The sequence below is a fragment of the Caloenas nicobarica genome, chromosome 1 (assembly GCF_036013445.1).
Source record: "Caloenas nicobarica isolate bCalNic1 chromosome 1, bCalNic1.hap1, whole genome shotgun sequence".
Lineage (NCBI taxonomy): Eukaryota > Metazoa > Chordata > Aves > Columbiformes > Columbidae > Caloenas > Caloenas nicobarica.
In genome coordinates, this window is record NC_088245.1 from 72,180,959 (window position 1) to 72,396,350 (window position 215,392).

General features: G+C 37.8%; 1 protein-coding gene across 1 annotated transcript; it reads right to left on the reverse strand.

Annotated features, from left to right (window-relative positions):
• Positions 1-51,331: 51,331 nt before the first annotated feature.
• On the reverse strand, positions 51,332-189,847 carry CCDC91 (coiled-coil domain containing 91). The gene is made up of 13 exons (XM_065647939.1): positions 189,694-189,847; positions 160,762-160,822; positions 160,582-160,660; positions 156,341-156,498; positions 152,883-153,071; positions 150,877-150,981; positions 128,177-128,254; positions 113,905-114,012; positions 99,045-99,137; positions 98,796-98,864; positions 94,898-95,074; positions 80,619-80,732; positions 51,332-52,461 (listed from the first exon to the last, which is right to left on the reverse strand). The coding sequence occupies exons 2-13, from the start codon at positions 160,792-160,794 to the stop codon at positions 52,339-52,341; spliced, it is 1,326 nt and encodes a 441-aa protein (XP_065504011.1). The 5' UTR covers positions 160,795-160,822; positions 189,694-189,847; the 3' UTR covers positions 51,332-52,338.
• Positions 189,848-215,392: the final 25,545 nt, after the last annotated feature.

Here is a 215,392-nt window from a genome sequence, read left to right on the forward strand (position 1 = left end):
TGAGGGGCCCGGAACTGGATACAATATTCCAGATGTGGTCTCACCAGGGTAGAGTAGAAGGGGAGGAGAACCTCTCTCGACCTACTAACCTTCCCCCTTCTAATACACCCCAGGATGCCATTGGCCTTCTTGGCCACAAAGGCACAGTGCTGGCTCATGATCATCCTGCTGTCCAACAGGGCTCCCAGGTCCCTTTCCCCTACACTGCTCTCCAACTGGTCATTCCCCAACTTATACTGGAACCTGGGGCTGTTCCTGCCCAGATGTAAGACTCTACACTTGCCGTTGTTATATTTCATTAATTTTTTCTCTGCACAACCCTCCAGCCTGTCTAGGTCTCGCTGGATGGCAGCACAGCCATCTGTCATCTCAGCCACTCCTCCCAGTTTTGTGCCATCAGCAAACTTGCTGACAGTGCACTCTAGTCCCTCATCCAAGTCATTGATGAATATATTGAATAGTATTGGTCCCAGTACCGACCCTTGAGGGACTCCACCAGATACAGGCCTCCAACTAGACTCTGCCCCATTGACCACGACTCTCTGGCTTCTTTCTTTCAGCCAGTTCCCAGTCCACCTCACTACCCGATCATCCAGACCACACTTCCTCAGTTTAGCAGCGAGGATGCTGTGGGAGATGGTGTCAAATGCTTTACTGAAATCAAGACAGACCACATCCACTGCTTTGCCATCATCTAGGTATCTGGTCATGCCCTCATAGAAGTCTATGAGGTTGGTCAAGCATGACTTCCTCTTGGTGAAGCCATGTTGACTGCCCCTAATGACCCTCTTATCCTTGATATGCCTTGAGATGGCACGAAGGATCAGTTGTTCCATCACCTTCCCAGGGATGGAGGTGAGGCTGACTGGTCTATAGTTACCCGGGTCCTCCTTCTTGCCCTTTTTGAAGACCGGAGTGACATTCGTTTTCCTCCAGTCCTCAGGCACCTCTCCTGTTTCCCAAGACTTAGCAAAGATGATGGAGAGTGGCCTAGCAATGACCTCCGTCAGCTCTCTCAGCACCTGTGGGTGCATCCCATCTGGACCCATGGATTTATGGATGTCCAGATTGCTTAACTGGTCCCCAACCCAGTCCTCATCAACTAAGGCAAACTCCTCCATTGTCCTGCCCTCCTCTGGGGCCTCAGGCGTACGGGGCTCCACAGGACAGCCTCCAGCAGTGTGGACAGAAACAAAGAAGGCATTCAACAACCCTGCCTTCTCTGTATCTTCTGTCACCAGGGCACCTACCCCATTCATCAGTTGGCCTACATTGCCTCTAGTGTTAGTTTTACCTGCCATGTATTTGAAGAAACTCTTTCTGTTGTCCTTGACCCATCTTGCAAGGTTTGATTCTAAGGAGGCCTTAGCTTTCCTAGTTGCTTCCCTACATCCTCTGACAAGAGCCTTATATTCTTCCCAAGTGGCCAGCCCCTCCTTCCATGATCTGTAAACTCTCCTCTTCCACTTGAGTTTGCCCAGCAGTTCCCTGTTTAACCATGCAGGTCTCCTGGCTCCCCTCCTTGACTTCCTGCGTGTCGGGATGTTCTGATCTTGAGCTTGGAAGAAGCAGTCTCTGAATGCCAACCAACTATCTTGGGCCCCTTTACCTTCGAGCACCCTTGCCCACAGGATTTCCCCTAGCAGTTGCTTGAAAAGGGCAAAGTTGGCCCTATTGAAGTCCAAGGTTGTGCTCCTGCTTCGTATTCTGTTCCTGCCACATGAGATCCTGAACTCCACCATCTCGTGGTCACTGCAGCCAAGGCAGCTTCAACCACGCATGGGAGGAACCTCCTAGACTGAGGCTGGCTGGCTGAGTAGTACTTCCAGCAAACATCAGGGGAGTTAAAATCGCCCATGACAACCAGGGCCTGTAATTGTGAGGCTGCTCTCAGCTGCCTGTAAAAGAGAGAAAGAGAGAAAGAGAGAAAGAAAGAGAGAAAGAAAGAGAGAAAGAAAGAGAGAAAGACAGAAAGAGAGAGAGAAAGAGAGAAAGAGAGAAAGAGAGAGAGAAAGAAAGAAAGAAAGAAAGAAAGAAAGAGAAAGAAAGAAAGAAAGAGAGAAAGAAAGAAAGAAAGAGAAAGAAAGAAAGAAAAGAAAGAGAAAGAGAAAGAGAAAGAGAAAGAAAGAGAAAGAAAGAGAAAGAAAGAAAGATGCATGTGTGTGGAATTATAACAGTGCAGGCTGAAGCAGGCAGGTTCATAGAGTCTGAAAGGGAAATCCATTGGGTTCCTAATTTATCTTCAAATTGTACCTGGAGGAACAGTAGAGTTCTGCTTCTTCCAATTATGAAGGATTTTTTGGTGGGAGCTGTACTGCCAGGAGACTGAGGGCCAGGTGGCTGGGCTTCTAAGAACTAGGTCTGTGTTTCAGTCTGGGCATCTGATATGAGCTATGGATTCTCCTGGTCAGTCTGGTAGTCTGGCAAGTCATGGTTACAGAAGAAGTTTTTTTCCAAAGAAGGCAGTTCATCCTGTGTGTGTTTCTGGTACTGCTCGATGCATTGCTAAGAATGTGTGGCCCAAAACACTCTCAAAGCCTTTTTAGGGGAAGAAGAGTGATAACACATCGAGGACTATCAATCCAGCTATTAAATAAATGATCAGTTTTGTTTGAACCAATTCAATGTTCTTTCACTCAGGTTTCACTGTGGACTGACAATTGACTGCACAGTGACCAGCTGGAACAACTGGAAGATGTTGGCCTCAAAACACGACCAAAAACACAGAGCTTTTAAAACATTTTTTTTTTTTCTATAAGGCTAATGGAGTATTTTAATGATTTTGGTTTTGCTCCAATAGTTGTTAGAAAAAAAAAATTACTTCCCAATATCTGAAATGCAGACCTGGTAGTATCAAGAAATCAAAGTGAAGTGGCCTCAAGGGACTATAAAAATAATTGGGTTGATTTTTTTTTCCACTCAAATCAATGCAGGCACAAAAAAAAGAAAAAGAGAGAGAGAAGAAAATTCTCAGTTAAAAAAAATTAGTAAGCAACCTTTAAATGGTCATGTTGGCTAATTTAAGTAGTTATTGTGATAAATGCAGATGCCTTTTTGTTGTTTTCCTGTATGGCTTTGAACATGTAAGAAGGTATGGGTAGAGTCACCGCAACACATTGACCTGGCTCCATCCATTTTCTTTTCAATGTAAGATCAGTGCCTCTGGCTTTGGTAACAAAAAATGAAATTAACTCTGAGCATTTGTATACATTTTGTGTTAAAAGTATTATTTTTCTATTTAGCCCGACACCAGACGAAATGTTACATGAAGATGTCTGTTTTGTTCTCCTAAGCAGGGATGGGCTAGCTTGGATCAAGGATATTCACATTTCACATCCCTGAGAAGAAAATAGTTGTTTAATGAAAATTAGAGATATTTGTAATTCAGAAGAACTAGCGTTCATTTGTCCAATAGTTTAGAGTCAGGGAAGCAATACTGCACCTCATCAAATGGACCATAATATGAGCAGCAGTTCAAGCACACTTTTCTAGCATTTTCTGGTAAGCATAGGTTATTAGGTGTAATAATGAAACAATCAACAAGGAATAGTACATTAACAAAATAAGCCTCCATATTTCTCTGCTAATAGCCCCCTGCCTATGCCTGTTTATGCAAAATAACATTGTCTCCAGCCCAAGAGTGCGACAGCACACTTGTCCTCTGAAGCCCATCTGTGCCACATCTTGAGTAGTTCTGTATGCAGAGTTTGCAGGGCCATGGAACAATACAGAGCGTTCTGCCTCACTCCCAGCAGGCACTAAGTACTGTGTAACACAAGTCATATTTGCATGATGTTCCTTGGGTATAGGAATGACAACCTTGTTACAGGGGCTATAAAGTTCCCAGACAAAAATTTCCTTATTCCAACAAGCAACTACAAAACTTTCATCTATTGAAACAAAACAGATTCTGAGGTGGGAGGGTAGCAAAGAAGCAAAGAGATGACAGACTATCTGTATTAGCTGGTAAGATTTTTGAGACAGACACTGTGGCAAAATTGTTGGTGTACCAAGATTTTTAATCCTTGTATATATTACTATTGGATATTTGGTCTCTCTACTTCAGCTTAAAAAAAATATTTAGACTATGTGGCCAACTGAATGGATTATGTCCTTTCTCTCACTTTCTCACTCTTTAAAAGATGAAAATTTGAGACAATCCTGGTGGGACTGGCACCTATTTCTTCCAAGCAACCCTTTGTTTTGAAGTGGATGCTTAGAGAACTGAAGTCAACCCTTTAAATGTGCAGTTTGGGATCTCTTCCATGATCTCCCAGGAAACTGACTCTCATTCTACAACCATCAGCATGCAGCCTCAAAATTTTACTTATACACTTGGAAACATGTGGATTATGCCTGGAACCATCCTTCTCAACTTTGTCTGCTCCCACTTTCTGTATCATTGCTCCTGAGAAATAAAATAAATTTTAAAATGACCCAATCCTTTGCTCAACTACTAGCCAATTCAGTCTGGCAGCAAGATGCATACTTCAAGTCAGAATTGTCTGAATGTGAATAATGAATTCAGAAGCATTTTGTTTCAGAGATGATTTTTCAGTTGTGTATTTTTTTAAAAAATCTTGGCTGTGAATCCAATGAGTAATTTCTTTAGAGTTTTTCTAAACTAATCTTATTTTTATAGACAAAAGAGTCAGCTCTGCAGACATTCAGGGCTGTATAGCTAGATGTTCATACTCGTAGAACACACTATAATGGGTGTCCTTCCTTGGCCACATAGCCATGGCATGACACAAAGCAGACCTTCTTTTTGCAACATAGAGGAACACATAATTATTTATATCTTTCCTTAATGGACCACCACCATGGTCAAGCTAGGTACCAGGCTGTGAAAACACCCTTGACTCATATTAAACACATGTTTAGACAGTGGAAGATGTAATTTTTAATAAGTCTTACCATGTCCATGTGTTTTATTTATTAATGTCACTTTAGTAACCATGAGTCTATCACTTGGAGCTGTAGAAGCTGTGCTCTGTGTAACTTCAAGTGAAACACTGCCTCGACTATCTGCATTTCTTAAACTCAATTTTTTTAAATAATAAAGTATTTTCAAGAAAATACAAAACATAGTTGATTATAATCTAAAAAAGACTTCCCCTCTGGATTTATGGCTTATTCTGAGCATGAAATGGTGCTGGCACAGGCAGCCTGTAAGAGAAGGGCAGGATGTGAAAAGTTTCCCCTTCATTACAAATGGACTTGTCTGTCTTCTAGCTGCGGAATGCCAATGATGAGAACAATTGGTGTCCCTCTGGCCCGTTTTCAGACAGGGACAGATGAATGGAAGCAGCCAAGAAATTCCTGAGTGAGGAGGAAGGAATTCATAGCTGTTAGAAACAGGGAGCCTGAATTTAGAAGTTGCAAGTATGACCAAAACACCTGTTTTCAAGCTGAAATCTTATTAAGAATGGAAGCTGAGGGGAAGAGATGCAATAAATGGCGAGAAATTCCTATTCACTGCAACACTTTCAAAGACAAGTCTAGGATGGCAAAACTCTCTACATAAAACTTTGGCTCAGATGAGGTCAAACAGTAAAAATCCCCTTACCTTCATCCCTGGATTATTGCCCCTCTTGGACAATTCTAAGATTTTAAGAGCTGGAACAGGGCATGCTGAATAAAACTTAGGCAAAAGCCTTAAATATTTCACTATAATAAAATTATATTAGCTTCATGACTCTAGCAGACTTACCTCAAAGGGATTTTAAATTAATTTGCTTTCCCTACAGTAAAAGCAATGCATTGCAGTGAATTCCTTGTCCTTCCTGCAGCTGGCGTGACAAAGCTACTTTGTAAACGGGGTATGTGCCATAAAGGCCTGGATGGCAAAGGTCACAGAGAGAGACTGCTGCCTACTGGCCCTTGGATTTGGTTAAAAGAAAAACATCTTGTTTTCTTCAGTGTAGCTGGGGATGAGTGCATCAATTTGGTTAATGAAAGTATAGGTCTGAACAACAACGTAAAATTCAGACTCCATATCACTGTCATATCTCTGAATTTCCATGTTCAAGTTCCTTACCTCATGGCCAGTCTCATGAGTTGTGTGACCCTGTTCAGTTTTCACCCCTTTGATATTAGCAACATCAACAACAAACTCCCCTCTTTAAATCTTTTTTTTTTTTTTTTAATTTTAAGAACAACAAAGAACACGTGTCAGCAGTGGATAAGACACGAGCCAAAGTCTACAGGCTTCTGGCACTGTGGCTCGGTTTCTTCCAGCTGAGAAGTAATAATTTGACACCTCTGAAGCAGCAGGACCTCATACCCTGACAACTGCAGCCTTGTTCTACAGCCCTAAGCCATTCAAACACATGACAAAAATCACAGTCAGCAACATCCATAGTAGATTTTTTTCCCACCTTAGCAGTTCTTTCTTTCCTCTGATGTGGGCTTGGAGATATACTCTGCGGTATCACTGTTAAGCTTTTCATTTATTTTTCCATGCTTACCCACACAGAAGGAAACACTCCCTTTTAGATGCCTGTCCAAATTATTCAAGAATACTTTTGAGAGCTGCCAAGTAATTTAGAATGGTACCTTCTTAACACCTTCTCAAAACAGACCTGACAACCCAGAAGAGTAGAGCTTACCCCCACTTTTAACCATTCTGTGCATGCTGAATTTACCAAAGCTATTAATTTCACTGAAGCACAGTTTTTTTCTTCTTAGTTGGCTGAAGGGCCTTCATGTTACTCTCAGCTAGAATGAACATTGCCATTTACAAATTACTATTGTTTTCCTCCACTTGGCACCACAAAAAATTGTACTGTGGCTGATAAGACCTTTAAAGAATGTGGACTGTTTTAAAGGATACAATTACTTTCGGAGGATGACCCATTAAAATACTCCATGGGTTTTGCAAGAAACATACAAGCTACTGAACTTGTCAAACCAAAGTCTTGCTTTCAAGGGCTTGATCGTACCACTTTTAAATTTACAGTGCAGGAAGTATGAAATTACCTGATTGGTTTAATTCACCTGCCTATCTCGGTTACCCCTCATTTTAGGAAACATTTTTTCTTGCTTCGATACAGAATAATCTACCAGAAAATAAGGTGTGAGGCTAGCTGACTTCTTTTGCAATGCTAAGAAGTGGTCCATGGGCAGAGCAGGAAAAACCGGGCATATATTCAGAATCAGGGCTGTCGAAGAAGTTGGCTCACTGCCATTAAACATTGATAAAACACGTAACTTCAAAGGAAGCTCTCACAATGATCCAGTTAGAGAGCATATATCCAAGAATGCTTCTAGATATGCAGCCTTCTTTTAGTGTATGTGGCCATGCACAGAAATCCTGGGGACATGAGTATTTGATTCAGAAAACTCCCTCAAAGGGAAAAGAAAGGAAAAGAAAGGAAAAGAAAAGAAGAGAAGAGAAGAGAAGAGAAGAGAAGAGAAGAGAAGAGGAAAGAAAAGAAAAGAAAAGAAAAGAAAAGAAAAGAAAAGAAAAGAAAAGAAAAGAAAAGAAAAGAAAAGAAAAGAAAAGAAAAGAAAAGAAAGGAAAAGAAAAGAAAAGAAAAGAAAGGAAAGGAAAAGAAAAGAAAAGTAAGCCCCCTCACTTACCTAAAATGATATGGCCCTGTGAAATACCTGGATATATATTACCTAGGCAGCATAAACCATGTGTTCATCATCATGGATAAATACATCTCTCAGCACTAGACATTTTAGAAAGTAGATTAAAAAAGAAAGCCCAGAGCACTGTTAAAACAAAACAAAACAAAAACAAACAAACAACAAAACCCCAAACAAACAAACAAACAAAAACCAACCAACCAACTAACTAAAAAAACCTCAAAACAAAACAAAAAGCAGGAAGGACCTGTCATTGCTGCAGCAATTAACTAACCTTTCTTCCTTATCTCTCACTCCTAAGCCTCTGTTAACTATGTGTCCAAGAAGTGGGGAAAAAAAAATATATATATATAATAGTAAGGAGTGGGCTCAGGCAGGCTTATATTTAGTTTGTGGCATAGTCATTTTTATTGAGCAGGCCTCTTTCTCTGAAGGAAACTGGCAGTTGACATAGAGGTTGGAAGAGTGGGGCAGTAGTTTACACTTCAGGCCAAGTCTCAAGAGCCTCAGAACCCAGTCTCAAATAGGAACACAAGTCTTAATTGTTGCAAAGGGTGTTGCAAATCAGAAATGTACTTCAAATTGACCAGTACTCCCACACTACTAGTAATGACAGCTACAGAAAGACCAGAGACAGATATGAAACTTCAACTGTTCCATTTGAAGAGATGTGACAGTTCTCCAGGATTGGCTGATGATCTGTCTCCCTTCCCTGTTCTGTATGGAGTGTAGCTTTTAGAAATTATGGGTTTTCTTCTGTTTCAAGCATTCAGTGTGGCACAGGGATCTTTTTAAGAGCTCTGCAACATGGTTGGACTAGGCTAGTACTTGACCTTCATGAAACAGATGAGTCAAGAGAAGTCAAGGAGTAGGGTTAGCCATTCAGCAGGTGGCAACCTTCCCTTCCTTATTCACTCCTCACTCAGTGTTTCAGCATGGCATTTGTAGGTATGATGTTGTCAACCTACAAGTTATGGTCTAGTCAGATGTTTTAAAGGCACAAAGAGATCATGAACATTAGCAAGTTGAGATTTGCCTCCCTTTCTAATCTCACTTACAGATACAGTCGTAATACGTCATTAGATTGCCTCTCTCATTCAAGAACCCAGAGAACCTGACTGAAGAGGATCTTCACTGTCACAGTCTCCAAGGAACATTGCCTGTGTTTCTAGTAACTACTATTAGTGACAAAAAACAATTGAGGCCTCTTATTCTTTCATTATGTCAACTATTTTGTGTTTCTTTCATTTTCAAACTGCCAATACAAACCAGCAATGTTTCATTGTTGTTGCCTTTGGGCAATGGTCACTCACTCTTCCTACCTACAAACACATGTCCTACTCTATGACTACAAGCCTTTAGAGGTTGCAGTTAGGCGTACTTACTCTGACATCTTGGCTGCATCACAGCTTGCCTTTAACCAGATAAGATGTTCTTTGCTATATGCTTCAAGATGTTGCATTCCCATTGACTGCAATTGGGTAGACTCTTCATGAAAACCCACTGATTTCAGTATAATGGATCAATTTTTTTATTGATACATGCATTCTTATTCTTCCTATAGCAGGGATCCGTCACTACTGCCATACATGCACACCAAAATCTGACACAAGGTGGTAGTGAAGAGAAGGGAAAGAGGAGGGCGAAAGTATTTACAAGTATTGTAGATATCAAATATGTCATATGTTTTATCTGTGGAAGGCTCACAGCAGACTGGAAATTAAGAGTACGGCAATATGAATAAAGAAAGTGATATATGAATTTTAAATTGTGGTCAAAATGTTGAAAAGTTTGAACCAGAAAAAATGCATTGATTAAGGAATAGAGTGGGAGTCAATGTTCTAGACATTCCCAAGAAGTGAGTTAGGTTTAGGATGAGAAGCATGATCACAAGAACTACAAAATGAAAACTAAATCCTTACAGCCACATTTGGAATAAGAACTCCATGATCTTAAAGCTGCAATCTCTTTCATAAAAGATCATGAAGGGGAAAAGGAGGGAGAGGAAAGAAAGAATATGCCATCACCAGCAGAAGAAGGGCAGTGTCTCAGCAATGCTCTCAGCAGCTTTCCCAAACTAGTCAGTGACTCGGAACAGCTACATGCTGCCTAAAACTGGGAACCAGTGCAAATGTGACAAGACAAAGCACACAATCTCCACAGAAATCCAGGTAAATCTGCATGAAAGAGAAGCATTTGTATTTATGCAACCAAATAATGAGTTAGGCAATAGAGATACCTGAGGTTGGGGGTACATTTCCTAGGCTTCTAAAAACAAATCTGATAGATCTGATAGAGGCTGATATCCTGTGCAAGGTAACGGGGAAGAAATCCTCCCAAAGACAATTACCCAGTGCTCCTCCAGCAAGGAACAAAGCTGAAATAACTTATGGACTTTCCTTTTGTTTTCAATACATACATGCTGGAGAATAAAGTTGAAAGCAGGGGACTTTGCTGTAACTATTTCACTTGAAAACAGCTTGTCCTGGCATGCCAGAATGCCTGATGAGCTGTAAGCAGATTATATAAACAAAGTTTGGTTTGTTTGTTTTTTAACTTTTCCCAGCCTCTGTTACAATCCTTGCCATTGCAGATTCCCTGGTAGCAACTTGCTATCAGGATGGACCACTGAGTGGATAAGGAATTAGGCAGATAGTCACACTCAAAGATTTGTGGTCAACAGCTTTATGCCCAGGTGAAGACCAGTGATGACTGGGGTTCCTCAGGAGTCTGTATTGGAACCAGTGTTGTTTAACATCTTTGTCAACAACATGGACAGTAAGATTGAGTGCGCCCTCAGCAAGGCTGCCAATGACATCAAGCTGTGTGGTATGGTCAACGAGCCGGAGGGAAGGGATGGCATCCAGAAGGACCTTGACAGGCTTTAGAGGTGGGCCTGTGTGAACCTCATGAAGTACAACAAGGCCAAGTGCAAGGTCCTATATCTGAGTTGGAGCAATCCCAAGCACAAATACAGGCTGGAAGGAGAATGGATTTGGTGTAGCCCTGAGGAGAAGGACTTGGAGGTGTTGGTTGATGAGAAGCTACACATAGCCCAGTAATGTGTTCTCACAGCCCAGAAAACCAGTCATATTCTGGACTGCATTGAAAGATGCATGATCAGGAGGCCGAGGACAGTGATTCTCCCACTCTACTCCACTCTTGTGAGACCGCACCTGAAATACTGTGTCCAGGTCTGGAACCCCCAATATAAGAAGGGCATGGACTTGTTGGAGTGAGTCCAAAGGAAGGCCTTGGAGCACCTCTCCTATAAAGAAAAGCTGAGAGAGTTGGCGTTGTTCAGCCCGGAGAAGAGAAGGCTGAGGGGAAACCTTATAGCGGCCTTCTAGTACCTAGGGAGGATCTACAGGAAAGCTGGAGAAGGACTTTTTACAAGGACATGCAGTGAAAGGATAAGGGGTAATGGCTTTAAACTGAAAGAGGGTAGATTTACACAAGATATGAGGAAGAAAGGGTGGTGAGGCACTGAAACACGTTGCCCAGAGAAGTTGTGGATGCCCCATCTCTGGCAGTGTTCAAGGTCAGGCTGGATGGGGCTTTGAGGAACCTGGTCTAGTGGAAGGTGTCCCTGCCCCGGACAGGAGGCTTGGAACTAGATGATCTTTAAGGTCTCTCCAATCCAAACCAGTCTATGATGCAATTCTATGATATCATTCTATGATATGCATACTGACTACTTAAAGGTAATTAAAATGCATCTACAATGAGTACATTCTTTGAAGTGAATATCATTTAGCTGGTCCCTTAGATACTCACATCAGTCAGTACTGCTTTATGTGTTAGTCCTCATTCCAGGAGTGATAGACATGTGGAAGTCCTTGCCAAAGAGGGTCATTGAAACAAAAAGTTCAAATGAACTTGAAGTTCATTCATTCAGAAGAAGACTGGACAAGCATACAGAGGAGAGCTCTGTTACTAACTGGACAAAGTGCATCAGACTCAGGAGCTATCTTAAATTGGAAACAGTCAGAGACTGGGAGAGCATTTGGTGAAAGTATGGTACAACTTGAACCTGGCTTGGCTGCAGTTTGACATCTATTTATAGCTGCTGTTGAAGACTGGGACCCTGCTAGACTGTCTCAGATGACTTTTAGTACAGTCATTCTTAAGTGGTCAGACAAACTTGAAAAGCAAGTTGGATTGTCTGGAAAGGAAGATATGGCATTACTGTATAGACAACACTCAGGGATATATGATTTAACTTAAGACTGAATGGAGTTCATGCAAGAACAATCCTCAGACTGTGTAAATCTGCAGGATCTTACTGGCATCAAGGATCTTCACTAGTTTACCACAGCCCCATGCAAAATAATGTGCTGCTTAAAACACTTAATGTTCTGTACTGAACGAAGAAGATGAATACATTAATAAATTATTTTATTAATGTCTTGTGCATCCCCAATAAACATTTAAAATGGTTAATGGAAGTGATTTTACTTCTGGATTAAAAGTACTAAAAGAGCTGACTCTGAAATATTTGAGAAGTTTGGTTTGTATTAATGTTTAAAGGTTGGATTCTTATCCGAAACTTTTTGGATATTTTTGGGCAGTTAATTGTATGTGAACAAGTTTTCCTGTGTGGTTTGTAGGCCTTATGCTTGGCAGTGTTAAAATTACCACAGGAAGAACTTTTTCTCATGGCATTTTGGCTTCCGGTCACAAGCATAGCCTGGAAGTCAAAAGGCGTGGGAAATTGAATTCAGAGGGGAAACAGTTAACCAGAATTCTGTGAAAAGGCTTTTGACTCACCGGAAATTATGGGAAGGTCAATCCTTATTGTATCCAGATCCATTCTCCCATGTCTAATAAATTACAGGACTAGGTCAACAAAGTTACACATATAAAGAGACACTAAAATGTCTCAGGTCTTTCTGTTTGCTATCTGAGGATTTTTCTCCCACTCTGTAGCCTCTAAACTAGGTAAGACAGACTGTTAATTCCCTGGGTAACAGAATCCTGATTGCTTCTCTTGAGAAACGATGTTATCATTAATTGTGGCATAGCACATAGTGCCTTGACGTTGTTGGGTTTTTTCCCTGCTATTTAGCAATACTAGTTAATTTCATTACTGTTCAATCTAGTTACTCCTCTGAACTCTTGATTTCATGGATTTACAAAATGGCATAAAATGAATATATGACATGCCATAGATTATACACTGAATCTGAGCTAAATCAGGCAACAGAACCCGGTTTCCTAGTTTTTGGACAAGTGTTTTAATTTCAAGTTTACCCACATTCTGTTGGGAGTGAAGTGGTCCAGATTGGTCCAAACTATTGTTCAAAACCACATCTGATTTGGAAATCAGAGGTTTGGAAATGAGGTGAATTGCTGCATCCCCAATGTATCTTCAGAGCAGCAGCAGTTCTTCCCAGTGTATTGTCCCTTCAGGCTCTGACCCCTCTGCATGGAGATACACAGACCCTGGTGCTCCATCAATCTTGTCCCATTCCAGCCATCCTCTAACCAATTATAGTCCCCTTCAATTCTACATATTTTCCTGAGAGAAGATTCACTTTATCCTTTGTGCTGAGTCTCTTGGTATATTCAAAGGTTGCCACAGAGTAGCTTCTATATCAGGGCTCAGATCATTCTGGGCCTTCCCTTTATGATCCCCCACTTCTGTCTTTTATTGAGAAGGAAAACAATGTCATGCTAGAAAGAGAGACAAAGAGGAAACTAAACCTTCAAGTTGAAGTTTAATTGACACTTGAAATAAAAAGTGTGAACTCTTCAGTCACATAATCCAGGTCACTTGGCAAGTTTGAGTTTTCAATCTGTATTGTGTGCAGTTCTGGGTGCCGCAGTATGAAAAGGATATAAAGCTACTGAAGAGTGTCCAGAAGAGGGTCACAAAGTTGGTGAAGGGTTTAGAGGGGAAGCCATATGAGGAGCAGCTAAAGTCACTGGGTTTGTTCAGCCTGGATAAGAGGAGACTGAGGAGAGACCTCAGTGCGGTCTACAGCTTCCTCACAAGGGGAGGAGGAGGGTCAGATGCTGATCTCTTCTCTCTGGCAACCAATGATAGAACCCAACAGAATGTCAGGAAGATGTGCCAGGGGAGGTTTAGGTTGGACATTAGGAAAAGATTCTTCACTCAGAGGCTAGTGGAGCACTGGAACAGGGTCCCCAGGGAGGCAGTCATGGCTCCAGAAGCAATTGGACAAAGCCTTCAGACACATGGTGTGAATTGTGGGGTTGTCATATGCAGGGACAAGAGTTGGACTTGATGATCCTTGTGGGTCCCTTCCAACTCAGGACATTCTATGTTTCTATGATCTGAGGTACTGTATCAGAAGGGATTTGCATGTTTGGTTGTCTGTTGCTCAGCACCCCTGGCCCCCATGGCATGCACCTACTTGTTTCAATAAAATGAATCACTTGAAGGGGTGAGAGATCTCTTTCAATTTTTGAGAAGTGGACTTTAGGTTTGGAAAAGCATACGTTGATTTAGATTCACATTTACTGCTACAAGTATGTAATCTGAAAACCCAGGAAAGAACAGTTGATTTAACCTTCAAACATTGTAGTCACTTTTGTTCTGTAAAAAGTAATGCTTTATTGCTATTTGGAAAAGGAAAAAGACAGCTGAGTAAATAACAGAGTCAGTCTTTGTCTCTTCTGAAAAACAAACAAACAAAAAGCTGCATACTGTGTTAGGGAGAGCTAACTGACATGAAATATTCAAAAGCCATAAAAATGGTTCAAGTATAGTGATTCTACCTCATATATGAATTGAAAGAGATTGAAAACTGAAGGAGCATTTCAGCAAAGCTGACCAGAATTTGCACTATATCCAAGGGCTACTCTTCAGCATGACCTAATCAGATCCTATTCAGCCCTGTACTTCCCCATGTGAGAGCATCTTTCTGTTACATCCTCAAGCTGTTGGAATCAGTGTAAATCCCTGACTGCAAGCTTCATTGACCCAGAATAAAGGAAAGCATTGGCGCAATATTATGCAATGATTATTTTGGTCAGGAAGTCTTTACTCCTTTTGATTCAAGCTAGTTAGTATTTGTCTGTCTACTGGATTTATTGCAACAGCCATCCTTTAAGAAGGATTTTCAGGGTGATGGGATATTGCTCACTAGATGCAGGTGAGATAAGTGCGTCTTCTCTGTCGGGCAGAAGGTGGGGAGAGGGAGGGTTTGCTGTATGGCTCGTTTCATTCTAGTGACCTATGGCAGCTGGAAATATTGGTGTGTGGGAAGCATCGTTTAAGTGAGATTTTAATCTTTACCATTGCATTGACAATTTGGGAGAGGCATCCTTTTAAATTGACTTGTTATAAATCAACTACCTATATACGAAAATAGTATTTGATTAGAAATTGTCTATTTTCTTCAGTAGACATATTAGGTCTGGTTTCAGAACATCTGTCTTGATCTGTTTATCTTCACAGATATCCAGAAAGTTTTACCACAGGAAACAGATAGACAGAGATTAAATACCTTTCCCAAACTCATATAGGAAGTCTGTGGCAGAGCAAGGAAATTAATCCACATCTCCTGAATCCTAGACTACTATCTTAGCAACGTTTTTTTCTCCTGCAAAGCAAATCTTATGTTTGAATTTAAATTTCCGGGTGAATTTCAAGTCTCACTAGGAGTCCAGCTTCATACATTGAGTAGGGCCACTGTAAATTTTCTCCAAAGCTCTTCTGACTCAGAAAGTGGAAAAATAAAGTAGGTCTTTTATGTAACTGTATCAAGGGGCAACTTAGCAGCCAAGCCTTTCAAGGAAAGTGGATTTCCCTTGTGTGTTCTGGCTTATAAATCCTGCCTTTTTTATTTTAGGAGTATAATTGCTGCACCTTCCAAAACACCACACAAGAAGCCAACTGCAACAGTGTCTTGTGTGCCTGTGAATGACTTTGGCCAATGCAATGAAAGAGGAGTTGGTATCAAATTAATGGAAAGAAATGAAAGAAAAAAACAAAACAAATGGGTTTAATCACTACAAATAACTCACTTTTGGCAAGAAATCATCTGTTGGGTATACATAAATGAGTCATTTTGTTTCTATGATCTCTAATCAAAAGGGAGAATTGGACCCTTCCAGATGCTGATTCAGTCCTCCTGAGATAGGTTTCTAAAATAAGTGTGATGAATCATTTTCTAGCAGCTTTTGTCTCCCTTCACTGAATGTTGAGGAGCTTAGAGTAGATACATGACTTTGACATGAGACAAAACCCAAACATTATTTGTCTTGTGTATGTGCCAGTTCTAAAGCTTTTCCTAAGACTTAGGTAAAGCAGTTAAAGCATCTTCCTGTTTCTTTACTCTGATTTGCTCCAGTCACATGTCTATCTGTAGATTGCCTAAGATTTAAAAAAAAAAAAAAATCATGAAGGGACTTCCAAAAACTTTAAAGTATGCAGAAGACTTTACATAAATATCACTTCTTGGATATACGTAGGATTAAATTCCTCATAAAATCTGTCAAATCAGTTATATTTCTTCTTCGTCAGCTAATGAAGGGAAGTGATAAACATGAAGTAAAATCAGAATCTTCCTTGAAAAGACACTGTGTTGTAGAATCTTTTCCTTCTCCAGAAATTACTGTTTGTCACTTGTCAATATAGCGAAAGAACAACAAAACTTGTAAATAGATGAGGTGTTACATCCTTTTACCAGGTCATCAGTATCCAACTGCTTCTGCCGCCTAACGTAAGAGTTCTTAAACCACATGATGCAAATGAAAGGAAGCAGTTGCCTCTAATTTCTTTCCACTTTCCAATAATTTCTTTTATCTTCAGGTTTCTTTCCACCCAACATCATCTTTTCTAAGATACCTCTTTAGGACATTATGCATTTCGAAATCTTTTTTCAGTTGCATGTTTGGAGAAAGAATATTTTACTATTATAATTTCCGATGTCTATCACAACAGCACCTGGATATTTCAGTGTTACCTTTACATATTTGTTAAAATAAAACAAGGAAACTAAAAGAACTACTTCTTTGAGTCAGAGTTCCTCCCTAATTTAGAAAACCTTCCAAACAAATGATCAGCAATACATTGGTACGCATATGATGCAGGAGAACTAGGCTATGAATGTGAGTATATAAGGTTCATGCACCAACATTCACGTGCACAAGCAGTTAAAGAATAAGCATTGTCTGCAAGCATAAAGTAAATGAAAAACCTAACTGATAACAGTACCTGCAATAGAAAAGTTCAACTGCTGCAACATTGAAATACAATTCTATCCTGTGACACTAGGAATCTCATTCCTGCTTTGAAAGTCTGCATGTTTTTATAGACATCTAATATTAAATGAATCTTTGAGGAAATTTCTGCAGGAAGGCACTGAGGAAGAATGTGATTCTTCTGGTTTAAAGTCTAGAGACAACTGAAAAAAAATCATACTTTTTCTACAAGTGTGTAACTATAGAACATTGTGCTTTGCTACTAGCTGCTTATTTTGCAATAACCCTATTCTCCTACAGACCTCTTTCAGCTTATTTTCTTACATTGCTTACATTTTTTAACTTCCTTTCTTAACTGCTTTACTGGGCTGGTGCAGGTTCTTGTACACGAGCAGCACTGGGAGCCATTGGGCTACCTACACTCCCTCCGATGAACTCAGCAGTCAAGCTATTGACCCCCAAACATTCTCCAGCCTCAGGGCTCCCTTCTGTCAGTGCGAGAGCTGAGCTCACATCATTGGGCAAAGACAAAACAGGAACCTTGCTTAAAATACTAGGTGATGGCATATTGTCTGTAATTCTGTTCTTAACTATCTCAACCTTATGCCAGTGAAAGCGATGGCCAAGATGTCCAATTAAAGTCATAATGTGATTTGGGCTTGCTGATAAGGACCATCTTTCTCCAGGCTGTTGCGAGAGTAACCCAGCCCAGAGCTACTTCAGACTCTGACCTTCCATCCATTCTCTAATACCTCCCCACAGGTTGCTTTGACCATGTCCACCATTGCCTTTGCAGCATGCCTCAGTCCCAGCACATGTCTTCTGCCTGTTGTTCCTGTTCCGGCTGTCTCCCAAATTCCATCTATCTCCTGCTAATTCAACATAGTAATCTCGTATAACTACATGAAGGCACTTCCTACTCCATTACAGGGTCATTTGGAGTAAATAGCACCCAGTTATTTGGTCTGCAGCACTGTGGATCACTCAAAGATGAAAGTGAAACATTGTAAAGCTGAATGGGGCTGGTAAATTATCACGCCTGGTGAAGAAAAAACAGACGTATACAATACATACAACACACTTGATTTTTCTTCATTAGGAAAGGAACAGTCTCATGTAGTTCTCTTTTTCAACAAAAATATAGCATGTGCCACAGACATTAAGCTGTGGTGATTAAAGCAAACCATATATTTTACTTGGAGGAAAATATAATTTGCATCTAAGAATAGTAAAACGATTGTCCAAGGAGATCTCAGAAGCAATAATAATGTTGATTTTTAAGAAAGACTAGAACATCAAAAAATTATAGCAGCGATTGACTAGAAACAACTACTGGGGAAATCAGGGCAAGTACACAATAAACCTGACACTGATATTCGTCAAAATCACAGAGAGGCTGCTATGCAACACTCTCCAAAAGGAAGGAAGAAATTGTAGCATCAAGATGAAAGATACGCTGTCATAAAAGGCTTGGGTTTGTTTTCTGATTATTTAAGTTCTTTTCAAGACTATAGGGTTGATGGCTAGAGATACTTGTGTAGATATAGTGTCTTTAGCACTCTATAAAGCATTTGATGCAGACCTATGTGACTTATTTTTTCATCTGAAGACTAATAAGTAATGCTAGAAAAAGTGAACATCAGTGTAGCTCATGTTAGATATTTCAAAGGTTAATGGATTACAGCAGTTTGGGAGTTTTTTGAGTGTGTGGGGGATTTTTTTGTTTGTTTGGGTTCGTCTTTGTTTTTTTGTTTTTTGGTTGGTTGGTCGTTTGGTTTGGGGTTTTTTTTTGGTTTTGTTTTGTTGTTGTTGTTGTTGTTGTTTGGTGTGGGGTTTTTTGTGTTTTTTTTTTTTTTTTTTAAGAGCATCACCACACAGTACTGTTTCTCTTTGTAACCCATAAGGATCCTTTTCCTGGCTGAATGTTACTTGATGTCTGCATCAGAGATCTCAAATATCGGCAGCAAAATTTAAAAATAGGTACATTAAGAGCTATTGGAACTGCAAGTGATATCAGAGACCTTATTAACCTGGTTACAAATTAACAAAGGCTGTATGGTAAAGTGGACTTAAGACATGTGCATTTTAAAAACCGTGAACGAAGAATGGATATCATGCCTTTAAAACAGGCAAGCAAGTACTACAAATTAGCAACTCTAAAAAACATAAGGATTCTAGCAAATGATCATTTGTGAGTTCTGATGAGATGTTGAAACAGTTTTTGTACACATAATTTTGGTTACAAAAGAAGGAGACTACTGAGTAGAAAAAGAAAAGGAATATTCCCCCTCTATCTGGTACTAGGGAGAGTTTTTTGGGAGTCATCTATCCAGTTTGATGTTTAACCTTGCCAAAGAATGTAGAAAAACTGGAATGTTTCCAGAAAGAGCTATGAGAATTACCCATGATCACAAACACTTGTCTCACAGTGTGAAACTGGTTTGGAAATATCACAGTTAGAAAGTAATTTCAGATAATAGATACCTTTCTTATCTAGCAGAAGAAGACGCAAATAAGATTCAGTGACTAGAAGTAACAGGGCGACAAATCAGCCATTAGGATTATGGTGCTTTCTCTCTCTGACAAGAACTTGAAATCCAACCCAGACCTGGACACATGGGCCCAGTCAGTCAGAGCTCTGGGCTTGATGTAGAAATTTCTGGGTGAGATGCTATAGCCTTCACCATGTAAGAGTCAGAGCAGTTTATAATTTTCCCATCCTCTGCATTTTTTGAAATCTCTGAAAAACTTGGTTTACTTGTTGTGGAAAAAGGACTGGAGTTCTTGTGTCTCCAGAAGAGACGTGGCCATCCACTGAAGTGCAGTCGGCAGACTACGGTATGTGGAAGAGTTAGATGAGGAAGGTGCCCCACTGGATTGTTTACACTCGCCATATCTGTGGCAGACCTGAATGAGGTTTTAATGTACATTAAAATTATTCCGTAGGCAGTTATATACTGTTAAGCCAAAACATTTCCTTTCCTCCACCTCCCCTCTCCTGAGCCCTAAGGCTTTCATTTACAGTAGAAAAATGGAGCCAGTAAATCTATACTGTTCTATAAACAGGGCAGCACAATGTTAAAATTCTGGTCAATTTCTTGTAATCATATATACTTCAGTAAAACTTACATGATCATTACGAGCTGCTCTTGGGCAATGGCTCTTTGTCAGTCTATAGTGATTAGCACATCAGTGCTGCCAGGACAGATTCTGTCAGCACCACAAGAAGCAATTTCATCAGATTTCTTTTTACACAGACTTTCAGCTCACACTGCCCCTGCTGCCTAGTAGACTTTTTTTTTTTTTTCCCTCTAGCCATGCAGTCTGACTCTTCAGATGGAAATTAAAACAATTTCAAGAATGAAGAGTTCTAGTCTGCTTCTAAAAATAGCCCTGATCTTCACCAGGGGATGTGATTCCGTAGCCATGTGCAACAAAGGTGACCTCTTTGTCAGGTCTTGCCTGCAGCAGGAGGTGTCTGCTCCTGGTCTACTTTTACATTGGTTCAAAAATAAACAGTAAGTTCCTCTGGCTGGTCTCCCTTGCCAAAGGCAGGCAAGGAACATTCTGTACAAGGAAGCACTCACAATCATTTGAGGGGCCAACTCTAATGGAGTTAATTGACACATCAACAACGTGTGTTAAGCATTAATGCTTTGTTAATATGTTCACGGATTGCACAGCTACACATTATATTAGTGCACAGTAAACACAGTACCGTACATTTGGGATATGCTATGGACGTGAGTTGAAAGAGAATGCATTTACTTTTGCAAAATGGAGTCTTTGTGCTCGGATCTGAAACTTATGTAGCATGCCAGGGACACCAGAATATATCACCTACTTTTCTAAAAACAGTTGAATAAACCAGAAATGTGTGTGACATTTTACAGAAAAAAAAAAATCCTAATAAACAAAAGGTCATTTGAGTCCTATAGGAATTACATCTTTTAGAAAAACAAAACAGGGAAGGGAAAAATTTAAAGTTAAAGCAACATGAATGTCACTGCAATGTGAACATAATTGAAAGTTAAACCCTGTTTTAGTGATCTTTAGTATTCATGAATTAGAAAACTACAGTACAGTGCAGGCACGTTGGGAGAGTGAAATATTAAGTAAAGAACAGGGTGCCCTGTTCCAGCAATGCAAAAGATTTAGGTGGGATAAAACAAAAATGTATGCCAAAATATGTTTTTGTTGTGAGAGAGATGCTTAGTGTTGTTAGGACAAGAACCTGGACCTGTATCTTTCACCTTGAAGCAGCACATACACCAGGGAAATGAGTGAAGTGTGAACACTGTTCATACTTCGTCCTGTCCCAGCTGTATCACCATGTTGTGATTAACAAACTCAGAGACATGGAATCACACTGCTGATAATGTCTGGGCTGAGGAGCCATCATTTGGTTTTATGAGAGAAACATCAGACAAGAGACAGTGCTGTGTCTCTCTGTTGTGGCTTTCCCCTGGCACAAGTTATCAGCGGTTTAGCTATGTATTATACAATATGATGGTGGCCTCCATAACACTGGCAAAGAGGCAAAGTTGCATGAGAGACAGAGCAGGATCTAAGGTCGGGGAATTATTTCACACAGTAGAGTAGTTAGCTGCTTTCAAATGAGTGGTAAGACTATAAGTGTTTTATTCCTGTTGTTGGCTAATGTGATAAAAGCTCATCACCACACACGAAGGTGCACAGAAAAAACGGTAGGTAGGGGAACCCAACTAATACCCTGATGTGGCAACTAGCTCAGGAGTCATCAGCCCATCAGTGGCTCATCTCCACATACATGAAGGAGCAGAGAGACACAACAGTGGGGGGGGGCACCCCAAAAACCTAGTCAGAGAAATGAACCTCCACCCTGGCCCATTCCAGGTTTACCACAGGGGAGCATCAGCCACGTGGTCCACCAGTGACACCCATTAAGTTGAATCACCCTGAACATCTCTCCAGGTCACCTTGCAGACTGGGGCGGGGCACTGCCTGGGGCTAGGGGACACTTTACAGGATGCAGGGGAAGAGCATCTTGGGATTGTAGAAAATTTGCTGTGGGATGTTAAGCGCAGGAAATGAAAGCCAGGAAAGGGAGAGATCAAGGTGGCTTGGGAAGGAGGAAGTGTGGAAAATAGGGAGAAAAGGGGACAAAAGGGGCTGGTCATGTGTAAAGAGTTGCTTGTCAGTACACTTGTCTGGTCATGCCCTCTGCCTGATATGTACAATCTGTCCTGTCCTCTTAATAAACTCCACTTCTGGGTGACAGGCTATTCTGCGTGGATATGTACGTATGGAGGTCCAAGTGCTAGCTACTGGAGAGAAGACCATGGATCAGAGGACCTGTGTATCCATGGTGCTGGCAGGTGCAGCACCTGAGGGTGTGCATGTCAGTGTGTGATCACTAGGGAGTATCACAAGCTAGATTAGGCATCGAGTGGGTGAAGTGACCTGGGAGCCAGGCGTGTGTGTGTGTGTGTGTGAGTGGAGGAGGAGGTACCTGAAGGACCTTGCTATCAGAGCATCGTGTTTGTGTGTGTGCCTGTCTCTGAGCAGAAGGCTACAGGGGAGACAAAGGATCCAGGACCAGCTGCTGGGTGAACTGTGAGAGAGGCTGGTCTAGTGAGAAGATCTGTAAAGATATGGTAGACACACAGGTACATGGTTAAAAACTGAATGGGCAAGAATAACGTTGATGTATTCTCAGAATACAGGGACAAGAAGACACCCATTGAATATGACATGAAACCTTTTGCTTTTAAATACAACACACTTCCTTGGGGAGCTCAGAGTCACAGTGTATTATTTGGGATAAGCAGTTACCAAAGAGCCAAAAATAAAAAGAACAAGGTATTAAGACTACAGAGTTTCAGTCTTCAAGGTGAAAAGCCAACCTTTAACTACCTAAAGTCAGAAAAAATACTTTCTCCCTCAGCGTGGTACATTACAATTCTCCATTACGGACTTGACTAGCTCTCAGGACAGCTTGGTACTTCTTGTGGTGAGAACTAAGGTCTACTGTCCCTGTGAGTAGAAAGGTATTTCTCAGGTGCTACTAAAGGTTGGTGTCATCATTCAGACATTTGTATAGAGAGACTGGGCTAGTGAGTCTCTCCTCTGCCACAGTCTTCTAGTGTGATCTTAGGTCTGTTTTTTAATTTCTTCATACTGTGGTTTATCCATTTGTAAAGGGGAGATGTTGCAGCCCATCCTTAACTCATGTATTTTTTGAGTCTGAAAAATGGCATGGTGAAGTGTTAAAAGCTATGCTACTAGGAATGACTCAAGTGGTAGGTAAAATGACCATCTACATAGAAAGCAAATTCTTTACCAGTGAACTTTGCAGAAGAAGGTGCTTGGACAGATTGAACACATAGAAAACTAGCTCCTCCATTGTTGATTGTTATTTCATGGATTTTCTTACCACTTTTTTCCATTTAGGGTTTCTGTTTATCTCCATGTGTCCTGTCCTGCCTTCTCCTTCCCATTTGTTCTGGCATTGAAGCCACCATTAGACAGGCATTGGAGCCAGAGAATCCCAGATCTAAACTTCTTCAAAGACTGGAGGATGAAGGATGAAAACAGACTTTTGGCTCCCAAAATATAAGTTCAGCTGGGGATTCAAATTCCATGTAGTTTGGGGTTGTGTGATTGTGAGATTCCAGTTCAAGTCCATCTCTCCAGTCATAAGGTGGAATTCATGACATTAAAATTCTTTCCACAGCACGAAAGGGATGTCATCATAAACACTGCATTATGACTTCCCTACAGGTTGGTACAGAAGAAGAAACTAACCCAGGAACAGCAAAGACCTTTAAAAAACATAGTCAGTAACAGAAAACATGGGAAAAACTCCAAAACACCTGCAGAAGAAGAAACTAACCCAGGAGTGGCAGAGACCTTTAAAAAACATTTTAGTAACAGAAAACAAGGGAAAATCTAAGTCTTAAAGAAACTCATTTGATTCTGGCTTGGCACTCTGTGCAAATCCCTGCATAAAGAGACGTTTAGGGCAGGGATTTCTATGCTGCCTCCTTAATTGCAGGCACAGTTTTGCACATAAACATTCTAAGCATGAGATCTTGATGCATCCTAAACCAGGCACTGATGCTTCCAAAGTATAGAGATTAATTATGAGAGTGTCATTGTGAGAAAGGCAACCACAGTAACATACATCTAAGCTCTGAATCTGAACATGGAAAAAATAACAAGGTAGAAACAAAAACAATGAAAAGAAACAGAGCCTGTTTTGGAGTCTTTCTAAAAATCATATGCAAGAATCCAGATGGAGAGAGTTCTGGATGCTGTTCATGCCTAACATGATCAGCAGATAGATGAGTGGCTTGGAGACATGAGAAGTGAGCTAGAGAAAGTGCCAGACTGCTAGTTGGGATTTCAAGGAGTGTTTGTGGTAAGCCACACTTCAGATCTTTTTTTTTTTTTTTGCTGTGGCCTGAGTGCTGTTCTAGAGACCATGAATGGAAAGTTAAGAACCAAATATTTTGGGGCTGATCATGATTTCATGATAGTGATCCCATTTTCCAATCTGTAAGCTGTTTCCCTCTTAAGACTTGTGAGCACCATTGGATCAAAGAACCAAGCCAGTCTCATTTCAAAAGGATCATAGCATGGATACCACAGTATTAAGAAAGAAAAGGGCTATACAGGCATTCTCTTCTCCCCAAGATTTAAACTTGCCTTGCAATTATCTTCCAATTTTCCTCAGCCTTGACCACTACAGTTTTGGGGCTGGGGAAACTCTCTCTCTTTGCATCTCCCTCCCTTTCCCTCCTCCCTGCTGCTACTGACAACCCTCAGTCTCCCATCTTCTTCTCCAAGTGGACATTTTATGTTTCAGTGGTAACTTTCAGTCTGTGAGATTCAACCCAGGCTTGTCCAAGTGGTTTAGACTCCTTCCTCTTCCCTTTTGCCGCTGCTGTTATGTAAGGAGGCAGCATTTGCCACTTCACTGAAAGACAAACCCTGTAAAATTCCTGCTGTGAGTATGTGTGGTCAGGCTTTTGTCGACAAAAGTGGTGGTTTCCTATCCTCAGCGTTGTTGGAGTGCAGAGTAAAAAGGACGAAAGCCCAAAATGACATGCAGTGTTTATGCTAGGCAAACCCTCTCAACTCTTCTGTTGGTGTCAGGTGCGTTGACTCAGCAACAGATATTTTTTTTCTTATTTGCTCAAAGAAATAAGCTGCAATTACCCTTTGAAAGATGATATCTCTCTTTCTGTTCTCTGGAACAGTATGTCTCCCTTCAACCATAAAAGACCTAACTTGTCCATCCCTTGCTACACAGTCCGTCCCAGCTTCTCACCATGAGAGTAAGGTCTAGAGAGAATTATTTGGCATTCTGATTTGCAGCAGAACCTGAACTAACCCAGCAAGTGAGGATCCAATTGGTCTGCAGCTTATGCTTTTTAATCTGTTAAAAATATATATATATCAAACGGGAAACACCAGGAAAAGGAAGGCTCACAGATGTTGGAACGGTGTTCCAGAGCCCTAGGGAAAAAGGTTCATTAAGGCTTGAGTATGTACTGCAGATGTCAGGTTGTTTTATAGGCTTGATTGAAAGCCCATTAAAGTCAAAGAGAATCCTTACATTATCTTTGATGCATTTTGGATGAGGCCGATGGACATGGAAAGGTCTAAAGTGACAGCTTGAGCAGGACTGATAGAAAGTCATTATAAAGCGACTACCATGTAAAGGGATTTTCAAGCAGAATATCCACGGAGTATTTCTATCTCTATACTCACACTGCAGGTCGATATGTAAGCTACTCCAGAAGAGTGCCCGGCACCCTGTACCTTTTACTGCTCCAGCACAAGCTACAAGCTGGATAAGGAGAAAAGCCCTTTTCCGGTTGGATTTCCCCTTTAGCACAGCTTTATGTGCTTGTATAATGTGAAACAGCCTTTTCTATTTCTGTTCAAGCTCTGGAGGCTTGGATTTCTCCAAGAATTTTTGATTAACAGCTGAGCCTAAATCAGAACTGCCTGGGGTCTCCTTTGTCTTACTGACACATCATAATATCCTTTCATTTGTTGTTCCAAGGCAGTTCCTTGTTCTGTCAAGCTGCTCACCCCCTCCAAGAGAGAGCATGTCAATCCCTCTCCCTTTCTAAGACCTTACTAAGCTGTTTCAAAGCAGGACGTCCACCACAGCACAGAAAATCTTTTTATTTGACTGACTCAGAACCAGACTGCAAAAGGCACTGGATTATGGGCTGCAGGCCAGAAGATGGATTTTGTTAAATGTGGTCATATTCTGTACACTCAGGCCCACTTCAGGCTTTACCCGGGTGGTTCAGGGGCCAAATCAGTAAAGCCACACTTTTCACAGCATCTCATGTAAAATAAAGCACTCTGACAGCATTAATTAGGATCTGCATGTTACTCCTTTCCATCAGTCATACAGAGAAAAGCCCTGACTGGTGAATAGGTTCAATTCCTGGTGTTGGAGGAGATGAGACCAAACCCAATAAAGCTAATTTACAGTTTTAAATGGGCTGCCATTTAGCCCTCCGTAAATTAGCTGAATCACAACAGGCTTTTTTCTTCTTTTTCTGGAGACTCAGTGTGGCTTGATAGCACTGGTAATGTAAACAGCAAAAACTGTAAATGGTAAATGGCCAAATGGTAAGATTACACATGCCACATCTGCATGACCTGCACGAGTAAGAATGCAGGCAGGCCAAAGGCAAAGCTCAGTTGGAGTTGAAACCAGCAAGGAAAGTAAAAATCAGCAGTTTCTATAGGTACCTTGGTGGAAGAAAGGCCAAAGGCCATGTGGATCCTTTGCTCAGTGGGTTAAGTGACCCAGTGACAAACTACAGAGAAAAAGATGTGGTTTGTAGCACATATTTCATATGTAAGGCTTGTCCGTAGGCCTCTCAAGTTTCTGAGCCTCCTAATACAGTCTGTGGATATTAAGCAATACCCACAGGAAAAAGAGTTGGGAATCACTTCACCCAACTGGATGTGCACAAGTCCATCAGACCAGATAGGGGGAATCTGAGGGTGCTAAAGAAGCTGGTTGAAGTTATTGGTGGGCTAATTTCTATCATGTTTGAAAGGTTATGGCAACTGGGGTAAGAAAGATCCAGGGAACTTGTAGCTGGCCATCTTAACCTCAGACCTTGGGAAGGTTATGGAGCAAATGCTCCTAGAAGCCACTTTCAAACACATGAAGGATGAGAAGGTGACTAGAGGGAAGCAGCATGGATTTACCAAGGAAAGATCATGCCTACCCAACTTCATTGCTTTCTGCGATGGAGTGCCTGACATTGAGGACAAAGGGAAGGAGAGGGATATTGAATACCTTAATTTTTGTAAGGCCTTTGACACAATCTCCTATAGTCTCTTGATCATCACATTGGTGAGATATGGGCTGGATCAGTGGGGTGAAAAATTGGCTGGATTGTCAGGCTCAAAGAGTTGTCATCAGTGATGCAAACTGGTGCCTGACTGTTGTGAAACAGCTCTGCAGAAAAGCGTCTGGGGGTCATAGCAGATACCAGGTTCAACATGAAGGATCACTGTGCCCTTGAGGCAAACAAACTCAGAAGTGTCCTGGGCTTTATTAGAAGGAATGTAGCCAGTAGGTCCAGCGAGATTCTTTCCCTCCCATATACGGACTACCTTGTCCAGTTTTGGGATCCCCAGTACAAGAAGGATACTGACATATGAGTTCAATTTCAGTGGAGAATCACAAAACTGGCAACAGCGCTGAAGTATGTGGCATACAAGGAGAAGCTGAGAGAGCTGGGTCTGTCCAGCCTGGAGAAGAAAAAGTGAAGGAGAGGCCTTACTTCTGCCTGTAACTATCTGATCACAGGGTTTAGCGAAGACGGAGACACTTTTCTTGGAGGTGCACGATGATAAGACAAGAGCAATGGGCACAAGTTGGAATGTGGGAAATTTCAAATAGAAAATAATATTTATACTGTAAGGCTGGTCAAATAGTGGCATGAAATTTTCTAGTTTCTTTCAGGCAAAATGGAAAGAAGGCTTTGAAATCTGACTGCCAGGGTTTACCCCACATCCATTTTTCAATAAGTGTGTGCAATGCTCTAACTGGATGTTTACACACTGCTGACGTTTTTAGGAGATTCTCAGTCCTTTCAGTAATAGCACTGAGCAAAGACTTGAGTCTTCTGTAAAAAGAGAGAAAAAAAATGCAAGCTTCTTACTCTCTTCACTATTGTTATGGGTAAATTTATTATTCTTCCTCAACACCCACACCCTCTTTCAAAAAAACGCACCAGAATACATCTCCACAGCAATTGCTGAAAAATACCTACTGGACTTTAGAAGTTCTACTCTCAGACAGCCTCCAAGAATGCAAATTTTTCAAACAAAACCTAGGAACAGAGACGCCATGAAGCAGTCTTTAAAAACTGTTTCATAACCTTACAATTGTGTTCACCACTGAAAACTTCAGCTGAAATTTGAAGCTGACAACACTTTTATACAAAGCATGCAGATGTTTTGGTAAGCAGTTTTTGGGCTCCTTTCCATAACATAATCCATAGCCTGTCAAATTTGGGCTTTCTGTCTTTGGTTGATTGTATTCATTTTTAACCCGGGTAAAAATTTGTGCACTGCAGCAAAGGTCCTTAGAATCAAACCTGTTAAATTGCTCCCCATAAGTGGGAGCATATTTTGTCTAATTCCGAATTCTCCTAATTTCTTCTAATGTTGAGAAGAAAAGAGGTTCAGGTGTGTTCCCTAGAAGTGAATGGGAGTTCCACCATTGCCTTCAGTTTTTTTCTACCTCGCTATCTTGCATGCTAAGTATTTTCTTCCTGCTTCCAGTGGTGGTTTTCTCCCTTGCCCATGAAACTCCCTCAGCTATTTTATCTCTTGCTGAGGTTTTTGGACAACTGTCAGCCTTTCAGTTGCTTCCCTGTTTTCTACAGCTCAAGGGCAAGGTAGTTTCATGCACTTCTATTATATGAGCCTTTGAACCAACACTTGCCCACAGTTTGGGAACCATTAGACAGAGATCTGAATTCTTCTCTGGACATGAGATGGGTCTTTAGATTCCCACCTTAAAATCCAGTGATAACAATAAAAATATCATAAATGAGTTATGGAGATATTTGTGAGACATAATTGAATAAGAAAATTAAGTAAGATTTACTATTGCTTGTTACCCTTGCTGAATTCAAACTCAGCATATCAGTTACTCTAAGGAAAGCTAAGACCTTCTCAAATACAAAGCCATTAATAGAGCATGTATTGAACCTGCCACCTAGGTGGAGTCATGTGGAGACAGCAGTGGATGTGACTACAAACAGAAGATCATTAGCATGCTTTGCCCTCTGATTATCCTCAGCAAATAAACCTGCTCGAAAGAGCAATTGGCCCAGAATAATCACAGAATCACAGAATCACAGAATCACAGAATGTTAGGGATTGGAAGGGACCTCGAAAGATCATCTAGTCCAATCCCCCTGCCAGAGCAGGAACACCTAGGTGAGGTTACACAGGAAGGCGTCCAGGCGGGTTTTGAATGTCTCCAGAGAAGGAGAATCCACAACCTCCCTGGGCAGCCTGTTCCAGTGTTCCGTCACCCTCACTGAGAAGAAGTTTCTTCTCAAATTTAAGTGGAACCTCTTGTGTTCCAGCTTGAACCCATTACCCCTTGTCTTACTGTTGGTTGTCACCGAGAAGAGCCTGGCTCCATCCTCGTGACACCCACTCTTTATATATTTATAAACATTGATGAGGTCACCCCTCAGTCTCCTCTTCTCCAAGCTAAAGAGACCCAGCTCCCTCAGCCTTTCCTCATAAGGGAGATGCTCCACTCCCTTCATCATCTTTGTGGCCCTGCGCTGGACTCTCTCCAGCAGTTCCCTGTCCTTCTTGAACTGAGGGGCCCAGAACTGGACACAATATTCCAGATGAGGTCTCACCAGGGTAGAGTAGAGGGGAAGGAGAACCTCTCTCGACCTACTAACCACCCCCCTTCTTATACACCCCAGGATGCCATTGGCCTTCTTGGCCACAAGGGTACAGTGCTGGCTCATGGTCATCCTGCTGTCCACCAGGACCCCCAGGTCCCTTTCCCTACACTGCTCTCTAATAGGTCATTTCCCAACCTGTACTGGAACCTGGGGTTGTTCCTGCCCAGATGCAAGACTCTACATTTTCCCTTGTTATATTTCATTAAATTTTTCCCCGCCCAACTCTCTAGCCTGTCCAGATCTCGCTGGATGGCAGCACAGCCCTCTGGCGTGTCAGCCACTCCTCCCAGCTTGGTGTCATCAGCAAACTTGCTGATAGTACACTCTATTCCCTCATCCAAGTCATTGATGAATATATTGAACAGTATTGGTCCCAGAACTGACCCTTGAGGCACTCCACTAGAAACAGGCCTCCAACCAGACTCTGCCCCATTGACCACGACTCTCTGGCTTCTCTCCTTCAGCCAGTTTGCAGTCCACCTCACTACCCGATCATCCAGACCACACTTCCTCAGTTTTGCCGTGAGGATGCTGTGGGAGACGGTGTCAAATGCTTTGCTGAAGTCAAGGTAGACCACATCCACTGCTCTGCCATCGTCAATCCACCTTGTTACGTCTTCATAAAAGGCTATGAGGTTGGTCAAACACGACTTCCCTTTAGCAAAGTATTTATTTAAGCTGCTGTAAATGTCACCCAAACTCATTCCTACCTCCAAGTAAGCACCAGTTAAAGCTTGGGGGACATAGGGATGAAGGAGAGCCACCTTTCCACTCTAAAAGCCCAAGCTCATCCTTGAGTATAGCTCAGCCAACCCTCAAGCTGTTATCTCCATTGCATATGCTTCCATAATGTCAGATTTATGCTTTAAATGATGCTGCCCACATATTCTGACATTTTTTCTTAAGTACACACAAGATGGTAAGTAATCCTGAAGCATGAATAGGATACATCTTTCCATCCTGCCTGCTAATGACTCTTGTAATCTTCAGATGTTTCATTAATAAATTTGTAATTTACAATTACACTGCTGCTTTATACAAAAAAGGACAATGAGGTAATTGACTTCAACCATCGGCCAGCTCAGATTAACTGGAATGTAAACAACAGAGACGTGGGATGAAACTATGGAAAGGGAAAGAGGAGTAGGAAATTACTGTAGTGTTAAATTTTGTCTGAGTATGTAAACATAAATAGGGTTTTTTAAGAAAAAATTTGACTTCTCACTTCCTTTCTAACACTTCCATTACATAATGTAAATATGTCAAAACATCTCCAGATTCCTTCATGCTGAAAATCAGGTTATACTTAAACAAAGTTTGTGTGTGTCCTTCTCTGGCAGCTACTAATTAAATGTCACTGTTTTAAGCACCATATTTAGAACCGGCTTTTATACATTGCCAGATGAGGTCACAACTGCTTCCTGTTAATTGCTAGATGTTTTACTAAAACGCGGAATTGACAGCACACATGCTTTCTGTTGTTTGCTTGACTGTTTGATTTTTAAAAAAGGCAAGTGTGTGGGGGAAAGGGGGAACCAGAGGGACATTGATCAAGAGATTGGGAAATGTTCATCCTCTAAGCAGTCCCTCCAGCACGAGACAATTTCAGCCACTCCATCCTGCCAGGCAGACCACTGTTTCACTTTAGGTGTGGATTTTTCAGGGCGTCAGGGTGCTTTATCACCAACGACAGCCCTTGCCACAGTGCAGGCTTCACACAAATTATTTTCCCGGTATCAGACTCCTCTATAATTCCTAACTTCATGCCTAGAGGCAAAGTACAAGAGAAAGGTTGTAGTTCTGTGCTACAAGTATGGTCTCACGGTGTGATCTGGGGATTCTGCCAGGGGACTTATATCTCCCTTTCCCGGCAAGGCTGCATCACCCCATCACTCTCAGAGCAGACAGGAGGAGAGATCCCAGCATTTTCCCACTGATACTTTCTGGGATCTTTTCACTGTTTAATCTTCAGAGCCCCTGTGTAAATCAACACTAATTCATGATCTCCTGTAAGAGAGGCAGCTCATAACTCTAACAGGCCTGGGAGTGAACAGGATGAGAGCATTTGCCAGCTGAACCAGCTGATACTCCTGTCAAGCCCACGCTGTCACTCTGACAGACTAGGTTAAGTGTGATACTGGCATCCGCTACATCTGCAAAGGTTGACACAGTGCTTTAAATTATCTGAGCCATCACGATGAGATCCTAGTCAGCAGCATAAGAAAGCAGCATTTTTAAAAGACACAAGAAAAATGAATCCCTTAGAGCAATTTATATCATTTTCACTGGGAAAGGGACTATTTATTTCCCCAATACTTTGCTGTCTGAAAAGGACAGTTAATGAAACACATCTCCTGGTATAAAGCAAAAATCAAAGCTTCTTCAAAAGCAACAACTATCAGGTAGCTACCATACACAAAACCAAAAAAACCCAATCAAACAAACAAACCAACAAACAAACAAACAACCAAAACAAGCCAAAACAAAAACAAACCAAAACAGAACCAAAACAAACACTCTGAAATAACCTCTCAGTGAGAACTGCTTAAGCCAGCAAGTGAATGGAAGTAGCACAAAATAATTTGGTGACCAGCTGGTCCAAATCAATCCAACCAGATGAGCTTTTGTGGGATGCTGTTGTGGAGACAGAGGACTTTCTATCTGGTCTCTTTGCAGGTATAGCATTTAACCCTGAAAAATACTTTTCAGTATCATTGCTCAGCATCAGCCTTTGGGTAGTAAAGCTTAGATCACATTCTCCTTCGTTCCCTCTGTACTGGTGGTCTCTGCAAGGATGAAGCTGAAGAGCTTTCTGAGAAATCAGAAGAATCAAGTGCTATTTATGCCATGAGAGACAGCAATGCAACATGTTCCCTCAGAGTCCCCTGCACACCTTTGCAGGCAATTAATCCTGTTCCCAAAACACCTACCAGACCCAAGTCCATAGGTTGTAGAGTAGATAATTAATCTAGCCTCACTCTGAAGGCAGAAATAACAGAGGCCTGGTAGGACTGCAAGATCCAGCTCTTCTGTCCTAAACCCTGTCCAGCAGATAGTGAGGTGTGTGTATTATTCTTCACAGGTGGAGCCTGAGTCTCAGAAGCTGCCAGCTAACTCAAGATGATACCTACCTCTGTGTATGTCAGAAAAAAATCCCAGGTCTCAATGCTGGAGCTCTTTTCTTCTTCGGTTCAAACAGACACCATGCACCAGCACGAGCCCTCGCTCACTGTCATTTACCAAAAGGATTCATCAGCACAAGTCCTCTGAAGTTTTAGGTGAAACACACCAGCCCCATGTTCCTCCCATCTCCACTTCAGCTTCAGACTCCATGGAGTTTGTGGTAGGGGTACATAGGCTGTTTAAGGACCACAGTGGATGGCTGTGTAAAGATCTAGCAAGTGATAAATCACATACAGTCTCCTTTGCCTCAGAGACATACCAGGCTTTTCCAAAACTACACTGAAACGTGTTTGCACCTTGTGAATCTGGGATTTTGGGAAATCAAAGATTGTTATGTCAAGGCTCTTCATTCACTGATTTCCATGAGAACATCTCCTACAATAGATCTGGACCACTCGGTAACCCCTTCCTGTGAGCAGTCAGGAGAAACATTGATCCTTTCACTTTGTCACAGGCCTTTTGATTCTACTGGAGATACTTTTTTTTATTCTGGATATACTTGACTCTGTCATTCTGTTCACTCTGGTCACTTTTAAATCTGGCCCTGAATTCACCTTGGAAGCATAGGCAGTGATGGGGTGACTGAAGGAAACACTCCGGCTTGTCTGAACATCTGTGAGATGTGAGAAAAAAAAACAGAGCAAGTTCAAATTACTCCTCCTAAAAAAAGTGACAGATATGAGTAAGAGGTACCGCTCATGAGACACCTCTGTGGAGTAAACATTTTGGAATAATATTCCAGGCAGCAACTACAGAGGCTCTGACAACAGATTGACCAGCCATCTATTACATTTCAAACAAAGTGACTCAAAGGAAAATGTTCCAAACAGGCACTGCTGGGCATTTGACTCAGCCCAAGCAATGGTTTAACTATTGCTCTGCCACAAAGCATACACACGACTTCTGTAAACTGTTCCTTGGTAGCCACTTTTGTATAAATGCATATGACATCTGACTGTTTTTTCCACCAACTTTCTAAAGCAAGTAGCTATCACAGGGTGCTGTTGTTTCCTCTCAGTGTATGGTGCCATGTTCAAATTTGTTATGTAGCTATTTAAAATCTACTTAAAACACTTTTTTTTTTTTCTCCTTAAATAACATTAGAGTTCTGGGTTAGCTGAAGGCCTAAAAGCTGTTTTTAATTTAAATATAAATAATACTTGGAGTGACTGTGTGATTGTACTAAAAATAGATTGTTTTCTCTTCTAAATGTTTCAGTGATCTTAAAATTGGAGGAGGAGAGAAACGGGAGACGATGTCCAGGACTTTTTTAGTCTGAGGGTGCCTCAAATCTGTGGCATTCTGTCTCTAGCGAAGTGGGTAATTTCTGAGATACCATTAATTTATCTGGAAATTTATTTACCACATTTTACCAGCATATCTATTCAGTATGTGGTTCAGAAATCACGCAGGGAAATTACACACTGCTAAGACTAAACATTCTTAAGCGAGCCTCAGTTATGGCAAGTTCAGTGGCAGAAAAAGAAGCTGTGGTGAGTGCAGTTACTGAAATTTTCCAAATAAATAAAGCAAACAAGTTGCTCCAGGAAGAAACACATACCTATATGATTTATAACAGTGGGAGTTAGTCCATGAAGGCAAGATGAACCCAGTGAACCAGCAGTCACAGGCCACCCGTGGGCTGCAGCGTTGCCTGGAGTGCCTTTGCTCCTTGTAACCAGTCCATGACAACTGGTACGGACCTCATCTGTTCTGAGGTGTGTGTGTGGCTTCCAGCAATGCTCCGCAACTTCTATGGGCTTAAAGGTTGCTGATGAGCTTTAATGTAGGTTAGTATCAACATAGAAAAATATAGGGATCCTATTTACAGCCTGCTGGCAGCAGACAGGTAAAAAAAAAAAAATGCTTCTCCAAAATCAATGTTTGCTTAACTGAGGGCCTCCTTAGGTGTACATTGGAAACAATTCTGTCTGTCTTCTACCACAGTTAAGTCACCCTAGAGTTTGGTGTGCCAGCCAGTAGTAGTTCGCAGTCCAGAATCAACAGATTTCTGCTGTTGAGCAGTACCAGACCATACCGGCCAAAAACACATGGAAAATATTAAATGTGACATGGCACCAGAAGAATGGTGAGAAAGAACAAAAAGTAAAGTGGGGACTGGTGGGCATCTTGGCTCCTTCTCATCCTAATTGTGACATGACTAATGGCCAGCAACACCAATGTAAGGAGAGTTTTTAGCAGCAGGACGCCTCTCGTCCAGCATGAGCCAGCCCCTCCTCTCGCTCCTGCTCTCTGCCCAGTCTCAGCTCAAAGTAGGTCCTAGGCCTGATTTTCTAGTCTAGTCACCAGCGCTCTGTGCAATCTTTTCATCCTGGGCAAAGCCACTATAAAATGAGAACTCTCAATGCATCTCTTTTGATAAAAGGAACTTCCTCCCTGCTGTTGAAACCATGACTGATTGTCCAATACACAGAGCAATGAGGAAGAATTGCAACCTCTGAAGGCAGGCTGAAAGCAGGATCCATCTACTTTGATGGCTTCCTCGTTATCTTGTGTACACATTGTTCTCTATGCCTTCATCTTTGCATGTGAATTTTTCACTATGAGGGGCTCCCTGATGAAGAGACTGGGTGTAGCTAACTCTTGGTGTTCTGATTTAAGACTAAAATAATTCATTTTCTCTTCACCACCTTATGTCAAGTGATAGAATTCAAGTCTTTTATATTCCATGTGCCTTCTGACCTCATTCTTATGGATTCTAGGTGCTAATAGAAAGGTATTATTTAAGCCCTTGCTATGGGGTATCTGTTTTTTTCTCATCAAGTCAGCGGAGTGACACTTTCAGAATCATGAACTCTGTTGTGTCAGATCTGCTGTCTGGGTTTCCAAGTGGCAGATAGATAATGCTCCTCAGACATCGCATTCTGCAAAAAAGCCTTTCAGGTAGGCACAGCAATCTCAGTGGCTAGAACAACACAAAACCAGGAAAACACTTGAGAAACAAACAGCCCTGACACTGCTGGAGCTGCTGTGTTCTCCCTTCTGCTGCACAGTTTGGTGAGGCTACCTGTTATTACTAGCTAGATGTACACACAGGACAAAACAGATGATGGATTTCTGTAGCAGATCATGAAGACAAGCAGTGAAAGCAAGTATGCATTTTGATTCGCCTGATTTATTTAAAAACAGAAGCAAAACATTCACTTACTACCTAACAACTATTTGTCAGCTCTGGCATCTCAGTCCTATTGCCTCCTCTGAGGTTGGTGGACATAACATGCCATCTCAGAGACTTAGTGAGGTCAACAGGACTCTGCTTCAGCACAAATCTGCCCTCAGTACAGCCAGTTGCAAGATCAGGCCAAAAGCGTGGTAGGGTGTTTATGTCAGTGAATTTTCAGTGCAGGAGGTTGGTCCGTCAAGCAAGGAAAAACCCAACCAATGCAAGATGTCTATTAGGAGCAGATTCCTCCTCTGTACTGTGAAAAACTCTTCCCTTACAATGTACTACCGAAGAAGCAAAAATGCATTCCTATGGACAGAGATGCAGTATTGCTTAAATAGTAATTTCATCTTCACTAACTGGTTGCACTGCACCCACTATTCCCTTGGTGTTCTGCTTGGGATTCTGCTAACAAACAACATGCACATCAGGGTTTGACCTTCTGCAGGCTTGCCAGTTCTGCCAGGGTTTTGTTTACACACTTGGCATATACTTCAATGAGCCATACCAGAGCAGGCAGCTAAAGCAGGCTTTTTTGCTCCTCAAAAAAAGAAGTAAGGGTTTGTTGCACATCATTTCAATGCTGTCAGAACCCCTTCTCCCACTCACCCCCAAATCTTATTAAAAAGAATGTGCACAGTTATTACGGTGATACCATGTTGTCATACTTTTATCTTGAAAACAGTGTGAAACGTACTTTTTTACTGTTTTCCTATGACTCATGAAACCTCTTTTCACATGAATAATTGGTCACTTCTTGTTTATGTATGACCATGGTACATAGATCCTAGCAGGCAAAAAAAAAAGACACAAATCTAACATTTAACCATCATATTCACATACAACCCACGCCCCTCACCCCCTCTCCCCAAACGTCCTTGCTTTTCACCTTTCCCCCATAAAAAGAAGATGAAGGAAATATTTCCTAGAAAAGGTCCTGACAGTTTCACCTTTCCTAGCACTCATTAGCAAATTTTTTTGCTTCGTGCTTGTTTTGTGCTTCACATTTTCCAGTATAAAGAAAACAACCAAAAAGTTCCTTACAAACAGACTGAGACGATGGAGAAGGAGGAATGGTCTCAGTATACAGCTGCTGGGAATGGCAGCTTTCCAAATACCAATTTGTTTATTTCTCAGGGGATAGACAGTCAAAATAATGCTTTTCAACAGTCACCTGAATTAGAAAGCACCTCAGTATGTACTCAAAATAGCGTTTCAACTCCTAAATCCTTTAGTAACAATTCATTTTTACAGTGCAGTAAACTGAGGCACAAATTAATTTGTTTACAATGGCTACTCAGTGAGTCACCGCTCAAGTGACTCTGCAGCCAAGCTTTGATTTGCAAAACTCCTCCTCTGCCTTCAATTACAGCTTCCTAAATGGGCGGCATGATTAACTCAACGCAACAACATCTGTAACAGATGAATGTGTATTTCTGCATGTGTGTATTTGTGCTTCCTGCCGTTAAAGCCGAGGGCCACCTTGTGAAGTATTTTGACAGTAGAAAAAAAATCAAACAATTATATTTCTGCTTGACAGCATTGTATCATGGCAATCCAAAAACACATTAGAAAACAGAAGTCAGCAGGAACATTAAAGAACATAGGAAAAAACATGTTGGCTTAAGACCAGGTGTCAATCTAGCCCAGTAGGTAGCGTGCTTCTGAAAAATCAATGCAAAAACTGAATGCAAAAGAAAAAGAAAATTTTTGTTAATGTGAATCCATGAGAACATTAATCTCCTTTTTACCACAAACCCAAAGCGACAGCAGGTTTTAAGACAGGGTAAAAAAAAAAAAAAAAAAAAAAAAATGCTGGGTGTTTTTTGCCTCATATAGACATGAGTCAAACCCAAACCCTCAAGATCTGAACTTATTAAAAAAAGGAGAATGAGCTGTGAGGTTTTGTTTTCCTTTTTTTTGGCAATAAGGTAGAGAGAGGAGAGAGTGAAACTTCAGTGAGTGGTGGGGGTTAGGACATGGGAGGAGAGAAGAGGACAAAAGAGAGAGACAAACAACCACTTGGAGTCTAAGCTTCTGATTCAAATACACCTTAGCAGCACTGGTTGGAAAGCAGACTCAGAAGTGGAAAGAATTTCTGGATCCAGATCAAGACAGCAGAAATATCTTAATCTTTGCTGGGCCACAATCTTCTGAGAAGGCTTGTGAGAATTTGATCCTGTCATTCCCAAAGTAGAATCTTAAAATCGATTTGTACCAGAACTACAGTTGGTTTGAAAATGTTATTACTTCTTCCTGTGGAAAAAGAAAAATAAAAAAACACAAAACAAAACAAAAAATGGAAAAAAAAGTCAGCCAAACCCAAATTGCATGGACTCATTACAAGCTCAGGAAATCAACTCTATTTAAATCTCTTTCAGCACCACTCTCCAACTTTAACAGTGCCTGTGTGGAAACAAATATTACACAGAAGTTCATCCTCTCCTCCTGGTTCCCCGCTTCTCTCCCCTCAACCCTAGCTCTGCATCTGAATGGTCACTATTTGTCTTTTCTTTCTAATTAGTCTTGTCACAACTTTCTGTCACTAACCACCTTTTCCGTTCTTTTCAGCATTGCTCACTCAGATATCTCTGTTTGTGATCTTCATTATCGCACCCTTGCACTCTTGTGCTTAGTTTAGCCCCTGCTTTGCTGACTTCTCTGGTGCCAGCTTCCAACACTACTCATTCCTCTCTTATCAGCTGTTTCGCTATTCCCTTATTTTATCTTCTCTCATCCAGTATTCTAACCTTCAGGACAGAGTACTTGAGTGCTAGCTGAGATCACTCAGCTTTCTGCCATTTTGCCATTCTCACGTGCTGCTGGGATTCTCGTAGGCAAGTCCACGCTCAGGAAGGAAGGACTCTGTCCTGAGAGCTCTCTCCTTGCCACTGGTGCTGCATACCAACCTTTTCCTCTACACTACGCTCTTTTTCCCTCTTCCCCCTGTTCTTATGCTTCCAGCTCTTGCTGACAATATAATAATGTTGCGAGATAAGTAAAGACTTATGGGAGACTTGCATCAGTTTTCTGGCCCCATTGACATGGCTGGAGTGGGTATTCACTTCAACAAGTTGTCACTGAGGCTCCAATGTCCACGCACGGCTGGTGGGTTGAACTTCGCTGGTTCCCAGACACCCACTCAGCCACTTGCTCATTATCCTTCTTCAACAGGACAAGGGAAGAAAAATAAGATGAAAAAGCTTGTGGCTCAAGGTAAATACAGGGTGATCAATTTACGGTCAACAGGCAAAACAGATTCGACTTGGGGAAAATAAATGCAATTTGTTGCCAATTAAAATCAAGTTGGGTGGTGAGAAACAAAGGCACCTTCTTCCCCTCCAAGCCTTCACTTTTTTTCCTGAGGCTCAACTTCACTCTTTCACTCCCAACTCCTCTACTCCTTTCCTACCAAACAGTGCAGGAGGATAGGGAATGGCAGGTTACGAGGTCAGTCCATAACAGCTCCTATCTGCCACCGCTTCTCCCTCACACTGTCCCCCTGCTCCAGTGTGGGTCCTTCTGTGGGCTGCAGTCCTTCAGGAAAAATCTTCTCTAGTGTAGGCTCTCCACAGGCATCAGTTCCTTCAGGAAATATCCATCTGCTCCAGCACGAGGTCCTCCAGGGGCTGCAGGCTGGGTATCTGCTTCTGTGTGGGCCTCTCCCTGGGCTGCAGGGGAATCTGCTCCAGTGTCTGAAGCTCCTGCTTCACTTTCTTCTGACCTTGATGATCACAGGGCTATTTCTCCCACTTCCTTGCTCCTCATTTCCTGTGCAGCATTATATTCTTTCTTAAATATATTTTCCCCGACGTGCCACTGTCTTGGCTTTGGGGCTCAGCTGTGCCCTGCAGTGGGTCCACTGGAACTAGCTGGGGCTGGCCGTGTCTGTCATGGGGCACCCTTGTCACAGAGACCACCCCTGCAGCCTCCCTTCACCAAAACTTCGTCACCAACACTCAATACCAGTATGCATTTGCTATTGTTTTATGATTACAAAACCCTAACATCCAGGATCTGGAAGTTCACCTTTTTTCTGAATCACCAGCTATATCTTCTGCAGGTGGATTTGTTGATCAATTTCTCTGCATGTTGCCAAAATAACTGAGGAGAATTTGCAGAACTGCGAAATACTGAGGGCTTTTTTTTTTTTTTTAAGCCTGGGAGCTGATCTTGGCTACAATTGTCCAGTATTGTTATTTTTATTTGACATTTGTTGCAGTTTTGGCCTGTGCCATTTTTTTGGTCTTGGATTGTCTTGATCTTTAGGCAGATTTTTTCTAGGATGGCCTTCATTTCTCTTTACTGCTTGATATTACCTCCTTGTTGAAAATACAGTTTTCACTAGCCCTGAAAGTGCAGCCTGTATGTTGATAACTCAAGACCACTCTTTGCAATCACCGTTTTTTGCCTTGCATAACAGCTAACCCTCAGGTACTGCGTTAGTTTTGAAATGAGTGCAAAATTCACATGGCTCAGAATTATCCATGGTTCAGTCTAGAAGTGGTGAACAGGCCTTTCCCATGCGACACTGAAACCTGATTGCTCTGAGCAAGTTTATCTATATTTTTTTAATGTCTCTGTAAGATTGCTAAAGATTATGGACCATTTGTTCCACTTTCTTTCTGCTCTCTGCAATGTTGCTTCCCTTAGGAAATACATAGCAGAAGAGGTTTTTGACATGACAATAAAAATGACTCTCCAGCACGGACATTTATTCATTTGCAATGCTTACACGTCCAACACCATAGGGGAGGAAAAAAGAGTCTTCATACTTGATATTATTAACTCAGTCTCATTCCAGAATTAAATTATTTATTTACAGTACTCAAGGGGAACTTCTTACAATGCTGATGGATCACCATTCTTCCACAGATTTTCTGCTTTTTCCATTCACAGACACAAGCTGCCTTTTGGTCTTGATTTGCACAATGAGAATCAGTCATTTTCAACTAGTTTTCCAGTCAGTTGAGTGAAAGACACTGTATTAAGCATGCTCTGATGAGTCCAAGTCCATTTCATTGTCTCTGCTTTAATGAACTTCTATGAGGACCCAATATGCTTTACAAATTTCTGTCTCAGCTAAGAACCTGTGATTAGCCACTTTTATTCACGTTCTCTATTTTTAACCTTACTTTAGACATATCCACAGGGTAATCAATACAGAAAAGAATTACTGTCTTTCCTCGGCAGTACCAAGCTCTCCACTACCTGTTGGCAATTATATTTAAAATACAATTGCCAAGATTTAAGTCACAGGTGCTGCAAATATAAGTTTTGACCATATCAGCTCTACATTTTATCATGTTTTATTGTGTGTCAGATAGAGGTAAGACTAGGACTTTCTAATATGAAGAAATTTTCCTGTAAACAGGATCATCGACAGAAATTTGACACATGAAACTGTTGTCGGTTTCCACATTTTTGCCTTATCTGTATCCAAGTTGCCTAGCAGCCTGTCAGTTTGGTATGTAATAAGCCAAATAATGTGGGAATGATTAATTCAGAGTCTGCATGGTTTTATTCACATTTACGGCAGACTGTCAACATGAACTAGTGAGGACTCCATACTCTCTCTAAACACAGAAGCTACGGCTTCCATAAAAGCATCAGAAGCAGCCTACCAACTCAGGTTGCATTGGGATTTACATTTTTTTACACAAAGTTGTATCCCTCTTGTTTTCTAGAGTATCCCACAGTGGTGACATTTGTTCAATGAAGGACAGGAATCCCTTTTCTCCTGAATAAATAAAAAATGTTTGTCAAGACCTTGGAGATTATATAATGTAGGACAACCCAACAGAATGGCACAATGCCTATATTTTCTCATTAGTAACAGAAGACTGTAAGATCATAAATGAAGACAGCATTAGTGTAAAGCCAACCTGAGAACTAACCCCAAACCGTCACCCTGAGGGGCAAGAGAAGTTATGACCATGTAACTAAGGTTAACAGCAGAGTGGGAGAAGCAGGACAAAAGTGTGACACCCTCCCTCAAGTGAACCATTGACCCATCCCAGCCATGGCTGCTCCCCTGGTGCTTTTATCATAGAATTTATAATAATTGATGCTTTCCTTAACACCTTACCTCCTGGGATCCTTGTAAATCTTAGATTTCATAAAGGGGAAAAAAAAGCTTTCTAGCATTTCCATTTCCAGAGGAAAGCTTGAATGTTAAGGAGTTAAAAACTGTAAGGCACACTAAAAAAAGTTTATTATTGGAATGACTAAAAAACACCCTATGACTTTCAGAAATATCTGAAGATCTTGCAATATTTGATGATAATATTTGACTATTTAGGATTTTGTAGCATTGTCAAGCATGTACATATTGGGGCACTACTTTACTGGCTGTTTCATGAGGGGCAAACACAAGGGTCAATTCCTCAAACATGTCAAAAGAACTACATTCAACACCTCTCTACCAAAGATGAACCTAAAGCTGAATGATACATGATGCCATTTCTGCAAGTTGTGCTGACACATGCTGGAAGAAAGTGACCAAAGCTTGGCAATGATGTCAACAACTAATATTTAGCTCATTTGTCGGTACACGCAAGTACCTCGTTAGCATCCTGCTCCCTGTTTGTAGGAGTCTGGGGCAATATGGCATGGGAAAGCATGAAGGGAGGAGAACTGGGTTATATGGGGGTTGCATTAAATCTGCCTATGCAAAGGTGATCAAAGGCCCTTGTTTTACTTACTCTCATGGGTCAGGCTAAAACTGATCCTCAGGACTTCCACAAGGAAAGGAATGAGACTGTTTCACCATCTCCTCTATGTGAACCTTGATGTGGTTGTGTCACTTGCTCTTTTTAACAGGTACCTGTTTCACATGCTTTAGAGGTAACAAAACTTGCCTTTGAAGTGAAACAAAACCCTAAATTGAAGAAGATGAAAAACAGTCTTCTGAGTAATTCTGTGTCATCAGCCAATTTTAAGTGCTAAGGGCACTGGACTCTTGAAGGCACACATACCATACCTTTCATTAAAAGAATGCTGATAGCCTTCCTGTACTAGCAATCTCCTCCTCTGTACGAAGACATAAGCAGTTTTCACTAATGGTATGGAAAATAAAATTAAAGATCTTTTCATACAGTCAGTTTCCTTTCAGTAGACTATCTGAAGTACCTTTAATACAATGCACAACAGGCAGCTATGAAAAATTCAACATGGCACAGCATGCCATGGACCGCTGCTGAGTACAAGATGTATTGTCACTGTACAAGTGTGATAAAACGTTTCCCTCCAAGACTCAAAACACTTTATAAACCACATTAAGTTTGGGAGTTCTCCCTGCAAATTTTGAGTACGCTCATAGATTTGGTGAGAGAAATTAACAGGATGAAGTACTTGGAGATGGAAGCACCATATTCCCAGCTGGACTCCAGGATGGAATGCTTTTCAGTGTTTCTCTCTTTCCTTGTCAGAGAGTCCTTTTTGAGGGTGGTGTAGCTGATTTTCCCTCAAAGCTCCCTTGTCAAGAAGGCAAGGCATCACCTAGAAACAATTAGCAAAATCCCGGCCACGTTGATTAACAGCAGGAGTAAAATCCACTAACAACTTTGATTTTCCAGTCAACAAAGAATAAATCTGTTCTGGCTGATTTCTGGACTCCTTCAGAAGAACAGATATTTTTCAGAGCACTATAAAAAACATTACTGACCAACAGGCTTTCTTAATAAAATCAAGCAAATTTGGCACCCCAGTTTTGTCTTCTTTAAAGGTAAACAGTACCCGTTTCACCGAGCTCGAAAAACAGAAAGTCTAGAAAGCGTGAATCATCTCTCACTATAATGTAGAAAAACTTTTTAAAAGTTGTTAATTGACAGTTCCAAGCTTTGTCCTGGTGGCAGCCATAATTAAATTATTCATGAAACCGACTGTAAACAAGGCGCATTTAGTTCACTTACCAGCTTGATTTATTGAAGCTTAACCAACATTAAAAAATATGATTAAAACATCTAATTGCAACCGACAATGATTGCTCTGTGAAAACCAGCATGCATTTCTGGATGCTTATGCATCGAACAGGTATTAGCATTTGCCCCCAACATACAATAAAGCAATCAACCATCCATTTGGATCCTTCTTAAAAATAGTGCAGAATGACCTCATAATCTCCTCCTTCAACTTATTTATTCTTTGAAAAATTTGTTAAAGAAAAATTGTCTTGAAAACTGTGCATACACATTATGACTGTGATGCTTATAATACATATTGACATAATCAAATTGAGTGCAATTTGATGCTGAACCTGCTTGTAGATATTTGTATTCTTCTGAGTAGTCTTTTGTAGACCTTCTCCACTGCTGTCTTGATCTTACAGGAATTTTTATTCTAATCTCTGCAAATGAAAAATTATTTTGTCCGAGACCTAAACACATTTCTTATTCCCAAGAAGATGAATAGATGATATATTATCTTTGAACACAACATCTGGATCCCTTTCAATTTTATTTGGCAGACATTTAAAGACTTCTCCATTGTGTATATAACTTTGTTTTTAATAGCAGTGTAACAATCAAGCAAGAATATGTTCATTATACTGATACAGTAGTACCCTCAGTGAGCACCATTCCTCCAGAGAAGTTCTCAAAACATTCTGCCCAGGATGCCCAGTAATTTCTATTGAGATTTGTCGGACTAATGTATTTGAGTCTCAACATGTCAGCCTTGAAATGCTTTTAAGCTTTCCAGAGCATAAACTTCTGTTTTACTTTATTTTGAGGTTTTGGATGTTGTTTTGAAGTACAGATTATCATGTAGCCCTATTTTCTGAGACATGATACCTTCTGGTTAAATTGTCTAGGTCTTGACAGAAACCACTGTTAAGCTTGAGAAGTTCTGAGTCCTGAAACTAAATGCTCTTTAAACTGCAGAGGAAGTAAGTGAATTTTCACCTTTCATATTTCTGACTCAGTTTGCTGTTTACATTTGAAAAGTTTGTAGGTTCAGGTAAGTACCTTCTAAAGGATTCAGAATCTCCTGTCTGCATTTCTCATTTGAACATGTCATCCCTCTCTATTCTGTGAAATCACATATTTTTTTTTCTCTTAATATACCACAAAGTTCACATTATAAAAGAATACCACTGTCTCTTCTTTCTCACCAAATCCCTTTCAATTCATAAACCACATCACTATTATTTTGTTTTTTCTGGATCTAGAGAACTTGTGTTCTTTCAAATATCCTTGCACTCACTACCAAAAGTGTATGGAGAAAATAAATTCCACCTAGCTTACAACTCCTCCTTTTGTTTCACCATCATGCTAATAAACAGTTTTGAAAACACTGTTGCTTTTGCACTAGGGCAAGGAATACATGAAAAACATACAAAAAACCCCTGAAAGACACAAGAACTGGAAAACTGCATATGGACAGCTTTCTGAAATAATCACGATTTCCAATGTCAGTATTATTGTTTCAAACAGACCAAATGAAGTTCTGTTGTATTCAGGCAACTGCTGAAATCCTTCACCACTGACACTCCAGGGCAGATTTTGACTCATTCCAACAATAATCTATACAAAAAGCAAGATGCTCTCATTTGTACAAATCTTTAACCCTGACAAATTTATTAAGATTAATCCAGTATCAAACTATCATCCAGCTGTACACTTCATCAGTCAGTTGAATTTGCAGGACATAGAGCATTTCATAATGACCTCATTTTCTTTGTCAAATAAAACTAGTAGTTAAAGGGATACATGAAAAAATAGTAGCACCTTACATTTACCTTCATGTTTTCACTACTGTCAAGCTTGTTACTAAAGTGGACTGATTTATGTCTTTGTGATAGTGATTTTGTTGATATAACCTAATGTGTTTTTTCTAGGCATTTCAGTAGGGAATATCACAAAGTCACTATTAGTTCTGATGTACCAAGGGAGAAGTAACTTATTTCAACTAGAATATGAAAATACATTCTTCTTAGCAGTAGTATAGTAATAATGAGACACACGTATACCCTCACCAACGTCTCAGCCAACAGCTTATCCCCCTTCACTATACCACAAACAGAACAAATGCTGATGTTTTCTTCAAATAACTGATCACGAAATCTGCTCTTGAAATAACTTTTCAGTACATTTCCAGAACCATAAAAAACAAAGCTGTGTGCATTATATTCATTGTAGTCACAATTGCAAAAAATGTGAGGAAGGATGAAATTTTGAGCTGGACATAAACAACAGCAGAATTCCTGCTGACTTCCTGGGAGCCAGAGCTTCACCATCACTCTCTAAATATGTAATCTATGCTCACAATAAAAGAGCGGGATGTTTAAGTAATGGAATTTTTAAAATTATTACCACAAAAATAGAGACTGGCCATTTATCATCATGACCAGCTATCTTTCAGAACATTTATGTAGCAAGATCAATGTGAAGACTTAACTGATGCCCTATTTTGGTAGCAGTACAAGAACTGAAACATCCTTCAAAGTTCACTCAGCAAAAACAATTCTGTTTCTCCCTTGGCTAAAGGGCCTTCTACCAATATACTGCAGAGGGGATCAGTTAAGACAAGCACCTTTTCAAACTCAGAGAGTTGCAAATCCCATTGGCTTTTGTGAGAAGACAAAATATTTTAACTTGAAGAAACAGAATGAATGTCAATAACTTGCCATCTGATGGTGATCTATATCTATTGATACAGATTTATTACCAAATCTGAAAAATAAAAACATATCTATCTATCTATATATATATGAGTGCACCTTCAGTAAGTTTGCAGATGACACCAAGTTGGGTGGGTGTGTTGATCTGCTGGAGGGTAGGAAGGCTCTACAGAGGCGTCTATACCAGCTGGAGCAATGGACTGAGGCCGATTGTATGAGGTTCAACAAGGTCAAGTGCCAGGTCCTGAACTTGGGTTGCAACAACCCCAGGCAACACTACAGGCTCGGGGAAGAGTGGCTGGAAACCTGCCTGGCAGAAAAGGATCTGGGGGTGTTGGTCAGCGGCTGGCTGAACATGAGCCAGCAGTGTGCCCATGTGGCCAAAAAGGCCAACAGCATCCTGGCTTGTATCAGGAATAGTGTGGCCAGCAGGACTAGAGAAGTGATTGTACCCCTGTACTTGGTGCTGGTGAGGTCCCACCTTGAATACTGTGTTCAGTTTTGGGCCTCTCACTACAAGAAAGACATTGAGGTGCTGGAGAGAGTTCAGAGAAGGGCAACTAAGCTGGTGAGAGGCCTGGAGCACAAGTCTGATGAGGAGCAGCTGAGGGAACTGGGGCTGTTTATCCTTGAGAAAAGGAGGCTGAGAGGAGACCTTATCGCTGTCTACAACTACCTGAAAGGACTAGAGAGGGTGTTGGTCTCTTCTCCCAAGTAACAAGTTATAGGACAAAAGGAAACAGTGTCAAGTTGCGCCAGAGGAGGTTTAGATTTGGTATTAGGAAAAATTTCTTCATGGAAAGGGTTGTTAGGCATTGGAACAGGCTACCCAGGAAAGTGGTTGTGTCACCATCCCTGGAGGTGTTTAAAAGACATGTAGATGAGGTTCTTAGGGACATGGTTTAGTGCTAGTGTTAGGTTAATGGTTGGACTTCACGATCTTGAGGGTCTCTTCCAACCAAAATTATTCTGTGATTCTATAAATTTTGTAGCATTTTGTTTATAACTGTATTTTTAGGATCTATGTATTAATAAACATCTCATTTTTTCACTAGTGTTTGCTGTCAAACTCTTTACAAATGCTACCCGAAAAAAGTAGAATAGTCTGAGTGTTTATTCAATACTTTCTTTGTGTATCATATTATCCGTGCGGGACAATGGAAAGCATCTGAAAAATGCCGGTTTTGTAAGTCTGAAATGTGAAGAATTACAGGCAGTAGAAACAAACGTGAATCTCTGACGCATATTAAAAATGTTATAATTAAACAGCATGTAAGTTGCAGATAAAATACTGATACCACAACTATCACAGAAAATTGTTATTATTATGAGATAACAATAACAATTATTATTATCACAAGAATGTTGTATTTCTGAATGGTGATACAACAAGTTTAAAATACACACTATACAATAAACAACATCAATTAAAAAAATTAATCACCTTTATTTTGTGTTGCTAAATGCTGTGTTGTTACCAGCACCTATGGCTGACTCTCACCACTTTCAGGACATTACTATAGGTCTTAGTAATGTAATGCTGGCAACACTTCCCAAAGAAATGTAAACACCATAACACATCATGTGGCATGTGGCAAATGTGCATCTGCATAAATGGCATAAAGCAAGGCTGACCTTTTGCTCCACATATGAGGGAGGCTGATGAGGGCATTTTTAGCTACTACATCACCATGGCAAGTGAACTGCTTAGGTAATGTCTACAATAAGAAGTCTACACACCTCAGTGCTTTCCTTTAGCTAACGAAGCATATGCTTCCAAAGGCAAATACAAAACTTATGCCAAAGAAAGTGCAACTCAGATGGTTTCCCCATCACGTTTAACTGTTCAAACGTGACCCTAATTGAGCAGCAGTATTATTAGTTTTATTTGGACTTGGAAACTAAGAAAACTGTGCTTAAGCTATACTAGTGGATAAGCCATTGATTCTTGAAGCCTTAGGAGAACACTATTCTTGGAGAGAACACAGAAAACATTTGTTTCGTTGGTTCCTGCAAGCGCATTGAATTGAAGGCCCAAATTATACCCATTTAAGAAGTGTTTTCCAGACCAGTGTTTCTCTGGCACATTTATAATCCATTGATGAAAAAGGAAAGCCACAGATGCTCTAAAATATTTCTATATGGTATCCAGAATGGCCAGGTAAAAATTTTTAAGACAATCTCATCCACAAGTTAGTCACTCCTGTACTGAGTTTACAGTACCTAAACTAGTTTAAGGAAACTATTTCAGGTAGCTAAGTGTAGCCTGCAATGCAGCTGGGTTGGCAGGAAGATGTAAATGGCTCATCAGACCCTGCTGTGCTCTATGCTTTACCACCTACCCACCTGGCCTTCAAGAAAGCCAACTAGCTGGAAGTTAGATTGGGTGTGCCCCAGTCCAGCTCATTTTACATTTGCATTAAGTCCATTTGATGACTGCACTCACACTGTACATGAGCATAAATTATACCTGTCCCCTTGATAAATGATTTTTATCGGTGCCTATTTCCTGCTAGGAAACTGGATGAAATCTTATCACATATTCCCTTTACCCATGCAGCAGGGAAAAATCTGTAAGCTCAAATATGTGGACGTAGAAAATACACAGTGGAACAGGAGGGTCTGGAACGCTTTAGGGAAGTTTCAGTGTGAACAGGAATTAGGCTCTTTAAGGTCATGTCTGCACGGATAATTTCAGACAGTCAGGAATTAACATTGCCGTTTACTGAGCTGGCAGGACATGAGGCAGCTCTTGATTAGATGCCAATGTAAAGATGTACAAAAATCTCAAAACACTAATGTGATCTCAGCCTCTGGAATGACTACTGCTTTTACTTTGTTCTGCCTTCTTGTGATGGAGTGAAGGAATTCAATGCTTCAAGGAATTCAAGTGTCATTTGTCAATGAGATTCTTAGAGTAAGACAAAAATTCAAATATTCTTGTACCTTAACCACAGTGTACAAAAAGTGTGTGGCAAATGATTTCTTCTTTGTTAATGACTTGTACAAACATAGTCTCAGAGCTGATCTAGAACTCTGTAATGGAAGCTGATAGGGAGCCAGCAGAAACATATAGAAATATAACATAAATACAGTAGGACTGTATGATATCACAATATCCAGTATTAACTTAGTAAACTATTAGATACAAACACCACTGTTCTGATCATCTTCTTTGTTCTAGATCATCAAGTAGAAGTGTTAAAATAGAATGGGCCTGACTGACATCAGTGAAATACACCATGATATACACTGGATCTACTGTTACCCTGTGGTTTAGGTAACTTTTAATACAAACAACTGACTGCTTAAAACACATCTTTACATTAAAGGATTTATGGTTTATTTCTAATATAAAGTATATAATCATATATGTATATAACATTTCCACAAACTGTATTCTCCTGTGGTTACACAGAAATAACGAATAATAAAACTAAGCTTGAAAGCTTTGGATGCGATGTGGAGAAGATGGAGGTTATTGGACACTCCAAAGCTTGCATAATGGATAGGTTTCTTTCTGCTGGATAACTAAATTTTTCCTCTGAGACTTGGAGTTTTGAATGTCATCCAAGCTCCCAATCGGATCTCACATGTCTGTGGTCTAATTCTGCAGTTCGGCTTGCAGGGTAGAGAGAAAGACTAAAGGACTAAAATTGTCAAAGGTAAGAAAAAATACCTACAGTTTTCTGTGACAATCACAATATTAAAGAGCTGAGATTAAACAACACATGATGTTCTAATGGGAAAGATACACCACAGTTGCCAGTGAAATCTTACTGACTCCAATCATAAGCTTCTCCAACAAGTGCTTTTACATATTGCTGCAAGTCAGAATGCAAAACTCTTTAGTAGGAGAATGCTGACATACCACCAAGGCTCTGGCTTTGATGAGGAATGCTTTGAGGTCTTCAGTAAAAAGGAATACTATTCCATCTACAGGCCTAGAAGTAAAAATGAGAATACTGAAGTTCATCTTGGAATCTGCTCATACTATTTCCACAATTAAACGTAGATTGTGAGACAGCACTAGACAATCAATTTCATTTTATGCTACCTCTGCTTTCCAAAAAAACACACGTGAACATCTGTATCATCTTTAGTGCAGCTGACAAAGACAAGAATTTCACGGTCTTAAGAATGATAAATAAGTAGATGACTCGTTAAGACTAAAATATTTTTTGTCTGCCAGAAGAAATGGAAACTGATCAGTCAATCGAGAAATATGAAAAAGATTTTCATCCATTTGTAGGGTGAGGTCATCACCTAGTAAAACCAGCATTATTTACTTCTTCAGTGAACCTCTGCACACAGAATACAAAACTTTTGGTTTTGATTATAAAACTGAAGCACAGAAAAAGATTTAAATAAAAACTTTAACTCTCTGCAATACATATTTCATACTGCCAAATACATATTCAACCATTTGGTGTTTCCTTATTTCTATAAAAAAGTCACTTATGAAAAGTGACTGCTGATGCAAAAAAACCCCCAGCTAAACAAAAAAAGCAAAACACCACTGAATAACAAGAACCACACTAAAATATGCCCATAAATCCCTCATTGAATCACAAGCTCACCATAAGAGATATAATTGTCAGTTTATTTACATTCCTAGGCATGAACATTTATTTTCTCTTATTTCATTCAGAACTCTTTTATAACTAAGGTCTGAAATCTACAATCAATAGAGTGTAGGCACAGAAATCCCCCTCCACGCTGCCACCAGCAAGACTAGAAAGACCTAAGACTTGATTCAAAGTCCAATAATGTCAGTGAGGAGTTTTTCTACTTCCTTCAACGTGTTTAGAAAGGGCATCTGAGGTCAGCAAGCTGCACTCCTTATTCTGTCAGAAATTCCACTGAGGCACTGCAGTATCAGCCTCCACATAATTACATACATCTTCTTCCTGAAACTGAGGTCAGTCACATTAATCGTACTTTCATGAGAAAAGGACTTTTGGAATCAAACTTGCGTTGTAAAACAGAAATAAAATACATACCATACATCAGCTATGGCAATGCTTTGTACTACTCTAACAAGATGCACTGTTTAGTTTTTAAATTTTTATATTAAAAGAGCTGCAGTTGTTTATAAATGACTAAAGAATGACACTTTATGTTTTAGTACTGATTCTTCTGCCATAGATCAAAGTAAAAAGAAATAATATGCTCCTCAGGCTCACTGGAGGCAATGCACTTGGGCACATACTTTGAAACCAGAGATACATTTGTATCTATATTCAATTAAATGTTTTTCTTGATGTTTTAAAATACCAAAAATACTGATAAATTACATTAACACATGATGACAAATTTAAAACAGACATAACAGGGAAATGTTTTCATCATTGCTGCAGCTATCTAGAACTTCAATCATGGGCTACTAGAAAATATAATGGAAGAAAAATCATAAATACAAACAATTTTTCCAAGGATTTCCCTCCCCCCCATATTTGCAATCTGATAATAGTAGGAAAATAAATAAACAAATAAAAGATCAATCTTGAATCAATGATACAATCCCAAAAGATTAGAATATATCCATCATTTGCTGGATTGAGGTTTGCAGCTTCACAAATCACACAGTATCAGCAGTACTGAGAACGTCAGTCTCTGTTTTCCTCCGTAGTGGCTGGCTCTTCCTTTAATAAAATGCTTAACTGCTTCTGTGCACATGAGAGGAAAAGTTCCAAACTATGCAGGTTTCTCTGACGGACAACTAGATCAAGCTGTTGAAACAAAAAACCAAAACAAAACAAAGACAGATCAACTTTAAGAAAACCTGGAAATAAGCGCCAGGGTTTGGCGGCAAAAATTCAACCATATTCAACAACAAAAATTCAACAACCAAATGCAACAACAACAAAAGAACCTAAGTAACTTCTGTGTGTGCAATTTAGTGACAACTTTTTAATGAAGTATTTGAGTTTCTTTGAAGTAAAATATATATAAGGCTATAAGTAACATTCCAACAGCTGTCAAATTCTACACAAGTAATTTGAAAAAGCTAAACAGCCTACCTGTCACACTAGATAGATCCTCACCACATCTTTTAAAATAGCAGCTGTTACTTTTATGAAAGATACTGCTTCTGCTTTAAAGCAAACACTACATACAACTGCATATTCAAAATTTCAAGGTCTACAGTTAATTTAAATGGCAGCATGTTTAAACAGTTCCCAGAGGAAAAGTGGTAATATTTTCTGCCTACTTTGTTTATTCCAATATTTCTTTGGAATCCCCTATTGTCAAACAATGTGAACTATATATTTAGTTACAGTAAAGACAATGGCCCTTTCTTCCCCACCAAAAAGATAAGACCACAATAACAAGACTTGGTAGGTTATGTCATATAAATGGCATACGAACGTGGTTTACCAAAAAGTATTTGAATTTTCTTAACATTATAATGTTAATAAATAAAATGCACTGCAGAATTCCTTTCATTTGAATTCTAAAATTCAAATGTCAAACAAATAATATTGCAATTCAGGAATGTTTTTCAACTTAACTATCCTTCAATCAGCCACAAATTTAACAAAATACATATATAACAATGACACAGAGTAAGACTGAAAGGTAGTGGTACAAGGCTAATAGGACATAAAAGTTCTGGCACCTGACAGAAAGGAAGCAACGGAATTTGTAAGAAGTCCAGGTCTGCACTTCTGTCAAACTGCTGTGCATAAGACCACAAGCAATGTCTCCAACTCTGTAACACTGGCAAAATGCTACTGTGAGGCCACATGGCCCTGGCAGACTAGAGGAACTAGTGGAGCAGACTGGTGGCAATCATCTGCAAATGGCCACATTTCTTCAAAAAATATATCATGCCTCATGTGTCTAGCACTCACAGCTTTAATTATAGCTTTCAATAAAAACTCTGATCCTATGGTATCTCTCTGCACATATATGCTCCTCATTCAGCACTTCAGTTAGTTGCTCTAACAATCACAGAATCACAGAATCACAGAATGTTAGGGATTGGAAGGGACCTCGAAAGATCATCTAGTCCAATCCCCCTGCCAGAGCAGGAACACCTAGGTGAGGTTACACAGGAAGGCGTCCAGGCGGGTTTTGAATGCCTCCAGAGAAGGAGAATCCACAACCTCCCTGGGCAGCCTGTTCCAGTGTTCTGTCACCCTCACTGAGAAGAAGTTTCTTCTCAAATTTAAGTGGAACCTCTTGTGTTCCAGCTTGAACCCATTACCCCTTGTCTTATTGTTGGTTGTCACCGAGAAGAGCCTGGCTCCATCCTCGCGACACCCACCCTTTATATATTTATAAACATTGATGAGGTCACCCCTCAGTCTCCTCTTCTCCAAGCTAAAGAGACCCAGCTCCCTCAGCCTTTCCTCATAAGGGAGATTCTCCACTCCCTTAATCATCTTTGTGGCCCTGCGCTGGACTCTCTCCAGCAGTTCCCTGTCCTTCTTGAACTGAGGGGCCCAGAACTGGACACAATATTCCAGATGAGGTCTCACCAGGGCAGAGTAGAGGGGAAGGAGAACCTCTCTCGACCTACTAACCACCCCCCTTCTTATACACCCCAGGATGCCATTGGCCTTCTTGGCCACAAGGGCACAGTGCTGGCTCATGGTCATCCTGCTGTCCACCAGGACCCCCAGGTCCCTTTCCCCTACACTGCTCTCTAATAGGTCATTCCCCAACCTGTACTGGAACCTGGGGTTGTTCCTGCCCAGATGCAAGACTCTACATTTTCCCTTGTTATATTTCATTAAATTTTTCCCCGCCCAACTCTCCAGCCTGTCCAGATCTCGCTGGATGGCAGCACAGCCCTCTGGCGTGTCAGCCACTCCTCCCAGCTTGGTGTCATCAGCAAACTTGCTGATAGTACACTCAGTTCCCTCATCCAAGTCATTGATGAATATATTGAACAGTATTGGTCCCAGAACTGACCCTTGAGGCACTCCACTAGATACAGGCCTCCAACCAGACTCTGCCCCATTGATCACGACTCTCTGGCTTCTTTTCTTCAGCCAGTTTGCAGTCCACCTCACTACCCGATCATCCAGTCCACACTTCCTCAGTTTTGCCGTGAGGATGCTGTGGGAGACGGTGTCAAATGCTTTGCTGAAGTCAAGGTAGACCACATCCACTGCTCTGCCATCGTCAATCCACCTTGTTACGTCTTCATAAAAGGCTATGAGGTTGGTCAAACATGACTTCCACTTGGTGAAGCCATGTTGACTGTCCCTGATGACCCTCTTATCCTTGATATGTCTTAAGATGGCACCAAGGATAAGGTGTTCCATCACTTTCCCAGGGATGGAGGTGAGGCTGACCGGTCTATAGTTGTATCACTTAATCACTTATATATATACACTTATATATACACACTTATATATATACACTTATATATACACTTATATCACTTAATAATCACTTGAATGGACATTTTGTTTTATAACAGATACAATCTTTTTAAAAAAATATTAATAGAGAATGCAAGGCAAAGTTAATGACACCTTCTCATTTCACTCTGAAAATGTGCTCAAGGTATAGCTGCACTGCTGTGACTACATACACAAAGCGAAACATTTTTATGACTCTGTGCTTTGCTGCTCTTTAAGCCCCTCTAACAAACAAAACCAGGTACTGGTAGTTGGAATACTTTGACATTTTTTTTCAACAGAAATGAATGTGTCAAATCTAGTCACAAACAGAAAATACACATATTTTCTAGAAGCCACAGAATCATAAAACTCTCCTTCAGTAATATGTCTGCTTGTACTTCTACTTCTCCCATAAATTTCCAGCTGTTGCGTAAACTTTTGTATGTCTTAGGAAAAGCAGACAGTAGTGCTCCATGAATAGCCTGATGTGAACCCAGTTCACTGATTTACAACAGATTTTAAAGCAGATCTAGTTCAAATAAATTTCAGAAAAGTCTGCTCTTAATATATTTAAGTAACAGCTGCTCCTGACAAGAAAATGAAAGATTTAGAAACAGCAAATTAAGAACTGAAGAAGTTGTATCTAGAAAAGACAGTCTGGAACAAATGAACAATGTAAACACAATGTTGTGACAGTGTATTTCTTCTGATTCGAAAGGTATTTTCCCTCCTTCCTCTTCTCTGGTCTCAAATATAAAGAACATTTTTCATGGGAAAGCTTGCAGATGTTTTTGTACTTACGACCCATATTTGTCTGAGGAATGGGCAGATATAGTGCAATTCATAAAAAATATCTGTTACATCTTAAGAAAGAACACGAGAAACCTCTTTCTCTAAACATATTGCCATCAAATTCTGTTGCTTCTGGTAGATATATCATTTGGAGGAGCTTAGCATGAAACTGATTCTCACTGTTTTCTTTTTTTGCATATTATATCAACTATACTCCCAGATAGTTCTTTATCGAGCTTTGGTTAAACTCTCAATTTTCTTTTCTTGTAGACTTTCCTTGCAGATTCTGCTTTAAAGAGATCGAAGCAGCTCACCGGGTGTGTGTTCTGATACACTGCTGTGAACTTTCTTTACTAAGGCAGTAATCTCAAATTGTATACAGTTCAATTTATTTCACCAAGTACCAATGTAAACATTTAATGTGTCCAGTGATTGGCTGCAATACGAACAAAACAGAATTTTTTCAAGAGAAAGATTTTAAAAGTCTCAAATGACTTACGTACACATTAGAGGAGTCTTTGTTGAACTCAAGTGACTAGTTGGTAGTCTCCCTTTGTGCATACGAAAAGTTTATTGCTTGTCAAAACTTTATGTAAATTATAAAAATTCAGAATTCAGTTGCCCATTGTCTGCTCAGTGTATGTATAAGCTTTGCCTTGAGCAGCACATTTTAAAGTTCTTCCATGCTACAGTAAATGATAAAGCACTCTGAAAAGACTTGGGATCTTCACATAACACAAAAACAAGAAGCAGCAAAATTATGCTGGCTTTGAAAATGATACATCTGAATGTATTCAGAAGAGGAACATTCCCATTAATAGAGAAATTGACTGGGAAACAGAAACAAATCCAATGAAGTCTTGTCATATAATATACTGTTTAAGGAAGTGTTAGCAATGGACACATTTTTCTGAACAGCGTCTCAACATTGCTGTGCTTCTGCTTGCATAATATACCATAAGATGTGAAAATATGTAAGTAAAGCATTTTAAATCTTGTTTTTCTAAACAGTCTTTCCTCTATATTTTTAGGTGCTGTTCACTTCATGGAATGATCTCATACATCTGGCAAATTCAAACTAAATGTGACTCATATGCAAATGTAATCTGTATGAATAACGTATTAGGGATTGAGCATTTGCATAACCAAACCAACCCAACTGTTCTAATTCTATAGATACTTAAAAATGCACTGTGTTGGTCCAGATCTACCACGTGAGAAGGCAATTTTCTACGTTGTACCATCACTGTTGCTACTACTAATCAATGATTCTCTTCTGCCATGTGAAAGCTATCCAGTTCAAAGTTCCCTATTCTGTACATTGTGTCCTATTAGCGCAGGTTTAATTAGCTCAAAGTTTTAATGTTTCTGAACTTCATTATTTTAAGTTACTCAACAGTATCTTCTTAACTGTACAGATTTTTTTTTTTTTAAGAATCAGAGGTTGCTTTGCTATGTACTTGCATGGAACCTCCTGAGGAACTGGCTATGTAAGATTTGGAAAAATAGTTCCCGAGCTCTCCAGGGTCTATACCACTCCTGAAACTCCTACAGTCATTGAGAGACATTAATTTTCAAAAAATGAGCTGATTCTTGCAGGACATTCTAACGCATTAACTGCTGGTTTTTTTCCCTTCTGTTTAAACCTTCAGTCCACTTTTAAGGCCTAAGAGTGATTCCACCATCCTTCTGGCCAAAGACAACTGGATGAGACTCCCTGTGGGTTCCTACCTCAGTCATATTATCCCTAGACCATTCAGAATGACATGCCTGTGAGCCACGCAAGGCAGGCCCTGAAGTGAGGCATAGGCCTGAGCACAACTCCTATCACTGGATGCAAGAATTTGACTTGGGAAATAAAAAGAAAGGCTCACACATAACTGTGCAGAATGCTGCCACCAGGTGACTGCTTTCATCCCAGGCTGCTCTATTTTACTTCAAGTGAATCCATCTTGCCCTGCATCACTTCATAAACCCACAGCTCAAACCAAAGTTAACAATTATTCTTAGCTCTACGTTTTCTTAGCTTTTATCGCATGCAGCTCAAATTTTCTGTAAAATGGAATGGAAGTGCAAAATAATTTGCCACATAAATAACAGAGCATGCACATCCTTCATATTTTCCCCTTGTAACATCTACCTGCAAATAGCTATATTTTCATGGCATATGCACTTGGCTTCCTCTATTAAATATTCTCCAACCTGTTCAACATTTCAAATTGCTAGAAGAGAAACCCAGTCAGAACTCTATAAATACCTACTACCTGTCAGAATTATATTATCCATGACTAGTAACTAATAAAATATCTTATGGAAAATATAGTTTTAGGTTTAGTACTGAAGATGAAATTCTGATCTCACCATAGTAAAGACATGTTTCCCTATTAGTCTCACTGTGGTCTGAAGATCACCCAGAAAAGTGAAATATGCAAAATTAATGTTACATATGGCACTTGAATTGTTCATTTTGTATGAACAATAAGATGTTTAAAGTGTATTTTTCCAAACCGTTCCTCAGACAATAAAATTGTCAAAATCAAATATATTGGTAGCTCTAGAAAAATTATAAAAACTTGTACTGAACAATTTGCCTGTACTTCTAAGGATAATCTGATGAGTAATGTATTCAAATACAGTTCAGCTCACTATTCTGCCTCTGTAATACTAAAGAGTAAAAGTTGCAATCTTCTTTTTATAATGAGATTCAACAAATACAGTGACGAGAGATTAAAAAAGAGCAAAGCTGTTGAGCAAGAAGTTTTTAATTTTACATTTATTACCGGTATTTTCCATAGTTGATCACACATATGTACACTGTAAAATAAATAAAAAAATAATCATGCCAATATAATTTAATGAAGCACAGCACTTTCCTTAGAGATCAGAAAATCAGAAATCAGCTTTTGAGTCTTGCCAATTTCTCATGAAACTCATGCAAAGTTGTACATCAAAAAAACATTCAAATGCAGAACGAATGTTTAAGGGAACTGAAAACACAAGAGATTGATGTGTAAGAGAATGTGTTCTGAAGATGGCATTTGGTTGGCCTAGAAGAGTGAGGCTGATATAGACGCTTTCCATTTATTTAGTGTTTACAAGCAGCTATTTGTTAGCTGTTGAATAGGATTCATTACCAAGGTAATTCTTTGAAGTTGAATATTGATTAGCCATAAGTATTTATAGACATCATCATAGCATCATCACATTTTCTTTCAAAGGACTAGTAGTACGACCCACCCTATATACTTCCTGTCCCTTTTCTAAGTAATGTTCAGTAGGCAAGGGGACATTTTAACATTGTAGGTAAAAGCAATTGAGATTTCTTTGGCAATATTCGTCAAGTTTTATCTTCTTTTATTTCTCTATGTTTTTTCATTATTGATAAATATACAAAAGCTTTGTCGATTTGCTGTTTGCAAACTAACTATAACTCCTACTTCTTATTTTCTATATGGGTTTCTATTTTATGAATTTACTAACTAAAGAACTTTTTTTTTTAAAAAAAACCACAGTAAATATAAATTAACAAATGATTAAAAACATACTTCAGATTATGATTTTTTTGATAATTTCATTCTACATAGCAAATATGATGTTAAAAATATACTGGGTTGCTCATTGAGCAGTTAATCCAGATGTAATGCAACTGCTTGCTTAGAGTCAACCATTGATGTCACAATTGAATTCACATTTAGGTATTTCTGTTTGTCCTAATTATATGTACATCTGTACTAATACATAATATTTTCTTTAAATCATTTTAGCATCAGTCCAGTCTGCATTACAAAATACAGTTCTGGCCTTTCTGAATAATGGCCTGAACTTCAGTGCTAAGTGGATAAATGACTGCATTTTAAAGCTGTAGGCACTTTCTAAACACTTCTAGAGAAAAATTATTTCTGAAAAATTATAGGTTTTCTTTTATGATTAAAACCTTGGCTTTTGTAGACTCCTCCTGCTCCCATTCATGGTGTGCAATAATCCATTGAAATGGACTATTGCAACTTAGTATTCTTCACATATACTGTACTAACACACTAAGAAACTAACTGGCTAGCAAACCTATTGTTCAGCAGAACATTACAGTGTAACTAGAGACTCACAAATATCTTCTCATATTTTGATTGGTAGATGTCCCTCTTCGAGGAAAAATCAAAGATGAGGGGTTTGTTTGGTACAATTTTTACACTATGTAGGTTTTGTTGGCTTTTTGTCTTCATGCAACTAACCCACACTAGTGAATGAGCCCAATAGGATTCTGAAAAAAAAAGTAGTTGCAGAAGTTCAGCTATGTGATTATATTTTCTAGTAAAACTATAGGCTCAGAAAGGTACCCCAGTGCACTAACATGAACTCCCCACAGATTCAACAGAAGGCTTTAAAAAATTCCCTAGCACATTAAATAGGCCATATAAAAAAATTATTACCTTGAGGAACCTGCAAATCTGCAAGTTGGATGAGAAAACAATTAACTACTTCCTCTCATTTCTATAATGGATGGGAAGGAAAACAGATCCATATGGTACATATGTGTAGCAGAGCTTATTTTAGAGTTAATCCCAGAACAGGACATTTTTGTCTGTCCACCTGTGTATTTCTACTATTGATAACACTTAGTATATAAAACCAAGATTCTTCATGGCTGTAATTTATACAGTATCTGCTACACATTAGAAAGACATCAGTGTTCAAGTCTGAACCTCTAAGAAAGAGTGATGTTTAATAAATTACATTGCCATGTGAAAATGCTTCTTTCTCCTTAAATAAATAATGCTGCAGCTTCTAAACCTTTAGGATTATATGCTCTGAACTTGATCAGTGAAACCATTAAAATAATACCATATGTTGGACACATCTTTAAAACAGATTTGCCTAGTCTGCCAAAGGTGGTGGGAAAACACCCTGTCAACCCTCTCAGAATCTCCACTGTCTCCCAGCTGGACACAGGAATGTAAGAAAATACTAACTTTCTCTCATATAAATAAGAGAAGGAAATTTTCTTTCAATCAAGGAAACTATATAGAGTGCACAAAGGAACTAAAAATGGCTGTAGTACCTCCTCAGACTACTGCAGAAGGTGAAAAATCGGCATTATCTAAATGTACAAAACCAATAATGGAAATATTTATGTGTAGAAACACGTGAGCAGTGTCTGGGGTGACCTACCTACTTAACAGGTTAGGAACATAGGATTCCTCGACCAAGTTATTTATAGACTATTGTCATATATTAAATGCATTGAGTTACCATAATTGCTACTACAATGGCTGATTGGTCTAGCAATCAGATTTAACATACTTATGACAAACATATAGACACATATGCAAACAGTACTTAAGCATTGCCTTACACAATGAAATGCCCTTGTGTAATCTTACAAACTGAGGACATGAAGCTGCAAACATTCGGATGCACAGGGGCAAAACTCTGACCACAGTAGGGCCTCTCCCACTATTAAAGTCACCCATGTATATTATGTGGACAGAAATCTCATTGATTTTTAAAGGTTCCCCAAACAAAAGCTTTTGTAAAAACTTGCTGAACATGTAGAAAAAAGTGTCTTCATCATGGCTTAATATCAGACGCAAGGAAAATGCTGATTAAATATAAGAAGGAATTCAGATTGTTTTGTTTTGGTTTTTTATACTGATCTTTCCCTTCTCACTGTTGAGGAACGACATTCCACTGTGCATCTATCCATATACACAGCCTTTAATCGTTCTTTCCAAGATCATACGATTTTATAATGCTGACAATGAAAGCTACAGGGAATTGTGAAGTTGTTAAAATTCACTTCTACTTACAGGTATTGAAACAAAGTGCACTCTGCCATTTCTGGTTCCCTCTTATGAGGAAGCCTCTACTAAAACATGCACTATCTTCAGTGTCAATACACCCTGCTTCTCTTTATAAATTTAAAAAAAATACCTATAACACCATCTTGCGCACTTCTCTTGTTTAATGATTGAAGAGTATTAAACAGACAACTACAAATTAGGAAAGCAAAGATCAGTTCCACTACTAAAATAAATAAGAAAACAACTAAATTTGGTACCTGTACATTAAATGAAAAATGCTTATATTTGAATTAATAAAAGAGAAGGACAGGGAATTATTTTGCAGGCTGCTTCTAATGTTTTATAGACTACCGGCTGAGTAACACTGGCTTAGACCAGTCCGGTTTCAAATAAAACCAACTTCCCACATGTTATGCCACACAGAACCAATTCATATTTTCCTCTGGGCATAATATTTTCTACCAGTTGTGAGAATGAAAAAAAAAACACAGGCATGAATTTGAGATGGACACAAATCACAAATATTCTGGTCCTCTATTTATTCAAAACGTTTCTGTTATCCCTGTTCATACTCAGCATCTCAACTCTGGAAAGTGTTTGTACAGCTTCTGATATCCACTAGATAACAGTCCCCACAAGGTAGGCACAAAGCAGAAGACTAGTTACAATGTAACTAAGGGCTAAATTCATCAGATCACTTCCTCTGATACAGAAGAAGGAACTAGGGCTACACAGGGTGTTTCAAAAAGATGGAACCAATTTCAAAGCAGTATAATACCAAATTTGGTCCATCTTTTTGAAACACCCTGTGTAACAGCACCTAAATAAACTATTTGTAAGTGACTCAGACTGCTTTCTATCTGGGCTTGTCAGATCTTGAGTCCTCATAGAGGGTAGAAGCCCTTAATAGTGTGTGTGGGGTCATTTGTTTGTGTTTTGTGGCGCCTTTTTTTTTTTTTTAAATCTTGAACCGTTTTAAGTACGGAAGTCAGTCTTAGGCACAATCACATGCTGCTTTTGTATGGCTACAAATGACTTGGCAGAGCTTACACAGGGCTTCTGCGGAGCTTCATAACCACAAATTACCATCTCTACAGGAAAGTGCCTAAAGACTATCAGACTTTGCTTTCTGAAAAGCCCTGGGTGCAGGGTTGGGTGTCAAGTCTCGTACCAAAGATCTGTTTCACTTGTCAGGATGCACACACGTTCCAAATTAATCCAGGGTAAGCATGTTTGGTTAAAAGCAACAAATATTTTCCTACATATATAAATTGCTACTATTATCAAACCAATTAAAAATTGTTATCTGATGGGCTCAAGGTGAGTCATGCTCACAGAATTGCCTTACGGTATTGAGATGGTATCTACAGAACTAGATTAATTAAGCCTAACTGAAAAGCAAACCACAAATAAAGGCATTAATAAGAACAATATCTTTTATTACTGTGGGACTGTATCTAACAGCATCAGAGAATAAGTACGTAAAATAGAAATAATCCTTGCATCATAAGTGTTTGCAGCGGATACAAACTAAAAAAAAACAACTACCCTAATAATGTGCATGACTGGGCAACTATAGAGTAAATCTTTCCGCAGTTGTATAACTGATATTTTGCTACCATGAGTGTGTTCTAAATAACTATAATATGATTCTTCATTAATAGGGGAGTCACCAGAAGCACCATCTCCTTGCCTCTAAGGATAAATATAACAAGTGGTTAATAATAGACATCACAGTGAATCACTGTTTTAAACTGGGAGGTGAAAAACAATGTTATACACAAAGCTGAAACTACAGACAACATAAGGAGTTAAGACTAGTTATTCTACTTAGATATCAAGGACACTGGAGATACACCATGATTACCTGAAGGCTCCTATGAAAATGTGATACTATATGCCATTACTTATCTCTAAAGCAACATGTCCTCTAACAACACACTGGAGTTTGGTACATACTGAAGCAGCATGGGAAAAATCCTACCTCTTCGTTTTGAGGAACACTTGATTTAACAGTCAGGTTTTCAGTTTTTATTTTAATGAAGCTTCAACTATAAGTTGTGACGGGATGAAACAGTACATACTTGATGACATAGGCAGAGATTATATCACATGAAATACAGGTATCTTTCTAAAATTATCATTATAGATTAAAGTCGATGGATCCACATGAAGAAATTCAACAAGTAAAATCAGCCTGCAGTGAAGCTGTGATCAATTTAGCATTAGGTCAGGGGTAAGCACATATATGCATTAAAATAAGTAATTTAGCATTGAGGTTCAGGGAACAGAAAATTAATTTTCTGCTATTCGGATAGGCATTTTTGAGACTGCACTTACTACTGGACTTCTTCAGTATTGAGAGGATTGCAGCTTTTGCTAATGCTTTTTACTGACAGACACATTTTACTGGAAACCCCTGTTTGGAATTTGAAGCCAAATTACTGCAGCAAAATTGAGGACAGCTGCTGGAGAATCGTTTCCTAAAGCTGCAGCTGCAACAATGTCTTCAAAGATAAGACCTCCTTATTTTAAAACATACACAGGTTGAGAACCCATGGCTCTCAGCAGGTCACAACACCACAAGTAGAAGATTCTAAAGGAGGAGGAAAAACATCACCAGCAAAACATAACCATCTGCAGGCTTTCTGCTCTGCACAACTCCAAATTACTTCTGCAACTGCCAGCCAGCAGAGACTTCTCAACAGCATGAGTATAGTACATTTGCCAAAGCAGCTTCCTTTGGTTACTAGGCCAGCTATTCTGCTTCTTTTCCAGATGCAGATTTGTATTAAGGCTTTGGAGTGAAAGAACAACATCAAGGATGTACAACTGCAGACAGAATGGTAGCTTTTAACCTTGAGAATACCTTATTTTACATTATTAAAACAAAAACAAACAAGAAACCACTGCTAAGCAGGGCACGGAGGGGGAGGGAAAGAGAGAGAAAAATATCCTTGAGCAAACAATATGAGTCAGTAGTCTGCAGCCAAAGCAGAAAAACAACTTATATACCTATTAACTGTATATATATATTTAAGTCACTGAAGCATCTTGCTGAATTTCTAACCCATGGGTAAAGACTGCTTAGTCTTTTTATTATTCACACTGACTTGAATACAAATAAGTAAACAGGAAACTACATCATGTTGCTTCATCTGTCTAATCTTACTATTGCTGTAGGTAAGAAAATTTACTTTTTTACATGTTTCTTTAGCTTCACAGACAACTTGATTGAGTCTCAAATTTTGATCCCACTTGCTTTGCTGCAGGAATCCAATTACAGGAAAAATCAAAGGAAAGATTCATCAAAACACATACAGTAAGGACAGCCTTCCCATTTATTTTTTAAATCAAAGTTCAGCAGAAGGGTAAAAACAGTAAAAGACATTCCTGAAAAACAGAGCAAAGAAGCTGCAAGATTTGAGACAAAAATGGCTTGAAAATTTCTGCATATAACCAGTTCTGAAATGTTTCCAATAATTCCCCAGCCAAAAACCCAACAAAAAAAGCAAGCAGATAAAACTACAGAGGTTAAAGTACCTCCACATAAAAAGACTTGGGTGTAAAAGAGACGCAGTACAAAAAAACTCAAACAAACACTGAACTCTGAATAATCCTCAACTGTAGCAAAACACATTTAGGAACAGAACAAACCATCCTTACGCACAAAGCTATCCTCATTTTATCTGTGCATTGAACTGAAGAAAAAATTAATTCCCTCTCAAAACCGTAGAGACAAGAGGATCTGTTAAGTAATGGGACTTTGTGGTGGCCCTGCAATTACTCTGGGCGTGTTCCTGGCTCATCCTGTTCTGGTGTATGGACAGAAAATTAATACAGATCACAACTGTTGTGGGGGTTTTTGTGTGTGTGTATGTGGATTTTTTGTTTGTTTTTATTTTATTGTATTTATTCAAATGCCAGTGAGTTCTGGATCTTTGCAAACACAAAGCTGCAGACCACAACAGTATCCTTGCATGTCACGGAAACACAATGGAAAAAAGCTCCTACTGTATTCTGTCCTTGTCCCTTTGGAACTCATTTCTAATGTAATTGAAATGGTATCACAGAAATCTACAGAAGAAAGAGACCTTGGCCCAACTTCTGATCTTTGCACTAAGAACTCACAATAATGTTAGAGTGGATGTTAGACTCTTCTCTCTTGCAATGTGACAGCCTTGCAGCTGCATGCCAAAATGTCTTTATTGAGCACATCCATGATTAAATTACTAAGACTTTATAGGATCCCCTCAGTGCCACAAGAATGGTACAACAGGGACTGTTGTTGGCCTGTGACTAAGAAAATAAAATTGCAGATGATTTGCTTAGCTTTAGTTAATCCAAATTGATCGTATTGAACTGATTAAACCTTGCATTTAGTACAAAATAACATGGATTAATTTAAAAAAGGAAAATTTATAACTGCTGCCGTGTTAACAAAATATCTGCTTATATATACTCAAAAATTCTGAATTAAGAAATGTCAGTGAAATACAAACCATTGGAATACAAATCTAGTTACAAGCATATAGACGAATTTGAAAGAAAAAAGACAGCATATGAATGAAAATTTTATTTTAATAGGAATGACAAAATCATCACCAAGTCCTCCTCCTCAAAGTATTAACTTATTCAGTCTAATATAATATGTCTAACCTCCAAAATTCAGCTGACCTGTCTAACTTTCTCACTAGGATAGTAAAATAAGGGTATTCATGTTCATTCACATACAAGGATCCACAGTTTGTTTCTGTTCTTTTAATTAGCTTCTCTTAGTCAATCTAAAGCTCTCATGAAAATGCCTATGGACAAGTCACAAGTTGCATTAAAAATTAGTAATCCTGTACAACTAATTAAGAACTTTGAATTTTTTCTCTACTTAATCTCAAAACAGATTTTGAGAAAGTTGTACAGAATGCAAAATAACCAAATTCAAAACAAATGATCTGGTTATAAATCTCAGATTTCCAAAAGTACAGTACAAAATACTGTTCAGTTACAACACTGAAGGGTGAATCAGGCGTAATACAGGAGACCCTCAATTAGGGAGGACAGGAGGTGTGTCAGGGTGCATCAGTTCCTCCTGTCACACACGGCCCGTGAATGGACAGCAGAAAGAAACATGGAAGGCTCTTCTGCTTCCTCATCAAATACTTGCAGAACGGAGGGACCCTGGAAGACAGATGTTGCATTTCTCCGGACCTCAAGTGTTGCTTAATTACCTAATGATGTGAAAAACACCACCACGATCTGCTGATGGATACATCTGGGTGACATTAGTACAGTGTACAGTGCAAATCTTTATTAATGTGAACAGTCTATAGACACAGAGCAAGTTGAATGATTATGTGATTTGCAGATCCAATCTGAAGTTGATATACCTCTTACAGTAATTATAATGATGCACATTGGATTAAAAACATAATGCATCTAACTTACAAGAGTAGTTTTGAAATAGCGTAGTAATCAGTCATCTCACCGTTGAACATTATAATTCATCCTGTTATTTTTTCCCCTTTTGGCTTTGATAGCACAATATTTTCTCAGCAATAACACCACTTGATTTCAGTTTCTACTGGAATCTTGCCTGACTAAAGAGTGCAGACATAATCTTGGTCTTTGTAGACTTATACAGTGAGGCACAAAAGGATATATGAAACGGTTTTAACCTAAGTAACGAGTTTCAAGCTCTGGCATTTTATTCTAAAGGAATTGCAAAAAACATACAACAGGTTATGTATGAAGTTTCAACTAAATTGCTTTCATCAGTAGAAATGATTACTCAAGGAGTCTGAAAATTCTAATTTGGGTTATTTAATAATTTCCTTTGGATTTTAATGAATCTAAGTAAGTGGTAGAGAATTGTATGTTTTCCCTTTTCCATTTTTAAAGACAGAATACTATAATTCCCAGGAAATTAAAAATTCTCTTAAATGCACGATGCTTCAGTATTGGAAAGTGGCACAAAAATGCCATAAGACCCTCTGAAGAAAAATGCCTAATAGGATCTACAGATTGAAATACTATATTCCTTCATCAGAAACTACCATTTCATTTTAATATTTAGAAGCAACAATCTCAAAGCTTATAGGGATTTAAAAGTTCAGGAAGAAATGCCAAGCTCTCTTGTGTATGACATGCAGTGCACTGCTTCAGTATGCCTTATTCACAGAGGAGAAAATGGAGAGCCAGGTGCACCAACTCATCTTACACTACAACTTCACATAAATCCCTTATTTAATCCTTTGGATTTATGCTGCTCTTTGAGTTGGGTAAAGGAGCAGTGTGAAAATGCTCCTAGAGCCTCAATGTAAATGTTTCTTTAATCCTATTAAAGCCACAAAACAGGCCCAGCTGAAGGAGCAGGAAACTGAGCTGAGGAACTCTCAGTGACCCCATCACTACTGTCTCTCTTGGCACTGACCTGTTGGTCACAAGTTCATCCTCGTCATGGTGCAGATGTTCTGACATCAGGCTGATTCAGGACATCAATATGTGTACCCCTACAACACATATGTACATACCAGATGCTGGTGTGCTTTGTAGTAACATGAAGTTTTGCATTGGTAACTTCAAGCTGAATTATTAAAATAGCGGATACAGAAATAGAAAGATAGGATTAAATGCTCTTAAATGCGACTTTGTTGCATTACACAGAACTTTGTGTTCCCCAAATATGACATTAAATTCAGCCAAAAATGATACAGCTTTATTGCTTTTCTTTTAAAGTCAGAAGAAGGGGAAAAAGTTAAAAGAAAAATACTCCAGGTGACACTACGCTTTAAAAACTGGGAAACTGGTCTGTTAAAATGTGTTGGTGGTAACATTTCGGGTTTGGACTCTCATTAATGTGGCCCCAGGGAAAATATAAACACTCTTTCTGAAATTAAATCTTGAGTTTGCCCACCGCAGCCTTGTTTTCAGCTTTGGCTGCTGGCACTTCAGCCTGCAATTGAGGCCTTGCATCAAATGCCAAGCCAAACATTCAGGAACAAGAATGGTAATGACACCCTATTTTGTTCTAAGTCATATTAAAATATAACAAGTATTAAAAAAATCACTCATTTGAGATTAATAACTTAAAAGAAACTGATTTTCATAACCTCTCCCACTTGCACTTGCCTTCAAATAATAAACCTTGAAAAGAAAGCCGTGTTTGATGCTTGAAATCAAGTACACTTGCAAAACAACAACACATATCAAAATTCTGATAATAACTGGATAACACTGAAGGGAACAAGTTTTACCTACAGGAGTTCAAAAATAAATTCTCTGCTTTTGATGCGGGACTTTGCAAGTGACTTAACACAAATGGATCAATAAATGAAAGTCACCAATCCGTAACACAAGATTTTTAAGAAGGGTCCTGTATAAGATGAACATATACTGATGTCATAACTCTGTTACTGAAACATTTCACACCAGCATCTGTTTAAATTCTCTCTCTTATTGTCACCTTCTTTCCCTAAACATTCAAGGTGAAAATGTGCTTCTCCAGCTATTAGTTTTTTTCCTCTCTCTCTTCTGAGACTCTAGCAGTATCCTCCTCTAATCTCACAATGTAGACAGATTGAGAGCACTAGATAAAATGTATGATATATCTTCTGTCCCGGGTAAGGAACAGGGATCTCTTGCCCAAGAAGACAATGGTCAGCCCTGCCTATCCTACCCTCAGCTTCTGTAATGCCACAGGGTGTATAGATACCATCCTGTATACGGGAAAAATTGCAGTTTGGTTCTATGTGGGATGTATGGAGCATCTTATCTAATCACTGCTCTAATACATTTCTCCTAGATAGGAATCCGAGTTGCAAATTAATCTAACTCAAAGAGTAGACTGTAAACGTGACTCAAAGCAGTGACTAAAGACAGTTTACCTGCTACTGAAGAAATGGAAATTTTGAAGATTCTGATTCTGATTCTGAAGATTACTGATTCACCAAAGAGACAGAGGAAAGGCAGTGCCAGATCTTCTACCATGACACATTAGGAAATGTTCCACTGAGAATACACAGCAGTCACTTGAAGAATATGAGATTACAATATACTCTAGACTTCTACCCAACATACTGAGTTAATTCTAAGCTTTCTTTTGTCTTTGTTTTGAAAAATAATCATTAAAAATTGCTGAGCAGCAACATGAATGACAAAGTGTGACCAAGTAGGTGCCAGTTCACGACCTAGCCTACATCCCTGTGTGAAGCTCTCCACTTTTGTTTGCACACTTCCTGGATTTCAGTCTGAAAGCATTGGACAAGCAGGTGCTGTGTGCTCATCTTGCCTTTCCTGAAGTCAGTAATTGGAAAGAACGCAGGCTGCTGAATCCTTAATACTGTTCTAAGCTATAGCTGAAAAGGGCTGGCAGCAAACACTTTTTAACCATGCAAGCACATCAGCACTCAACATGAAACACATCAGCACTCTTCTCGGAACCGTAAAGTCAACTATATGTTTTAAAAGCCTGCAGATTATAAGTGTACAGTCTAGTTACTGAAGTAGTTTACGGTAACAGTTATTTTCGGTTCAATCCAAGACATTAGTAGGCACTTTAGAAGCCTTTCGAAGCACACCATTTCACATGCACCTATAGTACATTTCTGAAAGGCAAGTAAAGGTTTTTTTTCTTTTACTTCCACTCATCATCAAGCCAGTCAGTTGTATAAATACATACTTTATTAGAAATAGTGAATAATTTTGCAAGTTTACTTAAGAGTGAAAAAAACCAAGACTGGATGAGCACAGTTGAGAATTTTAGGCAACATAAAGAAAGTAAAAGAATTAATTTATAATCTAATGTTCAGCTTTCATAGTGTAATTATCATGGATTTAAAGTTACATTAGGATTCAAAGTCAAAGAGATTTTGCTGAGTTGCAATGGTTACTGCCAACAGATGTATCACAAAAGTGACGCATGTATAGAAGGACAGAGAGGAAAGCAAAGGTGCAGTCAATGAGAAAAGGTCAAGGAATTCTCAGCTAAATAAAGCTGAGAGATGTTACCTATCAATAAATGTCTAGAAGGCAACCAATTTCATAATTTCAAGAAAGACAAAATAAACATAAGCAATAGCTGAACTCTGCATCAACTTCTAGTTGGATAGAAAGTAGAATGCTATAAAAATTGCTTTAATTGCAATGCACCACAATTTTGATAATAAGCTTGAAGACTGATGTATGGGTAAGATGAAAATGGTTCCAGCCTTGTGACATTTCCTCAGTGGCAGAAACACCAATTACATATATAGATTTTTCTACAGAGATAACGTCACCTCTGAAAGGAGAAAATTAAAAATCATTGACAGAAATAGTGGTTAAAAACACATACATTTATCTTTTTTATAACAGGGGGAAATAAGCCATTGTTATTTTCCATTAAAGCAATGTTTGGAGGTGTTTCCTGGTAATAATATTGTTTTCAAATAACATTTTACAATTACAGCCAGTTTTAGCTACCAGACAGACATCTTATTTCTGTTTTACTGTGCTGATTTTCCCCATTAATTTGATCTAATTCTTAATATTAGAAGGGTTATAAACTACAAGGTCCTTATGAAGATTATATGACCTGTATGCTAACTAAGGCATTTTTGCCAATATTGTAAAATACTAAAATACTATTTCAACTACAGCACTAAAATATGCAAAGGGAGAACTTTTAGTCTGAATGAAAAACTTCATCGATCATTTTGTGTGATAATTTTGATGGATAAATAAAACAGCAACTATGTAGAGGAACAAGTATCTTCTCATATAGCCAGCCCTTAGGAGTGAATTACAGGCAGTTCCTCAGACAATGCAAACAAGCCGAAGGAATTTGCTGCCTCTCCTCAATAGGGTGGATAATTTAATTAACATGAATGCTTACCCTGATCTTCAAGCATTCTTTACCTTGAATAATAGAATGCAAGATATTAGTTTTCATCACAAAATCTTCTCTTAAAATATTAAAGAATTATGAACCTCATATACAGAAGCATCTTCCAAAACTATCTCTGAAAATGTTTTATATGTTTTGTCAAAAACATGTTGCTATCATCATCTCAATTTTTTTTTTTAACAGATGAATGTTATTTCAAAAAAAGAGCTTAGCCCTTGGAAGATCTCCTAACAAACTCTGGCTTGCACCAGTATTAGTGAAATGTGCTGATAAGGAAGACCCACTTTTTCCCAGGGAGTATGAACTGAGATAGGAGGTAAGCAAATCTGAAAATCTAATTTACAAACGAAGGATGAGTGGGCATTTATACTTAATGCCTCTAAAGATTAATTTGAGAGTATTTTTTATGTGAGGTATCATATCAGCACTTTTTTTCAGCTTTAAGTCCTTTCATTACATTTTTCCATTTCTATTATTTTACTTTACTAACAAAAGTGAATTAACACTGGTTAATTCTTTGGTCTTGAATTTAAAAAAAGCTAAAAATGAATCAAAAATACTTGTAATAACTTGTTTCATAGTAAAAAGGAACCCCAAATATATGCAAATTTTACATAATGAAGGCATGAAAATATTTACTGCCCTACTTTGTTCGACAAGTTCACAATTGTTACTTAAAAGCCACATACAGTAACCCTAACCCACAGAGAAAGTTACTTATGCAACATAAGTCAAAGGCATAAACCTAAAATAAGTTTATATTTGACATAACCATGACAATATCTGGCCAACCGTATCTGACTTTAAAGATGTTGTATGTATTTTAGCACACCACTGCTCTTAATAGACCACGCTTTTCTGAACTGATTGATGATTCACTACACCAACCAACACCACCTTTAAAAAAAGGTCTGATTTTTTGTTAACTGAACATTTAACAAAGTTAAATGTTTCAGTTTCTGAAGTCAGAAACAAACCTCAACTTTAAATCTTAGTCTGAACACTAAATACATGGTAACTTCACTGCATGGAATGTTTGTCCTTGTCATTTTTTGTTTGGTTGGTTGGTTTGGATTGGTTTGGTTTTTAGAATACTTTGGGTTTGTTTTGAAATATTAGATACTTCTCAATACTAGACTACTCTAGCACTTCAGGTCTTCTAAATTTTCTCTCATTTACAAGCAATAAAAACTATTATCTGTGGTGTTAGGAAATGACAAATTTTGAACATAAATGACTTTTACACTCTCTTTTATAAGCATATGACTTGAATAATAGCCAGATGATGGGAGTTGAGAAGACAGCTTTGCAGAATATCCAGCTACCCATGTATTTATGATTTGAAAGAATACAATAAAGATATACTATGAACACAGCAAAGAAAATAATTAACACATTAGGAAAAAAAAAATCTACACAGTTAACAGGGTTTATAGCAATTGTAACATAGATAATCTGCCACCGTCTATACTGGCAGAGGTGCTTTCAAGATAGACTTTATAGGCTTTATAGCTGATCTACAAAATCAAGTTAAAAAAAACCCCAACAAATCAAAACAACAAAAAATGGCAACAAAAAACCCCAACCAAACAACAACAAAACCCCAAACCAATCCACCAGACAAAAAACCCAACCCAAATCAGTTCTAGAAGAAGATAGATCAAATCTGTATAATATATGTAATTATGAAATGTAACACACAGAACTTCAAAAAAACTGAAACATGATTTTGTCCCATAACCAAACTCCAAAACAGGGTACAAGACTTCTCAAAAGACCAAAACAAAGGCCTACTTGTTTTCTTCAGACAAATTAAACATACAAAGTACACTCCACAAATGTAATACATTATCAAAAATGAACCTGATGCACAAGAATGGCCATGGAGGAAATTAGGCATATTAATCTGACTTACTAAGAGATATTTCCTGCTGTCTTGGGTATAACTTCATCAGTATTCTTCTTCCCTTAAAAAGCATTATGACTATAATTCAACTGTGCACAGAATGAAATGCACGACTCCCTCCCTCTCCAAACATTAAATACTTGTTTCTTTCCAGAATAATCCCACTGAAACTGGGCAAAAGTATGACTTGCACTTTAAGGTATGGCCCAAGATGAGCTGACCCTCTATAAATGCATGTTATTAGGGTAAACTTGAGGATTTTCCAAATATTCCAAGTCTTTTTCAGAAAAGAGCAAAAATATTTCCAGTTCTTTTAGTTACACGGTAAATAGCTAAGCTGACTGTCTTAGCTCATACCAAGCCCCCACAGAGGTAACGTCCCACGCATCCCACTGGCTGGACAAATTCACACAGAAAGCACCTGGTCAGGGAAGCAGGAAATAGGCCTGGAATTCTACTTTCCAAAAGCAATCGTATTATTACGAAACTAAAGGAATAATTTCTCTGTACAAAGCCAGAAGAGAAACTTGCCAGATTTTTCTGCACTTTACAGTAAGACAGACAGGGCTTATACCAGCTTGCCAGTGATTCTTAAGTATAAACAAAATATTGTTGTTGTAATAGGCCCTTAGTTTCCATAGTATTGGAAAAAATTATCTATGAAATACTAAACCCAAAAAATAATCTCATTTGGATATTCCCAATTCTGAAGTGTGCACTTATATTTTGGTAAATATTAGTCAGAGAAGCGCAATGTTTAGTTACACTTTCTTCTAAAGGTTATGAGGCACAGCTGCACAAGTCATATGGCAACACACAGTAGTACAGTGCATTTCATTACAATGGTTAGATCTTTGCTCCCAGCTTTTGTCCCTTAAATCAGGATGGGAGTGCATTTGTGACAAGTATCTGTATCTTTCAGGGAAATATGGGCTGCATAAAAACAAGTCTGTCATTCAAATGATTACTTAAGTCCTAACAAGTACGCTTTCCCCTGTAGGCCAAAATATGCCCTTTAAAGTCAATGACAGCTGTGCACAATGTACCAGACAAAACGTGACTGCTTAATAGAATTATAGGTTCATTGTCAGAAAACAAGCAGTAAAACTTCCTAAGGAAGATGAATGTCAATGTAAATAGCAAAAATTAAAATTTGCTTGCTGGCTGCTATGATGTGCTGAAGGCATGCATACCACAAGTAGTTTTTACTTATAAGTACCAGGTTTTAATCTAATAATTTCCTTTTTTAAAAGTCTTAAAGAAGTCCATGTATGTATTACTCCACGTCGTAAAAGCATAACGGATTTGGTAAGAGCTTGGTTCTCCAAGCTTCCTGAGACAATTAAAAGCAGAAACATTTGGAATTAGACCTCGAGCCATCATTTTATTTTTAGTATCCTACCACTTTCCACAAATCCTTCTTTCTTTTCTGGTAGACTTGATTGCACACATGCCAAAATAAGAACTCAGATCAGAAATGTCCATGTTTAGGACTGAGGCAACAAATGGTACATGAGTCATAGGTAGGTCCTACAAATATGGAAGCTGCGGCTGCTGCTGCTACATTGGTCCCCTTGAGGAAATGGAAAACAACCAAGTGCCTCCTTTTGTATTTCCCCATGATGTAGCGCATGGCCAATGGATTTGGCACTTCTTACAGACATTACCTTTTTTTTTTTTGAGATACACCTAGTATTTCCATACTTTAAGAATCAGAAATGGTAGCAATTAATTTTCTAACCTGTCTTAGTAAAAAAGATAATAGTATTCTAATTTGAGTGATTTATTTTTTTTGTACTGAACCCTTCATGTTTGTGTTTATTCTTCTCTGCTGTAGCTGTGTTGATTCAAATGATCCAACATGTACCAAAATAAAGTGAATGAGAATTTGAACATACTGAATATTAAATACAACTAAATCAAGTTCATCTTGTGACCTAGAAATAGAGGAAATAGACCAAAATATCCAAAACAAAGATATGTTGCAAATTTGTAAATCACACTAAGTTCCTTAATATATGGTTGGTATGCTGAAGGCAAGGGAAAGATTAAAAGTCATTCACAGTTAACTTAATGCTGAAATGTATAATAATTTAATGAATCTTCTACTGGAACAGTCTCTGAAAAGCAGCTTTATCCATTGAGTTGGAGACTAAAATCATTGAGACAGCTAAGATGGGGACTAAACAATTGTTGGGGACTAAAATGCATTGAAGAACAGGATCTGTTATTATTTTTGAGATTGGCTTCAGTTACATTAAATATTTAACGTTGTTGCCCTAGTGCATGGTTCAGCATTTATAAAACTAGCTCTATATAGTTCTGGCAAAACATTGGTATTTAAAAGGCTAATCATTTGCATTTTAAATCTTAAACATAAACAACTAAATACCAAGGGTTAAGAAACATAGTTGTAAAAAGAAAAAAAGGTGCGAATCAATGTGACCTACAGAGATGACTACCGGGCTCCTAGTATAAGATCCTTCTTTAAACATAAAACAATTAAAACAGAATATTGATGTACAAATAGAAATACAAAAATAGAAGGGCATTTCAGATGACACATCGAGAATAAATTTTAATTTACATTCAATATAAAAAGGACCAAAAAAACCCCAAGCAAGATTGGTTCTCACCTCAACTGAACCGAGGTGAAACTAAGCATGTGATTGACAGATACTCAATGACACATATCTTCACGCTCTGACTTCTTCTTTGCCAAGGGAGATGATTGTCCCGCTCTGCTCTGCACTGGGGCGGCCTCACCTGGAGCACTGTATGCAGTTCTGGGCACCACAGGATAAAAAGGATATAAAGCTACTGGAGAGTGTCCAGAGGAGGCCACGAAGTTGGTGAAGGGTTTAGAGGGGAAGCCATATGAGGAGCGGCTAAAGTCACTTTTGTTCAGCCTGGAGAAGAGAAGACTGAGGGGAGACCTCATGGGGCTACAGCTTCCTCACAAGGGGAGGAGGAGAGGCAGGTGCTGATCTCTTCTCTTTGGTGACCAGTGACAGAACCTGAGGGAATGGCAGGATGATGTGCCAGGGGAGGTTTAGGTTGGACATTAGGAGAAGGTTCTTCACCCAGAGGGTGGTGGAGCCCTGGAACAGGGTCCCCAGGGAGGTGTCACGGCTCCAACTCTGACAGTGTTCAAGCAGAGACTGGACAATGCCCTCAGACACATGGTGAGAACTGTGGGGTTGTCCTGTGCAGGGACAGGAGTTGGACTCACTGATCCTGTGAATCCCTTCCAACTCAGGACATTCTATGATTCTGTGACTCTACTTCTTTCAACGTTTAGTCTCTAAGACTGCAAATCTAGTAGATCTATATACCCATTCTAATTAGTCAAATTTCTCTTAAGCAGATTTTCCTACAAAATTTAGATATTGGAACAGAAAACTCTATGGTAAATATAGGTTTTTCAATAGTTTTCCAGTGGTTTTGAGTTCGGAAAAATATAAGTTAGAATCTCATCCTACTCTTGGCTTAATTAAAAAAAAAGTTTTAGACTCATTATATGAGAAAAATTGGTAGAAAAGGAAAACTACAGGAAATAAAAATTTCTGCACTGAGATATTATTCAATATCACACTGGATCTAATCTATTCCAAATTAATGTGAAGTCACCCTGTCAGAATCCATTTCGATTATTTATTTGGCACTACTGGAAACAGTTGTTTTAAAACACTATCCACAGCACTGTAGACATTATAAAGTCAACCACAGGCATCGAAAAAAATTAAGAGAAAATAGCGCACAAATGTCTTGCACAAAATTTAGTACGAATAAGTAATCATAAAGAGAAAAAAATAAAAGTAATTAAATTTTTTAAAATGTCAAGTGACATTTTAAATAAAAAACCCAATATGGGGTTATAAGAATAAGAATTCCTATAAAATAACTAGACAAATTCAATTAGAGTTCTATGCTCCAGGATAAAGTTGACATTTTTGAGGCACTTTATTCATACTAAAATCAAATCTGACACTCACTGTTTATTTAAAGGGGGTAGTGGATAAAGCTCCTTACAGAAAAAGGTTATAAAACTCTTCATTAACGATTACAGAAAGAATTTCGAACCAATTCCATATGCAAAAATTATGAACAATTACACTGACACATTACAGAATAGAAAAAAACTTAAAAGGGCAAAACCCTAGTTGCTCTGTATGGATGCAGAACAAGATAATATTTCTACAGATACATACAATGGATAGAAATACCAACTATTGGAAGAGTAACTTAACTGCATTGCTAGGATGCAATGACCTTCTACTGAAGAAAGCAGTAAAGCAGCAAAGTGAGAAGTGGTTGACCTTGTGACCAGAGGACTAGGCAAGAAAACAAGTTAGGCAAAAAAAAGTCCATGCTGCCAAGGATCATCCTGGCCCCTACAGTATCTCCATCAGAATGGCAAATTTATGGAGACTAATTCCTAATACAGCTCATGCCATAAACAGGAAAAGGATTACTCCCCGTGCTTCAAAATGACACTTTTATGATCACTTGGTAAAGGAATTGTATGTAACGGCAAAGGATTGGTTTGATAACCCAAAAAGTCCATCCCAGTCTCATAACCTTCCTATTCTAGAAAATCTAGTTATAAATAAAAGTGTTTTCAGAAGGCAATGTGCAAAATAAGAGAATCTGATACATAATGAACAAAACCTCCACTACCGTCACTGCATGTTTTTTTAAACAAACACTGGACTTCTGAAATATCATATTTTAGTCAAAAATTACTAAATTGCTGGGGCAATTTCTGTGATGTATGGCTACATTATGCATTTTTGCTTCAGTTCTCACTCATGAAAGACTAATGAGAGACTGTGATAGAAACTTTAAGTTCTCTTTTGCATCCCAGGATGCGGTAGGTTAGACTGTTTCAGAACATGTACTTTATACCTGCCAGAATAAATATGATTTAAATTTGACCTTAAAAATAAAGCTTCCTATTTCCAACTGTTCTTTTTCTCCCCTACAAGATTTTAATTTTACTAATCTTAATCAGGAATGTGTAGTAAAATAATAATTTAAAAAATTAGTAGACTTATATTGGCAGTAGTTTTACTACAGATTTTTTTTTACTGGACTTATTTGGTACTTTCTGATTTTGAGAAACAACTGAATTGGTCTTATTTGTTTGCTTTTTAGATGCACAATACTGCCAGGAAAATGAAGCCCGCTTACATTTCAGTTGTCAATCTTAAAATGTGAATTAGAATTAGAATTAATAAATTTAACAATAATAGTAACTTCTATACAAAACCATAACTGGTCTTTTCCTGGAACTCACCAGCTTACATTCATAGTTTGAGACTTCAACTGAAAGCATAAATTTAAACATCAAATATACAGCAGTGAATTGAGTGTGAGACCACCTCTAGATTTTATTGTCTGATAATAAAATAATTTTTATGCCAAAATTTTACAGCTCATGTCATCTGAAGTAAACAGGATCAAATTACAGTGCATAAAATAAACTAAGTGAACAAATTTTTGCAGGATCAGGTCTACAAGGATATTTTGCACTGGATAGTTCATTCAGAAAACTAGACCAACAGATAACTGGCAATTATGCCAAATGATTTGGAGTTAAAAACATCTTCCACTTTCAACTTAAATATAGGTAGACTTTATAAATCTTATGCCAGAAAAAGCTAGCTGTCCTTACATTTCATTTTTTTTTTTTAATGAATGGAAACATGTCACTTGATCTATAAGGGGAAAGGTTGACTGAAATACTTTGACATTCAAGAACTGTGCGGAATGAACGGAAATTATGCTCCTTCTAGATAAACCAAAGAGGAACTTCACATGTTTAAGACAGACTAACAGTAGTCAGACAATGCAATAACGGCAATGTGCTCCAACTATGTGTAGGTAGAAAGAAGTGGAAGAAAGTCTCCATTCCTGATGCAAATGGAAATACAAGAGATTAAGGACTAATGAGTTGCTACTGAAGAGCCTGCAGGAAATTACTGTCAATTCAAAATGGTGCGATCTAGCTGCCAACAGTGAGGAGTCTGCATAGAGGGACTAGACGATCTGCACTAGTGGTCCTATTGACCAATTTATTTATGATTCAAGCTATTTTAATAGTAGACCTATTTTCACTTTCCTCACAGTTTATCCTTTGTAAATGACCAACTTCAGATATAAACAAGCTCAAACATCCTTATGGATGCTAAATGTAAACTTCTCCACACACAGCATAATAGAAGAGTACTCATTCAATACTAATCTTAACTAGTAGCAGAGTGAAACTTCTGAAGTTAAATCCTGTTTCCTATAATACTACTCAGTTCATAAAAGCAGGGAATAGAAGAGGCCAAACACATGATTTCTACTTCCTTTTCAGGACATTACCAATTAGATTCAAGGTTAGCGATTTTGTTTATTGAGAATACTGAAATAACTGAATTTGATCTTGGGCTGCTACCACCATATGAAAGAAAGAGGTTTTATACATTATTTTTTTATTTTTATAAAGAGCCTCAGAGGGGAGAAGTGTGTTAACTTTTTCTCCTCCTACTGGAAGCAAATCAAACTGTATTTTGAATTACATTTTACTGTTTATACACAAGCATTAAACCACAAGTATACAGCATTAACAAAATACTTGAAACCAAGTTTCAGAACATTACAACATTTCATAACAAGGCCAGTGCACCGGCTATAAATCATGCTCAATAGAATACCAATAAATTTGCAGGCTATCATATAAGTGGGTTGAGAGGAAAAGTTAATGACATTCAGGTGTATGCAAACTGCATGATGAAGTTCATTTGTGAATATAAAATAGCATCTGTTGTTAATACCAAAATGCTTTCAATGAGCTGAACTCGGATTACAGTTTAAATTTGACAGACTGCATTTATGCCGCATCTTTAAGCTACTGTAATAAGAAATGCTGTAAATTTCAACCAATGCATTAATTTCTGCTTTTCATCTTGTGAAGAGCTTAAAATTCTAGAAATATACATGAAGAAATATATCATAGAAACAAACTGTTTGAAAAAAGGAATGACAAATCTGAAGACATAGCTCCTGATTCTGTTTTCTTGTGCATTTTAAGACATGTTTCAGGATGGAACTTCACCAATTTCCCACTGCATGAAATGACACCCATTAGCCACTGGTAACTCACCCTTTTCTGCTCTTTAATATATTCCATCAGTTCCTCTCTTGTCCTTTTCACTGCTTCTTCAATTGCCTTTTCACTTCGTTTTTGCTCCTCCATTAATGCTTCTTTAACAATTTCCTTTTTAAAAGGAAACATGTAAGTGTTAATATTTAAAGTATTTCACAAATGTAATACAGGTCATCCCTTTCCTTCCTACTAAAATTTTATCATGACCACACTACATTCTCAATGATAGTTATCAGAAATATGTGCAATATCTTCACAAAAATTTATGAATTCTGTACTTCAATCACTAAAGGGCCTAAAGAAGAGTGAAGTAAACACTTTAAATCTGTCTTAATAGATATATAATGATCCCTGAGAGCAGAAGGAAAGGAAGCAATACAGGTATTATACTGCAACAGAAGCAGGGATGTACTAGTTGCTATGAATAGAGTAGAATAGAGCAGCATAGCATAGCATAGTTTAGCATAGCTTAGCATAGCATAGAAGAATAGAATAGAATAGAATAGAATAGCATAGCATAGAATAGCATAGCATAGCATAGCATAGCATAGCATAGCACAGCATAGCACAGCATAGCATAGAATAGCTCCAGTTGGAAGAGACCTACGACAATCACCAAGTCCAACTGACTGACCACTTCAAGGCTGACCAAAGTTAAAGCAAATTATTAAGGGCATTGTTCAAATGCCTCTTAAACACTGACAGGCTTGGGGCATCACCCACCTCTCTAGGAAGCCTGTTCCAGTGTTGGGTCACCCTCTCAGTAAAGAAACGTTTCCTAATGTCTGGTCTAAACCTCCCCTGATGCAGCTTTGAACCATTCCCATGCATCCTGGAACTGGATACCAGGAAGAAGAGCTCAGCACCTCCCTCTCCAAGTCCCATCCTCAGGAAGCCACAGAGAGCCACAAGGTCACCCCTGAATCTCCTTTTCTTCATATTGCATGGCTGTTCAGAACTTACATAGGGGCTGTTCTAGCATCACAATAACTAGGGTCCTAATGTCAATAAATTTGTTTCCAAACCTTGGGAAATTCCAGGTTCATTCTGTCCACAGCAGTAAAAAGCAACAACGGAATCCCACCCAGCCTCCAAATTAGCATTGCCCCACATCAAACCTGATTCAATACGACAAATGGATCACAGCAGAGAAAGCCAGGAACCACTTCTTGAAACACCTCTATCACCTCCCATACAACTTATCTGTCTAAGTTATCAGCTCAGGAAACAACTTCCTGGACCAAAGTCACTATCCTAAATCTTAAGTCCCAGCATCCCAAAGCCAATCATGGAACAGTAACATTATTTTGATTCCAAAATGCAGTAAAATTAAGTGACAAGCATAAGACTCCTGAAAACAAACCATATAAAAATGTAACATTATGTTTACCATATGCTATTAGTGTACAAAATCAAGAATACCAGCACTGGACTAAAGCCCATTGTTTTTAAAATCCTTCCAGTGGAAGCATTTCAACTGAAAAAGGAAGTGTTATTTCTTACCTTTAGCTATTTGTCTGTTTTCAGCCAGAACTGAATAGTTTCTGCAAAACTATACTTTTGCTATCTGTGTAACAGAAAAAGTCTAAAATCCCAATGTTGAAACGTGCAACTATGTAGTCCCTACTGTTCTGGGATATAGCAAATACAGAAATCATAGTTGTGAAAAATTATTGTATTTTTTTTGTATTTTAATTACGTTTACCACAGAAAAATCCTGAGACAAAGGTGTCTTTCACTACAGAATTCAGGCAAGTCTAACCAAAAAAGTAGCAGAAATGTACACATTCTAGAAATACGCTGTTCTCGTAATTATATTCTCATGTCAGCTTAATTTGTCAAAAGGTCCCAAAATAGTCTTGTATTAGAATAAAAAAAAAATCCCATCATTTACCCCCTTAAACTCTTAAAAGGAAATTACAGAACTGATAAGGTGCTATCTCTTAATACGTAGAAAATTTTACATCAATAAAATACAACCAACTAAAGCATGTTAAATTTTCTTGATATCATGCTACTTGAAAAATTACATGAATAAAGGTCCAAATACAAATAAAATTAATTTCTACAAGTCAATTAAAAACAAAACAAAACACAAGAAAACAGAAACCACTAGCAATACCTTTATGGAAGACTACTTTATTACAAGAAGATTAAAACAGAAAAAATAAAACTGAAAATAATTACTTTGCATTTAACATGGCAAGTTCCCAAAATTAAGACTAGTATTAATTCTCTGAAGAACATACAGTTACAGATAACCATGAAGGCAAAGTTGTATAACATCTTGTTGAGGCAGTAAGCAAAGCGTACCATAACTATGCTAGTTTTTACTCTGTTATCAATAGTTATTTCAAGACCAACGAGTTGATAAAAAAATGTTATTTTCTAACATCGTATATCCACCTTTCTTTTACCACAAGGAACAAATGTTACCGATTCCTTCATTACTATTAAATAAAGAAGTTGCCTTAACTTTTTACTTTTTTTTTCCTTTGTCAAATTCATAATACTTATAAAGTAAGAGTTTTATAATAAGGAGATCCAAGGGTACTCTTAGATTCCACAAAAATTCTGAAAAATGGAAGATTTAAGAATTCAGCCAAGTTCCTAATTGTTTCTCAATGACTCACTCTACAGCATAAATATTAGTTTTTCTATATATTCCTAGCATCCAGCAGTTCAGAAGAAAAATGTAACAATTCTGAACCAGTGGATATTCAAAAATCTCAAAATTTTGACAAGCAAATACCTATTTCAAAAGGTACTGAGAATAGCTAGTATGACGAACAGCTATTCCTAGTTCTCTGATTCCTGTGCTTTCTTTAGTTTTGTAAAGATTTTTCTAATTACACAGGGAATGACTCAAAATTTGAGTGAGAACATCTGCCATAGCACATACTAAGTTAAATTTTAGAGAACGTAGTAAACATAGCTTTACTGCAGTAGAGCCTTTGACACTCTTTCCCACAGCATTCTCCTGAAGCAACTGGCTGCTCATGGCTTGGATGGGTGTACTCTTTGCTGGGTAAAATACTGGCCGGATGGCCAGGCCCAAAGAGTTGTGGTGAGTGGAGCCAAATCCAGTTGGCGGTGGGTCATGAGTGGTGTTCCCCAGGGCTCAGTATTGGGGCCAGTTCTGTTTAATCTCTTTATGAATCATCTGGATGAGGGGATTGATTGCACCCTCAGTAAGTTTGCAGATGACATCAACTTGGGTGGGAGTGTTGACCTAGTGGAGGGTAGGAAGGCTGCACAGAAGGATCTGGATTGGCTGGATCGATGGACTGAGGCCAGTTGTATGAGGTACAACAAGGTCGAATGTCGGGTCCTGGACTTGGGTCACAACAGCTCCATGCAACACTACAGGCTCGGGGAAGAGTGGCTGGAAACTTGCCTGGCAGAAAGGGACCCGGGGGTGTTGGTTGACAGGTGGCTGAATATGAACCAGCAGCGTGCCCAGGTGGCCGAGAAGGCCAACAGCATCCTGGTGTGTATCAGGAATAGTGTGGCCAGCAGGACTAGGGAAGTGATTGTACCCCTGGTACTCACTGGTGAGGCCACACCTTGAATCTTGTGTCCAGTTTTGGGCCTCTCACTACAAGAGGTGCTGGAGCGTGTTTAAAGAAGGGCAACAAAGCTGGTGAAGGGTCTGGAGCACAAGTCTGATGAGAAGTGGCTGAGGGAACTGGGGCTGTTTAGCCTGGAGGAAAGGAGGCTGAGGGGAGACCTTATCGCTGGCTACAACTCCCTGAAAGGAGGTTGTAGCATGGAGGGTGTTGGTCTCTTCTCCCAAGCAACAAGCAATAGGACAAGAAGAAATGGCTCAAGTTGCACCAGGGGAGGTTTAGATTGGATATTAGGAAATAATCATTTACTGAAACCATTAATAAGCACGGGAACAGGCTGCCCAGGTAAGTGGTTGCGTCACCATGCCTGGAGGTGTTTAAAAGACATGTAGACATGGAGCTTAGGGCATGGTTTAGAAGTGGACTTGGTAGCGTTAGGTTAATGGCTGGAATTGATGATCTTAAGGGTCTTTTTCAACAAAATGATTCTATGAGTCATCTACCATATTCTAGTTAACCAAAGTACTGATGTATCTTCTAAACATATAAACATTTATTACTTGGTAATACAAAATTAATATAAGGAAAGTAGAACTGAAATTCACTATTTCAGATGCATATTAACTATATGTATCATCTGAAAATTACCTCAACAGTCACAGTCTGCCATGACAGTGGTAATTCTACAGACAGTTCATGTACTCATCAGACAGTCTCATACGATTTTATACAAAGACTTGTACTTCAGTGGGGCTTCAGCCTAACATTTGTATTTACCAGACTCCTGCTAATACTCTAGAAAAGTTATTTTTGGCAATTAAACTTGACCAACCATATGCGAGGATGAATCATATGGTTCTATTTCTCTGTGATTTGAATGTCTGTTTCTCAACTGAGTTTAAATGTTGCCCTGCTTGCTAAATTCAAGAGAAACGAAACAGTACAAGAAAACACACAGCTTTCTTCCCAGGCTTATGTCTTAACAAATAGACATTACAACGACTAACAACACTACTCAATTGGCTGATTTCATGTGCACTGTCCCTTACTCACAGCTCATAATGAGGAAACATAGACCATTGTAATAACAATGACAGAATATTGAAGACTATCAAAAGACAGCTTTGCTGTGGTACCAATAGACTGGGAAGAAAACTCTTTTATCCTTCCCAGTTTTCAGAGGGCTTCTTCAAAGAGCAAACATCATACAACACCCAGTCCCCTAGCCAACTCAGTCACAGATTTTTGCTCTGTCCTTCAAATTAATCAGTGACACTGGCTTTTCCTTCTGTGAAGAGAATCTTCACGCCTTCTTCTGTATGGCCTTTCACAAAGTGTTCTCCTCTATGTTCTCAAAGTCACCATCTGTCTTCGCTCTATTTCTCTCAGTCATTACAGTGAATTATCAACTGATATGAAGATTATTGACATTCTGACACTACCCATTACTAGTGTTTAACAAAGTGTTAGCATATGTGCTTCCTTTTCCTTCATCTCTTTCATTGCTCTTTCCTGTTATGCTATAACTACCTTTAGATTTTATCCTAATTTAGATTTCGGTTGCGAAGGTAAAAATTGTCCCTTATTTCATCTTTAGCTAAAAAGGGTACAGAATTCTTTGAGGCTCTTAGTGTTATTTTAATAAATGCAAGAAAATGGGGAAGCTCAGTTTCACATAAGAATTTGAGGAAGAGCACTCCACAAATTGCACTTGAGGTGCAGCTCTTGGTGTTTCTGGTTTTTTCATTTGTTTGCTAGAATACCTAATAAAAAGTAAAATAAAGGTATTCAAGTACTCAACTGACAAATCATATTCAACCATATAACCACAGTCACATATTCGCTATATATATATATATCTGCAGGAAGACAGAAAAAAAACACTGTACTGTGTATACCAGAGAACTCCAGTCAGTTGTGTGGTGGGTTTTGTTTGTTTGTTTGTTTTCAGAGCCATATAATTGTTTTCAATTTTATAGGAAAATTCTTCTGTTTCCACACAAGTATCAGGTGGCCGTACTAAATTTTATCTAGGAAATGCAACCACAGACAGCAATATTAGTGTTTTTTCAGAAAATAGTAACCCTCAAATTATCATGTCTGTGGTTATAAACTACTTCTGAAGTCAGACATGGTTAAAGTATGCATGCAGCAGCCTACTCCTCTTCCAGACTTTGCAACCGTATTAAAAATAAACCTATCTAATGGCAGGGATCTCTTTCCACTCAGTGCTATTAAGTTCTGTGCTTCCTCACAGGCTCAAGATTATGCAACATTTTTCTAAATGAAAAATGCTTTTCTGTGTCCTTATCGACTCAACACGGTCTCCATAAACACTGGACAGACTGATGTTTCTGCAAGAAGATGGAAAAACAAGAAGAAAGTGAAACTGAAAATATTGGTTAGAGACACTCTTGAGAGAAATGTAAGCACACTCTCCCACTGAAAGTTGAAGAATATAGTAAAGGCAACAGAAATTGGAGATGTCCTCTGAAGGGCAAGTTTTCCTCCAACACATTACAAGATACTATGTTATCAATAGCCTAATTGAGTAAGAATCATGATGTTGAGAAAAGACCCTAACAACTTCTTATATGAATCCACAAGATTTTGAACACGAATAGCTATGTTATGATAGTCCAAGTCTGCTGCTGAAAAAATACCTTTTTTTTCTTCCAAGGATTAACACTTCCCTACCGAATCAAAATCCTACGAAGTCTAACAAAGTTATTCCTGGAATTCCAATACCAAATATGCCATTTTGCTGAGTACTTCAGAAACACAGAATAAGTGGAGTATTTCAAACTCTGCCTCTCCCATAGGATTCTGTAGCCTATGTATAAGATGAAACAACAAATGGATGAAGAAAGGCTGATAAACCAATACTATGTTGTATTCCCTTAACTGGCAATGCGCTCAGTGCTTTGTATATCAAAGACGAGAACAGTTTTGAGGATGTATTTAGGAAAGGGCCATTCTACAGGTAATAAACCTGACTGAAAGCTAGAGTGGGAAATAACATTTTAGACAAAGTTTTTTATTTATTAGTTCTTCCAACCTTCTCAAATACAGGAAAAATATCTAGAAAAATAACAATTTTCAACTAAAATTTGACAGTTAAGCAATGGTAGAACAGAAACAAAAGCCAGTTCTTTAAGTATACAGACAATGTCTTCATGTTTCACTGACATATTTTTTGTTCACTAATATATGACTGGGTGTGGAATTCCTTAAGATATTCAATACAAAATTGATTCAGGCTTTCCAAAACTATCAACGGAAGCACTCCCTCAAATATGAATGAGCGTGAACATTAAAAAAGTTTTAATAATGTAATAGCTAAGTAGCCATTCAGCTTTTGCAGTTAAGCACCATATGTTCTAGACATTTTGCTTTTACCTTCCAAGCAATGTCATATACTGCTATTTGTAAAAAAACATTTAATGTACGTTAAAGCCCATACAGTACAGAAAAATAAATTTTTTCAACTATTTAGATGTTTGCCAGTAAAACTATATTAATACATTCCAAGATAATAAATTACAAATTTATTGTCCTACAAAGAACATGACCACATGAACCCTCAGGAGTGTGAACATATCCAGTTGTCTTGAATGCTTAGAGGTTAATCCAGCAGACTATTGGGAAGTTCACCTTTTTTTTTTCCATAAGCCTTTTAGTCAACTTTTCTTGCAAAAATATTTGTTCTTTCTATATCTCAGTATATCTCGGTTGTGGCTTGGCTGAGTGAAACACTGCAGCCTCAGTTTTCCTGAAATACTTTCCCATTGGTAAGATCATTTTGCCTTAGTGCTTTTGCTCATGTCCAAGAGGAGGCAGAGTTTATCTTAGTTCTTTTAATAAATTAAGGGCTTTTTTTTTTCCTAATTCTTTGCAGCCTTCAGAACACGTGAGCCCCTAATGTATCTGCTGTGTGGATTATGGCAATGATTAACTTGGTCATTTTCCCTTGAGAATTAGCGTAAACTGCAGTAGATTATACACAGTATTTTAAATTTAAGACTTCAGGAAATGACAAGGGTGATTCTTTGCTTTGAGTGCTTTAGGACAGTTATTCATTTCAAATATGACACGGACCTAAATTTCCAGGGCTCACCCTGCAGCTGTCTGCTTTCTAGTTCAGTTTAATGAAGTTTCTTTAAAACAAAAATTGTGGCATATAAACTCTCTTTATCTTCTTTTGCTACTCTGTCTCCCCTCTATTTCACCTCATTTATGTAATTGAGTAACTTTGAAAAATGATAACAACTACCGAGCAGAGAGCTTCGTGCATATCATTACAGTTATGGTAGCTACTGCTACAGCTAGTCTGCATTGCTCACCAAATACAATGTATTATCCTTCTATTTTATAAAAAATTGTATGGATCTCATAATCCTATATTCCCGAAGAATTTTTAGATTTCAGTTTTTTCAAAGAGTAAAACTAAGCAGAAAGAAGATGACAACGGAGAGCACTGTCCATTGTTTTTTCACTGAAGCTTATAAGTTGTATTTCAGGAGCTTTACTGCAGTTTTGAATTCTAGGGAAAAATCTGTTTCAGTCAAAATACCTGATATATATTCTCCTTATCTAGAGGGCAACCACTTCTTTATTCAAATAAGTGCTCTAGAAAAAATATTCTAGTGGAAGACTTTCACCAAGCATTCCTCTCAACACTGACAACTACCAGACATATTAAAGTCTCCTTGCAGGGAAGTTGCCACTGTGAAAAATGCCAAACAATGTCTCAAAAATAGAGGAAAAAAATACTGGAGACATGCCAGGCTACAAATAGCCTGCTGAATATATGAGTTCCTCATCTATAATGACTTTTCAATGTGCTGTAAAAGGATCATGAGGTTACTGCACAAATGAATTTTATCTTTAATCAAAAGACTGTGCACATCTTTCAAGAAGAAGAACTTATTCTCTCTGATTTAAAATGCAAGCCAACCCTCCTAAAAACTAAGAATCCTCTTCTGAATAAAAAAAAAAAAAAATCTCTTTTATAAAAGCACTAACTACCTGGATAACATGCATAAAACCTGAAGATGCTGCCAGTCTCAACCAACAGGAAAGTCTTTTGAACTTCTAATACCTTATGGCCTCTGGAGACAGTGTTCTAGAAAAATTTCTGCCATTTCCTGGTGATGTAATACATCTCATCTATCCCTTCAGAGTTACAAGGCTTCGAAAAATAATATCTTCAATTTAATCAAAATCCCATGTCTGTAAGTAAAGACCCCAAGTCACTGGAACAGTCAAAGCTTTATTGAAAACGCATTTGACATTCATGTTACTTTAATAATTTAATTTCTTAAAAAAAGAAGGAGGTATGTCAAGGTTGCTCCATCAAGCCAACACATTAACTCAGTATGCCTTAGTTCCTACTTTCGCTGTAAGTTGATCTCTATTCTGCTCTTTCATATTTGGTAACAAAATATTTGATATTAATCATGAGTTATTTACCAAACAGTCCCCAAGCCCCCAGATTTTTCTCTGGCAATTAATAAAATCTTATATGGATGTAGCATCTTCTTATCTGAAAACTCGACATCTACCTGACTGAGGGCATACAATTTTTTAGGACAAAGTTTTGTCAAGCATGAATATCTAAGAAGTAGAAGAAATCATAAAATCATAGAATAGTTTGGGTTGGAAGGGACCTTCAAAGGTCATCTAGTCCAACTCCCCTGCCATGAGCAGGGACATCTTCAACTAGATCAGGTTGCTCATAGCCCTGTCCAGCCTGGCTTTAAATGTCTCCAGGGATGGGGCATCTACCACCTCTCTGGGGAACCTGTTCTGCATAAAGCTTCCAGATTTGCATCCCCTATGGCTCTCCTTCCCAGCCACTCCACAATGACAACAAAAGTCTACAAAAATAGCTGTATACTTTGCACAGTAAACATTAATCTTTTCTTCTTTCAAACAAATTACTTAGAAGATGAAGGGAAATCTCACCACAGGATTCAGCAGAACTGTGATCTTCAAAGCTTTATTGTTCTTATGCTAAAGTTTCCTGACTGGAGAAATGTTAACTAGCATACTTTAAAGTTTTTTTTTTTTTTTCCAATTGCTACCAGGTTCTTCTAATGACTGCATTTAAAACTGGTGAAAAAAAATAATCCTTTATTTTTATAAATATAAATTATTGAATAGTAAATTCTTCCTTTAAAACAAAGAATCAAAACTCCTAAACTTACTTTCTGGTCTAGAAGGCAAAGCAGAAGCCAACAAATTCAAACAATTACAACACAGAAATTTATTTTCCCTCATTTTTGTAATTTAAATGTTTTACAGGTACACAACGGTGCTGTAGATTTTGAAATACATCTTTCCCATCTAGTTTATCAACTCTTGCGCCATGCATATGACAATGTCTTTTTCCCTAATGGTTCATATAGTTTTACTTTTCAGTGGTTTACATTGATGTGCATCTTCTCTGTTCTTAATTTACATCCATTTGGCAGAATTTTTTTTTTTCTTAAGGCCAGGGTTGTAGGTTCTTGGTTATGATTCTCAGTGTTTACTGACACTGTACCCCAATTTCTACTACCGCAATTATCTTGAGGTCCTGTTTGGCTGTCAAATTTGGGGTCTCAGTTTCTGGTTTGCTACTATTCAATTATGACATAAACCAAAATATATTTAAACCACATAGATTATAAAGTGGGTTTGTATGTCAAAGAATATTACAAAATTTTGAATGTCTTCAAACTTTTCCATTAATTATTCCTAGAGTTACTTACAGATGCCATGACCAGAAGCCATTCTGCCTCACGTATTTGCAGAAGACTACACTGACCCTTTCTGATCTTTCGTTTTGCAGACTTGCAGTATTGGTGAAGGAAAATTCCTTCTCATTAACACTATGCTTAATTTCTTTGTTTTAGTTCAAATCAGCAAAGCAAATTTCTTCAAATTAATTTAAACAGAATAACACTGAACTTTAATCTAGGTTTCTATAACAATTACTAGTGTGATACAAAACTAAAAAAGACAGAGAAGTAAATATAAAACTATATTTTCTTTCTCACACATGGATTATTTTCTCTGGTGAGAAATTGAAGAAGATAAAGTAAGAGAAGATATATTTTGTCAAAAACAAGTCATACTTATCTTTCCTAGTATTATGTTCCAAAATCATGCATTAGTCTGAAAGCAAGCTCTCTCTCTTGAAACAATAGTACTGCTCTTTTTATATGTCAGATACCAAAAGATTATTTTGCATGTTCACTTGCATTCAGCTACACTCAGTTGTTTCATTACTTAAACATAATAATAGTATCAGGTGACAATTTTGAAGCAGGAAGCATAAAGAATTACACAGCACAGAATAAAGAATTAAATGAGGCAAGTGTTATACAGCCACAATTTTAGACAATTTCATTGTCTAAAATGTTAGACTCTATGTTTTACTTTTGGCCTTTACAGAGCTGACTTGACAGATTATGTTGTCTAAATAATAACTGCAAGAAAGTCAACAGTGCAGTTATAGCTCTTCAAAGAGAAATCTTACAGTAAAATAACATAAATAAGAAACACATCTGAGTGGAAAGCTCTATGCAGAAAAAATCATGTCTACACACAAACCGTCTGTAATCCTGTGCCGGTTTGACTGAAAATGGGTTAATCTTCTTCATGCAGTCAGAAACCTTTCTTTTTCATAGCTAGCACTCTCATTATTTGGACTTAGTTTGAGAACAAGCAGATAACACCCCAGCACAGAGCTAATGTTTTCAATTGCTCTGGTCTGAGAGCCAAGGACATTCTGAGCACGCTGCCCACAGGTGTGAGGCATCGAGGAAGGGGGGCATGGGTGGGGCAGAGCTTGACTGACACCCAGACTGATCAATAAGAGTATTCCATCCCATTAGCATCATGCTAATTATTTAAGGAGAGCTGGGACCTTCTGGTTGGCTCTTCTGACCTCTCTGGACCTCTCTCTTCTCTTCCCTCTTTTTTGTTGGAGCTAGGAGAGTTTCAGTTGGGACATTTAGTCCAGCCTTTTGCCATTTTGCAGAGGTCTCTGGGATTTTCTGCCTTTTTTCCCTCTCTGGGATCAGCTGCTGGGACCAGGTGCCATTTTCCTGGAACTGGCTTCTCAGCGTGTTCATGAGGAATTGCCTTGAGTATCTTTTATTTCTATTTTATATATATATTTACTAGTAGTGTATTAGCATTTCGTTATTTCATTAAACTGTGTTTATCTCAATCCAAGTTTCTCCCTTCCCTTTTGATTCCCTCCCCTGTTTTGAGGGGTGGAGGAGGGGGTGAGTGAGCAGCTATCGTGGTTGTATTACTAGCTCAAGTTAAACCACAACAATTCCCAAGTGTTTTTCATTGCTAAACCAAAGTCACATCTGACACCATATATAGGCATTATCAGTTGGCAAATTAGCTCTGCAGGACTTTTGTTGTCAGAGAATTTTAGTAGTTGTCGTATGTTTATAATTGTAATGGCCTAAAGGAGGCAGGCAAGTTCTTGGCAGAGATAACAAGTGAAAGTTTCTGCAAGAAACAAATTTCTACACGTAAGTCCATCTTCCCCAAAGAATTGTACTCATCAATGAGAGAATAAAGAGTGTAACTTCAAATATGCTATACATTTATGTGAGCTCATTCCGGGAATCTCAAGAAAAATCTGCATTTTCCTCAACTGAAAATAGATTATGTATTTGAAAAATAAACCTAACTCAAATGAGAAATCATAGTATATTAAAACTGAATAAGATAAATTATTCCTGTTACTATCAAAGATGTCAGAACTATTTGGTATTTAAAAAGATGGAATTAACTAACACTACGTAAAGACTTGAAGAGCAAGATATTTGCAGGAGAATTAATCACAACACCCTCCAATACCTCAGTGCTACTCACCATCGCAGCAAGTACACCACTAGATACTCAAATACTATGAACTACTTGATCAACTAGCAGGTTAAGCTGAAAAACCTGTCCCTTTGAAAGGCCTGAATTTCCTTCTCAGAAAAGCACTAACATCTCAGTATATTTAAGACTTTGTCTGAAAGAATACATCCATCAATATTAAACTACTTCCAATATCATCCTGTCCTGTGACAACTTCAAAGGCAGTATCAACAACAAGAAAAAACTCTGGCAGAACACTTCACAGGGAAGGTAAACCTACCCTGACTCACTACATCATCTCAATCCATCCCTCACCCACCTCTGGGACATTTTACATGGTCCTCAAATCCATAAATATAGAACCCTGGCCAACCTCATACATCCAGCTATGGGACTCCTTCACCAAAAATCTTCAGGATTCATCAGAACTCAAACTTCATTAACGTGATCATCTTCCTATTAGTATCTCCATGTTCCACAGGTTATAAAATTATCTCTTTTTCTTTGCTGTAGTAAAGAACTACTTCATTGTTCTCTATTAACAGATCCTTTACACCACTGGTACCAATTCTCATTCTGTATACTCTAAGTTATTTGTATCTAATTAAATACTGAGCAATTTTTCTCAGCTTGAATTCAGCATCGAAGTGAGCTGTTTATTTTTTTGTTGTAGAGTTTGAGTGCCTGAAGGGGTACCGGTATAGTAAAATTACAGCCTTCATAGCTGACATTTTACCACTTGATACCTTTACATTCAAAAGCAGTAAAAAAGCTATATACAAAGTAAAATCATCCTATTTGCACTAGACATGTAAGCCACATAGAGTATAATAATGGCTTTGCATCAAATCCCAACTTTTTGTGTAGAAGATTAGGTATGAGGTTAGTAATTCTGTTTAACACTGGAAAGCGAAGTGGGGTCTGTTTCCAATTACTTGATTTTTAAACTTCTGTGATATGCTATTTTATTTCTATTTTACTTAAAATTCTAAAGATCTTTTTTATTTGTTGTTATTCAGGACATAGAAAAATATAGCAATGTTAAATTCCGAAACCAAAATGAAACATATCTTGTTTAAAATTCTTTCAACTATAACATTCCAGTATGCCACCAAGAAATGAGTGAATTTTCAGGCTGTTCCTCCAGATATTTTCAGCATCAGTGACTACAAAATCCAACTTTTGGAAGAGTAATTTAACTGCTATTATAACATATTTAATTTGTGATTACCACAATTGTTAAAAGCAATGTTGGGAATGTCCCTCTCAGATTATGTTAAGTAACGTACAATTATCCTTATAGAAGCACTTCTCTAAAAAGTAACTCTAGAAACATTTCTGGTTCATTAGTGGTTTAGGTTTCCAGTTTTTATGAACCCCTCGTTATTTTGTACCTATTCTGGTTTTTTTTACTTCAAAAACTTTTTACTAAGAGGTATAACGGAATTCCAGCAGAATAAGGAACAAATGTAACATCCTTTCCATAAGTATAAAAAAGAAAAAGTCACTAAAACTGTCTACAACATAAATGCCAGTATCTGAGCTAGTCCTCTTGAGCTCCTTTTGAAGTCAGTGGACAAAAACGGGCAGTTACAAGACATGAGTCATCTCAATATACGTATCTGTAAAGGTCGCAGAAATTTTGTTCTGAATGTGACAACTTCCCTCCATACATATAGTCTAGATGAAGATAAACTAATAAGATTGCTGTGCATTGCAAATATCAACTAGGTGCAGTGATGAATGATAGACGTCACAAGAAAATCTACGACAACATTAGGAAAAAAAAAATACACAAAACAGGTCCATGAAAGGGTAAAATATACTGACTTGATTAAGCTTTCTTTGCTCTTGCATGGCTTCCCAAACAGCCTGGGCAATCTTCTCTTTCTGTCTGTCACGTTCTGCTTCCCACATTTTTCTTTCTTCTGCATGAATCTTCTCCATATTTCTCCTCTCCTCCTCTACTGCTTTCAGAACAGCCTCTTGCACTACTTCTTTTTCAGCCTTTGAAACAAATCAAGCACAAATAAATTACCAAAATGTCCAACATGGGTGCCTAACTCATATATATTACTACTTCTAATGAGATCTATGAGTGTACTGGGTCTGTGTGGTAAAGTTTTGGTAGTGGGGGTGGCTTCTGTGAGAAGCTGATAGAAGCTTGCCCCATTTCTGACAGAGCCAATGCCAGCCAACTCCAAGACAGACCTGCTGGTGGCCAAGGCCAAGCCCATCAATGATGGTGGTAGCACCTCTGGGAAAATATAGTTAAGAAGGGGGAAAAAAACCTGCACAACAGCAGCTGGGAGAGAGGAGTGAGAATATGTGAGAGAGACAACTCTGCAGTACCAAGGTCAATGAAGAAGGAGGGGCAGGAGCTGCTCCAGGCCCAGAGCGGAGATTCCCCTGCAGCCTGTGGTGCAGCCCATGGTGAGGCTCGCTGTCCTCTGCAGCCCACGGAGATCCACGCTGGAGCAGATCTCCACCTGCAGGCCATGGAGGATAGCATGCCAGAGCAGGTGGATGCCCAAAGGAGGCTGTGACCCCATGGGAAGCCTGCACTGGAGCAGGCTCCTGGCAGGACCTGTGGCCCCATGGAGAGAGAAGCCCAGGCTACAGCAGGTTTGCTGGCAGGACTTGTGACCCTGTGGATTACTGCAGGACTGCACCCTGTGGAAGGGACACACACTGGAGGAGTTCCTGAAGAACTGCAGCCCATGGGAAGGATCCATGTTGGATGAGTTCATGGAGAACTGTCTCGCGTAGGAGGGACACCACACTGGAGCAGAGGAAGAATGTGATGAGTCCTCCACCTGAGGAGGAAGGAGCAGCAGAGACGTGTGATGAACTGACCGCAATCCCCATTCCCCATCCACCTGAGCTGCTCAGGGGGAGGAAGTAGAGAAATTGTGAGTAAAGTTAAGCCCAGGAAGAAGTGAGAGTGGAGGGAAGGTATTTTACGATTTATTTATTTTCTCATTATCCTACTGTGATTTGATTGGTAATAAAATTAAATTAATTTTCCTGAAGTCAAGTCTGCTTTGCCCATGACTGTAATTGGTGAGTGATCTCTGCCTGTCCTTATCTCGACCTATGAGCTTTTTTGTTACATTTTCTCTCCCTTGTCCAGCTGAGGAGAGAAAGAGTGACTTTGGTGGACACCTGGCTTCCAGCTACGGTCAACTCACCACACTGAACTGGCAAGATATGGGATGTGAATATTTTACTTCTGAGTTTACTATGAGCTTAAATTTATCTTAAGGTGCTACCAAGCAGGTAGTACCACTGAACAACAACTTTGTAGTTACAGAAAGAAATAAAAAGTTACAAGCAAGGATCTTAAATACCCACCACCTACTGAAAACACAATATATTATAAATAGTTTGCTTAATGCCAACAGATAAAACATGCAGCAGAAACCATGTAAAGAGTAGGTACACCATAGATCTCTCTACACTGCTTGATATTCCCATGTACAAGACATTCCTGTTCTTACCTAGGAGTATCTAAAGTCCAAAAACAGTTTGAGCACTTTCTGTGGCAAAGTAGCCAATACATACTTAAAACAAATGCACCTTCCCTCCCAAAGATCCTTAGCTATGCATTGTATAAAGATGTACTGTTTCATCAGGATTTTTCCCAATATTTACAGTCTTGTTCAACCTGTTCATCAATGACCTGGATGCCGATGACACAAAACTGGGAGGAAGGGTTGATACACCAGAAGGCTATGCTGCCATTCAGAGTGATCTGGACAGGCTGGAGGACTGGACAGAGAAGAACCTGATGAAATTCAACAAGGGCAAGTGTAGAGTCCTGTACCTGGGGAGGAATAACCCCAGGCACCAGGACAGGTTGGGGGCTGACCTGCTGGAAAGCAGTACTGCAGAGAAGGACCTGGGAGTCCTGGTGGACAACAGGTTGACCATGAGTCAGCAATGTGCCCTTGTGGCCAAGAAGGCCAATAGTATCCTGGGGTTCATTAGGAAAAGTGTGACCAGCAGGTCGAAGGAGCTTATCCTCCCATTCTATTCTGCCCTGGTGAGGCCACATCTGGAGTACTGTGTCCAGTTCTGGGCTCCCCGGTTTAAGATGGACAAGGAGTTACTGGACAGAGTCCAGCAGAGGACTACAAAGACAGTCAGGGGTCTGGAGCACCATTTTATGAGGAAAGACCGAGAGAGATGCATCTGTTCAGCCTGAAGAAGACCAAGAGTAGATCTTATAAATGCTTATAAATATCTCCAGAGTGGGTGTCAAGAGGATGGGACCAGACTCTTTCAGTGGTATCCAATGATTGGATGAGGGGCAATGGTCACAGACTGAAACACAGGAGGTTCCATCTGAATATGAGGAGAAACTTCTTTACTTTGAGGGTGCCAGAGCACTGGAACAGGCTGCCCAGAGAGGTCATGGAGTCTTCTTCTCTGGAGACATTCAAAACCTTCCTGGACAAATTCCTGTGAGATTTGCTCTGGGTAAACCTGCTTTAGCAGGTGGGTTGGACAGATGATCTCCAGAGGTCCCTTCCAACCCCAACCATTCTGTGTTTATATTCAACCATTACATGAAATTGTCAGAAGACACGTACTGAATTTGAAGTAACAAGGACAGCTCTATATGTGCTAAGCCACACAAATATATTTACCAGCAAGACAACAATTGTGTAATAACTACGGACGAATAATGGCAAGCTGAAGTTCAAAATAAACAAACATGGACTGACAAATCACACTCACACACCCATCAGTTTTAATAAGCTTGCAGGTCATTCCAATGCCCTTTGGTGGTGATTATGGAACTGATCAAGTGAAGTTATAATTGGCAAAAAATACTAGGTTCCTCAAAGACCTACACTTATAAATACAGTTGTTTCTTGTAATTAATTGAGACTTAGTTTTTTTATTTATACATTAAATTATTTTATCATACACACGTTTTCCCTTGGATATCAACCATGTAACAGATGTTTCTTGTGTTACTGAATGTTACTCAGAGAAGTGCTCAGCTTGTGTTCACATACTACATAGGAAGATATACAGGAAATTAAAATATAGCCTAACCAATTGTGCAAGGTCGCATCCATCACTAGTTTTCCCAGATCATTACATGCAACTGAAATTTTGTACTGGATTCTACATCAGGATTAGAAATGAGTAATAGCTTAACATTTACAAAATTATTGTCCTCACTCCAATGCACTTAATAATCAAGTAGGCTGAAGAAATCGTATTTTTAAAAGTGTATACTCACTTTTAGTCAAACATTGACTTTCATAAGTGAAAACCTGTTAAAATGTACAATTTTTAATACGATTTATAAAATAGTTCTCTCCTCACTGAAAATGACCATATTTAACAAAAGTTAAATAAGACACAATGCTAATTGTCTCATTAAGATCATCCATCGACCCTGCTACCTAGCTCTTCAAATCAAGATGTATTGATATGGTTCAGCGAACAACCACAAAACCAGATATTTAGGTAACACCAACAACCGAAGTGCTATATTGCAACTTAGAAGCAAGTTATATAAACTGTCTGTATTAAGGCATAGCATATAGCAGATATGTACAGGATGTATAGAAATAGCTTCCTTTAACCACAGATGAGAACATAGAGTTTGACAAATTTAGTTATGAAATAAGAATGAGTTGCTGGACTTGGCATTTGTAATGACACACATGGAATCTACATTGCATGTCTACTACTTAACAAGTGATACCTTTGCAGCAGCTGCCACAGCCTCCTTACTTCTTTGTCTTTCTTCATCCAAACATTTGTCAAGCACTTCCTGTAAATGTTATGAAAAATTAAGCTGCAATACACAATAGAGGAGTAGCTAAAAATCATTTCAAACAGTCAGAGTGCTTGAGAAAGCTTCCTCTTCCCGTCAATGATTGCAATGGAATCATTCCCACTGTACTCCAAGGTACAGATCAGGCCTCTTTTTTCTGGTAAATAACAGCCATACCTTGTGTTTTTGTGACTGCTGCATCAAAGCTTCTTCGATCTTTTCTGATAACACCTCCTTCTCTGCTTCCAAAATGTCAAAAAGTCGCTGATGCTATTGGGAGAAAACATCCATATTATTGTAACCACAATCTGCTAGTAGAAGAACTCATCCAAGACACTTCGGTTTGTCAGTTCCTTACAAAATGACTTAAAACGTAGATTCAGTTAAATGACATACACAGCACTCCTTTAACTGATTTCATGCCATGGAAAAAAAATTACAATAAAAGAAATGTTTAGCCTCCTGATTATCTAATTTTTCCTCTGAGTCTGAAGAGTATTAGGAAAGCAGCTGACAAAAAAATCACTATATAAAAGCAACACTTATAAAATTTATAAGGATGGTCTAAGCAACATCACACTTTAAACATTGCATTTAAACAGCTGCAGAACTTAAACTATGCTTGTACTACCTTTCAGTTATACATATAGAGTACAGAAGGGAAATGTATTTTTTCAACCATTTGTGATACCATGAGCTTTGAAAGCCAGGAAATGAGAGCAAAAGAGAATGCTAGTGTCTTCTAATTGTTGTCTAATCTGAAACATTTTCCAGGGAGAAAATGAACACAAAGTGACCAAGTAGTCTACATGTAGACTTATATTCTGTTACTGTTCTTAATCACAACCCATTTATCTATTTTTCATTAAACCAATTAAAACATTTGAAAGATGTGCTGTTTGCCCGTAAGAGCTAAGCTGTTTTCCAAAACCAGAAAATATTACTGGAAATTATTAATGTTGGGTATTTGTCATGAGATAACTGCTAGCAAATTGGTACACTTTTTTCATGTTATTTAAGAGATGATACATTATAACCTTATAGTATCGATACATAATAATACTTTACAAGATCATCCAAGGGAAAGTGTAACCGTAGAGTTTTATGTTAATAAAAGCATATATAACGAACATAAAATCTTTACACGAACACTTATGCAAGCAAATACCCCTTTCACCAGCACTTCTAAGAAACAGTCATTTCTGTTTCATGAATTTTATTATGTTTTAATTGTAAGTGTCTCTAATGGCAGCTAGAAATACATTACCAAACTGCAATACTATGTTCTGAAAAATATTTTTTCACTGAAGAATAGAATAGAATAGAAAGCTTCTATACTGCTTTATAAAATAAAACACCTATCTGCCCTTCCAGGATAAACATGTAAAGAGACATTTCCTTATGAATTTACTTAAAATAGGTCTGAATGGAGCAGACATATTCTAATGGAAAACACCTGTGGAAGGAGAGGTGAAACTCACATCATGGTTATACTTAATGATGTGTAACTAACTTTTCTTGTGGACTCTGTATTTTCAGACATCAGCGTTAACTATCGGGGCACTTACAGATTTTTTTTTTTTCCCCAGTAACTCGAAGGTGAAACAATAAATGGATTTTATTAGTTAAATGATCTCCATGACTCTTCACTTGACTGACTGCAGAGACTACAAACCTTCACTTTCATTTGGAAGAATGACTCAATAGAAGACAAATATTTTATCAGGCATATGCCACAAGCCAAAGTTTACTAATGTTAATTAAAAGACTGAAACTTTATTTGCTCCAGTGAAGAATCAGTGAGAGACTTTCTAAGGAGAGCTCATTAAAGAAAATCACCTGTGTCTTTAAAACATCCACAATGGAATAGCAGTCAACTTGTTCAGTGAGATTAGAATTTCTAGTGTAAGACTTGTAGGCATTTAATTCCAGTTTGACCATCAGATTTCTAGGTTAGATATGAAGACTGTGTATGGATATTTAAAGTTGCCATAATGGGCCAGCTACCAGATATATTTTACAACAGTCTCCGTGGGACTACAATTTTCAGCCTTTAAACTTCAGAGCAGGTTTAGAAATTTTATTTTACATATCTGTATAAGAAAACATTCAAGCCCATCCTGGAAGTCCTGAAATAATGCAGACATTTGCATTAATACAATGTAGAACATGGCCAATGGAGACAAATAACTTCTGTTCTCCCTGCAGATAAAATACGTTCATGACTGCAGCCTCCCACATGACCCTAACATCACTACACAGCAGTTTACTTTTCATAAAGCTGTAGTAGACCTACGACCCTGAAAAACATGGATATCAGCACCAAAACATTTTTATCATAATGAAACCTGAAAAGTTCTGATCTCTAATACAGCTCTGAACTGAAAAGGTATCTCCTTGACTGCAAAGAAGAGTTCACAACTAAATCCAGAGATCAGCTCTTTGTACAAAACAAGAAAATATTACTCCAGCTGGTTGTTACAGCAATGAGGAGTTTAACACCACCTGCACGTATCTGTCAAATTCAATCAGTTCCATGGAGATACAGCATAGAAAACAAATGGAAATATAGATAGCAGCATAAAACTCAGTAAAGGGAAATCTTTAAAATACAATATACTGCTTTTGCTTGCCACTTTAACTACAAAAAAGGTCACCTAATGAGTGAACAATTACCATAAAAATGAAGACTTCTGTGACTGCCATTTGCATTATGATTACTTTAATTGAGCTAAGGGTCTCCTACTTCCTTGGTAGATTAGAATATCTAGATGGTATTACATTTTAAGTTATATGGTATTCACAGAAATTCAGTAAGAACTGTATTAAGAATAGTACCTGTGTATAAAAACACACCAGTTCCTATTTTTCAAGCTACTAAAGGTAACTATTTGTGAGGATATTTAGAATGCTTTCAAAATAAAAGCTAATGACTTCTGGCATATTTCAATGCAACTTCTTTTACATTACACAGCATCCCTATTTCTCATCAAAATGTAAAATTTATAATTTCAAGATCATAAGGCTCTGGTGAAGAGTTTGGCATGTCTCCTCCTATTGTAATGTAAATGTTTATTCATGTGGAATAATCCTTCCATAAATGGTTACTTTCATATCTGAACTTTTGAAAGTTCATAAACCATCACAAATGTTGCAACAGCTGTCCATACAACGCAGTAAAGCAAATTCTCTTGTACTAGTTCTAGAGAAATACCATGAAGAACTGTTTATTTGGCTTCAGAATTTCTATTTGGCCAAATAGTTTTCTTTTTCCGAGAGAAATGTACCTTCAGTTATTAAATTACATAAATTATATAAAAAGAAATAACTAACTGGAAATAGACAAAGCAGAATAAAATAACATGAACTGTTTCTCGCTGAAACAGGTCTTGAGTCTAGAAAGCCCATATTGCATAGTTAGCATAGATACATCAAAAAGCACGAAAGCTTCCATTCTGTATGTAATTAATAAACAATGTAATTACTTATCAAGTACTTTTTTTTTTTTTCACAGTACTGTGCCCCACAGAAGTATTAGCCCTCACAGGGAGACATGGAATTTCCTTCGAAGCTGTGCTTATTAAAATGAAGTAAAGCAAGCTCAGTGGTACTATTAATCCATTTCATAGAAAAGAATGCACCACCTTGTCACCTGAATTCCTTTTTACAGAAGCACAGATCTTTCAAAGGCATACTCAGGTTTCCAGGTTATGCATAACACTTGGGCAGAAAATGTGGCAAGTTATGGACAGTAAAGCTTTCTGTGCATGCTCTCTTCTGTCAGCGATCAAGAAAATTTTAGCTATTTCTGTATAAAGACAGCATTCTGCCAGACTCTGAAAAAAGCAGTAATGCAAAGGAATTGATTAGCGAATGTATGAATAGAAATCCAAGCTCTTAGTTTAAACGTCTCTACACAGCTATCTATTGTAATCCCACTGGAACTAGTCTTTAAATTAGGGCAACTAGCATGGTACTTCAGATTTAAAAATAATCCACATGCCTTCTATGTAGAAGTTTATTTTCTAGACATATGCAGAATCACTTAGGATTCTGGTACTGAATGGCCATGATAAACTTCATACACATTCACTTCTTCATCAGTTGGTCTTTCAGATGAATTTATTAAGGGGAATTGAAGGTTAAAAACAAATAAAAGGTGACAGTTTCACTTCAACACTTACTCATTTGAGAGCTTTCAAGTGCTTTTGTATTTTTAGCTAACAGGAAATAACAGTATGTTTTAGGCTCATTTACTTGCCTTGTAGATTTTTGTTAAACTTAAGTAATGGTCTCTTAACAATACAGACTATTGCCGAATTAAAGATTATATATGCTGAGATAAATGCCTACCCCCTCTCCTTCTCAACAGAAATAAAACTTATAGAAAGGCCGTGAGTTGAATGAATCTCTTTCAGCCTTTCCAGTTTCCATAGGTAAGAATTATGAACATGTTCCTCTCTCTGTTAGACAGTATTAAAGGGATAAAGGAAAAGTGTTGAGACTTAGGGCACCACTCTGAGATATCTATATAGTGAATTTTGATTCCCAAGCACCGTAGAGGCCACTTTCTTCAAGGCTTAACTGGATGTCAAAGTTGGAGGTCTCCTGGTAATTGTAGCTGTCAAGAGGATATTGCCCATGCTTCAACAAGTAAGCCTAATAAAAGCCTTAGACAAAGAGTGATCAGCCTCCTGTAAGTAGGCTAATGAGTTTATCAGACCCAACAGTCCTATGAAAAATAATCTATTCCAGTTTCTTCACTTCCTGTGAAAATTATGATGGAGACCTATTTATGGAGCCTATGTTTAGAAAAAAAGCACCTGATCTGTGTAGACTATAAGACAGTGTCCATTAAGTTTCTAAACATAAGTTGAAGTGAGGATTTCCTTTATTAATCAATAATCCAAGAATGAAAAAGCAGGTAAGAAAATTCTAAATATGCTGGGACTTTGAATGCAACTATCCAGCTGTTATTAAACAAATATACATTACTGACTCTCTGGACTAAAGTGGAAAAGTGAAAATTGATGAAAAGTCATGGCTACAGATAATCTTAAAATAAGAACAGTAATAACAAAAAATGTCCCGAACTGGAAACAGAGTGGATGAACCACTGTGAGGCCAAAATAAATCTCAGTGAAAACTCCACTTCAGTGCAACAAGAAAGTTTTCAGCCAGTATGAGTTTGCTAGGCTGCACATTCATGTTGTACATGTTATCTATAAGGCACAGTACAACACTACGCAGAGATACTTGGCCAGATCTAAAAACCTTTAGCTTCGTTACAACAAATCTCTTCGTTACAACAGATCTCTTCAATGTATTACTCTATCTGAACTGATTTCTATACTCCAGCACCCTTACCTAGCCCTCTTTCTGACAAAGTTATAATTTGCTTCCTTTTACTCCTTAGATAGGGAGTATAGGGTTAAGAGTGCAAAATTCTGATGTGTAAAAATTCTGAAGAGCAAATAGTAGTGGGACATGACCGCTCAACGAGACACAAGAAAGTGTTTTCCAATAAAAGAAAAAAATCAAACTTTTTAGAAAGTGGTATTCCAAAGTGGAGAGAAATACTAGTATTTCTACCCTGCTCTCTGGAAAGCAGCATGAGAGGGTCAAGAAGAGTCTTCTGAAAATCAATTTAAAACAAAAGGCATTCAAAAATAGGTTATAATGTTTTTCTCCCTGCAAGAAGTTCTCTAGGCAATGGTTCCAAATGAAAACCGTTTGATGTAGATTCAAACATAAATACAGAGGCCCTGTGGTTTTTCTTGATTCCTGTAAAAAAGGAATCCAAAAAATCTTTCTTTTTTTTCCTGGAATGTGAGTCACAGAAGACATTGTAAACAGATTTAATCACAATAGCAACTAGTCAGTATTTTTTGTTCTTTTTACATATTAAATTAATTTCTAAGGAATCGTGACATTTTTCTTTCATGTAAGCATCTTTTGAAGGATTACATAGTATATATTACAACAATTTATGGAGTGAATGAATGCAGGATATGAGCTATTTCACAGCTAAAATGCTGTATAAAAGCTATTAATAACTAATTCTAACTTAGTACAGTTATATTTCCTTGCATGTTCCTACTAATCCTAAGCTGCAAGTTTATAGACAAAAAGAAAATAGGGTATCTTGCATGAAGGGAAATGCTTTTAAAAAATATTTATATAGTTTCTCCTGGGCCCTGTACTGTTTCACTGAAAAGGAAACGAGTACCAGATTTCATCGACAAACGAAGATGCAATTCTTTGGCTATAACTAATAGGCATCTAATTTATGTTTCTGCAGATGGGTTCCTTCACAATATTGAGTAAATCATCCTGTACAGATCACCAAACTCAGTATGGATAAATTCATTTTGTCAGCTGCTATTCATAGCTTATGTAAAAGTAGTCAGTTAGATAATCATTCAAAACCAAAACTGCATACAACATCACAGACCAAAGTTATTATGAATATCCCAACACTAAACAGAAAAAAAAAAAAAAGCTTGCGTTATTTGTAGTGTCACTGTAGGAAAATAATGATATTTCACACTTTCACAGATCTTTCATCATATGAAACAATTTTCACACAGTAATGAAACGACACTTGGAGCCTTGTTTTAATGGCGTAATTCTGAAAAACAGTATATTAAGTCATAAATATGTCTAATTCACCCTCAGTGAATGACCATTTTTTCTTGTAATAAAAATCTACTGAATTGTTTAGTCTAATGAAACTGCACTGTAGTTAGTAGTTTAACAGAAAAAACACAGGCATAGTAAGACTTTACCTCTCATCTCCAATATAATTATATTTTTGTCTACCTTCATTACATATGGACTTAGAACAACCCCTGTCCCTCAAGATCTGGGAAAAATTGTTTTCAGAAACATTTAATAAATGTTCCAGTATTTCATCAGCAGGAATAATAAACCACTGGATTAGACTTTTTAAGAATTCACCAATTCAAGTTTGTTCACCTATTTGAACAAGAAACCTTCTTAACTCATGAAGTTCTACTTTTATTTCTGTCTCTGATGAACGAATCTAACAGTAGGAAGAAATACCACAGGTCATGAGAAACATCTCTATGTGAAAGGAAGATGACATAACAAAAATACACAGTTATAGCATCATGATTTGGTAATGTTATCAAAATACGTCCATTCCTACATCCTATTCAAAATATTATCCTGAGGAAAACAGCAAATTATGGAAATTAAACCACTAGCGATAGTCTCCTGCCTCTGTAGAAAGGCTAGCTATATTTAACAGCATATTCTTTTACACTGCACCTTTTCTTCACCACTGCTAAGCTATGCCCATGTCAAATGATGAGCTCTACTAATCAGGACTGGTTTCCTACGTTGTCCTCAATATCTGTGGCATCTGAGTGTTTGGCAGCACAAGGTGGAAAATCTGTCAGAAGAATTCCAACATCTGTTACATGTTTCCACTTCCTCAAATTATAACTTATTACTGCATGGTTGAACTGTATCTTTTTGCCAGTTCGAGGTCCAAGTGGCAACAAAGCAGCAAAACTTTTGTAAGAGAAAGCTCAGGAATCAGCAAAACATTATTGAACCAGAAAAGTCAAAATAATGAAAATATAAAGAAAAATTATAATAGTGGTAATAAAATAACTCGGCCTATACTCGTACTCACGGTTCCACTCAGCATTATACAGGCAGCATGTAAACTGTATAATTTCAGGCACATCAGAGACTGAAACTAAGCTTAAAAACACTTTGTTGCATATGTGCTTTATTGGTTTTATCAATAAAGAAGCTATACAAACTCATCTAATAATGCAAATGCTTTTCTCAGAAAGCATACATAGTAATAGAGACTATTCAAAAACCCACAGGTTTTGAGGTCCTAAGGATACAGAGACAAGGAACTTCAGTAAAAATATGAAGGAAAAAAAAGTATTAATTAGCCCTTCTGTTTTTGTGATCTGATTCATTCCACAGCCTGTAATAGTTTCCACAGAATTGCTCCATCTATCAGAAAAAATAAAAGGAAATGAGCTCCTAAAATACGAGCAATATAAACAGCAAAAGGTTCAGTAACAGAAGATAGCAAAAGGGAGTAAAAAAAATTTTTCAACAATAGCTGACAGAAAAATAATTGAGAAAACTCATACTATATAATTTAGTTGTTTAATATTGAATTGATATAAATTAATAACAAGTATTGAAGATTTTAAGGATACTTGAAACATAAGCAAAAATCACACTAAAGAGCTACTTTCAAGTGGAACTTGACAAATCAAAGGAAACAAATACAATTTCAAAATAAGATTTTTGGTCGAGATGCTGAAAGTATGCTGGCTGAATTAACAGTGCAAAGGGACTGCAAAGTCATCCTTTAACTAGCTTGTGATAGTGGATAGATTCTAATGAAGTTAGAAGACTCTGTTTTTTCCAAAAATTAGATATGCCTTTGAATCTTAACAACGTAACTTTTACTTTGGGAGGTAAATACTAAGCAATACTGGATACAAAGTCAACACATACAAAACAAAAAGAGCAAGGATAAATCAAACTATTTCAGGATTTAAGGGGAAAAAAACCTCCAACCATCCAAAAAAGAAAAAAAGCCTTCCCAGAACAGGAATAGCCGATTCTTGATCTTTTCACTCTAATCCTCTTTATATACACAGAAAACATAGATTATGAATTTAGGACTAAATGACTCAAATTGACAAAAGCATTCTAATAGATACTTTCCCCCCTCTCCTCTCCCCCTTTACATAATCAGGAACTACCAGAGAATAAAGAAGTTCTGAGACCGCCTAACTTTGCTTTTGGCAGAAGAGCAGCTGACCTGAAAAGACACATCTAGATGAACTATGTTTAAGGATGAAAAGTTAGGTGCAAAGTGAATTAAATGAAAATGTAACAGGAATGACTGATAGAAAGTGCTTTGTTTTGGAGCAAATGAATAAACAGTTACTCCCATAGCAGCAAAGTGAAAGATTTCTGAGAACTGAGAGGAAATGCCCAAGGAAGAGGACACGATAAACGCTCTCAAGAATTTCCAAACCTATCATAGTTGGACATAATGAACAAGAAAAGCTATGTCCACTGCTTTCTTCATTTTTTCCAGTCTGCAAGTCTTCAGGACTGTTCAACTACCTATACTCTCACTGCAAAAATCGGCTAATGTCTCCTAAAAATGCAAATATTATATAACAATCTAGTTTGCTCCCTTCAAGATCAGGCATTAAATAGATTTCAGAATTACTAACATTAGATGGGAAAAACACAGAACCTCTTTTATCTACAAAAATAAATAATCAAAGTTCATAAAATAAGCATTATTATATAAACATGCTGCACATTATGAGTAGATGTAAGAACAAGATTAGAAATAATAGAAAATTATAATTCCTGACTGAGGAACTAATGCTGAATGAAATAAACATTTTCTCTGGCAAACAAACAATCATTGGCTATACAAGACAAGTATTTTTTACATTTGACATTTTAGGAATTGTTGGACTTACTGGTACTGCTACTTACTAGTACTCTTCACAGAAGGCTATGCAAAACACATCAAAATGCATCATCCAAATACTGAAGAAGGCACCTGTCACATTCCAGCAGCTCGTTACTATTGTCACACGAGTCCTTCTTGGAAGCATTATACACTTCAAAAAACTGAGTTCTAGCAAACTGAACTTGTATTCTTACTGACCTTTCAGCAAATTGTTCTTAAATTGAAGCTAAACCAATACTTTTCTGAGCATGCCTTAAAAAAAGGGCACAAGTTTTCATGCCACCAAACAGATTTTGAACTACTATTTATGATACAAATGACAGTCAAAATCATGATAAAGCAAAGAGGAAAAAGAGTAAAGGACATGGGGTTAACTCTACTATCTTAAACATTGTTGCATCTACAAAGGCCAGATTTGTTTCATAGCTTCACATAAAATCATCCTGAAAAACATCAATTTTCAAAAGTGCAGAGGAAGCATTTAACTGAGTTCTTTCCTTTTTATGTGACACTTCCAGTATTGTTCTGTCTCAGCAAGTAGACTAGCAGCTCCTTTGGCTTCTTAAATTACGGAGAAAAAAATCAGCATAATATACTCTATACAAAGGAAAACTGTAGGCCACACATTCTTAAGGGTTTACTAAGTTGAAGAAGTTCAGCCCAGGAAAGGAATATGCATGTAACTGAACTACAGAATTAAAGATTTCTATTGCTTGTCTTTCTTTATTCTTCTTTTACATGAATCAAAATGGAAAAGATGCTGACTAACAAAATTAAGTACCACAGTAAAATATATCCCCTTTAACTACATCCAAGCATGAAAACACTACACAGCATGTCCAGTTGCTTCTCTTTGATTGATACTGCTTCCACAGGAAAATACAGAGAAAAAGAGGAATATGTGTGATCTGAGCCTCATTTGACATGTACTTTAGTCCCTTCCTATCCAAGAATGCTTGTTGCACACTGTTTAGAAGACAATAAGGAAGGAGACCGTCAAGGTAAGGAATGAAAAGTGCAAGATAAATAAAGAGAGGGAAAATGATTTCTCATCAATGAGCAGTGATTTGCTACAGGTATTTAAGATTTTATTTTACCTAAATACATATATCATTAACTGTTTTAAAAACAATATAAAAATCATCCTCAATGTAGTCTACTTTTTTAACACCATCTACTTTAAATAGTGAGATAAATTTCTAACACATTATCATTTCTAGGACTTCCAGTGAAAACAGGTCATTCCTTTTACATTATCATGCTCATCATCTAGCAAACTTAATGAGAAAATTTCTAAGAACATCCTAGCTACATAGTAAATACTTTTAAATAATAGATTCTTCATAGCCCATCTCTTTATGGTGCCTTTTGTGCTCCATGTTTTTCAAGTTACTCAGTCTCTATGTCTTCTCTATGTTCAGAAGGAAAACTTACTTTGATGTTTGAACAGACTACTTCTAATCAAACACTGGAAAATAGGGAAGGCTGAAAGACACTCTATTCCACCTATTGAAGTATGGAACAGCAGAATATGGTCAGCGACACCTGCCCCTGCTGGCTGCACCCAGAATCCAACCCAGGTAATTGGTTTGTTACAAAGTCCCAGTGATGAAATCACATTTCTCCATAAGTATGAGATATATTTAATGAAATTAATTTTTTTATATATATATATATATATATGTATATTTTTAAAATATCTGCTTTTTCCCTGCTAAAAATTAAAGTATGCCCAGCCTGTAAACCTTTTCCATGTCTCATTTGTCATAAAAAATTACTAACACTTACTAAAGAAGGTAGAACTATGATCTAAATTTGTCAGTAATCTCTCAGAGAGAGAAATTTTACTGTCAGATGCCTGGTTTGGTTTTAGATTTTGTTTGAGGTTTTGGTTTTGGTTTTAATATTCATACTTTAAAAGATAGATATTGTTATACCCCATGTAGCATCTCACTTGTAGTACTGACCAACATCTGACTATACTGAGGCACTTTTATTAACTTGCACTAATACATGCCTTCATTTTCTGAGTATTAAAAAATTATATTCAAAGTTTTTTGATCATGTTTTTCAGTATGTATTTTCTTACAGCATGAGTTAAATCACAAGATCAAAGTTCGCGTTCATTTTCAGGAGGCAACATCAAATATGTTTGTTTCTCAAAATAGATAAGGATGAAATTTGTGATTTTCCAACTTGTAATAAACTGACGTGTTTTCCAATGACATTTTCTCTGATATCCTCAAATACTAGAAATGTACAACTGACATGCGTTGCTTTCCCAAATATTCACTTTATGATGTGCCTGATTCCTGGCATAGAGCAGAAGAGTTCTCATGGTCTTGTTCATTGATGAAAGATACCATGACCCTGGTGCCCCTGAATGTGCCACAAGAACGCCTGTTTGCTTTTTGAAATGTTGATATGAGAGTAAATTTCCTTGAAAAAAACAGCAGCCCTAGAGATTGTTCCTCAGGAAGCATCCATTACACTGATCATCAATTTCTTGGAAGAAGCTGGTCCTTTCAAAACATTCCAGGAAATGGGGAAGGAGACCCATAAACTTCAGACCCAGGGGACATTTGAGATTGCATATACAAGACAAGTGACATGAAAGGTCTAAGAAAAGAGTAGATGTAGAAATACTGGGCATCTGTGGGCAGTAACTGAACAGTAACTGATACCACCAGCTCATCTCTCAAGTGTTTGTTTCAAAAGCAATGGACAGTGGAAATGATTACTACAGAGGGACACTTCACTGAGAGGCAGTTCAGTATAGTATGTCAAAGAGTATATTGAACTTCAAGCAAATGAAACTCGACTAGAAAATAGACTGGAACTTTCTTACTTTAGGATCAGTGGGGAAGGCATCTGTCAGAAGGGCCAGAATAGAAAATGGTTCAGAATTTTACTTTGGAGAAGTTTCTGCAGTTTTAGCAATGTTCTAAACTGCAGGCCTACGGAGTTAGAACTAGAAGAAGAGTGCGGTAAACAGAGAGTCTGAAACAAGGTATAGAACTGAACATAATTTGTGTTGATGGGCTGATGGTTCCCTCTTGTACATGATGATGATACTACCTATAGCTAGCCGATATGCTGCAAAACCTCACATGGAATGATCAAAGATGTATTGCACAAATTTGTCCAGCAGAGAAGAACTGAGATAGAACCATAGAACTAGGCCTCTAACATCTTGCCCTACTCCTGGAAGATACAGCCTTGTACACTGACCTTATCACCAGTGTGCTACCTCTCTAAACAGACTTTTAACATGTATCTCCATTATAGGCACAACAACCTGATAAAATACAGCTTCAAAAGCAGAAACTTAAATAAACTCTAATGACAGGCTACAGACAAGCAGAGAAAAACAGCCTTTTCTCCTTCTCAAAGAGATACTTTTGGGAGGGAGGGGTATGGGAATTTAGGGGGAAAATGGGATTCAGAGAAAGCATGAGGAAGGAGTCATGAGATAATCTTGATTTGAGGGACTGGAAAGAAAAGAGTAGAAAATTTAGAAGGAATGGAAAATGAGGACAAAAAATTATGTGGGTTGATAAAGTTTTATGTGGGCTTCAAAGTTTGAAGGCAAAATACTGCTTGTAAGGCAAGAATATTAGAATAGAAAAAAAAAAGATATGTTTGTGTACAGAACACACTTGCACTGTGTGATTACTGCTGTGCCAAAAACCAAATCCTAAACCAAAACACCGAAGCATACATTTAAGAATAGATTCATTCAAAAAGAATAAAAACATACTACACATTTTTCAGATCTCTTCCAACAAAGATTTAGGAGCGAACAAAATTTGCCAGTATAAACCGTATTTTATTAAACCTGGTAGTTCTACTATTAATTTAAGGATTCACACTTGTCTACTTGATTAGGCTTCAAAATCCCAGTTTTATATTACAATTAAAGGTGGTAAACTTTATTGAGTTGAATAAGAAATGACTTGGAAGTTTATGAAAAAATGTAAACCTTTTCTGAGATCCAAAGAGGGTGTTAAATTGCATTAAATGTACACATGATATGAACTGGGCACTGTGTCATGTCACATGTACTCTCCTGTTCTACGACCAAGAACAGGTCCCTTTTGTTGTTAGGTTCTCCCAGGTAAATCTGAACCTCTTGAACACGTTTTCACATTCCTGTCCCAACCTTTTGGTTTGCAATGCAAATGTAAGAGATCATGGGAGCAATGTTTTTGCTCAACATATAAGTACACCTTCAAAAAGTACTCCTATAATTCTTCCAGGTTTCATGGTATTGACTCCTTTTTAACATTCAGAAAATGATATCAAGTCAGTAAACAATACGTTCATTTCAGAAACAGAAAACATTTTCTTAAAATTTGTTTTTACTTGCTTGTTAGGCAGAGCTTCATGGTAAGCATTAAATAACTGTAGTTCTGTGCAATAAACTCATTCATGATGGAATCGATTCTCCAAACTATTACATCTTTCCTTCATACTGTTTATACAGACTTTTATATATTTAATACATGTTTGCACTAAGTGTTAATTGATATGGTCAGAACAGTCAAACGGTCATAAAACACTCTTGGAAATGGTGGAATATTTCAAGGAGACTTTTGATGTATTTAGGTCTAATATAGCCAAGAAAATAAATGGACAATTATCCTTCGTATCTTTAGTAAAATAGTTGCTAACAGCACTTAAAAAGTTACTGTTAATACTGCTAAATCCAATGTAAACAACTTCAGCATGCTATTAGCAAATTAGCTTTAAAAAAACCCACAAAAACAGAACAAATCCAAAACCAACCAACCAAACAACAAACCAAACAAAAAAACCCACAATAAACACCAACCAAAACAAAAAAACCCCACCTATATATTAATGTTAATTATTATTTTGATTCAGGAGCTATACTTAAGTCAAATCAAGATATTTTCAATAAAAAAAAAAGGTTTACACTGTTCAGATACTTCCAGTAATTGATGTGATTCCAATACTTGCTATGCAGTGTGCTTCTACTCGTCACATTAAATGAGCCAATATAGGCCTATTTGTGTATATATATATATTTGTGAACATTATGTAATTACTCATAGCTAGTTTTTTTATTTTTTATGTAAGATTTTGATGAAATAAAAATAGGTTTGGACAACATATGTTTTGGACCAAATATTTGTACAAATCCTAAACAATCAAATCCTTCATTTAACTGCATAATTTAAAAATAATGGCGTGTTTTCTCCAAGAGTACAGAAAATGGTGTCCGTTAAAGAGGTAAGTATCAAGTTGCTCGCAGACTTTTTGTCAATGCTACACACTTCTTGAATCTGTTCTAAGCAGGTTTAAACGCTATAAAACACCTTTGATCCCAACAGATGAAGAATCATTATTTACTTTGCATTTTTAAATACTTGCATTTATTGTTATGCTGAGGACATAACGTGAAAGATTTATTACTTTCTTTGGTGATCATATATGTTAATATTTTTTCAAACAGAAAAGAGTTTAAGCTAAAAGAAAACCACAAAAATTTTTGTATGTGTACATCCATACCTGGGCATTAAGAAGTTCTTCACATTTTTGAGAATGTTTTTCAATTGCTAGTATATACTGTTTTTCAATAGCTGCTTCTTGCTGTTGAACTGTAGATTGTAGCAGTGCCTGCAAAAAGAAAGCATAGAATGTTCAACAAAGATATAACTGGGATGTTTATTGGTAACTGCAGATCTACTAATACTTGTGTATAACCAGAATGCGGAATGGTGTTATAAATCTGGTATGTCGGACTATTAAAGTCCCTTTCTATGTAGCGCTACCTTGTTTTTAGTCAGGACTAAAATTTTTTGGACCTCAGATTTCTAATACACAGTCTGCTTAAAAGAGAGCAGCACACAGAAGATACAGAGGGAGAGTATTTCTGTTAAATATACTCAGTTTAGTGGGACCACACAAGAAGAGGAGCATATGAAAGCTGCTGAAGAAAAAAAAAAAAAGCCAGACATATTTCCCTGGCTGACAAAACTCCACATCCTCTCGGCACAGTGTAAGATACCATGGGCCAAGCATGATCTTCACAACCACAAGTCAAGTAAAAGCAGATGGAAATTCTGAGTAATTTAGAACATAAAAGAATGCCCCCCCAGGAAGTTCATACTCAAATGTGAAGCAGTGGAAGTCAAAGTGCGGAAAGTCAAAGTACTGAAACAGTAACAAAAAGATTATAAAATTAGGAACTAATTTGTGTGTGAGCACGTGTGCATGCACATGTGTGTGTTCACATGCACTCAACAGAACTCTGCAGAATTCCCAGCATCTGATTGCAAAAAGAGAAATAAAAAAAATTAAGATATGTGAAAAAACAGATTACCATTTGAGGAAGCGCACTCAGGCTTCTTTAAACAATGATGGTATTTTAACATAGGATTTACTCAAATCATGCTATGCAAGTCTTTTTCCCTAATATTATAAAATATTTATGTCACTTCGCAAATATTCATCGGGCTATTTATACACATTGTAGCAAACTATATTTAACTTGTAATCAATATAGTGAAGTATTCGAAATTACTGTGTAAGTTAAAACAGAAATAAGTTTTATAGAAAACAGACCTTTGGCCCCAATGCAGACAAAGAAAAAAAAATCCCATCTTTCATGCAAACTTTAGAGATCTATTTGCTTTGTGGAACATAACACGCATATCAAATATGACTTTGAATACTTAAAAAAGAAAAAGTATACAAAAAAAACCTTTCGACAATTTTTGAACTACCTTTCCACATTTTCCACTAATTAGACTCTTATGCCAAAATCAGTGTTCTCCAGTAGTGTTACAATATAGTATGGTAGTAGTTTTCAGCACAGTTTCAGAAAGACTTAAAAGGTAAAAAATGGTACTTAACATTTATTTTAATCAAAGTTTAAGAATAAGTTGAATGGTGTTTGCAGGGCATTTAGCTAGCCATAAGTTTACTTTCATAAAAGCCAATTTCTTTCCAACTAAATTTAGTGCTTTTATTGATATAAATTCAGGGAATCTTAACACTCAAAGAAGTACAACTTCTGTATGTGAAACTTTATCTGCTAAATCCTAGTGTCTATCAACTAGAATTGTCACATACCACTGGCAAAAATTAAGTGTGTATTTCAGGGTACGGGGTTTTTTTGCCTAAACTATTGTGATGAGAATTGTTTCATATAACTGGCACAAAAGGAAAAAAAAATCAAATTCTGATTTTAGGGAAAACAGTAACAGAATGGTCATTAAGTTGCAATACCCTTTCTCATATAGCTTCTTGCTCACGCCAAGAGTTGAGTCACTTTATGCGACTTACTATGAAAACTTAACTGCTGACTGTTAAACTCCCATGAAATGGTGTAAAGAACTTTCGGTTTTCAAGGAAATAATTATTATTCATTGGATGGCATGTAGAGGTTGTTACATTTTAATAATTATTTTATTATTGTTATTTTCTTTAGAAAATACATTAAATTCCACATTCAGAAACAAAAGCCTTGCTTTTCTATCATATATACTACTAGTATGGTTTAAATAGTACCACAGAATTGATCCTATATTTGACTATTCTACTAGTTGGTGGACTAAGGAGATAGAAAAATCCCCCTGTGGGGCACAGTAGTTCAGAGACAGCGTCTATGTTGTGTCTCCAGACAAAAATCTTTATTTTCTATGGAGAGATGCAGCGGAGCAGCCAGTCAAACAGGACTTTAAAATAGAGAATGAATTATTTATGCCAGGGCCCAAATCTTTTCAATCTTTTAAAAAGAGGATGAAGTGTGTCACATAATACACCAAAATAACAATAGCTCTTTAGTACAAAAATAAGATTTTCCCTTTCAAGAGGAATCTGGGAATTCTCAGAACCTTATGGTTTTAAGATATGCTTAAAATCAAAACAGAATGCTGAGCTCTGATTTATTTTGAAGTGTAGAGTGTTTTGTTTGTTTGTGTTTGGGGGTTTTTTTTAATCATGGGAAAATGTTTATGTTCAGGACTGACCACAATTGTCAGTACTGTCAGATAAGGCACTTTTATAAAATGAAAAGTCTACTCTTCTGAAGTATGAATAGAAAAGTGTCATACAGAATGGGCATGACCAGACAAACATAAATTCCTCTTTAAATTAAGACTTCTATTGTTCTTCATATATAATTGAAACCATGTCCTGTAACAAATTATCACAAATAACACAATTTTTAAAATAAAATAAAAGCCAAACTTGACAATTTCCTGTAATTCTAATTGAACATGCAGTTGTTGCCTACAACACTAGTATGCTCATTGCACACATCTTACATCTGCCTGGCTCCTGTTGACTGTAAAAGTATATATGAACATAAAAGTGTCATGAGATAACGTCTTTCCAAGATTGGGAAAAAGAAAAAAAGAGACCAAAAAAAGAGAAAAGAACACATGATATCCACCCAAAGTTTTTGCAAATGTCAAGATAATCAACTAGTTTAATTATGAATTTAAAAAACTAATTTACTAATTAACTAATTTGCTAAACTAAAACACACATACGGCTATTTGCTAATAGGCATCTCTCACTCTCATAGTTACATACTTCCTTCAGTACAATGAAACTAAAACTCTTTTGACTAATTACTATTCTGGGCAACAACTTATCACTGCTGAAATACCACTTTCTTGCTTAATTAATTATACAATTATCCTGGTGGGCTGATGTTCCACAAATCTGTGGCCATTGACCTAATATCAAGCTGGCATTCTTGGAGCAGTGTCCTTTTAACAGCTCATTGAATCATTTCAAGTAAGGTTACAGCAGAATGTAGCCCACGGCATCTGTTACATGAAGTCAAAGGGTAGGATGTCAATATGGGCGCTCTTGCTAATTCATTTCTCCTTCTACATATTGTGCAATGAACTTTCTTGACACAGGGTGGCAAGGGTCCCCCTGTACCAACAGCCAGGTTCAGGACTGTGGTGGCAAGAGGCGTCGGTTTTGATATGGATCTGTTTCTACACTATCACATATACACTATAACACATTACACACTATTACATTTGTTGCCTCAGCCTACACTTGTTAGAGAGGAAGTGGTGGCTTCAGGTTTCCAGGATTTTTTGACATTTATGAATTAGTCCTTATGCTTCATGGCTTTTTTTTTTCCTCCCTCAGCACAACACACTTTACAAGCCCTAACTACATCTGCATTTAACCAAAAGTAAGGTCATCTTTTAGGTCTTTGTTAGAGCCAGATAGGAGATACTAGATCTTCTTTTTCCATCTGCAGTTTCTACGGCTTTCAAAAATCTTCTGCCTCCCAACCCCTTAGGTAAGTCATTGTATCAGGGAAAAGTTTAAAGGACTGTGGTGCCTTAGATAAACAATTAAAGTGGTTTGCTTAGGATTCAAATACAAAGCCTTGCATGAATGTAAGATCCAACTGCAGCATAACCATAGTTATGATTGTAAGGACATGATTATTTGAACCGATGCCTTTCCACTAATCAAAGACAGAATTTACAAAGCTTATGTACTCAATAATCATAATATCTTTAGGTATAATAAAGTAAGAATAGTATTAATAACATCTTTCCTCTGACTCCTGAAAAGAAAATGAAAAAATATCACCACAGCTCCAAGTAGTCAGATAAACATACATACATTGCCTTTTAACATTTTCTTCTTCCCCATATCTCATATTACAGTTTTGCCACTACTAAACTGGATAAAAAAAATTACCTGAGAAGACCAAGGATTAATTTCTACAATGACATTGTTTTACTAGATTTGGTTCAGTTATAATTCATTTCCAACTTGGCATAATCTTTTTAGTTAAACAAAGCCAAAATCTGGTCAAGTTTTAAGCCTCAGACTTTAATCTATAGCTGTTTTGGCTTGTAGATCAGACAAAGAAAATGACAGTAAAAAGTAGCACTGAGAAAGTTATTTGAGGAAGAAAAGGGTGCCAAATTAACACATCTATATTTAATTCCTCTAAAACCAGAATTACTTCTGAAAATTACACTGACTTAAGGTATCCAGTGAGTTTTATTTGGTAAAAAAAAAGTGTGCCTAGAATAAAATACTTTACATTTTAACAATTTATCTATTTCAGTATCCTCAGTTTCAGTACAGGAACTTAAGATGACTCAAAGAATTGACAAGACATCAGAGTCAGATACAGAATAGCAAAACTTCAGGTCCTTTTCCAAAATCTATCATGTATCAGATGGATTGCAGTCTGATGTACAGTTGTATTTTCTTCCTTTCAAAAACAAATGAAAGAAATTATTATATGCTCCTCTCATCTTACCAGGACTAAAACCAGTGGAATTTAACCAAATAGGAAAATTAGGAGTCTGCACTCTGCCTCTGTCTTGATTTTCCTTTGCAAGAGAGTAGGAACGTGTGTCTTGAACCATTTCAGATGAAGCCAAATTTTCTAAGTTTTAAAATTTCAAAGATTCATTGATTATAGTTATTTTAATATCTGCTCCTCTGGATTCTTGTTAGTAAAGCAGCCTTAACAAAATAATAGCAGAATTGTAGAATGTGCTAGAACCTTGTAGATCCTTGAGAGGGAGGGGCAGTGGAACATCATCTGGTGTCTGTAAATTATATGGTTTAGTTGTATGATAAGGTAGTTTAAATGCTAGAATTCATCTGGGAGTTCTACCTTCTACTTGCTATTTTGCCACTTGGAAATAATTCATATTCCCAATGCACATTATACTCCATTACCAAACTGTCTTATGTTTTCTGTTCATTGTTTCTGGACATATGCACATGAACAATTTCGGGGAAGTTTTAAAAGAACAAATTCACATTGTTAGCAGGAAAGCTAAGGAGTAACGTGCATGCTCATATTTAACAGTAACTATACACAGTGTGGGTGCTTCAAATGAACACTCTAAACAACAGGACTTGTAGGATGACAATGACAGCAAAGCAAATCTTCTTCTGAAACGAACTATCAGAAACATTCAAAACCATTCAGGAAATTCTGCTGCTTCCCTCCTTTCTCATCACTCTCCTAACACAGAAAATCTATCAGAGAATTGATCCCGCTTTTCCTTCACTAACCAAAAATGCCTGGTGGCTTCTAACAGAACAAAGAGAATGAAACTCCTTAAGAACAAATTCTCTTTAGAGTCTTCATATCCATTTTAGTTTTATATATGATATGTTATAAAAAGCACAGAAACCATTATTTCTTCAAATCGTTATCAAAACCTTTACACATTTAAATGACAGTAGAAAACATTTAAAAATCAGTTTGCAGAAAGATTAAAAGTGAATTAATCTTAATTTTATAAACAGGAATTTTACCAAAACAAAACAGAACTTTACAAAGTAAATTAGTCCAAATTCCGGTATGAAATCAGATACAGAGCTAACATTAGCTTTAAGTTTCATACGTTTGAAAAATTTTGGAAGACACCAAGTTGAAACTAGATCCAAACATCATAATAAGAACTTCATCCTTAATCACCCTGGGGTGTCCTTAAAGGAATACACATCTTAATTACTCTATTATACGCTTTTGCAATGGTCAGAGAATTAAGTAGTCCTGGAATGTAATTGACAGCATACTACATGTACTGTGGGAAAACTAGAGAACTGCATCACAGCATCCACACCAGAGACTGAAAAAACTCTACTATACCTAATCTGAGAAGTTTAAAGATCAGAAAATACAAACGATCACAAAATTTCATCCTGTATTTCCACAAGTTGTATATGTGTAGAATATTAGACGCTTTCTAAAATTTGTCCTCATCCTTGGAAAGGTAAAGGTGCAATTATTAAGATTTTGCAAAAACCATAGCACAGATACTCCAGCCCATTTTTAATACAAACCTATTTGACCAACCCTCGTGCAGACAGTCTTAATTCTATTGGCAATAGAAGCTACAGCTGCTTGCCCAGAACAGGATTTATAGTATGGCTAAAAGCTCGAATTTATGAGAATCTTTTTTGAATTATATAGCAAAAATATAGACTGTCATCCCCAAATTAATCCCGAATTCCACAACAGTAATAAACCGTCAAATCTCTCTCTCTCAACTCCCACTTTTTATAGGAGGAAAAAAACAGCCAGAAAAAAAAAAGCAAGAGGAAAAACAGAGCAGAGTTTATTACCCCGCACATCTCTTCAGAAAAACAGTGTAAAAGCAATTCCAGCCCATGAAAAAAACAGACTTCTCAGGTGTGTAGCATTGTTTGAAAATGTTAAACCAACTCACATGAAACATCAATATGAAACATGCATCACGATGTGTAGGCTGCTGCATTATGTTCTATAGCGCTACTCAAAAGGACAGTATCAAAACCCTTAGTCAATCCAAAATAAGATCATCCCTGCTTGCCTTCTCCTGCTTAACTATTAACTTGCTCAGGTAACTAAATATAAGCCAGTAAAATAAACTCCTTCTTTAATTCAAAATTGCTGAATCAGGATGGCCCAAACCAGTCATCTTTAAAAATAATGTCACCTAGTGAAAAGTAAAGTTACCATCCTACTTCAAACTTATGAATTATATTAAATAGCAGTATTAATTTCAGCAATAGCACCTAAGAATTTCTATGCTTCATAGCATTAGACAGTGATTCATCTAATTCAGCATTTCTACTACTTAAAGGCAAAATATAATTAATCGATTGTTGAATGATTAAACAGAGCAAAGGACATGATCAAAACTCTTTCCTGACCCTTAGAGAAGTTATATGAAGTCAATAAAATATACTATTTGACTGGTCATGTTGTAACTCAGTTATTAGCTAGTACATATACAATATAAAGAAAACTATTTAAAAGATTTCCACAGATGTCTTTTTCAACAGAATCCAACTTAACCACTTCAGCCCAAGATACTGTACATTTTCACAATCAGGCTATTTTCAGGTGAGCCTCCATTTAAGTGAAAATGAAACATACACATTTAGGTGCTATGGAAGAAAGATTTTTTTTTTTTGTATATTGTGAATATTAACAAAGTGAATATTAGCAAATAAGTGAATATTAACAAAAATGAAAGCAAATAAACTCCTGCTTAAGTCAGAGTCAACTTGCAATTTACATTGCAGTAGGTTCTAAATGAAATAAAACAAAATGTTTAGTTGAATTTCCTGAATTGTTTCCACTCATAGTCATAGTGTGCTAGCAAAGCTTTAAACAGAGCTTGTGCTGTGAAATTTTACATATCAAGTCAAAAAGTATTTCCTGTGGAAAATTCTTCTCACAAGTTACTCTTTACAAAAGGTCAACACATTTTGATGTGCATCAGAGTACAAAGAATGTTCATGATTTCACTAAGCACCCTCCTGTTTCCAGTGTGAACTGAATTCTAGTCACGTGTTTCAAAGACTTAATGTAAAAGACACTTAAAATACAAGAATAGGGCAATGTGTGTTTTGTAAAGTGGTATAACGACTTCAGTTTCATTTGCAACTGCTTTTGGTATACCAGTAATGATCAACTACTTACAGTTTGAATACTGTGCTCAGTTTACCTATATATCAGTTTTACTGGCACATGAGTTTAAATTACTAATTTTCTACAAAACACTGTTCTGCCAGACTCCTGCCAGAGATAAACTGCAAACTCACTCTTAAGCAAATCTCTCAATTATTATAATACTTAACACTGTATTTATTGTTCTATAGTCAGAACCACATATAAAGTCATCCTTACTAAAAAGAGAGGGAGGGATATCTTGTAATTTTTACAATTAGTGTTACAATACCAAGATGCTTTAATCAATAAGAAAATATTTTTGATAGATAGATCTTCAGAAGATTGAAACTTGATTATACCTTTCTTCTACCAGAATTATGTAGAAGGATTTTTGTAGTAGCATCACCATTGTACATGAGTACTCCAATACTAAAAAAATAACAAGGAATCTCAACTTTTATAACCATCAGCTTTTCATGACAAAAAACAATAGTGTATTATATTCAAGGCCCACTTGAATTCTAGTGCAACTATACAAGTGTAGTACTTGGAAGTGAAATACAAGCCCTTGCAACAACTTTTGAATTTATCATTTTATTCATATGTCAGCCTTTCTGAGTCAGTATGTCATCTAGGAAACTTAATAAGCTAAGGTGGTGTTTTAAAGAGCTGAGAACTGGCCACATTTCAAGAGTTTTGCCTCCTCACTAGGGATAAACTATGTCTAAAAAAAGATCTGCTGACTCTAGATTAACTTCTTTTGAAATTAGATCTTTTAAATTTTCATTTGTCTATTAGAGGGTAACCTTTCAGTTCAGAGGACTACTATTGGCACAAATATTTTTGAAAGACAATCTGATGGCCTCAACATATCCCGTACTTTGCAAATCTGTCTGTTCTTATATTCTGGAAAGCTGAAATAACCCAACCATCTAACACTGAAAACTGATACACAAAATTGTCACTGTAGGAAGGGCTGGGGAAATTAATTTCCATAAAAAGAAACACATATCTGATTCATGAAAGCTGTCTTTTAGAAGACTAATAATTGCATAAAATAATCTAAGTAAATAAATGCCATCAAATAAATACACCTGCCCGTAACCTCATATTGTTTAAAGCTTACATTACTGGATATTTTATATGGTGAGAAGTATAAACAAAACAGATTAAAAATCTTAACTGGTCTATTTACAGAACTATGACAATTTCAGAACAAAAGCTTGATTAAACAAGCAGAGGAAAAATCCTTATGTTGTTTGTAGTACATATCTTAAAATGTGACACGACCCCACAAGCATCACTTCCAAGATCTACATTTACTTTTATTTACCGTAGTTAATTACCAGGGATAAAAGTTTAAAAAAATAATGACATGAAAGGCAGAAATCCAACAAAATTAGGTAAACACAAGATGGGGAAACTTGGCCTACACAGAACACTAAGTTCATTCTTAATTTGTTTTCCCATGTTTTTTAACACAAATTTCATTACTATGTTGTGATTTATTTATTGAACAGAAGATAAGAATGTGAGATGCTCAACAATGGCCAAGGTTTTTGAGGGTTTGTGCTACCAAGTGTCTAATGGTCCTTGTTGATGGCTTTCCCAGCACATTTGGCAAGCTCATATTCCAAAGACAACTGCAATAACTCCAAGTGCTTTGGTGTACAGAGGTCCTTGAAATGAGATCATTCAGTATTTGACTTCTTGCATAGGCTCCATTTTTGACACGGTTGCCTTAATAAAAGGACCAGTCACAACACAGGTGGGAACTGAGAGGGTTTGGTTTTAAACTTGAGTGCCTGGTCTGCCTAGGGATAACATACTAATGAAAGATCAATGTAAAGAATTATTGTCCCTTTTACAACAAATAATTCTCCAAGTACAGAGGAGTGGTTATCAGAAAGTGTAACCCATTTTCAAGCATAGAAAGATACACCAACAAAAAAGTCTGCTGCAGTAAGTCTGCAAGGAGTAATAATTCAATCTAAATGTAAGAAAAATGTGAACATTTGGTTACTAACTTGGCAACCTTGTAGATAGAAGTGAAAAAATGGCAACTCTCGTTTCTTTTGTACACCACAGGAAAGGCACTTTCACAAATCAATCAGTAGGAAGACTTATCTATGTCAGAAAAACAGAAAAGGCAATAGTCAACTCTTTTCCATTGTTGTTGAACCCAGAGGTCCAATACCTTATTTAAAGGATTTGGGGCTTGATGGATTCTAGAGGTTATTTTCTGGGACTAATGATGGTTGATATATAGAATCATAGAATCATTTCCATTGGAAGAGACCCTCAGGATGATCAAGTCCAACCATGACCTAACTCTAGCACTAAACCATGTCCCTAAGAACCTCATCTAAACACCCTTTAAACACCTCCAGGGATGGTGACTCCACCACCTCCCTGGGCAGCCTGTTCCAATGCCCGACAACGCTTTCCACGAAGATTTTTTTCCTAATATCCAATCTAAACCTCTCCTGGTGCAACCTGAGGCCATTTCCTCTTGTCCTGTCACTTGCTACCTGGGAGACGAGACCAACACCCTCCGTGCTACAACGTCCTTTCAGGGAGTTGTAGACAGCGATAAGGTCTCCCCTCAGCCTCCTTTTCTCCAGGCTGAACAGCCCCAGCTCCCTCAACTGCTTCTCATCAGACTTGTGCTCTAGACCCCTCACTAGCTTCATCGCCCTCATCTAAGCTCTGTACATAGCATATCTGTACATAGCCATACTTAACCAATGTTGGGCATTATATTCACTCATGATACCACTCTGCTTAGCGTGACATTACAAAATTATAACTGGCTGGTATCAGAGAGGATTAGTTATAATTACAGCAGTCATGACTGCAACAGAACCTAATTTCAGCCATGGACAAACACTTGATTGGAATAACCTGCATCAGTTCATTTTATCAAAACCCAAGGAATACATAACAGGAGTGTATTCATCATTAGATTTTCCTTCATATGTATGCCTTTTAAACAATTCAGTAGACTTGCTTAGGTGAATTTCCACTGTCCAGGTAATCTGGGGATTAATTACATAGTACTTACAAAATCTACTGAAAATGGAAATAAATTATATGTATTAATGTAACACAGTCTTAAATACTAAAGAAGACATATTTTAGCATAAAATTAATCATAGCTTATCATGAGTGAATTAAGAGAGTCAGTGAATTCCACAATTCTGTATTTCACTCAAAAGACTAATCAGATTTACTTTACATTTGTAAACAAATGCTATTAATATATGTAGGACTCCTTATTTTGTTATCCGACTACTAATTGCCAACATGTCTGATAAACATAACAAATTCCTAAAGATATGAGTAGTCCCCAAAATGTAAAATATTACTTTATACCTACAAAAACATATTTGACTCATTTACCTAAGAAAAAAATAACCCTGATCCATGTTAAAATATTAACCATGAATTAATATATAAAAAAATCCATGAGATTATCTTCTCAAACAAAACTACAGAACAGTTTTTGCTTTCACTGAATTATCTGATGATTCACTGGTATTCATTTTTCTTATACATGGTAAATGGTTACTAAAAAGTTATTTAAGCTATAAACAACCAACCAAAAAAAGCTTGATTTTTTTTTAACCTAACAAACTTTATTTTTCCTGCTACCCTGAAGAATAATTCGCTGCATGCTTGTAGACAAGGTTGGTTGTAGTATTTTACTCAGAGGCTGGCATATCTGATGTTATTTCTCCTCAGATTACTGTGATCTCATTGACCAAAATATGGCAATTAACCACATGAGGGAACAGAAAGACTTGTATGAAGTATATTCATGCCATAGTTCCATGGTATTAAAGAATGTCTTACATAACTTGAATATAAACAGTTTAAGAGAAATGATATGCTAAATATTAATATTGCTTAGAATCAGAGTATTCAATTAAATCCCTAATATCTTGTGTCAAATCATAGAAACTGATAAACATAAATCTTTTTTTGCCAGATGGCATTATCAGATCTTCCCATCTCCTGTTGACTGGTGAAATAGTTTTCAAAAATCAATATGGTACATGAGTATATTCCTTCCTCCAACTACACATGAAGAAATTATTCCTTGAAAGGGACAAATCATTCATGCAAAACTCTTCTTTAGCTCACACAAAGGCATTAAAATGTTGAAAAATTATATCTAGAAAAGATACAGAACTTACATTCAACACTACAAAATTGTTGCATTTCACAATTTGTTTATATTTTCTGAAATAAGAAGGAGGAAACGTAAATACAGCAATTACAATAGCTCACTGGATTTTACAAAATATAAGTTCACACAGAAGAAGACAGATATAATATGCACATCTAGCACAGACCAGAAATGAAAAATGTTGTTATGCAACATGTTCAGTGGCCCATCCAAAGCGGGACAGTTCAAAGAAAACTCCCATGTGAGAACTTCTCCTGCAAAGTGGGTTCCAAAGAAGTAAGAAAAAGAAAGACAAAAATTCTCCAGAAGTGAAATGAGGGAGGTATGGAGTAATCGGATATCACCAGCAGCCATGCTTATCTTTTCTCAGGAATGGAAACTTCTGAACCTGTTTTCTGGATAGGTTCCCTTTAGATGAAATTAGTATAAGTTGTATTGATGGAAACAGATATATTTCTACAGATAGCCCAATTTCAATATTAGCTAGAGCATTACTAACAGTTATTAGCAAAATTATTAATAGACGTTCTTATCATGAGTTGTTGCAAACATATGATGACTAGAATTACTGTATACTTTTCTGCAGTCTACAACATGGGCTGCCTTCAAGCAGAGGGTCCTAAAGGCATCGTCATAGAATCAGAGAATAGTTTGGGTTGGAAGGGACCACCTCCCTGCAATGTGCAGGGACATCTTCAATTACATGAGGTTGCTCAGAGCCCCGTCCAGCCTGGCCTTGAATGTCTCCAGGAACAGGTCATCTGACACCTCTCTGGGCAACCTGTGCCAGTGTCTCACCACCCTCATTGTGAAAAATTTCTTCCTCCTGTCTAGCCTGAATCTTCTTCCTTTAGTTTAAAACCATTACCCCTCCTTTAGTTTAAAATCATTACCACTTGTCCTATGGCAACAGGCTCTGCTAAAAAGTCTGTCCCCATCTTTCTTATAGGCCCCTTTCAAGTACTGAAAGGCTGCAATAAGGTCTCCCCAGAGCATTCTCCTGGCTGTCCCCTACAGAGTGATGCTCTCTCAGACTTGAAACTTTGCAGGCCTACCTTACACGTGAGGAACACGCCCCATAGAACCTAATTACAAAAAAAAAAAAAAAAAAAGCCAAATCTTTGCGTAACATTAAGATCCCAAATTTTGCAGCAGACTTGGAATCTGAACAGATAGCTCTCCTGGAGCTGCAGATCCTGACATCACCAGAAAGAAATATACATTGTGAGTAAGTTTTGGGTATTTGCTGAAAACAAACAAACCTGCCTATCCTCTCTAACAAAGGCCTCTTGACCAGCAGATCCTAGTCTCAAACTTCCAGCTTATTATTCAAATCAGAAGACCCAACCTCAGTCCTGCCACTTTTACCTTGACAGCTCCATTCCAACCCCAACTAATGCTGAGGAATTTTTATCACACCCCTTGAGGTAAATTAAACATATTTGTGCTTAAACCTAAACAGATTTAATGAACAATGGACTGGACAGTCCTACCTCCATAAGCAGCCCTACAAGGAGTCTGCAAAGATGCAACATGAGACAATTCCTTATATATACTCACACCAGCACTGATCATACGAGCACTGGCATGGGGCACCTTAGCCCAATGTTCAGTTCATCCCCCAGCCTCAGCTCTGTTTACCAGAAGTGGCCCCTGAGCACTCACATTCCAGAATGGATTGCTACAAGACAAAGCTGCAACATTTCTTTATCTAATCACCAAGGGAAACCTCACTCCCTTACATGAAGTCCTTTTGTCTTCGGCATTCCTGCTTCCCACAAATTTAAACCATTCTGAAGTTGGACTTCCTTGCCCTGTCCCAGATCTTTCCTTGGTCATGAATTGCTGTTGCTGTGCAGTTACAATTTGAATTTTCCCTTCACTAACTACATTGTCAGATTTGTGTTCCCAGCATTTTTGTTTTGTTGTGGTTTTAAGTTTCATTATTGAAAATGGTTAACCTACTTATCTGAAATTTCCCAAAAGGCAGAGTGAGAAAAACATGTCATGCAGAATTTCAGGCCAAACAGTCTAAATTAGAAGCAGCAGAAAAGATAGTCTTAAAGTGAAAGGGGTCGAGCAATCAGAACAAGCAGTACTAAAGACAGCTGCTTATAGTGCATACTTATTATACACTATTACAATAATATTATTCGGAAATTGCATTATCTTGGCAATTCGTTTACCTTGAATTCTTCAACAATAATGCTCAAGGCTTCATGTCCAGCTTTTCTCATGTCTTCTAACTCCTGCTTATGCTTTTCCTGTAGAAAAGAATGAAGAGATTATATACAACATTGACAGTTGACATAAAAAATTTAATTAGGAGAGTAAAGAAGAATTATTTTCCTCATTTTTTATATCTTTCATGAAGAAATGCACACATCTTGGCTTTTTAAATACTATATATGAGCTAAATTGAAGTTGGTCCTAGTATTACACTTGTTTTTCTTTATTTCTTGATTTTACTTTATTAGTCCCCAGATAACGCTAAATGGTTCTCCAAATGTTTTTAAAATTTTCTTTGTTACCCTGATTTTTCTGGTTTCTCAGCATACCTGTGGATGGCAGGACATCCAAATCACTCTCTTTGTAAATGTTATTCACTGCGTATATTAATAAAAATGTTGAAATGGACTAGTATCAGATTCAGCTTCCTCAGAAGAACACAGCCTTTTTAATCTTTTTTTTTATTCTTAAGGTTCCCAGGAAAGTGTTCTTGCATAAGACATCTTGAATACGTTTTTCAAATAAAGCTCTACAGTTTACTTTTATTTTATTCACACTATTATTTAAAAATCACATGAATAAGAACATTCTAATATTTTTGCCTTTAGCTAAAAATGCTTGCCTGTGCTTTGCTCTCTGAGTCTGCAATGAGAACACCTCATTAGATTCTCATCAGCATTTCATGCTTACCAATGAGCAGCACTACTGCTTCAAATCACCAACTAGCAAGAAGATGAAAAACTTTCCCGCCTCCCTCATTCTTTGCTTCAGGGATCTGTTCTTAAATCAGCTAGTGCAGCAAGTCACAGGTGCTTTAAATCACCTTGGAAAACTGGTGCAGAAAGCAGAAAGACATTCATCACAGAACTTACCTTGCAGTGATTACAGGGCAAAACCAGACACAACTTACTCTATATATTTATTGCTTTTAAGATAGAATTCAAATTGAAATTAATTAATAAAATTATATGTTTTCTAAGATCTTTATGTTTGAAATAAGCGAAACCTAGTGTCTAACAAAGCAGGTTCAATTTTATTATAAAAAGACATATAACATCACTGTGCTGCGTTAGCTAAGAGGGGGTAATTTCTACACTGCCAGGATGGATGACCCAGAAGCAAATCCCCTCAGTCAGACTCTCTATCAAGTGACCCAGAAGAAGAATGATTTTGAGTGGGGCCCTGAGCAACAGGAAGCCTTTGAACAGATTAAGCCGGAGATAGTCCACACCATGGCTCTTGGGCCAGTCTAGGCTGGACGAGATGTTAAAAATGTGCTCTAAACCACAGCTGGGGAGAATGGCCCTATCTGGAGCCTTTTGCAGAAAACACCGGGGAGACTTGAGGTCGACCCCTGGAATTTTCGAGTCAGGGATACAGAGGAACTAAGGCCCACTACACTCCAACTGAAAAGGAGATATTGGCAGCATATTAAGGGGTTTGAGCTGCTTCTGAAGTGGTTGGTACTGAAGCACAGCTCTTCCTGGCACCTCGACTGCTGGTGTTGGGCTGGATGTTCAAACGGAAGGTCTCCTGTACTCACCATGCAACTGATGCCACGTGGAGTAAGTGGGTCGTATTGATCACACACCGGGCTTGAATGGGGAACCTTGATCACCCAGGGATCTTAAAAGTGATTGCAGACTGGCCGGAAGGTAAAGATTTTGGAGTATTGCCAGAAAAGGAGGTGACACATGCTGAAGAGGCACCACCATATAATAAGTTAACCAAGAATGAGAAGTGATATGCCCTGTTCACTGATGTGTCCTGTCAGACTTATTTTATTTCATTATATTTACTTGCCCTTAAGTTGATATATTTTTTCTACTAACTTTTAAAGAGGCAGACTGTCTTGAATTGTTGGGGGAAAGTGCATGCCACCCACAGAGTCTGCACAGATTCCCTGCTAACCTTCCACTCTGGCATTCCTGCACATGTCACACATACTGTAACAGCAATAAATGAAAGCATGTACAGGAAAGGAAGAAAAGGTACTTGTCTCACTTCTCATCTGATTCAAAGCTACTGCAATTCCTGTCATTATCAAAACTGGATGCTTAGAAAAATTATTTTGTGTCAGTGCATCTAACACGTATCAAAACCAGCATCAAAAGAAGATACCTGCCAATTAGGGACACCAAACACAGCCACTTGAAAAGTAAATGTCTACATATCTTTTGATAGTAATCAGCCCACAACAGTAAACACCACAATAAATTCACAATCCAAGTTCTACAGCAGGCGTAAATTGGAGAAGCCTGGAGAAGAAAAGACTGAGGTGGAGACCTCATGGCAGCTACAGATTCCTCACAAGGGGAGGAGAAGGGGCAGGCGCTGATCTCTTCTCTTTGGTGACCAGTGACAGAATCCAAGGGATTGTCAGGAAGATGTGCCAGGGGAGGTTTAGGTTGGACATTAGGAAAAGGTTCTTCCCCCAGAGGGTGGTGGAGCCCTGGAACAGGCTCCCCAGGGAGGTGTCACAGCCCCAAGCCTGACAGTGTTCAAGAACAAACTGGACAATGCCCTCAGACACATGGTGAGAACTGCGGGGTTGTCCTGTGCAGGGACAGGAGTTGGACTCGATGATCCTTGTGGGTGCCTTCCAACTGAGGACATTCTATGACAACTAACACCAAAAAACCCTAAAGTTTCTAAAGTAACTGAAGAAATTAATTTATATTAATATCATGCCTATTGAATTCATGACATTTTCTCCATGGGTATTTTTTCCTCACTGATTTTTATCTTGTGATCAGAGGAAAATAAATTTAATTTAATACTCCCTCTTTTTTATTACATTATAAATAATCACAATTTATAACATTAAAGAAGATCAGAGCAGTAATATACAGACAAAGCAAAATCCAGTCCTGCAAAGAAACATTATGAGATCACATTTATATGTGGGAAAAAATGATAGATGAAATAAAATCAATTTTAGGATAAGATCCCAAATTTTTGTCCACTTTTACAAATAAGCAAATATGAGCCATAAAATAAAACCCTGTATTTTGGGGTCAACTGATTTTATGTGCTTTTTACATTTTACATTACTTATTCACAAACTCTGTTTTAAAAAGTCAGGAAAAACTTGCCAATAAAATGGTAAGGTAACAGAAAGCACTCACGTTTTAACTGTACAAATATTTTAGTAACACCTGTTAACAGTCTCATAGCATTATATGTAACGTGCGAGCCAGTTATCTGAGTTGATGCTGACTGCCCATCTTCCGTAAGGCTATGGTATCTGCAGAATGAGCTGCAAGTCCAAGCCAACATCTTAGAAAGTGATGTACTCTCTTCACTCCTGATTTCTGTAGTAATGCAAAATGGCAAACTGTAGTTCCCTGCAGGCAACTAAATTAGAATACAAATTTCAACTCCACCTTATAGAGTCTTGCTGTACACAATTTCGTCATTAAGACTCTTCACATTGGACTCAATTCCTCCTTTACACCAAGATTTTCCTCTCCACAAAAATTATCAGTTTTTTTCTTTCAAAGTATCACCTGAAAAAATAATAAATAACATCTAGTATCTTAATGATTTTGTTAAGAAACTAGTAACTTCTCATCTGTAGATATAGATTTCCTCCAATTCACGGAAGTCTATACTTTTCTCTACAGAAAAAATAATATACTGAATACAACACAACAGAAATACTGGAAAATTGAGTTAAACATTATGAGAATCAGTCCATAATGGCTAATTAATACACACACTAGAGTGTGCTATTGTATATAAAATACAGATTGGTCACTATTACTATTCATGTGAAATAAGAACGTGAGCTCTATAGAACTAAGACACGGGTCTACAGCAAAGTAAATACTTCCACTTTGGTCATATCACCAACATCCTAGTGAAAGATCCAGCTGAGAACCTAATGATAAGACCAAACATTTTTATAGGAAGGAAAGATTTCAGATTTCCCTACACAACCAAAAGAACATACAGTATGCACAACCTTAAGCTCACCACCAGAACCAAGGAGATACTATCATTTATTTTATACAAGTAAATATCATTACTACCTGAAGTATACAACAACAGAAGACTTTGAAGTGAATAACAAAGTGAGGTAGTGAACAAACTTTCACAAGCAACTTCTGAATACAGTGAGCTGAGCCAGAGCTGAGGAAGTGTGAAAGGACCGGTCTGCTGGGAGACATTATGACTGATTAAATGTGAAAAATTATGTAAAGGAAACAGCATGGAAGAGTCTGCACATGCCCAAAACTGAAACATAACTATAGTCCCCGTGACACATGTAACTAAATTCTTCAAGTATTTGCAGTGTGTAACATGGATCTCTACCCTGTCACATTTAAGACATTAATATTGTGTGAAGAACAACTACAGTTTATATCTGCTCATTTGTTCTACAGGTTGCAAATACAGAGAATCTCCACTGAGGACATTAAACAAGAAAAACAAGAGCTAACTCACTCTAGAACAACCTGTTAATTAACAATAAGTGTTCTTAGTATTAATATACATTTTGCTAGCAAAACTGTATGATATGGTGAATAGCACAGTACATTTGGCTCACGAAGCTGCCTTTGACTGTCGTTCAGGTTTCTAAAACATTATATAGATAGTTACTTCTTTGAGAGAGAGCTACAACTGTGCCAGGGCATTTTATGTCACTGATGCCTTCCTACTTCCCTACAAAATCTAGATGATGGGATATAATAGCCAGAGAAAGCAAAGAAGAAAGTGCAAACAGGAGAACAATCTCAAGGAAGTTGATGAAAGAGAATGCTTTCATTAAACACAGCATGAAAGGAATTCTTATCTTCATTAGGACATTCTCAAGTCTTTTATCGCAAGAGCATCAATCTTCAGAATAAATTAAATTCCACCACTGTTCATAAAGAACAAAATATTAACTTGGAAAGGGTTGCCAGCTGTCATCAATAGCCACTGATGCTGAAGTCAGTAATAATACCCAACACATTTCTATATACTATATATATTTTTAAATATATTAGTATTTATGTTTTACTCTACTATAGTATACTACATTACTATATAAAAATTGTATGAACAAACTAAACAAGGAGAGTTTTCCTTCTTTTTCTAGATAGGAAACTGACCTGCAGACTGCAGAGGGACAAAAAAAGACTGCAGAAGATTAGACTAAGCCAATGACTAGGGAGTCAAGTAAAACTGCCAGGAGCCCTGTGTGGATGAACAAGGAGCCCCTGGCAAAACTGAAAAACAAACAGGAAGTATACAGAGGTTGGAAGCAAAAACAGGTAGCCCAGGAGGAATGCAGAGACATTGTCCGAGCATGCAGGGATGAGGTTAGGAAAGCCAAAGCCCAGCTGGAATTGAATCTGGCAAGGGATGTCAAAACTAAGATGGGCTTCTATAAGAAGACAAAAAGAAGGCTAGGGAAAATGTGGGCCCACTACTGAAGAAGATGGTGGACTTTTTCACATAGGACATAGGAAAAGGCTGACGTGCTGAAAGCCTTTACTACCAAGACCAGCCTCCAGGAATCCCAGCGACCAGGGAAAAGTCTGGAGCAAGGATTACTTACCCTTAGCGGAAGGTGATCATGTCGGGAAATACTTTAGCAAACTGGAAATAATTAAGTCCATGAGGCCTGATGAGATGCATCCACAAATGCTGAGGGAGCTGGCTGATGCCATTGCAAGGCCCCTCTCAGTACTCTTAGACTGACCACAGCAATTGGGAGAAGTGCCTGAGGACTGGAGATAAGAAAATTACACTCCTGTCTTCAAAAACAGCAGGAGGAAAGACCCAAGGAACTACAGGCTGGTTAGCTTCACCTCAGTATCTGGGAAGGTGATGGAGCAGCTAATCCTAGAAACTACCTTGGGGCACAGGAAGGACAAGAAAGTCACCAGTAGTCAGCATGGCTTCACCAAGAGGAGAGCAGGGACTTTATCTACCGAAACTCCAGTAAGGTCTTTGACAATGTCTCACCTAAGATCCTAATAGAGAAGTTGTTCAAGTGAGGGCTGGATAAGCAGAAAGTGAGGTGGACTGAAAACTGGCTGACCTGCGAGGCCCAGAGGGTGGCAATCAGTGGTATGGAGTCTACAGCTGGAGGTCAGAAACTAGTGGTGCACCCCAGAGGTAAATTCTGAGGCTGATCCTGTTTAATACCTTCATTAATGACCTGGATGATGAGGCAGTATGTAGCCTCAGCAAGTTTGCGAATGTCACAAAACTGGGAGGAGTGGCTGGTATGTCAGGCAGTTAAGCTGCCATCCCCAGGAACTCATCAGGCTGGAGATATTGGCTGGCAGGAACCTCATGAAATTCAACAAACGGAAGTGCAAAGTCCTGCACCTGGAGAGGAACAACTCCATGCACCAGTATATGCTGGGGGCCACCGAGCTGGAAACAGTTTCACAGAAAAGGACCTGACATGTCCCAGTGGACAAGAAGTTGAACAAGAGCCAGCAACGTGCCTTCACGGTGAGGGTGATGGAGCACTGGAACAGGCTGCCCAGGGAGGTTGTGGAGTCTCTTTCCCTGGAGACATTCAAAACCCGTCTGGACGCCTTCCTGTGTAACCTCATCTGGGTGTTCCTGCTCCGGCAGGGGGATTGGACTAGATGATCTCTCAAGGTCCTTTCCCATCCCTAACATTCTGTGATTCTGTGATTCACCACAGAGGTGGCCAACCGTACCCTGGGCTACATGAGGCAAAGTACTGCCCCCAGGTTGAGGAAGGTGATACTCCCCCTCTACTCAGCACTGGTGAGGCCACACCTGGAGTACTGTGTCAAGCTCTGGGCTCCTCAGTACAAAAACATAGAGACATACTGGAAAACAAACTGGAGTCCAACAAAGGGTCACAAAGATCATTATGGGACTGGAGTATCTTTCACACGAGGAGAGACTCAGAGAGTTGGGACTGTTTAGCCTGGAGAAGATAAGGCTCAGGGGGATCTTATCAACGTATATAAATCCCTAAAGGGAAGGTGCAAAGAGGATGGAGCCAGGTTCTCTTCAGTGGTGCAAATGACAGGACAAGAGGCTACGGACACAAATTGAAACACAGGAGGTTCTGTCTGAACATCAGGAAACACATTTTTACGGTGAGGGTGATCAAGCACTGGTACAGGTTGTCCAGAGAGGTGGTGGAGTCTCCCTTCTTGGAGATATTCAAAAGCCACTTGGACACAGTCCCGGGCAACTGGCTCTAGATAGCCCCGCTTGAGAGGGGGGTTGGAATAGATGACCTCCAGAGGTCCATTCCAACCCCAACCATTCTGTGAACCACAATCATATTTATCCAGTCCTAATCTAATATGTATTAATCACGAGGCTGCTTGTTTTTCCTCAAAACTTTTCCACAGAAAGCACTACAAAGAACTTGCTGTTGTATTACAAAGCAAACAGTGGAGTGCTGCATATTTATGGACCTGTCACAGGTAAACTCTTCCAAAGGACTCTTTGCCTACAGTTCACTACAGCATATATGTTGTTTTCAATATTTATTCTGGGTACAACCTTTTATTCCTAGTTTCAAATATACGAAACTTCAAATTTCACAGTGAATAGTAATCAGAACCACCATTTATATTAACAAAACTATAACTGAACTAAATTGGTAACATTTGCCTCTGCAGCTTTGTTAACCTTCGAGAAGTCATCAACATATGTTTAGAAATACAGCTAATTGAAATAATGCATAATGAATTTTGATAGACTTATACTAGTCGTAACACATAATGATGTTCATACACATTCCTAGAGCACAGCTTTAGTCTCTTCATGTATGTTTAAGAAAACAAGACGACTACAAGGAAACTTGACACTCAGTCCAATAGCTTCAAAAGCATGCAGGCAGAAATTCTACTTAGGCATGAATAAAAACTTTCTAAGATTTAATTCTAGAGGATATAAAGTAACAACTCATGGCACCATTGCATGTAAAGACTCGAAGATTAACATATCTTTGAAATTTTTCCAGCATAATAAAAGAACAAATTATTGTCTTCCTTCCTTGTTTTTGCAGTGTAGAAAATAAGCTAAAGTATAATGTAAACAATCCTACTTACTACAATATCAACAAAAAAAGTTAGATCTTTATATTTGAATCTCCTTTTCATTTGCAGTATCTGAACTATTTTATTTGGCTGTCTCTTGTTACAAAGCTCAGGAAGAAAACAATGGTGATACACTTACCTCTTCTTCCAATCGTGCCTTCTTTCCTGATTTGTAAATACATTTTTGAACACTAAAAACATTCCAGATCAGACTTACTATCTGAAAACCAGCTGATCAACAGCTTATTTTCCCATGAAAGTACAAGCAAAACAGCTCTAACACAAAGTGGTTGCCACACTGATTCAGGGCTACAAATGCTTTTTTGTCTGTTTGTTCCCTGAAGATAACACGTGAAGGGTATGATACACAAGTTGAACAAAAATGACAGAACTTGCAGGACAACCAGAGAGACAAATAAGCATCTTTTCATCAAGCTGTTATATTTGTCCCTGTAGAAAGATGACAAGAATTTAGACCCCAAGACAGAATGAACAACAGTTTGGGAAACTGAGCATCAGAACAAGGAGTTTGGAATAATACAAATGCCAAAGAAAAAAGGTACTGAAGAAGATGACAGCAAAGCCTTATATAGACTTGCTCCACTGAAGATCTGCAAGACAAGCTTCTTTTGACCTTGTTGCTCAAGAGAAAAGAGGTTTATGAAATAAAATCAAAGACTTCTCAATTAGACCATATTGCTCAACCCATAATGCAAACTACATCTGCAACTTACTCCAACATTTTCCTTGCATTCAGAGAACTACTATCAAATTGTAAACTTCTAGATTAAATTGTTTGTTATTTGTTTTACATACCTGACAAATTCATAAATAATCTAAGCATGTAGGGGGAAAACCAAAACAAACAAACAGACAGACAACAAAAAAATGACAGTCCAAAGAGACACAAGACCCTCTCAAAAGACAAGAAAAAAGTAAATCAAGAAAGCAGAACTAACTTCTCCCGTATTTTAAGATACAATAGTATTACTATGGTTTCTGAAGGAAAATATTTGTTGCCTAACCTCAGAAAAATTCCAGCTACAAGGAAGCATCTTCCACAGTCCAGAAAAAGGTACCCAAATTGCAGATGCACATATTTTATAAAAAGTCCTTCTCACTTCTTGTTGTGTACCTTAGGGAACTACCTATGCAATTCCACATTCTGAATATTTTGCTTACTGTAAAACCTCACATAGACTAATAGATATGTTGCATAGTATGAGCTCCTATTCTAACAAGGCAGATATCTTTAAAAACACCAAAAATATTATATTCCATACAAGAGTGATTTAATTTTACAGTAACTGATATTCTGTGTAACATTTCAAACACTGCATTAATCAGATTTTTGGTTCAGGCATTCCTGGCCCTGCCCTTAACTGCTAATGTCTTTTTGCTGGCAATGAGGTAGGCCAGATTGGAGTAAAATATTCCAAATAATTCAGCCTGGGGAGTATCCTCTGGATTTGCATTATGACTTTAGTGACTGGGAGTGGGCTATTTATTTTTCTCAGTTTATGACCAGAGTATTAAATCACAAAATCACACAATCATGAAGGTTGGAAGGGATCTCTGGAGGTCATGTAGTTGAACCGCCTCCTGAAAGCAAGATCAACATGGAATTCAGACCAGATTGTTCAGATTCTTGTCCAGTCAGACCCAGAAATCCTCCAAGGATCAAGATTTCACAACCTCACTGGATAAACACCCCAATGCTTATCTTCATCACAAAAATATTTTTTTCCTTATACCAAGCTGCAACTTCCCGTGTTTCAATGTATGACTACTTCTACTTGTCCTCCTGCTATGCATCTCTGCAGAGCCTGCCTGGCTTCATTTTTCTGACAACCTTGTATGCATTGGACATCTGCTATCAGGTTCCCCCTAAGCTTCCTCTTCTCCAGGTTGAGGTCAAGATATATAGTGTCAACTGCATTCCTCTCATCCACAGTCTAGGTGTTTCATCACAGAAGGCAATTAGGTTGTTCAGGAATAATTTATCTTTTGGTAAATCCATGCTGGCTATTCCCAATCACCTTCTTCATGGACCCAGAAATGGCTGCCAAGAGCACTTGCACCATGATTTTCCCAAGGACCAAAAGGCTGGCAAGCCATGATCCATATATCATCCTTCTTGTCTTTTTCCAATAATCAGAGACTTTCCTCAGTCTCTGAGTTGATGCAGAATTCTCTCACAGTGACAGCCAGCTCACTCATCACCTAACTAAACCAGTCTGCTCTTCTGATTTCTGTGGTCTGAAGCTGCTCATTTTTCCCAATGCCAACCTCACCTCTTCTTCTTCCCTGTCTTTCTAATGAGCTGATGTCCACCACACATACTAGAGATCTAGCTACACAGAGTACCCAAACACATCATAGTTATTTCAACAATGTCATAGGTCAGCCTCTACATGTGGAGCTCTAGCTCCTCCTGCTTTCTTCCCAGTTTGTATGTATTTGCTTATGCACATTTGACATGGGCCCCTGAAAATCAATTCAATTTTTGTGTTGCTGGATGAGAGGAAGTCTGGTTTTGGTTATTTGTTTTACCACCTCCTACCTTTGAGGTGACTAAAATCACACTTCTTAAAAATAAATAAATGTTAAACTCATATATGAAAGAAGAAATCTAGCCTTGCTTCCCTTCCTTTACAAGCAACGCATAAGATGGGCAAAAAGAGATAACAGTATTTAGTTCCTAACTCTGTGTTTAAGAACTTTGGCTTGATTAGCAAAGATGATGACAATGTCTAGCTGTCTGTCATCAATGAAGTTCCAGTTGTACAGTGTTTGTAACAAACACCACCAAAAAATTCACAAAAAAGTCCTCATACTTTAGAGCCTAGATACAGGCCTACACACATAAAGAGCATTCCCATGTGAAAACTATAACATGCATGTACTTATTTATCTAATGTACCTGCTCTGAAACACTGATGTCATTGAACTAAAAGCAAAACTACTTACTGGAGAAGATAAAAGTTACATTTCTGAGGGTGAGGTGGGTGTAAAATCTAAATGTATGAAAATGATGATACATTTAATCTATACTCTTCCTCTAAGCAGGCTCTTAAATCACAAAAAACACAACTTTTTTTTTTTTTTAATTTAAACCAGAACACATCAGATGTAACATTCTGAAAAACACAGCAATGACTGATACTGCATTAAGTCATAGGTAACTAAAAGCTATTATAATGTTGGGTTTTAACTGGGTTTCTTTTGTTTGTTTTTGTTTGGGGTGGTTTTTTATTTGTTTTTTTGTTGTTGTTGGGGTTTTTTGTGGGTTTGGGGTGGTTTTGTTTGGTTGTTTATTAACAGGAATCAGTCTTTTTGAAGGCAAAAGAACAGAGTATTAATTGAAGGATGAAATGTGAATTTGGGGAAAATCTTAGAAAAGAAAAAAATTAAGTAAAATCTGGCCTTCAGCTGAAGCTTTTATTTACTTCAGTTGAATCTGTACATGGATATGCAAAGAATTTCCCACTGTAAAAAGTCTTCGACAAGGAAAGAACTGGAAAAAACAAATAAACAAAACCAACTGCCTAGCAACTTCTCTCCTGCCCAAACAAGGAGCAGAGATAAAGTAACCTGAACAGAATCAACATGGATTATTTTTTTTGTCTTCTTAGAGTCTTACCGTTTTACCTTGTCTTAATTTGAGAACCGCACTCCCATCCAAGACTTGCACATGCACACCTTTGAAGCAGCGATTGACGTTTCCCTTACTGTATCTAACACTCATTCACCCTCTAGATCTTTGTCATTTTTTGCCATTACATTGTTTCTAAAATACACTCTGCACCCCTTTTCCCTCCAACAATGGTAAAACCTTGGTTTTCATCTTTGAATTTTTTTCATCGGACAACAGTAACTCCACAGCTCACTTCTTTCATCTATTCAATATGCGACAGTTAAAAATAAAACAAAACAATCACCACACCCCAGCAAAACAATAACAGCAAGAACCCTCCTATTGCTGAAGAAGTGAGAGGGAGGAGCAAAATGATTCTCATTTGGACATAAATATCACTTCTTCTAACTCTACAAACTCAGACCATACATACGCTGCCGCTTTCGAGAGTCCTACAGTTCCTTTTTACAAGTCAGTTCAGAGGGACACAGAAACAAGCCCATACTTTCCTTGTTGTAAAAGACAAATTAAAATGTAAACAGATTTTAAAAGGCTGTAGCATTAGGACTGAATTTGACAGAATGTTTTTGCTGTAATTAACTTTGTTTGAAACTTTTTGATATTTCACACTACATCAGGCCTCCCACAAATTGGCTAATCCGGATGAGAAAAACCATAATTAAGACACGTTCTTGTTCTGAGCAGCTCTTCTCTTCAGAGGGGCACAAACATTGCTTAAGGTAAGGCTCTTGGCTAAAGGCCTTTTCAAAAAGTGAAAGGAAATCCTGCTGATATATAGCCTTCCTCAACTGGATGCATGCAGATTTATTAAGCATATGTAAAGGAATTTAAAGACTGGAGGCCATATTTATAAACTTAAAGTAGTGCAGCAGAGATTAAAAATACAAAATATTAAAAAAAATTGTTTCTTCCTTAAAAAAATACTGTTGGGTGTCTATTGTGCAATGGAAGATTCATCAGCTATGGCAGAGATTGGTATCTGACAAGGTAAGTTAATTGGTAGTGACAGAATAGGAATGTGTTGAAAGTTTATGAAATACTGTCATAGGAATTGCAACGTCTCAAAGAGCTGCTATTTTTATTTAATAAACATTCAGTTCTCAAAAAAGTATGTGCAAGCAAAGACAGACAACTTTGATATAAGAAGTGGGGCAAGTTCCACTAGACCAGGGATGTCAAACTCATTTTCACTGGGGGACACATCAGCCTCGCGGTTGCCTTCAAAGGGCCAAATGTAATTTTAGGACTGTAGGAGTAGTTAGTTACATTTGTACAGTCCTAAAATTACATTTGGCCCTTTGAAGGCAACCGCGAGGCTGATGTAGCCCCCCTGTGAAAATGAGTTTGATACCCCTGCACTAGACCTTATCCATCTGAGAACTATCTCATGAAAGTATTATGCAAAATATGAGATCTCTTCAGACTCCCCTGCAGTCTTTGTTACAGGAGAGCTACAAAGTCCTCCTTCTCTTTGCATGCAAGATGTCCACTGCATTTTTGGCTGATTATCATAAAACCCTGAACATTTTTCCTCAGCTAACATCGCCACTGTATTTTTAGCAAATAACGACAGTATAAGATATCTAAGACCTGCTTAATGTAGCTTAAAACAATAACACTGAATGTGGCAAAGTGATACATGGCTAAAATGAATCTTCATAAGCAATGTGTCCAAGTCCCACTCACGAAAGCAACTTCTCAGCACGCCAGCTGCATGCAGCTGCTTTCTGGCTGGTCACCAGGGGGTTCTGTGCAGGTATTGGAATTCCCAGGTGGCAGAGACATGATCACACTCCATATGAAATCCAGGCATTATTCTCTTCTGGTGACCAAATTTATTTTGTCGCTGCTTACAAGGGGGAATTTCCCGAATGAAGTAGATCCAATGCAAATGATAATATTGAAAAAATACCAGATAAACACTGGAAAACCCAGAAGGAAGGAAGGAGAGCAAAACCTCCCTACAAGTAGCTAATTTCATGATAATCTATTACAGTTTTTCTTGTGTTCAAGCCTAAGTATTTAGCACAACTCACTATTAAAAACCTCACTGAAAATTGCAACTGCTACATAAAAATAGAAAGCATGAGATTAAATATTCCTTAATGGAAACAGGCATCAAGCGTCTTCTTATTTTAAAAAGTAATTATAAAAATTACACTATCACAGAACTGTAATAATAATAATATCTTCTTATGAGTCTTAAATAGTAGTTATTAAATAGTATGAAGAGTTGTTTCTGGTTTTTGTTTTCTCGGGGTGTGTTTTATTTATTAAAAAAAAATAATTCATAAAACAGTGCCACAAAAGCAGGCAAGCTGAAACACTGCCCGAAATTATGGTTTATAGTTCATGAAGATGGAAATGGGTATCTCCTTTTCTTATTTACCACTAACGAGAAGGCTCTTCAATCAAAAAGTACTATTGTTATACAGTTTGCTTATAAAGGATGTCCAGAATATTTTTCATTCCTTCTTGCTTATGAGCTCAAACTATGTTCTTAGCTTCCTTGAAGTTACCTAGCCTTATTCCAAACTTCTACCTAGCAAATGAATGGAAATTTGCTTTTTAATGACACACTCACTTCTTTCTATATACTTGTCTCAAAACTCAGACTGTACCCTCAGCCCTTTGAAAACATAGCATAGGAAATTGGATTATTCTCTTTACATAAACAGGAACTACCTTAAGTGAAGAATTACTAGCTGAAATTATTCTTAACACATAGAACATATTACAGTACATAAAGAAATTCAAAATTTCTCTCAGTCCTATATCACAGTATCTTGGCTTATTTTTTTAAGCATTAATGAGACTTGAATTTTTATATCATAAATTAAATTTCGTTATGGTATTTATTTCTGGAAATTAACGTTAATTACCCTAAACCATTATTTGCTTGAGAATCCTTAAATTTGTAATCTAAACCCTAAATATTGCCTGTCTAGAAATACATTTAAGCGATAGGTTTATTTTTAAGGAATTGCATTGGATTAGGAAATTCTGTTTTATCTCAACATCCTTCAGGTTTAAGAACAGATGTTCTAGTTTTCATTACTATCAGTTCTCTTTCAATGATAAACCTTTAGGCAAGAAAAACCTTTCAACTGATGAAACAGTTCCAACACCACATGTGTAATATATGTAAATAAAATTTAATATGTATTGAAGAAGTAAATGTGAAGGTCTTTAACTAATACGTTACTCAGGCAATAAAATTTTCACCAATGTAGTAAACTGTATTCTGCAACCATTCCTAGTTAAATATGAACTAAATATTACGTTGGTGCAAATGGAATTGCAGGTTTTGCATTGTTGAAATTTTCTCTTTTATATTGGAATACATTCTTAAAAAATGTGGTTATGTTATACATCATTTTAATCCTTTTACAACTATGCGAGAAGTTTCTGAAGAACTCAACATTGACCATTCTAAAGTCGTTTGGCATTTGAAGCAAATTGGAAAGGTGAAAAAGCTCAGTTAGTGGGTGCCTCATGAGCTGACAGAAAATTTTTTAAAAAATCATCATTTTGAAGTGTCATGTTCTCTTCTTCTACACAACTACAAACCATTTATCAATTGGATTGTGACATGTGACAAAAAGTGGATTGTATATGACAACCAGCTCAGTGGTTGGACTGAAAAGAACCTCCAAAGCACTTCCCAAAGCCAAACTTGCACCAAAAAAAGGTCACGGTCTCTGTTTGGTGGTCTGTTGCTGCTCTGATCCGCTACAGCGTTCTGAATCCCAGAAAAACTGTTACATCTGAAAAGTGTGCTCAGCAAATCGATGAGATGCACTAAAAACTGCAACGCCTGCAGCCGGCATTGGTTAACAGAAAGGGCCCAATTCTTCTCCACAATAATGCCCGACCACACATCACACAAACAATGCTTCAAATGTTGAACAAATTGGGCTACGAAGTTTTGCCTCATCTGCCATATTTACCTGACTTCTCGCCAACTGACTGCCATTTCTTCAAGCATCTTGACAACTTTTTGCAGGGAAAACACTTCCACAACCAGCAGGATGCAGAAAATACTTTCTAAGAGTTTGTCAAATTCCAAAGCATGGATTTTCACACTACAGAAATAAACAAACTTATTTCTCATTGGCAGAAATGTGTTGATTTTACTGGTTCCTATTTTGATTAATAAAGATGTGTTTGAACCTAGTTATAATGATTTAAAATTCACGGTCCAAAACCACAATTACTTTTGTACCAACCTAATAAAATGATTCAGCATTTAAAAGGCAATGAATAAACAATTCGCCAAAATTTTTCCAAAAATGTCATCCTAATATTTGCTATGCATTTTATTTCTCCCAAGTATATAACCATGAAATAAAAAAAATGCTGCTAAAAGTATTAACTAATGTTCATTAATATTGGCCAAGATTTAGTATTTTAGTAATGGTCAAGTACTCACAATAATTACACCGTATCAGATGCTTTGCATTGAATACAAACAGGGCTCAAGTGGATACAGAGGCATGGAGTTGCTTTGGTACTGTTTCCCACATTTTTTAAGAAAGTGCATGCCAAGTAACAGATAATAGACCTAGAAGCATTGCCTTAACAGTACAATTATCCAAGTTCTAGTCTACGTGGGTTTCTTAATTTTGAGTACATTTTGCACATTTCCACTATACCCCAAATAATCCAACAAGATACTATTTCTACAAAAGCTAGATCCAGTGAAAACCTTGATGAGACAAGCTTGGCAGTAAAGAGCTCCAATTTATCAGTATTAAATATATTTGGACTTTTCACAACTGTCTCAACTAGAATTTCCATGTTAAATAGAAAAAAAGAAAAAGACGAATCATCCTGAACACACTCACTGTGAATGCACAAATGGAGAAGTGCAGTAGCTGTGACAGCCTTGTGAAACACTGAATACAGATTAGTCAATATATACAAATAAATCTAGGATATGCTGGCATAAGACAGGTCAGGGCAGTTGAAAAGCAGTCAGGACAGGAATCTCAGTTCCAAAAAAATATTTTTACTTGCACATACTTACACACTAGAAAAATGAAAGTTCTCTAAGCACAATTTCTTGCATACCTTTAAAATCAGACATCCAAAGGAGGCATATAATACGTGACACTAACTGAATACTACAGTACACAGTAAATTTGGCATTCAAAGCTGTTAAGTAACAGCACAATGGTGTAATAGACACATATTTAAGCAGAGCGTATTTTTAAAACAAAATTAGCATGCTTAGTCTTAAGTGTACTCTTCTAATTAATCATTCTGAAACAAGACAATAAAACATTTCATAGAGGCAAGGGAGCAGAATCTTTTCCCAAAAGAAATGTTATTTTTCCTCATACTGTGGAAAAATAATTTAGAGAAAAGAAGACATCAAAACTGGGTAAAAAAAAAACAGGCCAAAAGATAAACAGCTCTGAAATTATTAATAAAATAGAGTGTCTGAAAAAAGAGTACGTACAGTAACATTAAAAAAAATCTAAAAGGTGAAGAAATAAACGTGAGGTACCTGGCACACACTTGAAAAAGAGGTGGGCAAGGGGTTGTTGCCATATCCATAAATACCTTAAAAGGTTCAGCAAAAAGATACATTGTTATCTGTGAAAGTGCCTTTTCTGAAATCCCCCATTTTCAGTGTTCCATAATTTTAAACCCTACTGTGACCTGTGAAGTTTCCTGGAATCTCTTTTATAAATTTAGTTGCAGGTACAGTAGATAACTTTTTTTCACACCTATTTTTCATTATTAGCATTCTGTCTCCTCTATGTCTGCACCTAAAACCAACCTAAATATTTTCTTAGAAGACGGTATTTAACAGGATGTAAGTCATACATTAGTTTTGTACAAAAACATACATTTTCTAGTACTCCAGCTACAAAAAGCGCCTACCTCCAAGACTTGTTTCCAACCTCCTGCAGAACACCTTTTCAAGAATCATAAACACATTCTTCTGGAAGGAAAGACCAGGAAAGAGACAATACGGTGTTGCTTTTTATGCGAGAGAGGATTTGGAATGCATGGTGCTCTGTTTTGGGGTAGGTGATCAGTCAAGAACTTATAGGTCAGGAGTAGCAGGCAGATGAGCACAGCAGACATTGCTGCATCTGCCTGCTAGAGATCAGATGGTCTACAGGAAGATGATGTAGATGAGGCCTTCTTCAGACAAGAGGAAGAAGCCCCACGTTCATAAGCCCTTGTCCTCGTGAGGGACGTTATCCGCCCCAGTATTTGCTGGAGGGACAACACAGCAGGGCATAAGCAATCCAGAAGACTCCTGGAGGACAATGATAACAACTTCGTAACACAGGTGACTGAGGAGCAATCTCTGAGGCACTCTGTTAGACCTGATACTTAAAATCACAGAAGGGCTGTCTGGAGATGTGAAGATCAGCAGCAGTCTTCCTTGGCTGCAGTGACCATGAGATGATACAGTTCAGGGGAGGGGAAGGAGCAGGGGAAAAAGCAGGATCACGACACTGGACTTCAGGAGAGAAGATTCTGGTCGCTGTGGGGGTCTGCCTGGAAGAATCCCATGGGATACAACCCTAGAAAGAGGATTCCAAGAGAGTTGGCTGCTATTTAAGGATTACCTCCTCCAAGCTCAAGGATGGTCCATTGTGACAAGCAGAAAATCAAGCAAAGGCGGCAGGACAGCAGGAGGCCTGTATGGATTAACTAATCCTCACTAAACTCTGGCATAAAATGGAACTGCAGAGGAGGTGGAAGCGGGAGCAGCTAACCCAGAAGGAACATAGAGCTGCTTTCCAAGCATATGCTACGTTTACTAGAGTATTAACACACAGGGAATACTTCCTCCAGAGAAAGTTATACCTTCCAATACAGGATACAAAATGTATTCAGCATATGGCCAACTAGCATTAGGAAACATGACCATTTCACCCTGTCACTTCAACTGCAAGTGCTTCCAAGAGCTTGTTTTGTTAGACATCCAACTGCAAGATTGCTTCTTGAAATTACTTTAGGAAATTAATGTTCATACAAGGCCAGGATTGCTTATGTACATTAAAAGCATAATACAGGGGTCTTCCAGAAAGGGCAGGTTTCTGTCCACGATCATCTGTGTGCATTTCAAACACACAAACTTTGACACCTTCCTATTGCCAACATGAACAGGCCTATTATTCAAGATAAGCATTTCAGATTTCTCTCATGTCCTCAGGCTTCAGCCACTGAGACTCTTCACATTATGGACAGCTAATCCATCACATATTGTAGGTCTAGTGCTGGCTAGAAATCAACAGCAGTCCTATATCTACAACAAAACAGAGACTAGGGAAGTTAAAGAGCCCAGTTTGTTCTTCTCTCAAACACTGGGAAGTACTCATATTAGAGGCAAAATTATACTCCCCACCTGCTAAATAAAAGAAGCACATTAAAGTCACTTTTTCAGTAAAAAATTAAAAGACATTCGCTAAAAAAAAAAGCAGAACAGAAACAAAGGGTTCCAAAAGAACACATTTTTGGTGCTTTCAAAACAACTATGGATTTCTTAAGTGAGAAGAACAGACGTCAGTTGCCAAAAAAAACCAGTTTATTTCAAAAAGAATTATGATACCACATCGACTATATTGTTCTTTGAAAAAACAGCCCACTTAACTTCCAGAAGGGGATGATGATGGGTAAAAATGTGTATAACCACAACTAAAGTTTTCCAGCAGCAGTGCAGTATTACTTTAAGTACAACTGTGTGGTAAATAAAGAAATAGCAGAGGAAAAGTACGATCCCATTCTTAGTGAATCATCAAAAAATAGTTTTCTGTAGATAGACTGAACATCAGAAGTCTTATCAGCTAAATTATCTGTCCAAAGACTTAAATTCCTACTCAGAGCGCTAGAATCCAGGCACTATTTTCCCTTCTCAAATTCAATGTTCCCTCTCTGATTTGCAAATAAGAGACTAAACAGAAGTACTAATTTTGCTATTGATGGTTTTTCACTAGATTACATATTGGGGTTTGATAGTTTTAAAATGTAGAATTTATTCATTTCTATACCATATTGCAGTAGGGCTGCAGCAAAATTTTAGATTTATAGGTTTAAAATGACAAATTATTCTACATTATGGTCAAAAACATTTATTGCCTACTAGCACTAAATGTCTTGAAAGTAGGCAGCACCTCCCATTTAGAGAAGAGCTGAGGTGTTAAAAGTTGAGATGAATATATTAGAATATGTGATCAAAAAAGGGGAAAAAATAAGACTGACATAACAAAAAACATAAAAATGAGACATACATTTGTACCTGTTTCTTTCCTGTCTAAATAAGCAAGGAATTATAACATTACATTTATGCAACTTTATGGTTACAACACTGCACAAGTCAAGAAAACTAAACACTTGCCACAGCATTTAAATTCAGCTATATTTTGTATGCAAAGAAGTTAGAATTACAGCATGTTGTTCTGCCTCTTAAATACTAGAAAGACCAAAGTAGGAATGTGAGAATCATAACTCTAATTTTACCAGCCTGTATGAATTCAAGATCTCAAAGAGAACATTGCATTAAATATCCAAACAACTCTATAATATTAGTCAATACCAACTTGTTTATTCTGTTTATGAACCCACCGCTGCCCCTTTACTGTCTCTGGTTGTTGTCGTAACATAGGGAAACAACAATAAGAACGTGAAAATACTACAGGCTCTGTTCAATCTTGATCTTTTAAAACTAATTTTATTTAGATAAAACACAGAACTTTTTACTTTTCTCTTTTACACAAGCATAAATGTGGCAACCCTCCATTGTCATCCATTGCTTAAATGCTAACACTACATCAAGGACATGGAATTCTGTTCCCCTGATGAGGAACAGTAATTATCACTCCCCTTCAATTTGTTCATTCAAATTAAATACATGGCTTTTTTCACATCTGCAACAAAGGTTGTGACTGGTCCAGAAAACAATTCATTTCATCAGCATGCTAACCCAACTCAGAGAAAACATGTGCAAATGCTTTATGTTCCTACCTTGCCTTTCAAAATATTTAACACCAAAAAACCTGAAAGCATATTTTATTGAAACAATTTTGTGACAACGAAATCATGGTAACATAACTGTCACTCTTGACTGAGGCAAAAGTCAACAGGAAAAGATGAAAAAAATTACTGGCTTAGTTGACAAAGATCAATGAAATCTTCTCTCGGAATTAAGCACAGTAACTTCACAAAAAAAGTCTAATCTGGATATCACCCTGTGAAAGATCTGACTGTCTCTATTACCTCCAAACCAGCTTTTGAGAATTACCTATGTCACAAGTGCTGAAAGTCAGTTAATTAATAAATATAAAAGTACATGAAATAACCCATGTTCATGTAAAAGGCAGTTAGAACCATCTCATGAGGCATCTGTTTTACATATTATACTTAAATATTAACTTAGAAATTTCATTTTAGAGGAATTAAGGCAAAGCATATCTACAGCTTAGGATGCCAAAATCAGTTCAGTTGGAAGTCTTATCCTGAGAGTTCCCAAAGCTGTACCAGAGTCACAGCTACAGTCAGCTTTTAAGCTTTTTGAGTCAACAGCACTAATAACCAGCTGTTTCTACTGGAAAAAGAAATGCTAGCGAGACAGACATCTGTACTGCATAGCTGCCAGACTGACTCAGTGTGTGGTCACAGGTGTTGACCCTAGTGCAGCAAGAGCCAAAGGAGAAAGACAAAAGGAATTGGCATTAAAAGCTGTACTAACAGAAGGCATCCAATATTCAAGTTTCATGAAAGTCATTTTAACTGTCAGCTCTTAAAAGCATGACTCAGTTTCTTCTCTGATTTGATTCTGGCTACATCCAGAAGACAACAAGAGGAAGTACGTGAGCTTTTCTACAAAGTAAGTTAAACGTTATGACGCTTTCATTGCCATTGTTGAAAACCATAATACCTGACTCAAAGAGGCATGATACAGACAGACTGATATTTGCAAACCACAGTAACATAACATTTCCACTACTTAAAGACTTCTGCTTGAAGAGCATCCTGAAAGTATTTAAAAAAAACCCACTTATTCTGTTGTCAAGAGTTTATGATGATCATTAACTTTAGCCAGTATGATGCTCCATAAATTGGAAGATTTTAAAGAAAAACTTATTTTTATAACATAGCTGTGCAAATATTTCTTTCATTGAGTAGAACATTACACACACACACACATTTCTTTCACTGAGTAAGATATTACACAAACAAACTAAAAAAAAATATTAGTTTATTATATTACCATAAGTTCTAGGAAGAAGAATTCAATACAAATTATTACAGCAACCATGAAATACCAGCAGGAAACAATGCAGTAGCTAATTAAAAAACATCTACTGCAGCAAAAAAAACCTCCAAAGCCTAAGTGAAGCTGAATTAACAACAAGAAAATTTTGAAATGTTTTAAGTCTATAATATATAGCTTGTTCTGTTACAACACTGGAAGAAGACTGAAAACTTCAACGAAAAATGTCTTCTGTGTGACACTTCACATATATATTTAATGAACAATGTTGATTTTTGCAATGGAAGCAATTTTAATTCCATTGTCTAGCATATGTAATTAAACTTCAAAGGTTTTTATTACACAACACAAACTATTCCATATTCAAGTCAGATAATACTTTACAAATAATTGGCCAAAGCTACTGTAGAAAATGCTAAGTCATACTGTTAAACACAGATCTACTGTGCAGTGTTTTTTCTTTTCATCTGTTCTATGAAACAGATCATAATAAGGAAGAGTGATCTGAGTTACAATAATGTATTTATGCAAGTGGGCTATTAAGCCTATATTCCCATTAATGTCAAAAGTCAGGCTCTGATCTAAAGACCTTAGAAATTTTTTTAAATCCAAGAGGCTTTAAAGTAGGCCTGTTGACACTTAATAGAGTATTTGTTGGACCTAAATATACTCTATACAAAACTCTCCTGAAAAAAAATTAAGATACTACAAGAAAGAAATTACCTGGAGCGTCTTGTAATGATCTTGATGTGAAATTACTACTTCTTTTTTTTCCTTCAATAAATCAATTTCTAGAATATTATGTTTTTCGAGTAAGTGTTCCAATTCCTATAAAGTTTATGAAATAAAATACGTGAATTTACAAACATATACAAGCTGTGAAAATACAGATTCAGGTAGTCATTACAACTTATTTCTGAAAGCTACATTTGCTGTCATAATATACACAGAGATAAAGGGTTGTATAAGAAAATTCTGATTGCAGTCTTTAAATTGAGACAATATTTTCAAGAAGTATAAAGTATTTAAAATGAAAGGCATGCCCTGGCAGGCATGTCCTATGAGGTGTGGCCAAGTACTCTGGGTCTGTCTAGTTTGGAGAAAAGGAGGCTGAGGGGCGACCTCATGGCTCTCTACAGCTTCCTGAGGAGGGGAAGTGGAGAGGGAGGTGCTGAGCTCTTCTTGGCATCCAGTGACAGAACACGTGGGAATGGTTCAAAGCTGTGTCAAGGGAGGTTTTGACCAGACATTAGGAAGCATTCCTTTACCAAGAGGGTGGCCAAACACTGGAACAGGCTCCCTAGAGAGGCAGGTGATGCCCCAAGCCTGTCAGCGTTTAAGAGGCATTTGGATGATGTGCTTTAACTTTTCGTTGTTGTAGGTCCTTTCCAACTGGAACTATTGTATTCCAATTATTTCCATATTTTTAACAGCTTGTTTTGTGTTTCTGCATTCGAAAAGAAGCATATTAAATGTACTTTTAGCAAATGGTTTCACTAAAAAGGTAGAAATCCCATTACATACAGCCCCAGTAATCTCTACCCGCATCTTCAAAAAGAATAAATTTTAAAATATTCTATGATTTTGCGGAGACCCACTGTAGAAGCCTGCCCAACATGAAACAATAGACAGGAAGAAGAACGACACTACTGACAATAACCTTCAAAATTATTTGCTATACAAAGAGCTAAAGATTTTTATTTTTTCCTCAATGCAGCTGTTCCTCCTACCAAACTCACTCCTACTAGACATAAGCTGTTGGCATCCTTTCAGTTGTTCAAGAACAACTATTTCTGCAGCCATGCAGGAAGCCAGTATAGAAACAAATGACCTGCCAGATCACTGTACAGCTATTTGAACAAAGGCACAACTGAGAGGGTCATAAGGAGGACAGAAAGAGCAGGTCTGCTTAGTTCAATCCTGCTTTTGGACAAAATAGTAAAACCAGTTCTTGAGATTCAAAGTCTTTGATTCAACTGCAGAGACAGAAACTGATTGTGCAACACTTCTTCAATTCATAGCCTAGTCTCTCCTCTTACAGTCTGTATTCAAGCTTCCCTCTTCTAGCCCTACTCTCTACACACTTAACTCCTAGAATAATCAATCCATTCCAGACCTCCTCACCTTTGGCTCTAGTTACTAAACCTGATTTTAATTTCCAACAAGCCATTTCCTCCCTCCCTAGCACACCTTGATAGCTATCAAGGAACAGTATTAAGAATAGCAGAAATTAAATTTACTCTCCTGTGCCTCAGTGACCTTTCACTAACTCAGATGCATAACTACAGGCATAGTCCTGTTTGGTACTCTATCATATTCACATCAGAAGGAATATGAAATATTTAGTTACCAGAGTTCCCAGAGGAGAAAAAAAAAGTGTTATGTGTTATGTTCATATAGACAGCCAAAGACACTTTCAACTTTGGTGACCACACACTCTCAAAACATGGGGGAATCACTATACCTTCTAACCACATGTGTCCATGCTCAGAAAACTTGTCTTTTTTTTTTTTTTTTTCCCCCTCCAGGAAAAAAAATGGGCTTTTTCATGAAACTTTAGAAAAATTCAGTATAAAACAGACACCAAACACCAAAAAAATAAGTATGTTGGCTAAATTTCACCAATTTCTCTGGAATTTTGCTAATTTCTACAAAACATGCATTGCAAATCCCTGCCAGTTCCAACTATATTTAAATAAATGCCATTTTAATTTTAAAAATATTCATACCTTTTTCATTTTTAATTTTTCTTCTTCAGCAGTGCAAAGCTTGCTTTCTAGGTTTGCAACAGCTTGTTGAAGGTAGCTCTTCTGTTCATTTGTTCTCTGTGTCTCAGCATCAACCAAAGCACTGGCTGAGGTAACTAAAGTCTTGTCTTCAATTACATTCAAAGCAGCAACTGGAATATCTGCTTGAATCTAATTCATATGAGAAACAAAATGGTAAAGGAAATGGTAAAGGGAATTTAATATTCCAGTCAAGTCAAATTTAATTTCCAGATGATATTACAGAACTTAAGAACTGTAAATACTAAGGTTACTTTTTTGAAACCACATGTCTCTAAAATTGGCCACGCACACTCTCAAATGTAGGATGTGTTGGCCAAAAAGAAAACTCCAACAATGGAACAGTAACTGGTAATTCTAGATGGATTCACATCAACACTTCTGATTGCCTCAAGAATACCCTAGGAGAAGGCCTCAAGGAGGATGGCACGGTTGCCTCAGTTTCCCATGAGGTCAAAAAAAATCAAAAAGCGATGGAAAGAGACAGAAGTGAAGCTGAATCATCTATCTCAAAGCGTCAGGCTTACAGGGAAATAAACTCTCTGTGGATTAGTCACACTATGTTTTCACCCAATGCAGACTGCAAACAGTAGCCATGGAAAGGGAGTACAAATTTTTTGTGCTAAAATAACTGGAAAGTCATCTTGGGGCTAGACCAACAGAATAAGAATAATTGGGGCATGTCTACAACATTTTGTTAATGCCATTTCAGTGAACCGTAGGAGTACAAAAACTGAAACAGAGGTTTCTAGAATATACAACCCAAAACAGATGAAACACTAATAATAAACATACATTTTCAGAAAAACACAAAAATAAATTAGGTGAGACTTTAAATATTTTGTGGTATAATTAACAAAAGCCAAAGCTTTTTTTTTCCTCCTTAAAAAAAAAGGCAAAATCATTTTATATCGCAGCAAAGGAACTTCTAAGGAAAAAGCTGGTAAATTAACTCCAGCTGCCACTTTTTCAACTACAATTTGAAAGCCAATAGCACTTGATATTTGGGGAAGGTTAGTGAAAGGAACATCTCAATGCGTTTATTAAGAGAGGTTTGACTGATCCGATTTAACCCATTCCCTTAACACCTTTTATTCCAAACTGACCCTCAAATAACAGATAGACTTTTCTTTAAATAAGTATCTCTCAAAGGAGTCAAAGAAGGAAACAAACAAAAATAACTGAGATCTTGACTGTACATGGGTACATAAGATCCAGCAGACAAAACAGCCAGAAAGAAAATTGCAGTTTGTGCTCTGAATTCCCCTTCTGCAAGAAGCAAAGAGGAGCTAGATGTGCTAATTCTGCTTCTAAGTACTACGCAAGATTAGACTGGAACTCTGAAAATTGTGATCTTCAAACCTGAAATGTTCAAGCTTTTTTTAACATGAAACCTCAAGAGCCTCTAGAGATAAAATTATAGAATACAGTTCTGCTACCATCCTCTTCCAACAGGTGTAAGAATATTTTATTATAGTTTTATGCCCACCATTTTCCTTTGGTTTTATCCAAAAGTGCAAGGGCTGATCTCCATTTCAAAATAATGTTAAAGAACCTCCTCTCAGCTCCCTTTCTCCCTTTAGTAACACTTGCTAATGTTGTATTATTTAGTTTGTATGATTTCCTGCATTAAGAAGAGAGTTTATGGAACCATGGGTCTATCAGCAGCTGACCAGAACAAGATGAGAAAAACTGAAACAAGGCCTATAACTAGAAATTGCACACATAATTATTCACAAGTAAAAAAGTGTATTTCTTATTTTTAGTAAGATTACCTAATCAAAAGACTTTTCGGTTTCAAACAATACACCTAAGCATTAGTATTCTTGAATATCCAAAGTGCTCTTTCCAGAGAACACACAAGCTGAAGTTGCTGGCCTAGCTCAAACAAGAAAGGACACAGGTTATTCATATTTCACTATTAGCCAAAATCAAAAAGCGTAGGATCTGTGGTGGCTGAAGAAAAGCTGATTTTGATCATCCTGCCAGTAATACAAATTTACTTACCAAAACACTGTCAGAGAGGCAGATGAAGAGCTTTCAACACAGAAAATGATCCTAGCTGGCATCAATCAAAAAAGAAAATAAACACTCTCCCCTCTGAAGAAAAATTCCACAACTTCTGGATTTCTAAGAAAATTTCTTTGGTATCATTTGCATCTCAGCACATCTCTTCTTCACTTTTTTTAGGCTTTCCCAGAACATTAGGCTGGGAACAAATTCAAAACAGTAACTAATTCATTACTGAGACTGAACTATTGGAGCTGTACTAGCCACAGTATTTCTGGAAGTGTGAACTCACAGATGCTGCTCAAAGGAAAACCAATAAGAGTCAGTTTAATCTAAACAAAAATTTGGTACAAGTTGTTTAAATAGCCCTACAGAAATGCTTGTAAATGGTTAGATTACGGAAATCTGACTCAATCATGAAATACGGTTTTCACTATGAGTAGCCCTAGGACTTGATGAGACTACCTGAAGAATAAGAAACCAAGTGTGTGCTGAAAACGAGTAGCTCAAAAATAGCCCTAAATATTGATTGGTTCAGAGAAAGACAAGAGCATTTTCTAATCCAAGTCCTGAAACAAGGAACTTTATAACCAGTAAACTGGTTCAAATAGGTGTCACTGCAATCAATGGCAATAAAAATCAACTTGGGAGAGTAAATCTATTTAATTCTTGTCCACAGCAATTTAGCATTCTTGTGCTAATCTCCAGGCAGAAATTCTTTTCCTTCTTTTGCTCACCTAATCATGTGGTTAAAAACTAAACTCTTTCACCCCGCAAACAGAAGCTAAGATCAGTTCTCAGCACTATTGCAACCACAAGGAGAGATCAAGATCACACAACTAGGACTGTGTCAGATCAGCAAACAAAAAAAAAAAAAAAAAAAGTACTTTAAAAGTAATGACAGAAAAAAATAGAGTCAAGTACAATAAAATAAAAAATAAAACTAAAATTCATTAACTATAGTTAAGTAAAGATTAAACGTTAATTCTTTAATCTGAAAACCACTTAACCACTTGAGAAAACATAGAAGTATGACATATATGTAGAGCAATAATCTTTACAGTATTAGGAGTAACAATTTTTTTTAGAGAACCTTCCTGCTGTTGTTTCCCAGTTTCACGCCTATCACTACCATAATGCCTTTAACTTTTATGAACTCTTTAAACACAGTTATCTCTCTTGCAGTCCATACCAAGGTAGTATGGTGTCTCCCAGTAATGGGATATAAACATACTTTAAAAATTATTTCACTCCAAAGTCTGTATCACAAAAATCCAAGTACTTTTTGCTGTTTAAAGGCAATTCAATCTAAATTTGCACAGAAAAGACACAACACTAAGATGTTTAATACACCAAGTTCCCATATTGAAACACAAAAATTGTGGTTTTACCTGCTCTTCAAGAACCGCTGGGTTTATAACACTGTTGGCTGTTTGAATAGCTGTTGCCACATTGTCACTTGATACACTGCATGAGTCATACAGAATCATGGAGGAAGGCAGCACAGAGTGCTCCAGAAGAACATCAGGAGATACGTGGACTTCAGATACTAATGCAAGAAATAAAAACAGAAAACACACAATGTGAAGAATTCAAAAATAAATTCTGTTTCTGTAATCTATACCTAGCAAAACTGGTCACGCTAGCAGCAAGTACAGCCATACTAATGTAAGGTTATGTACCTCTTACAATCTGAATGCACTGAAGAAAAAATTATCCCATATACAGTGTAAACTGTATCACTGAACATTTTCAGTTAAAAGTTAAATTCAGATAGAAAGTTTAAGACTGTGTCAGTGTGTTCAAATTTCAGTAATCTGCTTGAATCCCAGCCCCACATATGGTTGCTCAAGGACAACTCTTAAGAGACAGAAAGCTGAATTGTACAAGGCAGGAATTTCTGTCAACTGTAACATTAGAGCTAGAACCAGGATCTACAGCCTGCATAATGCTGAATAAGCACCTTAGGGAAAAATAAACTGAAAATTACTGTATTTACAGACACCAACCAATTTACTTTTGCCAATATGAAGAAAACTAGCAAGACAGAATACGCCAAATGCATTCTAAAATACATAAGTAACAAACACCCAATAAAATTAACTTATCATTGTCAGTAGAAAACAACTTTATTTGTGAAAGAAGAACAGAATCTCTTAAAAAAAAAAAAACCTTATTTTTCCTGTGAAACAAACAGCAACAACTAATAAATTTAATTCAAAATAGACAAAGTATTTCCTGTACTTACACTGCTTTCAGCCAAATGTAAATGGATAACTCTTAGAAAAGGTTAAATTACTTAAAGAACGAGTGGAGGGATATGTTAATAGGTATCAACTGACACTCAGTATGCCCATAATAAATGTGAGTCTCGGATGGCATGCATAGCATTCTGCAAAGCTGTAGCAGTTTTCTTAGTTTCCTTAGCAATTTTCCCCTTCCAAAAACACTTTTAATCACTGTATTTGCAAATCACTTATTCACCAGAATGAGGTGCATTTCCACATCTGTTGGGGAATACAGACTTCAAAAATAAGCAAAGCATAAGTCAGTATTAATTCCAAAAGTGTAATTAAGATAAGACCAACGGGAAAACAAAGTTGACAGCAATTTATCTGTTGACCTCAATGAGCATGAATGTCCTCCAATCAAGAGGAAACACCTGGCTGCTTCTCTACACATACCAGTTTACAGTGGCACATCAACATATAGAGATCCTATTAAAATCTTGCCTCTTGCAATAAGTTGATTTATTCACAGCAACATTCGCATGAAAAAGTCACATAAAGATTTTACACTAATAAAACATTCTGAAGTTAATGTTTTTAGTAAGATAAATAAATGGTCTGTCCAGTGTTATTTATATATAAGTTGTTCCTGTCTTACCCTAGAAATCTGTCAGTCAGTAAGGTTTCCTGCAAAAATGTTAAAATTCTAAGGTATTATGGTACTATTGAGACAATTTGATAAATTTGGAGGGTAATATCATTATACACACCCAAGATTCACTGAACCTTATGGAGGAGGAGTATGTTACTCATCTCATTCATTTCCTGCATATCTGATGTTTATAAGATAGAAAAAGTTATAAAACAAAACACTGAAACCTCTTGCAGTGTTTCTCAGTGTGCAAGAAGAATTCAGAAATTATTTCTAAGGCACCAGTGTTGATTACAGTGAGAAATTTGGCCCTTGAAATTTGTCTTGGGCTTCTGACTATCTTTTTGAACGTTGTTTTCACTTTTTCAATAGGCTTACAGTATGATGAAATGTTTATTGGTATGTGCAAATAGTCTTTTCTGTGCAGTACTTCAAATCAGAAAATATTTATTAATTGTGGTTGCTGGTTCAGAGAGGGAGAAAAATAAGAATTTGTAAGAATTTCCCCTTCTACCATGACAATTACCAGAGAGCATGAACTTCTTTCTGTTAGTCTTCTCTAGCAGTGTCATCTTATTAGATGGAAAAACATTGGTTTTATTCTAAATGGTAAATGTGAGAACAAATTTATTTACTTTTTTATCTCTCATGGTTGCAAGTTTAAATTAGAATCCATCATACCGGCTGCTTTATAAACGTGGAAATAGAAAATAGGGCTGGTCCAAAGACCTTTAACTCTGTGAGAAAATACGCATTGTGAATATTAAGGAATGAGCAAGTAGTGAAAGAAAAATAACGTGCATTTGTGCAGTCCTGTTACTTAGGTGTCTTTGCTACTACTGTTAGCAAAGTTCAAAGAAGTGCCTGTTGCATTGGGTCCATTCCTTCTGATTGTTTAACCGAGGTAGAAACGAGTAGTCCTTCTTACTTAGTGTCATTATATGTGTGATAGATTTCCTTTTCTATTTGCTGTCTTAAAATGGGGAAGTACTAAAAAGAATCGCTACTGTATGCCCAATGTCTGGGCTGCGGAGAAATGTGGGGGAACTACTCAAACATCAGTGTTTTATTACCTTGGATTGAGTACATGTATTTGTAAAGTTGAACAAGAGGAAAATCTATTTAAAACAAATAAAGAAAAACAAAAACCACTTTGGGAGTAAAAAATTGTTATTTGGAAAGACGAGATCTAAGAACAGTAAGGGAGTAATAAGTTTTATGTTTAAGCCGCAGACAAATACAGTTCAGAACAGAAAACAAAAAATTTAGGTTTTTACGAACTCTAAAATAAATTATGGAATATTCTAGTGCCTTATCACTAGTTCACCTGGTTCCGAGAAGCGATTCAAAGAGGCTGAATATTAATTATTATGTCTGGCCAGAAAACGCATGCCTCACACGCATTTTGATTGATCCTGTTAAAATCTTGCCTCTTGCAATAAGTTAATTTATTCACAGCGACATTTGCATGAAAAAGTCACATAAAGATGTTACATTAATAAAACATTCTGAATGCAAGGGTTTTTCCTTTAATTTTGAAATACTTAAAATACTTTGGTACAGCCTAGGCCAAGACTTCTGTGTCACAAATCATACCAAAAACTTTTGTGTTATTTACAAATCTTTTAAATTCCACGTAAATTTTAAATTAGACTTCATGAGATAGACACCATACAGCTATATTGGATTTAATTTAATTAAACACATTCAAATCTGCTAATGAATTTAAGCAGTATTTTTGAATAAAAATCAAAATGAAAAGATCAATAATAAGGTTACTTGGGAAAATACAGTTTCCTTTTTTATTTGTTTTCCTTCATTTCAACAACAAATAAAACTAATTATTCTGTAATGGATGAAAGCCATTAGTGCCATAAATAAATAAATAAATATACCTGAAGAACATGATTTATGGAGAGCTCAGATCGAGACAAATCCCTGTCTTATTTTTAAAATTATAATTAGTTTGCATAATCTATTCAGCACAATAACATAATAGAAGGGAGAAAGAATAAGATGTGGGTTGCTTGGGTTTTTGTTGTGGCTTTTTTATTTTGAACTAATGCTGCTAAAGTGGTGGTTCTTTTGTGAAAGCAGTGAAATCTAGACTAAATTCCCACAAGAAAATCTATTGTACATCAGTAACACCTCCTTAATCTTTTAGTTCTGCTAATATTGTACATTTATCCACTATCAATGAGCTTTTATTAATTTCTTAAAATCCAGACAGGCACCAGGCATTTATATAAATTAATGGAAGTAGCTCCATAATGTTTCAGCTTCTGCTTGGATGTACAATATATTTTCTAACTTTAAAAACTGCTTAAGTAAAAAAGATCATTCCTTCCCCCAGAGCAATTAAAAGACTTTATCATAGTCAAAGAAATCTAATGGAGAAAGCAACAAGTTCAAGTCCTATTTTTAAGTTTGCTTTTTGTATGTTTTCCCATCATTTGTAACAGACCTTCCATAGCCAAAAGTAAGAATATCTTTTGAGTGAAGAAGCTCCATTTCTTCTTCCCATGAGATGCCAATCACCCTTTGAAATGGACAAACTACTTCTCTTTCATTCCTCAAGAAAGTTTAAATTTGAGAAGCACAGCTTCCCAAAATAATTATTCAGGATGCTAGCTTCTCACTGCTGCTTAATCTTACACTGTGTATACACACCCTTCTGGGTACTAATATTTAGAATGAATACAAAAGGACATCAATAGATTATTAAGAATTTTTATTGCAATTTTATTAATACCTGTAGGAAACGCTGCCCAAGCGATAGCAGGGGATGTAGTTTGCTTTTCACCATTTGCACACTCATAACTCTCTGCTGCCTAGAAACACAAAAAATAAAGTTATTTTACAAAATGCTACAAATTCTATTTAAAAGTCGATAATAGTTAAATTTAAAAATTCAGTCATCCAAATAACATACCTCAAATCCTCCAAAGTCATCATCATCCATCATTCAACTGGTACTAGAATACAGCAGAAGTCTTGATTTAAAAACAAAAAATACTAAATTGTTATATCCCCCTCATTCATAATGTAGCAGTACAAACTTTGTAAAACCAAAGTTACGGTGTTAGTTTTAAAGGACAGTCTTGGGACTGTGGTCAAACCCTAAAAGCCCAGCATTATGAAGTAATACAATGCTCTGCATCACAGGAAAATGGGTATATTTCATTGCCCAGTCTCATACAATCAACTAGGAGTCAAAATACAAAATGATTCAAGTATGTGTTGTTCAAGTATGTTCAGTTACATGACAGATGAGTCGAGACCTTCACTTGGATACAACTGCCACCCTATGTGCCCTTCATAACTTCATCACTTTCTCCTTTAGAAATGAGTATTCAGTCTTTCACCCAAGTACTCTTCACCACAGGTTACCTGAAGTCTTCCTAATTAACAAGTTCTACAAAAGATCAAGGGACCTAAATAAGAACTTTTTCACATAAAGGATGCAAGGGCTACAACTGCAAGATCTCTCTTAAGAAGTACTTTTTTATTGATCAAGACAAATTTTAAAAATTAGTATTTTAAAATGGAAATCAAATACCCTCAAGGGAAAAGATAAGCACTGCCCATCAGTATCGTCAAACATCTTTTGAAAGCAAGACTGCAGAAAAAGTTTTCCAAGACAGGAAAACAGAAAGATGGTGCTATACTTATTGCTCTTAAGTATAGCAGTTAATTACCTCAATCCCAGTACGTCAACAAATGGTACCAAAACCAGCAAAAGTCTGGTTACATATTTGAAAAAAAAAAAAAAAGTGTGCCCAGGAAGTGGGATTTCTGAAAATCAAATCTCAAAATGAAGAATTTTCTTCTTTAGTAATGAAGACAGATCCAATTTAATGTAACCATGATCTACCGTGTACTTCATAGTTTTGTGTTTACGATTTAAAATATAAAAATATTTTCCATTGTTAAGTTGCTTTTCCAAATCAGCACTGTGATTAAATCCAAAAAGATTTCCTGCTTTTCCCATTTCTTCTTAGCTGTCTGGCAACATCAGCACAAACTACAACTTCGAAAAAGACTGTGGTGAATTTCTGGAAATTTTTCTGCTACCACAGAGGTCCTTCCCTAGGTTTCATGAAGAGGCTGATTTAGATTTTACAAACTGATCAGCATTTTTGAGTTGTAGCCCTGAATTCTGTGGCATTTTGATATATTTATAGTTAAATTGCAGCTCCTTTTACAAAAATGCAGGATAAGTTATTCGGCTAATGAAAGTAACTCAAGATACACATGCCTGTTCCAAGAAGGGTATTGTACATCTTAAAAAAAAAAAAAAAAAAAAAGATACTAAATGGTGATCCAAAAAAAGTTAGGGTCTTTATAGAATGTCAAAATGTTTGTTAAGTTAATTGACTTCAGTTAAAATAAGACTATAAGCTGGAGAATCTTCTATTATTGTGAAAGCACATGTTCAGAAACAGAAGAATTCAAAGGGTTTGAAGGAAATCTCCAAATTAAAGTATTAGATTGCCAGAAGGAGACATTTTCAGTTTATATCTACTGCTGAAAATCACTACCAAGAAAGATTTCAATTCAAACACGTATCTTCCAAAATTTAACAAATTAATTTCCAATTTCTTATTGATGAACTTTGTTTAAATCACCACTATCACAGTGTAAGCAGGCAGATTCAGTTAAAGAACAGTATTGTCCAATATTCACATTTGGCATAAGAACTAAATATCTTTTTTAGGGTCTGCAATGGGTTTTGTTGGTTTGTTATTAGTTGGGTTTTGTGCTGTTTTAGTTGTTAAGAGAGAAAGAAGACAGTTGGGCATTTTCCCCATCAATGTTAAACTTCACAGGTCAAACAGTCATGCATTCCATTAACATTCAAAGCTTTAATATACAGGGTGTTTCAAAAAGATGGACCCAATTTCAAAGCAGTATATTTCACGAGGGCAACGTTACAATTACACAAAAATGGTTTATAGAGTTATCAAGTTTTAGTAACCTTTTTATAAGTGCTCTATGTTCCCTCCACCTGCTGTACTGACATCGAAACATTAGTTAAATTCTTTTAATTCATTGAATTTGTCCCAAACTCCCCTGAAAGTGTCTTCCGAGGTCACTGCTGCTGTGATTCTGTTTTTGAGGTCACCCAGATTAGTCGCTAATGGTGGCACAAAAACAGTCTTTGACATATCTTCACAAGAAAAAGTCGCAATGCGATTTCAAATTGGGTCCATATTTTTGAAACACCCTGTATAACTCAAAAAATTAATGCATGCACACACAAATGACAGCAATGGAAGTTATACAGATAGAACACCACTGCTGAAGCAGACAGCAATGTGCAAACAACTGAGAAAGCCAATGTATTCATGCTACCTGCTACTAAACGCTACACAAAACAGACCGGTGATTTGTATAGGTACTGCAAAATGCAGCAATCAAGGAGCGATCAGAGTAGTCAGCTGGAGAAAGAGGAGCTTTAGAAAGGTAAATAGGTATTTTATCTATACACTTTGTATCGCATTAACAGGTCCTACAGGTTCTGCCCAAAGTTACTTCAAAGGACTAGAGCAGATTTTTTTCCCAAAGAGCAGGAGACATTATTCTCATCATCCTAACTGGAGAAAGTACATCCATACTCAGTACTGTGTTTTAAAAAGACAAACTTGAACAGGTTTGGAGGAGTGCAACAGGAATTAAAGCAGTTTTGGAAAGGCACACTAAAACGGAGAGTCTTTAAAAAAATTGCAAAGGCAAACAAAAATATCTATCAAATTAAAAAATAATGTTCTTAGAAGTGATTAACTACTTCCATCTATCATCAAATGCAGCACTAACATACGGTAGTAAATGACAGAAGCCTCTGAAGGCAAAATGTTTGTTAAATACTAGCTAGGATTTCCAGGCAGGCAACATAAACTCCTACAAGAAAATTTATAAGAACTTACGTATACATAAAACAGAAGTAACTTTTGATAGAGAAAAAGGATGTGGGGCATAAGAAAGGGGAGAACAACCTGTTATTAAATCCATCATCTTTGTTATTACATTTCATATACAGTTTTTGTAAGTCTGGTAATGATCACAAGGCTATTTTGACCTAAGATTACCTTACTCCACAAATTTTAACACAGACATTTTATGGCTTGAACAGCATGATTAATCTATGAATTATTCCACACATCATTTAAATGGAATAAAAGAGAAACAGACTCTAAACAAGTCTTAGTAGTATCAATGGTGTTTCCACACCTAACTGCTAATCCTCCAATTTCCAGTTCTTTGGAGATCCCATAGGAATTCTGAGCTAAGTGATTGTCAAACAGCTAGCAAGGACTATTTGCTATTTGTCTATGTATAATATACACTCAGACATGTACATGCACCTCTGTTTTCAAAGGCAAAACTAAGTTTTTAGTCCATTGAAAAGAAATCCTGATTTGTTTACATGCTTTATTTGCTGTAGGAAAAAGAAGAAAAAAATCAGAATGAAACTGGCAAACTTAGTCCATATCACGAGTGAGCAGGAAACAATTAGGACAGAAAGCATGGATTAAGTTCTGAGGGATGCTGATACAGGGCACTTCAAAAACTCAAAAGGTTGAAGTGTTCTTTCCAAAGACTATTAGTGCAAGAGCTCTTACTGGAGGATGTATTTCCAAAAAGATGTTTATTCTTGCATAAAAGAGTGTTTTCTGCAAGAAGGGAACTAGGCCACACCAATGTTTTAAGAACTGTTTAGGAAAAAAAAAAAAAAAAAAGGCCTATTTTTAGCTAGGGGTCTTTCATAGCCCTCAAAAGTACATGTTCATTTAGCCCTAAAAAATGTTTGAATAATTTGTTATAAACTTAACTGAAAACAATGCTGAAAATATGACCAAATACACAATTTCTCAATTCCACCCCTTATTCTGGTGATGGAAATGCATTTCTGGTACAAATAAACAGCAGAACTAGACTAACATCTCACACAGAACTGCCACAATTTTGGGACAAGCATTTTTCAATCAATCATCTATTCCAAAATGGGTCATCAGACTTTTATTTCCTCACAGACTAGGAACATTATTTGTGGCACCGGAATAGGAAAAAATACATTAAGTGCAGACAATCTGCAGAAGGATTTAAAAAATAGCAAAAAACTGAAACAACCCACAGAGTCTTACCATGACTAAATGTGGTCTCTTAAAATATGCCTGATACTGGAATTAAGTAACTGTAAAATTGGGCAACAAGAAGTCAACCTCAAAATTACAGATTCATAGAAATTACAGTTGGGAAAGACACAGTAGGTCATCCAGCCCAGGACAGTTCCAAAACATTACAGTTCTCAAGACAGTTATATCCTAAAAGGCTTGAGAAGCTCTCCAGTCATACTCCTGTGAAAAGAGGGAAACTTTTTACGGATCACAAATCTCTAAGCCATTGCCTTTTCAGTAGATTTTATAAATAAGTTTGTATTCATCAAATCATACAACAATTTAGGCCGGAATTCAGACCAGCAGGTCATCCGGTTCAAGCTCCTGCTCAAAGCAGGGTCAACACTGTATTCAGATCAGGTTGCTCAAGACTTTCTTCTCTATGATCAATAACAATGCACAATGAATGTATTCATCAAACAGATAGCTGTGAGTATCTGAGATGCTTTCCTACATAAAATGCAGTCACCAAAGCCTGACCATCAGCATCATGAGAACTTTGTGAAATGCACTTACCTAACAGACATACCAAAATCATGTTTTTATATACAGGAGGATCAGGAGTCTTTCACAAGGAATAAGACAGAAAAATGTAAGCGAGAGAAAAAAGCCTGTCTTCCCCATTCCAACTGTTAGGAGGAGGAATGTTGTAATCCTACCAGAAATCCCAGTATTCGTCATATCCAAAAGGCAAAAGTCATAGAGAAACCAAACAGTGAATTAAGAAGGATTCTTCATTCACTTAAACATCTGTCTCCGGTTAGTGAGAATTCAAAGTAATCAAGTCCTGATCTACTGCCTGATAAATAAAATATAGACTTGCCTCAGTGATAAAGAAAACTAATAAAGACAACTAATTTTGCCAGGTACATCCAACTGGAGACTATATTACCTGGCCTGTAATTTCGAGCAAGCAGCTAACTTACTTGCAGAATTTTGTACATTTTAAAGGAACAACTTATGGAGCTCACTGCTGTTTGTTTTGTCAGAACAGCATGTGTGGAGCTGGCTGAGGGTGGGGCTGCTGCATTTGTATTTCTGGCAAACACTGTCAGTGGTTAAACCCTACCTATGACAACGTATCAGTTTTACTTTGCATGTTTATGCTTACTAAATGACTCATTCAATGTGCCCAATCTAGGACAGGCTTATTAGCTGTTTCCTCACCGGACATAACATAGACTGTATTATTTGAAGAATAAATCTTCGGCCGAAAGCACAGGCTCCAAATAGCCTATCCAAGATAGGTTCAAGATTTAAAAAAAAAAAATTTTAAAAAATTAAAAAAAAATATATAGAAGCCATTTAGAAAGCATATATACTGGCAATACCTCTGTAATAAAGAGCAGAACAGATGATAAATTTCTGTATTGCAAAGTTCTAACCAGCTCACATGCACTCCTCCTCATAGCTCTTCTGCTGAAACTCCCAGCACTCTTAGCAATTTTAAAACAGGAACAAATTTTTGTCTTTTTACTCAGCTGATATAGACTCGTCTCCTGATCTATACCAATGACAGCTGCAGGATAAGCATTTTGCATCTTAACAACTTACAGTAGGTACTAAGTCACTAATTAGAAAATTTTTATTACAGAATACACATATCACAAAGGATACATAGCCAAGGAAGACCAGAATATGAATGTACAGCATAGTTGAAACTGAAATAAATTTAGAGCATCTGTAAACTTTCCTAAAAAAAAAATAGAACTTAGATTTCTCACTTAATTCCTGCTTGAGATCTCAGCACTAAAAGTAATCTGTTCAATAACACTTAGATCATAAATAGAGGAATACTTTTCATTTATTATGGCCAGGGATTCAGTGGCACAAAAACCAATATAAATGTTACTAAAAATCATTGTCAAAAATTAAACAATAGCTACTGACAGTTTGATTTTGTTTTGTTTTGTTGCGTTCCTTTGGTTGGGTTTTTTTGAGATTGGGGAATCCTAACTTCCCTTCATAGAAGTAAGGCTAAATTCTTCTAGCATACCTGTCAGGTATCAATTTCTAAAAATAGAAGCTGTAACAATGTACTGAAATGTAGGTGATTTTTTTTTTTTCAAAATAAATGCAACAATACGATGCAGTAATTCTCAATCCTTCGAATCAATGGAGAATTCAATCCTTTTCATGTTTTATTTGTGTGACTTCCAATTCTGTAATTTGCCTCATAGTAATATCTTGTTTGCAATGAAAAGCTTCTGCAGACTTTTTTTTTTTTCCCTTATTAAAGCAGCTGACTATACAATAAAATTGAATGGAAAAATTTCCTACAAAGATAACATGATCCATGTGGTTAACATTCACTTAGTGGTTTGTTATTTAATGACTAGAGTTCACAGTCTTGTTACAGAAAAAGAGTATTCTGTATTGGTTTTAACGGGAAAGCTCTTAACAGCTCCTAAATTCTGTATTAAATTTTCAGTATTTATTATCTGTATCTAACAAGGAAAATACAGAAGTGAGCAGAGGCTGACATCACAAGACCAAGGACATGAGACCAGAGGGAAATTTAAGACCGTCTTTCAATTTGGAAAAGTAGACTGCATTAGTAATTATAATAAACATGATTGAAAAAAAAAATATTGGAAGTTGCAAAATTAACACAAGACGTTCATAAGAAATTAAGAGTTCATGACAAAAATATAATAAATTAGTTATATAGAAGAAATTAGGTTAATTATTTCCTCAGAGATACTAGAAATTCTTTAACTATTAAGAAATATGCTACTTCAAGTTCCATGCTCATTAATGAATATTGGATAAGCTACTATTTTTCAATCGGATATCTGTAAGACTTCTGGCTAGAACAGAAGGTAAATATTAGGAAGACCTTTTAAGAAGAAATAGAAATACAAGCTTTTTAGCATTTCAGAGAATGAAATGCCCAAATAACCTTGGAAATTCAATGAAGTTTTCTACTTTTAGAAAGGCAGGGCATTTTATGGTTGTCAATTTTTGGTTCGGGTTGTTTTGCGTTTTTTTTGTTTTCTTTTTTTTAAGTCATTTTTAACCACAATACAAGGCAAACACAGCTTCAAAATTTTAAGAAAAAGGAGAAAACTAACAGCTTTGGAAAGTAACATTTAGTATTATTCAAACCAACAAACTGTTGCCAAATGCATACAGCATCTACATCTCCCTATGTAAAGAAATGCAAACTTTGGTTCATACTACATCAGAAAAAGAAAGCCTACAATTTTTTTTTTCTTGAAATAGAGGATCTGAACCCCTGTAGGTATACAAACTTACATCTGTCTGTATACACTAGTTATTAAAGCAGGTGGTTATATGAGGGGACTGAGAACCTGTAGCATCTAAGGTGCAAGGCTGACACCGAAACAAGAGTATTTCACTTCTTTACTTTACAATCGTCCTTTTGTCTTTCAATCTGACAGTACCACACCATACAAAGTTGTTCGAGGGCTTTATGTCCTAGCCCTATCATGAGATAGCAAAAATCAGGCATTACCAAAAAGCCAATGTTCTCCATCGTATTACAGTGTGCACTCAGTCATACACTCTGTTACGTAGGAAATCCCAACCAGCATGAAGCAGTATGCGTATCAGCTCCCATAACGAAATGCACAATAATATCGCAGTTAACACCTGTGTTTGAACACACAACAGAAGCATGCCCAATCACATATTAAAGGAAGAGACTTCAAGGTAATAGGGAAAAAGAAAAAGAAGAGAACACAGAACACATCAAAGCACTTTTCTCCTGGGAAGCAAGGCTGGTTAATTTAAAACCCAATACTGACTTCATAAACACTTACTAAATAAAATAGTTTCTTAATTTAAAAGAAAATAAAGGGGAAAAAAAGCAGATGCGAAACATCACTTATTTTACAGTAGTAATTTCTTCTATTACAATTGATTCAACTGAAATCTATGTGACTTTTAAGAAAAATGCGCCCTTTCTAACTAATTCTTTTCCACAGCCCAAATAAACCAATACAATTTAATATAATCAAGGAATCGCAGAACAAGTTTAGTTTGGGAAGCATCTCACAAGGACACCTGATGCAATCCTACCTGAAAGCAAAGCCACCTTAGACACTATATCAGGCTGTCTGAAGTCACATACAGTCAAGTTTAGAAAATCTATAAGGACTGAGACACCAGTCTAACAAGGCAACAGCAGCCAAACAATAGAGCAGATACACTGAGAATTTTCTTTTCCTAATCACCTTTCTCATCTCTTCATTTATCCATTTATTCTGAAGAGTCTCCAGGTTTCAGTGCTCAGAGATGAGAACAGCACAATAAGGAACATGACAATAAAAGTCAAGGATTGATTTACACAAAATAGAGTTTGTAAAATAAAAGTCAACACCTAAAGCTTTTCTATCGATTCCTACAGTGAAACCAACCAATACAAAAATTTTTTTTACCACTTAGTCTATCTCAGAAGTCACCAGGTGGACCAAAAGATCCTGTAAGCAGCATGTACGAGACTATATCCTATGATATGACATTTCATACCTAACTTCACAAGTAATTTTGAAATAACACTGCTTAGTGCTGTAGGTAACAAAACAATAACAGCAAAAGCTGTAGCATTTGTATCAGTTTCATGTAACAAGAACGTCTTATGCAATCTGCAAGACTTCTATCACTGCCCTTCCTAATCTAATCTTCAAAAACATTTTTAGAAGAACAATGAACCACAGCAAGCAAGTAAATACCCATAACTTTTATAAGCATCATATGGGTGGCAAAATTTTCAGCAACTGCATAAAATCACATACAAACCAAAACTTCTTTAGCTGGATATAGTCTTAATTAAAGAAATCAGAATAAAAATATTCTTTAGAAATCATATTTTCATCAGAAAGATGCTGAACTAATATGAGTAAAAAAATCTCTGAAATTCTACAAAAATAGGTATTAGGATAATCTGCAAAATTAATTCCACACAAAGTTGTTTTAGAACTTGAGGGTCCTCTTCTTCAAAACACAGTTTTGGCTTTTTTAAGCAGTGTTTAAAGCAGAAAAAAGCAATAAAGTGTAAATTCCAAGTCCATTTCATGTCCCTAGATCAGACACAGCTTCACAAAATGAAAGTAAGAATTCCAGTTTTATCCACAAGAAGAAAAGGGGCTCTGATAGCTCCTACAGAGAAGGCAGGTACTGGTCTTCAAATTCACCTAAGATGTAACAGAGAAAAAAAACAACGCAGCCTTGTGTGGAAAACACAGGCAAGAACTGGTAATTCCCCAGACATATCCTAGAAGACATATCCTAGAAGAAACTAACATCAGGAAACTAGTAAAACCATGCTCTGTGGAAAAAAAAAACCCTCATCTCTGAAAAGCTATTAAGAAATGTATTTGTAAAAGGTACGATGTACTGAAGTAATTTACAATGTTATTCTGGGAGGGACGAAGAAAAGGATATAAACTGTGAGCAAAAGAAATTACTAGCAGGGAAAAAAGGTGCAATATTAGATAGAAACTACCTGACTTTCCCTTATTGTCCCTTAGCTCTATATATATGTAAAATCACCAAGTACATGGTGTTCATTATGTATAGGAAAGAAAGAATATAAATTGGGATAGAAGTGCTTTCTCCTAGATCAATAAAATAGTGTGAACCCTAGGTCAACATCTAAAATACTACTCTGCTTGTGATTCAGAAATAATTGCCAGGGTTAACTTCAGCGTATTTCCTGAGGTAGAGGTCTACCACATGCATGCACCGGTTTTGTCTCTATACCAGACCACAATCCATGGACCACATGGGGATTCCATGTGCAACCATAAGTACTCAGAGGACAGCATCATTCAGAATAAAAGAGTTTGCAAGTATCACAGTGGTTCTTCCAGCACATATTTTCAATGAAAAAGTAGGAAAGATAAAAGGTCTGTATACTTTGGCTTCCAAATGTCTCGGTCACTGAAATCTATCTATGGCCAGGAAGAAAAAATCCCTAACAAGACAAATTCAATTCCAGAGGGTTACCTATTGACATGAGTAATTATTATAACACGTCCTTCTTGACTGATGATCTTTTTTACATTTTTGCCCATGATTCTTTATTAGTTTCTCCCAATGTGAAGAATTTTTCACTTAAAAAACACCAACCATTTCATTCTAGATATTCAAAGATGAGTTCAAATAAAACCTTATCAACTCCAGCAGAAGTAGCATATTACCATTTTATTCGTCTTATTTCTTTGTCTCCAGAATCTATAGATACTTTCTCAAGACCTAATTCTAACAACTTCAGTAACTCAAGATGATATAGAAAGTCCTTCCAAGGTCTTCAGTCTTCACCATAATTGGTTTCTTGTGATCGGAACATGGAAAGACTAGTTTTTGTTTCATTATAAAAATAAAGAATCACACAGTTAACTGTTTTTTAAATTTCTCTAGTGTCCCTCTATAAGCTTTCTCTATCACAAATATCTTTTTTACTTCAAAAGCCGCACACTATTACAAAATGTACATAAGCTGCTGTGAGAAGTTTGATACATGAAACATGTTGTGCATTCTGAAGGAAAAACCTCTCCCCTCAACAAGCTTCCTCCCTATTTGTCCCCAAAATCCCTCAGAAAGTAGCTTGAATTAAACTAGAATTAAATATTTCTGTTATGTGCAGCTAAGCAATACAATATTGAGAGGGGAGGTTTAGATCAGATATCAGGAAAAACTTCTTCACTGAAAGGGTTGTCAGGCATTGGAACAGGCTGCCCAGGGAAGTGGTGGAGTCACCATCCCTGGAGGTGTTTAAAAGACATATAGAAGAGGTTCTTAAGGACATGGTCTAGTGGTGGACTTGACAGTGCTAGGTTAACATTTGAACTCGATGAACTTAAAGGTCTTTTCCAACCAAAACAATTCTATGATTCTATCTACAATTAATCAATATCAAGTCCAGATCAACAGGCTGCACACAGACACTGTGGACTTTTCATCCCTGAAGATACTCAGAATTCAACTGGCCAGGGCTCTGAGCCACCTGCTCTAACCATATCTGCTTTAGGCAGAGGTTTGCACTAGAAAACCTTCAGATGTCCCTTCCATACCTGCATGGTCTACAGTTCAAAGCTTTCAGTTTCATCCAGAATAGTATAGTAAAAAATAAATTAAAAAAAGAAAAAGAAAAAAATCACCGCACTCCAGAATCGTAATCGTAGAGGCTATAAAAAAAAGTTAATCCACCTTTGAGATTGTTCTTCAGTTGTTCAGTTGAACTGCACTAATAACTACCAATATCTATCCAGGATCATTTCAGGATTCGGTTCGCTAATGACAAATGAACCATCTTTGAGAGACAAGCATGAAAGAGTACCTCTAGAAACCTTCACTGTTGTAGGAGGGACAAAAGTAGTAAAAACCTAATGAAACATTTTCATCATGAGTTCAAGGAAAAAAATGTCTTACATAAATCTCTGTTCTCAACAGAGATGTTTCTTGAAGAAGGCTGAGGTGTACTTAGCATTAAGAAAAAAAATCCTGACGAGAAAGAAAAATTGCATGGGGATGTTTCTTCTCTGGAAGTAGTAATGTTAATTCCCTTATTTGTTCAAAACTCTCCCTAAAAATCATTAAATGGAACGATTGGACTTTGAATAGGGTAAGACATCTACAAATAGCAATTCTTCTTTCAAAAACAGAAGTTTAAAATTTCATAATTAATTAATGGCTTTTTAAGACAGTTTTAGTAGCTAGTCTCAGTCTATATCTTTCTCTTGGCCTTGATAGATACAGTGCTTTGCTATTTAACATTTCTCTCTTAAGAGAAGATCTGGATATCAGCTCCAGACAGTTCATGCAACTGGGTATTCCAACTATCTGCTTCATTTCTGTAAAGTGCTTATTCACGTAACACAATCTTTTTACTTGCAATCAAAGACATTAATGGTACAGAAACAGCCACTGTTAAGGGTTTGGGAATGCTAGGATAAACACTGGACTTTCTTCTATAGTCCATGTTTGATAAGCTTAAGAAAAAAAGGGTATAAAAGTAAAAGAGTCATAAGTATTTCAAATGCATTTCCTTCCACTTAAAATACTCCTCAGCTTCAAGAACTTAGACTAACAATCGAAATACTTTTGCTTCTCTATTCTTTTCTATCAATATGCAATGTTCCTAAATGCAATCCTTTATTTTTACTTGCGAATCACACTAATGTGTTTTACTAGAACTTAGAAAGAGGTGCCTGTATGATGAAGGGAAAAGCTTTCCAAGAGTAAAAACCACTAAGTTCTGCCTCAAGGGAACTTTGTCACACAATTAGAGATCTGAAAATAGAAGAAGGTTTGAAACAATCTTAGTAACAATTTAAGCATCATAGCAACAATTTAATTTAACAACATGGCAAACAAAAACATAACTTTTTCAATACATGCTTGTATGGATTTGTGGTAACGTGTACAAATAGATGTCATTAATGCTAATAAAAGAGTGCTCAAGGGACATATCCTTTACAGATTTAAAACAAACAAACAAATCAAAAACCAAGAAAGAGGAAAATACTAGATTTTTGGCACGATGCACTGCCTCGGAAAATCTGGTGCTGAGCGAATCACTGACTCTAAAACATAACTGGAAAAAGAACCTTTAATATAAAGAAAAAAACACAAATTCAGTAGATCACTTCAATATGTGGTTAAAATGCAGCTTCTTCTCTTAAATAAAAATAAAATAGTAAAGGGACAAATACAAAGGATGGCCAGTTATCTGATATTTAAAGATTATGAAAGGGATATTGTTTAACTTGTATACAGGCAGTCTGCAAAAACTACAAAATGTCAGTATAAAGAATATTATTCTATCTTTACATTAGAAAAGCTGACAGGTGACCATGGATATATTACCAAAAAAAAAAAAAAATCCCTAGCACATGGTACCTCTGTTATGCAAAATAGAATGTGATAGCAATTATATTAAATAAAAATAAATAGCATTCTTTTTTTTATTACTGTATGTTTCCTAATAGAGAGGAAGACTTACTTTTCCAATTAACAGAACTCAATCCCTCAGCTTCCTCCAAACCCTGGAAGTATGGTACTTCTCACATGGACATGGTATTAATTTGAAGAAAGAAAAAGATAATATCATGTCAGAGAAATAGATCAGTATCAAAACGAATAAAAGTTATGTCTCAGATTTTAAAGTCTTAGTGATTTTACATGCATCAATTGCTAGTCTTGAAACAGAACACCATAAATAACCATAACAATACTCTCCCCTCACACCCTCTCTGCCTGCCATCTACTGGAAACTCAGATTCTATGAAAGTTTAATCCAAACACTGAAATAAAACATGACTTGTCATTATAAAAACTTTTAATCTTTTCTTTTGCAGTCTCTGGATCTACTGTTAGAAGGAGAAAAGACCACACATTACTCCCTTCCACATGGAAAGAAGAATGCATCATTGCGCCTTTTTCTCCCTTTAGTAATATCTGAAAAGAGGATTTAACGACTTTCTGCTCACACAGCAAGCATACGAATTTGATTTTTCACACTTTCCTAAAGGGAAGGTTCAATTCATGGAGAAGCAACCCAAGAGATTATTTTAAATTCATTTTCATATGAGTCTCATGAAGGAAACTGGAAAGGTTTCACAATGGCCAACTCCCAACCCTTGAACAAGTAAAACAAAAATACTAATTTGTTTTGCAATTGAAAACATTGCTGCCAGACTGTCTGTGCACGTTATCGGGGTTTTTTTTCCACCATTTTTGGTCTATTTTTAAGCATGTAACACAACACTTTTCATCCCATGACCTTTGATCAAACGTATATTTTCTGTCGCAATCAAGAAAAATATGTTTACTTCTCACAGAGAACACTGATCGCCATTGATGCCTTTGTAATACGATGAGGAAGCTGGGAGCAGAGATCATAGATTGGGTAACTTCTTTCTCCAAGTTGATTCTTTATACCTACTACACATTTCTAGAATATTGTTTCTCTCTAGTCCCAAAGCTTATGAGGAAGATGGGTAGGCACTACTGTACCCATTGCAGAAAGAGGAAGACATTTTCTAAGAGGTCCCATATCCAACAAGTTACCAGGACATTTAAGTATTTTCACTACCAAGTATGTGATGAGGGCATTGATATGAAGAATATTACTCATCAGTTAACAATTAAGCAACAATTATTTCTCATCCAAGAGAAGCTAAACTTCCCCTGCCCCCAAACAAATAGACAAGAAGATACCAGCCAGATTCTTCACCCATCCTATAACCCATTGAATTTTGTCTCCTTCCCTAGCCAGCCTACAAAGCTAGGCAGGGAGCACACCAGGTATGCCCCAGAAGCACAAGCTCAACAACTTTCTTTTCCAAGGTTGGCACAATGTCTCTTCAGTTCTATTAGCAGTTAAAATATTGTCATATAACAAGGCTTATCAAGCAGATCCTTCCAGAAATAGAAAACATATTCTGCTACACCACTAAGCAGACATTGATCACCTTCAAAATGCCTCTGCCTTCTACAGTACTTCTCTTTGCAGCAATGATGGCATTGATGGCAATGTGGTATTAGAGGAGTAAGGATATCCAGTCCCATATTACACTAGCATGCACACACATAAAAACTAGATAATTCATAAAGCATATATTGCCTCACAGCTAAGATGCAGAATAAATTGAATGTACAAAGTTTATGAAGTATAGGCAATATATTCATACAAGCCTCCATTCATCATAGACTGTGTCTAATTCAAAACGTTCCACACCTTCCCAAACCAAGCGAAACTAATGGTTCTTTCTCCAACATCATTTATTTGAAATCACAATTTTGTATCTTCTCCAAGATCTTTGTTAAACTGGAAATAAATGCAGGCCTAACAGATATTCATCCTAAAGTATAAAACTACCATGCATGTAGAATACACATACAAGAACAAAATAATAGCAAACTATAGTGAACTTGTATATAACATACTTGATAATTCATAGAATTATTTAAGTTAACAAGGACCTTATATATTTGCAGAGCTTAATAGCTTTTGAAACTGGCACTGTTTAAAGACAACTGAAATTTATCCAAAGATTGCTATGCAAAAGTGATCCCTTCTGGCAACACAGAGAAAACAGGCAAAACATTCAAGTTCCGAAGAGTAAACTACATGTAGAGTGGTATCTTTTAACTACATTAATTACTGGGAAATTACATAGTCTTTAGTCAGCAAAATTCGCAATGAAGGTAAATTTTGCCTGACTAAAGTCTGCAAGAAAAAGTCTGAATATTCGAACAACCACCATTAACCGTATATGTCTTAAATATATTATATATAAAATAATAACAAAACCAATGCATTTAACAATTAAAAGTCCCAGGTAATTATTATAATTTTTCTTAGAGACTTGAAAAAAAAAAAGCGAATGGCCATCGTCGGCTAATCCAGTCATTTTCTAAAATATCGGATTGTTAAAAACATATTAACAGAAAAATCACAACTATTTTCCTTCATTCATAATAAGCAGTACATTAGGCCATTTCTAATATCAAACCACTATTTTCCCAGAACAAATAGTGCTGAGTGTACAAATTACATGGAAAATTATTATCATAAACATTTCACTAAATGAGAACAAAGAAAAATCCTTTTTTTAATCAAAAATGCCAAAATAATTATAAGAAATTCAAGCCTAGTGCATTTAACCAGAGCAGCTCAGAACGCAGGCTGCCTATCTGCCACCAGGGTACCGAACAGGAGGTACAGTCTGCCAGAAGACTATAACTAAATTCAACTCTGCAAACTGTTGGTCTTCTTTCACTCTTCCTGCACTTTCTTATTTAGCGTATGGTTCTATAAGTCAAACCTAATGGAGGAACCAGGATTGGATTAATAAGCAAGAACTACACAGTAGCCTCTGCTGTAACAAAGATACTGCTAGTGTTCTATCCTTCACCAGTTTTACAAACTCCAGATGTTCCATAGTCAGTTATAGTGTAACCAGGTTAAATCCAGATGTGTCCATTTTTCCATGGGATCCAATGGTGATGTACAATTGTATACATTTTAATTTTTTTTAATTAAAACTCTCATTTATTATCTAGACTTCTAAAGTAGACACTGTAATCAGATCACAGTGTAGTTTACACTGTGAGGAAATCTGAACAATTTAAGCGTAGCTACTCAATGAAGACAACCATTTAGAATAAAAATGTGTAATGCTTTTGCAATAACTTTGTTAACTTTTTTCTGGTTTTAAGAAAAATGATTCAGGTATGTCAAAAAGATAAATCATTTCTGAGCATGTGTTTCACATATGCCATGTAGATCAGCAGTAATAAAAAGTGACTTAAATTTTTTTATACCCACTTTTGAGCACTTTCGCTATTCAGTATTCTTTACTCAACTCTGATTTGCATCCACTTTACCAACACATGTCTTTAATACTGTTTACATCACAATAACTACATAAACTACCTTTTTAAATTCTTCTTAAACACACTCTGGAATACATTAAGGCAATCCAGCAGGTCGGTATCTTTACCCTTGTCAAAACATCTCAAAACCTGTTACTGATAATTTCAGTTTCTAACAGTATTACCTTAGCCCCTATCAAATGCATGACAAAGGTGGTTTACTTCTAAGAGTGTGTACTGAAAGTATTAAGGATTTATGTTACATATTTGCTGCCTGCTATAGTTAAAAAAAGAAAAAACACACTCATAACTTTGCTCAATGATGTGTGTATATATATGTGTGTACATATCTAGAGGGTGCACACTTTTTTTCAGATACTAAAACAAAAAGGATCTATGTATACCAGAGTCTTCAGGGCATACACTCAATTTAAATTTAATAGTATGCAAAAATAAATATATATTGCCTCTATTTTTGAAATTTTCAAGCACATTCATTCCGATCTCTTCTCCTTCTAAAGAAAATGTGGTTCTTAAACCAGTGTTGCTTTTCCAACACCAACAAAATACAAGTCAGCCTTCTTTATAAACATTAAAGGCAGTTCATCCCTATATTTCTAAGGATAACTCCAACAAATCAGAGAATCATTTAGTTTGGAAATGACCTTTAAGACCATCGAGTCCAACTGTTAACCTAGCACTGCCAAGTCTACCACTAAACCATGTCCCCAAGCACCATGTCTACATGTCTTTCAAATACCTCCAGGGACGGCGACCCCACCACTTCCCTGGGCAGCCTGTTCCAATGCCCGACGACCCTTTCCATGAAGAAATTTTTCCTAATAGCCAATCTAAACCTCCCCTGGTGCAACTTGAGGCCATTTCCTCTCGTCCTATCACTTGCTACTTGGAAGAGACCAACACCCTCCATGCTACAACCTCCTTTCAGGTAGTTGTAGACAGCGATAAGATCTCCCCTCAGCCTCTTTTTCTCCAGGCTAAACAGCCTCAGTTCCCTCAGCTGCTCCTCATCAGACTTGTGCTCTAGACCCTTCACCAATGTATTGGGTTTGTGTGGCAAGGTTTTGGTAGCAGGGGGGCTACAGGGGTGGGTTCTGTGAGAAACTACTAGAAGCTTCCCCAATGTGGTAGCGCCTCTGGGATAACACAGTTAAGAAAGAGGGGAAAAAACTACACAACTGCAGCCATAGAGAGGAGTGAGAACACGTGAGAGACACAACACTGCAGACACCAGGGTCAGTGAAGAGGGGGCAGGAGGTGCTCCAGGCACCAGTGCAGAGGTTCCTCTGCAGCCCATGGTGCAGACCATGGTGAGGCTGGCTGTCCTCCTGCAGCCCATGGAGGTCCACGCTGGAGCAGATCTCCACGTGCAGCCATGGAGGACCCCATGCCAAAGCAGGTGGATGCCCAAAAGAGGCTGGGAACCCCTGAGAAGCCTGTGCTGGAGCAGGCTCCTGGCAGGATCTGTGACCCCATGCAGAGAGGAGCCCACACTGGAGTAGGTTTGCTGGCAGGACTTGTGACCTCATGAGGCATGCACACTTGTGAAGTCTGTTCCTGAAGAACTGCGGCCCATGGGAAGGACTTGCATTGGAGAAGTTCATGCAGAACTGTCTGCCATGGGAGGGACCCCCACACTGCAGCAGGGAAGAGTGTGAGGAGTCCTCCCTCTGAGGAGGAAGCAGCAGCAGAGACAACTTGATGAACTTACTGCAACCCTCATTCTCCATCCCCTGCATCACTCAGGGTGGGAGACAGAGGAAGTGGGAGTAAATTTAAGCCCAAGAAAAAAAGAAGTTGGGGGGGGAAGGTGTTTTAAGATTTAGCTTTTATTCCTCATTAACCTATTCTGAATAGATTGGTAATTAATTTCTCTAAGTTGAGTCTGTTTTGCCTGTGATGGTAACTGGTGAGTGATCTTGTCCTTACCTTGACTCATGATTCTTTCACTGTATTTTCTCTCCACCAACCAGCCGAGGAGGGGAAAAAACAGAGCTGCTTTGGTGGGCATATGTCATCCAGACACGGTCAACACACCACAACCAGCCTCATTGCTCTTCTTTTGGTGCACTCCAATATGTCAATGTCTTTCTTGTAGTGAGGAGCCCAAAACTGAACACAGGATTTGAGGTGGGGCCTCATCAGCACCAGGCACAGGGGGACAATCACTTCCCTAGTCTTGCTGGCCACACTATTCCTGATACAAGTCAGGATGCTGTTAGTCTTTTTGGCCACCTGGGCATGCTGCTGGCTCGTGTTCAGTCAGCTGTTGACCAACACCCCCAGATCCTTTTCTGCCAGGCAGGTTTCCAGCCACTCTTCCCCAAGCCTGTAGTGTTGCATGGGGTTGTTGTGACCCAAGTGCAGGACCCAGCACTTGGCCTTCTTGTACCTCATACAACTGGCCTCAGCTCAACAATCCAGCTGGTCCAGATCCCTCTGTACAGCCTTCCTACCCTCAAGCAGATCAATACTCCCACCCAACCTGGTGTCATCTGCAAACTTACTGAGGGTGCAATCAATCCCCTCATCCAGATCGTTGATAAAGAGATTAAACAGAACTGGCCCCAATACTGAGCCCTGGGGAGCACCACTTGTGACCAGCCGCCAACTGGATTTGACTGCATTGACCACCACACTATGGGCCCAGCCATCCAGGCAGTTCTTTACCTAGCAAAGAGTAAGTTCATCCAAGGCATGAGAAGCCAGTTTCTCCAGGAGAATGGTGTGGGAAATGGTGTCAAAGGCTTAACTGAACTCTATGTACACAACATCCACAGCCTCTCCCTCATCCAGTAAGTGGGTCACCTTGTCATAGAAGGAGATCTGGTGAGTCAAGCAGGACCTGTCTTTCATAAACCCATGCTGACTGGGCCTGATCACCTGGTTGTCATGTATGTGTCATGTGATGGCATTCAGGATGATCTACTCCATGATCTTCCCTGGCATCAAGGTCAGACTGACATGCCTGTAGTTCCCCAGATCCTCCTTCTGGCTCTTCTTGTAGCTGGGTGTCACATTTTCTAACCTCCAGTCAACTGGGACCTCCTCAGTTAGCCAGGACTGCTGATAAATGATGGAAAGTGGCTTGGTGAGCACCTCCACCACCTCCCTCAGGACCCTTGGGTGCATCTCATCTGGCCCCATAGACCTGTGTGTGTCTAAGTGATGTAGCAGGTCACTAATCATTTCCCCTTTGATTATTTGGGCTTCATTCTGCTCCCCATCCCTATCTTCCAGCTCAGGGGGCTGAGTGCACCACGAAGAACTGGTCTTATTATTGAAGACTGAGGCAAAGAAGGCATTAAGCACCTCGGCCTCTTCCTCATCCTTTGTCACTACATGGTACATAGTGACAGTTACCCTCAATATCAATGAAGTTAGATAGCTGTATCACACACTTTTTAAGCCGTCATTATCTAGAAAACAAGCATTCACAAAAATCCTAAAAAATATATATATTTTTAATATTCTAATAATAAAATGAATCTAATCCTGAAGTATCAATATCTCGTTTTACCATTCATCATGCAGTAATCAATATTAAATTTCTGTATTAATCATTTTTAAGTGGACTGTAGCTTTTAAACAAAAGGGGTTTTAAATTGTTTCTGAGACCATTTTCACAGTCACTTTACAATGTTACTATATATTAGTGCTAATTAAGTGTGCAAGAAAATTTCCAGAAAAATACAAAGAAAAAAGTAAACCCAACTGTTTAAAGTTTCCCATGCAAGAGACAGAAATGAGAAACATTTGAGAACCCACCAGCAGAGCATATCACAGGCCACAAGACTTGACTGAAAAGCAGTATTTCAAACTAAGTACAACTTTTCTTCAACCTATAGTTGATCAGCCAAGATACTGATTTTGCTCCAGCAGCTTATAAACTAAAAGCAAGTTGACTGTGGCATGTACATCACATGGAAACCTCTTTAGAAGCTCTGCATTATTTCAGAAGTTGCACCCTATGGAAAGTCCTTTTAAAAGCTTAACTGGCAAGTGTGTGCTAAAATATTTTGTTTTCCATCTAAAATTACACTAAATTCCAATCCTCAGAGACAGGATTTCCAGTTTATTTCTCTCTATACACACATTCAACTCAAGAAATGTAACATAGGGAAGTGTTGTTAAAGTTGTGAAAAAAGTGTAAGCTTAGTGCAAATAAATTGACTGTAGGTCTGTCTTACTCAGAAATTAGAAAAAAAAAAATCACTGGTCTGTGTTCTACAATAAATAAAAGATACTTCAGTGAAAAAGCGGGTATTTAATATAAGAGAATAGTAAAACAAACTCAAAGTAATGCAATTCCAATCTTTCCACCAAGCCCCACCTCATGATAAATGAAATCAATTCTATCGGTGTGTTCTGCCAAAGCACTTAATGAGGAAAAATTCAAGTTTAAAGAACTACAAGACCAAGTTTTGGCAACAATACACAGAAAATTGGATAGCTTTTCCCTACACTCACCTTATTCAAAAACCTTAAGGAGACATATAATGAACCTAAAATTATTTCATACATTATACCAAATAACTACTAAATATACAAAATATTTATTTATTTACAAGCTATCAGAACTTCAGAATCTAGAGCATGTACAGAAAGCAATGTAAACAACAAAATATTTTCATGGCACAAGATGACCTGTTTCAAACAGATCATACTGTATAATCAGTGGTTTCCTAACTACTCTTTACAGATACTTATTAGTGTCCCCCATTCTAGGAAGACTTCAACTGTCATTAAAATAATGAAAAATGGTTCTTTCTTATTTTTCTCCTTACAATTTATTGTGTTCAAAACTAATTTACAGCACAATAATTCCTCTGATTACAAGTAGGCTCTTACATTCGTTCAACACTACCTTCTTATTTATCAATCAATCAATTCTGTGCAAGAAATCACACTGTAGTAAAACCTAAGGCAAATACAATCAGGAACATGTACAGCATATAAGTAGTCTGCCGACTTGGCTCTGAAACATTTGAAAATAAACCATTGCATAAGACCTCTAATGGATAGCATTAAGAGGAGTGGCTTAAGAGTGAATTTAGCATTTGTCTTTACTTGTCCAGGGCATCTGTACACATTTACATAGTCATCAAGACTATTTCAAAAGTATATTGTAAGTATGAACTTCTAACTCAATATTCAATGCACTTCAGTTTTGGTCTAGCGGTTTTGTACCTCAATCTGATTAAGTTTGCCATTACCACTGCAAACTGAAATAAAGACTCCTTGTCACATCCACTAAAAAACCTCCAGGTGCAAACTGTCTCAGAGGTTTTTTTTTTCAGAAATATTAACAGAAAAACAGAGCCAGTGCTATTTTCTTTTGTATAAAAAGCTACCTTTTGCTGGCCTGGAAGAGAAAAAAAATTACTACCAATGAATAAGTACTATTTTCATGTTCCCTATTGGAAGGTCAAATTAGTTTGGTCCCTCAGCTATCTACAATAACCTAGCATCACTAAACCACTCTGAAACCTTTGGAAGTTTTGTACTTTGAATCTTCAAATTTTACCTGCAGCTTAGCTTAATTAACTGTCATCTATTACTGTTATTATTACTGTTAATATTATCTAGTCTCTCACATACATTAATTCTCACAGATAACACTTAATATTCAAATTCACTTCTCTGAATATAAATTTCACTATTATACCAGTGGATGTCATCTAGCAAACACAATCAGAACTGTTCACCTCTTTAACACCTGGAAACTTTATTTATCACGCAGTAACTGTGTCTTTTGAATACAAGCTACGCTTCTTGTAGCAAGGCATGGCTATCATGTGCCTTTCAATGGACTGTGATTGGACACAAACACCTGTAGGAAGTGAAAGGCACAGCATGATACAGAGTAACTTTAATTAGTTATACTGTTCTTCACAGGCCATTCTTTGCAGATACCCTCACAAACAGAAGCTTATTAAATCATCAGCGTGTTTAGTCCCTTCCTCTACTGCAGGGGCCAGCAGTCCAAAAAATAATACCTACATATTCGGCCTGAATACACAGAACTAAACATGGAAAATAAGTTTGCTCCTTGGACAAACTTCTCAAGGGAGAAGAGCATGAGAAAAAAAGTGTAACTGCAGCAGTGATACTACCTGATGACCAATATCCTCTGTCCAGGCTTAAGAGCAGCCTAACTCCACAACAAAGAATCTGCTGCCTAATTTAGCACAGATACATGTTAACTAAAGACACGGACCTCTGACAAACCATCAGCAAATTGCTATACAGAAACATAATATGTAAACAAATGCATTAGATGAACCACTCAGAATTTTTTTTTACACCAGCCACTGCTGCTGCCACGCCCTCCCGCCCACCCCCCTACCCCCAAGCTTAGGTCAATAGGTTTTCTACCATATGCAGTTTTATTTTATTTTCCTAACAGGTCGATTATCACCCAATGAATTTAGATTCCTTGGTTTTGCCCATTATAGCCAAAACAGTATGCAAAAGTTTAGGCTAGTTTTCTGACATCTTCTTTTCCCTTAACTTTATACACCAGTAGAAAACAGAAATCTAAAACTGTACCAGTGGAACAAAGACTGTTTTATCTTGAATTATTTCAACTGAACATAATCCCCAGGGAAGGAGACAAAAAATTGCTCATGAAATTTTGATTTTAAGGCTTGTAACATATACAGAGAATCCCTTCATAATCTTGTACATTCAGTTCAAATTGTTTATGAAGTTGCTGCAATGTTGTTAGTTTCTGCTTCTCAGATGGAGGGATTTTAATTGTTGTTTACGCATTAAGTTACTTTCAGGGCTAGGTTAAGCAACCTCTTCCTCTCTGCACTTCAATGGAATAGAGGATTATATTCACTTTTTGCAAATGGGTTAAGAGAATAGCCACTGTTAACCAAAACTGAAGTCTCCTGCTGCTTGGAGGGTAAAAGGCATAGAACACATTTCAAAAAGACACCAATTTTCCTCATCGTTTTCTCTGATGAGAGCAGATTATGCAATGTATTTCTTCCCTTAACTCTTACTTTAAGATGCTTGAAAACACAGGATCTTTATCCTACTGAAAAAAAATGTGCAAAAAAACACCTGCCTTCCTTTCCTTTGTTAGCAGTTTCATTTGCTTCTATATTCTAAGCCCTACATCAGGTTTCTCTGGAGTTCTTCAGCAAAAACATACACAAAGAGACAGCAAATATTTGTCATCCCTTTCAGCTCATATTTATTCAGTGTCCTCACCCAGAGCTGCATCTCTTCCCCAGAGTTTTCATAGAATACAACAGAATATTTCAGTTGGAAGAGACCTAGAGCGAGCATCTGGTCCAACTGCCTGATGACTTCAGGGTTGACCAAAAGTTGAAACAAGTTACTAAGCACATTGTCCAAATGCCTCTTAGACACTGACAGGCTTGGGGCATCGCCCACCTCTCTAGGAAGCCTGTTCCAGTGTTTGGCCACCCTCTTGGTAAAGGAATGCTTCCTAATGTCTGGTCAAAACCTCCCTTGACACAGCTTTGAACCATTCCCACATGTTCTGTCACTGGATACCAAGAAGAGCTCAGCACCTCCCTCTCCACCTCCCCTCCTCAGGAAGCTGTAGAGAGCCATGAGGTCGCCCCTCAGCCTCCTTTTCTCCAAACTAGACAGACCCAGAGTACTTGGACACACCTCATAGGACATGCCTGCCAGTTCAAAACATTCATACTGAAGTATGAAATTTTCATTAAGTTTTCATACACATTTATTGGCACTTGAATCAGATGATTGCAAATTGTACGTTTTTCTGCTTCTATTTGGATCAAAAGACTATAGTGCCTTGGCATGGTGGTGTTGTCACAGAACAGCTCTTAATGCAATACCTCATAATCAGAGTACCAGTCTTCAATACATACAGAAACTGAAACATACCCAATAAGCATACCCAAACATTGATATTCTCCATGGTAATGCCACTGTGAACCGCTTTTATAGAAATAACACATCACATGAAATCCTTTCTAAGGTCTTCACTGAAGTAAAAGCAACAGCTCTAGTAATAGATTCAGGGCTACAGCCTTCAAATTAGCAGTTTTCCAACTGGAAGAATTTGGGTTTGGATGTTTTGTACCTGACCATGTGTTTGTACACCCTATATCCTTCCTTTCCAAAGAAAATAATTTTTAATATTGTCAGCCCTTAGTGCCAGTCTCCAACTGTATTGCATGGACTGCAAGCAATCTGCTCTCCAGGACAGATTCCTTTGCCCTGTGTAGTATCTGCTACAGCCTTATAATCCAAAGGGAAGACAAATATAACTAAGAGTCACAATTTGGAACCAACCCTGCTACCAGCATCATTCTTTTAACTACTTTTTCCAAAACCAAACAAAAAGGCCCAACGGGTATTGTTGCATAGTCACCTAAAATTAGTTTACATATGTGCACAAAAACCTGACATCTTTTCCAGATAGACTGCACTAAAATAAAAGAACAAATATTCCTGGAGTCTAAAGATGGAAGAATTGGACAAGACTTACGTTTCACTGCACCTGAAATCTTGCTTGACTAGTTAATATTGGATATTACAATGCCATATGTTATCAGCTAAGGAGATTCACAAAAACTAGCTAAAACATTCAAATTTGGTTCTTTGATCAAGAAAAAAAGCAGATAGATGAAAAATTTACATTCTAAAACTATTACGGTTGCTAGTGGGAACCTTAAAAATGAGAAATTTAATCCTTTTTCAGTTAGTAGAGGTTTTTAAAGCCAGTGTTCCATAAACCACCTGAGTTTTTAAATTTTTTTACTGTGTTAGCACTATAGTTTGGACATGCTCAGTTTTCTTAAAACTAAAATTTAGAACTTCATGCAAGTATTACAAAAGACATTTTATATTGACTGAAATTGGCAACTTAACTGGACATACAAAAACTGGATTGTGATCACTTTAATGACAAATAGCAAAACTGCTTTTCTTATATAGCTATTATACAGGCAGGAAAAATATTTTTCTTTCTGAGGATCCAAAACATCTCTATAAATATGATGTCCATTCCTCTAGCTTTGTTTCAAAGTCTTGAAAAGTTTAATAGCCAGTATCTGTAACAATGTGATCTACAGGAAATATTAGCCTTATGTACACAAACAAGCTAATGCATGCAGATGCCACATTCAGCTGCTGAAAAAGTGCAGAAGAGATCTATAAAAATGTCATCCCTAAAAATCTCTTTAGAAACATCGATCACTTTAACGAACAAGTGCATGTAAAGTAATAAATTTAATTCACTTTCTTCTGATTCGTAACATCCTCTGTGATTGCTTAAAAACAAATTTATGGGTATGTAATTCTGGTTTTCCAATCATATCCTATAATGGAATTTACATTTTTAAGCCTTGGCCTCATCAAAAGAGTGGACAGAATGCCCAGATTTCACTTCAGTCACTCCAAAAATGAACCTGTCAATAGAACAATGTAAAGGAAAAAAGTCTACTGTGTCAGAAAAGCAGAATTCTTCATATTGGTCAATCTCAAATTCTTCAGGAAAAAAGAATATGTATCCTACTGTACATTAAGAAAATCTAAATACAGTGTTATTCTACATTAGGGAAGTTACAAATCACTTAATTCCTTCCTGTAAAAAATAGCACCACTTCTGGAGACTCGGGTCTCGAGAGCAGGTACCCTTGCTCAAGGGACACAAAGTAATAGGGGAAGATTAAGGCTACAATAGGCCTTATCAGAAAAGCTAAATCCAACTTTAAAATTTAAGGTAACTTTTACTAACATAAGCAAGGGTTATTTCCACATAAATCTTAAGTCTTTAGAAGTGTGAGATAACCAAAACAGAGAAACCAAATTTCTGACGCATTCTTATGATTATAAATATCAAAGTAAAAAGTAGTGAAATGGAACAGATGTTAAAATACATCTTAAGTACACCCTTCAACACTTTTTAGATAATCTACCATTTACAATGCACTTAAGGGTAGATTTAGTCTGCATTACTTAAAATTTATACTGTCTGCAACCCCTAGTGTACTATGGAAAAAGCTCTATACAAAATAAAAAATATAGCTAAAAAAAATATCAAGAATGGTTTAACAAGAAGGGGTTTTTATCCACCATTATTATGATCAAATTAGTTTTACATAAGCAGAAAGAACTTTCTTGTAAGGGCCTTTAAGAGTCATGAACTACGCTAACTGGGAATAGCAGATTACAATACATACAAGCATGTTAGACCCTTGCAGACTGAAACAACCACCTTGTGAACCTGAATGGACTCAAATGAACATGGGCAAGGACATACCGCGAACTTTACATTTAAAGATTTGCAAAAAACTTGTTTCCATCATACCACAAACTTTTCTCCACTTAGTGTTGCAAGCTTTCCTGGAAGTTGCTTTTCAGTAAGCCAGGAGGAGTCAAGCCAACTGCTCAGACACACACCATACTTAGATGTCTTAGCAGTTCTGTAAACATTTGGAGAATGCCAGTTATTGCCCCTAAGATTGCTATTCAATTGTTCCTCTGGACCAGAAATAATCATTATAGCATAACTATATTTTTGGCACCTACAAATCTATGTAGCTGTCATCATCCTGAATGTCAGCCTGACACCATATAAACAGCTAACATTGTCTAGACTACATATATTCATCACCAAAATCAGGCAGTAGTTGTGTCATTTGAAAGGTGAAGGAGCTAGTCTAACAGTCCATGCAGAAAACAATCAAGGATCACATAATCAAATGCAAAAGTACTTAAACTGCATTGAGAGTTCTAGTGAGCAACTGACTGATAAGCACGTCTCAAAATCCTTGTAGAGGTGTATGTATGAACATCATAGATGTAAATGTGTCACCAGGTATACTCAGTTTTCAATCATTTCTATCTCTAGGTAGAATTAAACTTGAAGGAAGCCTTAAACTTAATTATACCAATGGTCAGAATAAAGATTTGGACAAAAATATATCCACAGGTAACACACTCAATTTAAAATACACTGTCTCAATCTATTGTGTACAAAACACACCTACCTCCTCACACGAGATACAGTAAAGTACCATCTCAGCTTTAAGGTAGAAGAAATGAGTATGTGGAGGTTGTGATGTCCTAGACCAAGAGTGTCAAACGTATTTTCACTGGGGGCCACATCAGCCTCGCAGTTGCCTTCAAAGGGCCAAACACATTTGAGGGTGATGTGGCCCCCGGTGAAAATGAGTTTGACACCTCTGGCCTAGACTAACAGCAGAAGGCATTATTGGTGAAGCTACTCACAAAGACGTGTTGAACCACACAGCACACGTTACCCTCCTAGTTTCCTGCATTTCATCATCCTCCTTTCAAAATAGTATAAATAAATTTGCACCAGATTCTCAAGAATCCCTATAAGAGGTTCTAAAAAAGGCTCTGGGATTGGCTACTATTCACTGAGCATCCAGACATCACCTGTTTGAACACTGCTGTGATTTTTTTCTTTCAAGTCTTTCAACTCCAGCAGGGAGTTCACTAAGGCACTTTTAAATAGACATTGTCTACCCAGCAAACCCTGTTTGAAAATGATAGGCAGCTTGCTTCCTGTCTTAGTGACTGAGAAACTGACATCCCCTATAAAAAACCCTGATCAATTACTAGAACACCAGCACCAACAGTTACTTAGACATTCAAGCCATGGATATGGAAGCACTCAGAACAAAGTTGTAAGTTTACGAAATGTATGCAGAAGAGCATATTCCGAAGAGCAGAAGAAAGCAAAACAGTCAGAAAATGCTGAGAACAAAAACAATTAAGTCTACATAAACAGATATTCAGGCCCTGTGAGGAACAGCACCCAAAGTTTCACTAAAATGCTGCAGTAAGATCACAAGAGACGCATTCACAGTATGTAGCTGATAGGCAAAAAGAATTGCTAACACAGGAAAGCAAAACTGCTTATAAGATAGATGATAGTCTCCTGAGGAGAGCCAAAGCTGCAGAGAGAGTTCATCAAGGGAGTATCCCAGAGCAAAAGGCTAAGCTCAGGTGCTGAGGTATCAAGAAGATACAGTCAACCCTATTATACCTTAAGCCTCAAAACCCAAAATGTTTAAAGACCAGATTTATAGAAAATGTTTTAAATGCCTGAAGATTCAGATTGATTTTCAGAAATACTTCAACACCTAACTACACCTACAGTAACAGATATTAGGCACAGGGGCACTTTTGAAAAGTCAGGCTACGTGTTTCCCCAAAACTTATGATTCCGAATAATGTTTGAAAATTTGGCCACGCACAGTTTGGCCTCAGTAGCAGGGAGCAGAAAAGTCATAGCCAAGATTTCCAAACCTCTGGGCTAGAGAAGTACTCACAAGGTTCTCCTTCCTGTTGACAGGGATATTAGTTTTCTGGTGCCGGGAAGAAAGGCTCTTGTCCCTCTAAACTACTTTTAAAATCCACTTTTGTAGCAGACGTTAAGTCATGTCACTAAGAAAAGCCACCACAGCACACAGATATCAACACTGGTGGACGGTGGCTGTGGCACAGGTGAGGCCTGAACCTGGGGGCAGCACCAGAGGAGGAGTCATGCAGACGAAGACCGGCCTCACAATCACCTGCAGCAGCCACCGCAGCCAGGTTCTACCACCGCCACAGCTCCACGCCCCGCAACCCCAGGGAAGGGAGGGCGGGGAACCAGCTGCAAACGGCGCCTGCCAGACTGATTCGGGACAGGCGGGCAGCCTGTAGAGAAGCAGGCGGGAAGCGGCTTCCCCCTTCACATCAGCCCGCTCGGCGGCCGCCCCTGTCAGGGACCCCGCGGCCGTTGGCAGCTCGCGCCTGCCGCCGCCAACCGCCGCGCCTCGCTCCCGCGCCGGCAGCGCGCGCGCGCCTGCCGTTCAGGGCCGCCCCCCGCCACCCCGGGAAAGACGCCCCCACGCACGCGAGCCGGACACGCGCGCAAGCCCCAGGCAGCGCGGCCTCACCCGGATGTGGATTTCACGCCGCCCCCTCCCCGCCCTCCCTCCCGTCCGTCCCCAGCACCCCGAGAGTCACGTGGTGCCGGTCCCGCACGCGCGCGGAGGGAGACGGCGGTCGCTGATTGGATACCGGCGAGGGCATGCGCGGGGGCGGGCGCCGCTGCCTGAAGCGGGCTGCGATGTCGGCTGTAACTGCTGTAACCGCCGGTCGGGGCCCAGCGCCGATGGGTGTCTCGAGGAGTGGATGGTCACCCTCGGACGGCTCCCCGGCCACCACCGCGCTTCATCCTTCCTTACCGGGAGGGTCACGGAAACCCGACGCTACTGGAGTTACCGGCTGGTGCTGGTGTCGAAGTAGCCCTGGTCCATGGTTGGAGCCTTTGCCTCTTGGCCTTTGGTTCTGCTGTCAAAACGTGGTTTTTCATCCTGCCTGTGTGGTTGACCTTAAGCTTGCTGCATCAAGCTTTGTTGTCAGCAGCAGCAGCATGTTCAGTTGGCACCAGCTGCCACCCTTCTGCGTCATCACAGAAAAAGAATTGAGAACTGACTGGCCAGTGAAGATCACACTACCTCCTGGCCTGGTCAGAAGTTGCTGTAAGGTGCTGAGAGAGCATGCTGTAAACTGGCAGAAACTAAGGCAGAGATCCCAGTCATGAATTATGTACCGTAGTGTGATGAACTGGGGAAACTTAGCTGTTTATTTGCACTACTGAACCTATTCTGTGGACAGAAGAGTTTTGATATCCGGTAGAATAGATACTTATTTAATGAATAGTGCATTAAAAGACATTGAATTAAAAAGCTTTAGCATAATGGCACTGCAAAAGTACACTGCATGAAGAAACAGAAAATGTGATGGTTTAGTCTATATGTCCTACCACACCTGACTGCAGTATTCCCAAAGGAGGTGGTCACAAATCATGATTTTTTTTTTTAAGCATATGCACCTTTGAGTCTTTACAAGTTATGCCATGCATAAGGAAAAAAAAAAAAGTGCCTGAATTAAAAGTTGAAAGTATGATGGAGATTTCTGAAGCATTCATCCTCAGCAGACAAAAATAGCAATTCTAAAGGCTCTTGTTTTCTTCGCTAGTTAATCTCGAACTTCAGTATTACCCCAGCTAAAGACCATTATGTAGGTCAGTCAGATGGTAGAGTTTCTTCTTCTATGTACAAGGGGAAAAAAACTTAAGTGAACCTTTTGAATATTCTGCATTAAGAAGTGGATATTCAAGAAGTTCTATGAAGTTTTAGTCAGCAGTTATGTCATTGGTTTCTATAACACTGAAAGCAAAAATTCAGATTCTCAGGACTTGAGGAGATCCTTTCCATACTGGTGTTCAAACATGCTCTCAGGCCACGATTGCCTGCTTCTGGTTTGTCAATAAACTAAAGATTTCACTTTTTTGGCTATCAAAGTATTATTCTCTTTGTACACACTGATGCAAATTTCTATTAGTGATTATTGAAGGCAGCAATCCTTAAGTATGTCGTGTTCATAATGAATGTATTCTGTTTTGCCTCTCTGCAACATGTTTGTTTTCTGTTTTAGAGTTTGCCATACTGTTTTTGCAGAAGGAATAAGCATATTCTGGGAAAAATGCCAAGAAAAAGTAGCTCTTACCAGACTAAATTAGGTAGTTACATTTTCAATGGTTTTTTTTAAACACAGCTGTATCTTCTGGGTTATGAGAATTACTATATAATATACCTTATACTTTTCTTCTTATGTAAGGGAAAATGTCCATTCAAAATGCAGACTTGTCTAATTAGGTCATTTTCTCCATTTTGTAAATCAGTAAAAGTAAATGCATTGCATGTGATAGTTTTATTTTTTTTAATTTTTCCCAGGTTAAATGGTTTATATTAAGCATTTTCAGATGTCTGTTACATTTTTCTTTGTCAGAATTTGGTAGATGAGAAAAAAATGAAATAACTTTTGTTTTTATTTTCCACTAAAATGATTTCATTAATATCGTTATCTCAATACATTTCAACACTATTTTAATGATAGGTAATAAGTATCAATGAAAGATGACATCTAGTTACTAAAATTTTCCTGCACTAAGAAAATGGCAACACTAACACCATTCTGTTAGTAACTGAAGAATACTGACAAAAATTATGCTGTGATTTTGTTAAGTAGTTACACAGTAATATTACAGTATCTTGCAGAGTTCCTTGAAGCCTACAATCTAAATAGTCACTAATATTCTAAGACTTTTTTAGCATCTGTAAAAACTGGGTATGTAACTTCTATGTGCATGTATACTAAACTAGTACTGGTCCAGAAAACAAACTCGTGAACTATTTAATGGATGTTTCTTTAATTTAAAGTGCACAAAAATTTCTTGAAACAGTATGCAAAAGTATCTTCTATCCTTAATTCATGTATCAGCATCACAAGAGAGGAAAGTGTCCCTAGTATACTAAAACAGTTCCAAAAATAAATCAAATATTAAGGTCTTTCATGTACAATAGTGTTTAGCTTGTCCAAAAATCAACTTCAATATCAATTCTGCACAATTTAGATTTTTGTAACACAGGCCTCTATCTTTGGTTGTTTATTTTTTTCCCAAATTAACACAAGTGATAAAAGTCTTTTAAGTCTGTAATTTTCTTAATATCTATATTTTATGGTTTCCTTGTGGTCTGATGTGGTTTTGTTTTGATAATCGTTTTCCCTGCTGAGTTAACACTATAGCCCTGGAAATACGCTGCTATTGGTGAATCTACTTCAACTTTTACTTCACCTGACCTGTCTCAAGCCACTTGTCAGTTAATTTTTAAAATCTCCCTGGATAAAACCCCTTATATTTTAGGAATATTCCCTATTGTAATGCACCCCAAAGAAATAGAACAAAAAATTACTTACTGGCTAACACTGCAGTTCATTGAATACCCTGACTTGGACAGACCATCGGTGTAAGTTGTTGGCATTCTTCCAAAGTAGTACTGATTCTTGACAGCAACCATATTTTGGGAAACTAAAGGATGAAGAAACAAAAGGAAACAAGAAAATCCATTTGTCTCACTCTCAAGACTCATTCCCTGAAGCCTGAAATGGACAATTTAATGCATGTAAATCCAGCAAGTAAAGAAAAAGCAAGAGGAGGAAACACATTGCAAGCTATACACTGGTTACAGTTTTTAAAGGAATCAGGAAGTAGAAGCTGCATAGGAGGCTTATATTTTGACTTCAGCTTGAATGTAGCAATTAGGAAAAGGTTGATTGTTTATGTTTGGTAGCTGTACTCATCTTTAAACTATGTTTCTCTCTAGAGTTTTATGAAATACGAAAAAAGACCTTTCATAACACTTAGATTACCAAAAACAGAAAGTCCAGTATAATTGCCCCAAAAATAGTTTGAGCCAATCTAAGACCAAAAACTTCTAAATTTGGGCTGAATGTTATTGTTATGTCTCCTAGAGAGCAGAGTTTATAGAGATTCCTGTCAGTTCTGGAACTTTTTTTTTTTTTAATTGATTCAGCCTTACATGGTAACATTAGGTGGTTATAAATAAGTGGGTAATACCACCCTTCAGTATAGCAGTTTGTGTGGTATGAAGCCAGTCATATTTGTGGGTCTTCCAAATCAAATAATGTTTGTAATGTTATTGGACTGGATGCTTTTTTAAAACTTTGTAGAGAAATAAGAAAAACTCTGTTGAACAAGCATGATTTATGAAGTAGACATGGATTGATTTGCCAGTTTTGAATGCCATCATTAACCTAAAGAACTGACTTCCTTATGGAGGGAAATTGGTGATATAACTGAAAACAAAAAGAAGTATTCACTTTCCTTATTCTGAAGCAGTTTGAGACAATGGAATGTAGGACAGTCAGATTTTATATGAGAGATTACCTCTATAATACCTCTTTTAATACCATTCAACATTTTCAAATACAGTCAAGGTTTATAGCATCTAAAGGCTTTATGACCTGTTGTTTGGTGATCAGTGCTTGTTAGCAAACTGTCATTTCCATGATAAGAACCAATGTACTCTCTCAATCTTGGGGTCACCATTAGGTGTAAGATCCAAACAGTTAAACAGTTTGAATGGGCGGGATAAGAAAATACTCTGTCAACCCTGAAACTAGCCATCATGTGTAGAATAACTTAGTCTGTTTCATTAACTTAAATCTCTGATTTCTCCCATATTGAGGTCACTGATTCCCATCAGCACCTTGTTCAGTCCTCACTGGTATTACCACAATTGGCAATAAAGCAAAAAGCGTATTTGTTGCTAGACCGCAATCCGCCTGCTTAGAAAAATTCTGCCACCCTTTTCTACCCACTAAAATAAAACCACAGTCAAAATATACTATAGTCGTTTGCCTTTTAAGGCTTTATAGGAAAAAATCATGTTATAAAAATCATTACAATTTCCTTTCAAGAAAATTTACTAAAAAGTAGACATTTAAAACTCCTGCTGTTAAACAAAAGTCTACAATAGAATACCCTTTTTTCCCAACCTATTGTAATATATTTCTTCTTTTGGATGACAGTAACAGAACCCAGAGACCAAGCTCTGAAGTATTTTTTCCCATTTATAGAATATATCTATTGGCAAACTCTTTAGGCAGTTATAGGCAGAAATGTAAAGTTTTCTCCAGGTTTATTAGGTAGGCATTCTGATAAAGTATTGCACCGTATCTGCCATCTCAAGTCATGCAATCCTGTGCGTGCACTGAATTAGTAGTATCCACTTCACTAACCCTCTCTAATTGTTACCTAAATACACACTGGTGACATGGTGTTTTTCTGGTTTGGGTGTTTTTGTTTTAAATATTTGGTCCTGCTGTTTTTTAGATCCAATGCAAGTACTTTTGAATTTGCAATCGGTAATCTATTTTTCAGCTACCTTTTTCCAAGTTTAATTGATTTGTATGTTAAGTGCATTTGTATAAGCAGCATTGCTACGCTGGAGACTTCTTCGTGAATTCATGTTAAAAAGTTTAAGACATATTTTTGATTCACAAGAGCAACGCTTTTTAAATCAGTTTTTGCATACATCTGCAAGAGCAATATATGAACAGTGCTTTTACTTCAAGTGGTATTTTCCTACAGTATTTTAGTTTCCCTTATTTAATGTTAAAATAAATAAATATTTGCACTCATAGAAATTCTAGAGAAAACAATATTGCACAAAGAAATCACCTAGTTAATCACGGAAAACTGCACAAGTGCTGGGAGTTTGGTTAAGCCGTGAGGGAAATGTCCAAGTAGTCCTTTTTAAAGCTATTAAAGGCATACTTGCAGCATTTTAAATCAGGGAAACCTCACCAACAAGAACTAGGAGTGTATTCTTTACCTGGTAGCTAGTGTATACACAGATTTTGTGGTGATTTGAAAGAGTGGACAAACAAGGTCAATAAAATCTCTCAACACCAATTTCAAGAACTCTGAACTTCACCCAAAACAAATAGTTTCTGAGGACAAAAGTATTGCCATCTGAAAAGAATTCTGTTTTTCCACTTGGCTTTCTTAGAACTTCAGTATTCAAGACTTCTATGGATCATTCTGAAACATAATTTTATTTCTAGCATAATCAGTACCTTTTCTGCAATGTTTACAAAGTACATAAGGCTAAGCATATGTCGTAGGTTAACCACAGTAGGAGATAAATTCAACGGGACAATAGTTTTCCTAAAGCTTTTGGACCTCTTCCTAAGTTTTTGGTGTGTTGCTGTTTTTCTGTATTTATTTTAATTTTTAATAAATACATAAAAAGAAAAGCACAGGCTTTGCAGCAGTACTGGATTTATGCTGTCAACATGGTTTTGTGGATACTACCTTAAAGAATGAGAGAGCAGTTAAATCATGCCGCTTCACTTACTTTTAGTACCTCTGCTCAGAGTACCAGCATTTGAAACATAGAGCTTTATCATAAGGATTTTTTTCATTTATTTATATTTTGGTAAAATTACTGAGAAAATTTATAATGATAAGTTGGCTGTATTAATAGCAAAGACTTGATACAGACGTTAAGTAATCTAGGAAGTCATGCAGTCAGCCCTGAGCTTCCCTTATGCAGGAACCGACGCTTTAAGCTATGGAAAGCCAGGGCTGACAGTGTAAACAAATGTGTCCTATGAGGCATCTGGGAAACTTAGTTTCGCTTGCAGTTTTACCATAGGTTTAAATTCTGGCCTTAGAACTGAAGAATATGAAAAAATACAGACTTCAGAATCATTCACATAACATAGGTCAAGTATTGCTTTAAAATACGAAGCACTGTCTCAAATGATGCACAGTAACATGTATCTAGCCTATAATAATTCTTGACCTTAGACTCTTAGGCAAGATTTGATATCTCACTGCCCCCTACCCCAAACCATAGAAATGGTTTGCACAATACTGATCAGTCGAATGTCTGAGATCTCAGGCGGATGGTCCAACAACTAAAACCTAGGCACAGAATTTTTCAGAGGACTTGCGTGAGCAACTGTCCCAATTACTGAGTCAGGGTCTGCACTGGAAAGCTACAAGTGAGCAAAAACAAGATTCTGTAAACAAGGTCATCATCCAAGCACTAAAGAAGGACAAATACTGTTGTTTTGGAACAGCTGCTTGGAATTGTGTGTCCTGTGCAAAGCATGACTCCAGTACAGTAGTTGAACCAGATGCAGTACCACATTAGCCAGTCCTGGAATCCTCTGTTACCCAGATTTGCTGGAACCAGGTACTCTGTCAGACTGGTCAGCATATTAGTATATCATTGCTAATGAGTAATTTAATATCCACTCTTCAAAATAGCTTACAGTAAGACCTAATTGTATTGCAGATGAACTCCAGAAATTATTCTAAGAAAGTTCCTTACTATCTTGCATAAGAATCTTCAGACTAGGCTCTTCACAATGCTGGAGTTATTTATAATCGACTGTGACTTTGTAATGTTTGAGACAGATGCAGGCAAATAGCCAGAAAATTCCTCAATTAGTTCCCTTTGTAAAAAGTGTGCATCCTTTTCTGAGTCCTGGACTTTGTCAGCAATGGTGGCTGCACCCATTATTGTTGGACAGCTATTACAGAGAGAATGGCATTCTTTCCACCGGCAGTCAGAGGGGACTGACCATTCCTTTCTTGAGCAGTAATCCAACAGTGTCAGACAATTGCACCACACGGGAGCCCTGGAGGAATTTCAGTCTGGTTCGAGGTATCCATGTCTAGATATAGTCAAAGACTGAGTCTGAAATTGCAATACTAAAAGAAACACAGGTTTCTGTTCCACTCTTGCTTCCTGAATGAAGACATATTTTTTCCATCTCTTCACACTAAAGGTGAGGGAGAATCATCTGTCTCTCGAACTAGAAGCAATCAATCATTTTTGCTGGTTGACCACTTGCAAAATACAGTAAGGATTCATTCATATCACAGTTCAAAATAATTTATTTAAAAATGCAGATAGCTGAAATGTAGCAATGGACAATTACATTTCCCTTTCAGTCCTAGATAAATTAATCTCTATTTTATTACTCAAATGTGGCTTTAATTGACATGGTTTAACCAAGAACTTACATAACCTATTTAGCTGTGTTTCATTATGGATGGAAAAAATTGTGGAATTAACACCTGAAATAATAATTATTTTTTATATTACTGTCTAATACAGAAAAATCATTACACGCACATAGCAAATATTTTGTATATATTGCTTCTACTCATTGTGCAAACACAGGCCAAGCCCTTCTTTGGGATAGCATCGTAGTAATAATCATCAAGCAAATAGGTAATTACCATCCAAATCCTAATTATTTATCCATCTACTGGAGCTTATTTCTCCAGTAGAAGCATTCCCAAGTAATTCAACTGCTATGCAAAAATCTAATTAAAAAACATAGAATGATAGTTTGACTAGATATTTTTATTGAAAATAGATAAAGGGTCAAATGTTTGCTAATGTGAAAGTGTAGCAAAGAAATTGCCTGACAAGCAAAGGAATACAAGTAACATTGAAGAGTTTTGATCTTCATAAAATACATCATCATCTTGAGGAAATTATTACAAGAAGACATGCCTTAATTTTCTTTTTTCTTTTAAAAAACAGTCCATTTGGCAAACCGGGGAAGTTGATGAGGAAGTTATAAGTGCTCCCACCTCTTGCTTCCTTCAGTGGAACAACAGTCTGTTAAACACATTAAGATCCTGGTTTTTTAATTTTCCTGTTTTTCTAATTTCCTTATATTGATTTGCCATTTTTCCCTCAAATCATAGAATCGTAGGACAATATTACAGAATGATTGGGATTGGAAGGGACCTTAAAGACCATATAATCCCACCCACCCTGCCATGGGCAGGGACACCTTCCACTAGACCAGGTTGCTCAAAGACCCATCCAGCCTGGCCTTGAACACTTCCAGGGATGGGGCATCTACCATCTGTCTGGGCAAGCTGTTGCAGTGTCTCACCACCCTCACAGTAAAGAATTTCTTCCTTATATCTAATCTAAATCTACCCTCTTTCATTTCAAAGCTATTACCCCTTGTCCTATCACTACATGCCCTTGTAAAAAGTCCCTCTCCAGCTTTCTTGTAGGCCTCCTTTAGGTACTGAAAGGTTTTTATAAGGTCTTCCCAGAGCCTTCTTTTCTCCAGGCTGAACAATCCCAACTCTTTCAGCCTTTGCTGATAGGGGAAGTATCCCAGCTCTCTGATCATTTCCATGGCCCTCCTCTGGACTCACTCAAGCAGGTCCATGTCCTTCTTATGATGGGGGTTCCATAGCTGACTGCAGTACTCCAGGTGGGGTATCAGGAGAGTGGAGTAGAGGGGGAGAATCGCCTCCCTCGGTCTGCTGGTCATGCTTCTTTTAGCGCAGCTATCAAGCTGTTGCCACTCCAAAAAAAAGCCCTGTTCACCATCTATCTAGCAAATATTTTCATTACAAAGTCAAGATAAAATGTTTGTTACTTTATAAACCAAGACTGCTTGCATCTTCTCCTCAAAAAATGCCAATATAACATTAGAAATAAACCTCTACTTATAATCTGCCAATGGTACTTTAAATGCTTGGCATTTATTTTTACAAAAACAAGCAATCAAAAAAATGGACTGTTGGCTTTCTGGTGAGATGTTTCAGTTGGCAAAATTTGATGGCCACTACTGTTAGCGGTTTTCATTAACCAACGTTTTAGTTCATTAATAAGCAAAAGAACATTCACAACTCAAATGCATTCACAGCAAAAGAAGGTTATGTCCCAATATTTTGTATTATCATATCCATTAAAATGCTAGTATTAGTTGCATTGAATTACTTTGGGCAATGAAGGAACTTATGAGAATGTACTTAACACCTGGTATGGCTGAAATGTTACAGACTCTGAGAATTAACCTGCAAGATGTTTGTGAAACAGCTTATGCATATATACAAAATTTGCATTTCTCGGTTACACAAACTACTATTAAACCTTTAAGGTAGTGGAAACATCTGTCTTTTGAAAATATTTATTAAGAAATATGTCCGTATGTTGAAAAAATCAGATGAATATTTGCAAAATTACTCAGGAGAATTTTGACCTTAATCCATTTATCCACCTTTTAGTATACTATGTACATTAAAAATAACATTATTTATTAGCATATCATAATGGAATACCACAACAGTATATTACTTGCATGAGTGAAAAAAGCAAAAACATTATTTCAAAACTGAAGATTTTATGATTTATTGTGAGTTACTACATATGAGGGAAAGTAATTCATTTTATATCAATATTTAAACAATTTAGACAAACATGTACGTTTCATAAATGTGGAGAAATTAGGCCTGTATTGACTTTCTTTTCCAGGTTGCATATTTGTTTAGAAATACAACTTCTACTTGATAGAAGAGTAAACTCACATTAATACTCAATGTGAATAATGGAAAGATTTTGAAAAGTTAGTTTATATACCACAGGTATCTTTTTAAGATACTGATTTTTGAAAAAACACAAATAACAAAAGAAAAAAGTACTTAGAGGACTGTATTCATGAAAGTAAATTTACATAGTCTCAATACAACATAAGAGATTATTACGGTAGGATTAAAAGGAAACCAGTTTTCAGTTTTTTCATTTTGTGTATTTTATGAACTTGTTAGAATTCCATACTTAGTTTTATTGTCCTCACTGACTAGTCTTGCAGTATGCCTGGCTCTTTTACACAACAGCCAGCAAAGAAATAGACAACAAAACTAATAGCCTTCTTAGAGTAATTCCACATCAACAAAGATCTCTTTTCCTCCTGTGAGTACTGTAGAGTGTCCTTTCTACCCAAGAACAGACAGGCAAGAGTAGGGGGAATTAGCAGGATGGGAGCCAGGAGTCTGCTGCACAAGAAACAGAAAGGAAGGCAAGTGGAACTTTATGCAGGGGTGTCACTCATTTTCTGAAACAGCAAAGCTGATTGACCACAAAATTCAAACAGTCTTCTTTACACGACAGCATTAATCTGAGGACAAATTGCTTGCTGTGCCTTTTCCCTGCTACATCTCATATGTAGATGCAATTGTGACTCTTCAAATTTCCATTTCCTTTGGGTTTCTTATTTCTCTCAGTTTCTTTTATTGTTCTCTCAGGATCCTCACTCTTTTCTATTTTTTTATATTGCTGTTATTTAGATTTTTTTGTCTTCATAACCAGATATTTCCATAGGGAGTGTGCTTTGATATTGGCAAATTACCCATACATATAAAGAATGTAAGTGCATGAGGCACATGGGGACATCCTCAAGACCTCTAGAATGTTGGAGTGGAAGGAGAGGCTAAGAACCTCAGGAGGACTTTCCCAGTATCACCTATGTATTGGTGAAACAGCTTCTGTATCTCATACAAAACCATGTCTAAGGCTGCCCAGTATTAGTCAAATTGCTTCAAGGGAATCAGTGCTGCTTACTATAGTGCAAGTTCATGCAATACAGACTTACAGAATACTAATGACCCTTCTGTTGACAACAGTTCTATCAACATTTGAGGATTATATATTAAGTAACTGAGAAAAGGGAAGCATTGCACCTGTTTTTAAGAAGGGTAGAAAGGAGGATCCTGGGAGCTAGCAACCTGTCAGCTTCATCTCTGTGCCTGGGAAGATCATGGAATAGATCCTCCTAGAAGCTATGCTAAGGCACATGGAGGACAGGGAGGTGATTTGAGACAGCCAACATGGCTTCACCAAGGGCAAGTCCTGCCTGACCAACCTAGTGGCCTTTTATGATGGAATAACTACATCAGTGGACAAGGGAAGACCTACAGATGTCAGATATCTGGGCTTCTGTAAGGCCTTTGACACAGTCCTCCACAACATCCTTCTGTCTAAATTGGAAACATATGGAAGTGATAGGTGGACTGTTCAGTGGATAAGGAATTGGTTGGATGGTCACATTCAGAGTCTGGTGGTCATTGGCTCAGTGTCTGGATGGAAATCAGTGATGAGCGGTGTCCCTCAGGGGTCTATACTGGGATCAGTAATGTGGTGCACCCTCAGCAAATTTGCAGACGACACCAAAATGAGTGGTGCAATTGACACACCTCTGGATGCCATCCAGAGGGACCTGGACAAGCTCAAGAAGTGGGCCTTAGTGAACCTCATGAGGTTCAACAAGGCCAAGTGCAAGGTCCTGCACCTGGGTCTGGGCAACCTCTGGTATCAATACAGGCTAGGGCATGAAGGGATTGAGAACAGTCCTGCTGAAAAGGACCTGAGGGTATTGTTGGATGAAAAACTGGACATGAGCCAGCAATGTGCGCTTGTAGCCCAGAAAGCCAACCATATCCTGGGCTGTATCAAAAGAAGCATGGCCAGCAAGTCAAGGCAAGCAACTCTGTGCTGCTACTCTATTCTGGTCAGACCCCCACCTGTAATACTGCATTCAGCTCTGGGGTCCTCAGTACAAGAAAGACATGAACCTGTTGGAGAGGGTCCAGAGGAGACCACAAAAATGGTCAGAGGGCTGGAACACCTCTCCTATGAAGACAGGCTGAAAGAGTTGTGGTTGTTCAGCCTGGAGAAGAGAAGGATCCGGGGAAACATTATTGCGACCTTTCAGTACGTAAAGGGGACCTATAAGAAAGATGGAGACAGACTTTTTAGTAGGGCCTGTAGCAATATGACAAGGGGTAATGATTTTTAACTAAACAAGGCCAGATTCAGACTAGATATAAGGAATAAATTTTTTTACAGTGAGGGTGGTGAGGTGCTGGAACAGGTTGCCCAGAGAGATGGTAGATGTCCCATCCCTGGAAATATTCAAGGTAAGGTTGGACAGGGCTCTGAGCAACCTGATCTAGTTGAAAATGTCCTTGTACATTGCAGGGGGGTTGGGCTAGATGACCTTTAAATGTCCCTTCCAACTCAAACAATGCTATGATTCTATGCTTCTAAGTACGCACACTGTTGATGTCTTGTGCAAAAGACAACCAGTCATGGTACTTAGGGACACTGGCTTCTTATTTACATCACCAATATCCACAATATTTTTCTTACCACTTCTCCAATTTGAATGGAATTTTAGAGTTGTATTGTTACAAAGATATGTCCTTTGCTAGGGACAAAATTCATTGGGGTCTTCCATACCAAGCTCTGAGTTCCTACTCATATTTTTCAGGCCTTAACAAGTCTCATGGAATGTATTTCAAGCTACAGGTTTTGCTTCCAGCACCTGGTCAAGATCATAATATTTCCATTCCCTCAAGGTTCTGAGAAGGATCCTGTAGATGTGTCTATATTAGCATTTTAATTTAGGTCTGGACTGTGCTTTTGAAGTGAATCTCTCAGTTGTCCCCACTGACAGCACTTCGAGTCACATCATGGAATATTCTTGGAACACATGAACGTAATTAATTTTGAATGAAATTAAACCGGAAGATACCTGCCAGGAATGCATCTAATATCTCCAGCAGTTAATAATTGGTGTATAAGACTAGATGGAGCTAGTCATAGAACCATAGAACCAAATAATTATTTAGGTTGGAAAAGACCATTAACATCATGGAGTTCAACCATTAACACTGCCAAGTCCGCCACTAAACCGTGTCTCTAAGTACCACATCTGCACATCTTTTAAATATCTCCAGGGATGATGACTCAACCACTTCCCTGGGCAGCCTGTTCCAATGCTTGACAACATTTTTGGTGCAGAAATTTGTCCTAACATCCAATCTAAACCTCTTCTGGCACAACTTGAGGCCATTTCCTCTCATCCCATCACTTGTTACTTGGGAGAAGAGATGATAATCACCTAATTACAACCTCCTTTCAAGTAGTTGTAGAGAGCGATAAGATCTTGCCTGAGCCTCCTTTCCTCCAGACTAAACAACCCCAGTTCCCTCAGCCACTCCTCATAAGACCTGTTCTCTAGACCCTTCACCTGCTTTGTTGCACTTCTTTGGATGCTCTCCAGCACAAAGTAAACACCCTAGTAGTAGTTGTCTGAAAAAAGTCATAGTTTTGCACCTCTTGCCTCTACTCTTAAACAAGAGTGTCATAGAAGCAGTTGTGCTGAAAAGGACCTGGAAGTCCTGGTAGACAATAAATTCAACATAAGCTAACAGTAGGCTCTTGTGGGAAAAAAGTCCAACTGCGTACTGGGCTGTATTTGCAAAAGTGTATTTGCAAAAGTAGATTGAGGGGAACTTTCACACAAGTCTGATTTTATTGGAATTAATGGAATCGCTGAAAAGTTTCATATAATAGTGTCCTCAGACCATGAAAAGACTACACTGCCATTGCTGATGTTCAGTAGGTACTATTCTGTTATGTAGATTATGAGTTAAGTATTAGGCCAACCCTGAAGTTTTCTTCATTGTTGCAAAATGGCTCCACAGCTTTCTTTGCAGCTGTGGATGTAAGATTTCTTGTTTCAATGTCCCTGGGCAAGTAATACAGCATAGTAGTTTTGTGGCCTATAGCTGAGATGGAAACAGGACTTGAGTCTTCAGTACAGCAGAATCAGATCTTGTAACACATAATCATCTCAAATATTTCATTACTATCAAATGTCTGTGTATTGCTAAAGGAAGGGGATTTCTACTCATCTGTTAAAGAAGGAATGAATGACTCTATTGTTAATTAGAATCAGATTGCAAAAAGTGTTTGCATCTGTATGAAGAAACTTCAAATTGAAAAGTCACTGTTCAGTCTTGCCCACAGTTGTGTGCAAATACTTTCTAAAATCAGCAAGTGTTGGCTAGCATTGTAGCCGATAAATGACACACACACGTGTATCTAGGGGCGAGATTGACCCCACAGGCTGTAAGACTTGCCACCACCTAAATTTTCACATTCCATGGACATGGTGTGGATAAACCTAATTCACACTAATAAGCATGCCTGTACATTTTAATATTCTGATAACATTATTATAAATGTTGTTCTACATAGTTTAAACACAAATTTATAAAACTAAATGTGACTTCCATTCTCTATACATTTTCTGTTCATTCAGGTTTACTTTGTGAGGGGTTTTATTTAATAATGATATCCTAACTAGAATTATAGAAATTTCATTTTCAGGCATATGTCAAGGTAATTAACAATGGAATGTAGGATAGGAATTTTCATCAGATAGTTGTTTAAAGTCATCTTTTCCTCCATTCTACCAGTTGGAAGAAAGGGGGCAGCCAGAAATAGATGCATAATGCACATTAACTCTTGGCTTCAAGTTTGGTGCCATCATGAGGGTTTTGGCTTTTATGACAATGGGACATGCTTTTATGACTATAACCTGTTAGGGTGGGATGGAATCCACCTGTCTGGAAGAGAAAAGGGAATCTTTGGCAGCAGGGTGGCCAACTTGGTGAGGTGGGCTTATAATTGAAAAGCTCAGGGGGTGGGGTCCAAAGTGACAATGCTCACGCCATCACATCCAACTGGGGAATAAGCCAGGCCAACCAGAGCAGTGACAAATATTCCTTAGCTGCCTCCCAAGATGAGAACCAGAAGGCAAACCACCTCAAGGGTATGTATGACTATGGTGGACCCTTCTGCTCACCTCATGGGAAACCTGCATGCTCAGTTACTTCTCTGAAATGTCTGTATATCAATGCATGTAGCACGGGGAATAAACAGGAAGAATTAGAGATCTATGTGCGGTTGTGGGACCATGATCTCATTGTAATTACAGAGACATGGTGGGATAGCTCACATAACTAGAATGTTGTCATGGAAGGCTATGTACTTTTTAGGAAAGAAGGGCCAGCAAGGCGAGGTGGAGGAGTTGCACTTACTGTGAGAGAGCAACTTGAATGTATCAAACTGCCTAGGAGGGGATGAAGAACTATTTGAGTCGTTATGGGTAGAAAGTAAGGGACAGGCTAACAAGGGGGACACTGTTGTGGGTGTTTACTACAGGCCACCTGATCAGAAACAGGAAGTTGATGAGGCTTTCTACAGACTGCTGAAAGTAGCCTCACAATCACATGAGCTGGTTCTCATGGGGGACTTCAATCACCCTGACATCTTCTGGGAACAAAATACAGCTAAGGACACACAGTCCAGGAAGTTCCTACAGATCATTGATGACAACTTCTTGACACAGGAACCAACAAGGAGAGGTGTGATGCTTGGACCTAACAAAGCAAGAACTGGTTGGGGATCATAGGATCATAGAATGTCCTGAGTTGGAAGGGACTCACAAGGATCGTCGAGTCCAACTCCTGTCCCTGCAAGTGACAACTCCAGATGTGAGGGCTGGGGGCAGCCTCAGCTGCAGCAACCATGAGATGGTGGACTTCAGGATCCTGCGTGGAAGAAGGAAGGCAATAAGTAGGTTTACAATCATGGACTTCAGTAGGGTGAACTTTGGCCTCTTCAAGGACCTACTGGAAGAATCCCATGGATCAGAGCTCTAGAAGGTACGGGCATCCAAGAGAGCTAGTTAATATTCAAACATCACTTCCTCCAAGCTAAAGACCAATGCATCACTATGAGCAAGAAATCAAGTAAAGGGAGTAGGAGGCCAGCATGGATGAGTAAAGAGCTCCTGTCAAAACTCAGGTGGAAAAAGGATGTTATGTGATATGGAAAAAGGGACAGACCACCTATGAGGAATATAAAGTGGCTGTTAGAGTATGCAGGGATGCAGTGAGGAAGGCTAAGCTCTGTTTGGAATTAAATCTGGCCAGGGTTGCCAAGGAGAAAAAGAAGGGCTTCTTCAAGTATATCAGCAGCAAAAGGAAGATTAGGGAAGATGTAGGTCTGCTGCTGAATGAGGTGAGTGCCCTGGTGATGGATGATATAGAGAAGGCAGAGTTACTGAATGCCTTCTTTGCCTTCATATTGACTGCTAAGACTGACTTTCAGGAATCCCAGACCCTGGAAATGAGAGAGAATGTCTGGAGAAAGGAAGACTTTCACTTGGTTGTGGAGGAACAGGTTAGAGATTGTTTAGGCAAACTAGACATCCACAAAACCATGGGCCCTGATGGGATGCACCCACAAGTGCTGAGAGAGCTGACGGATGTTATTGCTAAGCCACTCTCCATCATCTTTGAAAGATCATGGAGAACAGGAGAGGTGCCTGAGGACTGGAAGAATGCCAGCATCACTCCAGTCTTCAAAAAAGGCAAGAAGGATGACCCAGGAAACTAGAGGCCAGTCAGCCTCACCTCCATCCCTGGAAAGGTGGTGGAACAACTCATTCTGGATATCATCTACAAGCATGTGGAGGAAAAGAAGGTTATCAGGAGTAGTCCAAGAGGAAATCATGTGTGACCAACATGATAGCCTTCTGTGATGATATGACTGGCTGGGTAGACAAGGGGAGAGCAGTGGATGCTGTCTCCCTTGACTTCAGCAAGGCTTTTGACACTGTCTCTCACAACATCCTCGTAGGAAAGCTCAGGAAGTGTGGATTGGATGAGTGGACAGTAAGATGGATTGAGAACTGCCTGGAGCTCAGAGGGTTGTGGTCAGTGATGCAGAGTCTAGTTGGAGGCCTGTAGCCAGAGGTGTTCCCCAAGGGTCAGTACTGGGTCCAGTCTTGTTCAACCTGTTCATCAGTGACCTGGATGAAGAGTCTGAGTGCACCCTCAGTAAGTTTGCTGATGACACAAAACTGGGAGGAAGGGTTGATACACCAGAAGGCTGTGCTGCCATTCAGCAGATCTGGACAGGCTGGAGGACTGGGCAGAGAAGAACCTGATGAAATTCAACAAAGGCAAGTGTAGGGTCCTGCACCTAGGGAGGAATAATCCCAGGCACCAGTAGAGGTTAGGTGTTGACCTGCTGGAAAGCAGCGTTACAGAGAAGGACCTGGGAGGCCTGGTGGTCAACAGGTTGACCATGAGTCAGCAATGTGCCCTTGTGGCCGAGAAGGCCAATGGTATCCTGGGGTGCAATAGGAAAAGTGTGACCAGCAGGTTGAGGGAGGTTATCCTCCCACTCTACTCTACCCTGGTGAGGCTGCATCTGGAGTACTGTGTCCAGTTCTGGGCTCCTCAGTTTAAGAAGATGACAAATTACTGGATAGAGTCCAGCAGAGGGCTACAAAGATGATTAGGGGTCTGGAGCATCTTTCTTATGAGGAAAGACTGAGAGAGCTGGGTCTGTTGAGCCTGGAGAAGAGAGGCTGAGAGGGGACCTTATTTATGCCTATAAATATCTCAAGAGTGGATGTCAAGAGGATGGGACTAGACTTCAGTGGTGTCCAATGACAGGATGAAGAGCAATGGGCACAGACTGAAACATAGGAGGTTCCATCTGAATATGGGGAGAAACTTCATTGCATTGAGGGTGCCAGAGCACTGGAACAGGCTGCCCAGAGAGGTTGTGGAGTCTCCTTCTCTGGAGACATTCAAAACCCGCCTGGACACATTCCTGTGCGATCTGCTCCAGGTGAACCTACTTTAGCAGGTGGGTTGGACTAGATGATCTCCAGAGGTCCTTCCAACCCCAACCATTCGGTGATTCTGTGATTCTGTAAATACCTGTTTTCTATAGTATGATACCTATTCTCCTTTACTTTACCCTTCTAATGTGTCTATATTTTTGTGTGTTTCTCAGAGATGTGAAAGATCTGCAAAGGTACAACCTCTGTAGTTGGACACAGACTGCCCTGATAGCTTATGTTTAGACTTATCCTAGGCTTAAACAGTTAGAGAATTTTCACAGTAGGAGCTTGGACTTGCCAGTTATTCCGTATGTGCTCCACTTTTCATGACAGATCCTCCACCTGTGCTCACCACTGCAAACACCTACATAATGCCTGTGTAATCAGCCAGATTTGATCTACCAGACCTTCAGTAATGGTCTGCAACTGAAGCGTGTATAAGATACACACCTGTGGCAAGGGCATTTCCAAAATCAGCCTTCTGGCTGGCAGGTTAGGGGCCAATGCCCTATGGCCTCACACCTTGAATGCATCATGGACACTGTGGCCTAACTTGCCTGTTTCACTTGCAGTCATGCAAGTAAATCACGGGTGCTCAGGAATTGCATCATTTAGATTATATCCAGTCTGCTCACCATAGAATAGGCAAATGTGTCCCTGCAGGGCTAGTTGAGGTTCTGTATTTACAAGTTTAAATTCTTTGTATTCTCCTGTTGCATCCAGATCAGTGTCATATTCCTTCTGTGGCCTTCATTGTATGCTGAGTAGAGATGTGTTAGAAGAAAATTTTTTCTTCCTCTAATTTTTTCCAAAAATTCTATTTTTCTCCTAGTCCAATAAAGTTCCCTTCTATATTGTCATTTACGAACCTGTTTCATGTAAGAGCTACGTAATTATAAAAAGACTCCTCCAGGAAGCAAAAGTCTGTTTCATACCTAACAGATTTGTAGTAGCACACTCAGATTATGTTGATATTGAATCATGACAGAAGGAATCGTAGAATGATAGATTTTCCTGAGTTGGAAGGGACCTACAAGGATCAGTGAGTCTAACTCCTGTCCCTGCATAGGACAACCCCAAAATTCACACCCTGAGTCTGAGGGTTTTCTCCAATCACTTCTTGAATACTGTCGGGCTTCGGGCCATGACTACAGCCTGTTCCAGTGCTCCACCACCCTCTGGGTGAAGAACCTTTTCCTAATGTCTAACCTAAATCTCCACTGGCACATCTTCCTGCCATTCCCTCAAGTCCCATCATTGGTTGCCAGAGAAAAGAGATCAGTGCCTGCCCCTCCTCCTCCCCTTGTGAGGAAGCTGTAGAAAGTGATGAAGTCTTCTCTCAGTCTCCTCCAGGCTGAACAAACCAAGTGACTTTAGCTGCTCCTCATATGGCTTCCACTATAAACCCTTCACCAAGATCATAGCCCTCTTCTGAACACTTTCCAGTAGCTTAGTATCCTTTTTATCCTGTGGTGCCCAGAACTGCACACAGGGCTCCAGCTGAGGCTGCACCAGTGCAGAGTAGAGGGGGACAATCACCTCCTTCACCCGGCTGGCAATGCTGTGCTTGATGCACCCCAGGACACGGTGGGCCCTCTTGGCTGCCAGGGCACACTGTTGGCTCATGTTCAACTTGACGTTGACCAGAACCCCCAGATCCCTCTCCGTGGAGCTGCTTTCCAGCCTCTCATCCCCCAGTCTGTATGTACAGCCAGGGTTTCCATGTCCCAGGTGCAAAATCTGGCACTCACCCTTGTTGAACTTCATGCAGCTGATGATCGCCCAGCTCTCCCATTTGTCCAGATCCATCTGCAGGGCCTCTCTGCCCTTGAGAGGGTTGACAGCTCCTCTCAATTTTGCGTCATCGTCAAACTTACTAAGTAATTCCTCGTCCTGAGTCTAAGTCATTTATGAAGACACTGAAGAGTGCTGGCCCTAAGATGGATTCCTGCAGAACTCTGCTAGTGACTTGTCACCAGCCCGACATAGCCCCATTTACTAGAACCCTTTGAGCCCGGCACATCAGCCAATTGCTCACCCAATGTATTGTGTGTTCATCCACCTGTATGCTGGACATCTTGCCCAGGAGGATACTGCGAGAGACAGTATCAAATGCTTTACTGAAATCCAAAAAGATCACAATGACTGGCTTCCCTCGGTCAACTAGGTGGGTAACCTTGTCATAGAAAGAAATTGAGTTTATTAAGCAAGACTTTTCTCTCATGAACCCCTGCTGGCTGGGACCAATGACTATGTTGTCATTCAGATGTTTTCAATAACTCCCAGCATAATCTTCTCCATCATTTCACCAGGCACAGAAGTGTGACCGACAGGTCCGTAGTTGCCAGTCATCCCTGTTGCCTTTCTTGAAGACTGGGACGTTTACTAGCTTCCAGTCAATGGCAGCCTCTCCAGATTCCCAGGAGCATTGAAAAATCACGGAGAGGGGTCTTGCTATGACATCAGCCGGCTCTTTAAGTACCCTTGGATGAATTCCATCAGGCTCCATTGATTTATAGGGATATAACTGGAGCAGCAAATCTCGCACAAGTTCAGGCTTGATTGGAAGTTTATCATTCTCACAGCCATGGTGCTCTAGCCCAGGGCTCTGGGGCTCCCAGAGCCCGTCTTCAGTGTTGAAGACCAAGGCGAAGAAAGTATTAAATATCTCTGCTTTGTCTTTGTCCCTGTTCATGAGGCGGCATGATCATCAAGTAATGGGCCAATGTTATTTCTGGCAGGAAAGGCAGGACAACTTAATTCAGCCATGCCCATTACCTTCTGTAACAACAGAGTTGAAGCACAAATCAGATCTCAGTCCTTTGTTCTTCTTCCTTCTCCAGCACAGAGTTTCTCTGCCAGTGAGCAAGCTGGCATATGCTAAAGTTGAGTCTGAACATGCATTAGCAAGTAAATAATAAAGGTGTCACAGGAACTAGATTTTAAGCTTGAGATTGAGCGAACATGACAGTGCAGATGGATCCTGAGGAACTAGCAAAGTTTATGCTCCAGAACTGAGGCTACTGACAGAAAGCATCCTTTACTGAGGAGATGACTGTCACTCAGAAGTCTGCTAACACATTTCAGGTCTATTGCTTTTTATAGCAGATATTGTAAGAAACTATGAGAATAATTATGTGGTACTGATAGAATCTATCCAGCTTCAGGTACACAGGACCAAACCCGTTCTTGGTTTTGGGAAGGGATTAGTTCTCAGGGATTCCATTTTGTTTAGGGTGGGTTGGTTTTGGCTTTTCTCCAATAAATATCCTGAGGTTTGATTGAAGTTTCTATTCAGTCAAAATTTACCTTTTTTAAAAAAAGGCATTAATTAAGTCATTCTTTTGAAACAAATTATAAGACTAATCAACACTGCCAGTTATGATTCTTTGTGAACCAAAGGATGAAATGAGGGAAGAAAACCATCGTGAATCATGTTTAAGTGTAAACAGTGTCTGGTTGTGAAAGACTGTCAGTGGCAATTGTGGCTTCTTCTCGGGGCTTTCAAGAGAGGGGAATTATCAAGTTGTGATAGTCATACCATGGACATTCCCAGATAACTGTCAAAGGCATAAGGTAGGGGTTTTGGAGTGAGAAATTGCATATGATTTCCAAAAATGAATAATAATCTTACTCTATTGAAACTGAAGATTCTTCAAATTACTAATCTTTTGTATTGTTTGCATTATTTATCTAAAATTCAACTTTTTTTTTTGGTGGAGGGGGGCGTGGCGGGGGGATTATAGAGCTGGGCCGTTGAAAAACACCTTTTCCTTTACATGAAAGCAAATACTCTGCCCACAATCCTTCAAAAGACGCTCTTCTTCTAATTAAGAGCTATAAATAGGTTAAGACATTTGTAAGACAGACGTGATGGCTAATGATACTAGAACTGCTGTTTTTCTATAATTAGTCTGTCTTTACAACATGGAACCCAGATAACATTAATTATGATTAATTACTGACCAGCTGATTATGCTGGCCCAATCAACCTGAACTATCAGTGGTTTAGCAGCAAATACCATAGTCCTGTAGAATCATAGAATTGTACAGTGTCCTGAGTTGGAAGGGACCCACAAGGATCATCGAGTCAAACTCCTGTCCCTGCAAATGACAACCTCACAGTTTACACTATGTGTCTGAGGACATTATCTAGTCTCTCCTTGAATACTGTCAGGCTTGGGGCCATGACTGCCTCCCTGGGGAGCCTGTTCCAGTGCTCCACCACCCTCTGGGTGAAGAACCTTTTCCTAATGTCCAACCTAAACCTCCCCTGGCACATCTTCCTGCCATTACCTTGGGTTCTGTCATTGGTTGCCAGAGTAGAGTTCAGTGCCTACCCTTCCTCCTCTCCTTGTGAGGAAGCTGTAGACCACGATGTGACTCTTAGTCTCCTCCAGGCTGAACAAACCAAGTGACTTTAGCTGCTCCTCATACGGCTTCCTCTCCAAACCCTTCGCCAATTTCGCAGCCCTCTTCTGGACACTCTCCAGTAGCTTAATGTCTTTTTTATCCTGTGGTGCCCACCCAGAACTGCACACAGTGCTCCAGGTGAGGCCACACCAGTGCAGAGTAGAGTGGGACAATCACCTCCCTCACCCAGCTGGCAATGCTGTGCTTGATGCACCCCAGGACACGGTTGGCCCTCTTGGCTGCCAGGGCACACTGTTGGCTCATGTTCAACTTGACGTTGACCAGAACCCCCAGATCCCTCTCCGTGGAGCTGCTTTCCAGCCTCTCATCCCCCAGTCTGTATGTACAGCCAGGGTTTCCATGTCCCAGGTGCAAAATCTGGCACTCACCCTTGTTGAACTTCATGCAGTTGGTGATTGCCCAGCTCTCCCATTTGTCCAGATCCATCTGCAGGGCCTCTCTGCCCTTGAGAGGGTTGACAGCTCCTCTCAATTTTGCGTCATCGTCAAACTTACTAAGCAATCCTTCATCCTGAGTCTAAGTCATTTATGAAGACATTGAAGAGAGCTGGCCCTAAGATAGATCCCTGCAGAACCCTGCTAGTGACTTGTCACCAGCCTGACACAACCCCATCTACTATAACACTTTAAGTATGGCCTAACTTGTAGATTCATTCCCCAGTTATGCCTAAACCTCACCTATCAGCATCCTCACCTTTTTTTCATGAGCCTTATGACTTCATTTGAAAAATTCATTTGAAAAATACAGGCATCATTTCCTTAACTCACAGAATGTTCTGAGAATAGATCTTGAACATGAACAGATTCAGTACTGATGAGCTTTATAAAAAAACCCAAAAAAACCCTAAAAAACAACACTTTAATCTGCACCTAAGCAATTTCCTGTTATTATCACAGTCCCATTTTATTCCTATCTGAAAACTATCCACATGTGCAGTCTCTGATAAACAAGTGCTTTTTCAGAGAATACCATGTATGAAATAAAACTGGAAAAGGCAGGACTGGAGAATCTCCAGGGAACTGAGTTGACTACACTGCAGCAATGTTGGCTTGCTTTCTTCCCTGAGCTCTTCAGTCAGTCATTCTTGATCATCAGCTAATACTCCCAGCTTCTCCGAATCTTCACCTTTGTCCAATTAGAAATCACAGAATTGATAACTAGCCCATTGGCCCTGTTGGCCTTTGGATCAGGTCTCTATAAAGGAAGTTTGTTTAAACAGATGCCAGATGTACTATCAAAACTGAATCATACCTATATAATAAGTTATAGCAACTGACATGTTAGCAAATGTTCACTTTGACACTTAAGTAAGACTTAATGGGTGCTTCCACGATATTCAAATTTTTCCTTTGTGCCTTGACCTTTTCTCCTTAGAATATTACTTCTAATTTTCAGTCATTTACCATATGAGATAAAATCCACATAGAGTTCATACAAGACTCAAACAGAGGTTCTGCTGCTTCTGTTTTCATTTTATTTAGGTTTATTTTTCTAAACCACATGTTACCTTATACCTTGCCAATGTAACTCGTTTGGAAATAACGTATTAATTCAAACAATGTTTGTTTGGAGGAACTCTCTGATAGCTTTCAGCTGGCTAAACACACTTAGATACCATCCTGTTGGTTCCTAAGACAGAAGTGAAAGGCTGATATGCTTCCCAAGTTACAGCTTTGATGCAATGTCCTTACAATATGTATGTACTTACAGTCCTATATTACTAGTGATAGCTTTTTCTCAGGAGTCCTTCAAGTGCCAAAGTTCATGCAGTTCATGTTTATATTAAACTGAAACCTCAACTAAAATATTTGCAGACAAATGCTGCATTCTCAAGCTCTACGGAAGCCATTCAGACAATCTTTTACATAGATAACAGGATGGGCTAAGTAGAGAATTGTATGGCAAATTAGCTCTACTGCTGTTTGTTTTGATAAAAAGTAGTTGCTAAAACTATTTTCATGCATCCAAAATGAAACATAACTTGATAACACACCCACTGAAAATACAAAGCAGGTTCAGAAAATGAAACTGTAATTCAGATTTGTTTAAAGCATTTCATAAACTGCCTGATTATTTTGTTTTCCAGAGGAAACACAAAGCTAAATGTGCCATATGCAAACCCCAACGAAATTCAGTGTGCTTCTAAAATGAATTTGAAATCCTAAAAGGTAAATATGATCATTCATAATTGTGTTTTGATAGTGTTTTTCTCTTTTACTTCACCTTGAAAGACTTGTAGAAGCAACCAAAGAAAGTAATTATATACAAATAAGTGTTAAATGCATTATGAATAACAGTATATGTCTTTGGTATAATAGTTTTTCCCCTGCCCTTCAAAAAAATGAAGTTATTTTACTGCACTGTATATTATTATCTATTTTAATTAAGATCTAAGACCCTACCATTTAGGTAGAAAATGGTCTAATGATATAAAATACCTTTATTATGGCACACTCATGCATCAAGTGTTTCCTTTTCTAGCTGTCTACAAGAATAACACTCCTGTACATCAATTTGTAAGGGAAACAGTAAACATTTTAAAGTGTAGGTGGATACAATAATTATTAAAGCCTCATTTCTGTTCCTGGCAAAATCATGGAGAAGAATGTTCTGGGAGTTATTGAAAAACATCTGAATCACAACATAGTCATTGGTCCCAGCCAGCAGGGGTTCATGAGAGAAAAGTCTTGCTTAATAAACTCAATTTCTTTCTATGACAAGGTTACCACCTAGTTGACCGAGGGAAGCCAGTCATTGTGATCTTTTTGGATTTCAGTAAAGCATTTGATACTGTCTCTCGCAGTATCCTCCTGGGCAAGATGTCCAGCATACAGGTGGATGAACACACAA

What these genes read in the sequence shown, in the direction of transcription:
- CCDC91 (XM_065647939.1), bottom strand. Translation starts at nt 160,794, where the DNA reads ATGATGGATGATGATGACTTTGGAGGATTTGAG. An exon ending in ATGACTTTGGAGGATTTGAG is followed by an intron (nt 160,661 to 160,761) that starts GTATGTTATTTG and finishes TTGTGTTTCTAG; the next exon opens with GCAGCAGAGAGTTATGAGTG. An exon ending in CAGCGGTTCTTGAAGAGCAG is followed by an intron (nt 153,072 to 156,340) that starts GTAAAACCACAA and finishes CATATGAATTAG; the next exon opens with ATTCAAGCAGATATTCCAGT.